The following is a 266202-nucleotide window of genomic DNA, read 5'->3' on the forward strand; positions in this document are numbered from 1 at the left end:
CGTGGAAACGTGACCCTCAGCCCGTGGGAGCGGCTTATACTCTTACAGACAGTGCACACGCCACTGTAATCTCCCGCTTTCCTTATTTTCCTTTCTCGACACGAAAAATCGACTACTATTCCTCTATGAAGATATCAAAACCCAGAGGGAAGAAAACGCCCGTCTCCCGGTGCGTGTGTGATCTGTAACAATACGCATTGGCCGAAATCGCAATCAGCTGCCATCCGCGCAACATTCGGCATTTCGAAAAGGGAGAGAAAAAAACAAAACAAAAGCAACAGGTGTCTCGAGTTTATCTTCATTGAGGCGTGCGTTGGTGATGATAACCCCGTCCGCCGCCGCCGAAAGAAAACAAAACGGGCCGAATAACAACCGATGTGACGGGAAAAACAGGAAGGAGAGATTCAAAACAAATGTGAAACGAGATTGTAGGGCGTTGTCCGCCCTTTTTTTTTCGTCTGCGGAGATTTGTAACTCGTAATTCAAATTCTGTCGGGTTGGGTTCATGGGCAGTCAACCGTTCTCTTCAATTTCATTCGGTGAACTCATCTAATTCAAGTATTCCAGTTTTTCTAACGTGCTTGTCTACCGTCTTTTTTTCTCGTTCGTAAATTATTACTCGTTGATTCGGCGGATTTGTTTATTTACTGGATTTTGTTTCCCAAATTCAAATTGAAACGGAGTTTAACCAGTGGCGGATAGAGTGGGGAGGAAGAGAAGAAAAAAAAAAAAGAAGCCACGCGACGGATCCACGCGCCTTTCGTCATTGGCTCTCCCGGAGAGTCACGTGATCCTTGTCCAGGGGAAAGAAGGCTCTACTAATCTTTCTCGGCTCTTTCTCGTTTTACACAAGAAAGAGGAAGATGAAGGACCTGCCTCTTACTCTCTCCCGAGGGAAGATTTTATTTTTTGAAAGGGCTCGTTTTTACTTGATTAAGTCGCCCCAGTCGTCTCGGACTCGTTGTCGAGAGTGGTCGCGTGTTGTCGTACATCGTCTGTGAATATAACAAGCCCAGAAGAAGAAGAAGAAGAAGAAGAAGAAACAAAAACAACAAACGCCATGACAGCCAAAAGCGACAAGAATCTCAAAAGCAGTCGCAGTGATAAGCGCCGGGTATGCAAGTTTTTGATCTCGCTCGACTTTTTTTTTTCTTTCTTTCTTTGAATTGTTGAAATTCCATTTTAATCCGATCAATCGATTCGTTTAGACCAACAAGCCGTTGATGGAAAAGCGACGTCGAGCGCGAATCAATCACAGCCTGTCGGTTCTCAAGAGCCTGATCATCAAGGACGAAGTAGGTTTTTTGTTTTTTGTTTCTAACATTTAACGCTACTTCAATTTTCCATCTTGTTTGATTCGGTGTCAGGCCAACAGTTCGAATCCGGCTTCGCAGTCGTCTCGACTCGAGAAGGCGGACATTCTCGAGCTGACAGTTATGCATTTGCGGACGTTGGAAAAAGAGAAAGAGGAACACTTACAGCAGCAAAAAGAGCAGTCCGAACTCGCCGGAAAGGAAGGCAGCAAGATCGACAATGACGTCAAATCGTATCGACTCGGTTATCAAGCCTGTTGCCATGACATTGGTCGTTTTTTGGACGGACCGGTCTCTGATTTAACCAAAGAACGCTTGATGGAACATCTCCAGGAGAGGAAGCAAAAGATCTTTCAGCCAAACAATAACGGCGATCCGGCGGATGCAAATCTCATCACCCCGACACGTTTGTCCGATGGCCGCCTGGCTCTCATTTTCTCGTCGTCCTGCTCGTGGCTTTCAGGCGGAATGGATTTACAGTCACCTTCTTCTTCCTCCTCTTCTTCTTCCTCGCCATCGTCGTCATTCCAGTCAAATCCTGTCCCGGCCACACCACCTTCTTCTCCGGATCAACAAGTTATGCTTCAACCGTCGACAAACTCGGTCGGCAGTGTCTGGCGGCCTTGGTTCTAAAGTGCAAAAGTATGCCATGCCATTACGGTTATTCGAGTGTTCCTTTCTTTCTTTCTATTTTACACAAATCTTTTTTGTACATACACATGCTGATGAATCCATTGAACTGTGTTCCGAGCGGATTAAACGCTGATATCTCTGCACGATGATCTCTCTTCTCAACTTTCCAGATTCCAATCTCGATGGGCCTCACCCCCCCCCCCCCCTACCCACGAAAGTAAGAATATGTTTACTGGACGGTCTTGACATTGGAGAGCTGAATTCGCGAAATGATTTGCATTCCACTGTACAAGTTGATCACAATAAGGAAATATCTGGTTACTGCTTTATTCGTTTTTAGCCTATTCAAGAACTGTCGATCTTTCGCCCTTCCAAATTCGAATGATTTGTGCGTGCACAAAGAGAGTGGCATGGGAAAAAGTTTCAGCCGTTGTTGTGCGTTCCGAAAAGAAAATGGAAATTACAACGTTTAACGAGCTCGTAAAAGCTGCTAGGTGGTTGAGGAGAATTGAGCACTTTGACGCACTGCTGGCCACATGGCAAGAATTTGGCTTACTTCCTAAACGAATAACGACTAACGGCCACCAGCAGATCGAATTGGGCTGTGGACGAAAAGACGTTGTGCTCCCACTCAAATGAGCTTAGTTGATGTTTGCCGCGCGCAATTCAAAAGTACGTACTTCCAGTTTTTTTTTCTTTCTTCCATTCTACTGCACTCTCTCCTTTTTTGTTTTGTTTGGATTTCTAAAAAAAGCGGATAAGCGACAGCCGCTATTTTGATTTCCAGCGAAAGAAGTAAAAATATTTAGTGGTCTCAACGGTCACTATTCACCCTGCCCTCGTTATTCGAATCCTTTTGACGATTCAATTTCGGCCGTGAACCGACTGCCAACTAGGTCACCGTCGTCTTTGTTCAAACAAGGAAATCTGAAGTGAAACGAACGATTCTTGCTGCTGTAGTTCAATGCCGAAATAACATACAGCAAAGACGGACTTTGTCTGCCGACGGTATTCGATCCTCCCTTATTTTGAAGAAACCTTGTACAGAATTGAGCACGCGCGATAATTTGGGATAAATGAGACATCTTTCCAGCTTCACTGAAACATTTCGAATAGCAAAAAGATATATTTGTGTGCGGTTTAGCGGTCAATTTCTTTCACGTCGCACGGTTCGACTGTCAGGAGAGCCCAACCTTTGATATGGCAACACAGCGAGTTCAAAGGTTTGTTGCGCTTTACAGTTGTTATCAAAATTCGATTTTTGTTTTCAGGTCATAGGTAAAGTTAGCCGCTATTTACAAAGTATATCACGACACAAGCAAGTATAATGAAATCGAAAGTCTCAACCAGCTCTAAACTCTCTAAACTAAACAATGGACATAGCTGCCATCTGTGGATGTGGAATTCAACAGTTCCTGATTTACGCCGTGTACGCCTGGTGTACGCGTGTTACCTCTATGAATTTGGATAACAGTATTTTTACAAAAAAAAAGTTATTTTATGCTTCTTTAAACTACAGTTTTTATTTCTTTATTAGTCCTTTTTTATCAGCAGTAAATTTATATTACAGGCAGGCTATGTTCATGTGATTTCTTGTATTTTAAAACTCGACTTGACCTTTTGACAGCATGAGGATGTAATGAATGAAAAGTGACTGAGCGCTAAGTCAACTTGTTGGAATGCTGACAGTATGCATCTAGAATTTGAAGAAATAAGTTGGTACAGTGTAAAAATAAGGAAATTTGGTCAAGGTAAACATAAACCTTCATAAGTTACGAAGTTCAATTTGGTATATGTAATCACAGGAATATAAGTTTTAATTAGCTACAATTTGTTTTGCCCTTTTCGCCTCGTTTCACGATGTAAACATTGGCGACACTAGCGACATCTGGTAATGAGTTTTGAATCCTATGTTGGTTGCACAGCCAGAGCTCAAATTATTGAAGTTCTATTGTCGAGTAGTGGAGTTCTAGCTGTCGGGTATTTTTAATAATATTTAAAAATGGAGTTCTTATGTCGTTGGAGTTCTACTGTCGCATACAAAGAAATGCTTAATAATTATATTGTGGTTCCACCGACATCAATACTAGATGTCGCCAGTGTCGCCAATGTTGTTCTTTCATGGTGAAACGACGCGAAATGAGCGAAACAAATTGTTGCTAACACAAGCCAAACAATGAACGCTACAGCATCGTCGAGGCGAAAGGGCCAACCGCGCCCATGGCCACAAGATCCCCTCACCAGTGCCTACAAACCAAAAAAAAAAAAAAAAGAAAAAATTGTTGCTAATTTATACTTATTCCTGTGATTTCAAATACCAAATTGAACTTCGTATCTTATGTAGGTTTATCTTTACCTAGTTTCCTTATTTTCATACTGTACAAACTTATTTCTTCAATTCTAGATGCATACTGTCAGTCATTCCAACAAGTCAACAAGTCTGCTCAGTCAATTACCATCCGTTAGATCCTCATGCTGTCAAAAGCCTAAAACTCGTGTTTGAAGCTCACACATAGAGGAATACAAATGTGCTGAGATAAGGTATTTCCCCATTACTGCTACGGTGCTACCAGATCATTACAATTCAGATTTTCTTATAACATAGGTATCCTTGCACATGAACCGTAGGATCTTTTCTCAATCTCGCAATTTTGGTGGTGTACCCTGCAACAGCATGTTTATTGTTATGGCTGTTTTACTTCGTTTAGAAGGCAACCCAGTTAAGAGATAGGTAGAATTTTATTTCTCATAGGTAAATTTGTGTAAATTACTAAATTTGTAAATAACATATAGAATTTCCTTGTCCCATTGCTACTTAGAGTTTCAGTGACATGAAGAGCGTGACATAATAATGCTGTGTGTATGCATACATGTTCCAGTTGTGCTTGATGCCATACTAAATTCATCACCCGTATGATGAAGGTAAGTAACAATTCCACCCATCACCACACTACTGCGATACTAACATGACACTTTCTTTATCATCAAGAAATTTATCTCATCATGTGGAGTAGTGCTGTTGGTTGCTGTGAATTCCATTTTTACGGTTTTTTCATCATGAACATTTCAGTGTGCTTCTCAGAAAAGGTAAAGATTGATATGCTTTATTCATTTTTATATTACAATTAATGTAAAACATTTTTTTTTTACAGAGCACGCAGGTTCTTTATGGAATCGTGTGGTCCTGGCACGGAGATTTTTGTGCCAATGCTGACCTTTGTCCATGACGGAAGAGGGACTTCCATCAACTTTCTTCTCCATCCTTACCTTCGCAAGGCACTCTCATCTAGCTTCACTGCTTCTAGACACAATTTGTTGTACTTCACTGGCCACTTGGCGATTTTCTCGACCACTTCAGTGATCGCTTCCTTTCCGCTGTTACACACCTGCAGTCACTCACCACGGGATTATGCCCAGGTACCGGCAATTGAATTACTTTCGTAGATTATCTACTAATCTAGTTGCGTTAAACTCTGTGTCTGTGTAATAATTCCAAAATCATCTTACGCGCAAGAGAAAGTTTTCCTTGGACGTTTCTTTTTTATAACGCTAGATGGCTTTTTGATAATTTACAGCTGTCAAAACAGTCAGTTTCAGTAACTTTGAACATCTCTTTTTACATTTATTGGCAGTTATTTTGTTGAAATATTTAGTGATAACTGACAATCACTATTCCAGTAACAAAGCTCACTTGTTAAATTTTCGATATTTGCTTTTTTTTCTACTTCCGGTTTACTCATTTCAGTCAGTAGTTTAGTGAATATTCATCTGACGCACAAAATAACCACATATTCGTGATCCTCGTCAAATTTTTGGTAAAGTTCATGTTTTGTTTTTTACGTACGCGTACTTCCGGTTTTGAGAATTTAAAAGTGTATATTCTCCGACTTTGGAGCAACGACATATAGGAAATAAAATGGAAAAGAATAGAACATGGCGAATCATAGTGTTGCGAATATGAAATGGAACTAGTTAAAGGTAAAAAATTGTGGTAAAACAACATATACACGACATGTAGGAAATATAATACAAAATGGAAAAGAATAAAATATGGCGAATCATAGTGTTGCGAATATAGAATTGAACTAGTTACATGTAGAAAAATGGTGGAAAAACAAAGACTAGTGTCACGAAGGGGGTGATTGGGCCTGGGGTTCTTGCTCTGCCGGTGTTGTGGGGTCCTGGTTCGGACGGCAGATGTGCTGCCTGGCAATTGCGAGTGATCCCTTGATGGCCAGCAGGCGAGTGTCTCTCCTGGTTGAGTTCCAGGATCGGGAGGTAATGCCTAGTGTTGTTGCTATGGCATCGTTTGAGGTTAGCCAAGATCCCAGTGAGCCGACGACGAATGGGATGGTTGTTGTAAGTGGAGAGTATTTTCGCACCTTTTCATCGTGCGCCAACTGCAGGTTCTCCGGCTCATCAAACGGGATGGTGATGTCGATGATGACGGGTGGTTCGACTGAAGTAATGAGGAGGTCAGGACGGAGAAGGGTACCGTCGTAACATTTGTTCACGCGAGTGGTGTGTCCTGCTCGTGTGAGGGTGGCGTTGAGTCGAGTGAGCACCGCGTCGTGCCTTAAGGTCATGCAGGGAAGGTTGTTGGGGCAGGCATTGAGGACATGAGTGGTGGTCTCAAGTTGGCGACCACACTTCCGGCAGCTCTTGTCGCTCGGTTGGTATCCAGGAGCTCCATGGAGAGGGAGGAGACCGAGCCTGGTCTGATGGATGAGCTCCCAATCGTCGAAATTGAGAGTTGTTCTGCACGATATGAGGCGGGCCATGTCGGATGATTTCAGCTCGAGCATGAGTCCTTTGGCCACGACTCCCTGATGGGGTGCTGAGCAGAGGTTTGATGTGTGTCGGCTGCGGATGACGGAACGGAGGCCCCGGACTGCCTTGACCGAGGTTGTGGAGACGTCGTCAGCAACCAGTAAAGTTTTTGTGTCGTCGCTGGATACGTCAATCCTCACCCTAAGTCTTTTGGCGGCCCGCCTGGCCCTTGACCAGGTATTTGCTCCTGTGCTAGCGAAGCGGATGTCATAGAGACCCCCAGTTTGGGAGCCTGAGAGGTAGTCGGACAGTAAAGCGGTGGTTGGTTCAATCTTTAGGGCGTTGTAGATGTTTTTTGAGGCTTGCGCCCTGGCCACTGAGCTGACGACGGCGTCGGAGCTGTCAAGAAGTTGGGCCGCCCGTGCGATTGTCCATACGTCGGCATCCTCCGAGAGACGCGTGGCTCCAAGGCCGCCGGCTCGACGATCGGCATAGAGGAAGTCTGTGTGAGCATTGTGTGGGACGTTGGCCACCAGACGGAGAAAGTCTGCGCAATTCTTGTCGAGGTCGTGTAGAAAAGATTTTTCGACACGACCAGTTGCTAGGTGATGCGAGAGGGAGGGAAGAAGGTGGCTGCGGAAGACCTCGAGCTTTTGCCATGGCGCGAGGTCAGAGTCAGCAACCTTCACGAGGCTGTCGGGTATGGATGTGGCAGGACGGAAAAGGAGGCGGGACCCAATTGGAACCCCGAGGTAAGTCTCATTGTCGCCATCATCAAGCGTCCTGATTGGCTTTCCGTCTATTCGAAGGGGGGCTGACGTGTCCACTTTGCCTTTGGTGAAGGTTATGGCCGCGCACTTAGCTCCGTTGAATTGGAGCCCTAAAGTGGAGGCGACGGAGCACATAGCGTCGATGGTGATCTGGAGCTGGGCTGGGCGCTGCCCCATAACCGAGATGTCGTCGGCATATGAGGTAGCCTTGGCAGTGGTGCCAAGCATGGGAAATCCAGCGTTGCTGGGAGCCTTTGCGCACCTGAGGAGAGGTTCAGCCGCCAGGTTGAAAATGATGGAGCTCAGGCCGTCGCCCTGCCGTACTCCGGACGTTGATGCAATCGGGACGAGGTCGTCGTTGACTACAAATTGAGATATGTTGTCCCTGTAGATGTCGGCCAATGTTGACTGGAGCTCGATGGGTATTGGGAGGCTGTTAAACAGTTCCTCCAGATAGTCATGCGGAAGAGAGCCGAATGCGTTGGCGAGGTCAAGCCAACAAATGGTGAGATCCTTGCGGAGGTGCTTTGCTTCCCCAATGGCAGTTTCCAGAAGCATGGAGTGCTCCTGAATTCCGTGGGCTCCTGGGAGAAATCCTTTCTGTTCGGCTGACAGCCACTCGTTGTTGCTGGCCACCGTACAAAGTCGCGACGCGATGGTACCCGAAAAGACCTTGTAGAGAGTGGACAGGAGAGATATTGGTCGAAAGTTGCTGAAATCTGTCGGATCCCCCTTTTTGAAGATTGGAATGGTCCTCGCTGACTTCCATCCCGTGGGTATGCCCAGGCGCCAAACCGCCTCATACAGCTTTTCCAGAAGTTTCCCCTCCGGATCGAGCTTGATGATGTCACGGTACTCTATTCCATCAGCCCCAGGGGCTGTGTTGGTGGCTCTCTTGAGCTTCTGTGCGATCTCTTCTTTCGTTGGTGGAGAAGCCAGGACGGATAATTCTACTGGTGACGGCTTTGCCCAGTTACAACTGTCGTAGGCTTGGCGGGCACTATTCACTTCCCCTGCAGATGGTCGGGGGCGAGTGTAGGTTCGTCGCAGAAATTGGGTGGCGTCCTCAGTTGTCCCCGTGTAAGCTTGGGAGTTCTCGCCAAGCACTTTTCTCACAGCCCGGCGGGGGTACCGATTGAAGAGTTTTTGCATCCTGCTTATCTGAGACCAGCGGGCACTGTTCGACCGTCGCTTGATGCGTTGCTGCTGGCGAGACTGGGTCCGGCGCTTCTTTTGTTGGTCGTCACTGACTGGCCTGGGCTGCCGAGCGGGGCGGGTGGTGGTGGCCTCGTCTACCGATGTGGTCATCATGTGCCAGTCGGCTGTTAATTCCGTGGATGCTTGATCCAGGTCGGCGAAGGACGAGCACGCGGCTATTCGTGGTTCCCATTTATTAAAAAATTGCGATGATGGGGCTTCGGGTTGGTTGGTGGCTTGATCGTCCTCTCTCCCGTTTGACTGGCAGTCTGTTGACTCTGTAGCCTCTGTGTCTATGGCAGCTGGAGGTTGTTGGCTTTGGGTATCCGATCGGGAGTCAAGCATCGCCACCGGGGGCAGTGAAACTTGGCACGGGCTAGGTGCGACTGTTGATGGGATGTCTGGGACGTCCGTCATACGAATCGTGTCGGAGGAGGAGGCCGTGGAGAGGTCATGGTCGTGTGCCGTGCAGGAGTTTGGCGACAAGCCAGTGTGTGCTCCAGGAGAACAGTAAGCTGCGTTGGAATGGTCGGCCGGTGAGAGGAGAGCTTCGACTGAGTGGACGTTGTCGACGTCCTCAATTGGGTGTCTGTGGTGGTGGTGCATCGCCATGCCCCCTCCGAGGACCAGGCATCTCGAGCAGCGCCAGAAACGGGTGACCTTGATTCCATTGTGGTGAGTGTAGAGGTGGCTGATTATACCATCCGCCACACCGGTCGTAGGGGTGCCGTTCGCATCTGCACGGGTTCCAGCACAGGTCCAGCTACACAGAGGACACTTGCTGGGTCGAGGAGGGTAGAGTAGGATGACTTTGTCGCCCATGAGTTGAGTTTCACCAGCAGGGCTAGTTGAGTCGAGTTGATCGGGTGGGGCCAATCCAGGACACGCTTTTTCTTGATGGAAGAAGGCGGCCTGAACGGTTTCGGAGATGTTGCAGCAGTAGCTGCATTCAACCAGAACGTTAACTGATTTACCGTGGAAAGTCCGGAAGTGACGAATGGCGTCCGAGATGCAGTTACGGCCAGACCATCGAGCGGAGGTTCCACAGGTGGAGCAGAAGACTTTTGCTGGAAGGGGATGGGCTAGTTGTATGGAGCCGTCCGTGATGCAGATGCTCATCCCAGGGTCCCGATCAGGTGGCCGACGAGATGGCCGACTGGAGTGATTACGAGGGGCCGGTCTCGTTGGTGTAGATGAGGTGCCTGGTGATGCCGTCGAGGGTCCCGTCAAACGTGCAGGAGTAACTGGTGAGAGGGCACGGGTAGTGATGGTGGACGGTGAAGGTGCCCAGGATCGATCACGGCTGCTGCCAGTTGGAGAGCCAGTTGGAGAGTCCACGTAGTTAGGTAGTAGGCGAGCGTTAACAGCAGCAGTGGTTGAGCTTAGGCTTTGACCCGGGCGCTTTGCGCGATTGGTGACCGAGGGGTAGCAGCCACTGGAGCAGTACTTCTTTCGGTTGCCAACGGAGGTGAAGGTGACCGGGCAGGCTGGGTTGCCGCAAGCCTTTGTCGTGGAGGCCATGGCTGTGGTGGCCGGGTGTAGTAGCTGGGTGTAGTAACCGGGTGCAGTAGCTGGGTGTAGTAGCTGGGTGTAGTAGCTGGGTGTAGTAGCCGGGTGTGGCAGCTGGGTGTAGTAGCCGGGTGTAGTCGCCGGTGTGGTGATCACTCAAGGGGAATAGTCAGAGACCCGCGGACGGTGTATTGAGTCTAAATCGAGGGTGGACTTCTCACTCTACCGTTCGCTCGTATCGTGAAAGCCTCTCACCCGTTCGATAATAGCTCGGACTGGTCGAGAAGGATCGATGAGAGCTCGTCAACTGAACGTGCCCTCCCCCGCTTGACGGTAGGTTACGGTTCAGTTCAGTCCGTCGCTTCTCTAGCCGTTCTCTCCAAATTAGAAATGAATAAAGAATTTCTCTTGTATTCAAATCTTTTTCCAGTGCCAGTTTCACACTCACCTTCGTCTTTCACCTCACTTTTCAGGGAACGGACCGTAGAATGAAATGAGCAATCTTCTTTCTCCTTCGAGCCAGAACCGAACACGTCGAGAGTGACCCAATTTATCCTTTGTTCCCTCGAGTCAGAACTGAAGGAGCCGAGTATGACCGAGACCAGGGCGACAAGAGACGGGTAGCTGGAAATATCGTTGAGGGAAGTCCTGCGATTCCCCTTTCGTGTTAGGTTCGTGCTTGTCAAGTCAACTGATCAGACAACAAGAGAGAGGGGATATGGTGCCAAGCCAACGGAACAGACGTAGACAAGAGAGAGTCAGTTGAATGACGATCGCTACGCCTTGACCTTACTGGGATACGGATCCAAACTTTCACGCAATCCAGTCCAGAAAGCGGGTAAGTGAAACTGGTTCACCAGTCAGTACTAATGCTAAAAGGTGATCTACCGAGAACCTTTTACTCCTCAGTACCATCAGTCTGGAGTCCAGATTCCTTCCAGCTGAAGCCCGGATGGTGGGATTGGAGGGCAAGTAAGAGAAGGAGACACACAAACAAACAAACAAGCAAACAACCAAATGGCATGAGCTATGAGACGCAAGCAATCAGAATCAGTCGTAGAAACCTCACAGTACGGAAAAGTGTGATCGTTCTTGAATCATAAGAAACAATCAGGAGTAAATAAAATTCAGAATAGAAGAGAGATTCAATTCGAGGGAGCACGCGCAGCGAGGTGCTAGCAACACAGATCAAACATGGAATTATAGTGGAATCAATACAGTCTACTGCTCGATCCTCAACGATCTCCGTAGTCGTCTCCGTGGTCGCCGTAGTCGTAGTCGCCGGTTGGTGTAGTAGGGGTGGTGTGGTTGGATCGGTGCAGTAGCTCTGGTGTAGTAGTAGTCAAACTTGGTGTAAATTAGGGTGGAACGGTGGCTACTGCCATCTAGTGGCGTTGTTGGAGTGCTGTGTGAGGGCAATTCGATGATGGAGGTGTCTGAACGCCTTCAAAGATCGCCAATGTCGCAGTAGTAGGAGGGGTGGTGTAGTTTGGTCGGTGTAGTAGCTCTGGTGTAGTATGATCTTTGAGTCCGTGGGAGTTATCCCGCTAGGTGTAGGTCTGGTCAGTGAGAGAAGAGGCGGCTCTGCCGGCTTGATTAAATGAGAAGAGGAACTGTATAAAACTTGACTTGCCCAATCACTCGTGCCAAAGCAAATAGGCGAGTGCCGAGTAAGCCTAGTGAGCAATTCGTCCAGTTGGTTGATCAGTAACTTCCAATTCCCAATTCTCAATATGAAGTAGCCGTTCAAGAAAGGAACAGTGGCTACTGCCATCTAGTGGCGTTGTTGGCGTGCTGGATAGCAGCCATCTGGCGGAGATGAGAGATGACTCGAGCCGTAGCGTGGTGCGTAGGGACGAGATTGGCATGGAATGTCAGAATAAAGTAAATGCAGCAAAGTGGACAAAACTGAGTTCAGGTTGAAGAGCACTGCAAGTTTAATGGTGGTGGTGGATTACACAGCACAGGAATCGAGTTTTTCCACTCTAAATATCCAAACCAGGAGGAGCACCTCTTACACACGTCCGATCGGTTCGAGAGCAGACGACCCCGTTTTGAGAATTTTCCTGAACTATAGTTCAGGAAAATTCTCGATTTTGGCCAAATTTTGGATTTCGTTTAAATCACACCAAATCGACCCCAAATTTCATGGAGATCATGAATATGTGGTTTAATTTGATGACAGCTCAATGGTTTAGGCGCTGTGGTTACTTCCGGTCTATGTTATGTGTTCAGTTCTCAATATTGTTCCTTATATATATAATATAAATATACTTCCGGTTTTGAGAATTTTCCTGAACTATAGTTCAGGAAAATTCTCGATTTTGGCCAAATTTTGGATTTCGTTTAAATCACACCAAATCGACCCCAAATTTCATGGAGATCATGAATATGTGGTTTAATTTGATGACAGCTCAATGGTTTAGGCGCTGTGGTTACTTCCGGTCTATGTTATGTGTTCAGTTCTCAATATTGTTAGGTAGATTTTAAGCAATCAAAAGCTAGCCTTTAAAGTTTTGAGCAAAAAAACCAGATCAATGAACTTGTATGTATTATGTGACTATTATGTAACTTTTATTGGCATGTCACTTAATAAGAATTGTTTTGTATTTATCCAGGTAACGCAGAGGAGACGTCGAGAAGATGGATTTTCTCATCTTTAAAAATCGTCACAAGTCCGTCGGATGTTGCCCCTTCTGCTGGTGCGAACGAAACTCGGTGGAGTGAATGGATGTAAGTTCATCATTTACAAGTTACTCACATTTAGGTTGCGTGTATTGTATTTTAATCCTATCCAATTTTTAAAAATCTGATTTAGAATGCGCCAACAAAATACTTCTGGCAATGGGAAGGGACCATCACTGGAAAACGGAAAGTGACAATCGCCACCGTCACCGAGACTCGTCATCAACGTGGATCATCGTATTGTTGGAATTATTGCGTTTGTGTTAGTTAATCCGTTGTCTGCCACGCCTTTGTTTTCCCAGCACGGGCTGCGTGCGCTGTTCGGCCTCGTGGTTTTCATGCCGCGGGGTCGGAAAGTCGCACCAGTCCAAAATTTGCCGCAAGGCGCCTGTTATCAGGCAATGCACCAAAGTTCCCCCTTGTCGATGCGGTGATGGATTCGTCTGTCACCGTGTCAGCCCGGACTTGTCAGCAATGGCAAGTCCCACTGTGGTCATGGATCCTTCAGACGTGGCTCGTAGAGTAGTAAAGAACAACCTACGGGTTGTATGGCGTGGCAGCCAACGGGTTAACTTAAGTGTATGTATGTTAACTTAAGTGTATGTATGTTAACTTAAGTGTATGTATGTTTATATGTGTCTGTAAAATGTGAGGTGGAGGTGGGGCAATAAAGCAATTCCCTTAAAACTTTCTTACAACCTATTTTTCATCTACAAATCGCATAGAAACATGACAGTGTTAAAAGGCTTTGAGTTGTTAAGAAAAGTCTTACAAGATGACTACCCGCATTAAAAAATTTATTTTCTCAATGAAGAACAACAATAACAATGACTAGTAACTTCATATCACGTACACATCTGAACACAATTAAATAAAATTGCAATTTCAGCTAATATATAGGAGCCTCCCTTTAGACAAATGAAGAAGTGTAGGTCGTGGCGTAACATTAAGGTGCCTTAGTGGTTTGGTAACTCGGGGCAGAGTAATCCTTTGGAACTTCAGTGTAGTAGCGGGGGGCAGCGTTAGTTGTAGTGTAATACTCAGTGGCCTTGGTGGTGTAATAAACCGGAGCCTCTGTTTGGTATTGGTTGCAGCAGAGTAACACTTTGGTTTCTCGGTGTAGTAAACTTTGACAGCATACGCGGTTGCGCAATAATCGGCCTTTTCGGTGTAGTACTTGGGGACTTCGGTGTAGTAGCTAGGAGTAGCGTAGGTTTTGGTGTAGTAAACTTAAGTCATAGACTCATAGTATTTCGGTTCAACGTAGTACGAAGGAGCAGCCGCTGTGTTGTAAGAATTTGCTGCGTACCTCTTCAGTTGTAATTGCGTAGCTCGAGGCAGAGTCTTATTTGTGCGCTTCGGTGTAGTACTCTTGGTTGATGTAAAAAGCTGGAGCTTCGGTGTAGTAGCTGAGCACAGAGTAGTACTCAAGGCCTAGGTGTAGTAGGCTGGGGCAGCATACGTAGTCGTGTAGCACTCCAATACCTGGGCGGTGTAGTACTTGGAAACCACGTTGTGGTATTTGACCTCCTTATTGATGTCAGTCGGGGCAGAGTTAAACTTCAGGGCTTCGGTGTAGAAGCTTGGAGCATCATAAGGTGTGGTGTAACACTCTGATGCCTTGACGGTCTAGGAACTGGTCGTTGCGTATTTTGTTATTGTGTAGTAAGGCGGCGGCGTTGCGGTTCGGTATCCACCATACCCAGGAGATATGCCTACACCAGGTTAACCCAGTCATCAACGGTACAACAGCACGACACTGTAGTTAACTAAGCGGTAAATAATTGGAACATTAATATTAAATAACTGGCAAACTCCATTTAACAGAATATTTACCCGATTGCGTACTAATAATACGACGAAGAATGCACTTGGTGACAGTGCACTGCAGTTGTTCATCCATGTTTCGTTGCCAGTATTCTTCTCTCTAGACAATCGCCCTGATACAACAGCAAGGTGGTGATCAGAGCCTGGCAGAGCAGTCAATGTTGGTTAATTTTTAATCACAAGTATTACAATTAATATGGAATGAAAAAAGTTCAAAGATTCTTACCAATCGGACGTTCGATCGTGCTTCAAGCTCAGCATTGACTCGATAACCACCAAAATTGGAATCTATTTCCAAATCAGAAGCGACAGCCAAATCCGTGTTTGCGTTCAAACCGGCAGCAGCGACAATACGGTCAGTTTTAGTAAGATGGAATAATTTTTAGATTTAATAAACATTGCCAAGACACATATTTGAAATAACTGATTACCTTTTGACCATCGTTTAAGGTCAATGTCGCATTGACCTTAATTAAATTGTTGTCTTCCAAAATTACACCCTCTACATTAGCTGTGGGCAACACATTAACGTCTGCCGCTTCCACCTTCTCGGAAGTCAATTGGCTCAAATAGTTAGGGAGGACTGGGCCATCACTGTTGCGGAACAGCGGCACTTGCTCGTGGACATCTTTAGGGACACCGATCAAGGATTGGCAAAGATTTTCGTTTACCACCTAGCAAGAAAATGAAAGAAATTTTTTAAGTGATTTGTAACCACAGAAATAAATGGCTTATGGCTAGCAGTTTAAATAGGCTCTCAGATACTATCTAGCAGGGAGATTATCAAAGTTATTCAACATTCCATAAAGGTGAAAGGTGTAATCATTGAGACTTTTAAAGACGAATTTCGTTGAGCATAAAATGTTTACCTGCGGCAATAAGACGCTTGTCGTAGGTGATGGTACGGCCATCATGAAGTTCGGCCTTCCAACCAAAAATGTCAAGTTTAACGACGCGTTGGCAACGTACGACTGCAACGCCGCCGCTATCTTTAAGGGATTGCAATAGAATTCGTCTTGTTCGAAAAAGAGACTAGAAAGAAAAACGTGTCATTAGTACATGTTCGAAAAAATTACAAGAATAAAGAGCTCACCCTCGCTCTTTACCGTTCCACTATTTGAAACGAAGTTTGTTCGAAACTTTGGGGCTACCGTGTTGGGTGGCGGAGATGCTCACTCGACTGATTTCCATCGTATTTGGGCGCCACTGTGTTCGACCGCTTTGGTGGTGTAATAAGCTGGAGCCTCGGTGTCGTAGGTTGGGGCAGCATATATAGTCGTGTGGTAGTCCGGTGCCTTAGTGCTGTAGTACTTTGGAACCTTGGTGTAATACTTAGGACAGCATACGTAGTTGTGTAGTCTGAGGTGCCTTGGTGGTGTAGTACTTAGGAGCCTGGGAGGTGTGCACATGCGATTTGGTAGTGTAGCTCGGGGAAGAATAAAACTTCTGGCCTTCGGTGTAGTAGCTCGGAGCAGCATGAGCTGTGGTGTAACTGTAAACCTAACTGTGCAACCTCGGTGTAGTAACTGGTCGTTGCGTAAGTTGTTGGTATCCGCCATACCCAGGGGCATCAGCACACCAGTGGTCCACCCAGATATCGACGAAACAACCAATAGCTGCACGACGCCATAGTTAACTAGACAATGTTCCATAGGTCATATGATCAAATAGAAAAAGATATAAATTGATACAAAATTCCACGTAAAAATACAGAATAATTACCCGTGATTGCGACCTGGTAAATACGACGAAGAATGCAGCTGTTGCCTGGTCGGAGATGCTCACTTGATTGACTTCTGTCGCCTTTACTCTTTCCTTTAATGCAGTTTTCTCTCGTAGTCGACATCAACGATACAACACCCGGCAGCGAGACAACGCCATAATTAACTATACAATACACAATTTGAACATTATTAACTAGTCATGTAAACAACTGAAACCAAGATAGAAATGATTTACGACTAGAAATAAAAATGAACATTAACGTTTTAACCCATGATTGCGAACTGATATTACGACGAAGAATGGAGTTGTTGACGTGTCGGAGATGCTCACTCGACTGGTTTCAATCGCCTTTTCTCTCTCCTTTTATACGATTTTTTTCTCACCTCACCTCCTAAGCCTTGCGGCTATTGGACCTTTTTGATAATGAAGCAACACGTGTCGTTCTCACCCAACCTCTACACCACTGCACGACACGTTTTACGTAATGATGCTCCGTGACCTTCGAGCGACAAGGCCATAGAAACTGGCCTTTTTCTTCCTGCAGGTCGACGTTGCTGGGGATGGGTCTACAAAACCCATCAAAATAAATATCAAATCATAAATGATAATGGCTTAAACTTTAGTCACTTTAAAAATATCACATTTGACATTTGAGTCATTTGACTCGTTTCTTCGGTGAATGAATAAATTTTCGTTTCGAACGTTTTTTTAAATATTCTACTGCAAACTTATCTAAGTTTCAAACACATAATCCTTGCACCCACGGTCGGAGAAGAAAATCTAAAAAAAAAAGATAACAAAAGGTAAATTATTAATATAAAAAAAGCTTCTCATAAAACGGTTGGATAAAATTAATAAAATAAGAAACTAGACGCAATTGCTAAAGCTCGATAGATTGTCAGAGTTCGTCCTTTCACAACGTATAACTCAAAAATGAACTTAAATGATCTTAAGTAACCATCCAGGAGAAGCGGGGGGGGGGGGGGGAGTCGTATTTCCACAACTGATTTAGGAGTATCTAAAACGCAAATCAAATGATTGAATGACAATACCTGACTCTAGGGCTATGGATTTTGTAATCGCAAATCAACAATGAGATCCTACTAGCAGCTATTTGACATTAATGAATAACATTTAAAGGAGCTACCCTTACCCTGTCTTTTACATTGACATGTCTACCATCTTGAATAGTTGATGACCGCCGGAAGCTATCGCGTGTCGTTTGTTGCTGCATGAACAAAAGGGAAAAACATTCATACATGACCAACGCGTTTCTGCTACAATTAAGTATGCGCAAGTAAAACAATGTTTTGACACTCGCTTTGTTTTCGTTGCTAAGCTGTAAAATGTGTTGAAATTCGGGTTTTGCTCTTCACACCAAATGTAGACAAAAAGGACTAGGCTCGGATATATATTAAGGATGGACCATTAAGGATCGTTGGCTGTAAACAAATTCACATTATTTTCTGCGAAAGCAAAAGCTTCATGTCGTATCTAGCATTATCTTTTTTAATATTTTTGTTTCATTTGGTTTAGCGTTTTGTTCAGTGACTCCTTTTCACCAAAACCCCTCAATGGGCAACACCTCCGCGTCATCTGGGTAATACAAACAATTGAATTTGTAGCTTTAGCAATTTGACTAACGTGTAATTACGTACCCTCGTTTAAGCCTCGATGGAGTGGCAACCCTTAAGGATTGTCCGGGCCGCTCAAAGGAAGCGTTTTTCTAGATTTAAATTCTTATTTAAACAGACCGCCCGCTTCAAACTGCAGCCAGTCAAGCAGGGGAAGACACTGCCCGACTGACTCGACCAGGGAGATTCTCACCCCCTCGGCCATGAATTAAAAATGTTGAAAAAAAATTAATCTGATGCACAAAAATATCTTTCACCAGCATAGGCTGCAACATGCCAATCGGTCAGCAACATATGCCATGTAAAAAAAAACCTATAACCAAAATGAAATTAATTTTTAGCATCAATGGAAATACTGTATGGAAAACAAAATAAGTTGAATTTTCTTTAACTTACTTACTCGAATTCTTCACAACAGCAATAACATGAACATGCTGCAATGAAGAAGTCAAGAAGCTCACACTTCACCAGGCTATTAATAGAAAAATAAATACCAATTACTATCAGAAACAAATCATGTGTAAACCATGATATTAAAAAGTTGATCAACAGAATTACTTTTACTGATCTGAAGCATCTGAAGTATTTCTGCATGTGACGAAAACATGCAACATGCTACAAGAGACGAAATTTTTGGAAAATGTACAGTGCAGCCGTGCAGGCCACATGATCAGATGGAATTGAAACCTGTAAATTCACCACACACAAAATTTACATTTGGTAACCTTAAAGAATGCAAGCAGGAATTACCATTTTTTGACAAAAAATGTCAGGAAAGAAAGTACCCCGCAATGACTGACGTATACGTTGCGTTCTCGAACAGCATCTAGAAAATTTTGATTCGACTCAACTCAACACTGTGTTAATAAATGGTTCCATTCCATTACACTAGCTGCATCCTTCTAGAATCTAATTATCACGTTAGTCGTTACGATCACCTTCACTGCACCAGACTGCGCTGCGATTACTTTCACGGCTTCACATTTTAGCAGTTAGCAGACGAATTAATTTCAGCCTCAACTCAACTCAATAGCATCCGCTTGAATTTTCGCCCCTCAGTTGTTTTTTTCCTGTTGTGTGAAATTTAAAAAAATTTATTTCTTCGAATGGAACTGATATCATTAATATTATTGTGGGGGAATGTAGAATATGAGGTCTTTAACAATCCTTCCAGTAATGAATAGTTTCCTAATACTTTACTTGATAATAGTATCAAAATTGTTCGATGAATAAAGGACTTGACGACAGAATTGTTTACCTATTTCTACACACATGTATTACATCATCACGTGAAGAATAAATTCAATTGAAATGATGGACAGTGAACCCCAGACCCACTGCCACGACCCCCGAGAGATAGTATATGTTGTGAATAAAAGGGATACCAGAGTAAATTCAAAGCATCATAAGCCCATGCAGGGGTTTTTCAAACTTGGGAGTTACTTTGTTTCTATCGTATATTTGTTGATCTTTTGAAATAAATAAGTAATGGGCGTTTTTGTTTATGTCGATAATATACTGCCGTCGTTCTCTTTAGTTGTGACAGTTCCTTTGCCTTGTTTTAACATTTTCTGGTGCCTTGACGGAATAGGTTGGGGTTTAGCAAACGGAGAAGGATAGTAGACATGCACATATGGTTTGCCAAATGTCAATTCACGCTACTCGGGGACATTGTTGAAACTGAAATGATTTCATTCAGAGCGCAGCAGTGTTCCAGTGTAGGTGGATACTGAAAATAAAGAAGGACACATAGTTTCTTATGTTATGAAACGCCAGAGGATCCAGCAAGTATGGGACAAGCAACACAACCATGAACTCAACCCTATGCCGTGTCTGTTCAATTATATAGTTGGTTAGTATAGAGACGAAATTATTGTTCAATTTAGATACTTATAATTATTATTGTTATTATTATTATTTTTTTTTTTTACATTTCAGATAGAGAAGAAACAAGTGAAGTCATTTCGACATTTCGTTCAGGCCATTTTGAAAGTGACGGGCCTGTAGATTTCCTGGGCGGCTGACGTCCAGCCGCGCGGCGCCGTGTTGTAATTAGTGTAATCGGCCAAGGAACGGCGGTTTAGTGATGAATCCAAATCATTCGAATTGATCAACGTCTTACCTATTGAATAAAACAAAAATTTGAGAACCTGGAATATTTAGCAAAGCAATTTAATTCTATTTGAAATTTACTTATTGCTGGCTGTCGGAGCTGTACGCCTGCGAAAGGATCGAGGACTTGAGGAGCCGGCTGCTGCTGAATGACCATTGGCGGCTGAATATGACTGGCAGTCACCGTGGTCTTGGGTAGTAAAGGCGTGGATTCGTTATGATAAGTCTGTTCCATCATTCGGGGCGTAACCATTGATTTAGCCGGAAGAGGAACGGGTGCGGAGTTTTCCTTCGTATTGGAAACCAATCGAACGTCCGACGGTTTGGCTACCGCCGGCGTCACCGGAGGTGCGGATGCGAACACTTGAGTCGGCTTGTTCCTTCCGGTTAAAGCTATATGTTGGGTTGGCGTATGCATTCCGGACTGTCGCGGAGATCCGCTCTGCGAAACGGAGACCTGGCCGATGTAGTTGATGGGCACAGGTCCACTTGATTCGAAGCGCTGGACCTTGAGACGGACACTCAATTTGGCCAGTTGAGCTTCTTGAGCCATTCGCATCTCTTCGGTCACCGTGACTTGTTGTTGGTTAAACTGCAGTTGTTGTTGTTGTTGGCGCGTTTGCATTTGAATATGTTGAAATTGTTGCTGATGTTGTTGTTGCTCGAGTTGCTTCATAACTTTCTGTTGGGCCTCTTCTTGCTGCTTTCGTTGCTGTTCAAGTTGTTGTTGTTTTCGTAACTGCTCCTCTTGTTGTAGTTTCCTGAGCTGCTCCTCTTGTTGTTGTTTTCTCTGCAGCTCCTCTTGTTGTTGTTTCCTTTGCTGCTCCTCTTGGCGCTGCTTCAGGGCTTCATTGTTGACGGCGGCTTCGGCGGCCCGCTTCTCGCGCTCCAGCAAAGCCTGTAAATTGGGTCGGGAGTCGAGGGGCGGCAGTTCCCACTGGACTGCCGGGCTGACGTCGCCAGCGACACTGTCGGAGGGTTCGGCAGATTTCTCCGGAACGGGCCGAAGTGTTGGCAGGACCAGTTCGGGTTCCTGGCGGACCATCGGCGGTGGCAACTGACTGGCAGAAACACTGCGCAAGACGGGCAGTTCGAACGGGAAAGGATTGGGCTTGATCTCCTCTCCGGCCGCCACCTCCTGGGCCGAGTTGTCTTTGGTTTGATCAATCAAGCCGAGAGAAGCGCTATCTTCGTCGCCAGCCGTCACTGACACGGACGGTGGCATCGTTACGGGCCGCTGTTTCTTTTGGACGGGTTCCAGTACGAGATTAGTCCTCGGCGTAGGGCGAAGCTCAACGGCGGACAAAGCGTCGACTGCATTGATTTCATTTTTGTCGAATAAACAAAGAGAGAGAAAGAGAAAGAGAAAAAATGTTAAGACAAACATTTTGCGTCAAACGCCGATAATATAACGAGCAAGAACTTGCACAGTCAAGGCCATTCCGGTTCCGGGGTGGACAAAACGTCAAGTATGCATACGGTGTGTAAATGGATGATGTACCTGGTGTGTTGCCCCACCCCTTGGCGGCTTTGGGCTTGTAGGGATTGACGTTGTCAGGTCGCAGGGGCGTGGGCACAAAAGGTTTCTCTTCGGCGGGTGCCGCCGCTTCAGATTCCGCAGCCGTCAATGTCTGCTGCGGCTGGGCTTTGAAGTTGGGCAACATCTTGGGCACACTATCCAGAGGCTTCATGTTCAGCTTGGGCTGGACCGGAGCGGCGGCCGACAGCGTCGTAGGCACCACCGGTCCTAATGGCTCCTTGTTTCTCTCCAGCGTTCCACTTGGGTTGGCCGCTCCGGGCAGACGATTGGGCCAGAGCTCCTGGAAGGCCGTGTTCACCGTTCCGTCTTCCAGGGCCGCTTCCCAGGGCGATTTCACCAACTTGAGACGAGGTCCGCCGAAAGCATCCTGTTAAAATTATTCCGTTCGACACATTTGAGAAATGGAATTGATTTATCATTCGGCGTTAAGTTTTGTCTTGACCTGAACGGAAGCCATTTTCTGGGTCTGTTCTACACGGGATTGCTGGCTGGTCATCATGGCTTGAGCTCCGGCGGCGGCGGCGGCATTGTTGACTTCGGAGGCGACGGCCGCTGCGGCCACTGCCGCCGCGTTGGCCGCTTTTAGCTTGACCGTGTTCTCGTCGACGATCCACTTTTCCGACTTCTGCTTGCGCTTGGCAAAGAGTGCAGCACCTGCAATCAACAAAGCAACAAACGTGTTTTAAAATGAAAAAAAAAAAAAAAAAAACTCAAGGCTGCTGATTAGGTCATCTCGATTGAACGACGGTCGTCACCTTTTCCTTTTGGCGACTGCAAATCCTTGACGAGGCTCGAGCAGATTTCTGGGCTCAGCTGAGGGGCTTCGATGTGCATGCCGGTGTTGCGCAGCGATTTCAAATCCCAAATTTGGCCCTTGGGATTCATCAGCAACTTGAGCGGCGATTTGGCTCTAAATTGGATCTCCTGGGCGCGCGCACATCACATCCGACACAACATGCGATCGAAAAGTATAATATCAAGTGACGTGTTGCAGATTAATATTCCTGCCCAGCTTCAATTGGATTATAATAAGGCGGTGAATAGGGCTAACAAAACACAACGAGAAAGAGAAAGAAAAAACAAAACAAAACAGCCAAATCACCTGCCCTCCCATGTTGGGTATTTTGAAAGTCATTCGACCGTCATCATCGCCATGGTGGGTGTTGCCATTATTCGATTGATCTCCGTTGAGATGCTGGTCATCTCCAGTCATGAGGTGGGCTGTGGCAGACACCAGCGTGAATACAAAAAAATACAACGAAAATAAAGCAATTCATTAGACGTTGTGTAAATCTTTCTTTACGCGTTTTTCTTAAAATAAATTGTTGTTTGTTTTGGTTTGGTTTTACGAGAGAGAGAGAGTCTGAATTGGTTTTTTTGTTTTTTCTTCTTTGTGTGTCTTTGACATTGAAGTTTATATGCGTCTGGGGCCCGCCCCAGTCTCCTTGATATTCACAGTGTCATGTTGTTGTGGTCGTCGTGGTGGTGGTGGTGGACTGGTGGTGGTGGTTTCGTTTCCTTGGAGGGTTGTGATCCCGAGCTACAGCTATTTTTAGGGTTCTACTATTACGACTATTCCACCAAGTCGCTCTTCTCCTTCTACTAGCTCAGCGCCGTGCGTGCTGTGATGCCAGACATTTCTCTCCAGTGTCCAGCAACAGAGAAACTTTCCAGTTTTTTCTACCGAGTGCCACAACTGGCAGAAATGTCCTCCTTATTCTACATTTGCCCGCCCCCATATATTTTAGGTGCAAGCCGAGCTGCACACGGACGGAATTCTGCACTTCACGCCGGCCGAAAAAAAACACACACACGCACACACGAAAGGGGTTAAACATGGTCAGCCGCCCGAGTTTTTCTCGTCCGGCCAAGGAGGTGGAGTTGAGAGACGGATGGTGGTGCAGTAGTTACATACGTGCGGATTTTTAAAAAAAGAAAGAAAAAAGGGGAAAATTCCTGTATACCTTCGTGAATCCATTTCGAGGAGCGGTTGCGTCGCTTGACGTACATGGACTGGCCCTTTGACGTGCTGTTGGTGTCGGAGCTGAGCGAGTGGGAGATTTGACGAGCCAACTCCACCTGCTCCTCCATCGAGGGGTGGGAAGACGAGTAGAAGCTCGACGAGGTGTACATCCGACGTTCTGCTCATATCAAACATCGTCGTGAGTCAGAGAGAGAAAATGTTACAACCAATCACATTTTTCTCTTTTTTTTTTTGTTTTGAATAACAAAAATGCACGTCAATTATTCAGCGTTTTTTTTTTCTTTTCTTATTATTAAATGTAATTTTGGCTCTCACGTCTGCGCGGAGTGATGTCGCCCGATGGGAAATCCGAGGCAGGCGTGAAAATCTTTTGCAAATCGATGGGTTTGCCCATTTCCGGGCTGATACCTTCAGCACTCCCCTCCTGAAAGAAACAGAAACAAGGGACCAGCAATGAATCAAAATGGCATGTACACCCACTCGAATGATTCGTGATGTAATCCCCCCTCCCCCACTACCACCTTATACGGTAACAAGATTTCGCCAAAGGCGGTGGCTGCACATAATCAATAGGAATCACGGCGCAATTAAAAAAAAACTATGTCTCCTACACTAAAAAAAACTACCAAGGATAAATGCCATAAACGAGCGGTTAGAGTCGTCAGCAGTTCGCGCTTGTGCGGATCGTGTCGGTCGGAGGGTTGGAATCCGCGTCGGCTAACGATGGAGCTGGCCATAGTTGAATTGGAACTCGCCGGCCAGTAGTCGTCGTCCATCTTCGTCGATCTTGCGTGCGTCGTGTGTGTGTGTAGCAAAGTCCAATAATAAATCAAGAGCCTGGCAAAATTGTTCCGTTTTCTTCTTCCGGATTAGTAAATAAACGCCCACACTTTAAACGCACAAATGAATCACTTAAGCGGCGGTTGACGAGATCTGATCACGGTCCCGTTATTTCGGTGGTGGCCATTGCCCGAATCTCTCGGTTCGCGAACAGGCAATCACGATGGTTCTGGACCGTAGACTGCTGCTGCCGTCGTGGCTGATGGCCGACCCAAACAGCCCCGTCTTCCTTTTGTTTTGGTCTGCAGGAGCTTGGGCTTTTTTAGCTTTTCGACACAAGAGTGCGGCAACAGAGCACTTTTTCTTCTTCTCTCTTCTTCCTCACTGGGGAGGTTACGTGAGAGGCTAAAGCCTCAGTCAGCGTGTCGTTCTTCTCTCTCTCTCTCTCTCTCTCTTCATATTGTTTTTCGATTTTTATTTTGTCCTTTTTTTTTTTCCTTTTTTTCTTTTTTAAAAAACAAAATTTTTTGGTTGTTGGGTATTTCTTTTTCGCTTCTTTTTTGTCCAGTTATTTTTAGAGCCTCTGCCGCTATGGCCGGGCGAGTTCTGGTGGCCAGCTAGCGTCTATATGGAGAGAGAGAGAGAGAGGCGTTGCTTCAAATCAAGTCGCCCACCTTTTTTACCACCCTCTTAGACACACATCCGTGTAGGTGGCGCACACACACATGTCGGAAAATCAGAAAATAAAAACGGGATCTTTACTCCGCATCCGCGCTGCGTGTACTATACTTCGCATGTGATCTGCTGTTGGGCTGTCCAGGTCGTCCAGTTGGTTGGACGATTTGACGCGGTGATTTTGTCAAAAAGATTTTCGAGAGAGAAAAAAAACAAGTTGCTTTCATTTAGAAACGAGCAGCTGAGTCAACACTTTTGAAGAGATATTTCCGAAATTTCCTTTGGGTTGACGGTTTTTTCTCTCCATTTGATGTGGAGAAGGGGAAAGGCCTTATAAATTTTTGAATGGCTACATAACTTTAGCGCGGAAAAAGAGAGAGAGAGAGAAAAAGGGGATCGACGAAACATTTCGTTTTCCTGGAACGCGTCCAAAATTGTGTGCGGTGGAATTTAACATAAATAAAAGATTCTTTCCTATCCGTCGCTCGTTTGGTTATCTTCTTCTTCTTCTTCTTCTCCCACCGAAAAAGATCGCCGAGACCGAAAAACTGGGTGGAGTAATGAGGTGATTGCGTATTCATCGCCAGTCACTCTCTTAGTCTTAACCAACTTGCAGTCTTCATAGCCCTATCGATTTGGCTGCTGTTTCGCCTCTCTCCATAGTTGAGAGGGGGGCAGCAGCAGCAGACGGAAATTGAAGAGAGAAAAGATTTCTTGACGATGTAATAAATTATTTCAAAAAGGCAACATGGTAGAAAACAAACAAAATAGGAAAAAATAAAGTGAAGCCAAACAACGAAAAGGCTAGCCCCGTATAGTATAGGTGAAAACCCAGTGGCATTATTACACACACACACACACGCACGGCTCAATCAACTCTACAGACGTCGAGGATGACCGGATCACTGTGCCGGCTTCACTTGGACTTTCAATTTCCCTCCGACGGTGGCCTCTGATGGGATATAGGCGCAGGATTATGGCTCGTCCCCTCATTTGAATTTCTAATATGATTATAGGGTTGTGTCTGTGTGTGTGTGTGTGTGTACGCCGTAGAAACCATTGAAACTTGTGGAGATTGAAAACGAAAAGAAAAGATATGGGCCGGCAATTCTATCCGACACCGGTCGTTATCCATAGAAAAAGTTCGTGACGGATTTAATCGCTCGAAACAAAAAAGAAATTGCCCAGCTGTGAAAATGCGATTTGCTAGAGTCGTAATAGAGAAACTCTACACCACGAATAATATTGAACGGCCGGGCTAACCAAATAGACGTGTGTCAACTTACTTGAAGAAAATTGGCTGGAACTGAAACGGGGCGCGCTTTTTTCGGTTGGACGGGCGGCGGTGAACGTTTCCGCTGAGCCGCCTGGTAGTAATGAGTCCCGTTAGTGTCGTCGTCGTCGTCATCCCGTCAAAATAGATGAAAGGGTGGGTGTGGGAAAATACAAAAGAAACAACAAGCAATTAGCTGATGCATTCCCTTTTTTGACTGGTTTTTCTCCCTCATTGTTTTATTTATCAAACAGGTCAGGATGTGTGTGTGTATTTTTTTTACCTGGGCGCTGTTGATCAACAGGATCGACTCGTCCCTTATCACGTCTCCCGTCTCCTCCACCTGTTGGTTGTTGGGCCACAAAAAATAAAAAAGAGAAAAAATAAAGAGAAAACCGGTCTAATCACGGCTAATACCTTGGGATGATCTCAAACACGCAACTCAATTAGCATAGTGGATTTCATGCGTACAGAAAAGTAAAGGATGACGGCAAGTTTCGATAATGAATCGAGTCGGAGTGAGACTAGACGGCGCATGCGTAACACAACAACACGTCAGGCGCTGGAAAACAAGAGAGAAAGACAAAAGAGAAAGAGACAAAAAGAAAAGTGGGCGACAATCAGGATCGTGAGAGTGCGTTATTAACATATTGACAGTGAGAGAGAGAGAGACGGACGTTGGGGTTGGAAATCATCAATTTTCCCAGTGGGTTAATATATCGGAACTGACCTCCTCGTTGCTCAAATCGGCTTCCATCTCGCGATCAATCTCCGAAATGATTTCGTGAAGGGCGTGTTTGATGTTCTCCTGCTGGATCTCTCGGTTGCTGTGGCTGTGGCTGGACGACAGAGAGGACGACAACGGGACGGACAAATCCGAATTCTCAACTGGACGGCATTCAGAGCCGGAAGCGACTGCTTCTTCCACCAGCGTCGACAGCCGTGGCTCTTGTCGGATGCTGGAATCCTCTTCTCCAACCTCGTGAGTCGCTGCTTCACGTTCCAGGATCTCCTGCTCCTGCTCCAACTGGACGACGTCGACAGCGCTCGTGTTTATTTCGGTGCCGCCGCTGTCACCGCCGTCATCGTTTCCGGGCTCTTTCAAGTCCTCCGCCATCTCGATAGATGGCGGTTCCGCTTCCGTCGTGAAAGCCGCTCCGCACGAAAACGTCTCCTCGGCAGCTTCCAGGAGCAGTTCTTGAGCCAACAGTTGCTCCTCCTCGTCAAGCAGCGCCGAAGGTGAGTTCAAAGCCTCTTGTGTTGTTGTTACTGTTGCCTCTTGGTGCTGCTGCTGCTGCTCTTGTCAATCAGCGTCCAATCAAACCACCCCCACCCCACCCAAAACGTATGTAACGCCCGCGGCAGCGCAAGAAAAGTAGTGGTGCAGCAGCATTGACATGTAATCACACACAGAAAAGTAAAAAGAAAAATACAGGACACGGGCAGCAGGAGCAGCAGCAGCAATAGCGCATGTGTGGTTGTGCAAAAGTTGTTAAATCAGATCAGTCACGATCGTGAATTCAATCAAGATCGGCTAGAAATGGGTGAGACGGCCGCCTACCGAGACGCTGAGACCAGATGATGAAGATACCACCGTCGTCTCCTCTTCCATCCGCACTGCTGACGTCATTCCGTCTTCCACGACCAACTGGTTGATTTTTTCGTTATTTTTGGGGTTTTTTTCAAAATGTCGTCCGCGTGAGTTTGGTGAGGGACGGAAAAAGAGAAGAGAAATTTAAAAGGCCAATCAGGAGGAGAGAATTGAAATTTGGATGACAACTTTGAGATAAGGCGATAGAATACTTGCGAGGAGGACGATGTAGTAGCGGCCGTCGTAGAAGAGGCCGTCGTCGAGCTGGTGATGACGGCCTCACGGCAGATCACGTCCGAGATTGCCTCGTCAACGGCCAACTCCCCGTCGTCCGTTATCTATCGATCGAAACACGGGCGAATTAATGTTGCTACATCCATTCCGGTTGATTTGAAAAATAAATAAATAAATCAAAAAGTTGGGTGCTCTTTTTTGAAGGGGAAATCGAATGTCAGGAATGGGATCAATGGCAGAATGGCGTGTCACGCAATGACTTGATTATAGAGAGACGTGTCAATCGTGCCGTGGGCTGTACGACTGGCGGGCCAGCGCGTTCCCTATCGGGGCAAACCTTAAAGAAGAGCATCAAACGGGCTCAGAGAAGTCGGCCCCCATAAAAGCGGTGATCGACATTTGACGACTGTTTGGCCATCAACAACAAAAGAAAAGCGCTAGAGGAGAAAAATAGGAAAATACAAAAGAAGAAATGGCAGAGTAAATCACCGTCATCAGCGTCTGCTGAACCAGCGTTGTCGAAGACGACGACGAATAGCTCGTGCTGCTGCTGCTGCTGCTGCTCTGGCTGGTGCTCGATGACGTCACCACCGTTGTCGAACTCTCCTGTTCGTCCATCACCTGCCAGTCGTCACGGTGATCGGCGTGTGAAGGAACAAGAAGGAGAATAAGCGAGAAGAAACAAACAAATAAGGCAAAGAATATAATCAAGAAAGAAAGTAAAAAGAAAAAAGAACGAGACGATAAAAAAAAAAAAAAAAAAAATCCCTTGTTGTTTCTTTTGGCGTAGCCGAAGAATTCATTGTGTGTAAAGCTCAAGGAGAGGAAAAAAATTGGCTGCCGGCCAATTATTATGGAAACCCAACCGGGTCCCGGAGAAGATCGTTCAGCTCCGATTGGCCTGGCACTCGATCTGGCAGGTCGCTATCAATCTAAAGACGCGCGTTTTGTTAGCTATAGCCTTTAGCTGCTGCTCCTGCTGCCGGAATAAGTCGCTATAGTTCACATCGACCGAGTTGCAACTCTGCAGCAATCGAAACGATACGAGAGAGTTCCGTTTTTATAGAGATTTACATCCTAGTTAGGAGGGGGAGGGCTATGATTTGGCTGGCGACTTGGTGTATTAGAACCACCCGGAATTCGATCAGTCGTTTCACGGAGGTGGTCGTAAACTCTTTTGTCGATTTTGTGATGCAAAAAGGCAAAACCAAAGAGAAATGCGATTCCAATCACTCACTGGCTGGAGATCAAGTCTCGCTCCATTGTTGCTGTTCTTCTCTCTCCATGCCCCAATGGCTTCTCTGGCCCGTCTACTATATTGACGGTTATAATTTTAGCATCTCGCAAAGACCTCTGTCTCTCCTCGCTTCCGTCTTGGCTCCGCAGTCTGTGCATAGACTTTGGAAAGCCGATGACGTCCGTTTCCCTTTCTTCTTTATTAAAAAGAAAATAGAAAGACGACCGGCAGTACATCCACTACTATTTACTACTACTACTACTCCATCGAGTCCATCTTCTTTATTACGGTCACTCTCCCTCTAGAACGGACCCTTTTAAGTTATTCCGGCTCTGCACTTCCCCTCCACCCACGTCCGTTCCGGCGGTACTAGACATACAACAAAGTGTGTTCCCGGCTAGCTCTCTCCTTTTTCCCCACTTCCGCATCGGACGCTGGCCAGCAGATGAAGACACGGAGAATAAATCTATGAAGTAGATGTAGTACGCTCCAGCGACGAATTCAATCAAGTGAAAAGAGTGAGGGGGGAGGAGGGGAAATCATGCATTGAAGACGACAACAAAAGGCCTTTCCAGCGCAATCAATCCTGTATAGGATCTCGCTCCAAGCGGGATATAATGTAATAAGGGGGGGCCCCCAGACGTGAGCGTCAACCAAGTATATAGACGGACGAACGATAGACCCCAATCTAAATAGGATTTTCACGGTGTTGTCTTGTTGGTGGAGTGAGTGAGAGATAGAGAGAGAGAAAGAAAACAGCCGGATTGTGATTGATATTACCTCAATTATGTAAGATTGATGAAGATCCGCGCGGTAAACGAAGGCGATCAGACCAAAAACAGAAAAATGGGTGTTGTGTGTGGTGATGTGATTGGTTGGGGCTCTTCGTTTATTTCAGAAGGTGCTGGTGGATAATAAATAAGTTCACTGAACCGCAAATCAGGACAAAAACTGCTTCTTCTTTTCTGGCTGGGTGTGTTGTTGTTGTTTGTTGTTTCTTTCAGACCTTCATTTCGTCACTTGTTTTTTGGGAGGGTTGAAAATGAACGGGTGTGACAAAAATTGAATTCAAACAAATTTTTTCGAAAAAAATGATGAAGGCGAAGATGAGCGAAGGGCGAGAGCCGTTCGTGTTGAAGGTGCGACCGGCACTGGTTGTGCCCAGTGTACACAGGATCTCTTCGTCGTCTTCTTCTTCTTCATTCTTTTTGATTTTTTTTCCTTGGCTTGGCTGGGCCAGATGCTGGGCCGGGCGTGTGTGTGCGTGCATGTGTGGGAGGTGGTGGTGGTTTCTATCTACACACACTGTAGAGCGGCAGGGAGCACAGACACCAGGAAGCTAAAAAGGTGGTGGTAGTATAGTATAGTCTTAAAGGAAGCTGGACAATCTAGCGCTAGTGCTGTGCAGACGCTTGCCAGAAGATTGTGTCAGCCCCCAGCCCCCCCCCTTTTTCTACCCCCCTTTTGCCCCAGTGATTTGGGCTGGCGGGACCACCCGCTCTCTCTCTCTCTCTACCCGACATCAGTCAGGCAATAGAAAAAGGCGCAAGCCAGAAAGTTCTATTTTTATTATAGGGTCTCTACACACACACACTCACACACACGCGCCCAGTAGACACACACACACAACACACACAGAGTAGAGTTTTGGCAGAAAACAAGTTTTGGCCAGTGTGTGCCATTAAAACGCAAGGATTATTAGACGTCTGCATTGAATAATACACATGTACTAATTCAATCACTCGGCGAAAAAAGAAAAGATAATAGAAGGTTAACCGCATTTGATTTATCTGTTTGTTTGTTGGCTTTTCTGGGAAATTTGAAAAGACTGAATGTCATGTTTGGTTGTGGCGCCATTTTCGAAAACAGATTTGAAAAATCATGTCCAACGCTAAAAAGGGATTTGCCCAATCGACACGGACGCATCTGGTCCAGTGAGCAGCGGATTGAAATGCGTAGCGATTTTTCGTGATCGACAAGTGTCTGGCTGATATTATATATTCCTGTTGTTTCACTCGTTATTAGGATGGGGGCAGCACAGGGGGGCAACCGCCGCCGGATGGGTCCCTTTTGCATATAGCAGTCAGAAAAAGAAGGGGTTATTTCTGATTAGGACAGCAGCTCAAAGCTTCGACCCAGGTCGTTGCGCTAGTGTAAAAAATTTATTTCGGGATGATTGGCGACTGGCCAGCCAGTTTCATGTTTCTTTGAAGCGAAAGAGAATGAGAGAAGAGTGAACAACTTGGTGATCCCGGAAGGAACTCTCTTCTCTTTCTTTCTTTCTTCTTTGTCTTTATTAGCGTCATCAGAAGAAAAGAACAAGAACAAGAACAAGGACCTTTGGATTTTGCCAAATATTCTCATACGTCCCGCCGTTCGCTGGGTGGGGGGAGATCTCGATGGGCACTGGAGGGTCGTCGAAAATTCATCCATCACCTCGTATAACGTGGAGATTCCGGATGAAGGGGAAAAAAAAGTCCAGGAGCAAAAAACAGGAGTCAGCCTAGCTAGCTGCAAGGCGGGAATAAAATGAAACGTGTCAGCAGAAAAATCGAAATCGACCAAAGGGTTTTTTGTTGTTTTTTGTTTGCTGCTGCTCTTTTTTCTTTTATTATTTTCTCGCCAACCCCAAACTATGCCAAACAGTTGGCAGCCGCTGTTTATGCCCGCAATCTCCTCATCAGATATAACATATACGATCCTCTCCTGCGTGAATCGGGTTGCTGTTGTTGTTTTTCTTTTCTTCTCTATTTCGGATTGATTTATTCGTGGTGTGTGCTGCTGTTGTCGCTGCTGAAATTGATAAAAGGGCGTGAGAAAAGCAAAGAATTTTTCAATCCAGTCGGCAAGCAACAAACTAAGGAAAAAACCTTTCACCATCATCATCGAATTGGGAATGAAGGATTCTCTCAATCATTCAACTAATGACGAGTCTCTACGCAACGTGAAATTGCATTTCGTTCGCCCGTGCGCAACACACATAACAGAGCGGGTCTCTGTTATGCGCCCGCTCATGATGATGGATTTCAAACAGAAATCCCGGCCAGCCAAACCAACTTTTGCTGCGCTCCTGTGTGACTGACCCCCTTTTTGCTGCAGCGCTACCGTCCAGATATTACATTGTGGAGTCTGGTTGGGGCTGGCCGGCTGGCCGGTGGCACGTATATTCATCATCTTTTCGTGACGCAACGCAGAGTAGTAGAGCCGTGTGTCCGAGCTCAATCAGTTTACCGCAAATAATAGCTTCAATCAATCCCGACGGGCTTTGGCAGCACTGCTGGACTCCTGGGAAAATCAAAGAGACAACAACAACATGGGACATAGTCTGCGCCTCCTTGCCCAGCACTGCATCTCTAAAGGCGCAATATATGCAGATGAGAGTGGATTGATGATGAAACCGCACCTATAAGTCGTCTATAAGGACTGACGATCTGTCACATTTGATTTCATTATTACCACCAAGTCCCCGCAAGTCGGACGCCTTTTCTGCCCGCTCCCGATTAGGTGCGACATGTCCCGAAGTCGCCCAACCTTTTAGAAGAAAAGAAACCAAATCAGATAACCTTTCACGAATCTTCCCTACTGTGACGTGTGTGTTGATGATGAAACTGATAGTCTCGAGCTTCTCTTTTTTTCTTCGTCTGATTGTTGCCTCCTGATTTCGTCGCAGCCAAAAAACCGAAATGGCGGGGGCTAACCGGTTCTCTCCTTTTGGTTTTTCTTTTCTCCCTATGAGCATCTGATGCTCCTGCATTTTCTTCCGCTCTTAATATTAAAAAAAAAAAAAAAAAAAAAACGCTGCTGGTCTCGAATACCTCAGCGAGAAAAAGAATTCGAAACAAATAATCACAATAATAATAATAATAAAAAGAGTAGCCAAAGCGCTTCTGGCGAGATATGACAAGACATTGTCAAAATGACTGTTTTCTTCTGTTTGAATTGCTTGTACGTACTGGAGCGTATTTGATAAAAGACTGGACTGCTGGCTGGCCGCTGGCCGCTGGCCGTGAGCGAGCTCGAGCGATCCAAAAAGAAAACACTCACTCGTCGTCTATAGCCGGAGAATATTACAACAAGCTGAGAGAGAGAGAGAGGGAAAAGAGATTTGTCTGGCGTATAATAATACAAGCTAGGCAGACGGGTACCTGTGATGAGTCACAAGAACAACCCAGCACAACACATGGAACAAGAACAGAAAAACAGGTTTTTTTCCTCCCCACTTTTTCCATGAGCGTCGAGAGTTTCTTCTTCTTTGTAGCAAAAAGAAAAGAATAAAACAAGAAATGAAAAGAACGCCTTCACTGCTCAAAAGTATAAGGTGCCACCGAGTGCGAGGATCCATTTGGCTTTCCCGAGTGAATCGAATATAGTATAACACATCCTTGTTTTATATTATCGATGACCACCAAATGCCAGCAGCAGGCACCCACCAAGGTGGTTGAGTACAACAGCAACAACAATGGCATCCATCGTTGTTGTTTGATTCCTTTCCTTTTTCTCGCCGTCAAGACAACGAAATATTCTTCTTCTATTGGTTTTTAAGATGAAGAAAAAGAAAAAAAAAGCTTTTCAGCTTTGAGTGCAAAAGTTCTTTTTTTGAAATGTCGGCCATCAGATGGAACGGGCGGATCGTGACGGACCCGAGTACTTTCAAAACTATTTTTTTGTTTTTTTGTTTTCTTTTTCTTTTTGTTTTTCTGTTATTTTCATCTCTGGCTCTTTTGTTGATTCCATCTGGAAACATGTCGACGCGCTTCATGCTCCGCCAGCTATTTACTACCTGTTTCCCACATTTCAGCTGTAATACGCGGTAGCGTGGCACACACACACACACACCAACACCCAGCAGTTGTGGATCCACACAGATGGATATCTATTTGGCATTCCGATCGACTGTACATAATATTCACCGTCCGGCGTCGTTATTTGATTTATTCCGAAAATTGCGGCGGCGGCGGTGGCGGAGAGAGAGAGAACGATCGCAATCGATAACCGCTCATCCGTCAATCGCTCAAAAGGGGGATATAGTTCGAGCGTTACTAGGTCATCAACCCAAAAAAAAAAAAGAGGTTCCTTTCATTGATTGGCAAGTGGATATCGTTGTCTTGTCGGTGGGACGATGAATTCACGATGAATGGCTAATGCAATCATTCAAAAAAGAAAAAAGTGGCCAGAGAATTGTTTATTCCCCCCCCCCCCTTCCACTTGCAACCCGCCTATGAAAATAAATTAAGCGCGGCGTGGAACTTTACTCCAACCAGAAAAAGAAAGAGAAGCAGGTGCTTTGCGAGCAGCTCCCCATCAGGACCTTATATATATTTAGTATAACTCTTTTGACCATAACAGGTCATGTGGGCAATAAGAGAATCACTCACCACCACCACACACAAAGGAATCTCGGATGAATGTTATGCTAACGTCTCTCCCGTGTGTGTGTGTGGCTCCTTTTTATTCCTCGACCGACGTGTGTCAAATTTTTTTCTCTTCTCCACTTGGGTTGTTGTTGTTGTGTTATACGACGCCACGGGAATATAATATCAGTTTGCGGATGATGATCGGTGCGCAGGGAAATCCACCGAAAAAAAAAAAAAAAAGATGAGACCTGCGCTAACATTTTATAAATTTATATCTACCCAGCACAAGATGTTTTGTTTTCTTTGAGAAAGTTTTCGGGATTATCTACTCAAAGAAAATCGTGGCCATTCCGACGCAACGACTGTCCACGATTTCCATAACCTGACCACCACCACCGTCTTCTTCTTCTTCTTTCTGTTTCACTTTATGCCGGATAGCTTTGGCTAATCGCTGAAACATCAAGAACATTTTTTGGGGTTCGGTTTTGAACAGGTCCTCTCCTCCGCGGTTTATATTCATCTCTTTTACGTATATGTAGTCTCCTTCACTCGCGCTTGACTTACTACGTCGTCATTATTTCAAGAATTACAAAAAGAAAAAAAAAAAGAGAACTCAGATTGACTATTCCGGCTGCTTTTTTTGACCTTTCCACGAACGTCTAATCCAAACTCGGCGCATTTTGGTTTTTTCTTCCCCCGACGTGTCTAATCCAGCAAAGTGGAGGAGAAAGATGGACAAGTGGCAATATAAGAAAGGTGTTGCATAAATTCAAACGCAGAAGAAAAAAACAAATAATCAATTTTCTCGAAGGAAAACATTTCACTTGTTTCCCTCTGGTGGGAGAGCGTGTGACCCAATTACAGGCCGATGTACACACACTGGGCAATTGGGCAGCCACGCCAGGGTGGCGGTGCTAACAAGTGCTTTATGGCCGTGTCGAAAAAAAAAAAAACCCCAAAACAAGAAAGAAAAACAAACTTATATCCACACACATAAGAGCACTCACGCCATCGTGGTGTGGCACATCCCAGCCAAGAAAGGCCGTTTCTCGCTTGACGTTTGTATTCTTGTGTGTAAATCTAGAATGATGATGATGATGAGGTGAAGAAGAAGAAGAAGGACGATGACGTTTCCACCTGTTGGCTTCTCTCTCTTTTGTGTGTGCACACACCCAACGCACAACGAACAAACGTCTGCGCACACACAAGATTGGCCAACTCGCAATCAGTTTGCTTTAGAAGGTTTGTGTTATTTCCCTAGCTGACGTGCATGTCTCATTTCCAAAGCTGCTGGGAAAGTTCGTTTGTTTTTGGGTTGTTTTTCGACGCCCGACGGCCATCGACAACAACAACAACAACAACAAGAAGAAGAAATTAAAAAGAAAAAAATAGCGGAGAAAATGCTGATGTCCTGGGCAGAATTACAGAATTGACGGGTGTCAGTCAACTGCCGCGAAGCGTGAATGCGCAGCCAATTAAGCATAATCATCACATATTCATAATATGCAGCGAAACTAATAAGACCGTTGGTTACTACACTAACGTAGAAATACGCCTCTGTGTGTATACTTAAAAAACTTTCGAAAATCAAATCAAATTTCACGTTGGAAGGAAGAACAAAAAAATCGTTTGACGTGGAATATTCCGATGCGAAATGAAATTTAAAACTCCCGCACGGAACAAAACAGTTTCGAGTCATTTGAATATGACGTGGAGAAGTCAAAGAAAAAATGGCGAGCTGTGATTTTTTTCATTTCGTTTTTTTTTCATATTGTCTCTCTTGAATAATAATAATAATAATAACAATATAGCGAAAGAAAAACACGAATTTTTCCGATCTAGTTCTCTTTTCCTTTGAATTCCTCTAGTCGATTGGGTCGCGTGATCACACGCGAACGACACGGGCACTTGAGAAATGTTGTGCCACCGCCATCACCAGCACCGCAAAAAAAAACCTAATAAAAATCTATCTCATGGGGGGGGGGGGGACGGTTTCTTTCTCTTTCGTTCATTCCTTTTTCTCTCTCTCGGGAGGCAAAGCCACACCCACCCAACAACAACAACAACAACAGCGCCACGGTTTAGAGACACAACCCGTCGACGCTCCTCTTTCCCAACTACTTCTTCTTCTTCTTCTTCTTCTTCTTGTATTTGTTGTTGTTGTTTTTTTCTTCTTTCTCTTTCCCGCAGCGCAGCAGCAGCAAATTACCCCGGCCACTGCTGCTGCTGCTGCCGCTGCTGCTCCAAGACTTTCTATTAGGTCGAGAGAGAGACCACGCGCTGGTTAGCAAACATTCGGGATCGTGTAGTCAGCGGGAACGGTTGTGTGTGTCGGTTGTTTGCTCTCCTTGGCTTGGCTTGCTGCTGCTGCTGCTGGCCGCTCGCCTCTGTACATCACAGCCAGCCGCCCGTCGAGTGTGTTGGACTCTTCAGGTTCATACCTGTCACTGTTATTATTACAGATCTGGACAGAGAAAGAGAGAGAGAGAGAAAAGCTTAAGGGGAACAAGACAGTTGTTATTCTGCCCATCCGATTTGAACAAGAAGAAGAAGAAGAAGAACGGATTTCTTGTCGAGAACGTGAACCTCTGCCCACATCGGTCGGACCGACTGTCGGTCAGTCAGTGTCAGATTCGACCCATCTCGTCGACACCTTTTCTATTAAGAAAATAAAAGGCCGGCCGGTCGGTGGAAAATCCATCCCATCTTCAATTCATCCAGGTAGTTGTACTTTTTACAAGGTGGAGGAATTTGACTTTGACTTTTTTTTCGTTTGGTTTGGCTCCAGCCCCGAAAAAAAAACGTGTACAGTTTTGTCACGCTCAGACTCTCCTCGTTTGTTGTTTGCGGGAGCCAACGACAGACACGGCAGGAAATGCCAGGCGTTTCGATTTTTCACTTGTTCCCGTTGGTTTTATTTTATTTTATTTTTTCTGTTTTGATTTTATTTGGCGTAGAGAGAAAAAGACAAAAAAGAACTGGGCGAGGAGATAGAGGACGCCAAGAGAAATTTGCCTTTATGATAATTTCGGGTTGTTTCGGTTCCCATATTTGAATCAATCGGCGGCACTACTCTCTGTGTGTGTGCCACTCTGTCCTTGAATTATAAGTTTTGATTTCGATCGGAATCAAAAATAGCCGCTGGTCGCGCCAAAAATTTTTATTTTCCCCGTCGGGGAGGGAATTTAATTCGACGAACGAAACAAATTTCAACCCTGAAATCTAATCTCCCCCCCCCCCCCCCCTCTCTTGTGTCTTTTTTTTTTTTTTTCAAACTAGAAATAAATCAAGAAATTATTTTTATTTTTTGGTTATTTTGCGGTGCTGGTTTTCCAGTCTCTTTGAAATGTCGGAGATTTATTGACTGTTTGGGGGTTTACATGTTTTATGAGCGCCTAGAGCGATGATGCAAGTCAGCCGAGAGCTCTATTACCGCATGCGCTACTACAATTCTTCCCAGCCTAAAAGTCACAGGATTGCCCCAACAATCAGCTGAGAAAACAAAATCAGAAACTTTCACGAGAATGAAAAGGAATAAAAGGGGAATTGTAGCAGCAATCACACAGGCTGTAGAGCGTAACGGGAGTCGAGAAAAAGAAAAAAGAAAAAGAAGAAAAATGGGGGCGAAACCACCACCAATCAGATTGTGTACAACCAACCCAAACAAGAGTGGTATCCACTCTATACGGTCGATGGCCATCAAGGATTTTTTTTTTTTTTCCTCAAGGAGAAATGAAAATAAACTTTAAATAGAATTTCACCATGGAAAGTCACACACACACACGCGCGCTGCTCACGCATTATACAGCTGTATAGAATGCGCGATTGTAACCGCGTTCGCTCTTTAACAACACCGCTCTCTCTCTCTCTCTCTCTCTCTCCCGCTCTTTAAATTGTTGCGGTTGACTTTCCACGTATCAGGGGCTCATCATTTCGGCCATCGTTTCGGCTGATTTTGAGTGTGCGAGTTTTTCTTCTCTCTTTTCGTAGGAATAACTAAACCGAATCGTCCAAGAACCGAAAAGCTCGTGCGTGAAAAAATAAGGAAAAATAGGCCCGAGGATCTTTTTTCTATAGAGACCCACCCAAAAAGCTCGAAAAAATTCATTCAATCGAAAATGTCTTTTAGGACCGCCGACTGGGGCCGATGGCCCAACCTTCATTCTCTAACCTTTGCATCGATGCACCAAATGACCAATAGGCACGAAATTATAATAATCTCCCAACTTGTTTTTTTCATTTCATTTTATATCTGAATTGAATATTTTAAACGCAGCACGTCCGAAACTCAATGACGACTTTGACCCGATATCCTGTCCCGTAGTAAATCTAAACACGCCCGGGAGCGTGACAATCTTTTTCTTTTTTTTTTAAGTGTAGTAGAGGGGAAAAGAAATAAAATAACAGACAAATGATGTCATGTGTAACATTTTCTTTTTTTCTCATACTGAAAAACAAAATTTTTATTTTCACGCGTTCAAATCGAAATCCAGGTGAAAATTACATTTTTGTTTCCCCGAAGAAAAGAAAAAGAAAAGTTATTTTTCCTGTTATTTATAAACCTGACGTGATTGCCGGCCCTATAGCCCTACTCTATCACCGTCTAAAAAGAAAAAAAAGAAAAACTTATTGCTCAATAATGGTGGGCGTCGTCTTTCTCACAGTCTCGTCAGACACCGGAGGTTTTTTTTTTAAAATTCTGCCAGCGATACTTTCATTTCCGACCGTTTTTCTTTTCAATTCCTAATCATCTCGTTGGTATTTTCCTTTTTTTCGAAATTCTTCTTCCCTCCTCTCCACCGTTACTGGTCTGAGAAAAATTCCCGTTGAAAAAAAGTTGAATCAAACGGGCAAATCACTTTTGATTTCGATATCTACGTCTTGCCTTTTATTTATTTTTCGAAAGAGATAAAAGGCTCAACCATCGAGCTTGTCATTCTTAATTGAGACTCAATGGGGGCTATCAGCAGCGCCGAGCAGCCGAGTCGGTCGTCCCTTTTCTCTTCTCCTGCGCTGCTGCACACGTGCAACCAAAACAGCTCCACAGATGATGACGTGAAAGCCGTGCAAACAATAACTTGTTTCTCTCTCATCTCCTGCCTTCCTTTGATTATTATGTATCAATCATACGCACAATGCCATCACCGACCAGCGTCTTGCAACACAAAGCGAGAAAAGTCTGACAAACGCAACAACAATCATATACAAACTGAACATGTACAAACCGGCAGTCTCCTCCGCGAGCGAAACAAAACTTGTAGCCACAATCTGTGGCCCCCCCTTTTGGCTATGTTAGCTCGTCTCTCTCTCGTTTTCAAAGTAAATACTCTAATGTACAGCTGCCGTGAGTCTCTGCGGGACAACAACAGTTGCAGTTGCAGCGGCAGCATCCCTCGGAGGAATGACGTGGCAAATAAACAACACCTGCAACAACTCCCGACTGTCTCCAGCCCCCACCGATTGCAACCGATAGCCGCCGCGCTCGTTTTCCTACACAAATTTCCCGATTTGTACTTTTTTTTCTTCTTTTTTCTTCTTTTCTCCCGCGGCTGAATTCGTTTTTTTTTAAATAACCGAAACATCGAAATCGTGTCTCCTAATATGTGCTGATGACGGGACGATATTATTATTATTATTATTTTATTTTTCGTGAGCGGGAATAACCGTTTGACAGCTATACTACTGCGCTCTGCTCACCAAATGATTATGGGAGACAATAAAACACCAGCTGAGCCCCCCCCCCCCTTTCCTAACCTTTTTCCATTTTTTCCAAAGTGCCAATTAAAACCGCACGACACTGTGTCGGCCGTACTGCGCGTTTTTTTAATCTTTCCCAGCCACTTTTACACATCTGATATCGACTCAACTGGGCGTACGTGATGACCCTGTGACATGTATATCCCGAAATATCGCCGCAACCTTATAGACGATATATGGATTCTTCTGTGCAAACTTCATTCGCCGATGATGGCCACAACATCTTCCCTTCCTTGTATAGACTGTCCGTCCGTTTTTGCGGTGCGGGGTTATTCGACAGGCTATACAACAAAGTTATGATCCTTGTTTGATTCCTCGCCCATCATGATGACTTACTATTGAACCCAACAAGAGTGGCCGTCGCCATGGCGACAGTACCTGGCACATACACATTTGTGCCAATCGACCGCGGCCAAGTGCCGCCAGGCTTATATCTCCTTCCCGGCCCCCCCAAAAAACTATAAAGATATCCCAAAACATATCTTTTTCCCACGGAATCAAGCAAATAAAAAATCAAATAAAAAAAGATAGCCGACAGGCTCAAAACAAAACAAAAAAGAACAAACGAGAAATGGTTGCGTGAAAAACTCTTGTGCGATCGAATGATTAAAGAGTCGTCGTCGCTACATGCCAAGCTCAGAAAAATATACAGGGAATGTACATATAATAAAGATAGGGTGAGCTTTTGAGACTATCAAATGTACGTGTGTGTGTGGAGAGATATGATGAGCGGCGCTTGCGTGGCATCCCAACGCCAAAAAAGAGGATTCGGCCACGGTCAGCGGCCGACAACCGACTAGTCGACCGGACCGCGTTCGCCCAGTTTCACAAAGTGCCTGCGCTATACGCTATACGTACACATAGCCTTTCCCAACGAAACCAGGCTCTGTGCTGCTGTGTGCCATAGGTGTCGAAAAACCGGCCGGCCTACAACGTGAACGGGGATCCCGGTGCGCGTGCGAAGGGGGGAAAAGAGAAAAAAAGGCCAAGTTGTGTTTATTGTTTGTGTGTGTGTGTGTGTGTGCCGGGACGGGCCGGCTGATGTGCTGCGTTTGTTGTCTGCGGTAGATCGTAATATATATCAGCTGCCAACGCCGGTCCAACGGTCATCAGTCTTGGCCCCTTGGCATTATAACACGCCAGTCGACTCTGCCCTGTCGTCCGCTCACGACGTTCGTTCGATTTTTTCTCCCCACACCACCGGGAAAAACCAGAAATACGAAAATTAACTTTGGTGTGTGTGCTTGGCTGGGCCGTGATATTGCACAGGTCGACATCTACCAGACAACCCAACTCCTGAATTTTTATATTTTTATCATAAAAAAAAAAAGGTAATGGAAAACAATCTATTTCTTGTACTAATAAACGTTGATTGGATTCATTCGACACGGACCGAAATCTTTTTTTTATGGCCTCTAATTCCAGTGATTTCCCGAAAATGAACGAAACTCGGGAAAAAAAAAAGTAAAAACTTTCTCTCTCTCTCTCTCTCCTTTGCGCTTTTTATCATTTCCATTTCGTTCATTGGCTGCGCGCAGCTAGGCAATTGGGGATAGAACATAAGACCTTGATGGCGGCGGACCCCGCAACATTTTAGGGTGGGATTTTTCTGTCTTTTGTTACATGTGCCTTCGGGACCCGGGGGTGGTGGTGGTGGTGGTCATCGCTGGGTCCGTTTCACGCCGAAGGTATATTTATAGCCTTTCATTATCCCCCGCTCGCCTGCTGGCCCATTGTCGGCGGAAAACTGTCAGGTACACACACACAAGAGAGTGAGCTAGAGAGAGAGAGAGACGGAAACTTTTATATTTATTTTCGCTGGTAAGAAAACGGGGCACTGGAGCGCAAAACCCAAAAGGCAGCGGAAACGGCGGGTGGAAATAAAAACGGGCCACTCGTCCCGCGTGAGAAAGTTCTCGTTTGAAAAAAAAAAAAAAAAAAAAAATGTGACGATCATAGGCCGTTTTCTTTATTTCTCAACTTTTAAAAATTGTTCACGTTCTCTCTCTCTCTCTCTCAGCCAACGCGCGTGTCCGTTCAATTCGTGTGTGCGGTTGACCTAAATTTGTTTTTCTCTTTTTGACACGGTGAGCGGCCAGTGCTGTGCGTTCCATTACAACTTTTGAGACGGGAGCAGCAACGGCTGTCAAAAACCATTTTTCTCGGTTTGGCCAGCATTCTCTCATCTTTTAGAGTGTTCCCCCCACCCTTAATGATCCTCCTGTTTTCTTCCAATTCTTGAACTTGTTGTTCAACTACTGCCGGTCCGGTTCCCGGAGCTCCTTCCCAGCGAGTTTCGTACCTCCCAGTTTTACGGCTGCTCCTCTTTTCAATCCAATAAATAATTCCGATCGTGTTTTCCCCCATCCGATCATCAGACAGGGCAGCAGCAGCTGGACCTCGAAAGAAAATGAAGCCCAGTGGTTTCTTATTTGAAACGGACCAGGTTAAACAAAAAGGAAAAGGAAAATACGGTCTGCCATCGACCGGTGCGGCTCGCTATCTCTCGACATGGAGAAGAGTATAAAGACATTACTATTATTATTAGTGTAGGCGTGGCCCTTACGACGACGATAGAATGAAGAGTTTGCTGAATGTTTCAATCATCTCTTTCTCTCTCTCTCCGGTTGTATATGCGTAGATAAAGACAATCGTTTTTGATGGATGACTTGCATCAAAGTTTAATCGCCGGTTGTTGTTTGTCCGTCCGGAACGCACATCATCACATTTGCCCATTCGATCCACCATTCAAACTCCTTTCGGTATCGACTAGACTCATCTCTACGTGCGTAGTATGCAACAAAGTAAATGACGAGTGACGGCGAGTGATGGGGCGGGGACCCGTCTCATCCGGGTCCCAAACGGGGCGGAATGGATCGCCCCGCAACGGCAACAAACCCAAAACCAAACAAAAAACTATAGTCGGAAATGGTTTCGCGAAAATAACCGTGTCTGTTGGTGGTGGAATAGAATAATAATATCTCTCATCACATTTTCTATCTCTCTCTGTGTGTGTGTTCCACAACAACTCCCCCCCCCCCCCCCACTAAACCCCGCCCAGTCTGGCTGGGTTCTTTTTTTTTTCCCGTTTGTTTATTTTTCCTTCCTCTATTCCTCGGCGTTTATTTGATATATTCCTCGATGCTGCCCAAATGCGCACACGCCAACCGGCCAACCCGTTGAAACAAATTGCCCTCTCCCCCCCGATCCAAGTAACTACACACAATACGACCGAATAACATTAAAAGCCTATATACTATAGATACGTACATGTAATAATAACACGTATGATACCAACCAGTCCGACTCTGTGTCACGCATCCGACTGCTGTGGCCCCGCCGGTCAGCGCCGCTGCCAGCTGGCGCCGGGCAAGAAGAGAGAGAGAATCCCGCGTGTCGTTTCGGTTTTTATTATTCGCGTGCTGCCCCAGTTCTTTACGATTATATAGGCAATGATCCCCCCCCCTCTACCCACCTCACCAACTATACATACAACTCTACATTTGATCTATATCTTTTTTTAAAAAAGCTTCTTTTTTTTCTGCGTCTCTGCGGGTCACGTTACTGCAAAAGGCGCACAACTGGCGGGAATAATCCGCTCACTTATCGAGCCCAGTCATCTGGCCAAGCAATAAATTCCATTGTGTGAATGAGCAGCCCGGCGCACAAGCGTCTCTCTACGTGTGATGGCAGAAGCCAGCGAAAATACGTAGAGATATAACTCATCTTTTTCTCGTGATATGTCTAGATAAATAACACGCTGCTGCTGCTGCTGCTGCTGCTCTTGTCGAATGTTTTTTTAAAAAATTAAAAAAAGAACCTGGACTTTTTACACGGACGCCGATTGTTTCGCGGGGGCAAGGCATTGCCGAAATGATGAAAGTTCGCCCAGTTTGTCTTGTTAAACAAAAAGCAAAACAAATAACGTGACCGAGACCACAAGTCAAAAAAAAAAAAGCGGCGATATCGATCGATTTTGGGCTTGTAACAAAGTCACGAAAACATTGTAAGACTATTTCTAAATGTAATATACAGTCTCACTCGGCGCCAGCTCCAGATGTTGCCGTTGCAAGTGATTAAAATAAATAGACGACATGATTTGTGGGGAGAATGACAGACGATCGGCCCGGTACTGGGCAACAACAAAGAAGAAAACACGCCACGACTTTTGATTTCGGTCGGGAGGGAGGGAGGGAGGGGGGGTTGAAAAAGAAATTATATAGACCCCTCGCATGATGATGTCACGATCCATCATCGAGGAAAAAAGAAAGAAAAAGAAAAAAAGAGTTGTATACGTTCACAAAATTGAATATTCTCCAGCCATGAACCAAAATCATCCGGCGATGATTACGGTGATCCCCCTCTGGGGGGGCGTGAACGGGTGGGTCGGGTGATGGGGGGGGGGATTGGATTTCGCCAGCCTCGGCTATTCTCTTTTCGCCTATCGAAAGACGGCATCAAATAATTGGCCGGTCGTGATTTCAGATCGTTACACAACAGCAGCAACTTGGCCAAAAAAAGAAAAAAACCCCAAAAACTTTGACGGGAGTCGCTGGATGGCCGGATGCGTAATGGGGCGACGACCGTCGGGACCCAAACAGCAGACTGATGGGCATATTGCCCGTCGTAAATCATACCATATACGTCAGAGTGTGGACGCTAATACATTAGATATGCCCGCGTGATCTAGCCCGGGCCGTGATGTAACCGTGAGGATGAAATCATCGTTAAGAGAAGCCAACCAAATAAAACAAAACTCTCCGTCGTGTTTCGTTTAGTTTCCTTTCCATTTAGAAAACAACGACGACGACGACGACGAAGGGGCCTGCGGCCGCATCGCTCACAGCCAAAGATGCGTGTGCGTGCGTGTGTGTGTGATGCGCGTGCCCGGCCAAAAGATCGTCAGAGTCAAACGATTCGAAACAAAAAAAAACAAAAAAACCAAAACCAAAAAGTCGCGGAAGAAGAAAAACAAATTTTGTTCTTCCCAAAAAAATGCAAATGAGTCAGGTAGATTCCATCCATCAACCCGACAAAAAGGGGTCCCCCACTTTTTGGTGGTTGGGTGTGTGTGTGTTTTCGAACGTGTGTTGTTGTTGTTGTTGTTGTGTAACAGAAAAACGCGACCCCGACGGGTCTTTCCTTCTATCTTTTTGTGTGTGTGTGCGTGATTATATAAGGAAATAAATAATTAGATTTTTCTTTTTCTTTCAAATCCTTCAGGACAGGAGCAGCTGTGTGTCTATAGTGCGGTTGGGCGGCCAGTCGACGAAAAAGTATTCCCCTGATATTTCTCACGACAGACTTGTGTAGACGATCGAGTTCCGCCGAAGGACAAAAGGTGTCGCCGTCGGGCGAATTTGGCATTTGCTGGGAAGAAAAAAGATCCCAGCCAAGAAGAAAAAATAAATAAATAAATGAAATAAGCAAAATTCGGAGAAGAAGCAAATTACGAAGATAGTCCTGGGTACGCCTTTCCCAAAGAAAAAAGAATCAAACCCCACCCCAAAGAAAAGTAAACTCGTAAATATTTGAACAATTCCCGTCCCACTGGCCTGTCCATCCACCACCAGGAGTCAGAAGAAGAAAAATGGAGTCGTCTGGAAACAATCACGATAATGATGAGGAACAAGGCCAACAGCAGCGGACGACGGCCGCCGCCGCCGCCGCCTCGCGTTTCACCAACGTGAAATCAGAGCGACTGCTGCCAGAGCAACGACTGCCGGGCGGCCGACACACCGATGGGTTGGACATTGAGCAGGAGCGCAGCGGCACCAGGAGCGGAGGAGCAGCAGCTGCTCTGTCGTCTACTTGGCCCGATCCTGCGCAGTCGAACAACAATAGCCAACACCAGACGGGCGCTGGCGTGACTTGTTCTTCTTCTCCTTTTTCTTCCAGCAGCAGCGCCGTCGGCCCGTCGAGTCGAGTCGTCGACGGAGCAGCCGGAATCGGGTCCAGTGCTGCTGTTGCTGGTGGCGGTGGCGGTGGTGCTAAAGTCGCCGGCGGACCCGTCAGTTTGTCGCAAATCCTGCGCGGCAGCAGCGGAGGTGGTGGTGGTGGTGGTGGTGGTGGTGGTCACAGTGTTGTTGTTGTCAGTCATAGCAACAACAGCAGTTGCAGCAGTGGTGGTGGCGGCGGGGGCGGCGGAGCAGCTCCTAGCGCTCCTCACGCTCACGGGGTGGGAGTCGGCAGTCAGACCCCGTCCGAACGGGCGGCCAGTCACCCGCCCGCTCTCGTTCCGTCCCATCACCACTCGTCGCCCCTCTATCACCAACAACAACAACAACAACAACAGCACCACGGCGCTACGAATGCGTCCAACAGCAAAACTACTCCTATTCAGCATAGCAGCAGCGGTGGCGGTCACCACCACAATTATCAGCAGCAGCCAACCAATTTCACGTCGTCTATCGGCGGTGTCCGAATTATGGGCCACGGGGCGTCTTGTCTGACCGGCTCGGCCGCGCCCGCCTCCTCGTCGTCCACCAACAATTGCAGCGTCAGTTCCTTCACGCCACTCCAACGCAATCAGCCGACGCAGCAGCAGCAGCAGCACAAAGGCACGGCCTCATCCGTTGCCCAGGCCTCATCGACGACGACCCAACCAAACACAACGACGACGACAACGGCGGGATCGACAGGATCGACGGACAAGAACAACACCATCAACAATTCGACGGCCGTCAGAGGTGGCAGCAGCAACAGTGCGACGGCTGGTGCTGGAAATAACAAAATGACGGTGCCCGAAGACTACCACTACCTGTGCAATTTGGTGCCCGAATTGAAAACGGAATTAAAGGAGCGCGAATCGCGACTGGATCTCTACCAGACGGAAACGCTCGAACTCAAACGGCGACTCAAGAAACGAGACGAAGAAATCGGACGACTCCAACGAGAAATCCACAAGCTCAAGGTGAGAGATCTAGCTTAGACAATTTATGTCATACCCAAGTGATTACACAATCATTTGTGTTTGTGTTTGTTTTGGCCTTACACGTCGACCTGATTGTGGTCGCAAACGGGAAAAAAAAACTGGGTCAAACAGCCCAAAAGTCGTTTTCCATATCGGACTCGTTTTTATTTGTATTTTTTTTCTGTACCTAATCGTTGCTGGTTTCCGGTCGATAACCGTCTGCTGCTGCTCTAAAGTTTCTACTCCTTGAACGGGAAAAATTGCGCAAAGTCTCAAAATGTTTCGAGTCTGAAAGTCGGAGAAAGATGAAAGACTTGCCAACCAGCACTTAAGTGTAGTAGTAGGTTACAACCCATTTGCCCATCAAATATCTGGTCGTTTTTTTATTTCCTTCCTTCCTTTCTGGGTTAGACGTTTTGTGGGGGGGACTCCTGCGGGCCCGGCACAGTCGGAAGATTAAGGATAATACACACACACACACACAAGACAGGAAAGAGATCATCATCATCTAGCACGCGTCACTTTTCTGCCAGTCTCTCGCTGGTAGGGAAAAAGGCGTTTCCGCCAGTTCTTTTGATGAAAAATGAACCGCCGCCGCTGCCGTCGTCTACTTTGGCAGAGTAATTCCGTCTCCACACACATGAGTAATGGCCGGGAAGATTTGTAGGAGAAAAACAAGGGGCCTGCGCTCCTTATCGCATTTCGACGGACAACAACACGGGGTGGAGGGGGGGGGTACTGTTGGGAAATTTCGGTAATCTTAATGATTTTACCGCGTTTGTACTTTGAACTTTTCACTCGTTCCAACCAGCCCTTGATCAAATAAAGTTGGTTGTGCAATCAAAACAAGGAAAACTCAATCAAGTCGAGTCGAAACTTTTTTTTTTTTTTCAAAAGAGAACCAGAAAAACATTTTAAAAAAAATAAAGAAAACGGGAATTGATTGGTATAGATTTGACTCGACTGTCGTAATGGCGCGCGCTCGACAAACTCCCGCGGGAGATTCAAACAATCGCAAACACAAAGTGTGTGTAAACAGTAAGAAAAGACAAGGGTGGTGGTGGGTGGGCCTATCATTTTTCTTCCGAGCAAAGTTACCCGATTTTTCTAATGTTTAATGGCTCGTAACCATGCAGGAGAGAGAGAGAAAGAAGAAGCAAAGTGCAAGTCTGGCATTGGCGTTTCCAGGCCGCCTCCTCCTCCTCCTCCTCCAGTCTTTCGCGGCCCATAGAGTCCGGCTGCTCACGATTTACTGGGCAGATGAAATACGCAAAAGTAACGACACACACACACACAGAGAGAAAGAGAAAAAGAATCAAGAAAAATAATAAGAAGAAGAGGCCAGACATCCGCCGTGCCTTAGTAGTTTTTCATCTCTTATTTTTGTTGGTTTCCTTTCGTGTTCAATATCTCAGGCGACTCCTGCGTTCTACATAACCTGTCAAGGCAAACGGACAAGAGAGAAGAAAAACGACAATCTATTTGTTTAGATCTATAGAAAAAAAAAAGAGACGCAGTTGCATAAGTCGCTCTAACAGCAGCTATAGCGGGAGGAGTCTCTCGTGCCGACGAAAATGTCTTGTCAAACTCGCTTGCCAAATGGGTTACGCTCCACTGCGGCATCTCTAACAATAACAACTCCCCAGCGCCCCCGTTCTACCCCGCTATTTTTCTTCTTCTCTCCCGACTGTCATTGCGTGTAATTCCGCTTTTATTTTATATTTTTCCGTGAGTGTCATTACGCAGTTCCACACGGGCCAATCCCGCCCAGGCCAGACTTTTTTGTTCTTTCAAAAAAAAAGGAAAAAGGAAAAAATGTGCCTGGATGATCGCTTCGTGTTTACAGATTTGGCCGTCGAGAGTTCCGTCTAATCGCCGTTCAAACATTTGAGCGCGAGTGACAGGCACAAAAACGACGACGGTTCAAGCGAAGCTGCTGGGTTATTTACCCGTCAATAACCAGGCGACTCGGTGATGAGTGCGCACCATCACCAAGACGAGCTAGAGAGAAAGAATATTGACACACACACACACGCACAAGAATTCCATTCGGCGCGTGGGAATAATCACGCAACTCTATATAGAGACTCTCTCTCTCTCGTTCGGCTTCCATCTCTTTTGGACGGATATTTCACACAAGTGCTACGTGCCGTCAGACGACCAATGGAATGGCGTCTGTCTATAAAGTTTCTCCCCTCCTCCCACTACTACCGGGGGGATTTTCAAGGGCTGATATGAAATAAAAATAAAAAAGGTTGGCGATGAATATATGGAAATGTTATACTCGGTAGATAGAATCCCTATGCAAGATGCCTGTCATCACGGCCATTTCCCAACGGATGATGAATGTTTGTAGTTATTTTCTTCTTCTTCTTCTTCTTTGATATTTTGGCAGAGCGTCCTGCAAGCCACTTCCCGCGGCCAACAGGATGGAAGCGATCTGATGTCAGCCTTGCAAATCACCAATAACGGCCAGCAGACGACGGGCGGAATCACTTCCGGACTGCAGTTGCAACTGCCGGCATTGTTCGCCAAACGTCAGGGCGTGTCCGGCGAGAGTTCCGACCTGCACAACCATCACAACCATCACAACAACCACGGCGGCCATCACGGCGGCCACCAGAACCGCTTGCTCCTGGCGGGAGCTCCCAACAATCAACAACCAGGCGACATTTCCCTGCTGGTCACTTCCCACGACAAAGATTTCCGGTACGTTTTTTTCACCCCCAAAATTCAAATTCGAAAATTATTCTTTTGGCGCCAAATTTCATTCATTTCGTGCGCGCGCAAAAATAGAAACATTCGGCCGACATGGCGGTTGAATGAGTTATCGATTCAACGGTATAATAAGTCCTAAAAAAAAACCCCACCAAGTCGTGCGTGAATCCCGGAAAATAAACAAACGAAGAGAAAAAAGAAAAACGTTGTCGGCATCAGCCGCCGTCGCGCACTGCCGTCCGTGTCGCTTTCGTTCGGGAATAATTTGTGTGTGTGTGTCGTGAGTCAACAAATATAAGTTTCCAACCCAAGTGTGCATTCGACCGCCTCTTTTCTGGAACACACACACACACATAAGGGCCACGGGAGTGAACTGCGTTTCGAATCAAAATGTCAACAGCCTCACGAATTAAGAGAGAAACTTGGCAAAAGGCAAACTATTTATTTTAGGTTTTCCTTTTTTTCTAAAAGAAATTAAAAGAAAAAACACTCACGAAACACACACAGAGAGAAAGAGAGAGAGAGAAAAGAGTGTTGACTCTCCCAATTCGTCATCGGGCCCTGACAAGATTAACCGCCGCTAATCAAACGTTCATTGCGCCCGCAGAGAGAGAGACTGCACGAAAGAAACGGACATTCTACTAAAAGAAACTAATATCTGTCGGGCATATTGATTTCTATATATATATATATAGTATAGTCGTGTGGGGGTGGCGGGGGGATGGTGATGAACTGTAAGGTGAACATAACGATTGCCTCATGTGTGATCATCAGTAACGAAAAAGTTTGGCGCCGGTGCGAGAAAACGAGCTGATGGCATGACTTTCTGGTGGAGCGGGGATCGACACATCTAATGTCGTGTCGTGTGCGTTTGATTCCATGTTGTTTCCCCGGTGGCGTTCTATGGAAGGGTGGGGAGGGGGGTTACACTCTTAACTCACGAAGAGAGAGCGTGAGCATCGAGTCGTGAAATATCCTACCCCCTACTATTTTTCTCTCTGGCTCGACCCGCCATTACTCTCCCGTTGTGTACCCGCTTCGGGGGTTACTACTACTACTACGTCGAAATATTATTATTATTTGATATCGAAAAAAGGAAAAAGTTCCAAAAAAGTTTGTCAGAAAACGACGTTAGTTTTCTTGTTTGTTGGGCGTCGTTATTGTCACGCCACTTGGGCCCAGAATGGCGCCATCGATTTAATAATCCAAGGCGGGCAGAGCAACCGGCGAATTACAGTCGAGAAATCGAAGAAGAAGAAGAAGCCCGAAGGAGAAAAACAATGTCACGTAGAACAACAGTCGGGGAGGGGGGTAGTTTTACGGCTGTATGGATTTTCTTACAAGAAATAGTACACGAGTACTACAGCGTTAAAATATATAGAGTATTACCCGAAAAAAGGCTGCTGCAATAGAGATAACTCGATCGTTGTTTGAATGACCCATTTTCGTTGCTGGCTGGAGTGGGAGGGCTAAAGCAGTTGGATTCTTCCGTGTTGACTTATCGAGTAGAGAGAATTTTCACAACAAAAGAAGAAGAAGAAGAAACACTTTTGCTGGAATTGTTGTTGCTGTACAACTTTTTGTCTCCCAATAAGTCAACCCGAAATGGATGTTGTTTCTTCTTCTTCTTTACGTTCGTAATCGTGACAGCATCGAAATGGCTTTCGGCTCTGCCCCGGTTCGTTTCACAATCAAATACTTGTATAAAAAGATTTTCAACAGTTTGGACCCAGATTTTACGCCCGAAATATCAAATAAATCGCTCAAAAAATAGAAAAATGACGAAAAGATCAATATTTAAAAACCGGTCGGTCGGATCCTTCCGGTTGTTCTCTGATGGAAGTAAAAGGAAATAATCAAAAGAATAATAGAAAAAGACTTGTTTTTATATGTACAAGAGCTGACGTATGTACAAGCTATATACTAGCCATAGCCTCGTCATATAACAACTTTGGGATCTCTCGCAAGCTTGTTGTCGACTCTGGTCCCTAGCGGCTCCCGCCCCATAAAGTATATATATATTTATAAACTACTACTGCTACCAGACCGTAGTAGTAGCACTGACAGAGTTCTTTTCGAATGCCATGCCGTCCTCCCAGGGTACCGGCTGTTACACACATTTATTCCTGGAAAAAGCAATTTCGCAATCTCTTAAAGCTATCGAAAACGATATGCGAGAGAATATAAAAAAGAAGCCCAAACAAAACAAAATAGCACAAGACATTCGAGTGAAAAACCAATTGTCGATCGACTTTGCTCTGCTGTTCTATTCGGGAGTGGGGGGGGGGGGGATTTACATTGTTATCTTTAATGATTTGTTTTGTTTTTTTCTTGTTGAATTTCAAACAGAGCCAAACAATTGATCAAAGATGCCGTTATGGAGAATGATTTCCTCAAGAATCTGGACGCTACCCAGGTCAGAGAAATTGTCGAGTCCATGTACCCGCGTGAATTCGAGAAGGGCAGCTACGTGATCCGCGAAGGAGATGCCGGTATGATTGCAAAATTTGAAAGAAAGGGAATTTTTATCTCGTTTCTCTAGTGGTTTAGTCCATTCAAATCAAAATTGTAACACAAGTTTGAAAAATTTGGGGGGTAGAAAAAAAAATGTTTAAATTTCCCGCAGTTGAACGGAAAAAACCGACAAAACATGCTCTGTATAAATAAAATCCCGACTTTGATTGATACCGAGAAATGATGGCATTTCCAGCTCGTTTCTCAGTCTAGTCGGCCATTTATGGCAGCGCCATTTGATCGTTCAAACAAAAAATAAAATAAAATAAAAATTTCAAAATTTCGTGTTTCCCCCCTCAACTGAAAGTTATTTTGTATCTAGTCCATCTAGTGCGTGCTGTATAATATAAATATAGTATCCAACATTGCTGAGAAATGTACATTTATCGCTGTTTGTTGGACAGGATCACATTTGTACGTGTCGGCCGAAGGGGAGTTGGAAGTCATCCAGGGTGACAGAGTACTGGGCCGGATGGGACCAGGCAAAGCGTTTGGTGAATTGGCCATCCTTTACAACTGTACGCGGACAGCATCCATCAAAGGTAAAACGCAGCCCTCATCACACACAACATCATACTTTCTCCTATATTCCATCCCATTTTATACAAAACATCATCACCATTTTGATTCATTTCACATATTTCTCATATCGCTGAGCCAACGAAACTTTTCTATTCCGCCGTTTTCCTTTAAAAAAAAACTCGATCGACTTTTTCTTTTCGGTTGAAGCGGGGGACAAGAAAAACGGCCAAACTTTTCCATTCAACGCATACACACTAACTTATTGAGCTTCTTCTTCTTTCACGCCTTTCCCGTTCTGATCCGCCCACGGTGGCGTCGTCGTTTCGCCCTCTACACTTGACGTGATAAAGTAGAAGGGGGGAAGAAATAAATAAATTCAAAAAGTAAAAATCCTGTCTAGAATAGAGTAGAATCCCAGCCACAGGAAACAGCCACCGACTCGACAATAGGCCAAAGTTGGAGGACGGATCAGAAACACAGCAAAATTGAAAATAATATGCAAATGGCACAGCACAGTCCCGACGTTGGATGGTGCCGCCAGCAGCAGCTGCCATTTGAAACGCTCAGATGTCTTTTGAATATGTTCACGTGTCGCACACCGCAAGAGCCCCAAATTGAATTTTACAAAGGCGGGCGGGCGGGAATTTCATTGCACTTCCTATTGACACTTGCGTTAGCACAAGTGGGTGTGTGTGTGCCTGACTGAAATGTAAAGAGAGTGTACACACTTTCTCCCGACGAAAATAGCTGGGGATTGCTGTGGACGTTGGCATCACACAAAGGAAGTAGGAATAATCGAATCTTGACGACGAATAAAAGAAAGAAAACAAAAGCAGAAGAATATCGAATTCCATCTGAAAAGATCCTGCAGCCAGCACGTGGGCAGCAAAATTGCATTTCAAGTTGTACCACAAAAGTTATTAGACACTTGCAATTCTATTAGATGGGGTAGAGATTCAACATTTCGAAAAGATCGGAAAAGATGAAATTTTGCCAAAAAGTAACGAGACTTTACGCCAAGAAACCTAATGCCGGTGGTGACCACATGCTCGACGTAATGACGGTGGGTAAAACTATTTCGGTTGGGCAGAAACTTTCAACCCATTTTTAACCAACAGCTTGGATAGGGTTAATAAACGAATCACGACTTACTACTTGAACGATCCAGATGTTCTAGAAGTTCCAATGTCGTTCACAGCATCAGGGTGGTGGTCACACTGCAGGCTCTAACGAAATGATTAAAAAAAGGAGACATTTAGTTTCGCAGACATTTACACTTCAGACAAGCTGTGCAGAATGCAACTGCACGACACTTGAACACAAATGAGACTGCCATTACATTTCTCACATCCAGATATTTCTGGTGACTGCAACAATGAAAGGAAGAGTCGATAATAGTTGAGTAATTCGAATCCTTCCTTCTTTGTTTCCCAGGAAGATGAAAACTCCAGCAGCCAAGATTCAGTTTAACACGATCGACTTGGTTACTTTTATCGATTAGCAGAAAACCTTTTTTCTTTTAATATAATCTTTTTCTACGACCCACGTGACTCTCAGTCTCTCACTAGTCCACAAACAAAAAGAAAGACGAAAGTTATTATCGGCCATCATTTGTTCTTGGTTGATTGCACGTTGAAAGCCACGTTTGGCGCCACGACTTTGACGAAAAAAGAAAATAGAGCAGACGACGCAATCATCTTGCAATATAACGGACGTTGCCAATCAGCAACCGATCTCAAATAAAAACAACCCATATTATTATTCTTTCCTTAATTACACACTCAATATTGTATTGTATTATTTAATAATATATATTTTTATTATTATTGTTAATATTTCCAGCCGTGACCAGTGCCAAAGTTTGGGCACTGGACCGTCGAGTCTTCCAGCAGGTGATGAAGAAAACGGGACTGCAGAGGATCGATGACAATCTCAAGTTCCTACGCAGCGTTCCACTCTTTGAGCGTCTCACGACCGATCACATGTCCAAGATTGCCGACGTCCTCGAAGTGGTCAGTAGACTATCTAAACCCGCCCCCTTTTGTTACGTATATTTGTGTTGCGGGGGGGGGGGGGGGGGTATCGATCCTTGCTCGGGTTCCCGCTTCACCCATTTTCCCGCACGCGCCCGCACGAGGATTTCCTCTCCCCTTATTTCCTGAATCTCCGACTGCTCAGTTTTCCCTGTTGTCATTGCCAAGAAGGAAACGATAAAAGAAATCTTCTATATACCCCGTATCATACCGAAAAGCGCGGGGAATATGAATCTTATTTTTCTTTTTCCGTGTGGTTGAACGTTCCGCGTGATCCCCCCAGCCAAACAGGAGCGCATAGGAGCCCAGCCTTGACACAAATAGCCGTCACAGGCGTTGAAACTAGGCCCCGAGATCTTCTACACTATATATACGAAGAAGGGGGCTGCTGCTGGTTACATACACACACACATAACCAAACGCCAAAGCTCACATATGAGAAGTTGCGGGAAATGGAAGAGATGGGGAGAGGGAGGGGGAAACTGTGCGGATGAAATGAGAAACGGAACCCCGGAGTGGGCGGGATGAAGCACATATGACTGATATGAAACCCCCGGCGAAAAATATAAAAGACCATAGATAAAAAGATGCTGAGCATATCCAGCTCAAGAAGAAATAAATTAGAACATTTTCTGGTTGTGTCATTAAAACCCTGCGGGGCGTTCGCCAATCACACGGAAGAATATCAAAATAAATAGAAGAAGATAAACAAAACACAGAAGACAGAACTGAGTGAGTTTAAACATGACGACCGAAGCGATACGTGTATAATCATATCCAGATCTAGGCAAAATCTTAAAGGAAGAAAGAGATTGCGAGCTGGGAAATATATTTTCATTTGGTCCGCTTAGTCACGGCAGCAGCTTGTTAGATGCGGACAGACGTGTTTACACGCGACTGGGCAGCAACGACGATTGCAAACTGCCAACTAGAAAACCAGATGGATATAGCTTACACACACGTCGTCCGCCCCCAGTATCTATTTACACGCTCGTGTTGGAATATATAGGGACGACGCCATTATAAACTATGTATCCCGGCATCGGCAAACAGACGACTGTCCAGTCTCGTTTTTGTTTGCTGGGCCGTTTTTCTTTGCTTCCAGGGGTTGGATGTTCAATTTTTTGTTGGGTGAAGACACAAACGAAGAAATATCCTCTCACCCACTTCACTTTGCGTGTGTGACACACACACACACAAAAGGCTGAGCTGCCAGCAGTGTGTACACACACACAATGTTTGCCCGCGAGAAAAGGTTCGGACTGAGCTGTCAGAATCAAAATGTCCTTTTTTCTTTTTTTTTTTTTATCTTCTCCCGTTTTTTAACTCTATTCAAATGTCTATTATATAACTTATTTGCATATTGGGCTACCCCTCCCTCCCACTCCGCTCTGTTGGCATTAGCCATTATGACGCATTAGCCCAGGCAAACTCAGCACTTTAAAGGCACCAATGGGGATTAAGTCCGAGACCGTTGGCCCATCCTTGCGTGAGTGGGTCGCGCTTGGATCCTCTTAATTTATTCAAAAGTGTGTCGAAAGGATAAAAACGCAACCATCGATCTACTATAATAATCGATGTTTTTGTTTGGGGATGTACGCGCAGGAATTCTACCCGGCTGGGACGTACATCGTCCGTCAAGGAGGTCGCGGTGACAATTTCTTCATCATCGCCAGCGGCCGCGTTCAGATCACGCAACGACTGCCCGGTAAGCCAAATTCTAACTCTTAAACAAAAACAGTGATGCAAATCAAGATCAAAAGAAATGGCGGAAACCAATAAGAAATCAAATGGAGCGCTCGGCTCCTATATGCTATATAGATAGTTCAGAAGAGCCAAACTCTCGGCTAATAATCATAAATCGCCGTCTAGCTGGATATAGCACGCGCAAGTCTGTACTATATAGTTACTACAGTGGATCTAATAAAAACTATATAGTCTAGGGGAAAAAAAACGCCACTTTGACGGCTTCCGAATATAACTTTTCGGGTTGCCGTTAAATCAAAAGGTAAAGGAACTTTCAAAATACACGAGCGCGGGAAAATTAAAGAAGAAGAAACCCTTGGACATTTTTCGATACTCTCGCCGTCTAAAAGTGATGGATCTCTCGCTCAACTAGAATGAGAGAGAGATGTTTGATTGGATGTGAACCGGGGGCTGCCTTATATTCTTTCCAGCACAGGCCAATCACACACACACCAAGACGGAATAAGAAAAGGGAATCAGAGATGCACATCATATCGATTTGGAATCGATCGGCTGGCAAAGGCACGTTCACGACCCCATCCTTTTCTTTTTTCCATCCAGCTTGACATATCCTACTATATAGAGAGAGAGAGAGAACAAACAAAAGGGCTGCTGCTGTCCATCACGGCAAATGTCAGACGCTAATGCTTTCTGCACGAGGGGGGGAAACAGAAATCAAAGACGAGCTTTTGGTATAGGTGGGTGGGGGAGTTCGATGTGATTTACACAATAGACATATCAGGAAATAGATACACCCAGCACAGTGTACATAATAGAGACAGGATCCGGTGAGGGAAAAGTTGCCATTACCGCGTCCATATCTCCTTCTAAAGACTTCTCTAAAGAGATAGTATGTAGCTACAACTATTGCGTGTGTTTGGGGCTGGGCCGCATTTGCTATTCTACAAGACACAGAGTTGAAATTCAGATTGGATCTCGAGTATATCTCTATATACGTACTGACAGCGTCACATGACACATTACAGTCACACACAGAGTATAATACAGCTAGAGAAAAGACGATCTATCGACTAGTTGGCTGGCTGGTATAATATATGTGGCAAGAGAGAGAGAGAGAGCGGCGATCGATTGCCTAGCTCCCACTCTAAAACCGTCGACGGTTTGGCGTTCTAGACGTCGTTGGCGGCCATCATTGAGCAGACGAAACGCGTGTCGAATTTGAATAATACATTTCCAATCGAAAGTGTGAGTAGATTTGAAATAAAACAATTTCCCTTGTTTTGTTTCACATTTCCAATCACCATCAAACAAAACAAACAGGCAAGTTGGAAGAGGAGGAAGTTCGGGTGCTGGAGAACGGCGACTACTTTGGCGAACAGGCCCTGCTGAAAGAGGAATGCCGCAGCGCCAATGTCATCGCCTTGCCACCGGGCGTCGAGTGCCTCACCCTTGGACGGGAGTAAGTTGTCTCATCAAACAAGCTCCTATATTATAGTTCCTATAGCTCCTAGCTTCAATTTATATGTCATCATTTGACGTTTGAGTTATACCAAATGTCCGGCGCTTCCCATGGAAACCTCCGCACCGCACCGCGTCAATAAAACGTACAACACAGTCCGGGGTGTGGTCGCCCTAATAATCTTTTTTTAAAAAAGCGCAGGGGCATCTCTCTGAATAATTCAAAAGAGAGCCAGAAGCAATAGAATATCATTTGAATGGGGATAAAACTATAGAGAGCGATCCTATTTTCTATTTAGTCCTCATTAACGTTGCAAATTCGGCAATTCAAATCAACCGCCACACACACACGCGCGCAGAAACTCGACACAGTGAATGCGGATTTAGTCTTTTGTGTGTGCTGTGATGCAACGGGAGGGCTTGATCTCTTTAACCAGGACCAATCGCGGGACCTACTACTAGAAATCATTGATCTGGGTCCCCCCCCTTTTGTATACATCGCGGGAAAGAGGGGGATCGCTACCCAACTGGTTCCGTTCACGTGAAGAGTTGAACAAGGATTTGTATTTATTTATTATATGGCGTCTAAAAATAAATCAGGATAAAGGGGGGAGAGAAAAAATAATAAGAAAATAAGGAGAAAAAACTGGTTTTCTCTTTCCATGTAGCGCCCAGCACTTCCATTCATCAAAGGGATTTTCCCGCGTGCAGAGCACCATAACAACCTCACGCTCCTTTGATCCTATTCTTCTTCTTCTTCTTCTCCTGCTTTCCTTCATTACCTTCATTTGATTTCTTTCTTTTAAAATATTAAACTAAACCCACAATCAAAACTGAAAGTCTAATCATCTCATCTCTCCCGTGTCTAATTTGAGATTGGTTTATTAATTTTTTTGAAATTTTCCCGCCAATCATCCAAGTTCGTTCATCCAATTGATTGGCGATTTGAGCGAATTGCGCGGGAAGACGTACGACGACGAGTCGCGCGGCTTCTCTTCGGGCTCGAGCTCGGTGAGCAGCCGGCCGGGCGACAGCGGCATCCCCGTCCAGCTCATCTCCGAATACGCTCAAGTCCGACTGGCCGACCTGGACGTGGTGGCCACCCTGGGCATCGGCGGCTTCGGCCGCGTCGAACTGGTCCAGTGCGCCTACGACCGCTCGCTCACCTTCGCCCTCAAGTGCCTCAAGAAGCAGCACATTGTCAACACGCTCCAGCAGGAGCACATCTACAGCGAGAAGAACATCATGATGTCCTGCAGGAGTCCCTTCATCGCCAGGTAATAATTTTATTTGCAATCCTTTTAAATCGTGTTATTATGATTACTACTGCAAGTTTTTTTGGGGGGGGATTCGGGAGATGATTATATACCCGGAGGGCCAGTTGCCATGGCAACACTGTCGACTCCTCCTATGGGGAATGCACCCTTGGATGTGTATGTAACACTAACGCATAGAGTATTTGATCCAATTTATGGCATGATATAAAAGCCGGGATGATTGTTGCCGTGATTCGCGTCTATGGCACATTCTTCACGTACCTCATCATGCTAATTAATCCTTTGATATTCATTTCCCCCCTACTACCCGATTGGCCAATGAACCTACTTGCTTTATCAAAGCGACTGGCTCAATATATTCCGATCGATATCATCAACAAATAAGTTTGAAATTTTGGGGTTTAAAAAAAAAACAAAATCGTTCTTCTTTTGTTTTTTTATTTAATTTCTTTTCCTTGGGTGGCGGCGGCATTTTTGAATTTCATTTGTTTTGTTTTTCATGTAATAATATTAGGCTGTACAACACGTACCGAGATAACAAGTACGTCTATATGCTGATGGAGGCCTGTCTGGGCGGCGAGTTGTGGACGATCCTGCGTGACCGCGGGCATTTCGACGACGGGGCCACTTTGTTCTACACGGCCTGCGTCATTGAGGCCTTTGATTACTTGCACTCGCGCAACATCATCTACCGCGATCTCAAGCCGGAGAACCTTCTTCTGGACAGTCACGGCTACGTCAAACTGGTCCGTCCTTAACATCATTGGTTGTTTCGCCATTTCATCGCTCACGCGTCAATTTCCCCTTTCAGGTCGATTTCGGTTTCTCCAAACTGCTGGGCGTGACCAGCAAGACGTGGACATTTTGCGGCACTCCCGAATACGTGGCTCCCGAAATCATCCTCAACAAAGGTCACGACCGGGCTGTCGATTATTGGTCGCTGGGCATCCTCATCTTCGAACTGCTGACCGGAACGTGAGTGATTCCTTTTGATTCATTCGGATTAAATTCGTTTATATGGACAATTTTCATCGGGTGTTGAAATGTTTCTAGGCCACCGTTCACTTCGCCCGACCCGATGAAGACGTACAACATCATCCTGAAAGGCATCGATCAAATTGAATTCCCGCGCATTGTCAACCGGGCAGCTCAAGCTCTGATCAAGCGCCTCTGTCGTGAAGTGCCTGCCGAGCGGCTCGGCTACCAACGCGGTGGCATCGACGACATCAAGAAGCACAGGTACCATTATTCATCCCCCCCCCCCCCATCAAATGTTTCCGTCTATTTGCCCATCAGCACAGTTGAATTAAATAATTGAATTTCTCTGGCGATAATCTCAGGTGGTTCCAAGTCTTCGATTGGGATGGCCTGTCCAACCGGACACTGGCGGCCCCCATCACCCCCGTGGTAAGTCTTATTGATTATAATCTGCTACTGACATTTGTGCGGGAGATTCAAATTGTTCTAATGAGCGATCCGGTTGATTAAAAACAAAAAGGTTCGCGGTCCGGCTGACTCGTCCAACTTTGACACCTACCCCAAAGAGAAGGAATCGCCGCCGGACGAGCTCTCCGGATGGGACGTTGATTTCCAACTGTGCAATTGACATATCCTCCTCTTATCCTGGGCGGAAATGTCAAGCGATTAATCGAACCCCGCCCCTTTTTGATCAGACACACACCCACGCAAAAATAAATAAGGAAATCACTTCGCCCGCATACAGAAAGGAAACTGACGAATATAGACGAAAGTTCAAGTTAAAGAAGAAAGTGAAGCAAATTTGGTCTGCAACAGAGTACGTGCTCGAAAATTCGATTGCTATGATAGACATCGCGCAGCACAATATCTAAATTCTTGTGTGTGAATAATATCTATAATTCGATTACTCCCCCTCCCCCACACACCACTACTTTATACAAGAAAGAAAAAAACAAAAGAGAAAAAAAGACAAAAACGTATGTATAGATCATTAATGATTACGAGCTGATGTAATAGGAGAAAGAAAAAAAGTCTGAGCGACGCCAGTTGTTTGTTCCTCAAGTGCCTCTCGTCTCTCCTTTCGCATTATTATTATTATTATTATTATTATAATTATTATTAAAAAATTGACATATTATAGTTATATAACACAATTTGCTGATGCTACTGCTGCTGCTCCTCTTGCTCCTTTTTTTTCCCCTCCGGGCCTGTTCATATACTATAAATTTGATTTCACATTCATTTTTGATCAACTCCTTTCCGCAATCCAATTTGTTTTCCCTCTCTTTACAGTCAACGAGGCACTGCTATAGACTGTCGCGCGTATTTCAAAAAAGAAAAAAACCAAAAGAAAAAAAATTGAAGAAGACACACAAATTCCTAAAATGACTTTTTCAATGTTTGTATCTTATTCATTTTATTATATTTTTCATCTTCTTCGCCCACTTTTCCAGTTTTCACTTCCAGCAAACAAAAAAAAAACAAGCAATCTTCCACTAAAAAGAAAAAAGAAAAAAGAACATTTTTTGAAAAATTTTCCCGCCCACCAGCCCAGGAATTTAAAAAAAGGGAATTTAATTTCGACAACAAAAAGATTTAAAAAACAAAACAAACCCATAATAATTTGTATACATGTTTGTGTACTATATTATACATTACACACACACACAACACTTGGCATCGCCGGTTTGCTAATATGCCTATATCATTCATTAATTCTAATATCTTTGATTATACAGGCCCATTATTCATTATTCATTCGATGATCAACTTTAGGACATCCCATCATCATTACTCTTACATTTCGCAGTCATCCCCGCCATCCATAATAATGAAGAGCGCAATAATATTATGTAAGAACGGAGATTTTGTGACACCTTTTATCATTGGGGCTGCGCCAACGGAAATTCCCGGCCGAACAATATAATACAAGCCGGCCGGCGTGATTATTTATGCTGGGCTCACGACGACAACGAGAGAGAGATCTACTCTAGACAACGAAGCAGGGCAGCCATCGATCTCGTTATGCTCAACGCATCTCAAGTTAGCTAGAGATGAAAGCCCAGCTGGTCTAAGATGCTGCACGTTGTTAGCAACGACGCCTGGAATATCCTTCTTCTCTAGCTCGCAACCATTTTGTGAGATGGAGAATCTTTAGATATTTAAAACGCATATACATAGCTTAAACTTGGTCGTCGGAGAGCCTCCTGCTGCTGATGACTTATGAGATTCGGTTGGCACGATCCCATGCGGTATTATGTTAATGTCTTTTTTCCCTCCTTCTATTTTGTATATAGACACCACAGCTCGTGTGTGTACAGTGATGGGGTGGTCCACACGAAATTTTTTTGGCGCATCCGCCAGTCGATCCTGTCATCGGAAACTATTTTGCGCCTTTCCGTCGTTCAATGTAATAGCAGGAAAAAGAAAACCCTAGAGCGTCGATCGATATTACGTTAGAGAGAGAGAGAGACTGGCTGGCCGCGATGTTGTTGTTGTTATATGCAGCCAGCGCTATATGTTACAGCACAGCCGATTGTGTGTACTATTGTTAATAGATGCCGAGCGCTCCTACTATGTACTTCTCATTCGACGCCGAATTGATTTGATGTTGCAGTAGCTTTGATTCTTTCTAGTTGCAGTTGTTATCATTCTCGCAGCGCTCGGCCTTTTTTTCTTCTTGGCGTCTTTTTCCTGCGGCACAAACTGGGCTCGTTGAAATTCTGGCACGTACATGTACGAACGTCTCGTGTATGTATAGTCCCAGCAACAGAGAGTATACATCCCTAAGAGGAAAACGAATTCCGCTTTTGTGTGTGTGTGTGATATAGGACGACGGAATGTTTTTCGCCTAGCTATATCCCAACTTGACTAGGCTACTAGTCTACTATTTGTCCTTCCTCTGATGTCTCCGTGTCGAGGACGACACACAATAACAAGACGAATAAGAAGGGAAGAAATACTTTGATTCGTTTGACGCCGAGAATTCCGCTAGGAGCGCCCCCGCAATCATATCTAGTAAAAAGGGATATGTTCAACTGCGCTGAACAAAATGCCAACGACGGAGGAGAAGCTGGGGGAAAACACAATCATTCTACGAGTCTCACAATGCCAACGCTTGTATTATTATATTTTTCGCTGTCTGTGTATATGTGTAGACGCGGCAACAAGATCCCATATATAGCAGCTCTCTCTAGCAAGACGTATAGACCAACAAACGCACACACATATATTTCTATGTGTGAAGGCTTATATGTGTATGTATCCATTCGTTTTTTTTTACTTTTCCGGGGGGGTTTCCGGTGACATTGTCTGGCTATATAATAGCAAGCTATATAGCAGCTGCAACACTGCCGGATGAACAAGTTGATGTGTGTCTACATTTATGGCTGCATAGTTTTCTATTTAGTTTATTATAGAGAGAGACTGCTATATGGCGTAATACTTTCTTGTATATTTTGCGACAGAAACTCGTCTTATTTCTTTATTTAGTCTTCTAGCCGCGTGATTCCGCTTTTTTGGGGCGGATGGGAATCTCATCCGGCGCTATATGTACTACACCCCTGCACAACAACACATACAATGCCCGTCTTCCGTCTTCTTGTATCCAGCGGCATCAGGATCAAAATGCTGATGGTGAAAAATGAGTCGCGCAATGGATGTGCGATGCGGTGAACTTCTTGCCTTACATACAAAGTTGATTGTAAAGTATCGATCAAACTGTGGCATTTTGAAAGAATTTAATCAAGGGATTTTTCGACTGTGGTGGGGATATTAGACGTGTGCAATCCTGAGCGGCAATGCATTTCTGATTACAGTAATAAAGAGACGAGACGTTGCAGGCGTGCTGTACATGTCAGCAGTTTGTTAGTAATTTGATTTCAGCCATTTATTTATTGTGAGCTCTCTCTCTCTTTTGGCGCTTTCACTCTGTGCTGACTCCACCCATTCAATTTTCGACTCGCCAAATTGATATTTAAGTGGCCAATACGTTTACAGTTGCCAGCGCCCTTTTCGCTCGAGCGATGACGAATATCCTCATTACAGAAACTGAAGCAAATGTCGACTATTCAGACATGTATAACGCAAGGTAGAGTAGGATTGTAATCTTGGCATTCATCACTTGATCTAAATTCACGTCCCCCTGATGTGAAATTAATTTTTCATTCCGTTCCAAGTCCCCCCCAAAAAACGACTATGATTATTACTAGTGTCTTCTTTTTTTGTTTGTTATATTTCAGCAGCAAAACTCAAATCACATGGGAAAATACATACACCAGCTGTAAAAAACATTCCACCTATCAGTTGATTGCCATTTTGGCTACATAGAAACTGATTTGCTTCCGGCGCTCAGTCCATTCATTAAATTCTCGACTCGGTGACTATCCTATATGCGCAATATCAATATCATCATCAACGGTTATGTCAACGGTGTTTTATTAATAACAAATTTATTCTTTGCTACAATCCGATCTTTATTGTTCCGGAGAAAATTCCGGGCTGGATGGTTTACTATGTAATGCAGTCCATAGGAATGACTAACTGGAATGAAATGGGAGAAGATGCGCCGGCAATATCTCGACTATTTAGCGAATGAGAAAAGAAGATAAAGGCCTTGATATCATTGATCGTGCTGGCAAGATAATAATAATAATAATAAAACAGGAGCCAACCAAAAAAGAAAAGAAAGAAGAAGAAGAAGAAGAACGAGAGGCAGGGAAATGATCATTCCATCTCATCATGGATCGATGATCGATTTCTTCATGCCGACAAGAGGCGGATGTGCTCTCTTACAAGCCAAGCCAAGATTAACTGAACCGCGATTGCGTCGCCCGCGCTCCCCCAGCGCTAGCACCAGCAGCAGCAGCACATCATTAGCGACGGGAAATTGAAATAAAGACTGTGTGTAATGTGTATCAGTGGCAGCAGCAGCAGTCTCAAGATGTGGGCCATCTATAATGCAAAGTATCGCTTACACATTACATATAGCCTCTCTCGTAGATACATGTATTTAGACTCTGAATTATTGAATAGGATGAGCTCCAGATAAAACTATTAGAGACGAGCTTACTATATAGACAAGGATTGATTTTATTCGTCAACCCAAATCCGTCATGGCTTACAGGACATTTGACAGTATGAAATAGTAATGTTTTCAATCCAAAAAATGTGGCTCGAGAAAATTCGAGATTCTACCATATTTATTTCTATAGCGATCGATTTGCACGCACCCCGGATTGATCGTCTATAATTTTTCTGGTTGTTGCTCTAGCTCTTATTTTGTGTAAACGAGCTGAGCTGTTGTGTTCCCGAGCTGCAACCCTGACAGCATAAATCCATTAACCGGTTGCTGCAATATGTCAACCTTGTATTTCCCCGTTGCACCTTACACAAAGGAGCGAGACTCTCAAACGTCGCACTATAATAATCAGCCGATGAATAAGTGGATCATTGAGAGCCAACCTTCTTACGAATAATTCATTTGCGATGTTATAAATTTCGTAGATGCTGCCGTGTACTACTAACTCTACTGTCCAAATGACATCTCTATATGTTACTGGGCATATTGCGCAAGAAGAGGGGCCAAGTAAAAAATTGCGTTTGGAACTGATTGCTAATCATTTATCTCGGAGCACGACGAGCATAAAAGTTAAAAAGGAATGATTATAACCTTCATACGGATGAAAATGTAATGCGCGTGACATGCGAACCGACGGCAGAAATGAATTATTGATGCGCCAGTCCTCATAAATCATTCGGCGAAAAATGACAGTGACAAACGGCCTTCAGAGTTTGATGGCAGGTGAAAACCAAGTTTTCTCTATTTCTTTAAATTTCTGAACATTCAATTCTTTTTCGGCCACACATTCCGAGAGTACGAATATGAATTCATTCAAGATGGGCGACGTCCAGTCGGGAAAGGAAAGTGTATTTCGTTGGCAAGTGGATATCAACGTTGTTTTTTAAAATAGACTTTCCATTAATATATCACACGTTTGTTTTGTTTTTAGAATATTCGGCGACGCTATGCACCCTGTTTTTTTTTTTGTGTGTTCTTTCAGTTAGACTACGTAGAATACAAGTTTGGTATAGTGGGTGCACCGAACGGGAGGAGAGAATGAATCAAAACAGGAAATTAAAAAAACAAAAAAACACGCAGAATTTTCTACAGAAACGGCAATCGCACGATCGTCTTGAATCGAGAAAAGCGTTGGCAGATTTGCGGGGAAGACGGGAGGAGGGACGCTATATTCAAATTGAATCCCCAAATATACATTTTATAATATACTGTACATTCTGTTTTCACGATTTAAAATGTATCCACCCAAATGGGCGTTGCCCAGACGGGGGCTTAGCTGATGTGTTTGTTAATTTAAAAACCGACTTTTTCTTTCTTCATGAAATGAGCCGTTTGTCTTCTTCAGATTGGAACATAGTCGCCTTTGGGTGTGGAAAAGAGCTGGCCCTTGACCAGTCGACGTTTCAGCTCGGTGACTAATAGCCTTTTCTCCTTCTTGATTTTGGTGAGGATGCCTCGGTTCTCCTGGGCTCTCCGCGAGAGATAAGGCAGAACTTCATCCACCGGCCCGTAAGGAACGTATTTGTACACCGAATAACCGCTTTGTCCTTTTCAATCAAAAAGAAAAAACAAAGATATTAAATTAATCGATTTAAGAAAAGAAAGAAAGAAAAAATTAGCCAACCGAGAGGAAATGAAATTTGGTCGCACATTCCCAGTAATTGGCCAAAGCAGATAACCTTGTCCTCGGGAGAAATGCCCAATTCTTCCATCCTGCGGGTAGGTGTTACAACAAAGGCAATTTAAACATTCAAAAGGTAAGAAAGAGTTAGTTAAGAGGAGTGTCGAATGAATTGATTACTTTTTGATAGCGAAGCGAACGGTGTCCTCGTTGTGACTGGCGACCATGGCTCCTATGCGTCTCTCATTAGTCCTGGTTTTCATGTCTTTGATGCGCGTCAGGCACTCGAGCAAAGTCTTCTCGTACATGGCCGTCGTCGCTTCGTAGGTGGGGTTGATGGGGTCCTGGTAGCCTAGCGCCGAGGCTCGAGCTCGCTCCTAATTAGAGTTGTAAAGTTAGAAGGCAAAAAGCCCCCGGAGGATTCTCTTAAAGAGGCAATCAACTTGGATGCAATCTTGTGCCACTTATTGTTAGATAATCTATAGACTATACTTGCTCCATGTAAGCTCCGCGAACAAGTTTGGCGCCGAAATAAAAGTTCTGCCGGTTGGCCTGCTCCAGATCCAGGACGATGTTGTTGTAAGTTTCCTTCAGGTAACACTGATACGTGTTGAAGACGATGGCCTGCTCACCAAACAGTTGTCAAATTTGGATTATTCATTCACCAAGACAACGACAATTGATCTGTCAGTCTGTCACAACCTTTTCCTTGTTGTACTTGCGCATCAGCTCCATCGTCAGACGGGATATGGCCGGTTGGAAATAAGACTGCTCGGCGTCGACCATCACTCGGACGTCCAAATCACGCGCCGCCTGTGTTTCATCAGATGAGAAAATTGATTGAAAAATATTTTTTTCAGGGGGGGGGGATAGAATTCTTATCTAACCGAGAAAATGGTGTTCAATCGTCGGAGCATGTTGCAGGCCATCTCTTCTTCCTCGGGGGACAGGGCTGTTATCAATGGCTCCATCCTTCCAGTTTGAAGGTTAGGCACTTTGAAGAAATCGTTCAACAGGATATTGGCGTCAATCAATCCGCTCCAAGAAAACAAATGAATCAACCTGACAAATATTTGAATGTTTAATAGGTACTATATAGGAGAAAGTCAATAATATGTAAATGATTACCCTTTTTGATCGTAGGTCATTTGTTGAAGCCATTTCTTGACAGCTGGATTGTCGGTGAGGATATCGGCCTTTTCGAATCGCTTCTCGAAGATGGCCGGCGATGCGTGCTGTTGCAAAATATTGTTGTCGGCAGAGAGGCCAGTCACTTCGGTGAAGTAGCGACGACTGCGGGCAATCACTTCGGACAACTGGAGCTGAAAGATTTAAAAATCCAAACGTGATTGATGCAATTATTTATTTGCTTATTATAATAGTTTTACTAATAATTGTGGTCGACCCAGGGCAGTCATTTTAATGGCTGCAAAGCCCGTGCTCTTGGTGGTGCCTTGACAAAAAATAAAATAAAAAACAGAAATTTTTATCAATTTAAAAATGACTAGATAAAAGTTTCTAAAAATTTCTTAATCATTTACCAGAAACGGCTTCAATGCAGCGAAGGAAAATGTCGACATTCTTTTCGCACTGAGCTTCATTGAGATAAAAATATGTCCGGGCCGAGTTAACGTTCTGGCGACGATCAGCAAACTCTCGATGGGCGTGATATCTCTTATCTGTATCCAGGGGGAAAAAGAACGGAGCTGATGGACACAGTTGGAAACTGCCGTTAGTTAAAATAAAACTTGCAGTTGTTAATGAAGCCAAGCAAAAATTTCAAATCAATAACAAGCAATGCAATCTAAACTAAACAAAACAAGGCAAGCGACTAGAATTGTATATATACCTGCTTCTGGAGTGTTGACGGCAGGATCGACTTTAATTACTTTACGGGAAATAAGAAGAAGAAACAAATTACTGGAATGAACCAAATTAATGAAATAATTTAATTCTTACCGGCTGGATCGGGGGCTACCGTGGTTGACACGCAAGATCTAGAAATAACGAGAAAATAAAACAAATATCAAACTGTCTGTGGGAATTATAGGTGAAGGCTACACACATCGCTATAAAATCAGATGGGATCATCTGATTCAATATTTTCGTCTCAACTCCGCGGTTGTATAACGACTCGTGACTACATTTCTCTAGATTTGTACAGCACGTCTAGGCTAAATCTGCTTTCCCTTTAACGGTTAATTGATATTCTCCTCTTCCATCACGTGATGAAAACACAACCCTACGAACTTGAGGTCTAAGCTAAATTTCGGAATGTTTTGACCATTTAATTTAAGGCTTTGACGTGACGAGATTCTAGAAAAGATAATCGCGGATGATTGAGGTCGTCTTTTTTGAAAGAAGAAAAAGTCGTCTGTTGCCAATAATTTACTCGTGAATATAATCCCCTAAAAGAAAAAGAAAATTGGCTACCGCCTACCGTCGACCTTGGCTCACATTAGTGTATCTGTGCCAAGTTCATTCTGTCTGGAATTATTAACTGTTGACGACAAGAGATCCGAGCAAAGTGCATCAACACAATAGGAGAGAGTCTCTCATCCGGATGTGAGCAGTTTACAAATTCATTTTGGGAAATAAATCACATGAGATATTCATTCTCGATCGAACATGTCTCCTCACGTCCCATAACTGTAGTCATCAGCCAAGCATCTGACGTGAAAATAATAAATCTGGAATCTACTAGAATATTTACGTCGCGTACGACTTTTTTTCGGAGGCCCGCCTTGGCAACGAGACTAGCAACTATTATTAGAAAGTTAAGTTTTTATTTTATTCTTTTTTAAATAAAGAATTGTTTCGGAGGGGGGTAGGAAGAAGCCCTGCTTCACTGCACTCTTTTGCGTCACTCAGTGCGTAGCCTACCAAACTGGAAATGGCGTGATCACGGACCACACCAGACAAAACAACAACAACAAAAAAGAATTGTCGCCCGTACCACATAAACCGGTAAACGAAAGAAATACATACGTACCGGAATGACTCTAAATTGTATAGTTATACAAGAATTTGTGTAGATAAACTTACGCCATTTCCTTTTCGGCGGCCTCCTCTGCACTGATGTCCTCCTCGGCGGAATAGTCCAAAATAGATTTGACTCCGAAGGAACGCATCCGTTGAATAGTGGGCATGATGTCGGTTTGATTCTCGCCAGCGACGAATTGGCCGTAGAATGTGGCTTTCATCAGTGATTTGAAAAGTCGTTTGCCAAGCAACTTTTTGCCTATTTTCATCAGCTACAGTAATTCAAAATAAGACAGAATGATATTAACTTCAACGATGAACCAGACGAAAATAGAAACGACTAAACGAAAATATAATTGACAATTACCTTCATGTTATTTTCGACCAAGTAGTTGGAGGAGCAGAGGGTAAACACCAAGTAGGCTCGAAGGACCTGTAAAGTAGTTTTACTGCGGAAAGCCGCTTCGGCGTTGTCAAAGGACAAATCGAGTGGATCTCGTCGGCCTGATGAGCTAACAGATGGAACAGCTGATGTTTTGCTGTCATTGTTGATGTCCGATTGTCGTTTGTTAATGCCCATACTTAGGGCTGGTGGTGGACTTGCCAGGCCCCGAGTTCCGATCGGAAGTACTTGTGGCCGACCTGGCAATCGGGTGTTGTGGAGAAATTGAACGCGAGCCCACTGGACACACGACCGGTTCATGGCGGAATACATCACAAATATGACAAATGTTTGGAAAGGAAAATAATAAGGAAATGGCTTCTACTTCAAGTAGTGATTTTGGTTTTGACCACACTCTACAAAACACCACATTAAACTGCGCTCGGATCTGACTTCGACAGCCGAAATATATATACCTAGCTGTACAGTGTACACTCTCCGGCATATGCACACGACGTGATGTGTCTAAGGCTACAACATCAGCGTCACTTCATGGCCGTCAACACACGGCTTACGTAATAATTATGGCCCTTCACTGTTGACAAATCTCAAAGTAAAATATATTCCGTGAAAGCTGATATATTCCCCTTCTCATTGAATCTATTCCCATTATCGAAAGAATCTATTTTGTTTTGCTTATAAAAAGATGATTTGACTATTGTTCGAGTTCTAATAACTTTCCCTAGATGGCGGGAGTATGGCGCGCCGAATCCATCACAAAAAGAAAAAATAAAGAAAATAAAGAAAAAAACGCCACCGCCATCTAGCGGTCAAATTTGGAAACTACCCCTAAAATTCTCACCTAAATTTCTCACAAGAACACTACTCACAATTCACTGTGCTGGTTATTTCCCATTTCCTTGGCGTTTCTATACAAAATCCTTATATAAATGAAGTGAAATGGTTTTTTTATATTTTATTTTTTTGTGTGATGGATTCGGCGCGCCATACTTTGCTTGCCAATTCCTTCAAAATATTTTTTTTGATTGTATGACATAATTGCTTTGATCAAAATTTATGTTAAAAGGGTCCATTATTTTGAATGAAATGATTTTTTGTATGTTAAATCATGTTTATTTTAGAGACTTCCTCATTCAAATGAGTAATAGTGTTAAATATTCATTGAATCTACAGTAAGATCAACGTGAATAAATAGTGGAAAGCAAAAAGGTATGATAAAGTCAAAAAGCAAAACAATAGTAAGCAAATGTACCATTTTTGAAAAGAACCGCGTCATTTATGGTTTTTCAATTTTCAGACACCACGGTTCTTTGTCTTCTGTCGTTGTTTTTCAGACACCTAGTAGAGGAATTTTGTACTGCTTTATTAAATCATGCTGTGTCGTCTGCGTTCCTCGTGGCTAGCTTTCACCTCACGTTTCACTGTTTTGTCGGCGGTGTATTGCTCTGTTAATGGTCGAAATATAGAAAAGTGAGATTGCTTTGATTTTCTTATGACTGTTAGTGAAATATTTTTTATTTAGAATATTTAAAATAGAGAAGAAACAAAAAAGCTGTCATAGTACAGAGTGCATCAACAATTTTTGAGTAATAACAGCAAGTTGAACATGGCAACTCAAATTGAATGTTGTTTCATTACCTTTCTGTAAAGCTAAATTTATCTTTTTTGTAGGTTTGTATGTCATTTACTCATTTCTCAAACTGAAAGACATCAACAGGCAATGAGACAGCAGTGAAGCTGCTACATAAATAAGTAGGAAAAGATGCGCACAAACATTGGTATGGTAGTTCAGTTTACACACCGAAACTTTTGACACAAACCTTTTCATTCTCAATTTTAGACGAGAATACAAAATTGGCTCGGAATATTTATTAGACCATAATTCCAATTTACTGTTTTTTAGAGCTGGTGCCCTTTCAACAACGGACCCAATGACCAACTGAGCTTTGAGACCAAGTCTTTTATGAAATAAAAAACTACTTCAGCGCAATTACCAGTTGTCAAGCTGAGTTAAAATCAGAAAGGACAACTTGAAATATTCCATATCATCAAGGCGTTGATACCAGTAGTTGAGGTAAACCAACAAGAAGATAAACCAGCCATCATGCACATTCAAAATTTCCTTAAAACCCAAGTATTGTTTCCAAATCATAAATTAGATGGAGAATCACTGCTTTTGCAATTACAGTAGAGAAATAATGGAAATAAAAGGTGGACGATGCTAAATTTCGTCGATTGACCGCCCATATTCAAATCGTGCATCAATCTGACATTCTGATGCCCTTGCCAATGAAAGTGAAGCGGCGACAGGGATCAGCATCAGCGGCCCTATCCAAATCAACAGCAGCTGCCGAGTGGTCCTTGGATCGCGAAATTACTTGCCAGTTTAGTGTCGCCTATACGCCAATTATTTCTTTGGTCGACTGCGTTGCATCGGAGTCTCAACATCACCGCGATTAGTTGCCAGAAGGAACACAGATATCCTACAGGGTAAAATTTCAATCGGACTATTTGTGGTTTAAATTTATTTAACATTGTTGTGTTTTACAGGAGATTGAGTCTTTAGTAGATTGGTCTTAGTTCGCCCCCAGTTAATCTGGCTGAACAAATTGAGTCGCAGCAGGAAACTTCTTGTGATTTTTCCATGGAAATAGGTGAATTCAAATACTACCTATCGGAACTTATTCTCTTTTTAATTTTTATTCTCTCATTCAATTTTGCTGCTAATTTCGAAACGGACAGATATGGAATTCGATTACATGTTGCAGAGTTTAGATCGTGGACCGAATCATTCATTTGGCTGAAGAAGATGTCGGTTCTCTCGGATGACTCGGCGTAATATCTCACACATCTTGTCCAGGAGCAACTCACTCCCACCATTTGGGGGTCCAAAATTCCGCTGAATTCATGTAGAAGGATCGGTAATCCAAGGCCGGAAAGATACGTAATCGAAAGGACCAAAATGTCATTCTGTCTTCTCTAAATTCAGATACGAACGTTGTTCACCCTTTCATTCGTGGCGCCATTTGTGAATACCAATTATGTATAGGAAGAGATGGATACTTTGCACCAAAATTCATGATATTAAGAATTTTAACTTGTTTTCATTTTCTTAAAAATCTTAAGTATACTGTTATATCGCGATAGGCGGAAAATCCGACCAGTAGTATGCCGGATGAGTCAAATAAGAGATCTTCACTTGACTTACGGTTCAGGGTTCATCATTTGGGCTCGTCAAGTTGCGAGGCAGCAACGTGCCTACAACATACCTAAATGAAGGGAATTGAACATGTCGAAAGTAATACATAGCAGTACATTAGAGTCTCGTTTTTTAATGAAATTTTTATATTTTACCATGTAGTTAGGGCTAGGAGAACCCTGTCAAAATTGTCGAAGATAAAAAACAGGAGGTTAGCTGATGCTGGACGTTACCCAAACAAGGATGGTGAAGCAGTCACGTCCTGTCCTCTTTTCCAATTGCTGACTCTCTAAGAAGAACATCCCAGTGAATCGACATGGCTGTTCAGTTACATGTCAACCGGATCTTTCACAGGACTTTTTCAGCCGCAACGTTGGTGGACGATAACCCTGGGACAGGTCAAGCTGAATTAGCCACATAGGGCAAACCTCTAAGAGAAAACATCAAACAAAGAGAAAACAAATCATATTGTTGGAAAATGGCTAGTGACCGCATTCTAGGTAATTGTATTTGTGTAAATTTTCAAGCTAATAAAAAACTATCTTTATATTTTGTGATAAGGAATAAGCCGGGTGTATTATCTACGCTATCTCAAAATAACCTAACAAGGTGATAATGATGATGATGATTGAATGATTGACATGATTTTGGAATTAGATCCCCCCCTCCTCCGCATGCATGAAGCAACATTTGAAATTAGCACTACCACTTACTTAAATGAGTTTACTTGCATAATAGGGAGATGATGTTGTCAAGCCACCGTCTTCACAAGGATTAAAGGGGAAGAGAGACAAAATAACTGTCAAGGCTGTTCGCTACCAAACGATGGTGAGTTCAAATTGGGTCAATAAAGGATACTCCTCCCTTATTCAATTTGCTCTTTTTTCATCTGACCTCGAATACTTAAAAATACCTCCAGCGTTGTTGCTGTGGGGATTCGACGTGCCGGTGGGCATTCTAGGGGCCCAAAAATGCTCAGTAGTCCACGTATTCGCACGGGGTGCACTTGTCTCTAGTTTGCTGCAGTAGTTTTGCATCTTCACGCCTTTGCACTTGGATTAATTTCGTTTTATGCATTGCCTGCACAATTTGTCGTGGTTTCTCTGTAGTGTTTTGTGTCGTTGATGGTCGTAGATTTCGTTTTACTATCTCATCACTATATCAGCACAATTGCATCTGCACTGTAATAGTCTTGTAGTGTTCGTAGATTGATTCACCTTCTTTGTTGTCCTCACCAGTAGCTACTTAATTACAGTAAGCCAATCTAGATAAGGTTAAAGTTAAGTATAAGTTAAGGATATTGTAGGTTAAGCCGTTAAGCTAAGCTAAGACTATTGTAGGTTAAGCTAAGTTAAGGTTTAAGTTCACGATAGAGTTAGTTCAATTTACTTTGTTGCCTCTGTTGTGTAGAAAATTCGTCTTTAGCAATCCCCAACCATAACGTGTCAACTAATAACCCTTTTTCTTTTAGGAAATTGGAATCTAAATTGAATGTTTTAGCTGTATATTTTCTATATTTGCTTAATTGATTGTGGTTTAAAAAAACTATAAAGTTTATCCATCATTTGTCGTTGATGTAATTAGGATCATGGACCGGAGAGGATCGCCGCCGCCACTACAAGATAGGACCCTGGCCCACGGGTCGAAGGTAAATTTAATTTGGTTTTAAATGCCTCAAACTTCTTTTAATAATGTTTTGGGATTTTCTTTAGACTGGAGAGGATCGCCGCCGCCACCGACGCCGCCGCCGCCGCCACCACCACCGGAGCCGCTTCAAGATCGCCGCACGCTAGGACCTTCGCCAATGGATGTCAGGTATATTGTTTTATTCTAAGTGTCTAACCATACTTTTTTTCATGTACTCTAGATGGGACCCAGGACCAAGGAGGATAGCCGCCGCCACTACAAGATCGTCGCTTCAAGATAGGACCCTGGCCCACGGGTCGAAGGTAAATTTCATTTGATTTTAAATGCCTCAAACTTCTTTTAATAATGTTTTGGGATTTTCTTTAGACTGGAGAGGATCGCCGCCGCCACCGACACCGCCGCCGCCGCCACCACCACCACCGGAGCCGCTTCAAGATCGCCGCACGCTAGGACCTTCGCCAATGGATGTCAGGTATATTGTTTTATTCTAAGTGTCTAACCATACTTTTTTTCATGTACTCTAGATGGGACCCAGGACCAAGGAGGATAGCCGCCGCCACTACAAGATCGTCGCTTCAAGATAGGACCCTGGCCCACGGGTCGAAGGTAAATTTCATTTGATTTTAAATGCCTCAAACTTCTTTTAATAATGTTTTGGGATTTTCTTTAGACTGGAGAGGATCGCCGCCGCCACCGACACCGCCGCCGCCGCCACCACCACCACCGGAGCCGCTTCAAGATCGCCGCACGCTAGGACCTTCGCCAATGGATGTCAGGTATATTGTTTTATTCTAAGTGTCTAACCATACTTTTTTTCATGTACTCTAGATGGGACCCAGGACCAAGGAGGATAGCCGCCGCCACTACAAGATCGTCGCTTCAAGATAGGACCCTGGCCCACGGGTCGAAGGTAAATTTCATTTGATTTTAAATGCCTCAAACTTCTTTTATTAATGTTTTTTTATTTTATTTAGACTCGAGAGGATCGCCGCCGCCACCGACGCCGTCGCCGCCGCCACCACCACCACCACCGGAGGCGCTTCAAGATCGCCGCACGCTAGGACCTTCGCCAATGGATGTCAGGTATATTGTTTTATTCTAAGTGTCTAACCATATTTTTTTTTATGTACTATAGATGGGACCCAGGACAAAGGAGGATCGCCGCCGCCACTACAAGATCGTCTCCGCCGCAGCAAAGGACTTCGAAGATCTTTAAATGGTACGGTATAATTTTTTCTTGCCTAAGGTTGTGTGAGTGTTTTATCGTGTTAAATGTGTGTGTGTAAGTATGGATTTGTTGTTTATTCCCTCTCCAATATAACCTTACCTTCACAATTACGGTATATCATTATGGTCTAGAAACAGTAGTACTCCCGTATCATAATCCTATTTTCCATTCGCTTCACTCTTTTGGTTATCCAAGGTAAAAATTTAGTTTTGCTGGTCTAGTTTTATTTTAGCTGTAGTTTTAGTTTAATATAAGTTTAGTTTTAGTTTAGTTTAGTTTTTTAGTGTTCTAGACGGTGGATAAGTGTTGTAGCTAAGTTTAATTTAGTTTTAATTTAGCTTTAGTTTAGTTTTAGTTTAGTTTGTTTAGGGTTTTAGTCTGTGGTTTAGTTTTATTACAGTAGATAATTGGTAACCATCTAGGTAGTTGTTATTGTAGTTTGGTTTTAGCTTATCATTATTAATATAAAAGCCGTTATTAAAAGTGGAAATTGGTAAACATCCCACGTTTTCCCTCTTGGGGTAAATTCTGGCAAGGCTATTCAAGATTCATCGGCGTTTATGACTTTATGTTCGTTGTTTGATTAACCAGCAGAGGGAACATTGAGGCAATATCGACTACTGTGCTTACTTTTTTCGCTGAGCTGTTAGTCTTTTTTTTATTATGTTTTTTTTGTTTTCTGAAATCTTGAAAGACACATATCTCGAATCTGAATCCTGATTATCATAATATTTCACATATCTGAAGTATTTTGGTTTCGTAACGTCATACTACTTAAATAGATCGCATGTTCGCAGAATTCGTCATTTCGTCTGCTGTGGTGTGGTTTGGTCTGATCTGGTCTGTTAGTATGGTTTCTTCCAACAACAATTGGGAAGAGTGAGTGATTCACGCTGAGTTGATAATAGAAGGCAAATAATCATTTAAAAAATAAACATTTGTGTCTAGGTAATGTAGCAAGAAAGTAAAAAGTGATAAAATTGCAGTTTGAATCTGGTTCAGACATGGACGATCCTAAAGTTTAAATTTAACTAGGTAATAAGGTTATATTTACCAGCCTTCACATTCAAATTGTCCTCAATGCTTACTAAAATTTCTTTAATGATCACATGGGATGAAGAAAGAGCTTGTGGAATACAGGCTAAAGATGAAATACAAGATTGGTGTTCCAAACCAATCAGCAGTATATAATGTGATTCAAGAAAATTGATCGTAACATCATCCAAACCAAGTAATAAAATTATGATTGAAGTTAAATATTTTTCCCCAGCTGGATTCATGAAATTTCTGTTTGCAGCCTAAGATTTATTGTTAAACCAGAAAAAGAAGATTTCATTCACATTCAGTGACAATAGTTGAAGATGAGTTGTCCCGCCAAGATCAAATTGATACAGAACTTGACACTTGTAACTTCAAGCAACTGTTGAACTTGGGTAGCCAAGTTTGAAAAGGATTTCAAAGGATTTGAATAAAGAAAATTCAAGACATTTGAGAAAGAGCAGAGCCACGCAAATCCAATGGGTAAATAATGGTTAATGGACTAGAGATCTCATTCATTGGCGCCTTCCGCGAGTTATTGGTCTCGCTCTACGACGATATAAGAAAATGCCGCCTATGTAAGGCGTTGATAAAGCTGCAATCATCCCCTGATTGCTGAAGAACAAGAGATCCAGGCCTTCTATTTAATGGCATCACGCATCACCCCATTGATGTCACGTAACACGAGTCTAACACAAATTGCTGGATTAGATTGCCGACTACGTAAACGGACCTCAGGCGAGAGACGATTTCAAAAATGGTTTATACCGACTGCTAATTCAGATGAATCTGGATTAAGAATTTGATAACAAAGCTGGACCGTCAAAAGCCTTCCATTAATCCCTGCTGAAAAATGAAACTTTCTTCTGGGCCTACGCTAGAAGAGTCTGTAAAGAGATGGACTGTCCGTACAACTAGAACTCGCCCGAAAAAAACTGGCCGACTTTGATTAGTCTCTATACGCTCACGTGTCCGCTGAAGAAGTCGAAAGTTTTATCTGTGATCACGAGATCGGCAGGCAGTGCTACTGGAGAAGATTTTGCACTTGACTTCATCCCCGAATTTGTTTTCATAGAAGACTTGGAATCGGGGAATTCTGTGGTGGTCCTTGAGCGAAAATCGATAGTTTTGGCAGCCATCGTCTCTTCCGCCCCAATTACAGGAACTCATCCTTGCCGATTTGTTTGGTATGTCATAATGTCAAATTACGTGCTTGTTTCTCTTATTAAAATTTACATTTTTAGAATTACATGAGAAAAACTGAAGTTTGGCCCAGGCTCGGTCTGCTCTAATTTCTTCCACTACACGTTTTCCCTCGTAATACCGAGCAAATTACCTGTTATTATAAGCAAAGTTGTGAAATTGTTCGCATTCATATTCAGACTTCCTAAACTGAAATTAAAAACAAAACATTATAGTCAGGTTAGTACTGGAAGTATCCTTTGTAGCACTTACTTTTACCATCGAATTTTAACACCACACGTATCTGCGCTATTAATACCCATTAAAAAAATGCGGAGGGCTTTTCCCGTTCGTTACTTCCAATTGATTAACCGAAAATATTTTTGTTTTTTATAATTTTTTTTAAATCCATCTTTTTATATTCATGCAACCCTGCCCACTCCCCCTTAATGTCAGTGAAAATTTTTCAAAATGGTGGATTGCTTGTTAGTTGAATCTGAGGTTCTGAGAGAAAGAGTCGCCATTTTTAGACCTTTTAATTTTTTTTTAGGTTTTGAATTTTGATGTTGGCTTAATTAGCTGAATTGACATCTGTGAGGCATTTCTTAGAATGTGATGGCCGATGGGTTTTAGCTGGTTCGGGTTATGGCGCCTTGGCGGTTCGTGAGCTTGCTATTATTCTTGGTATAATTGATTCGATTAAATTCTATTGGATGTGCAGTGAAAGTGGCCTGAAAGTGTTTAAATTTCATTTTTTATTTGTAGACAAATTTTGATGTTGAAAGACTTGGAAACCATGCTGTCGACCACGTCGAGAAGCTGAGTAACAGTCTGCTTTTACAATGGTAAAATTAACAATTAAACTGATTGAAATATATGTGGATCATAACATTTGTAATGTTTGATTGCAGGTACCTCTTAATAAAAGGAACTTAAGCCATCCAATCTAGGGCTTCCATCAAATCGTGCAGGCTGCATGGAAGTTGCATTTACCTTTGCTGTGAACATCATGAACACATACACTATTTAAAGGTGACAATCTTATCCAGTTAAACATTTTACAATTAAAATGTGATTAAGCTTTGCATTCATTGGTTAGTTCTAACATTTTGGAATTTCGTCAAGTCAACAGCTATTTCCTTCAGGGTTGTGTTCTGTTATGGATTATTTAAAGGGGAGTTTGTTGTATGCAAGAAAGGCAGATTCTGAAAGAAGTTGTCTTTATTTGTTCCACTGTAGAGTATCCTTTAAAGTTTTAATGAATTTGTATTTAAATCTTAAATGAGTCGTCTAGTTTCATGTAAATTTATTAATTTAAGTTTCCACGATAGGTATAAGATAATGTTGCCATATAATATTTGGGTTGAATATTTGAAGTGATGTGTAGCATATTTTTTAAATTTCATATAGCATTTCCAATTATGCTGAAGATTAATTTTACTTCGGCTATAGGTTCATGTTTACGTAGCAGTGGTGTTGCTGTCCAATGTGGCGTGTTGTTGCAGCCTTTGGTGGTGAAAGATATCTGCATCAAGTTGCTGTTCCTTGTGATCCAAGGTACTGCTTTTGTGCTACAGAAGTGACATCCAATATTGTGTTTAATTGCTATTTGTGTCTTGTTTACCTTTACATATTGATAAGGAACAAAAAAATAGTAAAACGGGAAGGTCTATGTCAAACAAATAATAAACCAGATTGGGGGAATGAGGAGGAAGTTGGGGTGGGGTATTTGGTTATGATTTACGAAAATAAGTGAGGTATATTTTTAATGAATTGCAGTACTTCTGTTAAATCGATAAATCTGTTGCTAATCTATACCTTCCCCTTACACATCCTTTCCTCAAACCCCATAAGCACCAACATCAAATCCCAAATCCAATCACATCAATTCCCATAACCCCACAATCTCCAACATCAAATAAACACAATTTTTGTATATCTATAATTAATTGTATATAAAATGTGTAATTATTTGAACACATGCAAAATAAACAATTCATTAAACAGAGCGTCCGGTTCAAAACCATTTTTTTTTGTGCGAGGCTTTTTAGAAAGCAATCCGCCACCTAATTTGAAAAAAAAATGATAGTTTGTTTTCACGGAAATTGCGTCAGACGGTTGACAAATTTTTAGTTCAACAATCTCATGTAGACATTAGCATCTAGTCTACTGGTGCAAATTGCGATTCTTTAAGCTTGATTAATTTAGGTGATGTGTTAAAGGCTATTGTGGGTAGCTAAAAAATTGAACTAATCCACTTTTTCTCAATATTTTGGGTTTAGATCACTTTGTTGTTTACTTGTTTTTAGATTTTCTTGAGATTTCTCTTCAAAATATTCTGAAAAAGCGAATTAGTTCAATTTTTTAGCTACCCACATTAGCTTTTAACATCACCTATATTAATCAAGCTTAAAGAATCGCAATTTGCACCAGTAGACTAGATGCTAATTTCTACATGAGATTGTTGAACTAAAAATTTGTCAACCGTCTGACGCAATTTCCGTGAAAACAAACTATCACTTTTTGTCAAATTGGGTGGCGGATTGCTTGCTAAAACTCGCACATGCAGTGTCGGCGTAGATCCAGGGAGATTACCTGGAAATAAATTAGGAGAGAGAAGAGTGCGAGGCAAGTTTTTCTGGGGAGCGATTAGTCATACTAGGCTTCCGGGTTAGACTCATGACCCTCAAATAGTTTTCATCTGATCATGCGCCTTCCAAGTCCCCGTTCGACCAGAGCCCTCCCCTCCTCCTGGTTTCACAGCGGGTGAGTGACCACCGGCGGGCGTTGGTTAGTGGTTAGTTAGGGAAACGGGGCCACAGAAAAGAAGGGAGCCCAGAAATGCACTTGTTTTATCTAACAACTACACAATTTTTCAGTCTTGAATGACAGCATTCTCTTGAATTATAGCATCACCAATGGATGAAGTCCATGATAAGTAGCGAAGGAGTTACCCTGTAGACAGAATGAACATTTATTAGTTTGAGAATAATTTTCAGCAATATTTGAGCGACAGAAAGCAATACCTCAAATCAAGCTTAAGAAAGTAAAAAGGGAGATTCAAGGGAAGCAGCCAACAGGTTACCAAACAAGGTAGCGTACCTTGTTGACTCTTTTTCTTCAACATGACTTTTCTTAAAGTCTGTCTTGCAAATTTAGAAACCTATAGTTTCAAACCTGTAAATAAAAAACAAGAAAATTAAGTCACCTTGTTAATAATTTGTGTCATCAATGTGCTCAACAACTATGAAAATAAACTATCTAAAAGAATAATCAAACAGTAATCAGTATACTGCAGTTGAAATCGTCTCATAACCATAGACGTGAGTGCAGATAAATACTTTGAATACATATTAGACTACAACAAAGAAAGTTCTGTGACATTACAAGTGAACTTACACTTGAAACCACCAAACAGTTAGCCAAGGTTCTCTAGAAGTAGAAGATGGAATGAGAGATTGGTCTGTGATGGGGTTGGTGATCTAGCAAGTCCAGTTCTTACAGCAGATAATTATGATGAATCCTAATAAAAGATGAGAAGATTGTATGTTTCAACAATACTGTAATAAAGCTAGTGTTGGTAGTTACCTGTGTCATTACGATGACGGATGACTCATATTGAACAAACTAGTCGACGGTAGGCTACGTTTTCTCCTGTAAGTTGATGAGAAACACTAAGGTTATCCAACATGTACACGGAATAGAACACATCACCGAAAAGTTAAAAACGAAATCACTCGAATTAACCTATGTGTTCATTTGTAACTTTCGAAGAAAATAGCTGTAGCTGAAGATAGATTTAGACAACGATCCGCCATAAGCCCACATCTGACAACACAATATTCCTTCACGCCATCTATTAGACACGTCCAAAACTGACCGGCTTTAGATAGTCACAATAGTCACAAAAGTAATCAAAAAGACCATTTCTGTTTGCTTAAACTGGCCAAAGAGTCTTTAGAATTGTCCAGAGAACAAAGCTCACTTGCTAGTTTTATGCAAATTTTCCGGAAGTATACCGGAAGTAAGCAATAGCGCCTCAATCATTGAGCTGCCGACCAAATAAACCAAATATCCGTGATCTACGTGAAATTTGGGGTCGCTTAAGTGTAATTTAAACGAAATCCAGAATTTGGCCAAAATCGAGAATTTTCCTGAACTATAGTTCAGGAAAATTCTCAAAGCCGGAAGTACGAAAACGTACAAAAAAAAACATGAACTTTACCAAAAATTTGACGAGGATCACGAATATGTGGTTATTTTCAACGTCGAATGAATATTTACTGAACTACTGACTGAAATTAGAAAACCGGAAGTAGAAAAAAATACACATTATTAAAAATCTAACAAGTGAGCTTTGTTGCTGAAAAAGAAACTGACAGTTATCACCCAAAAATTTTTTGAAGTAGCATTTAGAAATCTCTACAGAGATGTGCAAAGTAAACGTAACTAAACTGATTCTGACAGGTAAAAAATGATCATAGGGCTATTCCGTCTAGCGTCAGAAAGAAGAAACGTTTAAAAGTGAACATGAAAACAATGTCCGCTCTAGCTCGTTGACCAAAAAAGGTAACAAATAACTTGATACTCACATAATTTTCTCCCTGTCAAATTTCACCAAAGAAGCCACCATCGCAGATCACAAAAGACGAAATCCCAAGGTGATGATGGACGCCAGTCCAACTTCTACTACACTTATTCCAAGTTCCAACTTCCAGCTTCTACACTGAAGACAAGACAGTGACATATTGGTTCATGTGCCTTATGGTCTGCAAGTGATTCCAGACGTTTCAGCACTTGGGCAACAGTGCTTAGCCAGTGAAAGGAAAAACACCCTTGGTAAGGTAAACCTGCCAGTGTTTTGCAGAGACTATCAGAACCGTAACTGGCCCAGCTAATAAGCTAACAATGGACGACATTTCGGGAAAATGGACAGCAGTTTCAGCCCATGTAATCAGATATTAGGCCAAGTGGAAATTATATGCCAGACGGCCTGTAAACTCAGACAAAAATATCATAGATTAATTTATAACAACATTAAAACATTTACTGGAACATCAAACCTTCAAACGATTCGATAAATACATGCAACCGGTTAATTGTAAGGCAGCAAACAGGTACTATGTAGATACTCCATCCAAACGTCAACGTATTGGCCACGACCTCTCCCGTGGTTTTGCAAAAATAAAAATAAAATAAATTAAAATGAAACTAGAATAAAATTACTAACTGCCGACCTATGCCGTAATACCACGAAGTACAGGACCAGGCAAGACTAAACTCTTGGCGTGAAAATACAGCGTTTTGGCGTGAATAGAGAACTTGATAACTTTTATCATGAATCCAGCTATTGCCAAATATTATTTTACCGCAGCAGAATGAGGATCGACGAAGAGCCGCAAGTTTTGTGGCATTAAAAAGATCGTTCGACAATTTAAGAACTTTTAGAGCAGGCTGGCCAGTCAGAGGTTTCACCACCTTCTTGTTGATGAAAGTATTGGTATTCCAACGACAATTTTCGACTATCCGAAGTTATCCACTACAGTTTCTCTTGAGACGAAACAGGCCCAAGGGGATTGGTTGAATTGATTGCAAACACACAGAGGTAAAAATTTGTTTACATGCAATCACTATAGGACAAATGAAGTTAATGAAGCACTGTTTCCAAAGCAACTGCAAAAAAAGAGTACTTTAACAAAAATGAAAACGACTGATTTACAACCCCTCGCAAGATCTCAGTATTATATAGGGCAAACCATTATCCACTGCGCACTTTTATTTGCCAAAACCAGAGCTATAGATGCCAAAACCTAGCTTGAAATCTTGAGAAGTTTACAGAAAAGAAAACTCACTCGATGGTTTTATAATACAAATTTTCCACATCCGTATTAGCAAACTAGAACATTTGATAAACATATTTAGTTTTTACATACCTTCTCTCGTAGATGATTGATTGTATCGACGCAACAATAATTGTTTAACACAGTTGCGCAACAATAACATATAGGGAACCAGGTTTCTCGAAAAACTTCAAATATTTACACGGTAGTTTAAATTCCTGGTAGACTTGCTTGCTTGCCTCTCCTTCCTGCTAGCTTGAGGATTGCCGAGTCAACTTGAGAAGCCAGTAAGTATTTAAGTTTAAAAGTTCTAATTCAACATGAAGTGTGAAGTTTCGAATCAACATAGTGTCCATTAGGATTGTGAAATTATTTTCTTTCTCCTAAACAAAATATTCATATTATAAAAATTAATAAAAATATAAGCCACACCCAAAAGAGTACTTCGATCATTGTAAATAGCATAGATTTTAATGAATTCTCTGGTTAAAGAAAAGGGGGGAAGGTATTAACTACACACACATCAAGAGAAACGAAGTGTGGAGCGACGAAGCCAACTTTTCTGCCTAACATGCGAGCACAAATCAGACTTTAGATATCATATCTCATAGAAAAAAATCTTTCTTTTCCCCCAATGTTGCTACTGGTATTGGACTCCCAGTTGCTGAGCCATCTGGAGAAGCACTTTTAAACCAGATATGAACGATCCGATTTCGGTGAAGGGCGTATTGATCACCACATTAGAGTGTAGACTAAGACTGGTCGCGTAATCGTACGCCTGAACAGCTTGCACAATCTGATGTAACCCCAAAAGGGTGGGGCTTAGCAACTAGAATAAATTTTAGGAACATTAGCTTTACCAAAAAAATATTGAATTTAGTTGATGAATTACCATATTTTTCCGTAACAGATCATCCAGGCACTCTAGCTTCTTTCCAACATCGTCTAGCTTTCTCTTCAATTGCTAAAAAAAAAAAATATATAAATAAAATAATGATCTCGTCATGATAATATAGTTCAAGTAGTTTCTCACCGCATTGGAGGCTAGTGCGGCACATTTATCTTTCAACGTGTGGAATACATCGTGAATGATTAAGTGTTCGTTTGGAATCGGAAGCAAGGCTTGGGCTGGCTGGACTGGCTCAGGTGCCTGCTGGTGGTGTTGGTTTTGAATCATATCAACTGGAGCATTCATTGATCCTTGATTGAATGACCCCTCGAAAGGCTGAATAATGGGAATGGCTGGCTGTTCCACAACACCCATGGGGTGATTGATAGTTTCAATGACAGCTGGCTCAGCTTTCACTTTAGCGAACGACGTTAGAGGAGGGGGATCGTTCCAACCAGGAGGCGCGCTCGCGGTGGGAAGAAATGGTACGGAGGGCACGAGATTGGTAGCCAACGGAGGAGTTATAGATGGTGGAGCATCAAATGATGTTGGTTGCATAAATGCGTTTTGCTGCTGCGGCGCTTGAGCGTGTTCCATTGGATTGTAAAGAGATGGAGGCTGTTGGACATTATCCATTCCTCCACCGTTAGACATCTGCCCGCTTTGCATATTGAACGACCCAGGGGAGGGCGGTAAAGGCTGGTTAAACTGATTTCCAGGAAAACCGCCCTGTTGCGCGTAAGATGACGGAGTGTTGAACTGACCAGTAGGTTGGAACATCGCCGAATTCGATTGTGGTGGCTGGGACATGTAACCCATCTGATTGACTTGCTGGAATTGTGAATTCGACGCAGCGTTGAAATATCCACCAGATCGACCACTGGAAACGCTAGGATCCTGGACATAAACTCTGTTACGTTGATTCAGTGATCCCAAGCGCGAAACATTCCCTGTTATCGGGGGAGGGGCCACCGTAGCTGCTGCAGGCGGTGGTGGAGCAGGCTGATGATACTGCTGCGAAGGCTGGACGCTTGGAGGTTGATGAAATTGCTGCGAAGGCTGAATGCTCGGGGACTGATGAAATTGTTGCAAAGGCTGGGCACTAGGAGCTTGGTAAAATTGTTGTACAGGCTGGCCACTTGGAGGTGGTGCAGGTGTATTGGCCGTTGGAGGCATCGAAGTCGCTGCTTGAGGAGAATTGTAAGTATTAGTGGATGTTGCCCAATTATTGCCCTGGAATGGAGTTGTAGGTTTCGGGGGATAGGCTGGCACAGCTGGAGCTGAATTAAATTGATCCTGATGACCGTAATAGCTGTTTGTTGGTGTAGAAGACCTATTAATTCCAACCGATGGGTATCGCTGCAGCGGCCCAGCCTTTTGCTGTTGCGATGCCATGCTGTAAGCACCGTTCATCATTCCGGTAGAAACCTTACGGTCGACCGGATTCAATGCGCGTTGAAGTCTGTCCTTTAATTCTACCATCGAATCGTCCTACATGAAACAAGACAAAACAAAAACATTTACGTCTAGATCGTGAATGCGTTCAAGAGAATTTTATTTTTACCTGCGACATATCTAGATAAGTCAGTGCTGCTTCCAGACTGCCTTGGCCAGCCAAGAGTCCGGCATAACGACAAAGTTGTTGGGTAAGGTGACCTGAATTAATAGCCACAGGTTGACGACCCCAGTGTCGCTGAGCTTGGCGAAGGACCATGATTTGTTCTACCATCTCTTGTAGGGATGCCGTTGAATCATCCTCGACTCGCAGCCAACAGTCGACTACTTTCTCCATGTTTCCAGCGCAAATGTAGCAAAGAACTGCTTCGTTGGTGGCTCCCGTTTCGGCCTCAAGCCTCTGACCAATTGTCTGACAAAGGTTGGCAAATTCGTTATCTTCTGCGTAGGTCAGCGTTGCAGCCAATGCTTCCTTCCAGTTGCTCATATCGCAATGTTGAACGATCTTTTCCCAGTCCCGAGTGACAACAGCTTGGATCAGACGCGGAACGTCACCCTGTGTCAAACGGAAATAGCGGTTTCTAGTGGCGGTCAGCAGCTCCGGTGGCCCAGTCATGGCCAGCACAATGGCATCTGCATAACGTTTATCGTTGAAACAAAGATCTACTGCCACAGCTAGGTTGCCAGTGATCAAAGCTTTGCTGATCTTGCCGTCAACAGATTCGTCGGTAGGGATTTTGAAAGTTTTGACTTCCGCAGCGATGGAATCGAATGTGTCAGGCATTCCCAAACCTTCCAATGCGTCGACTACACCATCTTCAGAAGTAGTTGGCTGGGGTTCGTAGTTCAACAGTTGCAGCAACTGCTGTCGGGGCGCTGGGCTAAAGTTTGCCGCCAGGAAGTTCCATGCCTCCTTGTGTTCGCCGTCGGATTCCATTTTCTTGACGCAAAATTCAGCCAAATTTCTAGTATTTAGAGCTGTTTCTAGCTCATGTGAACGTAGTGTTAACTCATTTTCGGTGATGACTTGACTAATGTGCACTTGTGGCGTGGTGCTTGGAGTCTCCAAGCCAAATGTGACCAGCTTTCCGCCAAATGCAAATGATGCTCCACAGATTGGACGAATCCATTTGGGTGCCTTCTTTAGTTGTTCATGGACAATAATTTGTTGTTGGGGTGGTTGCAATACTGGGGCAGAATCCATCCCAGGAAAAGAATCGGCAATCATGTTGACAGTGGGTTGCACAGCCACTTCTCGTCCTCCCATGATGGAATGAACTCGTACGTGGCCGTCAAAACTAGCGGTGGCAATGCAAGACGGATTTCTGGGACACCACGCCGTATCGAAGCACCATTGGCTGCTAGTGCTCAGCTCACAGAGAATTTCACCACGAGGAGCTAGGCTGTTAGGATTCCAGATTAATACTCGGTTATCCTTGCCACAACTCAATAGAAGGTCAGGATCCTAAAAATGTAAATATGGTTATGAAAAGTTTATTTCAATATGGATGTTTAAATAAACCTGAGGACACCAATCCATTGCTAGGATGCCTCTCTGATGACCTTCAAACGTGTTGATAGGAGCCGAAGCTTGCCTAAGGTCCCAGAATTGAATGACGGGCAACTGATCTTCTTCGGAAGCTAGACACAACTGGGTAGCAACTTTAGGATGCCAAGCAACTGCCTTGCAGCGCATTCTTGACGTACTGTCACTGACCTGTTAGCCATAAAAGATTAGAGTTAACAAAATAAGATCGAATTAAAGTAAATTACTAACATACCTTGATGATGGGCTCGTTCTTTCTTAAATCCCATACGACGCAACGCGTTGCGAAGGTTGATGCCAAGATATGTTGCACTTGTCTATTCCAGGAAAGACATGTAACATCGTCTGGTGGTTGAGAAAGCGTTCCAGGTGTCATTGGCGCAGCAGGACTATTCAGATCCCAGATATAAATTTCCGACTGAGCTGCTCCTGATGCCAGTAAATTTTGTTGGAAGGGATTGAAGTCAAGCGCCTTGACAGCCCCACTATGTTTTTTACTATCTGCCAATAAGTATCCACCAGTTTCATCATTTTTTCCCAACAGCAATTTATCTGCATCAAATAGAAGAATGTGTCCCTGATCTGCACCACCAACTATGACTCCACCAGGATTTTCCCCACTAGTGATTCCCTGTGAGCCCCACACCAACTTGTGAAACCTGTAGATGAAAATCTTCTGGAATCTGAATCTTTTGTAATGTTATTGAAACTGAAATATACCTTTGTTTAGTGGATATTGAAGCTTTCAACCCCATACCAAGACCAGGTTCATTTAAATCCAATGAATATAGATCAATTTGTGATGTGGTGCTAAACGATGCATCAAGCTGTTGAGCAGCTGTCCCGGTAGCCAAGTATATTGGATACTGTGAGGCAGGGGACCATGCAATATTTGCAGTTTGTTCAACTTCTTTAATTTTCATTTTCTAAGCCTAAAACAGAAAAATCAATCAATCTCAGTTAAAACAGCATGCCTAGTTTTGTCAGGAATCGTCTCATTCTATAATCATCATTTTGTAAGGCAACACACAAGAGGTAACATAACAAGTATTTTTACATTTAACATTCATTTATCTATTTTTAGGAGAAATATTCTGATAGTAATGTTTGAATTCTTAACTGGCAACTATTGATACAAAGACTGGCATACACCCACTGTAACCAGGAAGTTGTTTCAGTCTCATCAGAAATCTATAAAAAGTATAGAACGTTGTTTGATATTAGCTTTAACTCACCTCTTAAGAATCTCCGATAGATGACAAATTTCAATATCAAACTAATTTTCTAATGGTTTTCTTAATATTGCCGGTTGAGAGAGGAAAATTTGTCCACAATGTTGTCACTTAGCTGACGTGGCCGGAGTGAAGAACGCTAGTGATACCTAGCGGAAGAATCAAGAACTGCTTTAGTGCAAAATCAGTTTTTCAGATGTCACTTTTTCCAAGGCGCCAACTGCATAAATTTTAAAACGCAAAATAGACATCCCAATGCAAAATAGCTTTAATTTAGTATGGAAGAGCACGAACTGTAATTGGGAACTTATATATAGAAAAGGTCTATGGTACGAAGTCATGGGATGACATTGTCGAATTTTCTTCACTTCACCTTACCTCGCCATCGTATGAAATGATAGGATGAAATCTTGAGACCAAGTCGTCGAACTCCCAAACTATTTTTAATAAAAAAATATCTCTTTGCAGAAATAAAATAAAAACCCTTGGTTTCAAAAAGCCCAATGTGAACTTTTTGTCATTTCGGTTGTGTTGGCAACTATTTTCATTTTTTTTTAATGGAAAGTAAAAAATCTTAAGGAAACATACTGAATGAAAGAAGGATTTCCTTTAAGTATGTCTGGCTTTTCTGGCCTGGCGAAATTCAAAAGTCACGTCACAACTTTCATAGCTAAAATAGAACGTTCCGAGTTGAACGAACTCGTAAAAAATAAACAAACCCGAACAGAAGTGGAAACACCCAAGGTAAAAGGTAGATGATTTGATCCCGGAAAAATGCAATGTCATTTAAAAAAAAAAAAAAAAAAAACTGTAATAACTAATAACCGCAATGATTGAGTAACAAAACTGTAAAAGAACTAGAAACTTCGCAGTTTGAATAGTTCACTATGTATTATAAAGAAACAGTGATTACAAAGTCACGGCACTATAAAAAAAGGGGAACTTTTTAGGTATATAGTGAAAAGTGAGTCTGGTAAAAGTCACCGTGACCGATGCAAATCTTCACGATGACACGATTACACGATGAAATCATGAAAAAAAAAAGAACGAAAGCAGCATGAATAAAACAAATTCGATGAAAAAGAAAGTTTTTTCTAGGCTTGGAGTTTAAGGTCTGGGTTAGAATGATAACGCGGAGAAGATAACATACCAAAAGAAAGTGAGCGAAAAAAAAAAATAATCTACACAAGTAGCCTACAAGAGGAGTTCACTTTCTATACGGACCTACACCTTTAGGGCGATTTCCAATATTCACTTGGAAGCAGCACGATCAAATTTATAGTACCTTTGGGCTCAATAGACTTAAACCAACCGGTCAGAGTCGGTAATCGAAAGCTTGTATTTGAAACACCGATAAACCTAGATCTGATATCTTGTAGCTTCTCAGTAACTCAAAAAACAATGCCTTCAGCTTGTAGTGGAAAAAATGCGTTAAAGACCAGAAAAATCATTTGTTTATAAGAAAGAAAAGGAACTATTCTTTGTATTACACAAAAGTTACGCCACACAACAAACTCGGAGGAAAAATGGAAAATGAAAGAAAAAGAAAAAGGGGGTTGTTAGATTTCTATGTACTGTATATATATACTTGATAATCGCTATGATCAACACGATGGAGAAGACGGCGTGATTTGTTTGGGCGTAAGGCGGACTTGAACACCGTCTCGTGGCCGGAGAACAAGTTCCCCTATGAGGACGAGGTCTTCACGCTTCTCCAACGACTCGAGATGAAAGTTTCTTAGAACTGTGGCCAAAACAACTTTTTCCTCCATCACGGCATACTTCTGGCCTAGAAGATGAAACGCACAACGATAGCTAATTATAAATTGAAAAGTAACGGTACATACGGTACGCCATCAAAGGAAAGAAGAGGCTGCAAACATTTAGTGCCGTAATACTTTTACAAGACAAAACGGCGATGACCAGGCAAAAACTTGGCGGACAATTCAGGAACTATACTTTGCTATGAAATGATAAAATGAATGAATGAATTACCGATACAATTGCGTGGTCCAGCGCTAAATGGCACGTAGGCATAAGGATGTCTGCTACGTTTGTTATCGCCCATGAATCGCTCCGGGTCGAAACGTTCCGGGTCTGGAAACTGTACCGGATCTCTGTGAAGCGAGTAGGGAATAACGGCGACGGTAGACCCAGCCGGAATCACGTAGCCATCTGGGAAAGTGTGTCAGATAGTAAAGAGGTGCAATTTTATTCAAAATTAAACAGGAAATATGCTGGTGATGGATATATGAATAATGCACAGCAATCAAAGAGAAAAGCGGAAAGATGAATCACTTTACAAGAGAAACAAACGTACGGATGTCGGAATCTTCGCTCAGTGTTCGCCCATACATGGCTACACTAGGAAAGAGCCTCAAAGCCTCTTTGATGCAACATTCCAAGTATTTCAGCTGGAGAATATCCGTCATAGTTATGGGTCGATCGGAGGTACCAAAAATACGATTCAGTTCTTCACTGACGCGCTCCTGTACCTCCGGATGGCTTCCAATCAAATACAAGCACCAACTGACCGCTGCTGCGGTAGTGTCTTGCCCCTGTGTTGGTCAACATTAGTTACATCATTCAATTTTCCATTTCGGGAAGAAAAAACCCACCTCAAACATAAAGGTATCGACTTCTTCGCGGATGTCCAAATCACTGAGAAGCGTACCGTCCTGCGAAGCTTCAATCAACAAATCCAGAAAGGCCAGTCGGGGTTTTTCTGCATTGGTAAAAAACAGTCGTGAAATGACTGAAGAAACATGGTGCCTTCTGATGACATCAGTAATATTTACTTATCAAATCGACATTGTCATCAACGTCTGCGGAAGTAGGAGATGTCTTGTTTTCTTTTTGTGCAAGTTCTTGAGCCTTGCGAATGCGATGCTCAGCTTTTCGCTCTTGCAGAACCTGTAATTCAAATATAAGAATCGAATTCACGACTTTGTTGGAAAGTTAAAACAACTAGAACGGACTGTATGCACCTCCTTATGACGAGACTCAAAAACTTGGGCAATGACTAGTCATTGTCTATGCGCAATGTACATTTTACGGTTCTACCATATGAGCTCAAATTTCACCCCATAAAACAGGTTTGGAATTTGTGTAAAAATATTCTGTGCAAAGATTAGACATAACCGGATTTAACGAGTCCACTATAGAGACCGGCAAAAAAGCTATCAAAATAATAGGGGAATTATATTTGAAATTGGTACCAACCTTATCTGTGAAACCGTGTAGAATATCAAGGCATTTCTGTTGGGTTTTCGCCATCGGGTGACACTGAAACAGCAATTCGGGCTGAAGCCAAGGCTGTGCTTGTCTTGTTTGAACAACCCGCCCAAGTCTGTCGCCGCCGCCACCCAAACCACAAAGCAAAATATAAATGACGTCAATAATAATTAATGACGAAAGCGAAAGCTACCGTTCACATTTTCAAAATGAAGCAATCATCACTCACGTGCAAACGGCTTTGACGTACTCGGAGTCGTTGTTCAGCTGAGCGTCGACGTGACGACCCATGGCAGTTTCTGTTCATCAAGTCCATCAGAATCCAAATGATTGACTGCAATCAAACCGGTCGGAGAACAAGAAAGAGAAAAACTCACCGCAAATGATGTCGAGCGTACAACGGGCCACGTACGGGAAGAGATTGATCCTGTCACGGTTGTTGGCCACCATGTCCTGGTGGGCCTCTTTCAATTTCTCTACCAGCACAACGCTCTGCTTGTTGAAGATGTCGATAAAATCTTCCAAGATCTTGAAGTGGAATGTCGGAGTTAACATTTTTCGCCGCCCATGCCATTTGCTGCCGGTTGAAGTGAGCAAGCCGGTGCTGAGCCAAGGATGGAGGTACTGATATTCGCGAGATTTGTCGATCAGTTTGTTGCTGCCAAGTAACGCCTTGAAACATTCAATGGGAAAATGGAAAGATAAATCGTAAAAATATTCAGGTCAGAACGTAGAGAGAAAACGCTGGGTGAAAATGTGAATCGACCATTTGTATATTATCCATCTCCAACTTGCAATCATCAGGGTCTTTTTTGACTTGATTGCAGCTTTTTCCAACGTTTCGCGTTTCCGGGCTGGTGGAGATTGAAAATAGCGAGGAGACCGACTGTACACACCAATTTGCTAGAGAAACGGAAAATCACCCAACCGTCACCAACAGCCCCTTTTTTATTCTTTCTGAACGAAATTGGCTTCATTTCCTTGTTCGAACACCCCGCTAATATCTCACGTTGACACCGTTTTCTCTTTATAGTCCGACTGGAATATATAGGCCCACGGGCCAACCCCCGTGAAAAAGAGGCAAACCACAAAAAGCCGGTACAACGTTTTGTTTTTGGCTAGGCAAATTAATAGGACCAAAAAATCAAAGGAGCCAGCCCAAAACGCCAGGCTCTCCCTTTTTTTTTTTAAATGGTGAAAATGTTGGACACCCCGAGCAGTTCATGCAAATGGGTATCCGAGTATAAAGAGATTACAATAGCCCGTGAGCCAGATGCTGATGTTGAGTGAAAGTGTGCGCAACGTTATTCATCTTCACCCATGGATTGCGAATCCGTTGGGGGTTGAAAAGTGAAAATATATTTCCTTAATGAAAGGAAACAAGTCACGGGTACATTTTCTTGCCTTTGTTATCAAAGCCCTCGAAAAGAAAGTGTCGCGTGAAATAAACGTCTTTGTCTCCCTGCATGACGCAATGACAAGTAAAACTGAAGTTAAAAATCGTTCCTTACATTTCTTGCACGAACACTTTCGGTTGTTTGAGGCCGACTAGACGGGGAAAAAAATCGTTTCGTTGTTATTTAATAACACTATCTCGTTTCACCATTCAGCACTTTGTGAAAGTGAAAGGATAGTACGAGTGTAGGCAGGGGGTGTGATTAAGGGATAGCGAGTTATATGTTTTCGTGCACTTTCTCCTAGTTCATCTTGAATGGCGGTCCAGCTCGATATCTACCCAACGGTTAGCTATCGCAATTATCTATACTCCAAAGACATACTGTTGCTTTTGCAAGGCAGTCCGATTGTTAGATTTCCTGATCCAAAAATAAAAAGGGAGAAATTTCTCGTATTTACCTCAGTTCCCTCGGGTGTGTAAAGCAGAAAAATAGGAAAAGGTCCAAGCCAGAAGCGAAGAACCGGGAAATGCTGGCGCCATTCGTGCAGGTAGTCGATGAGAAACTGGAACAGCTCTGTGGAATCCCAATTGAAACAGAATTAATGACACAGTTAATAAGAAAATAACGTTGAAACACACAACGTAGAGTTCCTCAACTTTTGCAAAAATAATACGCTAATCGCTGGCAAGAAAAATCTTTGGGTTGGAGAAATCTTGGGCCAGAAAATTCAGGCCAAGAGAAAGGGAGGTCAATTCAATCCATCAATCAAAATACGACGGCTAGGAAACGTTCAATAAAGATCATACTGCACTTGTAGTATTTCATCATTTTAACACAGGATCAATCTGAATTGGTAAACCGGTGAAACCAGAACTGGACTTTTGTTTTACAATAACCTTGGCATTTGAATCAAGTTTTGGAACTTGTTCTCGAGTTGTTTTTTAATTCCTAAATTTAATAACAGGTCCAATCTGTTGTTGTCTGACAAGGGGGGAATTACACCTTCATCCAAATTTGTTTGCATTATACTTGAGGCTGTGTAAGTTTCTCTCAAAATCGATTGATACCATCAGGGTCCCGCATAAGTTCCAATGCGTTGCCTAGAAGAGGAAGTGGTGCCGGTGGTCCCGGAATGCTGTTGCAGTGCTCGATGAAAGCCAGACGCTTCTTGGAGAAGACACAGATGGCAACGAACGTGAAAAACGTCGCCAACCAAACGGTAAACGTCGAGGGCATCCATCCGTTCACTTTCAACAGATGGTCGTCAAGCATTTTTCAATCATGTAATGATGACAATATTCCAATCTGAAACAACAACAAAAAACAAGACTCTTTTAGACATAGTCACGTGGTGGATGTTACACGATTCACGAGACACTGTCACTAAAACGATTACACAGGAAATGGTTATCAACTTTCTTTTTATAAGGGCGTGCATTTAAAACAAAAACAAAGAAAGGCATAATGCTCATTAATCCACAATCATTAACGTCCAATTATATGGATTAAATCACATTCTTTCCAGCTGTGCAGTAGCCACCAGCGATACTACCCATTGAACCCACTTTAACTCGACTAGCAGAACCTGTTTAGTTTTGAAGCAGCCATGCCATATCGTGAAAAAGAAAAACAGGTTACACGATAACAAAATCTATTGGTATCAAAACAAAACCCTCAAACCGGAAAAGGGTCTAGTTATATATTTTAAACAAGGAAGATAATAACCAGGTTTCTTTACGTAGGTGTAATTTTGTTCACCACCGTTATTGATGCTACACAGCCGGCACACATCCAAAAATTGCTTTCTTCTGTGCGATATTGTAAATATCCCTGTGGCTGATTTATGGTCACATTTTTTTAAAAATGATGCACAGGGAAAATGTGCACCAACTTGTTAACATTTTCAATTAGAAACTTTTAAAAACACCAATTTGTTATGCTGCCAGATCGGTTTAGTGTCCGACTTTGTTTCAAATCTACCTCACAAACGACAATAGGCTAACCCTTTTGGTTTCAAAGAATCAACGCTTTCCCTTATAGTGACACTGTTCCGAGGTAGAAAAGCTATTCAATTTCAGACTGAAGAAACGGTTGAGATTTCAGCAGCTTGATTTACCTGACTTTATGATCTTCCTTCAGGTGGAAGAGTGTCGAGGGAGAGCACTGTCTTGATTGTGAGTTGATGAGACGACTGACTGAAAATTGGGAGCGATTCGGGGGTCTATTTATACACAGGCTTGGAAAGAGACTTATGTAAGCAGGGGGTAGTACTATGGGAGCCTATGCCAACCGAAAGTCATTTTTTGGGCGCTCCTAGTCGGCAAATATTACTAGGAAACTATACGAAGAAGAGACGGAGGGAGGAGTAAAAGTCGTCCTACACCATCAATGATCAACCCACGTGCTAAATAGCTCCACCTTCTTTTGCACGTAATACACTGTACACACACACGTTACATACCTCGATTTCCTTTTTTTCTTATTCTCCCTCCTCTCTCTTTCATTCGCAGACACGGGCCATACTCTCCACACATCAATTGCAGCATCGGCCAGCAAAACGTAATATTATTTTTCCCGTTTCTTTCTATTCAACCGTGTATGCCTTTCTCTTCACGCGTGAAAGCAAAAGTTGCTGTATTATTCCGTCTTGTGTACGAATGTCTCCAATTGGGGCTCTATCGATCAATAATGGATCGCCAGACACTTTTGATCGCCTCCCATGTTTTGCGGCTAAGGGCTAGATGTGGATCACGGGCAATCATCAGTGAGAATATATACTATAGTGAAACTTTGGTACCAGTATATACATTATATAGATATGCACCATTTGCAGCACTGGCGGCGTATGTGTCTCTAGTATTTGCGGTTTCATTTTTTCTCTGGTGACCACCAATAGGCATTTTCGCTCCTAGAGTTAGCCTTATTCGTGAAAGTCTTGCACGACCAAACAGGTGGTCGACTCTAGTCATGAGGGTATGATGCAGTGTGTCTATACACAGTTGACGATGGCATAATATAATAACGGGAGTTGGGAAAGGTCTGGGTTTCTGGGTTAATCGTTGATGCAACAACCCTGCCACTACCTTTCCCTTCTCATCTCCGTTTGGTTTATTCAGGGGGGAAAAGCCATCCACGCAACACGGAAATGTGTACAGACTCATCTTGAGAAGAGCTCGAGGCGCAGAATTCCAGACGGGAACCACACGATTTTTATTAAGAAAATAAAATAAAATAAAATAACACAGTGTCGTAAGAGAAAAGGGTTAGTGTGCTCCGGGGGCCGACTAGGCCTAGTTTGAGCCTATACATAAATGTAGAACACGTTAAACGATATTGCGACCGTTAATAGGACACTATACAATACAAGTATAACGGCTTAAACGAGAAAGCATCAAGATTCGTCTTGATCGGATGAACTGTCGAATAGAGAAACTCTAAAGAATACCTGTCGACAAGCACAATAGAAACGCTTATGTTTACGAAAATGGCGAGCACTTTACCTAAAGCTGTGATAGGGAGTTATTTTTGACGAAAAGTTGTATCTGTCAGACCGACATCTGAAGGTTGAATAACAAACTGGGGCGTTGCTGGTGGTTCCCTGTTTCACTTGACAGGTGAAATTTGATCACGAATTCGCTGATTACGACCACGCGTGGAAACATTTTTGCGTAACCATCATCACAAAGCGGTTAAAGTGGGCCCTCAAAAACTAAATCTTTCGAATTGTTCAAAAGGCTCAAGCTGAAACAATACGGAGACGAAGGAATTCGTGTCGAAATCCGCCAGAATATCTTCCGTCACTGTGATTTATCATTCCGCTAAATATTCAAGCCCTTTCCCCAGAAAAATAAATAATAATTTTACACAAAAGAAGTTTGCCGGAATTTCTGTTATTCTCCTTCAAAAAGGAATGGCGTCGGTCGACCTCGCCCTTCCCTTTCCTTTAAAAAGAAAGAAAAAGACAATTCACCGTTTTCATTTTCTTAATAAAATATAGCCCGCAGTGAAAAATCGGCAATGCCAACATTTTTTTTTAACGACGTTATTTTTATCTGTAAGATCTCTACGCGAGACGGGAAAGAATAAAAAAAAAAAATGTGAAAATTGAATTAGAAACGACAAAGGGGGTACATTGACCACCTGCTACTGTTAGACGCAGAGGGCGCTTTACTTTCCCTCATTCGTTATTAGTAGGTTAGGTTGGACTACCATCTCAAGCCGCTTTTTGTAAAATGGTGACGCCGGCGAGCAAATATCGTTGCAGTTTCTTATCTTTTATCGTATCCACGCTCTCTCTCTCTCGCCGTTAACTTTTCTCCTCCCGGAGAAATGAAAAAAGTCTTGCTGTATTATTTTTTAAAATTATGCATACTGACGTGGGATGGGGGCATTCGTTTAATCATCAACCTCAACTAGTATTACCGCATCAATATTTCTAAATTATATGGGATTTATCTGGCGGACGGATGAGTTTGCGATGATTGTTCTTCTTCCCGTAATATATAAGTTGAGTGGTAACTTTTCATCAACAGGTCTAATAACCCAAAAATCTAACGAGTGTTCATTCTAATTTATAAACCACAACAGAGATGCCATTAAGTAGACACCGGTAGACACCTAGTTAGGGCCTAAACAAGAAAAACACATACCCCGCTGCATTTGATTGACCGAATCAGCACCAGGAATCGACGACCGTGGCATTTATAAATGATTGCGAAATTTTATTCCAGTACCATTTTTTTTTCTTTTTGGCGCAGTGAAACCGGTTATGCAAAACCCAATAGAGCTGTAACGGACCGACAACTTTATGATTCAGGACGTCAGTGCTCAAACTCTCAAGCGGGAAAGAAAAAGTTATGAGCGACCGAGCAAATTATTCTATACACAAGTATTGTGACATAGCCACAAACAAAATTTAAAGTAAATATAAGACTATACGCCACAGGAATCTACCCTGGCCCAGATATAATAAGTATTGCGATATCAGAATTTGAATTGAACAGACGGACGAGCTCCTTTCTCTCAATCACCAGCAGCTGCTGCTGATTGAGCTCGCGAACGCACAGCACAAACTGAATTCCAAATACACGGCACCAAAGTTTTGTAGACGAGTAATACCATAGACATATCACATTTTCCGTCTGGTTATTCTGGGAACAGGGCAGGGGGTAAGAGGCGGTGAAATCTTGCGCGTGTGTTCAAAACACCGTGACTTCCAAGTCGCAGCGGTATTCGTGAAATTCCGACACAGGAATAGCAGGAAACTCCTTTCACTTTCACATTTGACTGGTACATCAATTGATGTGTACCGCATCACGACGATCATATCAGTCATGTATAATACGTACCTCTCTGCGGAAAACACTAGAAAACCGCATATGTTGAGAGCTCCAAGATGTCGGACACATCCAATTTTATCGGTGGGAAACTGTAAAACAAAAAAACAGCCAAAGTTTCTCCATAATTTACCTGATTTTGTTGCGCTATTTACTTAATTAGCGTTCCGCTCTTCAGCGGGGCATTTGAACAAAGGTAATAGGGTTAGACTTTAGGGAATTTTTTTAAAAAACATCCAAAATCAAGTGAGGAAAGACCCCATTCCTTCAAGCTTCGACAACACCTTTTCTCTCGACACGTACGCTACGTTGTGTGTTCGATCGTGTGTGATCAATTAACCTTTAAAAGGAAAGGGGAATTTCTTTTCGATGGAAAACTGACACCACCACATCCGCATGGGGTCCTACATACAGCACGCGTAGGCCTACTTTCTTTTCATTTTTTTGCAGCACCTTAATGAACCTACGTACAGGCATCAAATCGTCTGGAAATCATTTCTTTAATTTCGAATCGAAACAAATGGGAAACTTTAATTTCCGAACGGCTTGTAACAGATGGTCCGTCACGAAACTTGAGTGTCGCTAACGAAGAATACAAAACAGGTGCGTTAAAAATGTTTTTTCCCCTTTTGTCGGCCCCTCTCTTTTATTTAGCGAAAGATGACATTACTTTTTTTTTTCTACCGACTTTTATTAGAATAGTCCTGGAACCGCGGCAAACTGCTGGAGACAAGTTTTCTAACAGACTCCAGCAATGCCTGGACTACTGTGTTTAAAAAAAAAAAAAAAAAACCTTTCACGAAAGCTTTGTACCCAAACGTAGTATTTTCTATTTCGTTCTACCGGATTGTAAACAAGTATACCATGGGAATTGACAATTCCTGCTGTCTAACCACTACCTATAGGATAAAAGCAGCTATTGACCGCGCAACTAAAGGTTGTTGGTACGCTAACTTAAAAAGCGTAAACGCGTTATTTTTAGACATTAGGATTTATACTTTCACTGCACGTAGGCTACTGGGTGCATTGGGTTTACCGGTAATTTTTTTACGGTCGATAAAAAATTGACGGCTCCACGTGTGGTACTACATAAACTAAACTACAGTTGGGTAACTAACTATACAGGCTGTAGCTACGTGAAGATCAGTAGCTAATATGCAGCACAATATTCTAATTGATTATTAACTGTACTTGTTGATGGTTAAAAGCATCCGGATTCCGTCGCGAGGACGAAGAATTGCTTCCGTCAAGATGGCAACGTTTTCCGGTTTGTCCAACGATTTGACGTGGAATCGACGTATCACGGAAGCGAGGATAATCTTCTCTTCCATCATGGCAAACTTTTGACCTACAAAGAGCCAAGAAATATGAGATTAACGGTTTAAAATTTCTTGATGTTGTTGAAGGAAATTACCGATGCAGTTACGAGGACCAGCGCTGAACGGGACATAAGCATACGGATGTCGACCCTGAATGTTTTCCGGAAAGAAACGCTCCGGTTTGAAACTCTCCGGATCGGGGAAGTAGGTAGGATCGCGGTGGATCAAATAAGGTGAAACTATGACTGTAGCTCAAACAGCAGGATCATATCCACCTGGATTTTATTCAAAAGGAAAGGAAAAAGAATAAGTTTTCAATAGTTTAGTCAGTTTGTTTTTAATGCGCATACAAATGATTGTACCTTCCAGCAATTGCCTCGAGAGAATCGGAACGCTGGGATAAAGACTCGGGGCTTCTTTGATGCAACACTCGAGATATTTCAGTTCGCTCAATTTAGTCATGATGACTGGGCGATAAGAGTTGCCAAAGACTCGAGCCAGTTCCTCGTTCACTTTCTCCTGTAATGGCACGAGCAAATGACGTGGCACCAACATCATGCTTTACATAATTGATATTACCTGCACTTCAGGATAGTTGCCTATAAGAAAAAGACACCAGTTAATTGCGGAAGCCGTAGTATCATGACCCTGTATAAAATTCAAGGGTCAATTTGTTGTGAAGAAATAATTGACCGAGACATTGTATTGCTAACCTACCTCAACCATGAAGGTTTCAACTTCTTCACGAATGTCAATATCGCTGATAACTTTTCCGTCTTGCGAGGCTTCGATCAAGAGATCGAGGAACGCTAATCGGGATTTTTCTATGACAAATAATTCCATTAAATTAGTACGTCAAATAAAATGGATTTGGACATTTTACTTGAAACAAACTCGTCGTCATCTTTCTTTGGCAAATCAACTGGTTGTTGCTGCTCAGTCTTCGGCAGTTTGTGGTCGTTTTCACCTTGAAGAAGATGAGTCAGACGACACAATCATACATAATAAAATAATATACAATAAAACAAGCAACGGCCGTGAAGGCCGTTACTTGTTTTATGGATAGTTTATACCTGATTAGTGAATCCATGGAGAATGGACAGGCATCTCTTTTGCTCCGATCCGAGAGGGAACAGTCGAAAAAGCCAATCCGGTTGAAGCCATGGCCGAGTTTGACGCGCTTGGATAATGTGAGTCATCCTATTATGTCAAAAGTACATGTTATATGGTTTAGACAAAACACGTATTTAGCAATATCCATAAGGGAATCTAAATCATTACGACTTGAGATTTTCTCAGAGCATAAAAAACAGCAATGGTCTTTTCTGGTGCCGTGTTATTTCCTATCGTTTAAACTACGTAAGACTAAAATAAACCGAAATCTAACTTGTAAACACCTTTGACGTAATCCGAGTCACTTTTTTGTTGGGCGTCGACATGACGACCCATAGCCGTTTCTGAATATTACCATAGACACACAAATAACTGATGAATAGACTTAAAAAAATTAATAAAACGTGTGATTACCGCAAATGATGTCCAGTGTGCACAGAGCGATGAACGGGTAAATGTCAAAGTTTTGATCGACTTTCTCGCTCAGCTTTTCGACGAGTACGGCACATTGTTCATCATTGATGATGTGAACCAATTACTCCAAAATTTGAAAGTGGAAAGTTGGTGTCAACAGTTTATGCGCCTCTGGTGCCATTTCGCCCCTGTAATTGCGGAAAAGTAGAACTTTATTCAGAACCCAGGCGAATAAATTGAAACAGAGCGGACGCCCGTTATATAAATGTACACATAATTTTTAGAAATCCAGCAGGTTCGCTATTATATGAACATACCTGTACTCGTTAAGAGACGAGTGGCAAGCCATGGCTGGATGTAGTCGTATTCCGGACCTTTGTCGATAATTTTGTTGCTGCTCAGCACAACCTTTGATAATTGAGTATCATTAAGAAATTATTGATAATGGGTAAAATTGTTTTGTACCTAGGCACTTTCGGCCCCACCGACTAGAAACCAAGGTTGAGGTCCGACCCAAATTCGGACCACAGATTTCTTGCTGTATTTTTTGTACAGTTGAACGGCGTGGGGCATTATCTTTGCAAACAACACGTGAAAAGGTAGAAATTAAGATTTCAAAACGATGAATCACTGCGCTTGGCTTTTCATACCTTCGGGCGGTAGGAAAAATTCGGTGGCGCTTCCTAATAAGAGCGGAATCTGAGCGGGCGGACCCGGTATCTTGTTACAACGTCGAACATACTTGGCAATTCAAAGACTATTATTTTTAAGTCATTTTCCAATGGTGAGGTTACTGCACATTAAGCTAAATTTACCTTGTAGCGTCGAAATAGTGTGCCCATAAGATGAACGAGAACAAAACAAGCAAACGTCAAGAAAAGCACTAACGTGTTGGGAATTAGACTGTAGACAAAATCTGGAATGATTTGACCACCCATGGCAGACTTGTCTCACTAGCAAAGAACGGGAAGCAACTAAGTATTGACGGCATCACAAGTAGAAAACGGGAGTGTACAAGGCGCGACTAAACTCTAAAGGTCGATCAATATCAGTAGAAATACGTCCAAAGTTCACGTAGTAGAAGCTAGACATGAATCCTTATTTTACAAAGATAAGCTAATTTTGAACTTACCATCGGTTGACCTCTGCTTGGTGTTTCTTCGAATCACTCAGCAACATTCGCACGCTAAAAACAACATTATTAGATGGAAGCGAATTTTAACTAATAAATACAGACACAAGCTGAGAATCCTTGTTCGTAAACTAGTAAGTGTGCAAACTTTATTGCCTTTGTCTATATTCCTAAAATAATCTGGCATATTTCTCCAGCAGATAGGCATACGATCAATCAAACTCGGTTTGGTTTAACAACCTTTAGTTATTTAACAACGTCTTGTGAGTCAATTGTAGTCGAATTCCGTCTCGTGGACGAAGAATGACTTCGATCAACAAGGGCAAATCTTCTGGCTTGTCCAAGGATTTAATGTGAAAACGACGTAACACGGAAGCGAGGATAATCTTCTCTTCCATCAATGCGAACTTTTGTCCTGTAAAAAGCCAAGAAACTTCACAGTCGACATATTCTTTCTCTTGATTTGTTTAAGGAAATTACCGATGCAGTTGCGCGGGCCAGCGCTGAAAGGGACGTAGGCATACGGATGTCGACCTTGAATGTTTTCCTGAAAGAAACGCTCCGGCTTGAAACTCTCCGGATCGGGAAAGTAGGTAGGATCGCGGTGAATAATACAGGGGACGATCAAAACTGTAGCTCCAACGGGAAGTGTATATCCGCCTAGTGAAAAGAAAATGTTATCCTGAAACGTTGCAAGATAGTTTAAAATCCTTAATAATTTGTTTACAAATATTTGTGTCTTCCATCAATTCCCTCGCATAAATAGGAACACTTGGATAAAGACGCAGGGCTTCTTTGATGCAGCACTCGAGATATTTCAGTTCGGTCAAATCGGCCATGGTGACTGGACGATCAGATTCGCCGAATACTCGTGTCAGTTCCTCACTCACTTTTTCCTATTGAATAATGTCAAGATTTTCACTTGGAATCTGTGTTTGGAACTTTATAGACTCACCTGCACTTCAGGATTGCCTCCAATAAGAAATAGAGACCAGTTGATAGCTGCCGCCGTGGTATCATGACCCTGAAGATGTGAACCAAATGAATTAATGTCCATGTGTAATTAATGCCTAGATTAATAATCTACTTCAAACATGAAGGTGTCAACTTCTTCACGAATGTCAAGATCGCTGAGCACTTTCCCATCTTGCGATGCTTCGATCAAAAGATCGAGAAAAGCCAAACGCGGTTTCTCTGTGACAAGTCAAATCAAGTTGCATAAAATAAAGAGATATTCATTATACGGTTTTTACTTGAAACAAATTCGTCGTTATCTTTTTCCGGTGAATCCTCTTGACGTTGTTGACCGATTTTCCTGTGTTTCGCTTTCCGCTCCCGGATAACCTCAAATAGCAAGCAATAAGTAACAATGCGCGTAAAAATGCTAATTATTGGAGTGATTTGGTGGTCCGTCTTGATGGCTGCATATAATTACCTGATCAGTGAAGTTGTGAAGGATCGACAGACATCTCTTTTGGTCAGCTCCGAGAGAGGAAAGACGAAAGAGCCAATCTGGTTGAAGCCATGGCTGAGTTTGTCTCGCCAGGATAATTTGAGTCATCCTATTATGCCATGTGAAAAACACACACAGTATAATTACATGGTTCGGACAGGTAGACAAAGGTAGAAATTGGCATCGCATTTTCTCTTAACATAATAAAAAAACAGCTAGAATTTCAGATAATTTAGGAAAAAGACGAAAAGGAATGATGATTATTCGGTCAACTACGATTGCGTTTTGATCAAATAATCAAATTTATGTTATTTTTAAAAGAATGATTGGCAAAATCTTAAGTAACAAAGCAGCTTGGAGTCTTGGACTTAGATTTGTGGTGTTGCAATATGCATTTACGTTTTCTAAATGCTGCAGATAAATATCTCTTTAACTGGTTATTTGTGTGTTTTCCAACGTGCGTTCTAACTGCACCTTTGATCGATGAGGTCTCTGAGACAGCTACAAAATTAGAGAAAAAACAAAAGATAAGCTTCTTACTTGTAAACAGATTGGACGTAATCAGAGTCACTTTTGCTTTGGGCATCGACGTGACGCCCCATAGTCGTTTCTGAATGTTAACACGCAAAAAGCCGTAAATCGAAGTAAAGCTATAAAATGACAAAGATCTTTTACCACAAATGACATCCAACGTGCACAGAGTGATGTACGGGAAAATGTCAAATTCCTGACCGACTTTCTCGCTTAGTTTTCCAACGAGTACGGCACTCTGTTCATTGAACACGTGAACAAAGTCTTCGAGAATTTTAAAATGGAAAGCTGGGGTTAGCAACTTGCGACGCTTATGCCATTTGCTCCCTAAAGAATGTTTGTTATAGTATATATCAGGTTAATATGAAATTGGTCAACTTTGAATTGAAATGCGGAGGGAGGTTATTACCTGTGCTCGTCAACAAGCCAGTGGCCAACCAAGGATAAAGATATTCATACGCTCGACTCTTGTCAATTATTTTGTTGCTACCAAGAATCACCTTTAATAAGTTTCAATTAAAAAATAAATAATTTGATAGAATACAAAAAGATTTGCCATCGTACCTCTGTGCTTTGAGCTGAACCGAGAACAAACCAGGGAATTGGTCCGATCCATAACCGCATTAGGGACTTTTCATTGGCCCATTTGTAGTACAAGTTAATAAAGTGAGGAAGTATTTCTGAATGTGCGAGTTATACAAGTGTGTCGATATATTGAAGAGTAAAGCACAGGTGTTGTGGTAAATTATAGTAATACTTATTGTGACGTTCGAGGAACAGTTCGGTGAAGCTTCCAAAAAGCGGAAGCTGCACAGGAGGTCCCGGAATTTTTTCGCACAATTTCATATACTGCACATTCAGTTTATCGCAAAATTGCAAGCATTTAAAAACGCATATTAGGCTCGATAGAAATATAGGTAGAAGTTTGTTGATAATTTTACCTTGTGACGTCGAAATAATGCCGTTCCAAGAGTCACTGAAATGAGGCACGTTACGGAAAATACGAGCGTCAATCCATTCGGAATTAAATGATACAAATACTCAGGAACTGTTGGATTGGTCATGATGTGCTCTGTTGAGAGCGAAAATAAGGACATAAACTGCGCTAGTAGTTTTGAAATTGATCTATTTAAATATCAAGACTTTTTATCAGTTCGGGTTATGTTTACGATGATTAAAAAAAGTCTGTTTAGTTTTACTGTCACGTCGTCGATCGATATCATATGTAAACATGGAAGTTTCCCAGGCTAGCTTGGTCGTATTAAGGAAACTTTTTTTCATCACTACGCAATTCAACTACAGAATGTTGAAATTATCAGCTAGAAGTTCACTGAAACCTAATACGATGTCCCAAAGGTCGTCCTACAAACATATTTAATGTCTAATGTCTGTGGCTCTGTGCTAACTGCTGCTAGTCGTCTGCTAAAACCACGTTGTTGATACTAAAATATCAGTACATCAATTTTGCAAGTTCGCAAGTTTTTATCGATTCAATAACCCAGTTGAATGTGAAAAAAAAACTTTTTTAATGTTCTTCTTGACTGTTTCCTAAAAATTCATTTTTAGACTTAAGTTTGTTTTATAGCCTATGTGACTATGTCTTTAATTCTTTATTATACAGGTCTTCCTCTACAGCAGTACATTTTTTTAGCTATGACCAAAATAGTTTGAATAGAGCTCTGGTATTTTTCAAAACATCAACTAAACTCGAAGAAGGACGTACACGTGTTGTTTATGTCGACTTCTTGAGGGTCAATCGGAGTCGAATTCCGTCTAGGGGACGCAGGATTAATTCAGTAACGATTGGCACGTCACTTGGTTTGTCCAGGGCCTTTACGTGGAAACGGCGTAAGACGGAAGCAAGGATAATCTTCTCTTCCATCAGAGCAAATTTTTGACCTGCAGAATATTTTGCTCTCATTGTAATTTAAAATTGGTATGAAACTGAAAGGAGTCGGTGTTTCCAAATGTACCGATACAGTTGCGCGGGCCAGCGCTGAACGGGACGTAGGCATACGGATGTCGACCAATAATGTTTTCCGGGAAGAAACGTTCCGGCTTGAAACTCTCCGGTTCGGGAAAGTACTTTGGATCACGGTGGATAACATAAGACATTGCCACCACTGATGCTCCGGCTGGAAGAACGTATCCACCTGATGGATAAGGAAAGAAGATAAAAATTCATTCAGACTTTGTAAGCATTTGATAATCAAACTATTGATGAACATACAGGCGGCGACATCCTCCATCAATATCCTGCTAAAGAACGGAACGCTGGGATAAAGACGCAGGGCTTCTTTGATGCAACACTCGAGGTATTTTAATTCGCTCAAGTCCGTCATGGTGACTGGGCGATCAGAGTCGCCGAATACTCGTGACAGTTCCTCATTGATTTGTTCCTATACCAAAATATCAAAATCATTTTCGCATAAATCAAACTAAATAGAAAAGGTGTTCTCTTACCTGTACTTCAGGATGGTTGCCGATAAGAAGGAGGGACCAGTTGATGGCAGCTGCTGTCGTGTCATGACCCTGGTAAATGAATTAAACTCATCAGAGGGGACGTAAAATAAAATGATGTTTTTTAAAATGATGTCGAGTTTTTTTACTTCAAACATAAAGGTGTCAACTTCCTCACGAATGTCAAGATCACTGAGCACTTTGCCATCTTGCGAGGCTTCAATCAACAGATCCAGAAAAGCCAAACGCGGTTTCTCTGGGACAGAAATGTAAAATGCCAACTTATCACTTGTTTTTATAGCCAATTGAAAGATTCGACAATTTTTATTGAAGGAATTTTATTACTTGAAATGAAATCGTCTTCTCCGTTTGGCGTCGTCTCGGTCTTTTTCTGTTGCTGAGCTTTGCGCAACTTGTGTTCATTTTTTCGCTCACGAATCACCTATAAGGTAAGAAGTCCAATGAACGAGTACCAAAAAAAAAGTCAATTAGCGCTGTGAATCGTCCAGCGTTAAGCGGTGCAAGTAACTTTAATTGATGGAACACGGACAAAGACTGTAATTAAAAAGGGTGTGTCTGGGAAAGAATCCTAACGTCGCGATGCTTTCCAAAATGGCCAATTTTTTGCAACTTTCAAGAGTTTGGCAACTTTACGTTAAACGTTTTCCTTTACCATTTCCTCACAGGCCAGACCACAACCCAGAACCCAAGTTGTAATATTAAATATTTTTATATTGAAGTTTACCAACCGGAGTCGTTCTTCCGTTATATTTCTGGAAAGTTCCGCATTGCTCAATCGTCTGTGTCCCTTACGCAGTTTTCACCATTCCGAAATATATCGAGGAGACACATGAAAGAACCTATTCCTTTGTGTACCTCATCAGTGAATCCATGGAGAATGGACAAGCATCTCTTTTGCTCCGATCCGAGAGGGAACAGACGAAAGAGCCAATCCGGTTGAAGCCATGGGCGAGTTTGACGCGCTTGGATAATGTGGCCCATGCTGTTATTGAAACAAAAATACAATTGTGACGTATGCAAATTGAATAGCTGATGTTGCGTTATCCTCACTTGTAAACAGCTTTGACGTATTCAGAATCTTTGTTGCTCTGAGCATCGACGTTGCGCCCCATTGCCGTTTCTGAATAAAATTGGCACGCGTCAAATAACCCAGTCAGTGTGGCTAGGCCAATAACTAATACCACCAAGAATATTTGAGCAATTTCGTTACCACAAATGACATCCAGTGTACAGAGGGTGATGTATGGGAAAACATCAAAATCTTGGCCGACTTTCTCGTTTAGTCGTTGGACGAGAACGACACTTTGCTCGTTGAAGACTTGGACAAAATCTTCGAGAATTTTGAAGTGAAACGTTGGCGTCAACAATTTGCGCCTCTGATGCCATTTTTGACCTGCAATTAAAGTAAACAGGGAGCAGCTCATTACCAGAGCCAATAAAAGGATTAACATTCCGTACGTTCTTAATTGACTTTAATTTACCTGTACTCGTCAAGAGACCAGTGGCTAGCCACGGGTGAATGAAGTCATATTCTGGACCCTTGTCAATAATTTTATTGCTACTAAGCACCACCTAAAATGAGGAGAATTAAATTAAGGTAATTATGTGCTAGAAGAATAGTTCGTCTACCTCCACACTTTCAGCCCCGCCGAGTAGAAACCAGGGTTGAGATCCGATCCAGATTCGTATAATTGAACTTTTGTTATATTTCTGGTATAGCTCATAGGCATGGGGCATGATCTCTTCGAAATGAAAGAAAATTCAAAGTCAAAATCAAAGATTTTTGCATTTGGAACGGTTGTTGGTATCGTAAAATACGTTCAGGTGGAAGGACGAACTCCGAGGCGCTCCCAAAGAGCGGAATCTGAGTTGGTGGCCCGGGGACTTTGGAACATCGTTGAACGTACTGCAAATCAAAGATAAAATAAGGGAAATGATAATGATTAATTATTTTTGGGCCATATCCGTATTTACTGCTTTGCATATTGTTTACCTTATAACGCCGAAATAACGCATTGCCAACAGCAACGAGTACGATGCTTCCTATGGTAAAGACTAGTGTTAATTTGTTCGGAAACAAATTGTAGAAATCAGAAACGATTTGGACAGCCATGATGATGTTCTTTCAAACAAACTGACAAGGCAATAGCTAAATAGCGACTGAACTCAAGGGTCGTCAAAATTGTGATACATTTGATTGAACGCCTTTGGGGACCGTTACCAAGGCAACCAAACGAAACGGGTTCTTATCAAATGAGCCTGTAGGATTGTAGTGAATATAATTCGTGCTGCTGATCACGCGCGCGCATTTTTATTATCGATAGATCGAAAGATCTTTGGGTTACGAAATTTTGGGATTAATTGATCAAACAAGTATAAACCAAGGTCAATTAATTACATCAGCTATTGATATCTTCTGATCGTTTCACACACCCAAGGAAGAATGGAGGGTAGAAACAAAGCAAATGCGAAAGGAATTTTTTGGGTTGTTTATTAGATTAGATTGCGATTTTTTACATCAAATAGGTTAACCATTTGTGTGACTAAATAAGGCAGTTACCCCATGTTTTTTAAATCACTGGTGACCCTGTTGGAAATTTAGGAGTCAAGTGGACTCGAATTCCGTCGCGTGGTCGTAAAATTAATTCAGCCAAGAGAGGCATATCATCCGCCTTGTCCAAGGATTTGACGTGGAAGCGACGTAACACGGAAGCGAGGACAATCTTCTCTTCCATTTGAGCAAATTTTTGCCCTTCAAATTGCCAAGAAAAATATAGCAATAACAATTTAAAATTTCTTGATAAGATTTAAGGAAATTACCGATGCAGTTACGAGGTCCAGCGCTGAACGGGACATAAGCATACGGATGTCGACCTTGAATGTTTTCCGGAAAGAAACGCTCCGGTTTGAAACTCTCCGGATCAGGGAAGTAAGTCGGATCGCGGTGGATTATATAGGGGGCGATCATCACTGTGGCTCCAACAGGGATATTGTATCCAGCTATGCGATAACACACATATACGTTAAAGATTTAGAGAATTGAATAACTCTTTATCGACTTACAGACTGTTACATCTTCCATGAGTCCTCTAGTAATAAGAGGAACACTGGGATAAAGACGAAGGGCTTCTTTGATGCAGCACTCGAGATATTTCAATTCGCTCAAATCGGCCATGGTGACTGGACGATCAGATTCGCCGAATACTCGTGTCAGTTCCTCACTCACTTTTTCCTATTGAATAATGTCAAGATTTTCACTTGGAATCTGTGTTTGAAACTTTATAGACTCACTTGGACTTCAGGATTTCCTCCAATAAGAAATAGAGACCAGTTGATGGCAGCTGCAGTCGTGTCGTGACCCTGGTATTAGTGAATCAAAGTTAACTGGGGTTCACAATCTAAGTTAAATTTAAAACTGACTTCAAACATGAAGGTGTCAACTTCTTCGCGAATGTCAAGATCGCTGAGCACTTTTCCGTCTTGCGAGGCTTCAATCAAGAGATCGAGGAACGCTAATCGGGATTTTTCTACCACAAGATAAAATAATAGAAGTGAAGTTATAAATGATTCATAGCCAATTGAAAGAACGAGAAGAACATTTTTTTTATTAGAAGAATTTTAAAATACTTGGAATAAAGTCATCGTCTTCCGCTAGTGCCTCAACCTTTTTTTCCTCATTGGCCTTTTGCTGTTTGTACTCGATTTTCCTTTCACGAATCACCTAGAAATTTAAGTGAGTTCAGTTAATTGGGATGCCTATTTGATGGGTAAAAAAAAAATACCTTATCCGTAAAACCGTGAAGAATGGACAAGCATCTCTTTTGCTCCGAACCGATAGGTAAAAGTCGGAATAGCCATTCGATTTGTAGCCACGGTCGCGTCTGTCTCGCTTGAATAATTCGGGTCACTCTACAGCCATACGATTTCAATTTTTAAAATCAATTACTTCATACGGATTAATGCACCATTTAATATTGTTGTTATTTACAAATGATCAATCTTATCGGAAACGGTTGGATTCAATTCTACTATCCGTAAAAAAAAACAACATTCCCTCAAGGCCAACACGCGTGGATAGAAGATAAACATAATCAAATACAGGTTGCGATAAAGGAAAATTGTCGGTGATATCTTTACACTTTGTCCTTTATTGATTTCCACCATCGCAAACATGTGACGAAAGCGTAAACGAAGCGAAATCAAATGGAACTTACTTGTAAACAGCTTGGACGTAATCGGAGTCGCTTTTGCCTTGTGCGTTTACATGGCGTCCCATGGCCGTTTCTAAATATGGCAACATTTAAACGATCAATCTAAATCACGTTATTCCTATAAGGAGAGGCTATATTTACCGCAAATGACATCGAGCGTGCATCGCGTGATGAAAGGGAAAATGTCAAAATCCTGGCCGACTTTCTCGCCCAGCTTTTCGACGAGTACGGCACTTTGTTCATTGAAGACGTGGATAAATTCCTCGAGGATTTTGAAATGGAAAGTTGGAGTCAACATTTTGCGTCGCTTATGCCATTTGCTGCCTTCGATGTTCCGGGAAACGCAATGGAGATAAAAATAAAGAATTTGGTTCGTTCTGATCGATGGCAGTTTGAATTTCGCGGTGGATACCTGTGCTCGTCAAAAGTCCAGTGGCCAACCAGGCCTGGATGAAATCGTATTCCCGGCCCTTGTCGATGATCTTGGTGCTACTAAGTACAACCTTTAGCATAAAACAACGATTATATAAGAAACAACATAAAGAAAAAAAGGTGAAGGAGAGTTTTGCCAGGAATACCTCTGCGCCCTCGGCTGAACCGATGGTAAACATAGGAAAAGGTCCTATCCATAGTCGTGTTACTGATTTCTTGCTCCATGTCTTGTATAATTTCGTAAAATGTGGTAAAATTTCTATACAAAACGACATAAGGTCATTTGATAGGGTCATTTGTTTTAGTTTTAGCTGAAGTTAACCTCAGTTAACCTCAGCTCATTACCTTCAGGTTCGAGGAAAAATTCGGTGAAACTTCCGAAAAGAGGTATTTGAGCTGATGGACCCGGAATCACGCTACATTGACGAAAGTACTATGACAAATCAATAGCAGTCAACGTAAGAACGACACAAGTAACCTTAAAGCTTATTATAAAATTGTTTTAAATTTTATTTACTTACCTTGTAACGTCGGTACAAAGCCGTTCCAGCAACACAGAAAAGGACAGTTGCGAACGACGTGACGAGTGTCACCGCATTCGGAAACAAACGATACAAACCTTCAGGAACTATTTGAAAACCCATGTAGAATAACGGCCAACTATTTTCGCTTGTGAAATACGACTGCGCGGATAAGCAAAGACGATTAAGAGAAACCCGACCAAGAGGGGCGATGCTAACATTTTAGTTTCATATCAATTGACTTTGTTTACAACGGTGACTCGTCAAAAATTGATAAATAATTTTTTTATTTATTTTTCAAGACTCTTTTTTTTTATCGCCGTTTACTTATATGTAGCCTAAGATAGAATGTATCTGCGCAATAATCCAGAGTTCAAAGATATTTGTAATTTTTTTTTTAAATAAGACCAGTCAGCTTTTTCAAGACGGGAGAGTACTAAGTCTATCTATTTCCACGAGCTTTGACGCTGAATCGTTACATTCTATATGTCTCTATAAGTAGAAAGCATTTAGCAATGCTGCATTTTTGGGGTTAAGTGAAGACGAATTCCATCTCGGGGTCGCAAGATTAATTCGACCAAAAAAGAAATATCTCCTGGTTTGTCCAACGATTTGACGTGGAAGCGACGCAATACGGAAGCGAGGATGACCTTCTCCTCCATCTGAGCAAATTTCTGACCTGCAGAGAAACAAAAAACTTTAAATAATCGAATTTTAATATCGCGTGTAATTGTTGAAGGAAATTACCGATACAATTACGAGGTCCAGCGCTGAATGGGACGTAGGCATACGGATGTCGACCCTGAATGTTTTCCGGAAAGAAGCGCTCCGGTTTGAAACTCTCCGGATCGGGGAAGTAGGTAGGATCGCGGTGGACTATGAAAGGAACGATCATCAATGTGGATCCTACGGGAATGTCGTAACCGCCTAAAACACGAAATAGAAACAAAAGCCCAAATTAACCTGTAGTTAAAGGTTGTGCTTTAATGGTGTCCTATAATCCAAAACATACAAATGGTTGTATCTTCCATCAGTTCCCTGGCCATGAGAGGGACACTTGGGTAAAGACGCAGGGCTTCCTTGATGCAGCACTCGAGATATTTTAATTCACTCAAGTCGGCCATGGTGACTGGGCGATCAGAGTCGCCAAATACTCGTGTTAGTTCCTCACTCACTTTTTCCTATTGCATTATTGTATCAACCTTTATTTAGAATCTGTATATGAAACTTTATAGAATATAGAACTTACCTGCACTTCAGAGTGGTTGCCAATTAGAAAAAGGGACCAAGTGATTGCAGCTGCAGTCGTATCGTGACCCTGGTATAAGTGAATCAGAGTTAACTGAGGTTCATAATCCAAGTTTATTTTAAACTTACTTCAAACATGAAGGTGTCAACTTCCTCACGAATGTCAAGATCACTGAGCACTTTGCCATCTTGCGAGGCTTCAATCAAGAGATCCAGGAAAGCCAAACGCGGTTTCTCTGTATACAATGGCACAACATTAAATTAACTTAAAATTTACAGCAGTGAGTAGATAATCTAAATGCGTACTCAATAAGAATTCCTCGTCTTCCTGCTTCAACGATCCTGTTTGCTGTTCCTTATTGCGTTGATTGAATTCTATTTTCCGTTCACGAATCACCTGGAGTCACACAGTCAAATGAGTGTCAAAATGTCCAAGTGTTAATATTATTACCTGATCAGTGAATCCATGAAGGATCGACAGGCATCTTGATTGCTCGGATGCCATAGGAAAAAGACGAAAGAGCCAATCCGGTTGAAGCCACGGCCGAGTTTGTCTCGTCTGGACGATCCTGGTCATTCTGCAACGACATTGAAATGTAATTCATTTCGACACATGAGAAACTGCTGGGATATTCATCCGCTACGTCCCAGCAAAAGACAATTGCAATCCATCAAACTCGACTCTTACTTGTAAACAGCTTCGACGTATTCAGAGTCGGTGTTATTCTGGGCATCGACGTGTCGCCCCATGGCCGTTTCTGCATATTATTAATCACTTGTCATGTGCTGGCGCAGGTGTATGGCAAGAAGAAAAATGATTTTTCTTACCGCAAATGACGTCGAGCGTGCATCGCGTGATGAATGGGAAAATGTCAAAATCCTGGCCGACTTTCTCGCCCAGCTTTTCGACGAGTACGGCACTTTGTTCATTGAACACGTGGATAAAATCCTCCAGAATCTTGAAATGGAAAGTCGGTGTCAGCAACTTGCGGCGCTTGTGCCACTTGCTACCTGCCAAATAACGCCCGAGCAGTTATTAGTTATTACGATTTAGAAATCTCGAAATGAATATCTGTTTAATTCCAATTGTTAATGCCTCACACAAATATTACCCGTGCTAGTCAACAGTCCGGTGGCCAACCAGGGCTGCAAAAAATTATATTCTCGGCTCTTGTCGATAATTTTATTACTGCCAAGCACAACCTTGGGATATCAATTATTTACTAACGTCAATCAATGAACGAATTATTTAGTTATAGTTATTAGCAGCTAAATAAGACAGATCAGACCTCTACACCTTCGGCCGAACCAACTGCGAATAAAGCCAAAGGTCCAATCCAGACTCGCACTACCGATCTCTTGTTCCACGTTTGAAATAAATGCAATCCGTGCGGGAGATAACCTTTTAAAAATACATCCATATTTAAATTATCAGATTTAAATTAGGGTTGACCATGAACGACTATACATTGTTTTAGGGAGGGGATACTTTTCGTGATTCCTTGCGATGAGGGGTGAGGTAAGATTTTAAAAAAAAACCACCAAAAATTGCAGGAGATAACACTTAATTTTAATTACATTTTTTACCTTCTGGCTCGAGAAAGAATTCGGTGAAGCTTCCGAAAAGCGGAATTTGCGCAGGCGGACCGGGAATCTTGTTACAACGTACGAAATACTAAATAAATGAAATGGAAATAATGTCGATTAGTTCTCTTTACATTTATACGTCTACCGTTCTACCTTGTAACGTCGATACAATGCCGTCCCGAAGACGCAAAGAATAACACAGAAAATTGAAGTGGCCAGTGTCAGGGAATTCGGCAGTAAACGATAAAGATGATCGGAAATTATTTTCAAAATCATGGCTTGATTGATGGGTTCGCTTGATAAAATTAAAAGAACTGTTACAGAGCTCGGTCACGCACGCAAAGTGAGATTACCACGTCCTCTGCGATCAATATTAATACTAGATTTTATTTTCGTGTTATCATTTTGTTTGTTTAGTGAATTCAACAGAGTAGCTTGCAGAGCAGGTTATCATCGCACCATGTCCAGAGCTAGCTTTTAATAGGCTACGATAGAATGTTAATCATTTCCTGAGGTCAAATCTTTTTTGTGCTCTTTTACTCTTTCTAATATTAGCGCTGCTTCTTAAAAGTAAATATTTATTTCCGCTGGTACAGTGTTCCCCAGAACCATCTAGCGTTTAAATCTACAAGATCTTGGTGAAGTAAAATCTTCTCCCAAGTTCCAACCGTTTTCGTCGGATGGCGAACGGTCGTCGAATTTCCCCGAAATTTTCCCGAAATTCTTTTGGTGTTTCTTATTTTCTCACGAATAACAACCGAATACACACAAGCCAAGACATGACGTGTCAAAAAATGCAGGGTCTAGAGAGAGATAGAGAAATACCGCCGTTCTTTTGGGAAAACTGGCAAAATTGTTGATTAGAGAAAAGAAAGAAGCGCAGCACAGGCCTCGTCTGCTGATGGGATTGAGGCCATGCGGTATCATTTCATCTCCTCCGCCAAAGAGCTTTGGATTACAGGTGTCGAGCACCCCGACGAAGAAATGTATACATTGTCTTCTTCTTGATTCTCTGCGATCCGAAAACAAAAGAAGAAGAACAGCACCATCGACCGCAAAAAGAGTCGGAGAGAAAAAGAAAAGAGACGCGCGACGCCATTCACGGCAATTGTCATCAGTGACACTTTTTGTTTCCCGACCGTGTGTCATCTACAAAATGCGGTGCAGCAGAGAATAAAAAGAAAAACTAAAAAAAAAGTTCAACATTCATCGGTGAAAGTCAGGCAATTTGATTATCACTCTGAAAAATAAAAATTAATTAATTATATTATATTCGATATCTCTTGAAAGTGTTTTCTTCTTCTTCCTTTGAGCTGCGAAAAGAAAAAGTCGTTTGCGGTTGCTGGGCTTCCCATTTTTATTTGTTTCTCACGAACTTGTTCCCCCCCCCCCCCCCACACACACACCATACAGAACCAGAAAAAAGATAATATAGACTCGAAATAGAATTGGATGTGCTGTGTATAGTACTACGTTCGTCAGCTATTATTGACGACACTCGCCCAGCAACTTTTCTTCTCGGCCCAGGTTGGTGGACGGACGGACTTTCTCTCTCTCTCTCCAGTGATGAGACAAGTGTCCCTGACAAATGATCAATGGCCATATTATAGATTCGGTATAATATAGCTGTAACATTATCTCCCTCTCGCTCTAACGACTGGAAATCCCAATCACGACGGATGGCGCCCATGCCATTCGGCTAAGAGCTCCGGCAGACCGAGCACGACGACGACATCGACTGACCAAGGCCTGGGCAATGCTAAGGTTTGACGATGGGCATCATACACATCGACTATAGCAGTGTACCTGCGAGAACAATGTATGTAACCGACGGGCGAAAGTTTGACGAGATTCTAATCGACTACGCGACCGTGAGCCCCTTACAGAAGAACAACACGCGTGACTCTCCCTCACGCAGAAGAAGATGAGCACCTTAACGTGCTGTGTACCTTCTTCTTTTCTATTTTTTCTCTTTTCCTTCGCCGATGTGTCCGTCTCTCAGCTGGACATGTTTATGCATATACACACAGTGCGGCGGAGGCGGCTGACCCCCCTGAGCCGGCCCATTCAAACTTTAGCGCGCGTTGCGCAATTCTCCGTGTGTGTCGGCACAACTGCCGTACATGCCGCTCGGTTATCACCGTCGGATCAAAAAATATGAATGACAACAAAATAACTGCAGACCGAATAAAAAAAAAAGAAAAAATGTTAGAAAACGGGTAAGGAGCGGTCGGTATACATAACCGTATAGATCCCGCCTCTAGTGAAAACACGGACACGGTCCCTCCGCGCATATCAAGACGCGGGAGAGAGAAAACGAGCACATGTTTAATGAGTCGTGACAAGCGCGTCAGCAAGTCGCCAACCTGTGAATAAACCCCCCCACCACCGTCCTGATGGGATTTCGAAACTAACCAGGATCCATTTCCATAGCGTGTAGAGTTCAGCAAAAAGATTCCGGGAAAAAAACAAAAAAACAAGACGACGATATCAGCTGTATAAGGAATGAGACGCCGGTATTTTTTTTGCGCTCACGGTCGGATGACACTGTGCATGTGCTGGCCAAAGATCAATTCACCTTTAAGGAGAGACGAGAAAGTCACCGATACTATACACAACGGAGCCGATGAATAATGTTTCGAAACATTTGCGCTGCTGCTGCTGCTGCTGAGGAGAGATGCGGAATATTTAAAAGAACGTTCACTTTCTAAGAAGAGCCTTCGAATTCCGTAATTCGTAATTTATTGTTGGAAATTTATTTCTTGTTATTTTGGGATAATGGCTATATAGTTATTTTGTAAGGGGCTGACCGTAGGCGATATCCGCTCGGGAGACCATCAATGATCCAACTCTACGCCGATGCAAATTGAATTTTGCTAGAGAAAATAAAAATAAAACACAAATCTCTTTTTCTCTTTCTGGGAGGGAGACTTTTTCACCATGAGTTGACGTTGTTGTCGTTGTCATTTTCCACTCGGACGACTGTGAGAGAGTCGTGGGAACATCGAGCCAAATACAGCTCAAATGATAATACTAATAATAATAATAAAAGGGCGAAACGGGCGTGTGGAAAAACTGAAAGACACAGCACACATTCCGCAACATCTTTTCTAAACGTATAACATCCAGCCTATCTCTCTTTTTCATAAAAGAAATAGACACACGTCCGCGTTGTACGTGTATTATATAACAACTCACTTTCCAATACGGCGATGAGAAAAAATTCATCCCGTTCATTTGTCTGTAATTGTCTCTATGGAATGTGTAGAGAGAGAAAAGTGGAGCGAATAAGAGTTGACCAATTTTCTTTTGGGCTTCGCGGCCTTCGCTATGCCATGGCAATCGGAATTCGCCCGAGTACATAAAACATGTAGCCAACTGCTGTGACTCGCTCTCGTGAATATCTATACTACGGTATAGCGTTCACTCTCACTATTATGTGTATAGGCACGGCCACACAGTTATTCTCTCACCTTGGATCATCTTTCGCACATTTGTCATCCTCCCTCCATTGAGTGGAATATTACCGCACCGTCGAGAGTTGCGGTCGATGCCAAAAACATTTTTTTTCCCGAAATGAGAAATTCGTCTTTCAGACGAGTTGCAGAAACGCGTCTAGAATATAGCTGAGCTAAACGGAGAGTACCCCCCAGGAGCGTCTATAAGAGAAAGAGAATCCCAGACGTGTTAGACAACCCAGATAGCCGGATGGGAGGACCCTTAAATGATGGCCTCCAGCTGCTGCTGCTGCTGAAGATGGTGAAAAAATAAAATAAAAAATAAATTGAGTGCCATGTTATGCAATAGAGGGAACACAGAAATGTATAGGTGATTATTGCCGGGGTATGTGTATAAGATCTATGCATTATCGTTTTCATCACACGACTGACTTTTCAGCAGGTGAGCAACCCCAATAGGAGAGAGAGAGAGAGAGAGAGAGGCCCTTCAAACAACAATCGAGCCTTTAATTGTTTGTAACGATGGAGAGAGAAAAGAATAAGCCCAGCCGAGGGCCGGCAGCAGACGCAATCAGCGCAGTCCATCAGTTATTTCGACGAGAGAGGAGAGAGAGCCCATAAACCATTTTTGCATTGGAAATTTATTTTTGGTTGTGGCAAAACTGCAAACAACAAAAAAAGTCAAAGAAGAAAAATAACGACTGCCGGATACTTTTTTTTCTTTCTTATTTTAACTGCTGGCAGAGTGTGCCAACAACACCATGATCTCCGTAGCTAATCAAGAGAAAGAAGAAATTGAGGAGAGAGTCTCTCCATATATTCCTATACTCTTTTTCCCCCGATAGTTTCACGTCATCCGCCCAGCAATTTCGGTTATTCCATTCCAGAAAATAGGATAGCGAAAACAAGTTTTTACAATATTTCTATTAGATTAAAAAACAAACAAAAAAACAAACACAAGGAGCCGAGTTCCTTTTTATTTTTTAAATAATATTATGCTAATGGAATTTCGGTTGCGCCATGCGAAAATAAATTAAAAAAACAAAAACAAAAAAACTATCTGTTGACTTTCTTGGATGATACGGTGCCCCTGGTTGGTTCTATCTTTCACGGAAGGGAAATTCAAAAATTCCGATTAGACTTTTTTACATCTCCCTTTAATAAACGAGGAGGTGCCGGCAGGTCTCTCTTGGATATACAGTTTCAAAGACTTTGCACAAATGTTTATAATTCAACAATTGTTCGTATTTGATTGTTGCGGATTGTTGACCCGCAGACAAAATTGTGAGGTATAAAACAAGCCTGATGTGCAGTCGCTCTGCAAATGAGTTATTTAATTAACTCTGATTGAAAAAAACAGAAACGGCAAGGGAAAACAGCTCCAGTCAAAGCCCTTAACTCAGGAATAATCTCGGGATAATCGTACTACGTAACGTTATATAACCAAAATGCCACCCAATAGTTAAAAAAAGGAAGGATAGAGACATTTGTCCTACCTTTAAGCCCGGGAAATCCACAGCCAGGCATCCACAAGTGCTCCATCCATCCGCAGAAAAGTTGAATGACGGAAAAAAGGGTACCCTCGTGAATACACCCACACTTACATGGACATACACGAGGACAGTTTTCCCAATCAATCTGGATGCTTTTTATCAAAAAAAAAAATTTAAATGGGTTACGATAAAATATTGCAGAGACAACAAGGAAAGGTTAGAAGGGTAACTGGTATAACCCCTTATTGTTAATAAACAGTATTAGGCTATTTAAGGTTGACATGTGTCATACCCTTTAACCAAGTTTCAGGCACCTTTAAAATATACAGCAGGTCAAAACAGTAACATAAATCATTACCCAATTGATGATGTTGAGATTGTTGGTGATGACGGTCAGTAACATAACTTGCACATCTTATGGTTACGATGGCTGGCTCAGGTCTGAAATCTGCACAAAGGTTGAGGTTATACAGAGCAAACAAACTCTGCCAAAGATCAAACATGATAAATGGCTAGTCCCTGTAGTCTGGTACCAACATTTCACAAATTTAGAACTAGGTTTAACTCTGCTGTAAAAGCTCCCAAAATCATTCGGACAATCGTATTCTTAGTTTAATTTAATTGTGAAATTCAGAAATAGCATGGAGCGGAGAGCATGGGTAGTCACGACACCAAAAAACGACGTCGAAATGGTATTGGATTTAAACTCAAACTATTCCCTCAACTTATTCCCTTAAGGTTTTTTTGTGGTTTTGATTTTGAGTTATGATGTTGAGACGTTGAGTTTGATTTTTTATCATTTCCAACTAGTAACTTGAGCCCGGTCGAGACCGGGGAACTTAGGGTCTAGCTTAAAGTCGGAATCATTTTCTACTTTTTTTAAATCAAGGAGTTGCACGTAAACAGCGCCAGACGTAACCAAATGTAATCTTGTTTGGCAACGTCCGTTTCTTCATAGGTAGCTGCCTGGTGATAGCAATTCGTGTTATTTAACAAATGTAATATTATTGCGGGCAATTCATTTCCTATGATTATATCCCAGGTTGTTAAGCAAAATGAATAAAAAATAAGTTTTGATCATTTCCTGCTATATTATCATGGGCCGTTGCCCATCTGCCCGTGCCAATGTTATAGTAGAAAATCTGCCCAGGCTTCCCAGACAAAACAATTGTTTTTTCTTGCGTAGTGACAGGCTCTTCTATTGTTATTATTTCGATAATTATTCGTTTTTTTCTGCCTGCCGATTGGGCGATTAGAATTCAATTGATTTTTTAATTAAATTCGATTAAATGTTTATTTGAATGTCATCTTTTTATAAGAAAGATATGTCCGTTTACCATCTGCCCGCCAATTTTTCTCGTAGAACAATCTGCCCGTTCCAAGTCAACAGATTGTCATTTTCTACCTATATTGTTAAATTTCGAATCTTTCCTGGGATAACTCGTCCATAGTTATTCTGCCCGTGGGTTCCTATTCGTTATTCTACCCGCCAATAAGTACATTTTCGCGTGAAAAAATATTGCATTAATTGCTAAACTTTAAATAAGACGTGACTTGATCTGAGAGGAAATCTATGGGGGGAGGGGGGCGGAAATAGTATTTTTCGAACAGAAATACCGATTTGAATTTGGTGCTATTTGACATATCGATATTTGCCGCGTAGAAATCGATGCACGTACTGCGTTGTGAGTGTGAGCCAGTACCCACCCTTCTTTTTGCAACGGCGCGGAAATTTACCCCATTGTCTTTCCCCCCTTTCCCCTTTGCAGCAACCCCTCCTATTTGACCATCAGCAAGGAGGGTGAAAACCTGCGGCGGTTTTCACCCCTCTTGATGGGCGACTGGACTGACCAATCACAGCGTGCTCTCATTGGGACAGAAACAGGCTCCTCCTAAAAAAGCTTGTTCTTTTATTATATATGGATTTTCTATCGATATCGTAATTATCGTAAGCATGCCGATTAGAAGAAATTGGACAAGTGTCGTCTGCAGGTCTGCCTTCGTTGAGTTAAAAATTTAGAGAATAAAAAGTTCACGCATGGTTCAAGAATCAAGATTTATATTGTTATAGATTTATTTGTTTTTAAGTTTTAACAACCGCCATTCTCCATGCTGTTCAGTGGGTAAAGAAAACTAAGAATACGAATAGAATGATTGTGGGAGCTTTAGAAGAGTTAAACCTGTTCCAAATTTGTGAAATATTAGTTGTTTGACTAGCATTTGCCATGTGATTGCCCTGTGGATGCATGGCAGTTTGTTTGTACTATGCAACCTTTTTATTTTTTTGCAGATTGAGGCCAGAGCCAGCCATCATAACCACACCATCACCTCCAAGTTCTCCTGTGCAGGTGTTAACCTGCAATCTCAGGATCATCGCTTGGGTATAATGATTTCCTTAACTATTATTGACCTAGCTGTGACCTACTAGATATTTTAATGCTGCATTACCTGAATCATTGCAGTGTATTACAATGAAACAGTTAATTCTACCATTTGTTAACAATTAGGGTTTAACCAGTGTCTCATTTACAACTTTTCCTGACTTGTTGTTTCTGTCAATTTTTTTTTCGTAACCCATTTTCTATATTTTTATGTAGACAAAAAGCATCCCATTGGAAAAACTATACTGATATGTCGACCGAGTTACGCCCATGTGAATGTGGGTGTATTCACGAGGACACCCTTTTACCCTATCCCGTCTGGTGTAATTGAACTCGTCAGCGGATGGATGGAACAACTCTAGATGCCTGGCTGTATTTCCCATGCATCAAGGTAGGACACAATTGATCTCTATTCTTCCCTTTTTGACAGTTTTTGGTGGCGTTGATTAGAAATCGTTACGTAGTCAGGGAGTAGTACGTTTATTCCTGAGCTAGGCTGTTGACTGCAACTGTTTTCTCTCTCCGTTTTTAAATTTTAATCCGTATGGGTTCACTAAAAAACTCATTTGTCATACGACTGCAGATCAGGCCTGTTTTTGTACCTCACAACTTTGTCTGTGGGTAAACCATCACATTTGAACTTTAAACACTTCAAGCAAAGTGCAACAAGCCCAATTTTGTTTACCAAGAGGTATATACCTGCCGCCACACCGGCACCTCCTCGTCATATCAAGAGAAATTTGTATCTATATACCCGGTAGCAATAACGGGTTGGGTTCAACCAATAAAACAAGGAAATAATAATAACCAAAAATGGACTTTGTGTATCCTTTTGGTTCTTCTTCTTCTTATTATTTTCCCGTATTGACGACAAAAGGTTTTTGTGTATTTTTCCTAGTCCCTTTTTTCTTTTGAGGCCGGACATCTGTTGACCAAAAAACTTTGGCCACTGGTGGCCTACTTTTCCACACACACATAAGCCACTGCTGTGTAGCTTCTTCACCGTCATCTTGCTAGAACCCTGCAAGTGTCTTTTTTTTTTTTTTCTTATTCGGTCGGAATGGTGTTCATTAAAAAGCTCGATCGTCGCCATCCGGCTGTCCAGCCTTTCCCTGTTGGTGGAAAACAACATAATATTACTGGATAACACAAATAAAAAAACAAAAATTAGCCGGAGAAAAGAAAGGTCCTTATTAATGGGCGTCTAGTTATTCTTTTTTTTTATTATTTATTCTTTTCCGTCAATCGGTTTGCGGTTACAGACTTTGGCGTGTCGTCCCGAATGCAAAAACCTATTTTTTTTCCCCCGACCCACCTGCTTTTTTTTTTTCGCATTCATCACATTATGCAAAATTACGAATACCGTCCGTCATCCGCTAACTAGCTCATACGTATTGTAATAATAAGTCAAAAGGGCCTGCCGGGTCTATCTCTGCTATGTACGTAACGAGATAGCTTTCTAATACCACACAGTTACACTTTTGATCAATTATCTGTCACGGTCGAGGAAACCATTTGATTCTTTTGTTGGTATCGTGGAAAAACAAAACAAAGACAACTTGTATTATTATGACATCTGTTCAGGAGAGATAGTTTGATTTCGACTTGAAAATCAAGTTTGAATCGTCACACAATTCTGAAATTGTTTGTTCATTTCATTTCGAATGTGTTGCATTGTCGAGTGAAATTGAAATATCTTCTGTATACGTGCTGGGGTGAAGATTAACATCTTCGATGATGGGAGATTTTCTCTTTTTTTCACTTGGGAATTTTTTCTTCCCAATAGAAATGCCTCAACTTAAAGGGATAGGAATCGGGAGAAGAAGAAAAAATGTTCTGTCCAGTTTTTTTCTTGTGTCCACGGCGGATGGATAGAGCGGAACAGAATAGATCGATCGATTGACGTGTGTGTGTGTGTATAAGCCCCAAGTCTCGACTGGAATTTGGTTTGATTCTTTTCCCACTTATATACGATTCTATGATTTATTCGATATTCTTCTTGAGCTTATCTTTTTATTTCCCTTTTCTCTCTTCTTTTTCATTCCCAACTTTCTCTCTACGCGGCGACCGAGGACTTTTTATTCCCGCATAGAAACTAGCGGGAGAAAATCAACTTCACATCAGTCAGCCGGAAAATGGCCAACAAAACAAAAAAGGAAAGAAACCGGAATATCGCCGGCTGCTGCTGACTAGTGGCTATATTTTAATAACTATTTCACATCCCAAAGAAATTGGGATGTTGTGTGTGTGGATATGTGGACTCGCCGATTTGCCTGCCAGGCTTTCATTTCTTTACCTCAGATGTACTAATCCATCAACTGCGAAACCCGTAAATTTGATTGCATTGGCGCGCCGAGACACAATTCGTCTTCTTCCCGCGTTCATCTTGGCGCAGCAATTGATATCCAACATTGTGGGTCAGCCGACGAAACAAGCCGTTCACCACTATTCGTATTGACATGTGTTTTCACTCAGCAGCAAAGCCTCACCTATGTGTTGCCCCTGCTGGGCCCCGCTGACGATCCTTAATTCCCTCCTCTTTCTTCTCTCTTGTATCTCTCGTTTGGCGTGACTGAAAAATTTCACCTGCGAAACGGACGGCATGTGCTGCCTCAGCTTCTTTCGCTTCAGATGACTGTGATTTTGTCGCCGTCGTTTGCCAGATCATCTTTTTCCAGCTACTCTATGGCGACACACATCTTTTTGCGTGCCAGAAAGTCTCCAAGAAACCAAGTTTTTTAATCATCTTCTTTAACGGGTTTCTTCTTCTTCTTCATATAATTTTCGGAATGAACGGGCGGTTTAACCGACCTGAAATGATACACCTGGGGAACTCGGCGCGGTTTGTTTCATTCCTCCCAGTATGGCGCGTATGACACAGGGAATAGGAGCAAGACGGGACTTTGTGCAAAAAGAAAAAGGAAATTGGGGAATCGTCTCATTCGCGTGATGCAACAGACTGCCACCATAGTAATAACCGGGCGATTTGAGATAGTAAGGCCGGCATATGGCCGACTGTTAATAAGGACAAACATTTTTGTTACAACCCAAAAAAAAATTCCTATACCGATGATGATGTAACACACTAAAGAGAGAGAGAGAGGTGTATAGCACCTGCACAGGTGGGTTATACCCTACAGTGGATATTCTAAACGTGTGAATTTGATAGGAAGCAAAATAATAAGGACCGGAGCGATAGCCACACCTTGCACTAGTCGAGAACTGGCCGTTTGCAATATCATATTATTTAGATCAGCTTTTTTCTTTCAGCCAAAGTCTCTATCGCGTTCCAGTTCACGCTGTATCGATTGAATGTCACGACCGATTCTTTCACGACTGAAAAAATAAAAAATAAAATGATCGCGGACGCTCATTAAAACAAATTCGTGCACACAACAACTTTTTTTGTTGTTTTTCTCACACGACGAGTGTGTGTGTGTCTGTGTAATCTTGTATTTTATAGTCGGGGAGGTGTTTGTGTGGGATTTATTCAAATGTAATTTATTTTTCGCGGTTCTTGTAACATCTATCTATAGCGACTGGCTTTTTTCCCGCGGTCGTTCCCGCGTGTGAGTAAGAAAAAATCTTATCGTGTAGGTGCGAAGTCTTGAACGTTTTTTTTTTTTTTTTACGATTGGCCATTCACCGCGCGCGGACACAATGCCAGCCGTTTGTTGTCTTACGTATCGCGCCTATATACGTAGATATTATTTTTTCTTGAAAGAATAGAAAGAAGCGATGATCTAATTTGACGTTTCATTTTTTTATTGTTGGAAGAAAGATACACAAGAAAATTGGCGTTTCGCTCGACGTCATTCACGCCCTTCGGATGGATGCCGTTCGCTCGTCGTAATGACGTGAGAAAAAAAGCCAGTCGACAAGTTATAGACGCGCGTGATGTAATACTGCGAGCAATTTCGCATGCCATCCTATGCCAACAGTATAGCCTGCTATACTATACAACACACCATATAGTTATAACGGTTTAATAGAGAGACTGTAGTACACCTTTTCCATTTCATTTTAGCCAAGGGGGGAGACAACATTGTGTGGCGAATTGCTGGAAATGAAACTCATTCAAGAAATCCAATATAATAATGATAAATACGCACTAGCAGTGTAGCGCGCTATACCATCGTCTTGTTTTCGAGTCGATTCTATGTGTGTGTGTGTGTGTGTGGGAATTACGGCGCGTTCGGCAGCAGTGCGTGAACGACTCCGTCATTGCGTGTTTTTCTTTCTTTCTTTCTCTACTGCGTATTTCAAACAATCAAAACGGTTCGCAAACAACAACCAGCCAGCGCAATTTGAAGAGCCCGTTATTATTATTCTTGCATTGAATAGTTTGGCTGTTGTGGAGGGCCCCTTGCCAGCAGCTGCTGCTGCTGCTGCTGACGTTTGCGCAATGCATGTATGGAATTCGAATTTATTGTCCGGGTCCAGCAAGTCCGTGTGAATTTCTTGCCAACTTAATTGCGACGGATATTCTTAACTGGCCAGAAACTGCCACTTTGGCGCATAGTCCTCATCAAAGTTGATGGGTCCGTCATTTCGCGAAAAAAGAAGACAACAGAACACGCAATGGTGATTATCTCGGCTAAACACACCGTCAGCTTGCGGTGTAGTATAGCGAAAGAAGAAGAAAAGATAATTTTGTTTTCCCACCCACCGAGGAGGTCTGAATGGGCTAATAATTCGCCTTTGGCCCGGGCTGTTTGGCTCCCAACAAACGTTACAGTTTGCCCCCGCCATTTATGGAAAATAGTATAAGCAGCCTAGCGCAGTAGTCGGCGGCCATATTTATAATAATGAGTGATGTGAATAATTTAACTTTGCAGCGGGGGGAGGAAAGAAAAACGGGAGCGACGGTCTCCCCGTCTGTTGTCTAAAGAAATAACAACAAGCCGACCATAATCAAGAGTCATAAAACATCCGACTGTTCAGAGGAGGAGGAGAAAGAGTCTGTCAGTCGGCCATCATCAACAATATAGTAAAGCTACTACATGTTTGATATATTTCTTTTTTAAAAAAAGAAAATGTTTTTATTCTGGCGCGAATCACCCCCGTCATCGCACGTCGTCAAAGTCGAGTTATTTCTCGCGAATGTTTATTCGACAAAGGCGACGTCGCTCTCGTCACGCAGAGCAGGACATAGCCGACAAGTCAAATGATTTGAATCAAGGCGAAAAGAAGCGACACATTTGAGGAAGAATAGATTGAACGAGAAAGAAAAAAAAAATATGACTTTCTAAACGAAAAACGACAAGGCGGTGAAGAAAATGATGTTGGGCAGTTTCTTGTATTCGTGAAAGCTTTTTTTTTTCTTTTATACTTTGGGTTTTTTTTTTCTCCATACAATGGCGAGTGCTGTCCACCTGTCATCGTCACGGGATGTTGGATCATCATCATCATTTTTTTATCAAACGAAATTGTTTTTCAAACAGAAAATTCCGGGTCGGCCCAAAAAACTTTGAGATGGCGGGAGATTCGAAACTATGTGTGTACAACCGGAAAGTTGTGGAGAATTGAATCACAAACGCCAAGATATCACGTCATCCGTGTTTGCACAGCAGCATAGTTCTTTCTTTAGTTTTGTGTGTTTTTTAGACCCAACGAACTGTAGTGATATCCTTACGTCAACACGGTTAATCAGCTTTGATGATGAGATAAGAACCCACATTTTTTTAACGAACTATTAACTAAACCACCGGCACACCTCAAAACGTTCGACGTTCGTTTTTTAAAGTTTTCCACTTTTGACTGACAGCATCTATTTTGTTTTGTTCCCCTGTCATACTCAATTTACCTTACAGAGATGTTTGTTTTTGTTTTTCAAAATTTACAGAGATTTCCAATCCAATATTTGTTTCGGCCCGGAACAATCTGGCCAGTTCATCGTCGAACGCGGTAGTATAGACTCTCGTCTGACTTTTTCTCATTCCCTGGACTCGAGGAGAAAACGCTTCGAGCTGCGTGACGGATGCATTGATGTATTCACCGTTTATTATTGATTCGATCGGGAACAACGCATCGTCATCATCATCTCTCCTGATAATATTCCCAAACAACTATACAAGGTGAGCTTGAATGGCATTCGTTTTGTTTTATTTTGTTTTGGTTTTCTATCGGAAAACCGAAAACATTTTTTGTTTTTCGGTTTGATTAAAATATAAAAAAAAAACCTCGGACAACAACAACAACAGCAACAACCTTGGATGAATAGGGGAGGGGGGGAGAAAGATATGTCGATTCACCTTTGCCGTGATTGCCAGCCGACGAGCTCTTATTTTTTCTTCGTTATTATTTTAGTATCAAATGTCGGGGGCCCAACGACCTCGACGCGGCTTGGGAACTCGTTGTGTGTACGGCATATAATGCGTGTAGGTCTATTCAAATTTGTTTAGTTTTTTTTCCGACCGCAACCTTGAGAACGACAGACACAGGTTATATTATGTATTACCATATAAAGGTCTGGCTATAGCTGGCTGAGATGCGGATGGATATTTTATATTGAATGGCCGTGAGTGTGAACCCTGGGCATCGTTTTATGTATCGAGGAAGAAGAAGTTCTATAAGCCGAGGAAATGTAGAGCTCGTGATGGGTGTAGTGTGTCTATCGTATATATTTTCTAGGAGTTGATTTGCCTCAAGCCCTTTTTTCCTACCTAACAACCGCCATCGAGCAAAGAGAGAGAGAGAAATATAAAGGTCATCAATATCAGTCAACTGATCATGTGCTTAGAACACTTAACAAAAGTCCGACACGAATTTCGGTTTTCAAACTGTTTGGGGGCTACCAGAGGTACGTGAAAAGGTCGTGAAAAATTTAATATCCCCATCGGCACTGAAGAAATAAAAAAAATAACCAGACAGTTTCCGCAATTGAATTTGCACACTTGAGGAAATGTGAAGACAAAATTATTATTATAACAACTTTCAATCTTTTTATTTTTGAAAAAAAAAGCCTCGAATTAATTTTGATTTTTTTTTTTGAAATGTTGACAGGCCATGGCGATAAGATAAGAAGGAAAATCCATTGGTCGTCCGGAATCATGAGCACTGACAGCATCGGTTAATAATCGTGTGGTTCCATCACATTTCTGCGGCTGTACCAGTCGATCCGGATTCCGGATAGACCGGCCCATCTGTTCACCATTTCAAGGATTTTCCTATACAATAAGAGAAAGAAAAATCTTTTTCCCATAATATTTCAGAGAAGAAAAACTCTCAGCAAAGCACCGCGAGTTATTTATTATCCTTTTTGACTGATGATATGAAATAAGAAAAAGAAGAAAAAAAAAACGTAATGAGTTTTCATATCGTTTAGAACCGGCGGGATCAACAACTCGGCGTGAACTTTACTCCGGCAGACCAAAAAAAAAAACGAAATTCTATTTTCTCCTGCCGGAATGAAACCGAACACCGGCAACCCCAAAAAAGCAGGTGATAGATGGAGAGAGAGAGACGGCCTTTTGTTTTTTTGCGGTGCTCGCACCCATGAAAGCCGAGTGAAAACATATCGTTTACAATTTCTTTCTCTTTTTGTTTTCTTTCACTCTGATTTTTCTTTAGTCTCTCCCGCAGCGCGCGTTCAACAAACACCGGGACCATTAACTGGCGACCTCTATACGTCACCGATTACTCACCAGCTCCTATTGGGGCGAAATGACAAGTACGAATTGCTATTTCTTTCATTCTTCTATAAGGCTGAATGGATATATTTAGAGGCGGTGATTAATCACTGACTAATCATCAATCGGGAAAATGTCCTGTCGCAGATTTTTCACGTTTCGGTGTATCCTCATCCCGCCATGGCCATTTATTTCGACGTGGTCGAACTAAACGGCTGTATACATGGAAAACAGTCGGGTACACCGACACAAAACACTAAAAAGACATTTCTCTTTTTGAGCCGATAGTTTGTGCGAACGTGTCACCGCGTGTCTCGTCGACTTTGGCCGAAACGTTGGAGGGAGAAGAAAAAAAAAAAGAGAAAACGAACGACAGAAAATCTGTGTCTCGGCAAACGAATGAGACACGGATGACGAGACACCAGCGCCCCGTCACCGCGGATTGTTCTAAACTATATACATAGGCATGAAAGTCATTCTCAAAGATTCATCCGTCCGGAACGAAAGAAGCAACAACAGCAACAGCACGATAGTCTAACAGCTCGTAGTATACGTGTGTTATACTACCACTAGCGGAGAGAGTTGTTTTTTTCGTGATGATTGAAATTGTCGTGATCAGGTTTCGGTTCATTCGTCTGACTGACGGAAGAAAATTGGTGGAAGAAGTAAAAAAAAAAAAAAAACCAAAGCGAAAAGGAAAAATAAAATAGAGAGAGAACGTCAAGGAAATCCCGCACGCCAACATTCAATAATCCTCCCATCTTTTCGCTCTCGGTGGATTAGCGAAAGGAATATTAAATAAGAAGAGAGAGAGAAAAAAAAAGAAAGGAATATTTTTTGCGAGGGGGCGGAAACTCAAAAAAGTTTAAAAAAATTACCCAAAAAGTAAAAGGTAAAGCGCCAAAAGAAATTTGTTGGCGCGAAATGACAAAACATAAGATAGGGAAGAAAAATCGGAAAAAAAGAAAAAAAAACAAGGAAAAAAGCAAATTTTTCTCTATTTGCTGACGAAAAGAAAAAACCCCAAACATTTCGGTTAAAAACCAGGGGGAAAACTAAAAACTTATCAATGCTTAAGGGTATTTCGATTAACGCGACACCTAGAACAATTCGTCACAGTCCATTAAGTCACATCGCTACTTGTGTGTACCGATGATGGCCGACAGCAGATGGAGTGAAGGATGTCCTGTCCTATCCTCGTTTCGAGTGCCCTTTCATGGCCCTTTTAACCAGCCAAAACCAACACGTGTGGGAAATGCCGTCGATGGCGCTATCGACGATGCCGAAAAAGATTTGAAAAAACTAGGTTGATAACTATTATTTGATCTAAACCAACCATCCATTCCTTTTTAAATGGTTTTCCTGTAATTATTAGATTTGCGAGTGTCCGGCAAGTACAAGTATTGCTTTAATAAGCAGCTAGCTAAGAAATTCTTTAGAATAAAAAAAAAAAAGAAAAGAAAAAAATTAAAATTCGACCTCGTCGGCCGATTATGAACCTCTTGACGAGAGCGATGAATCGCATTATGACCAAGGAGAAGATGTTTTCAGCCGAGAGTCTCATGAAAATAACTTGGAAGAAGGAGACAGGGATTATGAGTTCGACACACTTGGGGCCGTCATGGATGGCACATTCCGGGATCTTTCCAAGACTCATCCCGTACATGATAACATTAAAAACACAGCCTTTGCTACTCTTGTCCGACCTGATGTACACACCCAAGTTGTTTCCAAACAGACAATTTGTTGGTTTCTAGAGGAAATGGTGTGGGAAAACAGCAGCGACCGTTAGTGGAGATTTGCAGGTTGCCCCCCTGTTTTTTTTTTAAAGAAGGAGAATAATCAAAAAAGGTTGAAAAAACTACCCTCACAAACGGCCTTTGGGCAGTTTTTATTACAGCAGATGGACGAGATTATCTCCTCGGAAAAGTTCTTGCCTTAGTTGCAATGGATGGGAAAAGTATTCGTTGTGTGAATGAGTGGAATGTGGATGAAAAAACAGAAACCCGTGTTCTGTGTCAATGGTACAATATGGTAAGGGAAAACGGGAACCAGAAGTTGTCAATCAATTGTCCCGCTTCTATAAATTTAAAGAATAAATATCTGACAACTCCGCTGTATAACCGCCTCCGGTAAAACAAAAGTCCCAAAAAACCATTTATTTCGCTAGAAAAGTTAAAAAACACAAGAAAACCGGGAAAAGAAAATAACCTACGCATAAGCAAAAACCCTATGTCTTGTTCAGTCTTGTTGTGCTATTTGTCTAAAGGCGCGGAAAACTTTCCAAAAACAACAAAAAACTCTCACCTACAAAAAACTTTTTTTGAGTTTCCGCCCCCTCGATTTTTTGTTTTGTTTTTCAAGTGTTATGTTTTTTGGTCGTCGTCATCATCATCAAACGGTCACGATTTCGCCCGAACTCCCAACGGAAGCGACTGTAAACTTGGAACGAAAGTTGTATATCTACCGGGGCTCTAACCAAACAACAGCCGAGATATTTATATACATGGGTACAGTAGCTGGGCCATTTTCACCCGGATTCTTGTGTCGCTTGTGCAATCGTTTTTAATAGTATGACATTGCCCAAGAGAAGTTGAGGAGGATGTAAACTTACTTTTTTACATTCGACAACGAATATTTCAGGTGAAAAGTTGGAAATTGTCAAAACACACGAGCTCCGGTTATGTTGTGGACGTACTAGTACAGATAGTTTTTAGCTCTGCCAATAGAAAGGGAGAGAGTTTCAAATCAACTCTTAAAAGAGACACAAATCCAACACTTTTTCTCTTGGCTTTTCTTTCCCTCCAGCAGCAGCAGCAGCAGCTGACAGTTGCATTTTGGACGAACGCGTTCGGACTTTGGAATGGTCAAATCGTGGTGACGAGTGTTGGGCATGTTGGTTGGAGAGAGTCGTCGTGACTGACAATGTCCGATTTGGGAAACAACCAACTTGAACTTATTCTCTTTCTCTGGACACGTACGTTTTTGTTTATTTTCAACAGAATAATAAGAGAAAGAAGAAAAAAGATTTTATATTTCTTTTATTTCTTTTATTTTTTCCAACTGTGAATGGAGGAGGTGCCAGAGAAATCGAGGTGGCAACGCTGCGGACCGCCTCCTCGACCGACAAAACTTTTGCTCACCCACCCCTTTCTTCTTCTTCTCTCGGCGGGTTTTTCAGTGCTGTCCCATTGGCCGTTGAAGGAAGACGTCGGTTTCTTTCCCTCTCCACGTGTGTTGCGTGTTTTAATCTCGTGTCCCGTGTGCTGCTCACGCTCTCCCGCCGTGCATACAAACACCTGTCCGTTCTCGACGGACGATCATTGTCGCAAGTGACTCGTGTGTGAATATTTTCATTACAAACTGTTTTTTTTTCCAACATCGTTCATTCGTCGCCATTGTTTTACATCGAGGGATTAAGGAATTGAAATCTATCGACGATTATCCGAGATCATCATTAATCCACAGCTGTAAAAGTGATTTTCATCCCAAGGAATCGAATTGGTAAGCTGTGCAGATTTTTTTAAAACTTTTCTAGTTGGGTGATGGCACAATTCTCAGAGGTTAGTGTCGTGTTCACGCGTTCAGAAAGGAGATGTGACCTTATTACCCATACGGTTGCATGTGGTGATCTCGAGAGAAAGAGAGAGAGATGCGCCAGTGTAGAGATCTTCTGTCCTTGGCTTTCTTATACTGTATCATATAGTTTTGTGTGTGCAAGCAATTTAACTTGTGTGTCTATTCTTCAACACTTGATTGCCTCGTCATCTACTCTCGACATATTAGACTCATTAGCCGAAAGAAAAGGGGGGGAGGTAGATAGAACTGCCTTGGGTTTTTTCCTTCATTTGGATTATTGTTTGGTTTCTCCCCCGTGGATATACCGTCTGTCACCTGTCCCGGATTATTATGGAACACAAACGACCCTCTTTTCACACTAGCACTTATGTAATCAGCCTCTTATTTTTTTTAACGGTAGGATAGGGAAAAAAAAAACTATTAGGAGCCCCCAAAAGCAGTCATAACAAGGAGGGATATCCATTATGTTGGCCATTTCAAATTTTTTTTTAAACTCTCGCCAGGGGACAGACAGACAGTAAACAAAAATAACGGGGGTATAACCCCTTCCACTATTATATTCCCCCTTAAACGTTTTTCTTCTTCTTCTTCTTTTGTGGTAGATGAAATTGTTGAGAAAATTAAACGTGCCGGTCGTCGATCAAAGTCTTTCTCGAGCTGAAGGCGTCAGTCAGGTCAGGTTGTTCTTTTTCTTTCTTGATTGTTATTTCCACACACACACACACACGTCGAGTCGGAGACACAGCGGGATAGAACGCAGCCAGAAGTCAAGTTGAAGCCAACAGCCAATAGGCGAATGATGAAAAGAGAAAGAAAAAAGAAGAGGAACGATGGCACCAAAGGAGAAGAAGAGAATGGGAGAGAGAGAGAGAGAGGAGAGGTTTCATAGCACGAGAGAAAATTTAGGTCAGAAAGCCATTGCTACCAACACTGGTGCACATCCGCTATATGCGCGCCACCGGTTGAATATAGGAAGACGTATGGAACTCTTTTTTTAAACCGTAAAATGCACTAAACTACCACAGAACTTTATTTTTTTATCATTTCCATTTTATATGGAAATGGGTGCAATTTTATGTCCAATCGAATTAGGACTTTCTCGGCTCCGATTTCGTCAACAGTTGCCTCAGCTGTAAATGTCAAAAATTTAGGGAAAAAGAACATGACAATGTTTTCGCTTTTCACCTTTTTTTTCCTTGTAACGTTTTCCTTTCCGAGTCCTTTCTGAGTGTCAACGAATAAGGAACGTTAACAAAGCAAAAGTGATCTCTCTCCACCCCAATCAATGGTTCATTAAACACACAATTGATTATTCATTACGAAGGCTGGGCCTGCCAGGCGTACGTGCAACAGGTTGCGAGAAATTCGTGAGCGTTGTGTGTGTGTGTAACATCCTACACACACACACACACACCGAGACGATAATAAAAGGCCAAGCATTTTCGCTTGATCAATAGTTAATTGCTTCCTTCTCTTTTTCTCGCATTCAAATGTCTTTTTGAGGCCAGCAAAAAGGTGACGTGTGTAGTTTCCAGAGTCATTAGAGTTTCCTTCCACGAGATTGTTTTTTTTTCTTCTTCTTCAGTTTTCTCCCGCCCGAAAAAAAACAACAAAACTGGGGAAAGTCGAGGAAGTCATCTCGTGAAAACAAAACAAAAATCGTTCAGTTTCAACCGACATTTATTTTTTAATAACGAATTTTTTGTAAACGAAATGAAATTACGAGTAGAAATTTGTGTGTGAGAGGTTTCGACCCCGCCGTGGGTCTAATTAAATATTTGAAAGAAACAAAAAAAAAACCTCGAAATTTAATTAGGTCAATGATTCGAATCATCCAAGTCGCTCACGTTTTTTTTTGTTTTTAAAGAGCCAACCAGCTGTTGTACCTATTTATGTTTTGATCGTCTTTAATATAGAACAACGATTTCCTAATCTCTGATACATTAAAAACAAAAATCTCTTTTGGATGATGATGATGTTAATTTCAAGTAAAAAAAAAAGCGAGGGGGTTCAATTAGCTCTCGGAGAAAGGTGTAGTACAAGAAAACAGCAGCAGCAGGTGTGTAAAGCTCGTCTGCACTGGAGAAAATGGCTTGAGCTCTTGTTTTTGGGGAAGCTTTCACTTGCTCTTTTCTATTTTTTCCTGCTCCGCGAGAAACGACGTACATACGTGGGCTGTTAACTTTCAAGTCGCTCAGGGGGAGAAATAAGAAGAAAAAACAAAATAAAAGCAATCCGAGACAACACACACACACACGTATGGCTGAAGTATAGACAAAAAGTAGTCCATCATGTTTCCTTTCTTTCTCCCAGTATAGGAGATAAGGAAAGAAGAACGAAAAAAGGACGAATCGCGGTGCACAGTATATAGAGTGTAGCAGCAGCAGCAGCAGCAGTCGGTAGCTTCATTGCTCGAAAAAGGAAACAAACAGGTCGGCGACCTCATTCTACCTGCGTCTTATAATCCCCCCTCCCTTCACCTGAAGCTCGTTTCCCGCCTAGTAGTCGCAATATCCCGCGAAGGAAAAAAAAAAGAAAAATATACATAACTGCGCTTCTTTTTTTCTTTTTGTCTAATCATGTGGGATTATTGTTTTAAGCCGGTCTTACAGCAGTGGAATATGCAAATGCAAACCGGTTGTTGTGGTTTTTTGTTTTGCTATTTTCTTTTTAAATCTATTATTATTAACGATTTTCTCCGTCTCAATTTAGTTGCTTCAGGTCATGCTGTCCGGATTCGTTTGAATAGGGAAATCAAATTACGGCAACCCACACAGCGACTACCAGAAAATTCATTTCGGGCGTCCATAACGGTCGGCGTTTGTAAACATCCCGAAGAAATCTACAAATCCCGGAACGTCTGTTGACCTCGGGACTGCGGTCAAGACGCAGGGCAACACTTTGCCTTTTTTCTTCTTCTTCTCTCTCAACTATTCCAACCCAAACACGGACGGGCTGGTCCATCAACGATGATGTTGTGATGGCCCGAGTGGATCTAGCCACCGGGCTCTTCCTCTTGTTGGCCTGGTCGACGCTTCTATTCACCGTCTCTGCCCATCCGCCACAAAGTTCTTCCTCCTCCTCTTCTGCAGGTGAGTCTTTTTCCTTCTCTTTTTTATTATCGTTTGATTTTTATCAAAATCGTTATGCGCGTAGATGCGTATAAAATCCCTCCCCCTTTTTCTTTGATTCTCTTTCCTACTTGGCGTGTGGAATAGAAACAGCTGGGCAACAAGACGTGTGTGCATTTGCCGACACTTAAAACGGAAAACTTAATGTTTGCGCTGGCCCGTGTCCATAAAGGGACGCGGGACGTCCTAGAGGTCAGGCGCACCTTTCCGTGCGAACGTGAAGACACGCTCGGGAATTCTCTTTTTTCTTTCTCGTACACTGGAAACAACAAACAGCATCCCCTATTGTTGTTGTTGTTGTTGTTTTTGCGTAGCATTCGCGCTGCGTGACTTTTTTTTCCTCTTTTCTCTTCGTCCAAACATCCCCCCACCGGTTCGATAAGAATTTTATTTGTTGTTTATTTTTTGAATGTTTTTCTTTTCCTTCCTGGTTGTGTGTGTTTCTTGTCCAGGCTAAGAGATTTTTGCTTTTCTTATTTCTGACGCCATTCGATTCGCGAGACTGAGTGGCGAACCCAATGTTGCCATTTTCGCCTTGTTCTCCGAGGTCGCTCAAGAGTCACGAATATATTTTGAGGCTTCACGCAATTCGTAGGAAACGATTCTCTTTCCCCTCCATTTTGGGTTGATTCATCGGAATTGCGAGGTCCGAATGGAATTCTGAAAATTCATTCGTCATCACTCGACAACCAAATGTTGACTGAATGATTTGTGATGGGGCGAAACGACGCAATGTTTTTCGGTTGCACCCAAAACAAATAGGAATTCCATCACGGCAAATAAGGAGCAGCAGCTTATTTTTTTGAAATCTGATCTATCGGATCTCGGTTGATTGCCGCATGCATCTCAAGTGTTTGTGTCTCGATGGAGGGGAACTGTTGACTCACGCCCTAGCGCGGTTCCTCCGACTCTGACCGCAAGCTGAAGAGAAAGAGGAGGGCACGGAATCACCATCATCACGATAATTACAAGGTGTGCGTCTTAGCGTGTAGTAGATGTAACCAAACAACAAGCCAGCGCGGGCACTCGGCAAGTTTTTCCCGATGACGAAAGGCCAACTCTGCTGCATGGGGATATGAATCTTGCGATTGAAATCTGAAAGGGAAGAAGAATATAGGAAAACTTTCCCAAAAATATCTTGTTTTTCTCTTTCATAGGCCCTCCCTTGAAAACCTGTCTCTCTATAGATGTGACTATCCTTACACCGACTGTGTTTTTACCTTGACCAAAAAATAACCAACCAAACAGCAGCAGCAGCAGCGGCTCATGTGCGTTGTAGGTATACTCTATGCTGCAACAGTCAGCATTTCCTAGCTCCAAGGTTGAGTGTTAATATCTTATCGCTCTTGTCGTAGAGAAGCCTATACCTATATTAAACAGAGTCTTGTCGTGCTAAGGTTTCTCGAAAGGGCCTTCGTATATTTCGACATTCGAGTTGCTGTATAGTCGTTCTCAACTCTGAAAAAAAGGCGAATTTGAATGAATGCTTTTATCGAAATTTGCCTTCTTTTTGTTATTTTTGGCTTTGACTTAATCGCAATCGAAATGATGCTGATGAAACGCTATACAAGCGAGGATGAGAGCCGCAATTACCCCCTAAAAAAAAAGAGAGAAGATGATATCAAAGAGATTCATGTGGCTGTATCTAAAATAATTTCAGATAAGAGAGAGATATGTAGACACACACACAGACCTTGAGCGGATCTCCGCAAGAACATCCTCCGGCTAGAAGATGTTCCCATATGTGTGTGTGTGTGTGTGCATCCGCTCATTTGCAATTCAAATATTTTTTCTCTCTCTCTCTCTTTTTTTTTCTGCGGTCTTTTTTATGTTGGATAGTGCCGCGTAGTTGCGCCACCCATTTTCAAACAGAAAATAAAAAGAGAAGAACCTGACTGGGGATTTTAGCTGTTTGACCAAAAAATATCCCCACCGAGTTTTAAATCTTTTTTGATGATGTTTGCCATCGTTGAATAGCCTAGGGAGGAGGGATGAAGCGTGTGATATAACGCAGCTCGTCTAATAAAAACGAATAAGACTGCAATGAAACAAAATGTCAAATGCCGCATCTGAACGTTTCACGCAAGGACACTTTGTTTTTTCTTTCTTTCTCTTTCCCGTAGTTTTCACAAGGAAACGAGGCCGTTGTCGACCCTATAAAAATGAAAGAACAATTTTCAACGCGATCGAAATACATTTTATAGCGCCATCCGCGTGTAGTCAGCCTGTAATTAATAGGAGCCGCTTGTTTTGTTGTTTTTAATTGTCCGTTTTTGGGGGCTGTCGGAAATCCTCCGACAAAAATCGGGGCCACACAACGACCCAGCTGCGTTCGTGAACGCTTTTCCTGTAGATCTATTTCAGTGGGGGAGGAACCGAGCCACGTCCAATTCATCTGCACAGGTGCGCCTTGAAACTAAATCTGATTACGAATTCAAACCAGTTCTTGGTCTCTTTTTTTTTCTTTTTATAATAAAATGCCATCACGCAACGAGACGATAAGTTCACGATTTTGGACTTGTTATGTATTCTCTTTTGCGTTTTATTCGTAATAATATCCTTGAAAGAATGTCGGTTTGTTGTGTGTTTAGACTCGAAAAGCGGAACAGACTTTTTCAAAAAATCTGCCAAGCCTCCGGCGTGGAGTGAGACTTGGCTTATCGTAATTTTTCCTTTTTGCATTAGAAATATGCGTGCGTGTGTCGAGCGAAATATTTCCGGCTGTGATGAAAGAAGCCAATTTCCCTGACACTCCTACGTGCATACTTACGTAATAATGCGCTTTGAAGCCAGTAGGCAGATGAGCATTGTGATTACAGTTCTCAACGTCATTCGAATTTTTTCTGTTTTCTATTGTCGTTTTTCTTTTGTTTTTTTCTCTCATTCGTCGAATGGTCGAAGGTAGATTATTACTGTCGGTTTCCCGGAGTCAACGGGGGTCCATTTTATTCTTTTTTTCCCACCGAAATGAAGAAGAAAGAAAAAAAAAACGAGAAAATTGTGTTCGAGGTTCGTTCGGTACTGTGTGACCCACTTCTTTTTCCCATTTGAGTTTTGCCTTAATGGCCCGCACAACTCACGGCAGCGGCCACGTACGTCTTCTTCTTCTTCTTTCTTCATTTCCAAAATGGAAATTATTATATACAAAAAAGTATCGAAAGAATCTTGAGAATAAGGACGGCCACTGCTGGAAATAACTTTACGCTGGACACATGAGAGAAGAAGAGCCGACCGCTATAGACTTCTATAGAGGAGAGAGAGAGAGAGAGAGAGAGGTGAAATTAGCATAAATGTAAAATAAACAACAGTGAATCCGATTATGAAGCGCGGCAGCGTGTTCCAATTCCAGAAACCATTCCATCTCGGACATATATTTTGTTTTTCGACTTTTTGTTGAGTCCTCCGTTTCGGCCAGCTGGACACTGAAAATGGACGATGGGACACACAGGATGTACAGACCAGTTAAAAATTTGAAAACCTTGGACTCTATTTTCGGCTCATAATCGTGCGCTCATTGTTTTCTTTCCTTTGGATGGAAATATCCCTCGCAAGTCCCCTATGTATCCATGCTTAGCTACGCCCGGGAGTCCGTGGCAGCCTCGTTGCTCAATCCAGCGAAGAGAGTCGAGAAAATGAAATAAAAAATTTTCTTTTTTTTTTTAGAAAAAAAAGGACGAATATAACACCTCCTCCCCTACCCTCCCCGTTACGTGTCATAACTATCCGGCGTCGTAATTTTTTCTCTTAATATTTTATCAACTTCAAAGTCGTTTGGGATGAGAATCACGCCGTTCGTGGTTTGCCATCCGCATCATTGGAGACGGTTATATTCCGCCGACCGTAAAAGACACTGGGTGTAGTGATGTCTCGTGCCCCGTTAGCCAATAAAAAAACGGCGAACATTATTCGTTTTCACCTGCTGTTGTCGCGTTGGGTGTCGTTAAAACAACTCGAGTCTAACGTCTTTTGATCGTTGGGTTAGTAGACTTTGTTTTATTTTGGGTTTCCTTCTTTTTCTAGTCTCCTCTCTTGTCTTCCCAGAGAGATGAGAGGGAAGATCAGCATCCAATCAATCATTCTTCCATTTCTGGAATTCTACGGTCAGGTGGACTGGAGATACTGAGCGGCCAGAGTTATTGTGCCGGTACACCTTGACTCTCACGCACAGGGCCCCCTAAAAAAAAAAACCAACGACGACCGCTACATACTAAAAAATTCGGCGGGGATATTCCAACATGTCTATAGTGAAAGTTGTCGGGTATTTTTCTTTTTCTCCTTATTTAAAAAAGGATGGACAAAGAAGTTAAGAAGAAGAAGAAGACGTGAGCTGTTGAAATCCTTCTCCCTTCAATTTCCCAAAAGAGAATATTCCTCATCTATACACAGCACGAAGCATATAGACGAGTATGGGCCGTATATGGGTTTGAGCTTAAGACAACGAGAGCTTTCTAATCCCATTAAGTCACGTCTCCTCTACATCTTTTCTTTTTAAATGCATTCAACTCCGCATAGTTGGCATATTTAATGCTCGATGAAGTAGCAGGGCCTCGGAATAGCGATTGAATTTTTGTAATGTTCTAATTTCTTTTCTTCTTTTATCTCTTTAAAGAAGGAAAATTGTGACATTGTGACTTTTTTTGTTATTCGAATGGCAGTGTCCTATTAGAGCACTAAATCGGAAAAAGGAGCCCATAAATTATGCGTCCATTTTTTATTACGTGACGGAGCCAAACTAGTGTGACCGTGAACAAGCCTCGGGGCTTGGATATTGGATTGGAAATTTTGTAAGCAATGAAACCCATTTTGTCGCCAAAAAAGAACGAGGAGATTTTTTCCTTGGAACGGGTGACACAATCGCGGGAACCTTGAGCCAACAAAACAACAACAAAACAACAACAACAGCAGCAGGGACGTTAAATTTGTTCCAAACATATTCTTCCCCTGTTTGATAATGATTAACAATGGACGCCAGGAAATATATTGCACCGTGCAATACAAGAATCGAAAGGGAAATAAAAAGAATAGAAGCTCTTCCAACACAATCAAGAGGATGGGCCCCGACCCAACGTCACGAATCCCTTTTCTTTATGACTTGGTTGTCTACCTTTTTATTTAAGGGGGAACTTTGCGTGTCATCACGGCGTGAGAAATCAAATAACAAGTCCCCCCGTCTCCACTTTAAAAGTATTTTTTTTCCCCCTTCGGTCGAAACACGCCAAGGTAATTCCCGCATCTACGAGGACATTGAATGTACATTTACTTAGCGAATCTATCGAGAAGGTGTGTGTGCGCAGTAGCAGCCAAAGTTTGGATTGAGACGTTTAGTGTTTTCTTAATATTTTCTTGTCGGTCGGCCGATCATGTACGTTGTTTTTTGTTTTGTTTTAAATGTTTGAATTTCGCGCTGGGGCCTTCACCCATAAAGAGAAGAGAAAAGAAGACACGCATACGTGATGGTGTGGAATGGGAAAACAGATAGGACACACCGCAGAAGAATATATTTTTTTTTCCCGCTTTTGACAACGTGCCGCTATCGTTGGCCGGCCGTACGGTCACGTCTATTACGCAATCGGTCACATCTGTGGTTATACATATTCCAAATCCATTGGGTTATTGACGTCAGTTATTTATCATAGGCCCTCGGTGGGAGTGAAAGATAAAACGGAAAAAAAATGAGGTTGCCGACTTTTTGGTGGAAGGAATTTTTAGAATCCAATTCCCAATGATTACTTTGCGGCGCGATAATTCTGATTCACACCAAAGAGATTCTCCCATTGGCTCGTTTTCTGCCATCGCATTCTCATGATCGCTCGACACCATTTTCACCGAATCACTAACTTATTCTGTGTACAAGAGAACCGGTTCTTCTTCTTCTTCTATTTCGTGAAAGAATCCCAAGTATTAAAAACTATCTGCATGTGCATCTCTTCTTGCACAAAAAGCCTTTTGATAATAGATTCGATATGCAGAGGCGTTAGTTTTGCAGGCAGTCGAACTGAAAGAAAGGTTTTTTTTTTAGCTTTTTCTGATGGTTAATTTTGGATGAAGTGAATGGAATACCTCGTCCCGATTCTCACTGGGTACAAGTACACCAAACAGCCACCCGCGCAATTTCACCACCATTCGGTCGTTCCAATATTGTGCACTCAATCTGTTTTTCGCAGAAAAAGCATTCTTTTTTTTTTCTTATCTATTATAATGTATATTAGCGAACGATTTTAAAATTTTGGTTGGGACCGTTATCCTATAAAACGAGTGGGCGGTGTTAGACGATGCCAGAAATAACCGGTATCCCGGATGAAAACGTCAAAACTTCTTTTTCTTTCCTTTTTTTCTTTCTTGGGCTAATGCAATGATGATGATGATGATGAAAGTTAACGAGATCAGAATCTCTCTAGAATTGAAATTTGTCGTCGTCGTTGTTGTATTTTCACAGTGTCGTCATAAAAATGGTTAGTATACCCTACTAGCCCTTTTTATGGTAATTTTTAACGACCCAACAACATGTGACGACAACACGACAACAGCAAAAGGCAACGAGATACAGGTGAAAGTACCTTCCCAAATGGACTTGTGTCTGGTGACGACAGAAAAATTATCACAAAGAAGAAGAAGTAAGAAGAGTCTGCGTGGTCATGATGGCTTCAGGTCACTTTACTTTTATTTTATTTTTTCCAAATCCTCTTCTTCTAGAGGGTTGTTGTTATTATTCTGATGGCCAGTGGTGGCTCAACTCTGAATGAATAACAACGGACAATAATAATCAAAAGAGAAAATTCCAGGCCATAAACCTTATTAAACGTAGAGCCAAAAGAGCTCATTAGGTCATTAAAATGTCGTGATAGCACACACACACACAAACAGCCGCCGTTGTGTTTACGATCGGACCGCGACCCAACATTCCCCTTCTCTCCCGCTACGAAACCGATAAAAAAAAAGACGCTCAGAAGAAACACAAAATCGGGAGAAAAGAGGAAATGGCTAAAAAGCTTTCGCCGACAGTATAAATGTCAGATCGATAGTCATGCAACAAATGCCGGTGGATGGAAGGCAAAAGAAGTTAAGGAGGTAGGGCCGCTTCTTTTTTTTCACCTGTAAACTTTCAACCACCCCTGACTTCTTCTTTTCACCTGTTGGTGCCCTGCAGTCTCCACCCGCAGTGTGTGTGTGTGTGTGTGTGCGCCTGATGGATGAATAGGACGTACACAACTCAGAGAAAAATGGGCTTTTCTCATCGTGTTGCATCGAAAGAAACAAGTAAATAAATTTTCTCAGGAAAATTTCAACATTTCCTCATTGCAGATGACGCCTTAAAGCTGCAAGCAATTCAACCGGTTTATTGTTGTTGTTTTCCTCCTTGTTTTTGAACTTCTTTTAAAAAACCGCTTGCCATTCGTGCCGCGAGTCTTGTCCGGCTAACCCATATTTCAGGTCAGGAACCGGTCGGTCGGTCGGTCGGTCGGTCGGTCGGTCATTGTGTTTCATATTTTTTCCCGGATACAATGGGGCGGTGTTTTTGCGAAATTGGAATGTTCGCCTTGGTGATGACAGTAGTACGTATTACGCATGTGTGTTGTCCTTCGGCGGGCCACATTTATTTTTAAAGAAAAAGTGATGGGTCAGTCACGCAATAGTAATAAAACGAATGCATTACTTGTGCATAAATTTCGGTCTAGCTAAGACTTAAGTCGAATGACTGGACTCTGTGAAAATCTTGCAGTTTGAATTGAAATTGCGTGACTCTGATTGTCAGCTCAAAGAATAGAAGGATAAATACAAATGAAATCAATGGCAAAGTCACGGAAATTTCATTGGGGCCTCTTCCTCTCTCCGCCCATCGATTCAATCGCATATCGTGAGAGACATAGTTGTTGTTTGTTTGTTTGTTTGTTTGCTCTAAGCAACAATTGAAAGGCTCTGTTTGTATTTCCTTTTCGTCTGTTTGGTCCATTGTGAGCTTTCGCCACGGTGAATCGGTTGAAAATATTTTATTCAATCCGCTCCGTGATCTGGTCCGGCTCCTATTCGACTCCCCCCAAAAAACAGTCCAACAACAACCACAACAACGCCAAAGAGATTCTTACGGGGGGTCTCAGCCATCATCTATTCGCGTGCCATGCGCAACAGCTACAAAACGTATACAATAGACGATCGGTAATTTTCTTGTGGGGAGTATTTTTCTTTCTTACTTTTTCAACAGTTGTCTATCATTTTCTGCCCATCTCTTGTGTGTGTGTGTGTCGTGGGTGGCACGCAACTTGGGCGCTGCTGACGTCTGACGTCGTGACGGATCACAAAAAGTCCCGATGGACGAAGAGCCTCCCGTCAAACCCAAGCAACAGCAGCAGCAGCAGCAGCTCCTTTCTCTTTCACAAATGTTGGAGAGAGGACGACGACTTCATTCCTTGCGTTTGTGGGTGGCCTCATTTCGGAAACCTCCCCCGATCTTCCGTTGTTGTCATTAAGAGAGAATTGAAAGAGAGAGAGTCGCCCGATCCTCTCTTATCCTGTTAATTGTATATAAAAGACCCTCATCATTATTAACGATCGCTTTCGTTCAGGGCAGGTCGCTCTCCGTTGAGCAACCAGTCGACTGTTGTTGATTGTGTGTCTCTCTCTCTCTCTGTATCTCTCTGCGTGTAATAATCATCATTGATAATTCAAGTCGCTAAAGAGACTTTCATTTCCAACCACTAGATGACAGTGTGCAATAATAGACCAATATATTATTAATGATAATAAAAATAGATGATTTTTTAATGGCTCTTGCAGTAGTAGCTGCTGCTCACTTCTCCCTCTTTGCTAATGAAGTTTTCTAATTCTATTTTGGGTTGTTTTTATTTGATTGTTTTCTGAATTAACAGCCGGAACGTCAGCATCTTTCAAACAAGGTCGGTCGGAGTTGGATCCATGGCACCGTCACGGGGAGCGATTTGATGACGAGGACTTGGATCTGGTGCAAGATGATTGGTCGGTCGGATTCGGGCGCCGGTTGTCGGTGATCCAGCGGAGACAGGGGTCGGCGCAAGAACAATTCAAGGCGCAACTGAGGCCCAAGGCGGAAGCAACCAGTACGACAACCACCGCCACTACTACGACGACGACCACAACAACAACAACAACAGCAGTTCCCATCGTTAGCAAAGCGGAAACTCCCACCGGTATCGTCCGGTTGATTCGCAAACGCTTGCCGGAAAATCGCTCACCATCACCACTGTTGGCTCCTACTTCCGGCGCTCTCGGCAAATTGGCCAACGCGACGGTTGTCAACGAAACGGTCCAGCCGACCATCGGTGAGGTCACTGAAGAATCTTTTGTTTCGGCCGAGACGGCCATTGTGGAAACGCGGGAAAGTGTGGTCAATAAAGTCGCCGCTGCCAACCTGACGGAATCTCCACAACAAACGATCACATCCTCCACCACGACAACGACGACGACGAGTGCACCGACGTCCACCACCACTTTGGCCGCAGTCACATCATCGACGACGACGGCCACAACAACAACTACGGCGGCAGCGGCCACTACTTTATCACCGTCCAACAAACCTCCTTGGAGGGTGCGGATGGAGCTCAATCAAAGTAACCGTCGCGGCCAATCCACCACTGCCAAACCGACGCTGATCGCCGTCGAGGCTGCCGCTGTTTCTTCGGCGCTTCCGGAGCAATCCATCAGCACGACAACTTCTTCTTCTCTGGCCGTTCAACAAGAATTATTGCAGGAAGTGAAGAATCCATCCAACGTGCCGGTTGTTATCCCGTCCAGCACCAGCACGGCCCCGTTGTTGGAATCCAGCCAGCTGAGTGAGAGCTTCCCGTCCTCGACAGTTGCCGTTGTTGTTGCGTCAACGACAAACGCACCCAATAGCCGACCGATCCAGTCCAGTCGAATTTCAATTACCAGCAGTCTGAGCCCTCCGCCGCCTTCCGTTCTATGGACTCCAATCGTTCGACTTCCTATTACCGGATCGAGAAATATTCCGGCTGGAACGCTCAAGATTCAAATCACATCGACCAGACTCCCGCCATCGCCTGCCACTTCGTCAACTCCCAACCCAAAGTTGCTGGAATCGGTGGATTCTTCCGAATCCGAGTCTGAAGAAGAAGAAAATGTCGTCAAAACGGCTTTATCCAGCAGTACGACCTCCGGAAGAATGTTTCCTTCTTCCACCACCACGAAGCCAACAACGACAACAACAACAACCGAAGCCCCAACTACTACCAGCAAATCTTCGACAACTAGACGGGCTCCACCGACTCCCATCATGCACACGCTGGAAGATATTCTCCAGCGTCTAGTTCCGGCTAGAGATCACGACAATTTCGGTGGTAACCCTTTCCTTGTGCCGCCCGTCGCTTATTATCCGACAGGATCCGTCGTGCCCCCGACGGCTGACGATACAAACGAGATCGTCTCTATCGGGGCTCCAGTCTTGCGGGCCAGTACCGGATCGACTGGGTCATCCAAAACATTCAACGACAATCTTCAACAGGACCGGAATCACAACGCCAGCGGTAGCGGTGGAAGTAACTGGAACGATTCGAACAAGGAAAACCAGGCAGCCACCACATCCATCTACGTCGTTGGAGTCGTGGCCGTCATTCCGTTGGCCGGTTTGGTTCTCTGGATTGTCCGCGTACAGCTTCACAAACGACGAGAGGTACGCATTCAACATTTTGACAGCCTTTTTTTTTTTTTTGCGTGTTATCATTATTCATAATGAACACGTATGCAAATGTCCACACACAACAAAAAACTACGTGAAAAATGCTAATTGATTGATTCCCGGATTTTGATTGATTCACGCAGAGATTGAACGAATCGGAGACATCATCCGAAACGGGTTTCCGCAAGAGATTACCACCCGTTGCTTTGACGCCATCCAAACACGCCCGTCTCTTCTACGGGGTATGTTGCGCCATCAATCATTCAAAGCAAAATAATACCCGAAAAAGTTTTTTTTTTTCTTTTGTGTTTTTCGTTCGTGTAAAATGTTCAATTGTTGATTGATGAACGTGTTTAAAAAAATTCTGTATTTTATTTTATTTTTTGTTTTGTGGGGATTCAGGCCAACGATAAAGAAGACTTGGTGTCCGGCGCTGTTTCTCTCGGTAATAGCGGCGGAGGTGGAGGAGCGGGAGGAGGTAAATCTTCTCCGTCTCCATCGCCGTGGGAGTTCACACGATCTCGACTGCGGTTGCAAACGCTCATCGGCGAAGGTAACTTTGGCCAGGTGTGGAAGGCCGAGGCGGAGGACATTTGCGGCTGCCAAGGCACTCTCCTCGTGGCCGTCAAGACGGTCAAGGATGGAGCGGCTGCCAAGGAGAAGCAGGAGCTCTTGCGGGAGATGAGGATCATGCAGCAGGTCGGCCCCCATCCCAACGTCGTGGCTCTGCTCGGATGCTGCACGGAGCAAGAACCGTTCCTGCTCATCATGGAGTACGTCATGTACGGCCGGTTGCTGACGTTCCTGCGGGACCATCGGACCCATCAGACGTATTACAATTACTCAACGGACAGCGAGGCGTTGACGTCCAGGGATTTGACCACTTTTGCCTACTGCGTAGCAAAAGGAATGGAGTACATTTACAGCAAGGGGGTACGTTTTAAATCTGTAAACAAATATGTTGACTTGCACATTGTAACCGGAGTTTCTATTTTTCTTTCGATATTATTTGGGTCAACTACGCCAAACTATCAGGTGGTGCACAGAGATTTGGCGGCTCGTAACGTCCTTGTCGATCACAACAAATTGTGCAAAGTGGCCGATTTCGGTCTGTCACGCTCCGTTCGGGACTCGGCTGGCGAGATGTATGAGCAGAGGGTCAAGGTAATGTATATCATTTTGGAAAATATAATCAATTGTCTATTTACTTTTCCTAAATTCCCTCGTATCATTTCGATAAATTCCAATTGGCACCGAAACTTTGTGTTTAATGAAACCAAATTGTCAGTCACTTTTCTGTTTGCTCAAGTTGATTTGCGTCACTCGGCATTTGCTATCTAACACCAATCAAAATGTTCAACTCGCTTGCGAGTCTGATAACGATCCACCAATCAGATGATTCGTCATCTTTTCTAGACTTAAGTTTAACCAGAAATTGTGAATAAGTGTAACGTCTAATTCAAACATTTTGTTTTGATTTGATTTCAGGGCGCACTGCCGATCCGGTGGATGGCACCTGAGTCGCTAATCCAGAGCGTCTTCACGCAGAAATCTGACATCTGGAGTTTCGGCATCCTGGTCTGGGAAATAGTCACATTAGGTATGTGGAACAACAGCACGGCCTTTCTACTTTTCTTGCAAACAACGCCGTATGACATTCGAACAAGTTGAGCACTTGTTATTCTCATTCTTATCGTCACGAAAATGAAATGCAGCGGTAAAAAGAAAATATGAAAAAATGGGAACAACGAATAAAAAGATGGGGGGCGTTGATAATCCCTCCTGGATTTTCCTCTGAATGATCTCATCCCAACGGTCACGAAATCGCCTTGTATATTAACCTTTGGAATTTAAGTTTGAATTTAGTCCTTGAATTTTGCCATCATATCCTGTTGCCTACACACCACGTCTCCTGTCATCATTTTATTTTTGGCTAAACTTTTGTGTCTGTTTTTGTTTCTTCCCCCTCTGTCCAAAGGGTCTACGCCTTATCCGGGGATGGAAGCGAGGGAGGTGATGCGTCGCGTCAAGGACGGCCACCGATTGGAGCGGCCGAGCCACTGCCGGCCGGAATTCTATCGGCTGATGTCACGATGTTGGCACTCGGATCCTCAGAGGCGACCCGATTTTGGCGAACTCAAATCCGAACTGGGACAACTTCTGGATGACGCCGATGGCTATATCGATCTAGACAGTTTCCAAGAATCCATCTACGTGCCGCTACAGTCCCCTAGTGACGAAAGCGAAAAAATCTGAGTCAAAAAAACAATTTTTTTTCTCCTTTTTTTTTAAGTTTTGCTCATCACATCGCGTCATCCACTTCCGCCTCATTCTTTCTTTATTATTATTATTTTTTTTTTTTTATTTTCGCCCATCCATCCATCCCATCCATCCCATTTTTGACTCGATTTCCATATTGTGACGCAATGCATGCCCTGCAGTGTTTTCTTATATTTTTTACGGGAAAAGAAAAATATGAATTGTGTTCGTGTCTATTAACGAACCGCGCGAAACCCAAACTTGGCAGGCCGGTTGCCGCGCTTTTGTTGAATATTTAAACTGTCATTACCATATTTTGTGTTTCTTTCTTTTTTAATTATTATTCTTTATTTTCCCTTCAGTTGTATTCCGCAGTTTGTTTCGGGTCTCTATTTTTTTCTCTCTTTTCAATCGGAATGGTGGGAGAGAAAAACAAAAGAAGGACGTTATTGGAATGGCTTTTTTTACAGAAAGGAAGTAGAACGTGAAAGAATCATCGCCGATTGTTATACATACCGCGAAAGAATGGCACATACGAACCGTAATATGTATGTTAATAGGCTCATTAAAAGCCAAAATGGACCGGCCCAACTACTTCTTAACTTCCTCGTGTTTTTTGGCGCACGAAGCGGACGACGGCACATACTGGGACAAACAAACCACAAGGTACATAATGGCACCCCCCCAGAATATTTTTTTTTTTTTTTTTTTTTCAAATTACCTTTTCCCACCGTCAAAAAAGCAAAAGAATTATGAAACAATCGCCGGTCTCTGTCATAGCCCCATGTCTTCCTTATTCCGTCTTTCCCCGAAATTGCCCCGACGTACTTCTTTTGTTTCTTTGTAGGCCTTATTTTTTTAATATTACTGAATAACTGTGTAATGTTGTACATAATATAATACGTATATCTCGTTCAATAATGATTTTTCAGCCCATTTTCATCTGCCGCCAGGTCCTCTGAATTAATCTCAGAAGAATCGAGGGAATTGCAAATAACAGCAGCTGATGACGTAATTCTTTCAAAAGTTACGAGCTATAGCATCCATTATTTCTTATCAGCTATGCAGCGCCAAAAAGTCCTATGGTCATCTTTTAATAAGTGGGCAAGAACGAAGAAAAAAGCCGAGTTTCAACCCCCCCCCCCCCCCCACCGTCTTCTAGCAAAGAATATTGATGGAAGAGAGGGGGGTTCGAAATGGGGTCATAGTTCCATGGACCCCGAAGTTGTTTTGGGGGGGACGAAGAAAGAAGACGTAATGCTCCGCAGTGAAAAACCAGAAGAAGGAAGAGGGGGGAAGGATGACCTACTTTGACGTAATGGGTAAAAAAGAGAAAGCTGGAAGAGAGAGAGAGAGAGAGGGGGAGTTTGGGGTTGTTGCGGATGGCGAATTCGAGAGGGGGAGAACTCCACGTGTGCGAAAAAATCCAGTTGGGGGGGGGAGGCGGAGGGGTCGACGAAAACGCTTGTGGCGTAACGGTCGTAGCTATGCAACACTTGACCTAGATCTTGCCGAGAAGCGAACGAGTGCGCGTTGAGCAGCTGTAGGGTATACGTAGGGGGGTGTCTTTTCCCCCTACCGATTCTTGACGTAACCCACATTATTATACATGTAGAGAGAGAGTCTTAGAGCTAGGAGGGGGGAGAAGAAGAAGAAAAAGGGAGAGGGAGAAAATGCGCTGATGTTTCCCTCTCTCTTTTTTCTCTTTTCTCTTTTTTTTTCGCCGTCCGGAATTATTGCATCGATTCAGTCGAGGAGCGAACGGCGAGCAAGGCGCACTCCGCAAACGTTCCCAGGGGTAGTTTTTATTTTTTCACCTTTAACATTAATAAGTGTTTCAAAAATGTAGTGAATTAACTTGATTTCGTGTGTGTGTGTTGGTAAAGATTCCGGGTGGAGGAGAAGTTTTTTCTCCACCCGGAATTGTTACGTCAGAAAAAAGAAGCAAAAACGAAATTTGAGGAGCAACCCCCGGATGAACTGCAACGCCGCCATGTCGCCCTCAACTTCAACCTTATGTAAGTCCATTTTTTTTTTAAATTAAATTCCTTAACTGTAAAATTCTGCTTCATCATTATGACCCAGTTTAAAAAAACAAAACAAATTATCGCAAAGGTTATCTCCGTAACTGCAATGCGCCCTTCCTTATTGGTTGTCACCTCCCGCACAAATATTTCGTAGGCGCCGAACTTTGATCTAATGGCGCGTTGTTTGTTCTTTCCTATCAAGAATCTCGTAAAAAAAAATTTCTGGGCGCCGCCATAAACTCACACACGGTCCTCGATTTAACGACCGTATCTCCCTGTTTTCTGTTAATAGTAGTAATGAAACGCACGCACATTATTAAATCAACAAGAAACAACGTCATAAATCCCCCCCCCCCATTTCAAAATCTTAATCCGCTTACAAAATTCCCAACAGAAACCTCTGGTCACCGAGGATTTAAAATTGACGGGGGGGTTTCAAGTTCCTAATGGTAAAAAGTCGTCGCCCATGGGGTCATTTACTTCCAAAGTCGCAACGGACGAGATGCATGCGCGAAAAAAGCGATAATAGAAGAAGAAAGCTCTTTTGAATTGTTCGAAAAGCTTTCTCTGAGCTCCCATAGCTGCGTCCTTATCACCCTCACTAGACAACAGTTTGGCTACATAACGATTCAAGAGAACTTGGGTCGAGGGGGAAAAGTATAAAATCCAGGTAGTAACTTTTTTTTTTTGCACAAAGAAGCAATTCTTTTCCCCCCATCACTCGGACAGGTAATATTGCCAGCGGGCTTTTGCGCTACTTTATCCCCCGGCAGAGTTGAAATCGAAATTTTGTTATTCGGTTAACAATGACGAAAGTATAACAGTTAGTAAACAGGTTTTCGAGTCTGTGGGGTGATACAGAATACTGAAATGTGTGCGAACGGTAAGGTAACGCAGTCCGTCCCCTTGTATATGCGTACGTTAATCATTATTGCATCAAAAGGCCATTTTGTCCAATCCGTCAAAAACATGAAAACAAGTAACAAAAAAACAAGTTCGAGTGTACGTCAATACGATTCTGACGTCAATCGGAATGACGGATTAGCTAGCATGAAGCTTATCGGATCATTAAAACCTGTCGAAGAGCAGATGATGAGCTGTTCGTATCGTCCGACAACACGTGAACATAAAGAAAAACAAAATAAGGGGTGAGCACAACAGAACCGTTAAAGTTTAGTGAGCGGGCGGATTTCAGTATAGCCGAAGATAGTTGGACGGGCTAGTCAAATTACGAAACGCCTTATGTCGGATGATGAGGCGAAAGACAAACGATTTGGGTAATCTTTAAAAAAAAAATTAAAGGAGATAATACGAGAATCGATGGGCAAAACAAAATTCGCTGACGTCAATCGAACGAAACAAAGTACAAGCGACCCGTCGTGTGCATGCGCTGGTAGAATGCACGGTAGTAGAAACCCCACCACAAATGTCTATCGTATTATTTGTTAGCTTATTGCGATAAAAGACTATTTCGTCCACCTCCCCTACTTATTTTCACGTGGCCTCCCGCTCAATCGATTTCCTTATCTCTGTAGGAAAATCGAAAAGAAACAAACACACTAGTCAAATCAATTTGCTTGCTTGTTACGTGTGTCTGTCGCCCCATCAATCAACCATTATTATTTTTCATGTTTGTGTGCGTCAGTAATCCTTGGTCAAACGCAATCATTCCGACGATAGAGAGCCAATAATTCATTATCGAGAAAAAAATATTGGGATTCCCACCGATTGATCTGTTTGCCTAATAATCGCAGGGCTCGGTTATGGTCACCATGGCAACAGAAGAGTTATTCAGCTTATGCAAGCCAAATAATTTATTTGAGAATCTAACCGCTTATAGAAAAGAGGCAGACAGATAGAGACTAGATGGATTTGACATACATCCATCATCTTCTTAATCGAAATCAAATTGGAAAGTCCGGGTTCCAAAGGGTGTCGGTAGCTTGTGGCTAGCGACAGCCAACCCTCCCCCTCCCTCAATCTTTGTTTGCACAAGTCATATCCAATCAAACAATCAAATCCAATAATCTCAAAGGAGGCATATCATGTTAGGAAAACAACAACAAAAAAAAAAAAAAACATGACAATAGGAATGACTACGTGAGACAGACGGACTTTGTCACATAAAAAAAAACGTCAATCGGTTTTTTTCTTTTTCTTTTGTGATAACGCAAATCTCAATCACGTTTTTTTTACTCCAGCTGATTATATGATTGGACAGATCTCTCCCCCACCGCCCCCAACTCCTACCGTATGGAGTTTGATAGGTTTGGAATTGGTATATAAAAGGCGAATGATTTTGATCATTTTGCATCCACAGTGTTATATTCATCTTTCGGTTACACACCTTAAAAGGCGTTTAACATTAATCATTTGTTTAAATTTTTCTTTGCACATTTGGTTGTCATTAAAAACCATGGCTCAGCAATCCAATGGCAAACGCCCTCAAGGGATTCAGGTAATTAGTAATAACATCAAATTTTTCTTATGTCATTCAATTACGACGACTGGGTTACGTTTGGAGTAGTCATATGATTAAGCATTTTTGTCACTTGGTATAATAGCACAAGAAATTGCCATGGACAGAAGAAAAGATGAGTTATTGTTTCTGTATTCTGTTTCAGATTACTCTACTTCTCGGGTTGATCGTATTCTTCGATGGAATTATCCACGTCGTCGCCTCGCAGTTGTCGTCGTGGATCTTCGTCAAAGAAGATAGGACCTTGGGAAAACAATGGCCTGCCAATTGGAACGTTACCAATCACCTACTAGCTATCTGTTTAGCTCTGCTGGCCATCTCGCTGTTTCACAGCTACATGTACCGACGTCGGGCGTTTCAGTTTTTTCGTCGACTTGGCATTCCCGGACCGCAACCGAATTTGATTAAAGGCAATGCCGACAAAATGCGAGACCTCTCCTTGGTGCCCATCCACATCATGGATGAATGGCAGGCGGAATTTGGTGACTTTTACGGCTATTACATCGGAATGAAGCCTTATGTGGTGGTTAAAGATCTGGATCTGATCCAACAAGTTCTCATCCGCGACTTCCACAAGTTTGTCAACCGGCCGGCTATGGGCATCGAAATCAGACCCGTAATCAACACCTTGGTTGGTCTGCGCGGTCAGCGATGGAAGGAGGTGCGGCGGGTCATTTCGCCAACGTTTTCCGCTCGTAAAATGCGCAAAATCAATTCCACCATCAATCGTTGCGTCGACATTCTGGTGGAGGTCGTCGATAACCACGCCGAGAATCAAAGCGACATCGACTTTTACGGCGTCTTCCAGGGTCTAACTTGCCAGGTAATAACACTAAAACACTCCATTTCAGACAAATCATTCAACTTTTAAATGGACTCTAGGTGATTGCTGAATGCGCACTCAACACGACAGTCGACTGCCAACGTAAACCGGACGATGAATTCCTTAATTCTCTTCGTCAGTTCTTGAAACAAGCCAACAATCCCATCATCAATTTGGCCATTTTCTTCCCACTCGTCAGAGAGATCCTCGCCGTTGTTTTCCGGGTGGCTTCGCCTTGTGGTCAGTTCACGCAGTCCATCATCGACAAAGTTCAAGGTGTCATTGATAGTCGCCGAAATGACTACCAAGTGGGGGTTGCTCCAACCAGCCACAACGACATCCTTCAACTGTTGATGGAAGCATCTGAGAATCGTCTGGAGAGTGAAAATGCTGACGGACGTAGCCGAGCCAATCAATTGCTGACGGACGATGAGATCATTGCAAATGCCTGGGTCTTTCTCTTGGGCGGTTTTGAAACCACAGCTAATGCTCTCACCTACTGCGCATATCTGATCGCTACTCATCCTGACGTCCAAGAGAAACTACATCAGGAACTAATGGATCACCTGGGGGTAAGAATCCATCACTCCGTCCCACTCTCAAGTTAACAAGGTCAACATTAATGTTGTTTGTTTTTTTACCATTCTTTTAGGAAAGTTCTGGCGATCTTGAGACAGACTACAACAAAATCAGCCAGTTAACTTACCTGGACCAGGTATTTTCCGAAGCCTTGAGGCTCTTCCCACCTGTGGTGTTGTTCGTGAACCGAGAGGCGGCTGAAGACACCCAACTTGGTCAATTTCACATCCCGGCCGGCACCAATGTTCAAATTCCCATTTGGCAAGTCCACCACGACCCCAACTTGTGGCCGGATCCTTACCGCTTCGATCCCGACCGGTAATTACAATCAATACTTGATTTTTGTTTTGTGACTATTTTGTTAATTAAACTTCATTTCTTTTTAATAAAGATTCGAACCAGAGTTGAAAAAGGACAGACATCCCATGGCATGGATTCCGTTCGGTTCCGGACCGCGCTCTTGTCTTGGAATCCGATTCGCATGCCTGGAAGCTAAAATCGCCCTGGCCAAGCTTCTCATGAAATACCGGTAAGTTTTAATCGGGTTATTTGATCGAGCTCACTTAAAAAAAAAGAAAACCTTGGCCCGTTTTCACTTGACATTATCGGCGATCATCTGTCTATTTGTACTTGTAAAACGTCTGTGCTCGCTAGATTAAGGCCTTCTCACTGATAGTTGCAATCGAAATTTGAATTCCTCTCTTTTTCGATATTGCAGATTGCTGCCTTGTGAGCGAACAGAAGAAGAAAAGCTGACGCTCTCGGTCCCGACGGTGACTCTCAATCCTAAGAATGGCGTCTGGTTACGAGCGGAAAGAAGAGAAGCAACATCGGCTTGCTGACCGAAGTAAGAAATAATAAAAAACAAAACAAAAAATCATCAAATTCCAAATCGGATCGACTCGTTTTGGTAGTAGAAATTAGCATATGATTGTCTCATTCCGTTGTGTCTAATAGTAGTTAGAGCGAGTAATTCGCTACATGTGATCTAAAAGTATATGAGAAGGGAAGTGATTCCGCGTTGCACCTGTGCAGCATCGGAACAAAACGATGATGACGCACCGGTGATTAGCTTCTGTTCCTCAATATGGGCTGATGGATTCTTTTAAAACACGTCGTGTTTACTGCTGATACGCCGTCAAACATACCCCCCTCTCTCTCTCCCTCTATCGTGTCCACCCTCCCCCCACATTCATCTTCATATGATTCTGTTATGTCTTCTTTGATTTAATTACTTGTTTCTTTTATCTTTCAATCCATCATGTTGTTTGATGACGTCAGCAGTAGATCCATCAGTATCCAGGGAACTAGCTCTTGACTTGACGTTCGTCAGTGTCAAACAGCAAATGTTTTTAAGTGTGTTCCAGGCGAGTCTTTCTTCGTGTTTCCTTCTTCTGTGCGCAATTTTCAATAATTTCGCCCATTTTTTTCTCTCATTTTTAACGTTATTTTTTCCAAAATATGTCGACTGTTGGAATTCTTTTCTCTCTTTTTTATCTCCACCACTTTTTGTTTGACTTTTCTCCGGGCATATCTCACATATCCTGGAGAGTTTGAAACAAGAAAGAAGAAAACTAAATATTGCGTTCCTATCTCTTTTGACCACAATAATTTTCTTGGGGTGACAAGTTGCGACTTAACTCAGTGCTCAGCGTGTGTGTGTGTAGATATCGTCTCTTTATTTGAATTGTTTTTCTCTCCATTTTTCATGTTTTTCACTACTACATTTGACATTATTTTTTGTCTTATTGGTTTTTTCGCTAAACTACTACACGAAATTCGTTAAAAAAAATCACGTGACATTGTTTCAATTTTTACTCTTTGATATAATTGGGATAGATTTCCTAATTTATAAACAGAGACGCACGATTTTCGGAGAAAAAAAAATATATCATGAGATTACAATAAGAGTATATAGAACATTGATAAATTCATTGATATTGTTGTGGTGGGATCAATTTTCTTACTTCCCTCTGTGCTCCTGAAACATTGCCTGGCTTTTCTGTTTGTGCCATTGACCCAATTATGAGAGGATTCCATAACCCTGTAGGCATTTGCATGGGAAACAAACAAACAAACGAACAAACACATTTTCCATGAGGTGAGAGAGAGAGGTGAATTATAAGGACCTGGACATTCTTCATTTTCACAAAATGTAAGTGATTTTTGTATAAATATTTACTTTTGTTTTTGGTTTTTCTTTCCATAGAGCTCTCTTCTTCTTCGTAAAAATTCACTGAGTTTATATTTTTTAACTGCTGGGCAGAAAAAAGAACGGAGTGTTGCAAAAAGAAATTGTAGGAATTTTAAAAAAGGATCATTTTTGAGAAACTTGATACGAGCGGGCGCGCACGGAAGACTAGGATACCCCAAACGAGCGCGCGCACAGTTTAGAAAAAAAAAATTCCATACGGGCCGTGATCGATAATTCATTATTAGCAATTTTAAAAGATTTTTTTCAATTTTTTGAGATTCAGTTATTTCGACTTCTTTGGCTAGTGCAGTGCGGCAATCGCAATAGTAGAGAGCTCGCTGACCAGAAAGATGGGAGAGAGAGATACACATTATTATAGTATACACGAATATGATTTGACGATTTTGTTTTTTCCTATTTTCCCCTTTTAGACTTTCTCGTTGTGTGTTTTCCTTTTTTCTTCTTTGCGTCGAACCAGGTACAAATCTTTTACGTATTAGTTTGTGTCTGATGATAAATCGTATAACTGAACGATGGCAAGATTTCAAAATTCTTGTTTAAAAAAAAAAGAAAATGGGCGGTTTGTGCTGTGCGGAGGGGAGTAAAAGGAAACCCACCTTCTCTTTCAGACGCAAGTTTCATACCCGATAGAGGCGACCGAGAGCGTTTCCAGGCGGTCTAGAATGTTTGACAAACTGCTGCTATTACTTTGACAGTTGCTCCCGCCGTCGCCTTGGACACCACTTGAAGAAGTGGTGGACTGGGCGGCCAAAAGGGTGGAGGCCGCAGATGGATTCTGTGACGTCGTGTCATACCACAGACGAGTGTTTGGAATCTGTTGAGCTGTGACGTGCGGTCGCGGTAGCGACCAATGACGTGATAGTAACAGATGGTGGTGGTGATGATGGTGAGCACATCCGCCGTTTGAACTACATCCGGCCAGACCCATTGAAACTTGATGAGAGAGAGAATCGGCTGTTACGCTGACGCCGGAATCCGTCGAATCTGATGAATCCCGATTGCCCTAACGAATGACAAGAAAAATGAATTCAACTTTGATTGATGAAGTGAAAGAAAATCCGAAATTAAACTGACCTGGCGACAGGCTGATGCTGGCATACTGGCTGAGCGTCGTAACCGGAGAGGAACCGCTTTACTGTTGGCGTGTGTTGTCGAACGTGAGTGGAGCAGCGGCAGGGTGCAGTGAGGGTAGCACGGTTTGGAGTAGAGGCAACGAAAGGTTATCGGGTTTTGATAATCGACAGCGGCTCCTTCGGCCTGCAGCTGCAGCCAGAGGGAGTTCTGATAGACTTGATCGGACCACATTTTGTTATCTACACTGTTTCCGCTGCAGCAGGATCGAGTGCACTGCTCAACCGATTCTAAACAGCGTCGCTGTCGTTGGAGTAACGTGGCCGGACTGCAGGGTAGCGATTGCATCTGCACGTATTCCTCAGACTGCTGGTTCCACTGACCCTGCCCTCGTTGCATGACCAAATATCCCTGGACTTCTACTGGCACTGATGCTTTTGTCACGTCCCCGTCACTGGCGTCCACAGGTTTCTTTGACTTCTTCGACTTGGTCACGGTAGCATAGAGCGAACTGATTCCTCCCGGCACCTCCAAAGTGTTTCCATTTGGCTGAGAAATTGACTGGGTGGCGCTGGCGGCTTCGGAGGCGCACGAGAGCTGATTCAAGTTCTGCAATATCCTCCGAGGTGTGTCGTAATGACTTGTCGGCAGGGTGGAACTAGGTCGAGATTCGTTGTTTCCTCCACCGCAAACTTCGTAGACGGCCTGCGACATGGTAGCGTTGAGGGAACGCGGTTTGTCGTAGAGGAGCTCTGGATCCGAGCGTTGGAGAGCTGCGCTGAGTCTTGTTCCACTTGATATGCTGCTGGTTCGACTGTGCTGTTGAGAGTAAGAGCGTGTGTGGCGGGCACAGGGAGGGCTCAAACAGAATTCTTGAGCTCGGCGTTGGCTGCTTAGTAACGGGGTGTTGGGTTTGCTCATTGTTTGTGACGGACACCGAGAATTAACGCTCAACCGATGTCGCATCATCGGAGTTAACAATCCTAAGAGCAGCAAAATTGTAATAAAAAATCTGCTAATGAACAGTTTAGTCAATTTGGCTCACCATTTAACGTGGATGACGGATGGATGCGAGTCCGTTGGGATTCGGAAAGGCGGCCGCGAACGGAGAATTCAAATTTATTGGCAATTTCATGACTTTGAGAGGAGCCTAGGACAAATATTCCCTCGAATCCTCTTGACGAACAACGAGAACCACCCTCGAAGCAGAACCTACGGTCATCCACTGCTCCGAAACGTCTACAAATATTTGGTTTAATGCTGGCTGTTAACATGGTTTAGTTTACATGGACTCACCTAAGATCTGCCATGTTCCAATAACCTATGAGCCGTGGTGGTATTCCTTGTATTAATGAGAACTGCCAATCTCTGATATGCAATACAGCTGAGCTGCTAGTAATTTCCAACTTCCCTGGAACACTTAAAAGCTGGACTTCATATCTTTCACCTAAACATCAAAATAATTAGCTTGGACTTGTAAATTAAGCATTTGTAATAAAACATACTGTGGCCAAGTATTTCAGCTATCTGTGCTTGCCACTCGAGTAGCATTTCACGATTTTCAAACGCTAGAACAGTGACAAATGTTCTGCACACTATTGCCAATGTCTGTGATTCTTTTTGAAGCAGGAAACAGCTCTCAAAGCCCAAAAGATGCTCCAAGTTAAGTGAAGCTTTGGACTGTGAACCTTTGCCCTTGCTCAATGACTTTTTGTAGAATTGCATTATCAGTGAATTGGCCACAGGGGAGAGTCTCCGGACGACACACCACCGTCGCTTCCACTAAAATAAAAAACAAACAAAACGATAAATAGTTTTAAACGAGCAGGCGGTTCTGCTCTAATGATCTCCAAGAAACCCGAGTCCAAAGGGGTAAAGGAAACGACAGAAATCACATAAAAATAACTAAAAATAATGCACACGCGATTAAAACATTTAGCATCAGCAAAATGATTACGTACTGTTTTCTTTTCTCTGAATTTTAGGTGGCCCTCAAGGACAGAGCTGTCAAAATTCTTAAACTCCGCCATGTTTGTTTAAAGCAACTAGAACTAAGGCTGCGTTGTCAGTTTTCCGTGTTTACCGAAATGGGCAACTTAAAATGGGAAAATCGTCAGATGGCGTCGTTCGTCTGCTTCGGTTCGAAAAGAAAACACTCTCACTAGTCGGCCGCCTTTCTCAGCTTTCCCCTTTTCATTTTTCTTTCAGTTTGTTTGCCCTTTTCCGTTGTATATATTTGCAAATCATGTTGGAAATGAGTTGAGTGAGTTTTTCGACGATTCTGCGCACACTTTAATGCAAATATCTTCCAATGTCATGGCCTTAATCAACAAGCTTATCCCTAGAAAATTTCGTAGTACGTCCTTGAACAGCAAATCCGATACGTGTTTATTGACGAATAAGAAGCAGGCCAGCAGGCAGCGCGGAGCTCTTTTAGAAGCTGTAAAGAACCAGAAAAATTCTCAGAAAGTCATCACAAATGGAGACAACATTGGGTAAGTGACTTATGCTCATGTGTCACAAGGCATCATGGTTGTTTTTAATCAGATTAAATGATGTGTGATGTGTTGAGTAAACACAACCATGTTCAATTTGATTAGAAATCTTTTTGTGAAATAGCGTAATCTAGACCAGCTGCCATTTAATAAATGTCCCTGGGAATGTTGCATGAAACAGCATGGATACAATGTGTTGGAGGGAAATTTGCCAAAGAGGCTGAGCCATCTAAAAGTATCAAATTCTTCGTGGAGTTTCAGCTGTTTTCACCAGACCCAATCAACAGATTGTGTTTCATGTGTAGTCTAATGCCAAGACTTCTATTAAAACTCTCAATTCTCAGAACAATGTGGTGTTGTGGTGCAGGAGGAGGAAAACAATCACTGTTTTTTAACATTTGGCAATAACACCTTTTTCATTTCTTTTTTGTTATCAAGACGTACAATTTGTTGATTTTAAACCGGCGCCAAAATTTAAAAACTTGCGCTCTTCCCCTCTATAAATAGCTTACGGCCCGCATTTCCAGAGTCATGTGGTCCGCCCTAGATTTTTCTTACGTAGTTGATAATCACGTGGAATTTTCCCTACCTCCGTCCCTGCCCTACGACTCTTTCCATGCCAACGTTTATAATAGTAGCGAAAACAACAAACCAAAGGGTAGACGGCTGACGCACGTCACGTCCCGAGACACAAATCGTTCATTTGCATTTCCTCGCAAGTTCTCGCATTTGATTTCAAACTGTCAAAATCTAACTTGTTTTTGGACATCCGGTGAAACATATTTTTTCATCGTATTTGTAATAATGCTGTTTTTTTTCTCTCTCTCTCTTTGCAGCTCTAATCATTTGGGAACTTCCGCTCAAATTCGACTGTTGCTCTTCCGTGAGTGCGAAGTCCGCGGTCGGCGCTTGATCTTTGATTCAGGGGGCGGAGGCGGACCGTGGCTCCAGTTTAAAGATGAATTCCAAGACCTCCAACTAATGAAAGACATGGTCTTTGGCTCCGCCACCTTAAAATACTCAGGGTAGGACTTGTAATCTAAGCTGTTATTGATTTTCTTTTCTCTAAAATGCCATCTGGTGTTTTTCAGGGATAATTTTCGAGTCCATGATTTTACCTCGGCACCATGGAAAGGTCTGCTTAGCATTAAAACTGAGTCATTCATAATTATGAATACATTATTCCTCTGCAGGTTATGAAATGATGCTCAGCAAAGTTTTCCTCATTCCACCGCTATCCCAGCAACCGTCGAGAACTGCTAATAGGTATATATGCGCGTTACGTAATTTTCCCCCTGTTTTGTTTCACCTCGTGACGCAAGTTCTCCCCCTGCAAAACTTTATTTACAAATAGAAACAGAAACTCTGCCAGCAATGTGAATGAAGCAGACAAATTGGCCAATGCCCCGAAGGATAGCGGCTACATGGAGACTTGGGTGGAAGGCGGAGCGGAAGGCAATAGCAGCAGTGCGTGTTGGAGTAGCGGCATCAGCTTGGCAACCAGCGGCGCTTCTTCGAGAACAAGTTTTGGTTCTGGTTCGCTGATTATACCACGCATCGCATCCGCTCGCAAAGCAGCATCCGATTCTCTGCTTAATAGTGCCAATCCCAATCCTTCGCATGGCAACCAACCGCAAAATCGTAACCACAAGACTCGATTGGCCATGGCGCTATTTTTCTCACCCACCGATCAACACGCAGCAACGTAATAATCTACTCTTCCTCGGAAGTTTAATTTTCTATTTAAAAAAAGAATGCTGCAATTAGATTAATCTTTTTCCTTTTGGTATTTATTGATGACAGTTCCGCACGCGAGGTCGTCTTCGGTCAAAACGCGCCTCTAGTCGAACATTTCATCCAGCGGCTCCAGTTGGGCGTTTTGAGGGCCTACTCCAGCCGTACAAATTTCCACAGTTTTATTCAAGAAGCTATCTGTCAATTTGAAAAGGACATGAACCGGTTAGTCAACGCTCCAAGGTGCACGGAAACTCCGGCTTGCTCAATGGTCATGGGCTCTTCATTCGCCACCTCCAATCGTCGGCAAATGGCCCGGCGCTTTATGACCAACTGGGAATCGATCGTCACCGACACGGACACAAAATTGACTCGCTTGTGAGAATAACTGGCAGACTATAAAAGGAAAAAGAATTGCATGTTTATGCCAAACTATTTTCTTTTTCTTTTTTTTTAGTTTCTGGAGCTCGTTACTCTCGGCTTTGCTCACGTACCACGTAAATTGGCTGTATTCGTACGTCACGGAACCGGCAGAATTTTTCGACTGCGGCACGAGAGTCTTGGTTTTGAGCAAAGATGGCGGACTTGCCCGAAGACTTTTGCACGTACTTAGTTATTTCGTCAGAGTGTCTGCCCCTGCGGCCCATCCGCTGGCTGAAATGACGTTTTCCGACCATCCGCCAAGGCTGCTGGTGGGCAGTAATGGAGACCCGATGGATGAAACTTTGGCCGATTACTCGACACAAATTTGCCATTCGAAGAGCATGTTCCAGCTGGGATATGCGGATGGCGCTTCGAGCTTATCTCCGGTCGTGCTGCCAATGCGGAGGAACGGGTCCAGTTTACTGGAAAGACGAACGCCTCCCGGCCTGTTGTCTTCACACCGTCGAAGTAGCCAACAATTACTGGAGAACACTCGATATCTCAGGAATTATTACGACGTACGCTTCCAGCTATCGCCCGACACCATTGCCAAACGTGATCCCACGAAAGCCTTTGCCAATCTCATCTCGTCTATAGCTAAAAACGGGTTCCACGATTTTTACACGGAAGAATTAGCCACGACAGACAATAACAAGCCCAGATCCGCCTCGTGCGCTTTCTTCGTTGGCAGTATTCCGGATAAATCCAACTCGCGAGAGGAATCTCCGATGGGCAACGAGCCAGGAGGACACGGCACAGCCGCTGCCTCCTGCACAACACGACCTGTTCAAGTACAAATTCCAAGGTATTGACTTTTTTTGTTTCTCATTTGTCCCGATTTGTCCCACTTTTCTAATCTATAATGACATTGTTTGGTCGCCGCCGCCGGTGTCTCTGCTTTCATTCATTCATTCATTGATTCATTCGATATCTCTCTTAGTGTGTGTGCCAAGATGCCCATCAACGACCAGTCATTATCCGATTGGATGTACGGCACCGATTTGGAGGACGAATACCAAGCCGGACGGACCCTGCAGTCTTGCGATCCCAGCCAAAGTGACTGGCTGAGCAACTTGAAACTCGATCTGCGAGCTGCCTCTGCCCGCTGGAAAACCGTCCACTGCATCGTTGCCAACACAGACACTTGGTATAGTAGACATGCTGGAATTTCCCGTTGTTTCCCGTTTTTTTTTTTTTTGTTTTTGTTGTTTTTTTTTTTTTGTTTTTTGTTTTGTTTATCTTGTTGTTCTTTTGCCACAGCACGTACGTACTTGTTCTAATAACCCAAATTTGTTCGCTTGTTTGTTCAAACAGGGAAGTTCAAGTGTTGACTTGCGTTGAAGAGGAGACCATTCCGCCACGGACAAAGCAATATTGGGTCCCTGTCACCATGTCCGGACAAGTGGCTGCTCTGGTCGAATCGACTCAACTGCTTTGGTTGATGATGCGTGATGCAGAACAGGTTCGAATCTTATCTTTTTTTAACCAAACATTTGAATTGTATAATGAGGGGGAACCTTAATGTTATTTTCTTTTTCCAGTGCCTTGATCATGTCGAAAGCCGTTTGCGCTTCCTGTGCCAAAAAAGTGAAGACTTGGGCGCCTTGCTTTCGACTTCGATCCGATCATGGAACATTGACCGCGTGACTCGCTTACTGGACATCGAAAATCAAGACCTTCCGTTGTTGATGGCCGGCTGCTCTGTACACAGCCCGGCGGTCAACTCCATGGGTGGCGTGACGATATTGTGATTGAGGACTGTTTGTTGTGTTTGTTTGTTGGTTGGTTGGTTTTCTTATATTTTTTTTTTCGTCCCCCCTTTTTCTATATATATCTGAAGATTGTGTATATCTGTGGTTATAACGTTACTCACTATAACCTTCCAATTCTTTTTTTTTTTTTTCAAGATTTATCAATTTGCGCTGATTTATTCTATTTCCTTCCGAGTCAGTAATGTGAGCTTGTTTTTTCGATATTGCTTTTTTCATCCCTTCATATCTCTTGCCTTACAAAAATTGATATGTGAAGGAGACAAGTCGCTGATCTTGAAAGTGTTCACGTCCGTCGTTTAAACAAAAACAAAAATATAAATCAAAGTTTATTTTTCCCAAACCTTGGTATGATCAAATGAAATGACTTAAAGAACATTGAAAAGGCAATTTTAAGCGGCTGGAACGTTGTGAGATGTGTCAATTTTCCCAGTGATGGATGTGGCAAATTAAATTGATTTTTTTTTTTTTTGCCCTTTCTTTTCTACGCTGCAGCAACTGTAGTGTACTGCTCATATACCTCCCACTCTGCCTTCGTCTACTTTTTTCTTGTTGCTATTCATTTGTTTTTTTCGAGGATCTTGATTTATGGTTGCCGGGATCAAGTATTCTTTCTTTTTTGTGTCTGCGTGTGTGTGTGTGTGTGTGTGGTTTATTGATCGTGTGGGCATAGAGTTAGAGAGACGTAACGGAGACGGGTCGATTGTAGTCGTGCGTTCGCTGTAGCGAGTTGGTAATTTCGACGCTAGGTGGCGTTGGCGTCCGGCCTCCCATTTTTCCTGCACGCACACACCACACAGAGAGAGAGGGGTTGGGTCAAGTTCTTTGCAGCCGTCAAGCCATCGAGCAGCGAAGCCAGGTTCAGTTGAGCAAGGGACTTCGTTCGGGAATACAGTCCCGTTCTGCTGGTGTGTAGAAAAGAGTTTTTTTTACGTCCGAGTCGAGTCGAGACTGGTCGTTTGTCGTTATTTTTTTTCACCTTTTCCCCCGTTCCGTTTTCATCCGGTGATATCAGTGTGTTTGTTGGACCATCGAGTGGATGTAGTAGGTGTATCGTATTCCCCGGATTACCTGCCATGTCATCCAACAATCAGAAAATCTCCACCACGGAGCGTGTGATTAAAAGTAAGGTTTGAAAATGAAGAAACGGCCGAAAAACCCATTCTGTCTTGTAATCCCCATTTCTCCCGTTTCGATCCCGTCGTCTGTGTGTGTGTGTGTGTTTGTGTCTGCTGGTGGCGACTGCCTAGAGGTCCTTTTTTGGACAGGGCTTTTTTAGAAACCTGTATGTTTTCCATCATTTTCTAATTCTTTTTTCTTTTTCGAGTCGGCCATTTCTCTATTAAATCGTGTCAAAGCCCAGGGCATCCAATTTTCGGAGAAACTTTGGTGTGTCCACTATATCGACCGTATTTGTTGACACTGATTTTGTCTGTGTGTTTGGGTCCGACCTTTCAAAACTTAAAGAAGCATTGTTTTGATTGTCTTTTAGTTTTACCCCTAGAAAAGGAAAAAAAGAAACGGGTCTGACGAAACTTTTGTGTGGTTTGAAATTGCCAAAAGTGCCATTTCATTATGTCGTTTGCGGTGGTGTTTCTCTCTCTCTCTCTCGTGCATTCTTTATTGCATTCGGTGGATAGCCTAGAGGCTCGACCATAACACCACAAGTAACATGGTTTTTTTCTGTGTGTGTGTGTGTGACTTTTTTCTTCCCTGAGTTTATATTCCGAGTCTGTAGGGAAATGAGAGAATAACTAAACAAGGAGCTCCACTTACGTCAAAAGTTTCTTTTTTACTTGGGGGTATTATTATTATGGGCCAAGGAAACCAGTTTTTCCCGCGCAATCGCCTACCAACCTTTTTTATCTTCCTCACCTGACCTCAGGTGTCTGTTCTTCAATTCGAATTTCATTATTTTTTTTGTTTAAATCATTATCTTTCACCACAGCCCATTGTGTGTGTGAGTCTCGACTGCATAACTGGATTTTCACAAAGGATATATCTTGATCGGAAAAAATAAAAATTCGTCTTTTTTTTTTCTTTTTCCCGGAGATTGGGCGTTGTGTGTGTGGGTGGGGTGTAAATCCCGCGGTATCGTTCGGTGCCTGCGCGCCCAGAGAGAGAGAGAGAGACTGACTGTATGGCAGAGAGCGTTTGTATTGATCGAGCTACACTGGCCACGGGAGGAGAGATGGGTTGTGAACGCAGCCCAACTCCCGACCGTGTACGGATTTTTCACCAGGTTGGCAACTCCATAAGGTGGGAGGGGGTTTGGGTTGATTGGAGGTTTTTTTTTTTCGGAGATCAAAAAGGAGCTGTGCTGTACAGTAGCCCTGGATTATAAAAGCTCCTGGATTTTTATTTTCCTCATCGTCCTCGCTGGGGTCTCCTAGGTGACCAGAGCTCAGTTCTCTTTAAAGTCTCCATTTCCTTCGGCTCCTTAGCTCTTTTCCTCGTTTGCAGACTCTTGTGAAAAATCGACGACATCTCCTATTCTTTTCCCAGTTCAGCTCGACGCTCGGTAGAATTATTTCGGGAGGTCTAAATCCAGTTCCCTCGACTTTGTTGTTGGCATTTAATTTGGACAAAAACATTTTTCTTCTTCTTCTTCTTTAACGTGACCTTTTCTCTAAAGCTAAACTACTCGTAGTAGTACCGTAATGGCCGTACAACAAGTTTGCCATAGAGCTGCTTTCGGGTGTGTGTGTGTGTGTGCGGGATCGGATCAATAAAAGCTCTCCTAACCCTCGATTACCCCACCACTCCATCCGATCTCCCCTTTTTTTTCCTTTACACAAAATAAACGACACCTGTGAGTTGGTAAAGAACCTTTACCTCGATGGGGGCGAGAGTATTAGAGAGAAAAAGAAGAAATTTTCCTGGGTGTGGTCCAAAATCCCCTCCCACCTCATCTTTTCGGGACTATGGGCTACTAAAATGTCATCCAAGATAAGGTCAAACTTTAATCCTCCTTATTGGCAGCCATTTTGTTTTGTATTTTAAATCCAATTTGAAGATTTTGTTTTGTTTTGGTTCTTGGCGAAAGTTGCCAGACTTTAATTTGATTCCAGTAGTAATTTAAGTTAAATGCGTAAGTTGATTGTGAATCAGCTGGGGTGGATGTTGTTTGGGACTCTTTTGGGACAGATAAAGCCTCTAGTAGCCCAACACGAGAATGTGGTGCGGTCCGGATTCAATAATAGACGCAGAGGAAACGTATAAGGGATGGTGGGGGGGTTTCACGACGAGTCCCGCGAGGTTTATTTCGGGATCTCTTGTATCCCTTTCAAAAAAACTTTCTTTTTATTTTATTTTCCTAAAATAAAAAAAAAGAACAAAGATTTTGGTGTGTACACGCAGTGGTATGTGTGTGTGTGTGTAGAGCGGTTTTGATGGCGCGTTTCTTTTTTGGCCGGACTCTGCCTGGGCGGAAGAAAATTGGGTTCCAGCGAAGAACCCTCTTATATGTATGTGTGTATGTGTAGGCGTAGTAGACTATCGATTTTTTAGTTTTTTGTGCTGGGCTGGGCTTTGGTTGGTGGTCCTCACATCTATAGGGTTCCGCCGTCTTTTTCTTCTTTTGTATGACACACGACGATCCGAAAAGATAGTGGACCAGCCGTCCGGAGGGGGGTCCATTGATTTTTGTCTTGTGTGCTGTGTGTGTCTGGCAAGAAGAAGAAATGTTTAGTCTTGTGTAATAATCAGACTAATGAAACGATAATTAGTAATGGTGAAATCGACGCGGAAGACGACGGTCGTCGTTGCACGGTTTTCGGGAATGTCTTTCCAATCACAACTAATTGTCGCTGGCTGCACGCAAAACCCGAAAAATAAAAGGAAGAAAGAGAGGTGTGATGGAAAAACAAGGTGGAGATCTTTTCAAGTCACGGAATGTGATAGATCGGCCCATACATTCCCGATGGAATTAGGTCGTCGTCGTTTTCTTTTTCTTTTTTTTTGTGTTTTTTTTTATTATTTCGTTTGGGAAGGAAATCCCGATGGATCAAGTCGTTCCACCCGCCCGTGTGTGTGTTGGTGGAGGCTTTGATGATATTTCGCCCTGGTGAAAAGGGGGGGGGAAGAAGAAGGAGAGAGGGAAATGATGCGGCAGTAGCGGCAACCACCAATGAGCGCCGCCCGAGACCCGACATTGCGGATCTCGCTCGATACGGAAGCGATCCATCCCGAGATCTCTCTCCCTCCTCTCTCTCTCTCTCTTTCGAGTTTTGTTTCGTGGCGCAAAGATGATGAAGAAGAAGAAGAGAGGCGGAGTCGAGGGACATGGCCGAGCATGTCTGTGTCTCTCTCCAAGGATATGATGATGGCGCGCTCCGGCTAAAAGAATGGCCGACGGGAGAGTCTAGTCCCGGCAATAAGAAGATGGAAAAGAGATGTAGCACGCACACACACAGAGGCTGCTGCTGCTGCTACTACCCCCTGGACGACTACTACTACACCAGTCTTCTCCTATTGATCCGATGCCTATTCTCTGCTGCTGCTGCTTCCCCCCTCAGCTGCTATTCTATCCGTTCCATCTCTCCTCTTCCTCTCCTCCGTTCGTACTGTGCCATTTTCACGCTCGGTCACACTCGCACACAGAGATCCTTCTCTCTCTCTTGGTGAATCTTTCACATCCCGCACGAAAAATGTTAGATATTTCTTCTTCTTCTTTTTGTACTGTGCAAAGGGGTTGCCCCTGTCATTTTTTTATGCCCTTGAACGAGCGGGAGTTTGATCGATCCTGTCATTTTCCCACACCTTTTTTCCCCCCGCAACAAAACGGACACAGATCGTTCACGCTGAAAACTAATCCCCCCCTCTCTCTTCTGGCTCGTATATAGCCCAGGAGAAGAGGTTTTTTCTTACCTGAGCCGTGAGTTTCATGTCTCTCCCACCCCACCCCACCCCGCTCAAACACATCAAAAATAGCGACGGGAAGGTTAAATTTATACTCACGCGGGACGGGTCGTAGTGATGATGATGTGCATGTCGTGACGCGACGCATTGACCGAAATCTTACCTTCATTTTCGCTCCTAAAATTCTCCCCCTTTTTTCGCCTCGTGTGTGTAGAGTAGACGATGAATCCACCCTGTACACCTTCCAGCCCCTGCAGGTGTGTTATATAGCGTGCGTGTCGTTTCGGGACGATCGATCAAATATACACACAGACGAAAGTAAGGAAAAAAAAAAGGACTTGAGAGTTCGGGACTGGGAAGTTTATAATATGCTGGAAATTCTTGTTGATTCAACCGGGTTGGGGGGGAGGGGGAGCGATGTATTTGAACGATTTTAAACGAGAACATGCCAATATTCAGTGGAGTCACCAGTTGTTTTGTTTGGGTGGGGTCTAATCCATTGAAAATTATTATTCTTCCAAAACGAGTTGAATTAATTTCTTATTTCTCTAGATGATTTAGAGAATGAAAAGATGAATAGCAGCTAATTGGAAATGATTGTTGGGGCCCACCATTTTTTCGATCCCGCTTTCTCTTCTTTCCATCTCGTGGGAAATTAATGGGTCAGCGCACGACAATTGTTGTTGTCTGCCGGGGGGTCTAATTTCTTTTCTTTCACGCGCCTGCGCCACAAATTTCTTGTATTATTATTTTTATTGCGTGAATTTCTCGTCAAAAAAATGATGTTTGTGTTTGTTTTGATTTCGAATCGAACCCGATGGCCAAACAATATGAGAAGAAGGAACTTTGACGTGATCTGATTATCGGTGGGCCAACTTTTGGCGAAAAGTTTTTAGATTTATTTTTGGTTTCCTTGCAAGGAGCTCCCAAAAGTGAGACAGGCGAAGCTTTTAAGGTTTTGATTATTATTTATTTATTTTTTTCCGTCGTCGTCCTGTTGTCTTGTGTGTGTGTGTGTCGCACCGGTTTCCCTTTCTGGTGGGGGGGGGGGGGAGGTTTGCGCATGTGAGATCTATTGATTTTCGCTGGCTGGCAGTTATGACCAGCTTTAGGAAGAAAAAAAAAAGAGGCAAGTTGCAATGTGTGTGTGTGTGGAAAGAAGTAGCGTGAAACCCTTCTCTCTCTTTGCTCACGGTGGGGCTCAAGGGAGGGTAGAAAATGAAGGAGGGGCAGACGAAGCCGAAAGCAAAGCCGCGGGATCCGCCCGAGACGTTATGTTGTTCGTCGTCGTACTCTCTCTGTGTACACACTCGACCAGTAGGAACGGTAGGAAAAGGAGGAAAAAAAGAAATATGAATGTCATTCAGATATATCCTTTTTTTGGGAGGGTGGGTGGGTTATGTTATCGATGGCAACCAGAGTTTCTCTATTCCCGACACTTTGTGTGTGTCACGGGCACTCCTTTTTTTTTTTTTTTTCTCTTTTCCTTTTATGATTATTATTTTTTCTTCCTTTTTTATTATTGTCGTTGCCAGTTGGATATAGATGGCGCGATGTGTGTACACACACACACAAGACCTGGCGTGACACGCCAACCTGTGTGACGAACACATACACACACAAAAGATGGGAAGGGGGGTTTCATCGTCCGGCGTCGATAATTCGCACACACACACATTTTTCTCTGTGTTAATGAAAATTTTGATTTCGGAAGCTTTTTCAAATAATCAACGAGGGAACCTCCCGGGGTGAAGGTGATGAGGTCAGTACACAGTAGAAAAAGAGACGCGCCATTGTCTTTTCAAAATCAAACGTGATTCAGTTGTTTTCCTTTTGAGATTTGAACTCCGCCTTTTTTAGCGCGGGATCAAAAAACAAAACAAAAAAGTAACTTGAATATTCGATGTCAAATGAGAAAGTCGAAGGGGGAAAACTTGAATCTACCAGCGATTTTCTCTCTGCCAAGTTTCTTTCTTTCTTCGGGAATATAAAAGTTTGAAACTTTTTTCAACAACACACACATAGAATGCACGCGTTTTTATTATGATTTCCTCGGTGCCTTTCATGTTGACACGACGACTCTCTCTCTCTCTATTGTGTGTGTGCAAAGATTATATAAGAGTGAAGAGTCGCTATTTTTGAGTTGAGAATGGAAGGGAGAAAATAAGAAAAGGGGGGGTACGTATAAACTTGTCATGTGTCACCGCCATCAACGCCGAGCGTATCGCTCTTAACAGCAGAGCACACACACACACACACACACACAGTTCCGGCTTATAGTATAGACTCTCTCGGTCCCACTAGAGGGACAACCCACTAATGGATGTGAGTTTTTCTTTCCCAGAAATGGATAGATCGCGAAAATAACATTTTTGGGAACATTGGAATTTCGTGAATATAAAAAGATGGTCGGTGGTCTAACTAATAGTTGTTGTTTGTTTTTTTTTTTTTTTTTAAATTAGGTGTGCCGTTCCCGCCGAGTCGCAAATTGTCTGTGGCCGAAGTGTTTGACACGAAGACGGGCAAACCTCGTCCGGATGTGCTCAAGCAGCATTTCATTTTGGAGGGCCGGATCGAAGAGGCGGCCGCCCTCCGCATCATCAACGAGGGAGCTGCTCTACTCCGCCAGGAGAAGACGATGATTGACATTGAAGCTCCCGTCACAGGTTCGTTATATTACCTTAATAACGCTTGCTCCTTCATTCCTTGTTGGTTAACTTTGAATAGTTTCAATCTGTTTCTGCCATTTAAGTCGAGAGTGGATAGAATAACGGGGTCACGGAGTGGAGATAGCCGCGCCAAGTGCTAACTGTGAAACATCCGCATCGTGATTATGATGGATACGCCCCCGAGCCTCCTAACCTTTCCGGAATGCTGATTAGGCTGTGAGCAAACAGAGAGGGGGGGAAGATCAGAAGAAGGAGTGTCTTTTTCTATTTAGCTCATCTCCATAAAATTTACATATCTGAGCTACTCTCTTTGCCACATCTTCACTTATCGCGTTGTTTGAATAACAAAGTCCACTTTGATCCAGTTTATTTCCAAAAATAAACTTGTGTCTCTGCACAAAGGACGGAACGGAAATGGATCGATGAAAATTGGGAGACGCTAAAGAATAATGGGGAAATTGATCGAATGTTGCCAGACTATCGATCCCAAGTTTTCACTGTACAATTACACGAAACTCTTTTATCTCTCTCTCAACCCCCTACACACACATGACCCTGATGATTTTTATGCCCGCTTCTTCTTCTTCTTAACAAAACTAGACCGCCATCGAATCCCGCAAAACAAATAGGCAACCAGCATGTTGGTTCATAATTCCACAGGTGTCTAGTCTCTTTTTTATTATTATTGAATTATTTTTATTTTCTTTACTGTAGAATAAAAGCAAAAAAAAAAAAAGAGGGGGGCAATCGAAACAAAAAACCCATATCCACCGTTTTCATTTGCTGTGTCTAGACGCGGCTCGCCCGGTTTGACGTTGTTGTTGCTCCTAAAAACGCGATCGTTGTTTCGGTGGGGTAGACAAAAAGAAGGAAGAAAGAAAGATATATAGAAGAGGCATATAATGCCTTTTTTGCCTTGCCAGTGTCTGTGTGTGTATATATGTGTGTGTGCTCTATCGATTTGGGAGCAGAGGCAGCAGCAGCTCACCATATTACATTATGTATATGTGTGTATGTCTAAGGACGGGACAGGCTGGTGGGAGCCATCTAGCGTTTACAGCGCGCAATGACGTTATATGAGACATTGATCGATTGTGATGGATCGTTGGCTCTCTCTGTGTGTGTGTGTGTGTATCTTTCTATTCTGTGTAATGTTATTATTTTTGCCCCTTTTGTATATGTTGGTATTAATATGAATTTACTACGTTTTTTCGTTTGTTTTTTAGTTTGTGGCGACATTCACGGACAGTTTTACGATCTGATGAAACTGTTTGAAGTGGGCGGATCGCCGGCCAATACCAAGTATCTCTTCCTGGGCGATTACGTCGATCGAGGATATTTCAGCATAGAGGTAATGCGTCTTCATTTTCATTTCTTTCCACCAAATGGTTCAAATGTAATAACCGGACTAAATGTACGACCATCTGTCATTGATGTGTCGAGAGAAAGAGAGAAAGGGAAAAAGCTCATTTGTCTGTTTTGAGGGGTAGTGGGGGGAAAGAGGGTTTCACGCTAACCGTTTGAATTGCTCACGAATTTCCTTTGAAATGTCGGCTAATCGATTCATTTGTTCTCATTTGATGCATCCGGTTGGTCTGTGTGTGTGTGTGTGTGTGTGTGTAGTGCGTCCTCTACTTGTGGGCGCTGAAAATTTGCTACCCGACCACCCTGTACCTGTTGCGGGGCAACCACGAATGCCGGCATCTGACGGAGTACTTTACCTTCAAACAAGAATGTGAGTTTTGAGTCTCTTTTCTTTTGACCAAATTTGTTGCTACAACAATGAATTGGTTGATTTTTGTTTGACAGGTAAAATCAAGTATTCGGAGCGTGTCTATGACGCTTGCATGGAGGCGTTTGATTGCCTTCCGCTGGCCGCCCTGATGAACCAGCAGTTCCTCTGCGTCCATGGCGGTCTCTCGCCAGAGATCCATTCGCTCGATGACGTGCGAAAGGTAAAAAAAAATAATAATAAAAATGAGGCCACCATATTTGGATAGTTAACAACTTGACACTTTTTTTATTTGGAATACGGTGGTATTTTGGCAGCTGGATCGGTTCAAGGAGCCACCGGCGTTCGGTCCCATGTGCGACCTCCTCTGGTCTGACCCCTTGGAAGACTTTGGCAACGAGAAGAATGCCGAACACTTTTCACACAACTCCGTCAGGGGTTGTTCCTACTTCTACAGGTGAAAATAAATCAACAAATTCAATTCGACTTGTCAATTGAATATTTTGTTTTATTAAACCGACAGCTATGCAGCCTGTTGTGAATTCCTTCAACAGAATAATCTCCTGTCAATTATTCGAGCGCACGAAGCTCAAGATGCTGGGTAAGTTTTTATTCTGATATTTGTCATCAAGTTGATTTGCGATTGTAATTTGACCTGTATTTTTTGCTACCGATTTCCCATTAGTTACCGAATGTATCGGAAAAGTCAGACGACCGGTTTCCCTTCGTTGATAACCATATTTAGCGCTCCTAATTACTTGGACGTGTATAATAACAAGGCGGCCGTGCTTAAGTACGAGAATAATGTGATGAATATCCGGCAGTTTAACTGCTCGCCTCACCCTTACTGGCTACCCAATTTCATGGACGTCTTCACCTGGTCTCTGCCCTTTGTCGGAGAAAAAGGTCTGCATTGTTATTTGTCATTCGTTTGTCAACTCATTTCAAAATTGATTTCATTTCGGTTTGAATTTTTAGTGACGGAAATGCTGGTCAACGTCTTGAACATTTGCTCCGACGACGAACTCGTCTCTGAGGGCGAGGAGAGCATCGAAGACGGTGAGTCCTGCCGGGGCAGTTATTTTATTTTATTTTCTTTGTCACTCCTGACCCATTTCTATCCCACAAAAATGTCGATCATATTCCCACTTTATTTCGGATTCTTCTTTAGACCCCTTTAAACACTTATTTTAAATCGATCAATCACGAACTTTTCAACCCTAATTCATTGATCCTGATTTCATCTAAGCCAAATCAGAGTCTCCAACATTTATTCTCGATGTTTCCATTAAATCAAAAATCATGTGTATAACATAACCATGGTGGCTTGACTTTTTCTATCTCTGGTTTTTTAGTCGAAGCTTTTCAATTATTATTTATTTGTTTTTCGTTATTGATCCTTTTATGATTTCAAAGAAATTTTTCAATCGGTTAATTTCATTGGCCCCGTTAGCCCTTGCGCGCACACACTTACCGGGGGCAGGGCTCTCGATTCATTCAATAATTGGGTTTATTTATTTTTAACCCTTTTTAAAAATTCCCCTTTTGGCTTTTTTTTTTTTTTAATTATTATTATTCAAAAATCGACCCGTTATTTTAGTCTGTAATTAAAAATGATTTTGGCGGAACATTTTCAAAACGATTGAAACGACCTTCATTTGTGGTCCTATTACTTGTGTCTCTCTCTCTCTCTATCTCTCTCTTTTCTCTCTCTTATCTGTCGCTCTCACACACACCCACACACACATACAAAACCCCGTCTGTCCGTCCGTCCGTCCGTCCGTTGCTCCGTTGGTTGGTTTCATAGGCGGGAAATTGGAACTCAATGGTGAGTAGTTTGGATGAATTTCCCCTCGGCCCACCTCTCTCTCCCCCCGAATTCTTTAAAGATCAATTTAATTTAAAAAAAAAAGTAAGAATTAATTTTGGTATCAGAATTAAATTACAAAATTTGTCGAGGGAAATCCCACTTTTTATTACCCACCAAAAATATCAAAATGAAAGAAGAGCATGGCTTTCTTGGACATTTTAAAAAACAAAAACATTTTGTGATGATGTGATGACACCATTGGGCAAGTTCGGTGTGTGCGCGCGTTTAATTGTGTGTGTGTGTGTGTGTGTGTGCGCGCGTGAATTAATTTTCGTTTGATTATTATTTGTTTTACCTTTGCCCGGTTTGAGAAAAATAGTTGTGAACCTTGTAGTGATTTTTGCATGGCATTTAGTCACTTGTTTCTATTTTTCCTGGATCCATCACCTTTTGCCAATTGCCATCACACTTCAGACTGAATTTATCCCTGTCGTTCATTCGGGTTGATCTTTGGTCTCCACCACTCGAACCGAAATGTCGTGTTGGTTGTTTGTCAACTTTCCTTCTCCCCGAATATGTTTAATAGTTTTTACGTTCCAACATTTTGGTGGCATTCGAGTCAAATCGAGTGTTGAGTTCACACCCAAACTGATCATGTTCTCTGTAAGGGGAAGCAGCTGCCATCCGTAAAGAAGTGATTCGCAACAAAATTCGAGCTATCGGCAAAATGGCCCGCGTCTTCTCCGTCTTGAGGTAACCCAAGTCCCTTTTCTTCTTTCTCCAAGTACCGAATTATTTAAAATTTATTGTTGACATTTCTACAGGGAAGAGAGCGAAAGTGTGCTCCAACTCAAAGGGCTGACCCCCACAGGATCCTTACCGCTCGGCGCCCTCTCTGGAGGCAAAGCGACGCTAAGAAACGGTAGCCGCTGGATCGAAAAACTGTTGATTGGACGTTGGGAGATTCTAAATGTCGTTTGATTTTTCCCTTTCCAGCTTTGCAGGGATTCTCTCCCACGCACCAAATCAGGTCGTTTGAAGAGGCCAAAGGTTTAGACGCCATCAACGAGCGCATGCCACCTCGCAATGACGCTCCGCCGCCGTTACACGCGTCGTCCAATTCGTCGAGCGTGTCGCCCGTCTCACCGATTGCGGCGGCGGCGGCCGCCGTCGTGGCCGAGGCCAGTGCCAATTCGCACGTGCCCAGCGTCAGCGTCAACAACAACAGCAGCGCAGGAGGAGGCGCTGGAGGCGCGGGCAGCAACAATGTCCACTCCAAGAGTAACTCGCACGTCCCGACCGCAAGTGGAGGTGGTGGTGGTGCTGGCCACGGTCACTCCTGAGCCAGTCGGCAGTGATTTCGTTTCGTTTTTTCTCTTTCTCTCTCGTTTATTATTATTATTTGTTTTTACTTCTTCCTTCAATTTTTGTAATTCCCGCCACCACCACTCCGCCGCCGCCCGTTCAGCCTCGACTTGACCCGGTATAATAATTTATCAATTCACGTTTTTTTTTTCTGGTCGTCATTATTTTAATTCATTCCGATCACGAAAAATGTTGTTGTCGAAAACAAACGAAAACAGGTCCCACTAGACGGAGGATTGGAAACAAAAAAAAAGAGAAACAAGTTATTAAAAAGAAAATGACATCACACACATGTGGGAGAAACACAAAAATGACGTCGCTCGTTTGAAGATCCTGCCGCGTTCGGTTCCTCTCAGTTTCAGATTTTTGTTCATTTTTTAATTCTTTTCCCCTTCACACAATTATTATTTTTTTTTTCGTGCGTGTGTGTCGTCCCGTCGGTTTCTCTTTAGCCAACATCACACTTATATATTCTCTCTCTCTCTCTCTCCTCGTCTTGAATTTAAAGAAAGATTTAAAAAAACAAAAAAATTAATACTATTTGCGTGTGCGTGTGTGTGTGTGTGTGTGTGAGCGTTACGATTTCTTCATATATATTCCTTCCTATCCCTCCTGGAAAAAGAAAAATCTCCTGCAAATCACTATTACGCTCTTGAAATTTTTTAAAAAATCCCTTTTTGTCTGTCAAACAAATTTTCTCCCTTTTTCGCTTTCATTTTTCCTTGGCCCCCTCGTTTTTTTGTTGTTGTTGTGTTTCGTGGGGCGTGTTTTGGGTGAGGACTTGCGCTTTCTCGTTTGTTTGATTTATATAATTATTTCGTTTGATTATTATTATTTTTTTTTGTTCATTTTGTTGTGTGTTTGCGATAATGATGGATGCTTTTTGTTTTTCATCATCCTACTGGCCTCCCGTCGGCTCTCTCTCTCTCTTTTCTCTCTTACAGATCTGAAAAGTCATCGCTCGATTATTATACAATTAAAATCCATGACAAGAAAAATATTATCCAATTTGTTGAAACAAAAAAAAGAAAACGTGAGCGGATGCAAAGAGAAATTTATTTTGGGAAGGGGGAGATCAAATTGTTTGATTGTGGTTATTAGCCACTTCCCAACCAATTTTTTGTAAGGAAAAATTACCGACTTGTAGCGTTGTTTTAATCGGATGACGGAAATTTGATTGTGATTCAAATGAATATAATCAACATTTTTGTTTGCTTGTTTTCGAGACAAAAAATTCAAACATCAACCCAGTCGATTTGTTGCTGGACAACTAGTCACTGCACATGCCACCTAAACTGGATGGGGGGTGGAGACATTTTTTAAGGGGGGAGTTGATAGAGTATTATTAAACTTAGTTGTTGTTTTTTCTAAATTTCATCTTATTTAATGATTGTGCCGTGTTTGATTATTTTCTTGGTTTTTTTTACAATTAGTGTTATTATTTATTTTTAAATTGTTTTCAATTAATACCAGATGACTTGGGAGATGTTGAATTTCATGTGTTTCTTCTCTTTTCCTTTACCCAATTAATTTCATTTTTTTTTCTGTGTGTGTTGCCAGTGTCTTGGACGCGTTCATTTTTCCCTGCTTTAGGTTTGGCAATTTTGTTTTAGAATTTTCGGACAGCGGCTAATCAAATTCTCTTTCTCTCTCTCCACTTACCGACGATTTTAATTTTAATTATTTTTGCGAGCTCGTTTTTGCCTTTATAATGATTCGTGTACTTAATTGTACTATACATAGTATTAGAATTCTAATTAATTACATGCGTACGCGCAAACCGACAGCAGCATAAGGAAAACAGGGAAATCGGAGAAAGGCCACTCGTATTTTAAAAAGGTATCAAACGAATGTAGATTCTTTGATTATTCACTGTAATCACGAACAGAACTGTTTGGAAGCTTATCATCATCTATCCCCAATTTTTAATCTCAAAATAGTTTCGATCGTCAAATGTTGAGGTGAAATCAAACCCGTTGTTTTAGATTTGAATTTCAAATTTAAATCCCAGTCTATACAGCAAAAAAGTTAGCGGGAAATTTAAAAAGAGAGCCGTCGGGATGATTTTTTTTTTTTTTTTAATTGATTATTATTTTATCTCGTCCCACATCACCACCACATTTTTCGTCGATCTTTTCATTATTATTCACTATATTTCACTTGAGCCATTCTAATTTTTCTTTGGTCATTTTTGTAAGATTTATCTCTGATACATATTTAAGAAAAAAAAAAAAGCTTTTTAAAAATTGACAAGACATGAAAAATCGTGACTATTTATTTTTAATTTTTTTTTTATTTGTGATTGTGCGAGTCTTTTTTTTTACATCTTATTGATATATTGATAACTTTATCTCTCTTTCTCGCCCGCCCTTATATAATACCTGTTGAATGCGTCGATTTGTAATTGAATTTTTTAACATTTTTTCAAAAAATCCCATTACATGAATTCCCCCATATAATTAAGACTCTTTTTTCGAAAAAAAAAAAATCTTTTCACCATTTTTCACATGTTGTGTGTATGAAATGTCGCGTCTGATTTCTTTCTATCTATCTAATTCTCCGGTATACAACACAGGAAAAAAACAAACAAATCTGATTGTGTTTTTATTAGTTTTTTTGGTTTTGGTTGAATTTTTCTTTTCGGCAGGGGATAATTTTATGTTTGAGGGGGGAGTGAGAAGAGAAAACCACAAAAATTGTTATAACAAAAGAAACAAGACACGAGCCCGTCCGGGATTTATCAAGACGATTGTCCAATTGGCCCCCTTGATTAATTTTTGGCTTTTTTGAATTTATTTTTTAAATAAGAATATCCGTTAGAACTAATTTTAATCACACACACACACACACACACATTTCAAGCTCTCTAATCTCATTTTTGTAGCCGTTGTTATCAATTCTCTCTCTCTCTCCTCTTTAACGTGTACACACCCCAAACTAACTCCCTCTCTCCGACTGTATCGCAGATTCTCTAAACATTCATCACGCCCTCCAGAAAACCCAACCAAACTAAATGACGGATCCTTATTATTTAAAAATTCTTCAAAGAACAAAAATCCGATTTTCACTCATTGATTTATTATTTTATTATTATTATTATAGCGTGTGTCTCTCCTCGTACATTTCATTCATTTGCCATTGATTGGGTTGGGTTGGTTCCTCTAATAAAATATCTTTTTTAAATGTCTTTCGCCTCGGCTGACGGTGTGATATCCACTTCGTTATTCCCGATTAATCCTCGTCCCTTTTTAAAACTTTCTCCCAATTTTTTTTTTTTTTTTTTTTTTTTTTTTGAAACAAGAAAAGTAGTTTTTAAAATCTCGTGGGTGTGTGTATCTTCATTCTTCGCATATATAGATTCGCATTTTCCTTGTATACATATATAGATTTTTTAATTGCCTTCTTCTCCTTACACCTTTCCATCTGTTGTCCATTTGACTTTTTATCCATCCGACGTCGTTTGTTACTGGCGTCCTTATTGTTTTGTCGAGCGATAGACAAACAGAAATTTTAAAAAGTTTGGAAAATCAAGTAAAAAACTGGACGTGTGTAAGAACAAAAGTCTCTTGAAGATATACCGAACAAACAAGCCCTCCCGACCCTTAAACAAACATAACAAAAAATCCCGTTAGTAGTCAATATATTTCACCCAGACACCCACCAACTCAGCAGCATAATCCTCACACTATCGACAAATTGCCACGCCCTCCTTATTCCCTTCTATATTTTTCTTGTGTCTTTTTTTCTTGTACGATTACAACAGTATACATTTTGTTTTTGAATTCCCACCCTATCTGACGATTGAAAACAAACCAAGAAATTGCAAAAAAAACAAAAAATTAAAATCCAAAAAAAAAAGAACAAAAAAACTAAAATTAACAAAACAAAATAACAAAAAAAAGGAATGCATTTTTTCGCAAATTTTTAATGTGGATGTTTGTATTGTATACTGTTTCCAGAGGCCATTACAATTTACAGAATCCTTCCTACTCTTAATCTGGTTGTACAATGTAATTTTGTATCAGATAAAGTTGAGTGTACACAAAAAGGACGGACGTACCGATGGAGCCTCGTGCTGCCAATTTAGACCAACATCCAACACGCTTGACAGTTGACTTTATCGATTATTTTATCGGCATTGAAGTCAAGGTTATATCAACAATCATCTGTAAACTAGTGGGGTCCAATTTTTTCGACAGTCATCAAATTGACTACTGCTGAACTAGACCAGTTTATTTATAACTCGAATTAGCTTCCGAGTAGAAGCTTGAAATAGTTCGTCAAGATTTCCTCATTCAATTCGACATGGATTCAGCTAACGGAATTTGGATTAGCAGCTTCTCCGTCTACACAGTGACCACCATTTTGGCTACCATCGTTGGTCTGGCTTTGATGAAACGATACCGTTTCATGAAGCGATGCGACAAACTCTACGGGTAATTACAATTTAATGATTACAGATTATAGAAGGTTAAGATCAGAATTGTTCGAAATTATTTATAGACCACCAACTGATATTCCGTTATGGGGAGGTGGATCACTGATATTTGTCCCACCAGATGGTAAGAATTAAGTTGATTGCTAATATTAAAAAAATCCTTACGATGCTGGCCTTTAGAAATTATGAACCTTCTCCTGGTGTTGCACAACATCTTTGGCCGTAAGTCTGCCAGCGGGATGGTACGCGCTTGGATCGGTCCTTTGCCCATGTTTTTTGCTACGACCGCTGAAGCTGCCGAGGTAATATCACATCCAATACCATTAAACTACAATTTCTACATGTTGGATTAAAAGGTGGTGCTCAGTAGCCAAAAGATAATCACCAAGAGCCGCGAGTACGAATTCCTCCACCCGTGGTTAAACACAGGCCTTTTGACAAGCACAGGTTATTCAGTTTAATCTTTCTGCACTGATCTTTGACTGAAAATTTAGTTTTAATCATCTGACAGGTAGCAAGTGGCAAGGGCGACGTAAACTTTTAACACCGGCGTTTCACTTTAAAATCCTCGAGGATTTTGTGCATGTGTTTGACGAACAAAGTCGAATAATGGTGAATAAGTTGAATCAAGCCGTGGTCAAAAGCAACGAGCTCAACATCTTCCCGTTCGTTACGCTGTGCACTCTTGACGTCATTTGCGGTGAGACATAGAAATGAGACAACTGTCATTTGATATTTGATAGAAGGACATTGATGTAATCGATAGAGACGGCCATGGGAAGGAACGTTGATGCTCAGAGTAAAACCGACTCCGACTATGTTCAAGCAGTTTACAAGTAGGTCTATTTGTTTGATTCAGTTATTTCCCTAGAGGAACAAAATGTGTTTAATATTCGTTTGTTTTGAAAGTATGAGCCAGCTTATTCAGCACCGACAGATAAGGTTCTATTTATGGTCGGACTGGATGTTCAAACTGAGCTCGCACTGGCCAGAGCAGTGCAAAGCGTTGGGTATTATTCCTCGCTATATAGTTCTATCAAATTAAATTAAAATGGCTGACACTATACACTTTTTGATACAGATATTCTGCACGGATTCACCAACAAAGTATCTGCCCTTTATGCAATGATTATTTAAAATACCTTAAACCCGTATATTTGCATAGGTTATTCGAGAACGGAAGTTGGAACATCAACAAAATAAAAGGCAAACTCCTGACATCGTTGAGGATTCTCAAAAAACGGAGGATGCCTTTACGTCACCGAGTAATGAGGACATTTTGACGTGATTTACTGAGAATCGTGACGGGATTTTGATAATGTTGTTTTTAACAGAGCGACGTCGCCTGGCATTTTTGGATCTTTTGATTGAAGCGTCTAAAGACGGCACTGTATTGAGCGATTCTGACATACGTGAAGAGGTGGACACATTCATGTTTGAGGTAAATTATTTCGTAATAATGTTCTAATTAGTTGTATAATATTTACTTTTAAACAATAAGGGCCACGACACGACTTCGGCTGCCATTACTTGGTCCATTTTATTGATTGGAAGTCATCCGGAAGTGCAGGTGAATTACTTTAACACAATCAAAGATAACTCAAATTTATTCTAGAAATTTAATTGGAGTAGGAACTGGTTAACGAAGAATTAGACCGTGTTTTCGGTGATTCTGATCGACCCGTTACAATGGCAGATTTAAATGAATTGAAGTATCTCGAGTGTTGCATCAAGGAAGCACTGCGTTTGTACCCGAGTGTTCCAATCATCAGCCGTACCTGTCAGGAAGATGTCATCATAGGTTTTAATTAATTGCTCTCTCAGCCTAGCAGCCAATTAATTGCTATTCGTTAATTAGGTGACGATGAAATACCTGCTGGTACTTCCGTATCTATTTGTCCGTATTTCTTGCATCGCGACCCTAAATACTTTCCAGATCCGGAGCTCTTCCAGCCCAAGCGTTTTCAAGCGGAGAACTCGGAGAAGCGCCATCCTTATTCGTACGTCCCTTTCAGCGCTGGACCAAGGAACTGCATCGGTAAATCTAATCTCATCTGTATTCAGTGTTTTAAATTAAGATCAAACATTATTTATCTTTAAATAGGTCAACGCTTCGCTCTGCTGGAAGAGAAATCCATCATTTCGGCTGTATTCCGCAACTTTCACGTCCGATCGCTGGATAAAAGAGAGGAAATTATTCTGATGGCGGAATTGATTCTACGTCCCCGTGATGGCATCAGAGTTCATCTTGAACCCAAAAAGAAGCAATTAATATGGAAAAGAAATTATTAAACGAAAAAATTTTGGGTTCTTTAAAAATCAGAGATAGTTGTATATTTTTTTAATATTTCGAAAATTCTGAGTTAAACAAAGCTGTTAAGATGGCGCTAATGGGAGGACTTCGGAAATCAATGGGAATTTCTTTGTTAATTTTATGCGACCATTTTATCATATGCAAATTCATAGAACGTGTAGAGACGATTACCTTGGATGCAACGTGCAGATTCTAATTATTTGATACATAACGAATTTTTCATTTCATTAAAAATGGTGTAAAAATACTGTACGACAAAATATAAAATACGATGGACTTTCTTAGTTACGTTCAGTTTATTTCATTGTCGTCATCTCGGACAATATTGATTATTTGATTTTATCGATTTTTGGGGGACATTCAAATATTCAACAAATCTATTTTTACTTTTTAAAACGTTAGAAAACTGCTGCTAGATGTCGAACTACTTTGTTTACTTTTTTTACTCGACCTTGACGTCCTTTCCCGCTTTGGCGCCTCCCGTACAAGGGGAAACAACCGGAAAAGAGGCAGACGAATTTTTATTAGCTGTTGGGTGTGTAACACGGCCACGGCATAATAATACACAGGCGCGAATCAGTTGTAAATTAGAATCTCATGAAGTCATTACCCACTGTAAATGTTTATTGGGCTAGCTAGGGGGAGGAGTGTGCAATCATCATGGCTTAAAATTATTTCTCAACCACCTATTCCCATTCTTTAGGTCAAACGTTCAAGTCTTTCAGTTGCTAATTGTAATATTTCTCCGGTGCACCCTTCACTTTTTGCTTTACGTAACAATTCTTACTAAAAATCTGCATCTCATTGTTAAAATCTTTTGCTTGTTACATGGAAGCACATTTCCCCAATTACTCTGTAGCTTAGTATCAAATCAAAATGGGAATGTTTTGGGTGCAGTTGAAACAGTTGATGTGGAAAAACTTATTGATTAGAAAGAGATCAAAGGTATGGCGTAACCCATTTTTTTTTCAGAGGCAGAACTTTCAAATTGCTCATTACGAAAATTGATTTTTAGGTTAGAGTTGCTACCGAACTTGTTTGGCCAGTCATTTTGTTTGTAATTTTAGCACTTGTTAGGTATGTATTGTTAAATTATATTGCTGTACCTCCAATTAATGAAATTAATGCATCTATTATTAATTTTGTTTATTGTTGGATATTTTCCTTTAACGTTACAGGACCAAAGGTTTAAAGGAATACAAGAATGAATGTAAGTATGGTTGATTCATTTGGTCTGACAAGGGATTCAAAAAGTTAATCACATTTTTCAGGTTTTCTTGAAGAAAGAGCTTTACCGTCAGCTGGCCCTTTGATCTTTCTGCAAAGCTTAATTTGCACATTTGATAATAATTGCCACAGTTCCCCAGCATCAGCTAATCGTCTGATTGATGAGTTTGAATTTGACAAGTAAGTTGATAAAGATTTAATTGAAATAGAATTCCTAAAATGTAAAGAGACAATTGTTTTCTTTTGTAACAGTGTTCAAGGGCTAATTCGGGATTTGACAAACATTTCTAAGAGGAGGATTACTGATGAGGAAGTTGCCAAAGGATCTGGAGTTGCAATTGATGTTACAGCTGGTGTTGCATTTGCCTTCAAGACAATTAGCAGCGGATCTAGCCCGAAAACTTCATTTCCCTTTAAGAATGTCATTAGTCGCGATGCTTTTCAGCGACTCGTAAGCTCAAAAAATGCCTCGCAAACATCAGCATTATTTGAGTCTATCGTTCACATTCCACCGCCGGTAATAAGCGAAAAATATGATTATTTTCAAATTGTTTGCTAAAAGGCTTCGTCCTTTTTTTGTTAATGTAAAAGGAACTATCAAAGGATGTGCTGAGATATCACATAGAAAATCCCCGTCAAGTGTTTTGTAACACTTCGCTTTTGAAATCATGGGTAACCACTCCGGACGAGTCGACTCTGCAAACTCTAAGCCAAGTTTTTTGTCAGTCTACTGCTGCTGAGATTATTAGCGTTCTCAATGGGACTTTGCTAGTCAACCAAGTAATATGCACAATCTGTTCTATGAAACGTAATTTCTTATTTCACATTTATGATGCATAGGTCCAACGTATCGTGGAGGAAAATATAGAGCAGCCATTACACCTGGAAGACTGGGCAAATCTTGGTCGTCTTCTAAATACGATTCTTTCAGACATCAGCGATTTAGATTCTCTTTCCATGATAGTCAAGTGTGACCTATTAATGATAGAAGGATTTCAATAGGAGTTTATTAACCAAGTTTATTTCCTGAATAGAAAATTTTCCAGTACAACGCTTGGAAAATTAGCTGAGCAGTTGTGGAGATCAAGAAACAATGAACCTGGAAACGCAACATCGACTATGTCGTTTCTCAACTCAACTGCGAGTATTCTGTGTGGAAAGAATACGTTGATCAGAGAAAGGAAACCTTCCGACTTTCCAGATGGACCAGAGTAAGGCGTGAAAATTCTTTTTGTTTTGCTCTCTAGTTTGTTTCTTTTTACATCTCTACCTTTTTGTTTTATAGGTCCTTCCAAATAGGAAGACTCTCCAAATCCCAGTCTAAAACCGTAACACGCTCTGATCTCACGCCTCCTTGCCTGCAGCTTTTTATAGGCTTACAGCAGAATCCATTGACTCGTATGATTCTCGAACTTTTTTATCCATTTATTCGGTATGTTTTTCGTTATTTATGTTTTCTTCGCGCTAAAGTCACTTACTAGTATTTTATTTTAAGAGGGAAGCTTATTTATGCGCCCAAGAATACTGCGTTTGACCGCGTGATTAGTCATGTCAATGAAACATTCCAAGATTTAAGGATTGTACAGCGTTTTGCGGGCAGATGGCTGGAAGAAATTTCACCTGCACTTAGACGTTTTCTGAATCAACTGGATCCAACAACCATTGCAAATGTATCAGAAATTATCAAGGAACGTTTCCCTGGACTAAGTAATGTAACTTCGTTCCCAACGAACATGTCCAATCAAATCATCAGGTGACGAAAAAAGACAAGGTTAATTTGATTACGTTTCAGTAATTTAACTTATTTATGCTTCTCAGTATTAAGGAAAGTTTGGTGAAGCTCGATCTTGTCGCAAATTTGGTCAATACTTATGTGGAAGTAAGTGACATAAAAGTGAATGTTTTGATCAATATTAATCGTACAAATTGTTCCCTTTAGTGTTACGAATTCGACAAATTTGAGGGATATGCCACTGAAGAAGAAGCCGTCGAGCGTGGCATGAATTTAACAGACACCGGTGGATTGTGGGCAGTGATTGTTTTTAAAGCTCAAAACAATAACCTCACATCACAGGATCTACCTCACAACATCACTTACAAATTACGGTATTTTGCACTCGTCTTGTTTATTCGTTTATACTTGGGTTCATTTCCCATCTCTCGACACAGTATGGACAGCTCTAAAATCGATAGCACAAAGAGATTGCGAGATTTCTTCGAAACACCACTGCCCCGGACAAATCCCACAAAGTACATGAAGTATTTCACTTCTGGCTACATTTTCCTACAGGACAAAATAGAACAAGCTATAATCAAGCTGCAATCGAATCGATCCCAACTGCCTGGAATGTACATGCAACAATTCCCAAGTCCCTGTTACACTTTCGACACCTTTTTCTTGGCAATTGCGGGTCTTTTCCCGCTTTTTATGGTGTTATCTTTCGTTTACACCTGCGCCATGATTGTCAAGTCAATTGTTCGCGAAAAAGAGCGGCGCCTCAAAGAAACGATGAAAACTATGGGACTAGGAAACGCTGTTCATTGGGTAGCCTGGTTTATCGATAGCATGTCGTTTATGCTAATTTCCTGTTTTCTTCTCTCCATGATCCTAGTGGTAACAACTTGCTCTTTTCGTTTTCTTCGTGCATCCTCGATTAATATTTTTTTTTTCTTTTATTGCAGTTTGGAGGAATTTTGGAGAATTCAAATTTCCTTATAGTATTCATTTTCGTCCTCAGTTTCAGCATTGCCACCATTTGCTTCAGTTTTCTAGTCTCGACGTTCTTTAGCCGAGCGAATCTGGCTGCTGCTTGTGGTGGGTTCTTTTTCTTCGCTTGTTTTCTCCCCTACAATTTTTTCAACTTGAATGGTCAAGATTACAGCCTCGCCATCTTGATACTTGCGGTAAACCTTAGAAAATCTAAAACATATGGGTGCATTGTTAATGGAAATTCTTTCCTTTTCAGAGTTTGATGAGTGACGTGTCTTTTGGAATCGGGTGCTTTTATTTTGCAAGTCACGAGCAAAGTGGAGAAGGTGCACAATGGAGCAATATAGCTACAAGCCCTAAAGACGGCGATGCGTATTCGCTATTGGGATGTATTTTGATGATGCTATTTGACGCTGTTCTCTACTTAATATTGACTTGGTACGTCGAGACCGTCTTTCCAGGTTAGCATTACTTTACGAGATTTACAAGAATTATTCGGGGAGCATTTATAAACAAGTATAATCTTTTGGATGCCTACTTTAGGTCAATATGGTATTCCAAAACCATGGTATTTCATGTTTCAACCATCCTACTGGTGTTCAATTAAGCGCAGAAACAGTATTGCCGGAGGCCTTCCATCAAGTCATGACGCAGGTTTGTTTTTTGTTTGTCCATTAGTGCGTACAAAAGCATGTTCTAATTTCAGTGTCTCAACGTTAGTCACGGATTTAATTGAAGAAGAGTCCAGAGACTTGATGGTAGGAGTGAGCATCCGTGATCTAGGGAAAATATATTCTAACGGAAAAGTTGCTCTCCGAAATCTGCACATCGATTTTTATGAAGATCAAATAACTTCTTTTTTGGGACACAATGGAGCTGGGAAAACCACAACCATGTAAGACAAGTCGTCCCCGCTACATAGGATTCTTACTCTTACGTAATCAATGTTCTTGTGCAGCTCTATTCTGACCGGACTGTTTCCCCCGTCAAGTGGAACAGCTACAATCAACGGGTTGGATATTCGTTACCAAATGGATGATATCCGCCGTCAGCTTGGCGTGTGTCCTCAGCACAATGTCCTCTTCGATCAGTATAAAGCTTTGTACTTTCAAAAATTATTTTTATTAAAAAATGACCGGTTTTTTTAAATACCAACACAGACTAACTGTGGAAGAACATTTGCGCTTCTATGCAAATCTAAAAACAGGGGAACAAATCGAATCACGAAAAGAAATTGACAAAATGATTGAAGATTTAGGGCTGTCGCATAAAAAGCACGATATTTCCGAACACCTTTCCGGCGGAATGAAAAGGAAACTATCAATCGGCTCAGCTTTTATAGGAAATTCAAAGTAAGCCCTAATTTTCGGCTGTGTTACATTTTTGTATTTGTACTGAATGGGATGACTAATTGCAGAACGGTGATCTTGGACGAACCAACAGCGGGAGTCGATCCATACTCTCGACGATCAATTTGGGACATTCTCCTAAAATATAAAACAGGTAAAATCCAAATTCTTGATTATTATTAAGTTATTCTTCTTCTGAAACTCATCAAGCGACCGTTTTTTCAGGTCGAACTATTATTTTGACTACTCACTTTATGGATGAAGCGGACTTGTTGGGAGATCGTATAGCTATTATTTCCCAAGGGCAATTGAAATGTTGTGGCTCTTCCCTTTTTCTAAAGCAGAAACTAGGATCCGGCTATTATCTTACGGTCGTAAGAAAAGACGAGAGTGAGCGCAATGTCCTAGTGAAAGGCGACGGCCAAGTATGTTAAGTTAATGTTTTGCTTCGTATTGAAAATCTAAATGGGTGAACCAATTTTCTCACAGGGAAATGCAGATCCTGTTTCACAAAGAGCAAATGAAACCGATAAAATTGTGAATGTAGTGAAACAACACATCCCAAACGTAAATATTGTAGAGAATGTAGGGTCTGACATCGTATTCTGCCTTCCTGAATTTGATGAAGCAGGAATCCGCCAGAGAGACAAGTTTCCCATTCTTTTTGATGAGCTCGACTTAAAACTGGAAGAGCTTCGTGTTGATAGCTATGGAATTAACGATACGACGCTTGAAGAGGTATTTTAGTGCAAGTTTGTTTCATTTGTTTCGATGCTGATTATAGTAAAATATGTTTCGGTATGGTTAAGATATTTCTAAAGGTTGCCAATGACCCCTCAGAAGAAAGTTTTGAACCCAAAGTAGAACCGGAACAAGGTAATGGTGTTTTTCATTAAAATTTTCTGTTGTGGGCTTCTCTTTGAATGTCAAATTATGGGAATGCCATTGGATATTTTGCTTCGTGTCAGTCACGTTGTTTGTTTTATAAATTGAACTATTGTTATTTCGTTTGTGTTTTATGTTGTGTTTTGGCTTTGCATTCATGTTGCGCACAATTTCCCAGTTCTTGCAGTTGCGTCCGGTGAACAGTCCATTTTTACTTCTTTGCGAAGAATAAGATCCCGGGAATCTGTATGTAAGTATTCTTCGAATACTAGTCGTTATTGTTCTCGCTAAATGTGTTTTGCTTCGTCCTTCTAAATTATTTATTCGTGTGTTTTCATTCATTTTGAAGTTCTATTGTATGTTTGACCATTCCCTGTTCCTATAGACGAGGAAGTGCCTCAAACTGAAGAGAATGTTACTTCTGATACATTCAGTCTTCTCTCTTCTGAGAAATTGACGGGTGCGGTACTGATTTGTCAGCAATTTTTTGCGTTGTACGTCAAAAGATTCTGCAACTCTAAACGGAACTTGAAAGGATTTTTTTGCGAGGTATGATGTAAATTTTAAATCTTTACATTCTGTTTGCATGATGGCTACCAAAAAATCTAAACTGGTTTAAAAATCTTTGCTAGATTGTTTTGCCTGCGTTATTAATTATTATTAATCAATTAACAACCATGCAACTAAGTGCAATTTCTCCGGAGCCTTCTATTGAACTTTCCCCGTGGCTTTACGGAAGTTCAAACGTTGCTTTCTACGCAAATGCCAATCCCAATGAAATTTGGAATAACCGTTACATAAAGAACATGTTGAATGAAACCGGTATGGGTACAAGATGCCAAAACAACGTGACGAGGTAACTGATGATTGTTTATTGTCCTTTCATTTTTTAATCTTTTACCCAATATTTGTTTCTTAGTTTTCAGTGTAATAGTAACACAACCGGACTACTTAATCCCTTTGTCAATCCTGACGATTACGTTGACTTTCAATGTCCGTGTAACATGGGTGTTGCTTTTTGCCCCGCAAATTTAACCGCGGCGACTCTGCTTCACAGATACAAATCTGTTTCAACTGACGATTTTTATGATGTAACGGGAAAGGACATGGCAATGTGGATAGTTCGAACCTACAAGACATATAAAAAGTTCAGGTATTGACTTATTCGCTATGTAGAATATGAAAACCGGAAGCTGAGCAGTTTTGCTGACATGTTTTTATCAGGAGTGGAGGGTTTGAATTCGGCTTGCAAAACCCTTTCGAAGGTATAAACTTGACATTATTTTCGAAAGATGTGCAAGACCTTATGGAATCAATGAGATTTCCATTACCACTTCAGTTGAACGCTTCTGGTGAAATTTTGAATTTTGAAAATATTACTCGTTTAAGTGGTACTTTTGATAAAGTGAAGGTATGGTGACATGTTGATTAAGGTCGTGAATTATTGTGCATTAAATAAAAAACATTATTTCGATTTCTAGGTTTGGTATGATAACAAAGCTTGGGCTTCGTCAGTTTCGTATTTGAATGCCATCAACAACGTTATTTTACGTTCATCATTGCCAACATCAAAAACAAATTATAGCATTACAGCAATTAATCATCCTATGAACTATTCAACTAAGCAACTAGAAGATAGATTCATGTAATTATTCCAGAATTTATATTTTACTTGCTTTAAGTACCACTCTGCTCTCTTTCGTAGGAAACAAGTTGGTATTAGCGTATTGCACGCAATATCAGTCATTTTTGCTATGAGTTTTGTACCCGCATCATTTGTCATCTTCTTGGTGGAAGAACGGAAGTCTAAAACCAAGCATCTGCAGTTTATATCTGGAGTGAAACCCATAACATTCTGGGTTGCGTCTTACACTTGGGATATGGTTCGTTTTTTAATTGATACAAACTCAAATTACTGATAGTAATCAAATTTTACTGCTTTGATGTGCAACATTTTAGATGAATTATTTGATACCTAGCGCATTAGTTATCTTCATATTCATTGGATTCGATCAGCAAGCTTACATTGGCCCTAAGAATATCGCAGGAATGATTCTGCTATTGATCCTCTACGGGTGATTACAGTTTGATTCTTGTGTTTCAGCGTTATTGCTGATCATTCGTTGATCATAGATAGCTAATACTTTTGAATTTCGTTTTAATAGATTATCAGCTATCGCTCTCATGTATCCGGCTAGTTTGGTTTTTTCGGTCCCTAGTTCTGCCTTTGTCGGTTTGGCGTGTGGTAATTTATTCATCGGAGTCATCACCACGATTTCCTCTTTCGTTCTTCAACTTTTCGACGACGCAGTACTTTACTATTTGTGCGTTTATGAAAGTGAACTGTAATTAACTCTTTATTTTATTTTCAGCAATTGAAATTGATTGGAAGTATTCTTAACGAAGTTTATTTAATATTTCCTCACTACTGCCTCGGTCGTGGAATGATTGACATGGCGCAAGAACATTATAAAACCCAAAGACTTGAGCTTCTTGGTAAGGTTTTAACATGTTTGAATATGAATATTGGAATTTAATTTGATAATGTGGCATTTGTGTACCAGGACTTGATTACCCGCGAAATATCTTCGAGTGGGATTACCTTGGCCGCTACTTTCTTTCCATGGTTCTTCAGGCTGTAGTTTTCTTCAGTTTCACTGTGCTCTTGCATTATCAAGTGCTCCCGGAAAGTGTCGTGCGCTACTTTCAGGTATTGCTATTCAATTTCTTTTACCGCCACTTGAAGATATGTCGATTTCCCCATTTTTTTTTTATGAACGTATACTTATTTTGTTTTGATCTATTGTCAGAGAACACAACTTCAACCACTACCCCTGGAAGATGAAGATGTTGCTCGTGAACGTGAGCGCGTTGAGCAGATCGATGATGAGTCAACTGATGAACTTCGCTTACTACGACTTACAAAAGTGAGACAGTTTCCCTCCTAAGTATTGGACAAAATACAAAGTGTAATTTGTTGTCTTTTTCTTGAAAAAGGTATACGGCCGAGGTAAAGAGCCAGCCACGAATAGGTTGTCTTTCGGCTTGAAGAAGGGCGAGTGTTTCGGCTTACTTGGAGTCAATGGTGCTGGCAAATCTACAACCTTCAAAGTAATAAACAATTATCCATGATGATATTCTTATAAGCGTGATTAATTACGTTTAAACCTTAAAGATGTTGACAGGAGACGAGACGGTTACTAGCGGTAATGCGTTTGTTGGCGGCTTTAGCATTTTGTCGAACTTGACAGAAGCGCAACAAAATTTAGGTAAACATTAAATCAATTTACGTTTTTCCAAATTAGTTTATACAGGCATTACGTAATTACGCTTTATATAAACGCCAACAGGATATTGCCCGCAAGAAGATGCACTCTTGTCACTCCTTACTGGCGCAGAACACTTGAAGTTGTTTGCAAGACTCCGTGGAGTTCCCCAAAAGCACATGGACAAGGTAATTTCTACTCAGTTCAAGTAATGTTAACAAAGTTGAGTTAATTCGCCGTTTTTTTATTAGGTCGTCAATGAAAGCTTAAAGAAACTAGGACTTCTTCCTTATAAAAATCGATGTGCTGGGACATACTCCGGGGGCAACAAAAGGAAACTGTCAACAGCTATTGCCTTTATTGGCAATCCCGCCGTTGTATTCTTGGTTAGTACGATAACTAGCATTAAGAGAACACGTAATTTTTATTTGGTTTTTTATTCAGGATGAACCATCGAGTGGCATGGATCCGAAAGCACGTCGCTCATTGTGGTCAGCTATTATCGACGCGCTGAAAGGTTCACGTTCCATCCTGTTGACTTCCCACTCGATGGAAGAGTGTCAGGTTCTGTGGTAAATATTCAAAATCTTAAAAAATCAAAATTAAATTTGATTGAGTATCCAAATTTAGTACTCGTCTAGCAATCATGGTCAACGGAACGCTACGCTGTCTTGGTTCTGCTCAACACCTGAAAAACAGGTACGTCTGTGATTCTCGTGTCTTTTCTATTGGCGGTGTCTTATGTGTTCAAAATCGTTTCAGATTTGGCAATGGATACATGATCAGTGCTCGCTGTGAAATGGAGTATGTCAGCGATGTCCTACAAAGTGTCCAATCGGTCATACCTGAAGCACGTTTGCGTGAGCGACGATCCCGCCAGCTGATTTGGCACATTCAACCAAACGTTCTTTCCATAGCATCTTTATTCAACAGAATGGAAGCGGCAAGGGCAGCAACTCAAATGGTAAGTCACTCCTTGCTTCACAACCGCGTCTTAGCCAACTGTACAAAACATAATTTGATCGTTGAAAGGTGGATTATTCAATCACACAAACCACGTTGGATGATGTATTCCTTCGATTTGCCCGTCTTCAGAGGGAAACTAATGAGGAGTCTGACGATAATAATGAGCAAGGTCCGTGACATAAATCTATTCGAATTTTTTTCGTTATTCAACGTTTGCGTTTCATTTATTGCTGGCTTCCACAATATATAGGGTTAGAAGATGTGCCTCTGCATTCTCGGACTAGTCATGGCCTAACTAATCAAGATCAGTTCGCCGTTTCAATCAACACTGCGTTCTGAAGTTTATCAAAAACAGCGTCGAACAATCTAGGAAATTAATTTTTCGATCAAAACTTTATCGTATTATATTCAACTGGATCTTGATCATCGTTGATATATTTACGCGTATTCGTATTTTCCCTTCTAATCGATAATAATTGTTAACATTTACGTATTAGTTTTCGATTTTCCCTGCCCAATTCCATCATCTTTTGATTCTTGTTGTCGTAATTTTCCAAAACTTTACTCTAATAGACGTAATATCCTAACGGGCGAATTCGGTCAGAATCAGAAGTTAAAAATGTTATTCAGTCCACTAAGAGTCAGTTTTGTGGTTTAATTTTCTTTTGTTTAGTAATGCCGGAAGTCCAAAATACAACTTTTTCCAGCTTTGGAAAAGCAACAAATGGACAACAAGGACGTTGCAACGTAATTTAGAATAGACTATGTTGATAAACTTAGATTTTTGTTAGAACTGTGTTGACGACGACGATAACTAGTAACCTTTTGACCAACTAGGGAGCCGTTAGTTTTTGAAGACATGACTGGTTACTAAGGTAAAGAGATGTTCATCATTTATCAATGTAAATCCGATGCACATAATCAAGTGATTGCAATTTGCCTTGAGTAAAAATGTTTTGCTTGCGTCACTTAGCGTCCATCTGTTAAAAGACGCAATCAGGATTTCAGACACAGGTAAAAAGAACGAGTGTTCTCATGACGATGACGATGACGATGACTATATCACACCTTTATATAACGTAGCTGCGGTTTACTTGACGCCAGCTAATAACCTAACCTTATCAGTCGAAAAGATAGTTTTATCTTCGATTTATACCGTAGCCTATTGGAAAGATACAGTCTAATTATTAGATTGGAACGTAAGACTTTGCTAGGTGTACCTATACTATTCGATTCCTTTTTGGTAAGTTTAAAATCAAGTACATTCAAACTTGTGCTATCAGTCAGTCTGTGGATCCTGTCACGACTGGAAGTATACAGTAAGTTTATTTGTCTAAACTCAGCCGACATTTGTACGTGGATTAAATTTGAGGGAACTTTCAGATTTTACCGGCTACTAGCCTCCTGGACATCTCAAAATGTTTTTCTTACAGCTCCGGCAGTTAATGTGGAAAAACTACCTCGTCAGATCACGATCAAAAGTACTTCCATCATAAATTTTGTCACTGGATGTATTTTAATCTCATTTTAATTTTGTAACGCTCTATCGTCTTACAGGCACGGGTCATTGCAGAAATTATCTGGCCTTTGGCAGTATTTATCATTTTAGCTCTTGTCAGGCTAGAAGGTCTAAAGGATTACGAAAAAGAATGTAATTACGGTTTTTTAAAAAATAACCAAACGATCTTTTCAAAATGTGATTTCCTCTGTATCTATTCAGGTTACTTGAAAGAAAAAGCATTGCCTTCAGCGGGTCCGGTTCGATTTTACCAAAATTTGATTTGCACTTCGATGAACTGGTGCTACAATGACTATCAAAATAACACAATTTTATTTAATGAAGCATTGGAGTTTGAGCGGTAGGAAATGATGATGAGGCAGAATTTAATATTTGTTCTTTTTATTAATCCTCTATACTTATCGGTTTTGGGTCACAGAGCTAGAGAACTGATTAGCGAAATAGACACGGCCATGATAAGGAGACTCGCTGTCGATGAGGTATCTATTGGAAAAATCACATTTACTTTTCCATCCATCCTGTTGCTGACTAACTGTTGACCAACGTTGCGCCATGCCTTTTTTTTTAAGCAGTCAAACAATTTAGATTATTCTTCCGGCCACACACAATTATCTCTCAACTCCAGGGCCATCTACAAAGAAGGTCGCCATAATGAACAGTTGCAAAATTCCTCGGCTTTATCGTTACAAAGTATGAGCATTGATTTCCTTCCATCTTTGGCTTCAGAAATGATTTTCAAAGTACTGGTAATTTAGTGAGCCCAGGTTTTTAGTGCCAATTAGTATCACCACATATTTCTTTTTATCTTATAGGAAAAGTCACGTTGGAATTTGAGTGATAACCAATCACAGTTATTATGTAACACAACTTTTTTAGAGCAATACCGATTATTATTAGAAGACTCGATGAGTAACGAAAATAATCCGGATTGGTTGGTCGAGCGTGTAATTCACCATGATACAGATTTCTTTATTAAGGATACAGAAAGAAATTTGTGCGCAGAGGAATGGGGATCTTTACAAAATTTGAATAATTTATATAAAGACGTTCATCTTTTGGGGAAGACATTCCCTATTTTTCAGTAAGGATTACTTCTAAGCGTGTCTCTAGAAATATCCTACTTAATGCTATCTCTATCAAAGGGAAATTTCCGATTCGAAAATAGGGAAATTTACTCAGAGACTATGGATTGCAACTACCGAAAATAAAGCAGACAATGAATCAAATTCGACTTCCATTATTCCTATCCTGAATGCAGTGTGTGGTGGAAGTTTTCTACGTCCCTATATCCCTTCCCCCAGCTTAAAGACAATCCCCAAATTTTCTAAGTAGGCAATCATCAGTTTGAACGCATTATTTCTACGCTTATTAAATAAATTTCCTTATAGAGCTAATCCTTTTCGTCGAAGGATGAGTGTTTTTGAAAGGGATTATGTTGCTGAAAGCACTGACAACTTCCCGGAAATTTGCAGCAGTCTTTTTGGAACTATGCAAAACAACTCGCAAACTGAAACACTTTTTGAGTATATCTACCCGTTAATAAGGTATACAACGGGATTATTATAATATTATAATATAACGTATATTATTATTATTACTAGATAGTTAGTATATAACCTATACCGTATTGATAAGGTAAACCTAAGTTTAATGGTTTAATATTCAATTATTATCTGAAAGGGCACAGCAAGGCAGTAGCTTCTACACTGTTTTGTTCTTTCTTATAATGTAGGGGAAGACTAGTATACGCACCCAACACTCCCGCGTTTTCTCGTTTGGTCGAAAAAATAAACTCAACATTTCAAGACATAAGAACAATTCAAAATTTATCCAATACTTGGCTGGAAATTTCGCCCAACATAACTTCTGTGTTGAATCGACTCGAGGAATCCATTACGGGTGCCATAGATAATTTTGAAAATTCCACTGAAATTGTTTCAATCTTAGAGGAAGCCCTTCTACGGATAAACAAGTATATACTTTTACGCTATATTGTTTTACCAGTTTAATGTCGTTTTATAATCTTTTGACTGAATTTTGTAGGATTCAAACTACCGTGATGCAGATCGACGCCCTTGCCACATTTTTTAGCACATACATAGAGGTAGAGCAAAATTGCGCCTTTTTCGTTATCGATACTTTGTAGTTTGCACAAAGGATTTCTACCATCTATTTCAATCTTACAGTGTTACGATTTCGATAAATTCGAAGGATATCCCACTGAAGAGGAAGCTGTTGCTCGTGGTATCACTTTGTTGAACCAAAATCAACTATGGGCAGTAATTATATTCGATAGCGCTGACGCTAATGTGACATCGGAAGACGAACTGCCTTTCCACATATCATACAAGATAAGGTTTGATCCTCTGAAAGAAACGCTTATAGAAATTTAACTAACTCTTTTCTCTGGTCTGAATAGAATGGACAAATTTGTTATTGATACAACCGAAAGACTTAAGGATTATATTGAAACACCTTATCCTCGGAATGATCCAAGAATTGGGCATATGAAATACTTTACCTCGGGATTCATATTCTTGCAGGATAAGATCGAACAGTCAATCGCCTCCCTTCAGTCTATGACAGAAAATTTGCCGAGCATGTTTATGCAACAGTTTCCGAGTAATTGTTTTGAGTTTGACACGTTTCTATTCGCTATTGGTCCCAGCTACCCGCTTTACATGAATCTGGCATTCGTGTTTTCTTGTGCCATGATCATCAAATCAATCGTTTACGAAAAAGAACGCCGACTCAAGGAAACTATGCGGACAATGGGCCTAGGCAATGGAGTTCATTGGATGGCTTGGTTCATCGACAGCTTATCAATACTGCTCTTTGCCTGTGTCCTTCTACCTATTATTATTTACGTGAGTACTTTTTTCTGAGTGTCTACCTGTTTTTTGTTTGTCCACTAATAATATTTTTCGTTCCCGTAGTTTGGAAATATTTTGGAAAAATCGAACCCGTTCGTCATTTCCTTTTTCCTTATAAGTTTTAGCATCGCGACCATTTGCTTTAGTTTCTTGGTTTCCACTTTCTTCAGCCGAGCCAATCTCGCTGCCGCCTCTGGTGCATTCATATATTTTCTGACTTACCAACCAGTCAGTCTTCTTGACTTGGGGTTTAGTACCTCGCCTTATGTCACCAATATTTTGTTGGTAAGGGAAAGATGAATCCTTGAAAGATCATTATTTATTTGTCTAATTTTTTCATAAATCACCCCATCAGAGTTTATTTTCCAACGTTGCATTCGGCATCGGCAATGCGTATGTGATTGGTCTAGAAGAAACTTCCGGTGGTGCTCAGTGGAGTAATATCGGAACAAGCCCAAGAGAAGGCGATACCTTCTCGCTATTAGAATGCATATTGATGTTGTTATTCGATTCCGTCCTTTACTTAGTAATGACGTGGTATATTGAAACCGTCTTTCCAGGTTTGAATAACTAAATGTTAATTTAATTTACTTTACTTTATAATGAGAGTAAAATTTTATATTTTAAAATAGGACAATATGGTATCCCAAAACCATGGTATTTCATGTTCCAGTCTTCCTACTGGTGTTCAAGTAAAGGACAGACTGTTCCCATAAACTCCTTCGAACCGCGCGCTGAAGCAGGTATTAATGTTTTCAACATTTTACATTTGAACATACGTACAAGTAATAATTTGTTTTTACCTACATTAGAGAATTCGGAACTTATCGAAGAGGAGTCCAATAGGAATTTGATGGTTGGAGTGAGCATCCACAATCTTGGAAAAACGTATTCAAACGGAAAAGTCGCCGTACGTAATCTCAACATAGATTTTTATGAAGATCAAATTACTTCCTTTCTTGGACACAACGGAGCCGGCAAAACAACAACAATGTACGTAAATAGCTAATATTTCTTGTCTATATTCAAATTCTCACAATCAATCGTTGTAGCTCTATTCTGACGGGACTGTTTCCTCCGTCAAGTGGAACCGCAACAATCAATGGGTTAGATATACGCTATCAAATGGATGATGTCCGCCATCAACTTGGAGTTTGTCCACAACATAATGTCCTATTTGATCAGTAAGTTTCTCCATATTTTTTTTCGAGAGTTTTTCCAAAGTCCCTTGTTTTTCATCAGAATAATAATTACTCAAATTTACAATTACAGACTAACAGTAGAAGAGCATTTGCAATTTTTTGCAAATTTAAAAACAGGAGAACAAATCGAATCTAGGAAAGAAATCGACAAGATGATTGAGGATTTAGGTCTGTCGCATAAGAGGCACGACATTTCCGAACATCTTTCCGGTGGAATGAAGAGAAAACTATCTATAGGTGCAGCTTTTATAGGAAATTCGAAGTGAGTTCTATTTTTTTTTTTCTTTTTCATTCATTTTTGTACTAAATGGATTGACCAATTACAGAACAGTAATCCTGGACGAACCTACAGCGGGAGTCGATCCTTACTCTCGACGATCAATTTGGGACATTCTTCTAAAATATAAAACAGGTAAAAGCCAAATTCCACATAACTATTAAGTTATTAATAATAAGTCCTCTCCTGCACTAATAAAATGAACGTTTTTTTCCCCAGGCCGAACCATTATTTTGACCACTCACTTTATGGATGAAGCGGACTTGTTAGGAGATCGTATAGCTATTATTTCCCAAGGACAATTGAAATGTTGTGGCTCTTCCCTTTTTTTAAAGCAGAAACTAGGATCCGGCTATTATCTTACGGTCGTAAGGAAAGACGAGAGTGAGCGCACCGTGAGCGACGGCCAAGTATGTTAAGTAAAAGTTTTGCTTCGTATTGAAATGTTAGTATGTAAATTGATTATGTTGCAGGCAAATGCAGATCTTGTTTCACGAAGAGCAACTGAAACAGATGGAATTGTGAATGTGGTGAAACGACACATCGCAAATGGAAGTATTGTAGAAAATGTGGGGTCTGACATCGTATTCTGCCTTCCTGAATTTGATGAAGCAGGAATCCGCCAGAGAGACAAATTTCCCATTCTTTTTGATGAGCTCGACTCAACAATGGAAGAGCTTCGTGTTGATAGCTATGGGGTATCGGATACAACATTAGAAGAGATTTTTTTGAGAGTAGCAGATGATCCTTCCGCCGACTCAAATTTTCCTCAAACTAATGTTGCCGACACAGGTATAACATCTTTTTTAAGTTTTGCTTTCTGTTAAACAGTTAACAATTTGTTTTCCGAATTTGTAGTTCAAGAAGATGGAAATGCACACACGGAAGAAATTGGAAGTTCTGATTCGTTTAACCTAGATTCGTCGGAAAAATTGAAAGGGAAGAAATTAGTTGCCCAACAGATGAAAGCGCTGTATGTGAAAAGGTTCTGTAACTCCAAAAGAAATGTAAAAGGATTTTTCTGTGAGGTATGAAATATTAATGCTTTTAGATGCTAAGCTGCGGTAGGATTAAAAATGATAATCTATTGATTTTCTAGATTGTATTGCCCTGCATCTTAGTTCTCATTGGGGAGTTATTTTCTTTAACTCTCCATCTGGAAGATCCTGTTCCTGCTTTAAAACTTTCGCCTTGGCTTTATGGTGATGTCAATGAAGTATTCTACGTAAACCAGCAACCTACTTTAAATTGGACCAACGAGTACATTTCTAACATGCTCAATGAAACTGGACTGGGAGTCCGTTGTCTGGACGGCGAACCTTTACACGGGTAAATGTTTATCCTTTTCTAGATGGTTGCCTCCGCGAACAATTGTGTGTTGCATTATTGACGAATTATTATTTCTTTTTTTCTCTTTTTAATTTTCGGTACAGATTGGATTGTTCCTCCAATGATATTGGACTCCTAAATCCATTGGCTAACCCAGATGATTACCATCTCTATCATTGCCCATGTACTGACCTTGGTGTTCCTATTTGCCCAGCCAATAGCACTCAGCAAGGAGAACTGTTTCGCTACCGGTCTGTATCTTCTGACGAATTTTATGATCTTTCTGAGAAAAACATATCATTGTGGATTCTCCGGACATATGAGGAATTGAAAGACGTCAGGTTCGTTCATCTCAACGAAACTTAATTTATGGCATCTTTTCTTTAAGTTTATTTTCTAACAAATTTGAGCCAGTCGGAAATCCCAATTCTAACTATTTTGTCGTTTGTTTTAAGGATTGGAGGTTTTGAATTTGGTGTACATAATATAATTAGGTCATTTAACTTGACGCAGCTACAAAGAAACGTTAGCGAAAATATCGTGAGGGTATGTTGCAATCTAATTTATATTCCTTTCTTTCAATATTTTTCAATGAAATTTTCTCTTCTATTCAGGTTTGGTTTGATAACAAAGCCTGGGCTTCTTCCGTATCCTATTTGAACGCCATTAACAACGTCATTTTGCGATCGTCATTACCTCCATCCAAAGATCCGTTCCTCTATGGGATAACTGCAATCAACCATCCGATGGAATTTTCATCTAGAGAAGTAGTTAAAAAGTAAGATCAAATTTACTAGCTTCGCTAAAAGTAGCATATGCCTAAAAATGTATTTTACTTCAGTGAACAAGTCGCGGTTAGCCTTGCGTTCGCGCTAACTGTCTTATTTGCCTTGAGCTTCGTACCTGCGTCGTTTGTTATCTTTTTGGTAGAAGAACGCACTTCCAAAGCTAAGCATCTTCAGTTTGTCTCTGGAGTAAAACCTACCACTTTTTGGTTTGCATCTTATACTTGGGATGTGGTATGCAACGAAACTATTCAAATTACGACAGAAATTAGAATTAATCAATTTTCTGTGTATAGGTGAACTATTTGATTCCCTGTTTCTTGGTAATCCTCATATTTCTCGGATTTGGTCAATGGGAATACGTTGGATCTACAAGCATTGGTGGTTTTATTCTCTTGATGGCGCTTTTTGGGTGAGTGAGCTGACTTTTTTGCATCCCTTAATAAATTCACTTGTGATTTTAAAAATTTATATCCTTTCAGGGTTTCGGCCATTCCACTGATGTACCCATCAAGTTTCCTCTTCTCTGTACCGAGCACGGCCTTTGTCGGACTTGCATGTGCCAATTTATTTATTGGAGTAGTCACTGTCATTTCTTCCTACGTACTCCAGCTTTTTGACGATGAGCACTTGATCCAAGTGGGTGAAATCCTCGACCAGGTTTTCCTCATATTCCCTCATTTTTGCCTCGGAAGAGGACTCATCGATTTAGCTGAAACCTATTTCACGGCTAAGAATTTTGAATTGATTGGTAATACCTTGTACCCTACAACATTTGAAAAAGTAATCGAACACTTTCATTGTGCAGGAGTCGTTTATGAGAGAAACATATTTGAATGGAATTATCTTGGCCGTTACTTTGTGTCCTTCATATTGCAAGCCATCATTTTTTTCGGGTTTAACCTGATGTTACACTATCCATTCTTCCCAAAATTGATCGCCCGTTATTATAAGGTATAGCCCAATTCTACGACATTTTTTTAAGTTTACGCATTTTTATCTTGTAATAACTTTCGATTTTTAGTACAAAGCCATACCTCCACTGGGACCTGAAGATGTAGATGTCGCACGCGAACGCGCTAGAGTGGAAAAAACTGATGCATTTATGGATGAATTGCTTTTGAAACGATTAACAAAGGTACGATCAACTGGAATGTGAGAAATGTCTATGATTGCAATTAATTGTTTGTTTGTTGTTGAAAGGTTTACAATGGACAGAAACATCCCGCTACTGATAGCTTATCTTTCGGTCTTAAGAAAGGGGAATGTTTCGGCTTACTTGGAGTCAATGGGGCCGGAAAATCTACTACGTTTAAGGTATTCAAACTAATCATCTAGTTTCAAATTCCTGTGACCTTCAGCTATTTTATTATCGTATTATTAGATGCTAACTGGAGATGAGACTGTAACAAGTGGAAACGCTTTCGTTGGAGGATCCTCTGTCATCACAAATTTGAGTGAAGCGCAGCAAAACTTGGGTTGGTTCATAAGTTCTAGTACATTAATAGATTTGAATCCTAAACTAACCAACTTCTTTTAGGTTACTGTCCACAAGAAGACGCCCTTTTACCCCTACTGACAGGTGTCGAACATCTACAACTCTTCGCAAGGCTTCGTGGCGTTCCAAGTCGATACATCGATAAGGTTGGAGACATTTTTTTTCTTTTTAAAGTAATTTTTAATCATTCTTTTTTTTATTGATATTTTTAGCTTGTCAGCGATAATTTACGAAAATTAAGCTTGCTCCCCTACAAAGATCGGTGTGCTGGAACTTTTTCGGGAGGCAATAAACGAAAGCTATCAACGGCTATTGCCTTAGTCGGCAACCCCGCTGTCGTGTTCCTCGTAAGAATAAATAAACATACAAGATAGCCAAAATGAAATATTTTTATTATGTTTAAAACTTCTTTAGGATGAACCTTCAAGCGGCATGGACCCTAGAGCCAGACGTTCTCTTTGGCAGGCTGTGATTGATGCCGTTAATGACTCGCGTTCTGTTCTGCTCACTTCGCATTCCATGGAAGAGTGTCAGGTTCTGTGTACTCGTCTAGCGATTATGGTCAACGGAACGCTACGCTGTTTAGGCTCGGCTCAACATCTTAAAAACAGGTTGAATTTCGAAACATTCACGCTTTAATTAATTATTCTTTGTTATAACCGTCAGTTTCCAATATCTTTCAAGGTTTGGCGATGGTTACATGATCAACGTTCGTTGCGAAGTGGAGACCATCAGCGAAGTGTTGCAGTGCGTTGAATCGCTTATACCTGAAGCGAAGTTACGAGAACGACGTTCTCGCCAACTGATTTGGCATGTAAAACCGAATCTATTACAGATTTCAACCCTATTTCAACGAATGGAAGCCGCTCGAAAGACTACCCCAATGGTAAGAAAATTTTGATGTTCTAATTTCTTGCGAGAAAAAAAGTCTTAATTTTCATTCAAATGCACAAGGTCGACTATTCCATCACCCAGACCACACTGGATGACGTATTTGTTCGATTTGCTCGTTTGCAACGAGAGACGATTGACGACAATAGTGAAGGTCATTTGTAAAACTATATGCTTTCATATTTCAATTTTCTAACGAGAGATTTTGATGGGCCATGCAGAACCCGAATTTGACGCACTGTCAACGCATTCTGGAACACACAGCAGCGTTACAACGGACGACGACCTACATACAGCGTTCTAATGAAACTTTTAGAAACTCGTGTTATTTCAGTCTATAGCTTGAGCGCTCGCGTTTACTTTATTCTGTATGATTCACCGCGTAACGAAATAAGATGAAACTTTTACACCCGTAAACGAACGTTATGTTGTGAAACAGGGTTCCGCCCTCGTTAAGATTTGTTGACTGTGTTGAATGCTGCCTTGATGGAGTGGAGAGCCATAACCTAAATTCGCGCTGTTGCAATCCAAGGATTGATGCAGCCCCGTGTAGTTTTGAGTTCTCCAAATGGTAGTCTGAGCCGTCGTTTTGTCTACTAATGTTTCGTGCCGGTTCACATTTGTGCTAATGTAGCGCGTCGCGATGTGTGACACGGACGGATGGATTAGTTAGTCCATAGATCTTCAATTACTTTTAGAGTCCGCGCCCTAGATGATCTGGTTTCCTTCTTTCATCCTACCGTTCGTCATTTCCCTCCCAACCTTATATATCAAAGGCACATCACTTGTCCGGTCACTCTGTTTTCTCATTCAGTTCCCAGAGATCCTTACAATGATACGCCTGCGACGATTATTCAGCTTCTCGTTGATTCTGTTTATCATTCAAGTCGATGGAGTTCAGATTGGCGCCAAGCCTCCACTTTTGGTTTGCCATATTCCACTGGAACTAAAAATTTTCGGTGGGCGCACATTTAAATTAATTAACTTTTAGTATAAAAAACATGACAATTATTATTATTAGTTGTCATTACGATTTAATTTTTTTGTCGTTTAATCTGCATTTTAAATCATTTTCAGCTGACTCTTCCTATCAAGCTTCGTCTGCTGATTTGAAATCCTGTACCCAAATTACTCTGAGTAGTGTCAACGTGCTTTTCCTTACCAACAGCAATGCGTCGTTGACGGCAGTCATGGTTAGTGAGAAACGTAGCCTACAACTGATGAAGCAACAGACTCCGGAAGCCGCATTTAGCTTCAGTCTTCGTTCAACAAACGTCTTTCCGGCAACACGACACCTGAAAACCATTTTTAATGGGACGACGTCTGTGGCCCTTTTGATTGAATTTCTGAAAGTCAACAAGCTCACAGGTTTTGACATCGCATGGGACTTGATCCAGTCGACACCTGACTACGCGCCAATGCTCAAAACATTGAAGGCATCACTGACAAAGGAAGGATTTAATTTGACGACGACGATTGGTAACGAAGTGGACCGCACCGATGCATTTCACGTGAGTAAGATCGCGGCCATCGTTGATCACATATTTCTCGTTCCATCTTACAATCGCCACTACAGCGGAGCGCAGTATCCGTTGGTCGATAAAAATCTGGAACAGGCTTTTGACTCCTTAGAACTAAACGAAGGAGTCTTCTTGAAACTTTATTCCACGCTGAAATTAAGTTGGACAAAGATCGTTGTTGGATTGTCGTTGCAAACGCTTTTGTGGAAATTAAACGCGGGCACCACTCTCACAGGCAGCCAGTTTAACCAAACTCAAGCCGTTTTGCAACTTCAGAGCTATTATGAATCTTGTAAAAATGTCAGCCTCACATGGCGACTTCAAAAGCAGCCGAATCCGTTTTACAAGCTGGCTGTAGCTCCAACTAACGACAAGTGGATGATTCACGTCGATCCCTTTACTTTGGGTAGGCGCGTGGATCTACTGAGACAGTACGGGTTTGGCGGAGTTGCACTCTACGATTATTATCAGGCAGGTTTATTTAATTTATTTTTAATCTTATATTTTATAAGTAATCTAACAATTTAATTTAGGACGATTTTGCCGGTGTTTGTAACGCGAACGCCAAAGTTTACCCCCTTATTCATCAGGCCGGACTCAGCATGTTTAATAGTAGTACTAAAATTCCATTTCCTGAAATTGATTCAAACAGCGGACTCTGCATTCCATTTCTCGGACTAACCAATGAGTGCAAAGGAATCTTCAACTTTGGAACGCCAAAATTAAATATCAGCTCCACTGATTTGACAAGTTCAACAATTTCATCTAGTTTCGCTGTGAAAAAAACCAAGGTTCCCGTTCAGACCGATCCAACAACTATAGTGATGACATCGTTAAGTTCTTCTTCAACCACTACACCAACTCCAGTTTCGGATGCTGAGTATTTAGACCAAACTAGGTGGAGTTCAGTTTCATCAGAATCCTTAAGTACAGAGCCTTCTCTTTCCTATGTAAATCTACATGGACTTGCATCAACTGAAATTAAGCTGGATTTTCCGTCAAGTGAGTATCCTCATTATCTAAATTTCGCAACTTGCGATAATGCGCATTCTTTTCTACACCATCTAGCGTATAGCAGCGAGATAAAATTACCTGTTGCCGAATCTTTGGTTACGACAAGTGTTTCTGTAAATGCTGCAACCGGAGGTTTTCTCGGGAAAGATGAGATATGGCGTGACGATCAAACTCACTTGTCTGGCGTTACCGAGACATCTGCTCTCAGCCAAAATGATGTCTCAAATGTCACAGCCTTTGATCAGCACATTCAACAGTCCACTTCACCAAACACAGATATTGATGATGCTGGTACATAAGCTCAATCTAAAAAAGTAAACTTTCATTAAATAATAATACGTTTCCACAAATATTATTGCAGTACCCACTACATCTTTACCAGAAATACGTATCGGGAATAGAATCAATAATCCTGGCTCCGCGTCTACTATGTTGCTATCAACAGCCTTACCCAAACGTAAATATTGATAATTTTTTTTTCGATGTGTAAACTGGTATACTATTTTATTACGTACCTAGTCGCCGTTGAAAGTGAAGTTACTGCGGTGGAGCAATCAGCATTACCTATTTCAGAGATTGAGCGGGCGACAGACTATGCTATCGTTCCAACCATTATTCCATCATTTGAAGCGAGTGTCGTCACGTTAATCCAAGTAGATACGGAGCCAACATCAACCTATGGTAGTCAATGTTAGAGCTCCCATTTAGCCTACACATTTTTCAATTTCCCTTTTTAGATTCTACAGGATCAAAATCGATAAGTGAAATGACAACAGTTTCATCGAATTCTGCTTCTGTTCATGAAACCTTCACTGATACCATACCGTTCGCCTCAACAGAAGGAGATATCCAGAATTTTACAGACGACAAATCATCCGTGAAAGAGGCCTCGGATGTCACTAGTTCAGTGACTGAAAATGTTTCTGTTTCAAGTACTGAGCAGTCTTCATTAGTTCTTGAAAAAAATGGTATGACATCACAAAGAGTTTGATTTTAATTCTGACTTTACTCAAATTTCTTATCACAGAGAATACTGCAGCTCCCGCAGAGACAGACAGCATTGCGACCACCAGGACACCAACATTTGGCAATCAACAACCTTCGAGTCAATATTCTGGGTCAGTAGGTGATTCAATGAAGGAGACCACCACTGAGCTTCCCAGCTCGCCATCTGATACCCGACAAGACTGGACTTCTCCGATTCCAAGTTCGGTTGCATTTGAACATTTTCCTATTGACAATGTGATGGAGTCATTGTATGGAGAATTTGCTCTTACTTCAGAGGAGCCACAAACGAACGATGCGTTTTCATCAGAAATGACATCAGCAGGATATCAAGGTACCGTACCCACTGTTCCACCTTCGTCCACTCCTAACGAACAGTTCACGATACGCGAAATTTCTTCAGTCTCTGAAGAAATATCAATGGAAAGTCATATTTTTTCTGACGGATTTCCTTCGACTATCGAAGTGATTCCGCCCCTGATCCTGACTACTGCTCAAGACACCAGCACGGGATTACTAATCGAACACGGTAATCTTGATTCTGCTAGTTCGATGGCGTCCATTGAGGGAACCCAATTCCCCACTGATTTTCAGCTTTCAACGCCAAGTGCTCCTATTGGTGAAGATGTTAGCAACACCAACTATAATCCCGTATCCGTGGCTACGACAGACCCTCCACCGGAAAAATTCCCTTTACCAGTAGAATTGTCAGTACCCGAATCGAGCAGTAAACCTGTTTCCCCAACTGAAGATCCAGCCTTTTCGTCCACATTGCAACATGCATCTGCATTTGATTCGACCGACGCATATTTTCCGACAGAACAATTTTCAACTTCGTCTAGGCCATTAGTTTCGAGTACGAATTCTCCACTTTTCAGTGAATTTGAAACGGAGTCAGGCGAACAAACAAACGATGTTTCAACTCTGACACCGATTTTTGAAAATGAGGCATCTGAAGATTCTATGTCAACTCTGGGAGAGTCAGAAAACGTAACGCCGGGCTATTTAAATGCTACCGACCAACCAGCAACCAGTATCTCGGAAATTAGTTCATCTCAAGGGTATTCAAACGAGCATTTCACTAACGTCGACACCACGCCAGCTGAAATATCAGACATTGAAAGCAGTGTTGTATCGGATGGGTTATATCCTACTGCAGGGATCCCCAGCATTTTGGAGTCGTCAACTGAAACTGAACTCCATTTAAGTTCAACGTCTGATAGTTCAGCGGTGTCTACTACAGTCCAACCTGTTGAGCCAACTGAAAACAATTTATCCAGTGCATCGTCAATGCCCTACAAGTTAGAAGCGTCGATCATTCCAACAGAAATTCAAGATTTGTCGCAGTACTCTTCTACCGAAGTCCCTGTAGGCGATTTGTTATCTTTTGATGCAGTAACATCAGGCAGTTTTTCTTCGGATTTATTTTCTCCCACATTTGAATCAACCACTCATGTTGATCAAGAATCTTCTTCCACCTTTTCCATACCCAACGTTATGGATTCGTCAACACAAGAACAGCTTCAAGATTTTAGTTCACCAAATTCATTAACTTCCACTGAAGAAACAGATAGCGACAATAGCCTTTCAACTACTACTACTCCGCCAATTATGTTAGACGCTAGCACCATGGTTACTAAATTGGTGAGTGATGAAAATAGTATCTTGTTTTCCACGATAAACTTTTCCTGGGAAATATCCCAATCAGAAATAACGTCGCCACTACCAGACGAGAGTAAGATTCAACAATCTTTTGATGGCGCATTAAAGCCAACTGAAAATGAATCCGCGTCTCCACGGGAACAAGACTTTTTTTCTACTTCGTCCTATGTTCCTAGTTCTTCGGTAACGACTGATTCATCCGTCACTTCATCGTTTCAATCTATCGACACATCAACAGAGCCTCACGATGATTCCCCTTCGGTTAGTACAAATTCTCCGCTACTCAGCGAATTTGAAATGGGGTCAGGTGACGAATCAATTAATCTCCCAACTTTGCTACCCATTTTTGAAAATGAGGAATCTGGCGAAGATCCTACAACATCCGTGGAAGAGGCTGAAAACGTTACGCCGGGTTTTTTAAATGCTACCGACCAACCAGTAGCAATTCAACAATCTGTGGAAAAGACTAGTCCAGAAAATCAAGATCAACTATTCTCGCTTTCCCCTGAAGACTCGTCCAATCATCAAACGGCAATCAGCGCATTGCCATCAGAGTTTGCGGAAACATCCCCTGAGGGCAGTGGATTTCAACCCACCCTTCTTCCAAACCTGGTAGATATTGCTTCCGCATTTATTATTCCGGACATAATAGAAGCGTCTACCGAGCGCTTATCGAGTTCTCCGACGGGAAATTCGGGTGCGGATGTTAGTGATGCCGATTCACAATTAGTTAGTAGCGAAATCTATCCCACTACAAGTCCCTCCATTGTGGATCTGCCGATCAAGGAAACGGCATCCTCATTCATTCCACTCGTGACAGATGAGAATGGTTATGGCAGTGGTGATAGCACCCCTTTTTTCGACACATTAAAGCCAACAGAAAATGAGTCTCCACGGGAAGAAGACTCTTTTTCTAGTGTGGAAGCGGATTATTCTACTTTGTCCTATGTTTCCAGCGAACAAACCGCGACCACTTTACCATCAAGTTCCTCCGTAAAAGCTGTTTCATCTGTCACTTCATCATTTCAATCCATTGACACATCAACGGAGCTGCACAGCGCTTCAACTTCATTTTCCAGCGGATTAGAAATGGGGTCAGGCGACGAATCAATTGATGTTCCAACTGAAATACCAATTTTTGAAAATAAGGAATCAGGCGAAGATTCTACGTCAACTCTAGAAGCTGAGGCTGCTACCGACCAACCCACAATCAATATTTCAAAAATTGATTCAACCATTAATCCATTTTCTTCCTCATTGGCTGATAATGTTTCAGAATCGTTAACAAGGTACACTGTGACTGCCACCGTCAGTATTGAATCTACTTCTCCCAGAGCGATGATAGATGACTCTTTCGTAGAAGAACTCGAAGAGATTTCATCTACTAAAGTGGCAACAATTATTTCAGAATCTCTTAGTCTTGTTAGTTCATCACCAGATTCTTCTACTAAAATTCCTTATTTAAGCTCTACACCACCAACTGTCAGCGATATTCCATCTGAACCGTCAACATCTCAATCAACATTTTCTCAAAGTTCAACGTCACTTTCTAGCCAGAGTTTTACCCCCAAAGTGGATGCTGTATCTTCTGTGGCCTTTTCAGATGCTAACACAATTACTAGTTCTACAGCAGCGTGGAGTGGTTCCTTTGGTTCCAGTAGTGCGTCGACTGAATCGACGTCTTCCTCCTCAACCTCTACAATAAGCATAACTACCTCTAATACTCCTCATAGCGACATCTCAACTGATAAATGGGTAAAGACCTCTGACGCAACGACAGAAGTTCTATCGGCCACTGAATCAACCACTATTTCTTCGTCGAACTTCACCACATCATTGTCAGCGTCAACGATTTCTCATTCTACATCTTCTCTTTCTTCATCCGTGGAGCCAGCATCAACTACTGTGAAGTCTCATTCAACAACCCCTCCCTTCCAAACGACGAAATCTTCTCTGCCTCATTCTGAAATCCCTACTACTACAACTGATCCGTTGTCCAACCTATGGAATTTGTTGATTTCAAAGTTAAACGAAACCATCAGTTTCCCTAATAGCGGAGAATACTCTTACGTTTCAAGTTTCTTTTGGTCTAACACAACGTCTTCCAACCTAACCAGCGAAAGCATTCAAGAAATCCCAGCACCTTCAATTTCAAGCCCAAGTGTAAATACAGGTAGAAAATATTCCTACCAACAACTAACGCTTAGAGTAACAAATTTATTTTTTATTTTTAGGAAACTGGCTTTTCGAAACTCGTCCATTTTGGTTGTTTGATCTTCCCAACACGGAGGCACCGTCTTCTCTCTCAACCGCCACACTTTCAACTCCAAAAGAAACCAAGCAGACATTATTGCCGGTTTCCCCCACAACGTCCAATAGCCTTGAAATATCCACGTCAACACCCATAGCAGGTAACTTGATCTTTTAAATGTTATGCTCTTTGAATATTACCTATTCCTTATTTCATATTACAGACTTGTTTGAGACCCGCCCTTTTTGGCTTCAACGTAGTACTCAGCTTACAAAGTCGACGCTATCTTCCACTCCTAGCATAACGACGTCCAGTGAATCATCCAGCACATCAACATCGTCAACCAAAGGTAGGAACTTTATTGTTATTCATCCCCGCACGATTTTGAAATCCCGTGTATTCTCAGCACTGCACACGTCCGATTCCGAAATGAGTTCGACAACTACAGTAACTCCGCCATCAACGGCTACATCCTTAAGCGCACAACAGTCGACTAGTTTCAATCCAAATGTTTCTCGAAGGCCTTGCACTGATAACTGCACCGAAGAATCTACAGGAAATTCTTCCGTCGTTTTTGTTGCAAAAGATGTCGCCAACAATGTCGTCTTAAATCTAAATGTGGATGCTTACATGGGCGACAAAAGGTTGAATTCTTCTTTTAACTTTGAAAAATGGCTGGAAGATCTTCATCGATTTCTCAGTTCGCCTTCGAAGCCTCAAACAGAAGAAATCAAACCGTCGCCTATTTGTGAATTGGCTGGCAATTCAATTCTTCTTAAATCTCTTTTCTGTCCAGACGACTCGCTCTCGACTGCGGACAAAATACGCTTCCCTAATCTAATGAATCTCACTAGACTCTTAGCTCCTGCGATTATTGCCAACTTGACAACATCTTTGAATCTGACAGAAGTTGTGGCTGGCAACGGAACTGAATTTTTAAATCACCAATCCAATATCAGCAGCGAAACTAGTACTGAATCCACCGTTTCCACGTCAACTGAAAGTAGCACAAGTATATTCCATTCCCAAAATGTATCGACAACTCTCGTTACTAGCAATCTCTCTGACGTCCCTTTGCCGACAGTATTAAATAGTAGCTTAGAGTCGTTCATGCTTGCGATGCGCAACCTAACCGAGCTGTTGAAAGATTCCAAGATGAGTGATTTGATATCGGCCGTGAACAACCTCAACCACTCAGTCCCCGAGGGTTTTCTTGAAAGTCTTATCCAGAGCAATAATTCTGACGATGGCAGGTTTTTCAATAAATCTCCACTTAAAAATGACGTGATAGATGCGGTTACCACCCAAGCACCTACATCGACATTTTCGGCGACGCCGTCTACCACTGTGCAGCACGATATTTTTGCAAAGAACTTTTGGAAAGCAAATAAACGGAATCCGGTCAGAAAGCTACAACGTGTAGCTGGTCCGGGGCTTGGCATCATTCCGTCTATTCGCCTACCGTTGCGAACAAAAGTAAAGCCTGTCTCAAATATTTTCAGTTCCCTTGCCAAACCAGCGGCTAGTCGTCAATAATTGAAAGCTTTTCAACTAAATAATAATATATTGGTTAATATTTGGATAAAATTTGACATTCCAGTACGGCAATTTACTATCTACTCCTTTTTTCATAAATCTGTGAAATTTTGTATTAAACTTTTCCGGTAGATAATAAAATAATCGTGACGGATGCTTTCTATGCGCTTTTAACTAGAGTTATATACGGATTGATGCAATTAAAATGCGCACTGTAAAAATATGTTTATTTGGACAACATGACGACGTATTTTTTTCCGGTAGTGATACTGTTGTTTCGGGGTTTTTGGCATTTCTTTATCCTTAAGTTTAAGTACTGTACACTGGACAGGGAAACAAGAGTTATACTTGAAAGAAATTGACAATCTAATAAATAAAAAGGTGAAACAAATCTGTCCCGTTGGCCTGTTTTGAGTGACATCGTTATTTTGTCATGCGCACTTTTCTACGGGGTTGTATCCAGTTGCTTACTGTATACTGCTTTAGCGATTTTTCCTCATTTGCATCCATTGGAATTATCCGTAATCAAGAGATTCGTCATCGTCATTCTTTATTTTCAATTCAAAATTTGTTACGACTAGTTCAGCGATAGATTAGTTTTTAAAACAGACGAGGTTTTACTTGTACCTTAATAATTTATGTGATGTGACAAGCATAATTTCATTGGAGAAACTGCGAACGGATTAAGTAAATTAACTTTCGTACCGGTACATCTTTCCTGTTTGCGTTATCCGTCTCGAGGAAAATTAGAATAACGAGGTCAACGGGACAGGAAAGGTGTATCCCAAATAAAGCAAAAGAGCTAGTCTATCAAGCAGTAAAACTTTTCAAAAAAGAATATTAGCTAAGCACGTTTTTAGACAGTAATAAAATTATTTCTTTCTTTCGCTGGCGGTAGAATCCGAGATTGTTTTTCCGTATTATCCTAAACTAGCTAACGCTGCTAACGGTTCATATACTTTGATTATGGTTAACTTTAAACATTATCTTTTTTTTTTATTGATTGGATCAGATTTGTTGACTATTAAATAACTGTTGAATAGCTAGCGGCGCAAACGTTTTGCTACCATCGTACCGTTGGCAATCAAGTAGTATTTTCTACAAATGAGTCGAAGGTAAAAATTGAACACTCACACATTGGCTCCACACCCGGTAAAAAAAACAGAAAAACTAACACGTTACTGGTGGATCGGCCAACCCTTATTATTGCGGTAGCTGTTCGCTTGTAGTGAACGTGTGTGTTCAGGTACTTTGCGACCTCCTGGAGTCTGGCCGCCAACTATATAAGAACCACGCATGCCCAGTCACCTTTGTCAGTTCCATCTTGCATTGTCCAGCTAGCGCAACCACTGCTCTTAACTGCACAGATCCAGCAAGAAAAAACAAAAACAACAACAAAACATCAATCTTCATCGCCTTTTCTACAACTTGTCAAATTTTCAACTCGTATCATCAAAGTAAGTCAAACTTTGCCTAATTTTTGTAATTTTGAAGGATTTCCAGTATGTTTTCTATCATTTCATGTTTTAAGAATATTGCATTGAGAATTAAGTGAAACAACAATCTGTTGCTTTCAATTCCTATAATTCAATTTATTGCCTTAAGAAATTGTCATGTTCGTTTCAAAGCTCGTTTTTGATAGAATTTAGAAACATGTTAGTCGGACAGTTTTGTTTTGCGGGATGTACTTCTTGTTATTCGCGCGCTTTCACCTAAGCTACATTGCGGCTTGTTGTTGTTGCGTCCGTTCTCGCACTGTTTCGAACGGACACTAAGGTCCCCTATTTCTCCCGTGCGGTAACACCACTAGTCATTCATTATCCTTACCCTTCGTGACTGGTTCCTTACTCACCATCTGTTGCTGTCGTCGGTCGGATAGCTCATGTCCTCAAATTGCGTAAAATACCTCTATAGTTTTCCTTTCGTTTGATTTTTCCTCGCCCTAATGAGACTATTTTTAACCACCCGGAAGGAAAGTAAGTTCCGCCGAGAACAAAAAAATTCCGTTCGTTTAAATGTCCATCTTTTTTTTTAATTTTTGTTTTTGTTTTGTTTTATCTTTCGCTCAAATTATGACCGTCAGGCCACTACAATAAAGTAGCGTGTATCCTCATCAATAAAAATATGTCGAGCGTTAGGGAAAGACCGTGATGGATTCCACATCAATCTGACAATAAGGAACATCCCAATTTTTGTTCGTGAAACCAATTTTACCTCATGTATTCTCGATAATAATGATGCGCGGAAAGTCTTAGACTTTTCTCACTGTAGCTGGATCACCTCCTTCCGTGTCATAAAGTCGCCTGGTTCTCCGGTTGAATTGCATTGCAATTAGTTGGCCTTCTGATGACTGCACTTTTCCTTCCAATTTTTAGTTAGTTGAAAAAGCCTGAACCGCGTCGTATAACGGGCGACGTTACAGCACAACTCGCAACTGACAGAAACAAGAGCCATTAACGACAGCTGTGGTTATTTTAATTACTTTTAACAATGTCGCCCTTTCCTGTGTAGCCGGAACATAGGAGATGATTATTGAAACAATGCAACGGTATATTCCTCTTTGCGGGTCATTTACCCGCGGACGACATGCCCGACGTGTATTGCATTCGTGTGTGTGCACACACATATGCTGCCTATAGTCATCACTATTGCATAAAAAGCCAGGCTTGTTGAAGAACGAGCATCAGTCGACAAGTTGCTTCCGTACAGTGAATAGACTCTGCTAGCAATCGCTTTCGACATATACACGTAGCTTCCAGTTAACTAACAACCAAGTCCTTGTTTTTGCAACTTAGATTGTACTACCATGGCGATTTTTGAAAACGCGGCGATAGCTTTGTTGTTGTTGACGGTGTCGATGGTTGCAGCCAATCAACCAGAGTTCCTGTCTCAGAGTCCTCAACCTTATCGGTCGTTTACTGACCGTCAGGACAAGTTCAACGGCAACTACAATGAGGCTATGGACAATTTGAACGCTGGCAACACTAAGCGACTCCGCGCTGGGTCGTCACCGTCTGTCGTGGGCTCTAATAGCGAGAGTTACTCCACCGGTTATCGTAGTCAGTTTGGTAACAACAACGCTCGTCAACAACCCACGTCTACCAGCCGACAGTACGAAGTCCCCGATTACGATCAGACCGTCAATCGCAACGGCGATTCCGCATATTATAGTGAGCCAAATCCTAGCAGTTTCGTTCAATCACCGGCCAGTAAGTATATATAGAGAATTGTTTTGTTTCAAAAGAGTTGGGAACAGAATAACTATAACGCCAAGACCAAACAGGTCGCAAAACCTTCGCGGCCGGCAAGTCCAGTAATTTAGCTATGGTGGTCTCTCCATTGGCCGGTATTGCCTTTGTTGCTGCTGCGGCTGCGGTGGCCATCAGCCCGGTCTACCTGACTTTAACTTCATCAATCCTCTCCGGTCGTAAGAAGCGCGATCTCTCATCGATGATTGATCCTTCCATGGCCGACAAAATCACACCCGAAATGATGCAAAAAATTCAAGAGCTTCAGGTACCACCCGTTACATTGGATTGCCACTCGGCTATTTGAACAATTTCCAACCATCTTGGGGGAATGAGCTCACATTCTTTATGCGCATTTTTTGTCGGACGTTGGTCCTTATGTATAGACCCTGGAGAAATTTCTGGCTTCCATTCCGAAAGAGACTGATTACCAGCAACAGATTATGTCCATGTATCTATCTTGCTCCGGCTACACGCGGGAAGGCAACGTTTGCCTCGATCGTATTTTCTGCGAGTACGGCAATGCCAATTCAAACATTTCCGATGAGGAACGCGACGTCTTATCCATGTAGGCTACACCTTTCGAATACTTATAGAGACAAAAAAAAAGCATTCGTGTGTCGTCTTTTTAACGCGTTCTTTGTTTGTTTTTTCTCGAATCAGCGTGTTGTACAACATCATGTCCAACACATTTATCCCGGTCGAGTACAAGCAACGTCTCAGATCCGCCGCTCGTATTGGCCGCGATTTCCAGCAGTGCAACAGATACGACTGCCCCGCTCTGAGCGAGTCCTCCTCTAGATTCTAAAAATAGAATATCGGACCTTTTTTTTACAGCTCTTTCTTTTTGGCGATCCCGAATCCCGCAATTTTCAATAATAATAATTTAAAAGCTAAATCTACTCAAAACGAATCAAACAATTCCACTTTGAACTACTAATTAATTAATTTTTTATGCCTTTAATACGTATGGTGTTCTATCATTTAAGTTTAATACACCCGTTTATTCGTTAATCATTTTTGCAGTTGACTAATTGAATTTTTCTGAAGAATTTTACAGCACTTTTTCAACTTTAATTAACAGGACTTTTACTGATAATTTTATAGGATCTTGAGATATCACCATGGTTTCCTTGCAGACAATCGTTGTGGCGGCTTTATTGATTGCCACTTTGGTGTCCGTGGATGCTGAAAACTTCTTTTCTCGACGCCGCAGTCAACCCTTCCAGCGGCTCAATACCAACTCATATTTCCGGCAACGGCTCGGCACTCAAGTAAATTGGCTAAATCAAATTTCGATTGGACTTTTATTAATCTCATTTCTTGTTTCTCTATAAAAAATAAAGGGAACCAGTGCCAACAACTATCCTTTGGCAAGTCCGCTCCTGCAACCCCAGACCACCGGAGCGAACCTGGCTACTTCCAGCTATGGGGGTGCTACAACTTACGGTATTATTTATACTTACTAATGATTTTGAACGAATGATTATGATTGTGAATGTGCTAATTAAGCAGATAGTCATGCAAGCGGTTACGGAGTTGGTTACGATAACCGTGAAAGCAGTATCAATCCGCTATCGGCCCTTGTCGCCCCTTTGGCCGCCCTAGCGCTCTTGGGTGCCGCTGCAGCTGTTGCAAGCAATCCCGTGCTGATGACTCTTGCCGTTTTGTCAAGCGGTCGCAAGCGCCGCGACATCAACATGGAAAAGATTGGAAGAGATGATTTGACTCCTGAGCTGCAATCCAAACTGGAAGAGATGCAGGTAATGACTTTTTTTAAATAATTGTTTATGAGATAGTAGCTAATCTGATATTTTTTAATTTCAGACTTTGGAGAAATACATTGTCCAGATTCCCGAGCAAGAGAAACAACAAAAGAAACTTATGGCCACTTACCTCTCTTGCTCTGGTTTCACCGAATCCAGCAACTCGTGTTTGGACCAAGTCGTTTGTGACTACTCCATTCGACCTGGCAAAATGACCGAACTGGAAAAGGACGTCATTTCTATGTAAGTTCTTATTCAATTTGGCTACAAAAGTGTATTATGTAACGAATGTTCTTTTTCGTAGCATTTTGTACAACATCATGTCCAACGGGTACATTTCTCAAGAATACAAGGAACGTCTGAGGACAGCTGCTCAATACGGTCGCACCCGTGGACAATGCAGTGCCTTCTCATGCGATCAGCTCAAGTAAGCCCCCAACAGCTAGCGCTATTAACAATTATACGCCACTATGAAACAAGGAAAAATGATCTATTACTAAACATTTAATTTTATCCCTTTCAAAACTTTAAAAAAAAAAAGTATTTTGTTCCTATTAGACTCTAGTGTATTGTACATGTGTGTATTTATCACTGGATTCCCCCAACCAAATTCGATTCCTCAAGTGTACATTTGAATTCTCTTCATTGTAATTCTTTAGAATGCACAACAGGACCTTAATTTATTACCCGACAAAACACTCAACTACTAATTGAATCTTGTTCCTAACAATCTCCGTCTTTTGTTTTGTAATCTTTCATGGGTACTAATACAAGTTTCACTTAAATTGTTGAAACTTTTAGCACAATACGCCACGATTTAAAAAAATTATTAGATGCCAAATTCTGACACGATTCGGTGTATAATTAGTCTTATCAACTTCCGTGTTTTATTTTTTTGTAAGTTTGGCTTCGGTCGGCTTCGGTGAAGAATTTCTGAACGGGACAAAAAAGAAGATGAAAAGGCGTTGAAACGTCACGGCTTAGTTGTTCCGTTTTCTTTCCGGTCATTATAGTAAATCATCGGGTCGTACGTTCTAAATTTGCCGATTAAAAATGAAGCAGCCGGTTTATACGGAATGGATGAGTGACACAGCATTCGTCCTGACCGCTACAAGCGCTGGACCGAATCCAGTTCACGCCGTATACTCTAGTTTCTTTAGATTTGGGTGTACTTGACCCAATCAGTTGTCTTGAGCTCTAGAAGGTTAAAAGCATATAAATACGTCAGTGTCAGTGTTAACGCGGTCAGACCAGCCTCATCTTCAGCACAAGATGGTCATCGAAAAACGGGACGTAAGTTGATAAGACAGACAATTACTATTATGGTTGAAATTAAGATAATTAAATTTGTTTAATTCTAAAAGGGTTATCGGCAGCGCCAAGGTTTGGTGCTTGGTTTTCTAGTTTTCTACTTTGTGGCTTTACAATGTGAGCATGCCAACGCTTTCAGATTATCCAGGAATCCATTGTTCAATGGAATGTTAAATCGTAGAAACGCAAGTAATAAAACTATTTCTTAGTTGTTTCGGTGAGAAAAGAGAGTTGAAACTTTTGTATTGTCCAGTTCCAGCCACGAATATCGCCAACTTGCACCACAACCAGCTGTTTAAAAATAATTTCAATCAACACCAGTTCTATACTCAGCAACAGCAGCAGCAGCAGCAGCAAGAACCGCCAGTGGCAGCTTCTTCATCATCAGTAGTCACAACAAATAGCTTAAACACAAATCACGGTGAGTCACGACATTAGAAAAATATTTTACTATGCGGTCCGTAACATATCAACGGGTTGTACACGAGCAGTCGATCCTTATGTAAGCGGATCCAACCCTGCTGATAAGGAAGTTGCCGAAAATCCCGACTTGGACCAGATTGCAGCTGACGCTCAAGTTGAACAAAAGTCAGCCAACTTGGTGGCCTCGGCATCATCCACAAGGTTTGAAACATCTTTTGTTGAATTTTCATGTGGTTTGATATCTGTTAACTGTTGTTTTTGTTTATCTAATTGGAATTCAGCTATAGTTCCACTGTTGGTGGAGCAGGAGCTTATGGGGCAGGTTCCGGAAGTAGTTCGCTTGGAAGCTATGGAGGAATATCAGCTGGATCGGGCTATGGGGGAATATCAGCTGGATCGGGCTATGGGGGAATATCAGCTGGATCGGGCTATGGGGGTGGGTCGATCGGAAGCTACGGTGATACAGGAGGAGCTAGTTATGGATCAAGCGGAAGCTATGGAGGAAGTTCCATCGGATCTGGTTCAAGTTACGGTGGTTTTAGCGGGGGAAGTAATTACGGATCATCGGGATTAGGTGGAAGCAGTTATGGAATTGGCGGCAGTACCGGTCTGGGCGGAAGCCATTCATCTTACGGAGGAGGAGGAGGAGGATATGGAACGTCAGCTCCATCCTATTCAGTTAATAGACTTGTGTTTGTAATTATCACTTAATTATTTAATTTACACATTCGTTGTGTTTGATAGATATCCTACCCAGCTCAACAAGGGGCGACAAAAGCGGATACTATTCATCTGCTAAGTTCTCTTGCACCTTCGCTGCTTCTCAGTTCTTTGTTACTTCCCCTGGCTTTGGCTTTATTAACTAACACCACCAATTCACTCATTGGAAGAAAGAGGCGTGACCTCAGTGACGACTATGATGACGATTTACAGTTTTCACTCAACGGAGACATTTTAGATGGCGACATTACTTTACTAGACGCCCATTTCTTCCCAACAATGGATGCTATGCTGGAGTCTTATTCGCCTGAAGATACCGAAAGACTAGCCGAGTTTGTACGTCACCGAGGACTACTTGACATTCACAATCCTTGCTTAGAAAAATTAGCCTGTCTGGCTACCACGACTAATGGCAAATTTAAACGATACGACAGTCTGAAAAAGTATGTATTTACTTGACTCAAACCGCTCGTTAATTGATTTTTACTCTTTTTTCTTGATAGGGCTATAACACTGCTGGAAAAATCCACTGATCCAGACATAAAGAAACGTTTGAAAAAAGGATCTTCTGTTGGCGCAAAAAAAGAACGCAACTGCTTGACTAAATTCATTTGCAAGAGTATGAAATCAGCTGTGTCACCTTAATTGATGGAGGTTTTTCGCTTGTTCTGATTCTCTTCGCAAATATTTATTGATCCTCGCTAATTCATTGAATTTAATTAAACTTTATTGTGAACATAAACACAATACAATTATTGACTATCAATTTATTTCTGCTTTCGTGATTTTGCTTTACCCGTTTGAAAGACAAATGCGTTTTGATTCGATTTTTCCGCTTCCGCTCAGGCGCTGTAATGTTCTGATGCAAGGGTTACTGTTTAGCCTTTTTAAACGATCAAATCTGACAGCTATTTCTTTCATGTGGGTGTTGTGTTTTAAATGGCCAAGCTAATATAATGTAAAAACCTATCGTGTGAAATATCGGTTGTATAGGCGAACAAACTTGTCGTTCTTGATTTGAGTGTCGTGCAATGAACCTGGTTCTAAATGTATTTGCGAATTAGGTGAGTTACATCCTTCAATTAACACAGGTCATTTGGTGGCGTCATGAACGTTTGTTTTATATTTTTCGATTCAGAGGGATCCCTTTCACCCAATGAACATTTTAACAATTGATCTTTTGTCTGGCAGCTTTTTGTGCAAATTCAATAGTAAAGTAGTAAGATGACGCCTTTTGATGATTTTATGTTCCTGATCAATTCAATTCTTCTTGGAGAAGAACCTGTAAGTTTATGACAATATTACAACAATTGGGTAATTACCAACTGAAGATTATTCTTTCCAGACCATCGAAGACTTTATACTCTTGGTTGGCACATTTGTGGCATTTGTGGCGTTTGTGCTATGGTGCTGCTTTCCGATTGCTCCAAAGGAACTTGGAACACCTCCTGGACTGTACGAGAACCGATACACACAATACAGAAGAGCAGATGGCACTGATACTGATTAAAGTGACTCAAGAATGAAGTTTGAACCAATTTCACACCTCTTCATGTCTCCATTATTTGAAAGACATTTTATGTTTTCAAACACTTTAATGCTCTAAAACAATCTTTTCCTCATATTGTTCTTGTGCCTTTTTGTCCCATCTGTTTGTGTGTTTTAGGGCTGGTACGTAATACTAATTTGAAGCTTTTTCACGTCTAGTGTCGGTCATTTAGACTCGTACACCGAAATTCTCAATGTTCACGCGTTTCTGTGTTTTTAAGTATCTCAACTTTTAATCGATCTCTTCAGTAACATTTTAGTCCCCATACATGTACTAGTCATTTCTCGTTTGCCGTGTAATTACCTAGATGTTCTATGTCAAAATTCAAGTGGCGATAAGTATGTTTTGATTCTTTTCCTCATCATCTTTGTGGCCGCATCATCATATTGAATTGAATAAGTCATGTGACTTTCTCCTTTTTGTGCAAGTCCCGTCCACTGTGTGTACGCACATGTCGAGACTTTGTGTTGATTGGGTCATTGCCAAAAACCCTTTTGAGTTTCGAGCATTACATACTCATCCGCTGTGTGTCGCTGAAAGTGAGTTTTTCTATTTCTGTCTCGTATAACAGACCTTGTCGTCATTGTCGATTTACATAGTAACGATGGAGCCCACCACAAGTTTGTTTGAAACGGCTCCAACTTTTACGTTCTGGATTGGATAGATGCAAGCCATTCAGTCTTGTTGTTTTGGCGTGATAAGTCCAATTTTTGAAACAGCGAAAAAACCAAAAGGAAAAAAGTAACGCGCAAATGCAGAGGCAGCTGAGCACTTCTTTTCACGGAGGATCAGAGGAAGATCGACAGCTGGCGATTCTTTTACCTCGGCATCCGTTAGGATATCGTATCATTCATCCAGGAAGAGGTAACATGTGATGAGAAATTCACTATGTACCGTTTTCCATTATATGCATTCCGTTAAAAATATTCATAAAGTGATGGGTTAACATAACGGTGTACAAACAGAGTTATGAAGCAATTAACTTTACGCAAAATTTAAAAATAATTGTTTGCCAATAAAAAAATAAAAAAGTTTTAAGTATCGATCGAATATTTCAATCGATCTTCAAACTGTAGCGCATGCTTGAGTGCTGACGACATTAGAAATTGAACCCGCCCATTCCGTTCGTCGACCTCCTAGCGGAGCAAATGAAAGGAGGCCCGCATTTAAGGCTGTGCGGCTGGTGACTAGAGCAGCAACATTTCTGCACCCCGGTTACACCACCCGCCTGTTGACAGTTGTTTCAGTACGCACAGACAGTGTAGTTCAGCAGTCTAACGTATACAGCAGCTCTTAACTTAGTTTGTTAGTTGTAGTCACACGATATATAGTATGCCGAGTGGAGCTTTGAACGAGTTTGAGTGCACCGTCGATGGAGCTGCCTGCAACCACCAAACACATTTTCAACAGTCGGGAGACGTTTGCTGGAAAGTGCAACGGGATTCGCGACTAGAGAGCCCTGTTCGTGTCACCGGTAGCGATTTGACTACCAATGGTAATAACGATCCATCAACACAGCCGGTTATTTCGCCCACCAAAGAGGATGGAATCGACAGTAGCAGCAGTCTCCGTGGCAACGTCAAAGGCAACAAAGATGAATTAGCCAAAATAAAAGAAGGCTTCGATGCTTGGTTAGCTGCTTTTCGGAAATCGCGACCCCATCGTGACGTCATTTGGCGCGTTGGTAAGAACAATAATAACGAACAACTCACGACATATCTTCAGGCCAAAAAAATTTTTTGTTTGTTTTATTATTGAGCATCTGTTGAGTGTCACCGACCTCAAATTTTAAAAATATGTTGATGCTTTGTTATTTCTTTGTTAGAACAAAAAAAGAATGATTGGCCTCGTGGGCCTTGAATGAACTGTCATTAACATAACGGCGAAAAGTGAAAGTGCATTGACTTGCACAATTCTGCAAATACTTGGCACATTTTACGTTGAAACGGTTGGACATTTTCTGGGTATAGCCAAAAGATCACGTGCGTAGGTTTTTCTGAGAACAAAAGAATCCTGCTGTTGAGGAAATTACAAAGCGTAAGTATCTATTGAAGTGGTACCCTAAGGGATGTTGTCATCCGGGCTATTGCCTCAAGGAATTTGATGGAACCACATCCTTGAAGGATACTTAACATTTCAATTCCGTCCCGCCCATGAAAAATACTGATTGTATGTCTTTGGGGATGGAATGCGCATGCTGATCACGTGATAGTCACGTGGTGTGTGTTCACGTGCAAGTAGGATGATAGAAGTAATTTTCTATTGCATCGATTATTATTTATAGCCCTAGGACTTGCAAACTAGCAATTCATTTTTTTTAAAATTTGACTTTAACAATTTTCAGGTGAACGAGCCAACTATGTAAACACGCCCCATGTCATCGCCATGTGTGGTCTTCCAGCTAGGTATTTTACTTTGAAATTCATAAATTTATTCATTGCATTCTAACATTTGGGTTCATTTTCTTTAACAGAGGCAAAACTTACATCGCCAAAAAGCTTTCCAGATACCTTAACTGGATTGGGATCAATACAAAAGGTGACGAATTGCTCGAAAAACAAGATTTGCATCGATCGATTTTGCCAAAATCGCGCGAGAAACCATATTGGCTTTTCCGAGCAAGGCAACATTGGATCAATATTTGAGATTTTACCCAAAGAACTTTTGCTTAAACTTGTTATTTCTTACTTTTTGAATATGGGATTCTTCTGCACGTAGTCTTCAATTTGGGAGAGTACCGTCGAATGGCGACACCGTTGAAGAGCCACCATTTCTTTAAACAGGAAAATGTAGAGGCCATGTCGGTCCGAGCTCAATGCGCCCTGGATGCTCTTGAAGATGTTTGTAAATGGCTGGAAGCTGGTGGAGAAGTCGGGGTAAATATTAGCTATAGCCAATGTTAAATCAATGACCTTTCGTAATGTTATATTTACTTTTCTTTCAAATAAGGTCTTTGACGCCACCAACACAACGTTTGAACGTCGACAACTTATCCGTGAAATCATTGTTGACCAAATGGGCTACAAGCTCTTTTTTGTCGAATCTGTTTGCGATGACCCGGCCATTATAGAGTCCAACATCCGCCAGGTCAAAATTACCAGTCCAGACTACGCCAACATGGATAAAGAAGCCGCCGTCGAGGATTTTTTACAACGTATTGATCACTATCACGATCAGTACCAAACTCTGGACGAAGTACAAGAGGACGGTCTTAGTTTTATGAAAATATTCAATACAGGTTCGTAAACTTTCTTAAAAAGAAGATTGTTGCAACCTCGCCATGTTTGTTTTTCTTTTCCTTATTTAGGCGAGAAAGTCTTGGTCCACAAGCACGAAGGTCACATCCAGTCGCGTATCGTCTATTACCTCATGAACATTCACATCACGCCGAGGACAATTTATCTGACTCGTGTAAGAGTGGAATTTTAAAATGGGCATAGTTTTTTCTCTATGTTAAAATATACATGTGAATAACCGACTCGAATCCAATCGAGAATAGCATGGAGAGAGTGAGAACAACCTTATCGGTCACATTGGTGGCGATTCGAGTTTGTCTCCTCGAGGACGTCAATACGCCGCCGAATTAGGACGTTTTATCGAGGGCCAGAAAATACCGCATTTGCGTGTTTGGACATCGTGGATGAAGCGAACCATCCAAACAGCTCGTGATATTGACGCCCCGCAAGAACGGTGGCGCGCACTCAATGAACTCGATGCGGTAAGCTTAATTATTTGACTCTCAATTACGTGATTTCTTATTTCACATGCAAATCTTTTATGTTGTAGGGCATTTGCGAGGAGTTGACTTACGAAGAAATTTTGCAGAAATATCCTGATGATTTCAAAGCCCGGGATACCAACAAGTTCCATTATCGATATCCCAGAGGTAAATTCATATATTTATGGTACAAGAGATTCAGTTCTGTTTAGCATTACTTTGATTTTTAGGAGAATCATATGAAGACCTCGTTGCCAGGCTTGAACCTGTGATTATGGAACTGGAACGCCAAGAGAATGTCATTGTTGTTGGACACCAAGCTGTGCTTCGTTGCTTGCTAGCCTACTTTTTGGATCACAGCGCTGGTAAAATAGAAAAGAATGAATTACGCAACGGTTTTCAGATTTTTGATAACCTAATTTTTCTTTTGTGACACAGAGGACCTACCTTATATACACGTCCCTCTGCACTCGGTCATAAAACTCACTCCGATGGCCTACGGTTGTAAGATGGAAACTATTCCAATTCCCATTGAAGCAGTTGATACTCATCGCCCGAAGCCACAAGTAAACATATCTTTATTTTTTGCTCTGGTTAAACATGGAATGTTTATTTCAAAATTGTTGCGCTCATCAGATACCCGGGTACTTGGAGCAAAAGTTTCGCCGTCCTAACAACGTCACTCAAACTGCTGCTGCTGCTGTTGCTGACTGTCAGCCAATCACCGCAGGAAGCTCTGACCAATGAAAAGCTTTCAGAGTTTCAGTTATATATTTTCAGAATACTAGGCCAATTTCCATTCTAAACAACAAAAAATTAATAGGATTTCAGATCTGATCGTTGGTGTGCAACGAAAGCGGATTTCCCATTCATCGCTTTCTCTTCTTGCTATGAAATGATATATAGTTCTTTCTATTCTAAAGAGAATAGTATCTCACACTGTGTGTGGGGACTAGTTGTGACAACTGTTGTAATTTGTCTTCAATCCTTTCAAACCTCGCGGATATATATATTTATATTTTTCGCTTTTAAAAAATACTCTGAAAAAATTTCTTTCAATGAATTCTTTCGAAAAATTCTTTCGCACTCCCTAAAGACTCACTCAAAAGATTCAGATCTACAAGAGGCAACGGATATTTGAGGAATTGGGTCGTGTTACATTCTCGCCTACATACGTTTGTCTTGTGATCTCCTTTTTTCTCCTTTGGGTCATGAGCTCCTTCCGGAGACGTCGTGTCACGAGAAATGCCACTTTCTATTATAAATATAAATCATTTGAGCCGGCGAAAGAATTGTTAAACGCACATTTTAAAATCGGCATTTCCTCAATCCTGCCATACGGTACGTAGTACTACCGCAAAAGAAACGTGAATACATGACGCAGATTATAGGCAAACAAAAACCACGTTGAAAGTTCAAACAGTTGTTCAAACAGTTGACAGAACTAATTTTTTGAATCAAAATAGACTCGTAGAAATAGAGGGCGTTACTTCATATGTCATGCAGCTTTGGCGTGCAATTCGGAAACTACGGAAACCGCATTGAATTATTTAAACACACGTATTTCGGCTGCCAGCTACAAAAATGAACAATAAAGCAAAACTGCTAAATAAATCATTTTCAATAATTTCATAACTTTAAAATATTATTTTTTCGATTTTGTTGTGACTTGTTAAAATTTAAAACGATCATAAAGGTGTATTTCGGTGGTGGTCCCGGTTCCCCGTATGTCCGATCCCGCTGAAAGTCACCTTGAAACAGAGGTGACTTGTCTGCTAAAGTCGCAGACAAGTTTATAGACTGGTCACGACGACTGTCACATTTGAAACGCGCCATCTGCTTTTGAGAGCAAGCGTTGAGCAAAGTTCCTATCCTTTCCTGTAGGCTTTCCTTTTTTGCCGCTAGGCGAATGAAGTCGCTTCAGTCGTCTGTCTTTCGTTAACGTAGTCGTCTAGTCGATCTATGGTTGTTTAAAGGCACGGTTTTTTTAGTTTGGAGCCCAGTAACCAACAATTTGCCCGCTGCTGGATTGAAGGACTAGTTCTGTGTGAAAGGATCTAGAAAAATACGTGCTCGGCGTGAATTATTTAATTCCAAACCGTTAAAAGCTGTGAACATATTCAGGTGACGTATCATTCTTGTTCTGTAGACTCTTGAGAATGGATCGTAATATCTATCAGCGGTTTGATTCTTACGTGGGTAGGTTTTCTTAAATCTTGCGATTAAAAAGATGGATTTTGATTGTTCAAGTACTTAACCGGGTTAACAGTGGTTTTCATTACTCAACCATTTGACAAAGGTCCATGCGTTTGGAAGTTTAGTTTGCTTTATGAGTATGAAGAATGTACAGACTACTGACATAACTTACGGAACAATATTGTGTCTTCATTTTTCCCTATACAGACAAAGTTGGAATCCCATCTGAAATGGAGGGACAAAAACCTTCGGCAAACTATTCTGAGGCAGAAGCCCAGAATCTCATCCATGGAGGTCATTACAAGGACAAGGGCATTGCCGTTTTTACTAGTGGAGGAGATGCACAAGGTATAATTAATAAAATACAAAACGAAAATTTTCCATTTATTTTCTACTATTGTTTAATATGTTACCCAGGTATGAATGCTGCTGTGAGAGCTGTAGTGAGGATGGGCATTTATGTGGGTGCCAAGGTGTATTTCATCAAAGAAGGTTATCAAGGAATGGTGGATGGTGGAGACAATATTGTTGAAGCCAACTGGTCCTCTGTTTCTGGAATTATCCACAAGGTTCAATTTGAAATTTTATTTTTGAAATGCCTCAGTTACTTATTAGCATAATTCTATCAAGGGAGGCACCATTATTGGGTCATCTCGTTGCAAAGAATTTCGTGAACGCCCCGGACGACTACGCGCCGCTAAGAACCTTATTTTGAAGGGCATCTCCAATTTGGTTGTCATTGGTGGTGACGGCTCACTAACTGGAGCAAATTTATTCCGGCAAGACTGGCCTGAACTGGTGACTGAACTGGCCGCCAAAGGTAGTAATTAATAGTCACTTTTACAATTCTGTAAAGGCAGTTCAATTTAGCGAATGATGTTTGAAATAGGTGACATCACACCTGAGCAGGCGAAAAAATTTGCGCACCTTAATATCGTTGGTATGGTTGGCTCAATCGACAACGACTTTTGCGGTACCGACATGACGGTAGGATTGTAAAAAGCATCCGGTAAAAACCGGTTTTAAAAATCTTTTATTTATTTTTATTTGCTGCCTTATTTCAGATCGGTACTGACTCTGCCTTGCATCGTATTATCGAAGCCGTTGACGCAATCGCAGCGACAGCATATTCTCACCAGAGAACATTCATCATGGAGGTTATGGGTCGTCATTGCGGGTAACATTAATTGATAACATTCTGAATTTAACATTTCGCCGCAGTCGGGAGGGAAATTGTAAGGTTACTACTTAAAATATGTCGCAGAGAGCGCATCGATTATATGCTAGAGATTACAGATCTGATTCCAAGGGTTTTGTCGTCCATATGAAGCTTTATCATCCATTTTCAACCTCAAAAATAGGTATTTAGCCGTAGTGACTGCTTTAACCACCGAGGCAGATTACGTATTCTATCCTGAAAATCCGCCACCAGTCGACTGGCCTGACAAAATTTGCAAGAAACTTTCTCAGGTTTAAAACTTCGTAAAAACTGTTACGGATTTTTATTAGAAAATGCTCGGAGTGTTCGCATGATTTTTGCTTGTCGTTACTTGTTTTAGATACCCATGAACTTATTTTGATAAAATCAAAGTTCTCAGACTTGTGCTTTCTTGCCTGAACCACAGGAGCTTTTTAAATATCCTCACTATCTGCATCTTTTTCTTCTTTTCTAACCTGCGTGGATAGTTTTTTTTTTTGAATTTTTGATTGAGTTAATATCGTTTGTTTCTGTTTTTTTTTTTTTTTTTATTTTTGTTTGTAACATAGTTATTTGGGTTTGGTAGCAGCGTTAGCCTGTGAAGCCGATTTCGTCTTCATTCCTGAATGGCCCCCTGAAGTGGAATGGCCAGAAGTACTTTGCAAGAAACTGAAACAGGCAAGACAACTTCAGGTCTTCCCAGTTAACTTAAAATGAAAAGAGATTTCGTTTCTATGTGTTAACTCCGACTAAACTCTTGTTACGTTGCACTACAACAAATTTGGAGTTTGATTTCACCACAGTTATTTGTAATTATTTAGGACCGTTTGTATGCTTGTTTATTTTTACCTAATTTTAAATGCTTGCAACATTCATAACCCGCGACTTGCACAAAGGAAATTTTTAATAATTGTTTTCCGTGGATTCAGGAACGAGAATCGGGCCAGCGCTTGAATATTATTATTGTCAGTGAAGGAGCTATCGATCGTGAAGGCAACCCAATCACTGCTGAAATGATCCGTAAAGTATGTTACGTACTTTTGAATTCAAAAATTTCTTGTATTTACTTATATTTGTTTCTCACTCACTCTCATTCATCTTGTTTTCCCAAAGGTTGTTGTAGACAATTTGCAACAAGACACGAGGATCACTGTCCTCGGTCACGTCCAGCGCGGTGGCAGTCCATCCGCTTTCGATCGTGTGCTGGTAAAGAGATTCATTTTTATGCATATTTATGAAACTAAATTTTTTATAATTTAGGGTTGTCGTATGGGAGCTGAAGCTGTGATGGCTGTTTTGGAAGCCACCCCTGAAACTGAAGCTTGCGTTGTGTCATTGGATGGCAATCAAGCTGTCAGACTGCCTTTAATGGCATGCGTCGAGAAGACTCAGGCTGTCGCGAAAGCCATGGCTGATAAACAGGTGACGTGAGATTGATTTCTATTAGTTTTCAAAGAAAAAGTTCAAACGACCATTCTTCTTCTAAAGAAAGAAGAAGCCCACGTGTTTTAAACCTACTTTTCTTCTTCTTCTTCCCCGACACAGTTTTCTAAGAAAAACAAAAACTAAACTTTCTAATCCACTACACTGTGTATTATGATGCAGTATATTTCAAGTAGAATTTTTTTACTGTTATTTTTCAGTGGGAATTAGCTGTTCAGCTTCGTGGCAGGTATTTACCTTTTTTTATTGAATGTTTGATGGAAATCATTTTAAATTGTCGGTTTTTGTGTGTTACAGGAGCTTTGCCCGCAACGTTGATACCTACAAGATGCTCACGCGTCTTAAGCCGCCCAAGATGACCCCGGAAATGTCCTTAGCACACGGAGTAAGAATGTGTTTTTTTTTTTTTTTAAATTGAATGGTTCACTAGACATAATTAAATGCTAACATTATATTGTTGTATTGCTGGCTCACTTTCAAAGAAAGGAAGATTGGCAAAGGTAAGTTGAGTGGGGAAAAAAAGTGGTTTGAGTTTAAGCACAAAGCAATTTACCCTTTTGGGGCAATTAATTATATTATTTTTCTTGGCACGTTATCACACACACTTAGCAAGAAACATTATGGATGCAGGTATATTTTATTACGAATCGGCTCTTTTCTGTTGTTCCAAAGTAAAATGCGCTATCCTTGTCAGTTAAAATAATAATTGCCAAACATAATTAATTTCCTTTTTTAAATTTTATTAGAGCGGCTATACTTTGGGAGTGATGCATGTTGGAGCCCCAGCATGTGGAATGAATGCTGCTGTCCGATCTTTCGTCCGCAACTGCATCTACCGCGGCGACACTGTCGTAGCAATCCATGATGGTGTTGAAGGATTGATCGAAGGAAATGTAAAGAACTCTAAAAAACATGATAATGTTTGCTTCTAGATTTATTGTTCGTTGTTATGAAACAGGTTCATCCCTTGGGTTGGGGAGACGTTACTGGTTGGGTTGGACAAGGTGGAGCCTTTTTGGGCACTAAGCGAACCTTACCCGATGGCAAGTATCCTGAAGTAGCCGCTAGCCTTCGCAAACACAAAATTCAGGCTCTTCTTATTATTGGTGGCTTCGAGGTATTTTATTTTTTAAATCTTCCAATAAATACGGATGGATGTTTAACATAATTTTCCTTTAAAAAAATTACAATAGGCATATCAAACTGTGCTTCACTTAGCCGAGAACCGTGATAAATATCCGGAATTTTGCATTCCCATGGCTATTGTTCCGTCCACCATTAGGTAATAATTTTTATACTGTACTTGGATGAAATATTTCACTTATAAAGGAATTTCCATCCATTAGTAACAATGTTCCAGGAACGGACTTCACTCTCGGCGCCGACACTGCATTGAATGAAATTACTGAGGTGAAGAATTTTCATCTGCTTTGATATCATCAGATTTTATCAACAGGTTTCAATCTATTCTCAACAGATTTGCGATCGTATCCGCCAGTCGGCTCAAGGAACAAAACGTCGAGTATTTATCATTGAGACTATGGGTGGCTATTGTGGATATCTCGCTACATTGGCCGGTGTGGCTGGAGGAGCTGATGCTGCTTACATTTATGAGGAACCGTTTAACGTCAAGAATTTGCAAATGGACGTTGAACATGTGGCGTCTAAAATGGCTATGGAAGGAGTTGAACGTGGTCTTATCCTTCGGTATTTCTCGCATTATTTTACATTTTCTAATGAATCCATTGATTAATTGCGCAATTTAATTCACTAGAAACGAGAACGCAAATGAGAATTATACCACAGATTTCATCTACAAGCTATTCTCCGAAGAAGGCAAAGGAGTGTTCAGCGCCAGGATGAACGTTCTGGGTAAGATATTTCAGTTTGAAGTTTTTAAAAATGTCCGGAATTTGAAACGCAATTCTTCTTTTAGGCCATATGCAGCAAGGTGGTTCACCTACCCCTTTCGACCGTAACATGGGTACTAAACTAGCCGCTAAAGCTGTCGAATGGATGGTTGAACAGCTAACCCAAGCTACTCAGCCGGACGGTTCTATCTGCGCCAACAAGCCTGAATCAGCCGTCATGCTTGGTATCGTCAAACGCTACTATGCGTACACACCAGTTCAAGAATTGAAGGCCGAGACTGACTTCAAGCATCGACTACCAAAAACTCAATGGTGGCTGAAAATGCGCCCGCTGCTTCGTATTTTGGCCAAGCACGAATCTACTTACCAAGAAGAGGGCGCGTACGTCGCCGTCGAAGAAGACGTCGAAAATCACATTATTAACTAGGGAAATAATTACACGAAGAAAAGATGAAGCGAAAAAACAATTTAATGGCTGCCGCGTTCGGAACCTTTAGTTGCAATTAGTAGACCTGTTGTACCAACCTTATGATATTGATGTAGGTTGTGTTTCCTTGAGTAAACTAGTCGACTTTACATGTTTGAGATGACGCAACTATGCCACATGATGAACCCAGAAATGTCTGAATCCGGGAAATGAGAAACGTAGTCGAAAGAAAGATGTGGACTAAAACATTTATTTCGTCGTCTATTTATTGATTTATTCTCAATGTTCTGTCTTTTAATTCATTTTGTTAAGTATTTTTTTACTAGACCCTCTTGATGTGCTTATCGCACATCTTTTCGACGTTTCCCACATTCTCCTTATGTCGTTTATTGGTTGTGAAAGTGTTCTCTGGCTGCTGTACTAAAAACCCTACTACACTGGTTTTCAAGTCTTTTACCTTTCTTCAACTTCAGATAACATATGAGTCTGCTATTTCTTGGTTTTGCTAACTTCATTTCTTGTTTCAGAAGCTGGTTTCTTTCGTCACGGTGATAGTCTTTCACTTTCACGCTTCAACCAGTCTCATTTATTGTGCTCCATAGTGGTGCAGATAAGGCCACTATTTGATTGTATATAATAGTTGATGCAGGAAAATATTAGATTATTTTTTTAACCTGTGCAAGTAAGTATCAATAGTACTTTCATCCTTGAAAAGTTATTTTGGATATTGTATTAATGGTTAGAGAAATACTAAACGAGGGTCTCGTGCGGCGCAAACATTCCAGCCATTTGAGTCAATCTAATCGTAGGAATGTGTTGATAAATACTTTTTGTTTAGAAATACGTCCAACCCGATTCCAAAAGATAAACAGTCAATTGCTTCAATAAAATAATGCAACAACTATACTGCTATGCAGTCGCGTACTCGCGTTGTTAAAAGTATTCTGGCCTTGTAAAACTCAAGGCCAGACACACGTGTGGTTTGGGGATTTTTGTTTGGTGCGTAGTTTACGATTCAGAGTCCTCTGTAGTGGTTTTAAAGTACCAGATGATGACTTGGCCTTTGTAAACATTGTGATAAGAAGTCACAACAGAAAAAGGAAGAGAAGGTCGCCATCATGTCCAATCCACGAAAATTTTCCGAGAAAATTGCTTTGCACACTCAAAAACAGGCAGAAGAGACAGCAGACTTCGAAAAAATCATGAACGAAGTCAGAAACGCCAAGCCTAATCAAATCGTGAGTATTGGTGTTTCCCTCCAATTTACAGTTTATCTACGCCACACGCCTAAGCTGTCTTTGCCTTCAGTTGTTGAATTAACAATGTTCTTTGGTAAACTAAAACAATTTTCTCTCTTAATAGCTACTTTTACTAAACATTGGATATTCTTTATTTTGGAAAACTCATTGTGGAAAGATTTATGTCCACATGAAAAGTTTCATGTTTCAACTTTCGTTTAACTTTTCACCTGTTGCCAAACTATATTTTACTCTTTCAACTTTAGCATTTGCATGTTTACTGGCTGCCTTATTATTGGTTGAATCTTATGACTTAATTTATAAATTGAAATAGATGGCCATACAGATCATTCTAACTGGTTTTGCTAAGCTTCATTCTTGTATTTACATCTACTCTTTTGTGCTTACGGGGTGATTTTCTTCTCAACAGAATGGTGACTGTAGCCCCTCTCATCTAGTCATCAGCCCTATTTCACCCTTCAGGGCAGGCTCGTTGCCCAATGTAAACTCTCCCTCCACCAATTCCACATCAATTGATCTTCAGGTATCTCATTAAATATTAGGTCTGGCTGATAGCATGTTTGGTTTCGGTTTACTTTCTTTTTAAATTATGAATGTTCTGATGTTTCTTAACTTGCTTTTTTATTGCAGTGATTTTTATACTGATTTTTATACTAATTGCTTGTGGTTGATGATCTTGCAGAGTGCTTTGAGTAATCTCGGGGATATGCGGGCAGGACGAGAAAGTGGATATCGTGACCGACGATCCGCTGGTCCAGGTGGAGGTGGATACAGTCCTGGATCTAGCCTTGGTTCTGTTCGCCCCTCCCGCCGTTCCGACCAAACAACCTCGCCTAACCCACACTCGTATCAAATGCATCCGAGTGGAGGTCTAGTTCAAGCACCGCAGATTTCAGGATCTGTGGGATCACCCAATCTTTCAGGCAGCACTGGCGCGGGTAGTGGTGGAAATAACGGAGGGTTGTCTACCAACGTCGCCTACCTCTCTCCACCTTTAGATCCCTGTTGGAGGAGACATTCAGACTCAGCTTTACACCAAGCAGCCATGGTTTCAGGTGACGGTGTAATTGGAAATGCCTCTACAAACTTGTCCAGAAGAGGTATTGTTAAACTTGCACTCAGATTTGTTGGGTTGTATAGACTGAATTTCGGTTTTTAGGACAAGATGGGAACAATTACTTAAACAGTGCGGATGCCGGTAATCCTTCTCTCCATCTAGGGATTAGTATCCCAAGTGATGGAAGGCCTAAGTCCTGCTGTGACGTTTCACGTGTACCTGGAATCAAGTATTCATTTCGAAATTCTGTTCACATATGTTTTGTTTTAACAATTTTGATGTATTCATAGCATTTGCCCTGGCCCGGAACCCAACGGAATTCAAATTCCGATCGGGAATAACACGGGATCGTTGCCTGATCTGACAAATTTACAGTTTGCCTCACCTTTATCCGACCCAATTGATGAAGACGACAGTTCATTGCAAACGCATTCACTCTATTCTACTGTAAGTTTGGAGAAAAAGAATTTTTCCGATTATTACATTGTCGAATCATCTCTACGTATCCCACAGAGTCCCAACGTAGTTAGTCCAAGTTATGGCGGGAATGGTCTAATTGATCACACTCACCCGCTCAACTCTTTAAATATGGGCTTGAATCCCGGTCCACCGGGTGGCTCCAGTAGGGGGTCCTCTCCTGGTCCGTCACCCAGCCAGCGGCGGCGCCCTCACCATCAGTTGGTGAATCTGCAACTCCGCTCACCTTCACATGGACATTCGTCCCAGAATCATTCGCAAAACCAGTCCTCCGTAAGCTTTGTCCTTTTTATAGCATTTCTAGTTATTACATAGTTCATACAAATACGCCATCCTAAGTGGAAGCATGACATTGCGGTAAGTATTACGTAGTTGTTGAGTATGCCACGTTTGTGTTGTATGCTTGTTTTTCCTTTTTCATTTTTTATTTCGCTATTTTTTGTTTCATTTTTTATTTGTTTGTATCTTTTGCTTGCTGTCGTGCGTGTGCAGAACCTTTTAAACGTGCCCTCAAACTCCATGAATTCCAGGCTTCTGCATTCCTCAAAGGTACGCAAGATATGAGAGAAATCTTGTCTTCAATGAGGCGCGAAATTCTTTAGGCTGCTAGTCAATTCGGGTTTTGTCATTAATTATACGCAGTTCAGTTTATTAATGTAGAGTTTATGTTTTGGAACGGCGATTTTAGGGAATCGCCTTGGATCCGAGCGGTATGTCGGTGCCTAGTTACCAATCGTATCTCTATCAGAACAGTGGCTGCGGAGCCGACTACGGCCAGCCTATCAGCCCAGCTCATAGTCCTACTCATATGATGTCACCCTCACAGCCTATTCCGACAGTAAGTTAGCACTTATATGCTCTTTCACCATTCTAGTTGAATGTCATTTTTATTAAATCAGCGTTTAACAATTATAAAGTAACTGTGAATTTCAGCTCGTTAATTGTTATCTGTGCGGCATGAAACAACAGCACGCTTGTTCAAATAAGTGTTTTGATTTATAAATATAGTTTCATATCATTTATTATCTTGTTTACCCATGCACATGTAATTGATTGATCGTTCTACCTGCATGATTCTATTTTGTTTTATTTTGTGTTTATTTTCATCCCTTGTTTTGTGGGGAAATCAACAGCATGGAGGCTTGTTAACGGCATATCGAAATCCCCAACCGATTCTCAGACCCAGTCCGATCAGTTCACCTACCCTGGTTGTTCCCGTAAGTCTAATAATCTGTCTTGTCAGTCCAAGTGAAGTTAAATTAACTCCAATTAACAAACATCACTACTCAAACTTCAAATCTAATTCTAGGGTCATATGAATTATCGGAGTAACAGTCCGGGCGATGGTACAAATTGTGCCAGTAGCGCCCCACCCAGCCCTGTGTCACAAAGCCTCTCTCCAGCCAGTTCGCCTGGCCTGGCCGCATCACCCGCCTCTCCTTTTACAGACCAGATGACTACCATGAACTGTCAAAATCAGGTAGTGTTAATCTTTCATAGTTTTCTAGATGCAGTAAAATATCTAACAACGTTTGGATTGTTTTTAAAGATGGGATCAGGTAGCGGAGGAAATCTTAACCAGATGTCATTTTATCCCAACCAATCAAATGTGCTCAACCAATTTGAGCAGTTCAATATGGTAAGCCTTATCATGTTTGACGAGGTGTTAAGTGCAGGGGAGGGGGGCATGCTTCATTTGTCTTTTCTATTTCAATGTGATATTATTTCTAAATTGAAGCATGACTATTGAGTTAAGCTTGAGTTTTTAATTTCGCATTCCCCTTCAGATGGATTCTAGTTCCGATCAGGCGCATCATAATTACGGAAACTATAAATCGAACCAGTTGGGACAGGTTATACACATTTTTAGTTTCAAAATTTTATGTAAACTTGAGTTGATTTTTCTTTATTTTTTCTGTCTTTCTTGAAATTATTTAGTTACTTTCGGTCATTTTTAAGTATATGTTGTGCTCGTGATTGATTGTTGCAAAGCTTAGCAGTGAAATCCAATACTATTATTAGCTATCTAAAACAAAGAAATGACCTTTTTTGTGAAACATTTAGGCCAACATCAGCATGGACATATCTTTGGATCCCTTCTACAGCCAGCCGTCACAGTTCATGTTTGGCGGAAGGTTAGAACTCAATCAGCAAACTGCACCACAAACTCCACAAACACCGTCAAGTATCCCGGATATTGTTCTTCAAGGTATGTGTTCGAGCTACACCACATTTTCCTTCGTAATTACGATGCGCTCACTGATTGGCATTTCAGATTTCTCTTGTACACCGGAAGAGCTTGCTCGACACAACTCCCATGATCTTAGCTCCGCCATGGGGTCTTCCTTTGAAGGCGTTGATTTCTACCCCACCGACGATGCTCTTAGAGGTGACAAAACCTTGATATTTTCTGTGTATAATTCGTCCGTCTGCATGCTGATTAGCGGTGCTAATATCCTTTTTTTGGTCAACTTACATTATAGATGGACTCGATCCGATCGATTTTGACGGCTTGCAGATCTTGACAAATTCAACGCTTGTAACTGATCCATCAACCGAAGATCATTTCAGATTGGATCGCATGTGAGGATATGCTCTCCCCGTTTCATCATTGTCACTCTCGTATCGGTTGTTTTATCGCGCTCTCTTCCTCCTGTTCGACCAACAAATCCATCAGGTCGTTTTTTAAATCTTAGTGTGAGAGCACGAATCACCGTTATGATCTCAGCATTGTCTTGCATTTTTTAAAGTGAAAAACAAAACATCTTTGAGATGGAATGACAGAGCAGAGATTCATAGCTAATTTATTAGTTAATTCAAATATCCTCCTTATCCCTATTTTGTCACTTCCGCTCTTTGATATTAAGGTGAGGATTTTTCTGCTTACCTTCCCGACATTTAGGTTTATCCAAAGTCAGAAGCCATTCACTTACAATTCCCTAAATCACATTACATATTCCTCATGAATCATAAGTGAAACATTACGTTGTTAAAAATGAACAATGTTCAGGTTTAACGACGTAATTTTGGAGCCACGCACAACCGTTTTTTAGACCTTTTTAACCAATTTTGCTAATGAGGATTCGCAGCTGTTGAAAGTGCGAGAATTGTTGTCCTCTCATGCTACCAGTTAATAAGTTAAACCACTTCTAAATAACAGCTTTAAGGAAAACAAATTGAAGAAAGTTCAGATTCTTTTTGTTTTAAACATTTTTAATATCTAAAATTTGTTGTTAAGATTTTATCGGAATTTTTATTGGTGGTCAAGTGGATGAATAATTTCTATCGACTTCTTCGGTTTTGATTTGCGCATTTTTTTTTGGGTAAAACTGGAAGCCCGGTCACTAGATGTTTGTGCCATTAAATTTCTGATTTTATCTGCCTAGGCCTACGGGCCCTTACGCATTGTTATTGCACTTTTCTTTGCCAAAGTATCTTTCCAGAATTTAATTGGTACTGATTGTTCCAACTGAGTGTGTTCCTTACGTCTAATCTCCCACTCCCTCACTCACTCCCTACCCAGAAAAACCCAGAAAATTCTCACCTGATTGTTTCACCTTGTTCTTCCCGACAAGATCGACATATTGCGCATTATTATCACTTCACTGTCATTATCATGATGGTTTTCATTAATATTGTGGTGGTGTAGTTTGACAAGCAATTTTTATGTATGTTGATGAATTTCTTTTTTTGGACAAAAGAGTTTTGCGTCAGTGTTATCGTTTTTTCTGAGGTTTGTTTCATTTATCGTGCAATATTACACAATCAGGCCGTTATTCGCGCTTGTTTAAAAGAAAAACAAAACATTCATTTTGTTTCTTTTTTAAAAATTATTTTTGAAATGAATTAATACTATTTCCATACATTTTAGGTAGAATGAGGAGTGGCACATATCAAGGAAATAAAACAGCAACATCTACGCAAAACGAGGTATATTAATTTTGCCAAGAAAAATTGACAAGTACAAGGGAGGAAAATGCGAGACGAGACTTGAACATACATTCAGGTGAGATTTATTTACAGAAGAGATGATGCACGATGCACCCACAAGTCATTTGAATCGAATAGTGTTACCCATGTAAAGTGGAGCTACCATTGACATTGATAAGACGTAGGACAGCTATAGGAAAAAAGAAAAAAAAAACATGGGACTAGGACAAAACAAATTGCACTTACTGATCAACGCGTAGCTACAAGGATTTTTTTCTACACGCACTTGTTTAGCAGGGGATCATTTCATTCCTAAAGTTGCTTGTCAACAACATGTTCATTACGAAATCATGGTGATTAAAAATTAAGTAGGTGAGGGAACGGTAAACAATTGTTTCTTTTCTTCAACATTACCAAATTGAGTTCATTAACGTTTCGTAGATAATTAAAACCAACTTGCAGGTATGATAGAACACGAATGGAAGTGGGGAGTAGGTGGCAAAATTTTGAGTAATGTTGAATCCAAATGGCATATTGCAAGTCAACAATAGTTCATTTTGTAAAACTTTGAACGAAGGTAAGAAAAATTTAAACGGGAAGAGTAATAATGAATGGCATTTTGGAGAGCGCATGCATAAGTTGGCAGCAACTAGAAATTTGTTTTATTATTACTAACGTTGGGAGTGCTGGTAGCCATTTTCGAGTTCTTGAAGTTGCAGGCTACGCCGATATTCTTCCACTGTTCGGTGAATCGTCAACTGCGAGTACTTGCATTTCGGCGATTGGCACGAGCATGTAAATGACTTATATTTAATAATCCAAAATTTGTCACCATAATCAAAAGCCAGCTCTTCATTGGCTTCAATATCTCGGACGGCGAAGAATGCGATGCGCGGAAACTTCAAGTCCTGGTGGTCGACAAAAACTTTTACCGGAATTAAGTTAGGTTCACAAGAGTGATTGATGAAGCGGGCTATATTGCCATAACGGCGGGCGTCGATGCAGTAAGTTTCTCCGTCCTATTAACAAATATTAATAGGTAAGATCATGCATGCAATCAACTTTCGCTTAAGTACTTTTCCATTCATAAACTTACCTTGTTATCCAGATCGAAAAGATATGAATCATCCTCACGTTGATCAGCTTCAAAGTCTGTGATGATTTCGCCAATGTATCTACGAGATGAGATAAACAAATTATTATCTACGTAAATCACGACAAAGTTCGGGTACACTTACTCGCAGACGTAGGATCCCCTAGGAATGGGTTGAGCTGTTCGGACGCCCCAACCTTTGTTTTCGATGCGGAAAAGAACTAAACGCGAGGTAATTCCATGTTGAACTAAACGGTTGTTGCACGATCCCCGATGACACTGACATGCACGATTGCATTCGAACAACATTGGCGGATCTGTTGCAATAATTCGAAACATGTTAGTAATTTTTAACATAAGCTACTCGTATCCAAGACTTGCCTGCGAAATTAAAGTCGGGCACCAGTTTGCCTTCTTCGTCGTACCAGCAACGAAAGCTGAGACTAGAACAGTTACAGTTGGTTGAGCAGTCACCAACACATTCGCAAAACTAGAATTAAATTTTGTTTAACTTATTTTTCTATTTAGTAGTTGTATTTTTAACAATACCGTTAGCGAGTTGATAGTTCTGTCGACATGTAGTGGACTCGTGAAGCAGTTTTCTGTGATGTAGATAAAGTCGTTAGGCTTAGGCTCACCGTCAAATCCATTTACACACTGAATCGGGTTGGCCTCTTTTCCTTTAGTGATGTCGCTGTAAAACAATTGAAGAATCCGTTGATTTAAGTCTCCTTTGAATATGTCTTGTACTGAATACTTGATCTTACTTTGAGAGGAATTTTTCAGAGTCACAATACGGCGTTTGAGTAAATGGCTGAAGTTTCATATTGACCGTCAACAATAAAGCCGAGTCACACCGCTTATCAGGACAAACCTCTAAAGCTAATTGATTCTCTTTATTCCTTAGATCGAAACGCCCGCCTCTATGTATCAGGAGCAAGGCGCATTCACAGTTATCTCGACGACTTGCCGTGTGCCTTTAATTGCATAATGTAACGATAAAGAAATCAACTCATCCTGAAAATGAAGCAAAAATCAACTTACAGTGGAGTGTCGCCATGAACGTTGGCAGCATTCACTTCACATCCTTGGTCAAGTAGAAGGGCTACAATATCAACGGATCCAGAGAAAGCAGCCCAGTGCAAAGCAACGTTCTGCTCTGCGTCTCGCACATTAGGATTCGCCTTACATTGAAGTAAATATCTAAAAGAAAAGTTATTTTATGTAGAATTGACCTCAGGTTCAGTAAAATTTTGATCATTACTTGACTATGTCTACTCGTCGATGTTCACAACCCCAGACTAGTGGTGTCCATCCTCCATCGTCTTGAGCGTTGATGAAATTTTTGCCATTTCCGATTGTCATGATGTAATGGCAAGCTTCTAGATTGCCATTTTTGCATGCTAAGTGAAGCGCAGTCATCCCTCCTTCTCCCTGAAAAACGAAAGTATCCCCAAAGTTTAGAACAGGAATTAATAACTGTTATTTAATAATGTTTTTAGACCTTGAGCGATGCACAAGACCCAGCCATGGCTAGATATTTTACAGTTTCATTGTGACCTTGAATTAACGCCAAGCTTAAAGGTGTATTTTGCGACTGATCTAACTTGTCAAGTGCCGCTCCGCTTTGCAAAATGATGTGGACCAATGCCAAATGACCGCTATAAGCAGCGGCGTGAAGTGCTGTTTGGCCGTCTGCATCCTGGTACGTCATATTCACGTTATGACCTTGCCCTACGGTGTCAACAAAAATTTCATTAATAGCTGATCGTTTTCTTATTTCTGTAACTCCCACTTACTTAAACACTCAACCACTCGTTCGATATCGCCGTTTTTAGCCGCTACGTAAAGACTCTTGTTGCTTGACGAACTGGAAAAATCAAACGGCCATTTAAGTGCAAGGATAAAATAATAATTCCAGTGAAATTAACACCTTTTGCCAGTATTTTCGAATGACTTTAAGATGCGCTGTAACATCTCATTGTTAAGGGATGGAGGAACACCATTAGAATCGATTACTTTGCCGGATGGTAAGACAAGCTGAGAGGACAGATAGCGGGGGCAGGGCATTTCCGAAGTGATACTTGGTACAATACGCGAGGGTAAACGAGATATCTTTGCAGTGGGTCTAAAAAAAAAAAAAAAAAAAAAAATAAGTAATGTCATTGATTCTCTCATTAAATGCGAAAAATAAAAATATTTACATTGTTTTTAGAAGTTTCGCATCATTACAGAACACGGGTACTGCACAGGTTTTCATCTGCAAGCGAATTTCGGTAACAGCTGAATCCCGCTGGCAGTGTAAGCACGCCTTCTTTTGACCAGGTCGTTGGCAGTCTGCATGAAAAAAATGATTCGAATCTTCCGATGCCCTACACTGAAGGAAGGCTCCCTGTGGAAGTAAAATGTTGTCAGTGAATTGCTAAGTTTAATCTTTCTATAATTACTTGCCTGAGTGCAAAACAGACCACAGCCGGGACAGCAAAAGTGCTTCCGAATGCGATCTCTGTGTGAATCGCAAAGGATCATAAATGGTATCTTCTTGGACGGCCGATAAAAACGTTTTCGATTAGCCACCAAACAGCAGCCGACTAGTTTTCCTCCTACTGAGTCAACAGCTTGGCAATAAAGAGTGGCTGCTGGAGGAACTGTGGCTATTGGAGGATGACTTTCCACACAAGAACATGCATAATTAATTGCTTTTTCAACTAGCAAAGAAATAGTTCCGTTAATTTGCAGTGGATTGTGACCATTAGTTACTGGCTTCACTTGTTCTTCAACAATAGATAATTCAACTTCATTCTCCAGAGAATTAGCGACTAGAACGGATTCATCTGTCAAAGATCCATTGCTGACGGAGATCTGACCTGATGTGTCTAGAGCAAGATTGTCACACGACAGTGAGTCATCTAGATTAGAAGAAGTGTGCAATGGTTCTTTTTCAGGAGTAGATATATCTTTGGTTTCTAACCCGTCAGTTCGCAATTTTTTACTTGCCGGCCGTGATTCTAAACCTAGGAGATTAGTAGGATTCATACAAGAAACTATTTCGGACTGATGAACGACAGTTTCTGGGCTTGATTTACTTTGCAGTCCCAGTGAGGCCATATGTTCCACTTTGGAGACATCCTCCACAACTGCTTCTTCAATAGCTTCTACTGTTATTTTTTCACTCTTGTTTGCTTCGATTAGAACTGTTCCTTTACAGGGTCTACCACGTTTTCTTGGAAGATCCATAGGTTTAACTAATTCAGATTCTGATGGTAACATGGCCTTCTTGATAGGCCGGGTTTCGGAGAGGCCTTTCAGCAGATCTGTAGCAGACGTTCGGCTAATATTGGTTCTTTGAGATCTTCTTGTAGTTATGATGCCTGTAGCTCCTGCTGCTGAATCACTTCTTTCTGAACCAGCTTCACTGCTAGAGTCCATTTCAATTCTAATAGTCTCAGCATCAATTTTAGTTGTGTCAGTGCTTGTCTGCTGGGGTTTTTCTATTTGTGGTACTCTGGGAGGCCTTCCTCTTCCTCTGGAGTTCTTCGGAGTTTCTGATTTTATGGGTGCTTCTGTTGAATCCTCTTCATTTTCAAAGTTCTGACGCTTGAACTTTGATTTTGATCGGTGGGGTCCTCTTCTGTTCGATTGCTCACATCCAGCTTCTTCCTCAGCACTGGTGTTGAACTGAGACTTCATGCCTTCCAAGATCTTTTTTCTGACATCTTTAGGATTATTACCTTCTGGTATTACAAGCTTACTGCTGTCGTTTTCTCCAGTTTTGATAGAGGAAATAGATGTTGGAGGTGCAGAATCCTTTGAGGGCACTTGTAAAGTGATGAGAGCATTGGCAGCTTCAGCTAAAGATATTCCATTATTGTGCGGCTGCGACACTTCAATTTCGATGAAAACTTCGGAGTCCTCTGCCATTGTAGAAGAAACTTCCTGTTGCGAATCCATTTTAAACTGAAGAAATTCAAAAATTTCTGATCTCAGCGTTTAAACTTTAAACTCGGAAACTCTACTGCTTCCACAAATTAGACATGGCAAAAGAAATAAAGAGCAAGATTCTTCGAAAGAGATTCCTTTCAAACAAATAAAGCCGTAAAAATAAACCCTGAACTCCTTCAGCCGCAAAAAGCGATGCACAAACACCATCTATGGACGATAACTAAATCGAGCAAACTTTTCTTTAAAAACAAACAAAGTTCAATTATATTAAAACAGAGAAATTACTACTAAGCAATAAAAAAAAATTTCAGAATTTAAAAAATAACGTCGCTCTATTACTATGATTGTTACAAAAATAATTCATTAGTTCAAAATTTAAAATTTTCTAATTTTCTGACTCTTTATTTCGTTAGGTGGCAGCATAATCGATTTCAGCAGAAGTCAATATCAAATCAGACGAATTTCCAAGTGAGTAATAACAGACTTTTTGACAGTAATGCATAAAGATTAAATTGGGGTTTTGATTTAATTAACATAGATAGAGCTGATCCATGCAAGCCAATACATCTGATATATAAATGGCTTTCTTTCAAGTAAGTTGTCTTTTTTTCTAGCTCAAGTGTTGTTGTTTATTAACCACCTTACGTTAACGATATTGGAGCAAATCCTCCCCTTTTTTCCGTTCTCAGTTGACTGAATTAACTAAATGTGAAATTTTTATGAATTTTTTGTTGCATTAATGTATCTTTCATGTAAATATCAGTATTAGCCTACTACATTTCTTACTGGTAACTTTATTTGCAGTGGAGAAGATTCAATTTTTTTGAGCTACTTAAGGAAACAGACAGTGGTAACTTGGAAAGGTCATTCAAGGTAATTTATGATGAATGTAAACTACTATGTTGTGAAAACTTTCTTGAAGTATCTTTAAAAAAATGTGGGGTCAATTTTTTGTTTTAGGATGTGACAATCACCTCTAGTTCCAGTGGAAGAGGACACATCATTCTTGGGGATAACTTGGGTCTGGTTCATCTCTTTGACAGGCAATATCAAAGGGAATCCTTTAAAGCTTATAATGTAAATACCAGTCATGTGCTTCAACTGAAACAATCACCATTCCTTGGAACAGTTGGTGTAAGTTATTTCACAAAGAAATCCAATTATGCTTTGTACAATGAATAAATTGATGTACTGCAGGAAGATGATCCAGGAGTCAATCCAGTAATCAAAATTTGGAATTTGGAAAAGAAAGATATTCATGGTTGCCCAGTATGTGTTCATCTAGTTCGTGCTCTACCGGGCAATCGACCAGTTCCAGTCACAGCATTCACAATTGATGAACAAATGCATTTGATGGCAGCTGGTTTTGCGGATGGCTCAGTAGTCCTCTACAGAGGTTATTATTTATTATTATTATATATTTTTTTTATTTTAAATTTTAAAAATATTTATGTTAAATCCTCTAATTCACAGGAGACTTAAGTCGTGAACGTCACAGCAAACAGAAATTTCTTCAGCCTGGAACAAGTCTTATAGCTGGACTTTCATTGCGAACTAATCAGAAGTTATCGTACTTGTACGTTGCAACGACAACAGCTGTCCTAACCTACACCATCGCTTCCAAGGACAAGGAGAAGTATGCAGAACTCGATCGTGTGGGCTGTTCCCTAGGATGTGTTGCTTTTGCTGACTCAAAACAAGGGCAACATTTCATGATTGCTCGAAACGATGTAACGCATTATGTTTAAGCACGGCGTAAAATCATTCTTTCATTCTAATTTTCTATCCTTACCAGGCTGTTTACTGTTATTCAGTGGAAGGAAGAGGGCCCTGTTATGCATTTGAAGGAGAGAAACTTGACCTGCATTGGTTTCGTGGCTATTTGGTCATCGTATCTAAAGTTGTTGGAAAAGGGGATGTAGACAGCGACAAGACAACTGTTACCATCTTTGACGTCAACAACAAGTTTATTGCATTTACAGCACCTATTGCTAATGCTTATCGAGTCATTTCAGAATGGGGATCACTTCTTGTTCTTACCAAGGATAAAAAGGTTCATCAGTTAATGGAAAAAGACTTGCACACCAAGCTAGACATTCTGTTCAAAAAGAATCTTTATGATGTTGCCATCAGGTAAGCCGGTTTTTTAAAGAAAAATTATGGGTAGAAATAGTAAAAATTTATTTTTCGTATAGAGTTGCCAAGAGCCAACAATATGATATTGAAGGCCTTGTGGAGATCTTTAAATTATATGGTGATCACTTGTACGCCAAGGGGAATCACTCCGGAGCAATGGAACAGTATTTGAAAACGATAGGTCGCTTGGAACCATCGTACGTCATTAAAAAATTCCTGGACGCTCAGCGCATTCATCAGTTAACAGCCTACCTTCAAGAATTACATAAACAAGGCCTCGCTAGTGAAGATCACACGACGCTACTTTTAAATTGCTACACCAAGCTGCGGGATACGGAACGATTAAACCAGTTCTTGAATGTAATTAGAAATTTACATTTTCTTGTCCGCTTTGTATAGTCAAATACGATTTGTTTTTCAGACTAAAGATCAACGAAGTGAATTCGACGTCGAAACTGCTATTCGGGTCTGTCGACAGGCTGGTTATTTCGAGCAGGCATTGCGTCTTTCCCAAGACCGAGAAAAGCACGAGTGGCATCTTAAAATACTTTTAGAAGACCTGTCTGATTACCGACAAGCGCTGGAATACATAAAAAAATTACCACCAGATTTAGTACGTTAGATTATGATTATTGTTTGACCTGACATGAGAAATTATCTCGATTATCTTTCGATTCTCAGGCCAAAGAAAATTTGCTAGAGTATGGCAATGCACTTGTCGAAGAGCTCCCCGATGACACTACAAAACTATTACTGGAGTTGTGTTGCAATAAGAGCAGCACCAGCGAAGTAAAACACTTTATAATCTGAACTTTCGAATTATTCGCAGGACTTAACATACTCTTAAATCTGCTCTAGGTCTGTGACCCCCAAGAATTTTTATTGCTTTTCATCAATCACAACGAAAAATTGGTTGAATTTCTGGAAAACGTACTGCAGGTATTTCAAAGTTGCGCCATGTAATAGTTTGATTTTGAAAAGGAAGATATTTTTGTTTAGGTTTATCCCAATTCACAAAGTTCTCTTCATTTTGCACTCCTCGAACAATACCTTCTGATGTGGACTAAGAATATTGCCGATCCGGAATTGGAGAAAAAGATCACACTTCTACTGCAGCATTCTTCTGTTTTGAGTGCGGCAGATCGAGCTCTCTTCCTTTGCCAAACTCACAAGTTCCGACCAGGGATTCTTTTCATATTTGAAAAAACTAAACTCTATGGAGAAATTCTCCATTTCTACGCAAGCGAAAATAACTTTGAAAATGTTATTGCAACCTGTAGAAGGTATTTTTGTCAGCTACTTTTCCTAAATTTATTTCTGGGAATATTTATTATTGATTATAAAATGCTATAGATTTGGTCAGCAAGAGCCATCATTATGGGTAAAAGCATTGACATTATCAACTTCAAACGACAAAGTCACACCTGGTTGCTTGGCAGAAATTTTGGCATCTATAGGTAAAGACAAATTCATTTAGCTGCTTAGAATTCGTTTTTAACTTCTGATGGTAAATTACAGAGAAACTTAAACTTCTACCTGCCCTCAGGGTGATTGAAATGCTTTGTCGCTCCCCTAGCGCTACTTTGGGTCTCGCCCGAGATTACTTGATTCGTACTCTGCAATCGGATCAGTCGAACATTAGTGAAGATGAGAGGCTCATTCACCAGTATCGCCAAGAAACTGAAGCTGTGCGTGAAAAAATTAAGGACATAAAAACAAGGTATCTAATATTCCGATTTCTTTACTTAAAATAACTTGTTAACCTATTTTTACTTCTACTGTAGCGCTCTAGTGTTTCAAGGTTCTAAATGTAACGTTTGCAATCAGCCATTGGAACTACCTTCGGTGCATTTCCTTTGTTTGCACTCATTTCATCAGCAGTAAAACAATTTAAAAGTTATTTTTTTGCTTTATTACAGTTTTGTAATCTTTTTACGATGCTTTATTAGTTGCTTCGATAGTTATGCAGACAACGAAAACGAATGCCCAGCATGTCACACAGAAAATAAAAGGATTTTGGATATCGTTCGGGCGCAGGTAAGCTTTGAGCATTGTGAACGTTTTATTTTGGATTTCTCATTTTTCTTTACGCTACGAAACAAATAGGAACAAAGCAAAGATCTTCACGAAGCCTTTCATGGACAATTGGAAAAAGCAGATGACCCTTTCACCGTACTTGCCGATTACTTTGGTCGTGGGGTGTTCAATAGTTTGCCATCCTGGGAGTCAGCCATTTCCGGTCACCAAGGAGTTCGCAGTGAATTGCCATCCGTGTCCTGGGGTCCTCAGAATGCTGGTCCCGGTTCTGAAGCAAAGCTGCGTAAGAATGAAGGAAAGAACACTTTAAGTTCTACAGGTGATTATCTAAGTGGAATTTGTTTATAGATAATTTCTCTTTGTTTCGTTAAGCAGAATACAGTTCTATATTAATCTCTGCTATCGTTTCGGTTTTTGTTGATTATACTGCGATATCAGCATTCCAAGTTTTCACAAAATCCCAAGACTGACTCGTTTTTTTCTTCCTCATTGTTAGGATTCGCAAATGAAGGTCGTATGAGATTGCAGGAAAGTGCGTCGGTTCGGCCTACTAGAGATGTGACTGAAGGTCGATTGCGAAATGCTGAAGTCATTGGAGCAGCGGAACGAGTTGCATCGAGCGCAGCGGCAACCACAACCTCCGAAGCAAGACACCGACTTCAGGAAGGAACCACAAAGAAAAATTATCAAACTGCGTCCGTTGAAATTCCCCGTCAAACGGTGGCTTCGCAGTCAGCCACGAGTGTACCAAACTATGTAGGAACGAGAGCAGTTTGTGTTCCTGCAGTATCTGACCTCAGTACGTCACTCAGAAAACCGGAGGTTAACAAATTACCTCCAAGTAAAACTTGCGCGAATAAAATTTCAGTTGGACCGGAAAATCCGTTTAAGGATGATAATTATGACGAAACAAAAAATCCTTTTGCGGATGAGGAACCTACCAATCCTTTCGGTGACGACGACGACGATGATTATAATGACAGTCTAAATCCTTTTGCTGAATGATAGGCTTATATTTTTTTCAAAAACAAAAAAATTACTTCGTATTTGGTTCTATTTGTTTCCACTTTCCATTACGTTGACGATATGAAATTAATGGTCAATAGACAAACAGATAAATAAAGATATCATTAAAAACGTAATGGTTTGAGTTAATTGAAAATTGAATTTCTTATTAAGCGTGGAAGGGTAGACAGCGCCTCTAACGGCGTTTGTTTCTACTTCGTCACCGTTAGTTCCTCGTCTGCTAATTGTTTCCATCCGAAATTGTGATCTGGATTCTGTTTCCTGAAATTTTGTTATCATTGGCATTCCTACTATTTTTAACGGTAAATATTATATTCCCAACATATTTAAGATGAAAATGAAAATACTGAGATGCATTGGAGTTCATTAATGAATGAAGTTCAATTTTACATGAATCATGTGTGTGGCAGGACAACAGCAGTAGCAGCTAGCAGTAGCAGCTAGCAGTAGAATAAATACTGAATGATTGACCTGTATGATTTTTTTACTCACTATACTTGATTTACACGAGATAATGTTTTAACAGAATTGTTGAGACTGATTTTCAGTTGGACATTTTGTTGAACTTTGAAAGAGTTTGTTTTGCATAGTTTGCAATAAATCATTTCTGTTTTTCAGTAGATTCCTCACAATGGATGATCAAGATGCAACTGAGTTTATGGACGATGATTCCAATGATGCTAATTCACCAGCAGCTGAAAATGATCAAACCACATATGAAGACCTAGCTGCTGGTCCTAGTGTGGAGCCTGTTGAAGTTGGTAACACAAGAACATTGGGACAACCTTTGTCAGATTTTCTCATGACTTTAGAGGATTACACACCAACTGTAAGTGAATTCAAGCAGTCAATAATCTTTTCATCACTTCATGTTAATGTGATAAATTTGTGTTCTAGATCCCTGATGCTGTTACTTGCTCTTACCTTGCCTCATCTGGTTTTGAAGCTTCAGACCCGAGAATGTAAGTCAAGTAGAATTTGCTTACTTTATTCTGCTTTTGCTATCACAACTTCATGTCTATTGCAGTGTCCGTCTGGTGTCTATTGCTGCTCAAAAGTTCATTTCTGACATAGTAAATGATGCTCTGCAGCACTGTAAAATGAGAGGAGCTAACACAGTTCAATCTTCAAAAAACAAAACGAAGGATAAAAGATATGTCCTAACCATGGAAGATCTTGCACCAGCACTTGCAGAATATGGAATTCAAATTCGCAAACCTCCATATTACTCATAATTTGTTTTAAATAATCTTTCCCTCCACAGCACTCTTTACTTTCTTTTCTTAAATAAATCATAATCTTTGAAATTAGCTTATCACCTCTGTTTATAGACAATCTTAATCGATATTATTTATCACGGATAAAAGGTTTTTATCACGTTTTTGAAAACGGATTTCGTGATATTCCTTGCGCCCACTTACGTTGAATTCACAAATGCGTAGTACGTTGATCCTCCTGTCCAAAACAAAATGAGATCCAGTAACAAGAAACGAATGCGCATTTCATATTCTTTCATGATAATTTGATATTTGGTATAATGTTTCATCCCATCCTTGTAGGAGCATCACGCCATCCGGCCCGGATAAGCACGGTCTAGTTGTCCGAAATCAAAGGACACTTCTAAGGCAATAGGCAACCTTGATGACGATTCCTATTTTCTTATTTTTGTGACCCATTTCCTACAATCTGACAGAAAGCAAATGGCCTTTATTGAGGCTTAAATTTACTTCCCATAGCTTTTCTGTTGCGGTCCAAGCGGCCTTGCCTCTACTAGCGTCTTGAGAACCTTGAAAATGTTAACAATCATAAGCTACAATACCGGAACTCCTAAAATATGAACTTCAAGAAGGCTCGACAAGAACAAAAAAAAAATAACGGTAACTACATGTTATCTGTTTTTAATCATTAAGAAAATTGACGTGTATTTTAATAATATTTCGTGGTCTAAAGAACGGATATTTTATACGTGGTTTTTAGCGTTGATAACTAACCACCCGTTGGCCGCAAGAATCGAAACTTTTCACTGTTCTCCTCCTCTCACTATTCATCAGATTCCCGCCCCATCCCGAAACTTGTTTACAAGGAAAGTCGGGCAAGATACGACGAGAAAAACACGATCACACGCAGGAAGACGACGTGTAGGGCTTAATATATAAACAACCCGGCTACAAGTTCTTGGCGTCATTCCTGTTTCGTCGGCCAAACAGTATCAAACTCGCAGCATTCGCATCCAGAACATACCATCGGTGACAGTAAACAGGTGAGTTCAGTGAGTTCACGAATCACGAGATATTTCGAAAGATCGGCCTACGTGATTCTTTAACCGCCTAAAAGACGTAGATAGATGATGACAGATCTCGGCAATTAGCCAAGATTTATTTTAGATCCGTTATAATGTACGTGGTCAGCACATTCAAAAAGGTCAAATAGGAGCATTGTTATTGGAAAATCGATTTCACAACTCACATTTGCTGCAGATTTTATCGTCGCTTTAAGGCAACAAGCTTTCTTACCAGAGTAATTTTTTGAATTACATGCGGAACTCTGGCAATATTATACGTTTTATTGATTACATCTTATCTCTTGTATTCATCCGCTTTTCCTTCATTACACTCCTTTATTCGCCCATTTTGTTGACATCGATTCAGTTTCAAGTGGCCGCAAGGCTGCGCGCGCCTCGATCCCAAAATGCGCGTGTTTAGGTACTAAAACCTCCCGCTATCTACGTACATGCTTCCCCTTCACTCGACCTCAAGTCAGTAGTCTGTAAAGTCGCAAGTGTGTCCACAGCGTCTCTTTCGAGAAAACACACAACATCTAGTGACTTTCATCTTTTTTTAATAGATTTCCTTTTTTTATTTTGTAATCAACTTTCTTTTAATTATCGAATGCTTGAAGTATGCCCTTGATTTTGCAAGATTTCCCAGGTTTGATTGGATTGCTTTCTAGTAATGACCACATTGTTTGTTTTTTTGTAATCAGTAATGATGTGAGATGTAATTGCCCAAACTGTCTGTTTTAGTTACTCCAGTGATTTATGAAGACTGTCTTACCACTCTGCACAACATTAAAGCTGCACAATGCTTGTCGTTTTGACGGAAAGGCTTGCCCCAATCTTGGAATGGCTCAAAAGCGTCGCTGGATATAGTAAGTCGTAGAAACGTTTGTTTGTTTTGGTTTGGTTTGGTTTGGTCTCTCGTCCAGCCTAGACTCATTTCAGTCTTTTGGCTTTTTAATATTAATTATTATAGCTTAATGCTTGAGACTAGTGTACGTTGCAATGCATTCACTAGTATATAGCTCCGAAATTTCAACCTTGGGGAAGTTAAGAGTAACGGCTTTTGTTTTGTTTTTTTGGGAGAGATTTTTCCATCATGTATGCATTCCAAGGAACATATGTATATATCCACCCCTTATTTGAAATGAAACTTGGAGCCAACTCAGCCAAGACGAGATTTAACTTAAAACCAGTTTTTAATGATATTTCTCCGCCGAGGGAAATAATCTTCTGGGATTTTCCTAGCTACATTTTTTAAAATTCCTTTTTGTTTTCTTTATTTTATTTGTTACAGGCGTGGTTGAATCGAACTGGAAGGCATTAAACGTTTCTAATACACAAAGGAATAAGGATCAATCCCTTATCGACTGCAATCCCCGGATGAATTATTCTGTTCCGTTAGCTACTGGTCAGTCGTCATCGCTGTTGGATCTGTCTACTAATCCAGATGATTGGATTCTACTTGACGGCAGTAAAGTGTCGGTGAGTTTGTTGATAAATAACCTTGTGAGTTGGTTTCCTGTTCCCCAAGTGAAAACCAAGGTTACTAATTATTCTTTTTGTTTTGTCTGCAGTTTATGAGACTTTCTAACCTGTCTTCCAATTCGAAGAAGGATCTATGCCGAAAGTTAGGGGGGGCCAATGGCCAGCAGGATGTTTATGTGCTGGGTGTTTCCTACAGTGACGCACAATCTTTTTCTGGTTGTCGAGATTATCCTAAGGCCAATTGCCACACTTTGCCTCGCTGCCGAAGTTACCGATTGCGAAAAACTCAATTGATGGCCGAGCCGTTCGACACGCTTTCATCAATAACTTGTCGGACCAATAATGAAAGCCGCACACTTTACTTCAGTCGGGTACTGGCTTGATTATTATTGCTTCCAGGTTGACGTTTTTCTAAATCAAATTTATGTCATCTAATTACGGTGATAGCATGGCGAGAGCGAGTACAACGTTCTCGGAAAAGTTGGAGGCGACGCGGACCTTTCCCCGCGGGGCTATCAGTACGCGGATAGTTTAGCCGAGTACGTCAACGGTACTTTGGGCAACACTCCTGGATTCAAACTGTGGACTTCTTGTTTGAAACGCACCATTCAAACGGCTAAAAACATTGAAGCTCCTCGAGAACATCTGGATGCGCTTAATGAACTCGATACTGGCGTTTGTGACGGACTCACTTACGAAGAGATTGCTGAACGCTATCCAATCGAGTTTGCTGCTCGCGACGACGACAAATTTCATTATCGTTATCCAGAAGGCGAATCTTATTTTGATCTGCTCCTTCGCGTCAAGCCTGTCCTGGACCGGCTGAAGGTCGAAAACAATGTTCTGGTGATCGCACACCAAGCAGTTCTGCGCTGCCTTTTGGCAGCCTTGCTCAAAAAAGATGAAAAAGAACTGCCCTACATTCATACACCACTCCATACAGTGATGCGACTGTCGTTTAAACCTGCCGATGGCGGTTGCCATCTGGACCTTATCCCGCTGAGCATCGAATGTGTCGAAACGCACAGAGCCAAACCCGAGGTAACATTTCTTTCACTGTCTAGTTCTTTTGTTTGAAAGTTAATCAATTCGACAAAACTCTTCTTTAATATTTAGAATTGCAGTCTCACACGAACCCCTGAGGAGGCCCTGGTTACTGTTCCTGCCCATTTCTAATGCAATATGTTTCAGGCATGGAAGGAATATGTTTGGCACGATTCTCTGGCGTAGATTTGTTTTAATCGATGGGGTTTCGCGTGTACGGTCGATTTCTCTCATCCTTGATTATTTTCCATATTATAACCATTTTTTATACATATATATATATCTGTGATTATATTCGCATAATGTACTGAGTGCTTCAATAACTTAAAAGTATATTCGGGGATTCTTTTTGTTTCTTTTATAAATATGCAAAAGAGAATACAACTCTGGTTAAATGGCTTTAATAATCAGCCCAGAACCTGCCTGTTTCCTTAAAATCTGCCTTTTTAATTGCTGCCGATCTATTAGACTATTTTTAAAACTGGTCCAAGAACAAGGCAAAATAAGAAATTCTTTTACCACGTACTCGCCAGTTCCAATATTATTTTTAAAGACTTGCCGACGACCAGCACGGTTCCGTTCGTAACCAACTCAAATGTCAGGGTCTTTGAGTTCACTTAAGAATTTGTTTACAAAAATAATATTGTTGATCTTTTTAAATCATGTGCTCGAGTAATATTTAATTTATTTTAAATGTAGCTACTTACGATACAATTATTTCTTTTATTTTTTACTATTTACAAGAGGATGACATTTTATATGGTTAAATTAATTCGTATTTCACGAAAAATACAACGAGGTAGATTCCCAAACCTTTGTTAAGCTTATTGCAGCCTTAATATTTCAATAACCTTGACTATTAATGACGAAGTTATTTTTGTAATATGGGTCATTTTAGTTGCATTGACGCATAGATTGGAAATATTCCAAATGGTCTGATGTTGCAGCCAATGAAAATAATGACTTGAGGGAATCACGAATCACAAAGAGCTGCAAAGAGTGCTTATCTCTTTTACAATTAAAAAGTTAAATGTATTTCAAATACAATTTTTTGCGTAAAATAAAACTTTGGCAGAGACGCAGAGTTTCTTTTAGTGCCGAGTGCCGACTGCGGCTTGCGCTTGCCGCTCTGCCGGCCGCTGCCCGCTGCCGCTGGTGTGTGAGGAAATATTTGAAAGTGTTGCAATGTTGCATGCTTGCAGACGAATATTTCGTTTGTTATTGCGATTCAGTGCATGTGGTTTGATTCGGTGATTCGCCTCACCTTCAAAAGTCCACGTGAATTAGATTAAAGTTTAATATTAAAATTTAAAAGAACACTTACGTCTCCTGGAAGTTGAACATTGTAAAATGGCTTTACCCAATCCATTTGCTTGTGGAGCAGTTTCCAATCCAAGCTTTACTCACCTTTCTTCACCAAAGAATCAATCATTAAATCCTGGGCCTGGATTACCACAAGCACCTCAACCTCAATATAGCAGTGTCAGCGTGACAAGAACGCAACTTAACGATACGAAACACAACAATTTTGGTTTCCAAAAGAACGGTTTTCAAAGCTCACAATATCAATCATTCTCGTGTGATCGATGTGACCGCTCATTTAGATCTCAAGAACTTTTGGATTCTCATATAACTGAACACATTGCTTGTGGAATAAATGGCTGTCCATTTGTAGCCCATCCTAAAATTGTGGAGAAGCACATTCAAATGCAGCATGAAACAGGCCTTGCTGATCAAATTATGAGACTCAACACGCCAGAAGAGATACAAAAGTGGAGGGAGGAAAGAAAGAAGTAGTACTCAATGTTTATTAATTGTGTAATGTGATTTTAATGTTTTTTATTTAGTCGATTTCCCTCAACTGCTAATGTTGCTCGTCGACAGGCTGAACAGAAAGAAAAGTTAGAAAGAGGAGAAGTCCTTTATGAACCTAAAAAAAGATTTGGTATGGTGTGATAAAATACTTTTATTCTTGAATAAAAAAAATTAACAAATCCTTTTTGTAGCAAAGGGTAGAAATGAAAGAGGGCAAGGTGAGAAAGGAAAGGGATGGGATGCAAGAAGAAATCAAAACAAGAAAAACAAGAGACAAGAAACAGATGAAACTAGATGTGATATGCAAACTCAGCAAGTTAAATCAGAATTTTCACAAAAGCTTCTTCTAGCAAATGAAACAAAGTCATTCAACACCACAAAAACTCAAGAAGCAACAATGGGTCTGAATTTATTTATACTCATAAAAGTTATAATCTCAAAACTTTTTATTAATAATTTTACTTCTTTAATTTCAATCTCTTTGCTTTTTAGTACAAGTACAAAAGGAACTTAGTGATGGCGAATTAGATTCGGATAACGAAGTAGAAAATGCTAAAGCCGCGGCAATTCCTGGTAGCAATGCCCTAGCTAATTTGATGAGCTATGCTTCCGATTCTGAAGAAGAAGAAGCAGGTAAAAAAAAACTATGGCATAATAACCATACCCACACTTATATTTTCTGAATTTTTAGATGCTAAGAAACCAAAATTGGTTTCAGAAGAAAGTGAAAAGAATGTAAAAAATGTTGAAAAAGAAAAGGCAGAACATTTAACTAAACCATCTAAACAAGCCAAACGTCGAAAGAAGGCGAAAGCACAAAAAAATATACCAGCTATTCCAGCGATTAAAGAACTCATTCGTCCTAAAAGACTGACACTTTTGCAAAAGGTCTTGTTCTATTTTAAAGTTTAATTTAAATCGTTTCCCTTAAAACATTTATTTTTACAGCTATTGCAAGGGGAAATTTTACATGAACGTAACGTTATCCTCCAATGCGTGCATTACATTGTCCAACAGAATTTCTTTGGCTTTGATGAAGGAAATATGCCAGGTACAATAACAGTTGCGGCGGAAGTTAAAGACACACCTTCCTCTCAAACAAATAATCCGTTAGTTAAAATTGAGTTGTAAGTTTGTAGGTTATTCTCGCCGCCTTGAATATATCGAAAGCTGAATGGTGTGTTAAAACTTTTTTATATTTCTGTTAGAAGAACGCATTAGCTTTTTTAAATTCCTGAATCTTGTCCAGTGTGACGCTAGAATGCTAGATGAAGTTGGTATAAATTTTTTCTCATGTAAGCTTGTTCTTAGAGCGGACCGGCACTGTTTGGTTTCTTTTTCTATTTGCCATCGGATTGATTGATTGTATGAACAAAAATGTTGAGGCCACTACCACAGAAGTACTGGTTAACAAAAGGGGGGGGGGGGGGCATTGACAACAAGCTTTCAGAAAGACCAGCCTTGTTTATTAAGAAAATGTAAATTTTTATTTGGTTTCATAATTTTTTGTGTTTTCTAAATATAAACCACAATAATTTTATAGGAAACTGTGGTAGGTCTAGTCCTTTGAACTTCTAGAAAGAGCGAAAGAGAAAAGACCTCTGGTCGAGCAAGGGATAGTACTAATCCTAAATGCACTAATATTCGAAGAAAGTCATGTGACTATCTACTATCTATCATACTACTATCACTGTTCTATTGCCGGATATTTTAAATAATTTTTAAAAATTTCTTGGTATGTGACAGTAGAACTCAATTTTTAAAAATGATTAAAAATACCCGACAATAGAACTCCAGTGTCGACATTAGAACTCAATACGCGACAATAGAACTCCGATAATTTGAGCTGCGACTGTGCAACCAACTTCAAAACTCATTACCAGATGTCGCTAGTGTCACCCTTGTTGTTTTTGCATCGAGGAACGAGGCAAAATAGGCGAAACAAATTGTAGCTAATTAATACTTATATTCCTGTGATTTCAATTACCAAATTGAACTTCGTAACTTATGAAGGTTTATCTTCACCTAATTTCCTTATTTTTATACTGTATCAACTTATTTCTTCAAATTCTAGATGCATACTGTCAGTCATTCCAAAAAGTTGACTTAGCGCTCAGTCACTTTCCATCCAATAGACCCATCATGTTGTCAAAAGCCTAAAACTAATGTGTGAAGCTCACATATTGTGGAATACAAATGTGTGGAGACAAGGTATTTCCCCATTATGGCTACCACACCAACCACACCAAACCAACTGCCTTACTAAATTCAGCACCATTCAACCATATGATAAAGGTAAGCATCAATATAACCTATCGCCACGCTACTGCAATACTTCATGACACTTTCTTTAACATCAGGAAATTTACCTCAACCTAAGGAGTAAGGAGTAATGCTGTTGGTTGCTGTGATTTCCATTTTTACGGTTTTTTATCATGAAAACTTCAGTGTGCTTGTTAGTATAGGTAAAGATTGAAATGCTTTATTAACTGTTATATTTTCAATTCATTAATGCAATACATTCTTTTTACAGAGCACATAATAGATCCTTAAGCCAATGCTGACCTTTGTCCATAAAGGAAGAGGGACATCCAGCAACGTTCTGCTCCATCCTTATCTTCCCGACGTACGCTCATCTAGCTTCACTGCTTTTGCTGCTACAACTTGTCTTACTTCACCGACGAGTTGGAACACTTCAGTGGTCGCTACCCTTTGCTGTTACACACCTGCAGTTACTCACCACGGATTATGCCCAGGTACCCGACAATTGACTTACTTTCGTAAATTATCTACTAATAATCTAGTTGCGTTAAACTCTGTGTCTGTGTAATAATTCCAAAATCAGACCCTTCTTGCGCGCAAACAAAGTTTTACTTTGACGTTTCTTTTTTCTAACGCTAGATGGCTTTTTGAAAATTTGCAGCTGTCAAAACAGTCAGTTTCGGTTACTTTGCACATCTTTTTAACATTTATTGGCAGTTATTTTGTTGAAATATTAAGTGATAACTAACGATAACTATTCCCCCAACAAAGCTCACTTGGTAGATTTTTAAAAATGTGTTTTTTTTCCTACTTCCGGTTTACTCATTTCAGTCAGTAGTTTAGTAAATATTCATCTGACGCACAAAAGAACCACATATTCGTGATCCTCGTCAAATTTGTGGTAAAGTTCATGTTTTGTTTTTTACGTACGCGCACTTCCGGTTTCGAGAATTTTCCTGAACTATAGTTCAGGAAAATTCTCGATTTTGGCCAAATTTTGGATTTCGTTGAAATCATACCTAATCGATCCCAAATTTCATGGGGGTCACGAATATGTGGTTTAATTTGACGACAGCTCAATGGTTGAGGCGCTGTGGTTACTTCCGGTATACTTCCGGAATTTTTTTTTAAAGACTAGCAAGTGAGCTTTGTTCTGTTTACAGTTCTCAACATTGCAAGCTTGATTTAAACTTTAAAAATTGCATATTTGAATCTTTGAGCTAAAAAACCTGATTATTGTTTCTTTCTGTATTATGCAACTTGTATTGGCATGTCAGTAAATAAGAATTGTTTTCTCTTTATTCAGGTAATGCAGAGGAAATTTCGAGAAGATGGACACCATAACGTCGCTGGTATCTCCAATGTGTCAGCGCGGATCATCATTTGTTGTTGGTAATATGTGTTCGTTTGTGTTAGTTAACCCGTTGTCTGCCACGCCTTTGTTCTCCCCTAGCTCCTTAGCACGGGCCGCGCTGTTCGGCCTCGTGGTTTTCATGCCGCGGGGTCGGAAAGTCGCCAAGCCCAAAATTTGCCGCAAGGCAAGCCTGTTAGGCAATGCACCATAGGGACTTCCCCCTTGTCGGTACAGTGACGGATTCGTCTGTCACCGTGTCAGCCCGGACTTGTCAGTAATGGCAAGTCCCACCTTGGCCATGGATCCTTCAGACGTGGCACGTAGAGGAGTAAAGAACAACCTACGGGTTGTATGGCGTGGCAGCCAACGGGTTAACTTAAGTTTATGTATGTATGTGATGGTAAAATGTGGTGGAATTGTGGGTGGAGGTGGGACAATAAAGTAATTCCTTTTAATGTTTTTGTTTGCTGTGTCACACAACTTATAATTTAAAAAATATTTAGTTCACGACTTGTATATTTTTTACAACTTTGAAGATTTACATAAGTTATAGGCAAGTGACTGATCAACTCTAGAATATGTCGGAATACAGAGCAACTAGAGCAATATATAGTCACCTCCAACATGCGAAATAGGAAAGATCCCATAAAAATCAGAAAACGTCGCAATGTCAAAGGCTTTTAGGTGGCAAGAGAAGTCGTACAAAATAATTAACCAGGTTAAAAAAATTATTTCTCATTAAAGATCAACAATACCCAGTGACTAGTAACTATTAAGATATGACCGAAAAATCTGAACATGATTACTAAAATTGAAAATTCGACTCTAGTACTTAGAAACGTCCCTGTAGTAAGTTAGAGAAGCGTAGGGTGTGGTGTAGTATTCAGGTGCCTTAGCGGTGTAGTAACTCGGAATAGAGTAATAGTTCGGAGCTTCGATGTAGCTGGTCGGAGCAGCGTAAGTAGTGGTATAATGCTCGGGTGCCTTGATAGCGTAGTACTTAGGGGCCTCGGTGTAGTAGCTAGGTGTAGCGTAGGTTGTGATGTAGTAAACTGGAGCCTCGGTGTAGTATTCTGGTTCAACGTCGCACGAAGGAGCAGCAGTCGCTGTGTAGTAAGTCGGGGCTGCGTAATATTTGGCCGCCTCAGTTGTAGTTGTGTAGCTTGAGGCAGAGTAATACTTCGGGGCTTCGGTGTAGTGGCTCGAGGAAGCAAGTTGTGGTGTAATACGCTGGAGCCTTGGTGGTGTAATACTCTGGAGCCTTGGTGGTGTAGAACTGGGCGGCTCGGTGTAGTATTCAGCCGCTTTTGTGGTGTAATAAAGTTGGAGCCTCGGTGTAGTAGCTAGGAACTGAGTAATACTTGGGAGGCTCGGTGAATAAGCTGGGGCAACATACGTGTAGTACTCCGGTGACTCGGTGGTGTAGTACTTGGGAGCCTCGGTGTAGTACTCAGGATCTTTGGTGATTTAGCTCGGGGCAGCATTAGCTGCGGTGTAATACTCTGGAGCCTTGGTGGGGTAGTAATTGTGGCCCTCTGTGTAGTAACCGGTTGGTGCGAATGTTGTCGTTGTGTAGCAAGACGGCGGGATGGTTTGGAATCCGCCATACCCAGGAGACATGGGTACTCCAGTGATCGATCCAACCTTCAACGATACGACAAACGGCAACAGCACGACACTACAATCAAATAGGCGGTAATTGATTTGAACATTAATATTCAATATCGTACATTAACAGATAAAAGCAAATAAAATGATGCAAACTCCATGAAACAGAATATTTACCCGATTGCGTACTGATAATACGACGAAGAATGCACTTGGTGACAGTGCACTGCGGTTGTTCATCCATGTTTTGTTGCCAGTATTATTCTCTCCAACAATCGCCTTGAGACACCAGTGATAGGCAGCAAAGTGATGTTCTATACGACGACGACCCAATTTGACATCACAAACGAACGCAACATCTCCAGCCTAATAAAAACTACAGTCCATAACCAATAATTAGAATCTAATTTAACAAGAACTTCCAGCAACATTAGAGCAGTCAATGTTGGTTTAGTTTTAGTCGCAAGTATTACAATTTATATGAAATAAAATGTTCAAGGATTCTTACCAACCAGCCGTTCGATCGTGCTTCAAGCTGGTATTGACTCGATAACCACCAAAATTGGAATCTATTTCCAAACCAGAAACGACAGCCAAATCCGTGAAGTTTGCGTCCCAACCGACAACAGCGACGACATGGTCAGTTTAAATCTGCTGAAATGAATTCTAAATTTTAATTATAAACATCGCTAAAACATGTAGTGAAATAACTGTTTACCTTTTGACCATGGTTTAAGGTCAATGCGACCTTGTAGTCTTCCAAAATTGCACCCTCAACATTAGGCTTTGAGCAACACATTAACACCTTGCGCTTTCACCTTCTCGGTTGTCCATTGGCTCAAATATTTAGGGAGAACTCGGCCTATGTTACCGCCATCGATATGGCGGAACAGCATTACGTGCTCGTGGGGATCTTTAAGGACACCGCTCAGGGATTGGAAAAGATTTTCGTTTACCATCTAACAAGAAAATGAAGGGCATTTTTAGAGTTATTCGTAACCACAGAAATAAATTGCTAGCAGTTTAAATAGACTCTTAGATACTATCGAGCAGGAAGATTATCCAAGTTATTCAACATTCCAAAAACGTGTAATCATACTTTTAAAGAAGAATTTCATTTGGAATAAAATTTTTACCTGTGGCAATAACGCACATGTCGTAGGTGATGGTACGGCCATCGTCAAGTTCGACTTACGACCAACAATGTCAAGTTTAACGACGCGGTGTACACGTACGAATGTGTTATCTTTTCTATACAATTCGACGTAATTCCAAAGAATTCGTCTTGCTGGAAAAACAGACAAGGAAGGAAAACAAGTCATTAGTACATGTTCCAAACAATTCCAATAATAAAGAGCTCACCTTCACTGTTTGCCGTTCCAATGTTTGAAGCGAACTCTATTCGAAAAGGAAAACTTTATTCGGCTCACTCGACTGATTACTATCGTACTTGGGCGATCCTGTGTAGTATTCGACAGCTTTGGTGTTGTAATAAGCTGAAGCCTCGGTGTAGTAGGTTGGAGCAGCATACGTAGTTGCGTAATCTCAGTTGCCTTGGTGGTGTAGTACTCTAGCGCTTTGGTAATGTAGTTCGGGGAGCAGCACAAGTTGTGGTGTAATAAACTGGATTCTTGGTGGTTTAACTTTAAACCAAACTATGCAACCTCGGTGTAGTAACTGGTCGCTGTGTATATTGTTGTGTAGTAAGGCGGTGGCGTTGCAGTTTGGTAACCGCCTTATCTAGGAGACATCGGTACACCAGTGGTCGACCCAGCCATCGACAATACAACATCCAATAGCAGCACGACGCCATAGTTAACTAGACAATATTTAACATTCAACAATAACGAACAAATTATCTAATAGAAAAAAATAGAAATTGATACAAAATT

General features: G+C 41.6%; 30 protein-coding genes, 7 long non-coding RNA genes and 1 pseudogene across 87 annotated transcripts in view; 23 read left to right on the plus strand and 15 right to left on the minus strand.

The window, feature by feature from the left end:
- The first annotated feature begins 919 nt into the window (after positions 1-919).
- LOC124349065 (transcription factor HES-4-B-like) lies at positions 920-2089 on the plus strand. The gene is made up of 3 exons (XM_046799566.1): positions 920-1114; positions 1209-1295; positions 1368-2089. Exons 1-3 carry the CDS (start codon positions 1061-1063, stop codon positions 1944-1946), a joined length of 720 nt encoding a protein of 239 aa, XP_046655522.1. The 5' UTR covers positions 920-1060; the 3' UTR covers positions 1947-2089.
- An 11608-nt stretch (positions 2090-13697) lies between these two features.
- On the minus strand, positions 13698-16839 carry LOC124349040. Of its 3 annotated transcripts, XM_046799535.1 has the most exons (10): positions 16698-16839; positions 16427-16591; positions 16266-16340; positions 16048-16208; positions 15798-15817; positions 15574-15736; positions 15136-15378; positions 14931-14992; positions 14714-14847; positions 13699-14646 (listed from the first exon to the last, which is right to left on the minus strand). In XM_046799535.1, exons 1-9 carry the CDS (start codon positions 16699-16701, stop codon positions 14841-14843), a joined length of 900 nt encoding a protein of 299 aa, XP_046655491.1. In that variant the 5' UTR covers positions 16702-16839; the 3' UTR covers positions 13699-14646; positions 14714-14840. The 3 variants fall into 3 exon arrangements, with proteins under 3 accessions (XP_046655490.1, XP_046655491.1, XP_046655489.1); XM_046799534.1 differs by having other exon boundaries at positions 13698-14636; positions 16048-16340; XM_046799533.1 differs by having other exon boundaries at positions 13702-14646; positions 16048-16340.
- A 16-nt stretch (positions 16840-16855) lies between these two features.
- Positions 16856-19032, minus strand: LOC124349200. The gene is made up of 7 exons (XR_006920217.1): positions 18814-19032; positions 18622-18750; positions 18460-18535; positions 18088-18376; positions 17583-18025; positions 17057-17209; positions 16856-16995 (listed from the first exon to the last, which is right to left on the minus strand). It is a non-coding gene; the product is annotated as an uncharacterized LOC124349200 (long non-coding RNA).
- Positions 19033-19316: 284 nt separating this feature from the next.
- Positions 19317-30665, minus strand: LOC124348842. The gene is made up of 15 exons (XM_046799175.1): positions 30270-30665; positions 28742-28873; positions 28231-28356; positions 27989-28075; positions 27158-27718; positions 26711-26770; positions 26441-26521; positions 24015-24123; positions 23680-23856; positions 22818-22936; positions 22471-22639; positions 22158-22369; positions 21677-22082; positions 20257-21489; positions 19317-20185 (listed from the first exon to the last, which is right to left on the minus strand). The coding sequence occupies exons 2-15, from the start codon at positions 28868-28870 to the stop codon at positions 20040-20042; spliced, it is 3615 nt and encodes a 1204-aa protein (XP_046655131.1). The 5' UTR covers positions 28871-28873; positions 30270-30665; the 3' UTR covers positions 19317-20039.
- A 6393-nt stretch (positions 30666-37058) lies between these two features.
- On the plus strand, positions 37059-62165 carry LOC124348848 (cGMP-dependent protein kinase, isozyme 1-like). 3 transcript variants are annotated; one of them, XM_046799187.1, is made up of 14 exons: positions 37059-37567; positions 45824-47513; positions 49909-50222; positions 52581-52723; positions 53150-53287; positions 55110-55279; positions 56906-57008; positions 58328-58466; positions 59386-59742; positions 60257-60488; positions 60554-60717; positions 60796-60981; positions 61083-61149; positions 61241-62165. In XM_046799187.1, exons 2-14 carry the CDS (start codon positions 46191-46193, stop codon positions 61346-61348), a joined length of 3444 nt encoding a protein of 1147 aa, XP_046655143.1. In that variant the 5' UTR covers positions 37059-37567; positions 45824-46190; the 3' UTR covers positions 61349-62165. The 3 variants fall into 3 exon arrangements, with proteins under 3 accessions (XP_046655143.1, XP_046655142.1, XP_046655144.1); XM_046799186.1 differs by having other exon boundaries at positions 37059-37564; XM_046799188.1 differs by lacking the exon at positions 37059-37567 and adding an exon at positions 41623-41931.
- Positions 62166-66628: 4463 nt separating this feature from the next.
- LOC124348905 (proline dehydrogenase 1, mitochondrial-like) lies at positions 66629-71340 on the minus strand. 2 transcript variants are annotated; one of them, XM_046799300.1, is made up of 13 exons: positions 70771-71340; positions 70467-70675; positions 69381-69418; positions 69271-69309; positions 68963-69127; positions 68810-68874; positions 68550-68743; positions 68309-68483; positions 68124-68234; positions 67914-68045; positions 67602-67798; positions 67425-67513; positions 66629-67347 (listed from the first exon to the last, which is right to left on the minus strand). In XM_046799300.1, the coding sequence occupies exons 1-13, from the start codon at positions 71116-71118 to the stop codon at positions 67142-67144; spliced, it is 1968 nt and encodes a 655-aa protein (XP_046655256.1). In that variant the 5' UTR covers positions 71119-71340; the 3' UTR covers positions 66629-67141. The 2 variants fall into 2 exon arrangements, with proteins under 2 accessions (XP_046655256.1, XP_046655257.1); XM_046799301.1 differs by having other exon boundaries at positions 68963-69100; positions 70771-71338.
- Positions 71341-71546: 206 nt separating this feature from the next.
- LOC124349166 lies at positions 71547-73887 on the plus strand. Of its 6 annotated transcripts, none has more exons than XR_006920160.1 (9): positions 71547-72015; positions 72141-72276; positions 72329-72392; positions 72478-72584; positions 72710-72880; positions 72966-73296; positions 73357-73460; positions 73549-73727; positions 73796-73887. It is a non-coding gene; the product is annotated as an uncharacterized LOC124349166 (long non-coding RNA). The 6 variants fall into 6 exon arrangements; XR_006920164.1 differs by having other exon boundaries at positions 72343-72392; XR_006920163.1 differs by having other exon boundaries at positions 72141-72392; positions 72647-72880.
- A 71-nt stretch (positions 73888-73958) lies between these two features.
- Positions 73959-81134, plus strand: LOC124349153. Of its 8 annotated transcripts, XR_006920130.1 has the most exons (17): positions 73959-74104; positions 74168-74505; positions 74567-74614; positions 74744-74833; positions 75590-75653; positions 75718-75954; positions 76019-76258; positions 76323-76871; positions 77730-77759; positions 77829-77915; positions 78001-78111; positions 78178-79105; positions 79163-79340; positions 79651-79784; positions 79866-79945; positions 80012-80132; positions 80553-81133. It is a non-coding gene; the product is annotated as an uncharacterized LOC124349153 (long non-coding RNA). The 8 variants fall into 8 exon arrangements; XR_006920134.1 differs by having other exon boundaries at positions 74567-74833; positions 77829-77923; positions 80553-81134; XR_006920128.1 differs by having other exon boundaries at positions 74567-74833; positions 80553-81134.
- Positions 81135-81842: 708 nt separating this feature from the next.
- Positions 81843-84137, minus strand: LOC124349168. The gene is made up of 5 exons (XR_006920165.1): positions 83693-84137; positions 82689-82754; positions 82500-82623; positions 82127-82277; positions 81843-82055 (listed from the first exon to the last, which is right to left on the minus strand). It is a non-coding gene; the product is annotated as an uncharacterized LOC124349168 (long non-coding RNA).
- Positions 84138-85389: 1252 nt separating this feature from the next.
- On the minus strand, positions 85390-90205 carry LOC124348840 (protein transport protein Sec31A-like). Its single transcript, XM_046799169.1, has 8 exons — positions 90066-90205; positions 89551-89762; positions 89066-89489; positions 88807-89001; positions 87394-88749; positions 85974-87320; positions 85833-85904; positions 85390-85769 (listed from the first exon to the last, which is right to left on the minus strand). The coding sequence occupies exons 2-8, from the start codon at positions 89751-89753 to the stop codon at positions 85581-85583; spliced, it is 3786 nt and encodes a 1261-aa protein (XP_046655125.1). The 5' UTR covers positions 89754-89762; positions 90066-90205; the 3' UTR covers positions 85390-85580.
- A 727-nt stretch (positions 90206-90932) lies between these two features.
- LOC124348950 (cytochrome P450 4c3-like) lies at positions 90933-97414 on the minus strand. Of its 2 annotated transcripts, none has more exons than XM_046799367.1 (11): positions 96810-97414; positions 95761-95998; positions 95151-95266; positions 93674-93968; positions 93526-93595; positions 93285-93411; positions 92861-92975; positions 92681-92787; positions 92383-92620; positions 92058-92237; positions 90933-91851 (listed from the first exon to the last, which is right to left on the minus strand). In XM_046799367.1, exons 2-11 carry the CDS (start codon positions 95963-95965, stop codon positions 91667-91669), a joined length of 1638 nt encoding a protein of 545 aa, XP_046655323.1. In that variant the 5' UTR covers positions 95966-95998; positions 96810-97414; the 3' UTR covers positions 90933-91666. The 2 variants fall into 2 exon arrangements, with proteins under 2 accessions (XP_046655323.1, XP_046655324.1); XM_046799368.1 differs by having other exon boundaries at positions 95761-96002; positions 96800-97414.
- A 1998-nt stretch (positions 97415-99412) lies between these two features.
- LOC124348951 (cytochrome P450 4C1-like) lies at positions 99413-113904 on the minus strand. 2 transcript variants are annotated; one of them, XM_046799369.1, is made up of 15 exons: positions 113637-113904; positions 113461-113548; positions 113262-113374; positions 113096-113186; positions 112825-113007; positions 112687-112756; positions 112255-112381; positions 112100-112193; positions 111893-111999; positions 111764-111832; positions 111536-111704; positions 111293-111472; positions 101221-101377; positions 100042-100121; positions 99413-99527 (listed from the first exon to the last, which is right to left on the minus strand). In XM_046799369.1, exons 1-14 carry the CDS (start codon positions 113757-113759, stop codon positions 100058-100060), a joined length of 1635 nt encoding a protein of 544 aa, XP_046655325.1. In that variant the 5' UTR covers positions 113760-113904; the 3' UTR covers positions 99413-99527; positions 100042-100057. The 2 variants fall into 2 exon arrangements, with proteins under 2 accessions (XP_046655325.1, XP_046655326.1); XM_046799370.1 differs by lacking the exons at positions 99413-99527; positions 100042-100121; positions 101221-101377 and adding an exon at positions 110813-111224 and having other exon boundaries at positions 113637-113889.
- Positions 101928-104106, minus strand: LOC124349052 (annotated as a pseudogene).
- On the minus strand, positions 104143-107368 carry LOC124348955 (cytochrome P450 4c3-like). The gene is made up of 13 exons (XM_046799373.1): positions 106933-107368; positions 106753-106840; positions 106556-106671; positions 106401-106491; positions 106136-106318; positions 106001-106070; positions 105443-105569; positions 105261-105351; positions 105095-105201; positions 104963-105031; positions 104735-104903; positions 104488-104667; positions 104143-104422 (listed from the first exon to the last, which is right to left on the minus strand). Exons 1-13 carry the CDS (start codon positions 107086-107088, stop codon positions 104250-104252), a joined length of 1620 nt encoding a protein of 539 aa, XP_046655329.1. The 5' UTR covers positions 107089-107368; the 3' UTR covers positions 104143-104249.
- On the minus strand, positions 107587-110741 carry LOC124348968 (cytochrome P450 4c3-like). The gene is made up of 13 exons (XM_046799396.1): positions 110466-110741; positions 110291-110378; positions 110102-110214; positions 109954-110044; positions 109683-109865; positions 109523-109592; positions 109328-109454; positions 108797-108893; positions 108601-108707; positions 108455-108523; positions 108222-108390; positions 107965-108144; positions 107587-107890 (listed from the first exon to the last, which is right to left on the minus strand). The coding sequence occupies exons 1-13, from the start codon at positions 110583-110585 to the stop codon at positions 107724-107726; spliced, it is 1581 nt and encodes a 526-aa protein (XP_046655352.1). The 5' UTR covers positions 110586-110741; the 3' UTR covers positions 107587-107723.
- A 163-nt stretch (positions 113905-114067) lies between the features above and the next one.
- LOC124348969 (cytochrome P450 4C1-like) lies at positions 114068-116858 on the minus strand. The gene is made up of 13 exons (XM_046799398.1): positions 116625-116858; positions 116472-116559; positions 116174-116286; positions 115997-116087; positions 115713-115895; positions 115573-115642; positions 115336-115462; positions 115191-115281; positions 115014-115120; positions 114886-114954; positions 114649-114817; positions 114384-114563; positions 114068-114315 (listed from the first exon to the last, which is right to left on the minus strand). The coding sequence occupies exons 1-13, from the start codon at positions 116745-116747 to the stop codon at positions 114146-114148; spliced, it is 1581 nt and encodes a 526-aa protein (XP_046655354.1). The 5' UTR covers positions 116748-116858; the 3' UTR covers positions 114068-114145.
- Positions 116859-134499: 17641 nt separating this feature from the next.
- On the plus strand, positions 134500-151987 carry LOC124348855 (proline-rich receptor-like protein kinase PERK12). The gene is made up of 8 exons (XM_046799198.1): positions 134500-134938; positions 137726-138105; positions 147009-148804; positions 148954-149052; positions 149213-149743; positions 149846-149974; positions 150299-150410; positions 150789-151987. Exons 2-8 carry the CDS (start codon positions 137994-137996, stop codon positions 151064-151066), a joined length of 3057 nt encoding a protein of 1018 aa, XP_046655154.1. The 5' UTR covers positions 134500-134938; positions 137726-137993; the 3' UTR covers positions 151067-151987.
- Positions 151988-152801: 814 nt separating this feature from the next.
- Positions 152802-158772, plus strand: LOC124348908 (thromboxane-A synthase-like). Of its 3 annotated transcripts, XM_046799305.1 has the most exons (7): positions 152802-153087; positions 155522-155554; positions 155721-156398; positions 156458-156970; positions 157051-157295; positions 157369-157506; positions 157696-158772. In XM_046799305.1, exons 3-7 carry the CDS (start codon positions 155913-155915, stop codon positions 157817-157819), a joined length of 1506 nt encoding a protein of 501 aa, XP_046655261.1. In that variant the 5' UTR covers positions 152802-153087; positions 155522-155554; positions 155721-155912; the 3' UTR covers positions 157820-158772. The 3 variants fall into 3 exon arrangements, with proteins under 3 accessions (XP_046655261.1, XP_046655260.1, XP_046655259.1); XM_046799304.1 differs by lacking the exon at positions 155522-155554; XM_046799303.1 differs by lacking the exon at positions 152802-153087 and having other exon boundaries at positions 153173-155554.
- On the minus strand, positions 158770-162360 carry LOC124348897 (protein Dok-7-like). Its single transcript, XM_046799285.1, has 6 exons — positions 162225-162360; positions 161769-162045; positions 161560-161710; positions 161309-161502; positions 160267-161246; positions 158770-160195 (listed from the first exon to the last, which is right to left on the minus strand). Exons 1-6 carry the CDS (start codon positions 162291-162293, stop codon positions 159797-159799), a joined length of 2070 nt encoding a protein of 689 aa, XP_046655241.1. The 5' UTR covers positions 162294-162360; the 3' UTR covers positions 158770-159796.
- Positions 162361-162417: 57 nt separating this feature from the next.
- Positions 162418-167027, plus strand: LOC124348877. Its single transcript, XM_046799242.1, has 10 exons — positions 162418-162758; positions 163595-163783; positions 163850-163893; positions 163952-164024; positions 164113-164463; positions 164562-164870; positions 164950-165720; positions 165856-166062; positions 166230-166377; positions 166457-167027. Exons 1-10 carry the CDS (start codon positions 162559-162561, stop codon positions 166664-166666), a joined length of 2502 nt encoding a protein of 833 aa, XP_046655198.1. The 5' UTR covers positions 162418-162558; the 3' UTR covers positions 166667-167027.
- A 492-nt stretch (positions 167028-167519) lies between these two features.
- Positions 167520-182120, plus strand: LOC124348939 (serine/threonine-protein phosphatase 2B catalytic subunit alpha isoform-like). Of its 5 annotated transcripts, none has more exons than XR_006920088.1 (14): positions 167520-167809; positions 174007-174210; positions 175440-175564; positions 175837-175948; positions 176023-176168; positions 176263-176402; positions 176469-176546; positions 176631-176851; positions 176924-177004; positions 177753-177773; positions 178424-178508; positions 178580-178677; positions 178752-179238; positions 179339-182120. XR_006920088.1 is itself a non-coding variant. In XM_046799353.1 (13 exons), the coding sequence occupies exons 1-13, from the start codon at positions 167761-167763 to the stop codon at positions 179096-179098; spliced, it is 1707 nt and encodes a 568-aa protein (XP_046655309.1). In that variant the 5' UTR covers positions 167520-167760; the 3' UTR covers positions 179099-182120. The 5 variants fall into 5 exon arrangements, 1 of the variants encoding a protein (XP_046655309.1); XR_006920089.1 differs by having other exon boundaries at positions 178433-178508; XR_006920090.1 differs by lacking the exon at positions 177753-177773.
- An 831-nt stretch (positions 182121-182951) lies between these two features.
- On the plus strand, positions 182952-186148 carry LOC124348960 (cytochrome P450 4c3-like). Its single transcript, XM_046799381.1, has 15 exons — positions 182952-183556; positions 183624-183682; positions 183739-183860; positions 183915-184005; positions 184070-184258; positions 184325-184394; positions 184468-184568; positions 184640-184665; positions 184724-184823; positions 184893-184999; positions 185060-185128; positions 185191-185359; positions 185417-185596; positions 185663-185852; positions 185922-186148. Exons 1-14 carry the CDS (start codon positions 183426-183428, stop codon positions 185848-185850), a joined length of 1602 nt encoding a protein of 533 aa, XP_046655337.1. The 5' UTR covers positions 182952-183425; the 3' UTR covers positions 185851-185852; positions 185922-186148.
- Positions 186149-186369: 221 nt separating this feature from the next.
- Positions 186370-207066, plus strand: LOC124348825 (ATP-binding cassette sub-family A member 7-like). 5 transcript variants are annotated; one of them, XM_046799119.1, is made up of 46 exons: positions 186371-186817; positions 186888-186949; positions 187051-187082; positions 187144-187279; positions 187352-187616; positions 187691-187879; positions 187940-188067; positions 188134-188310; positions 188385-188531; positions 188595-188852; positions 188918-188978; positions 189039-189205; positions 189269-189713; positions 189782-190003; positions 190066-190270; positions 190353-190463; positions 190530-190704; positions 190768-190899; positions 190970-191161; positions 191227-191312; positions 191384-191583; positions 191648-191896; positions 191968-192034; positions 192222-192293; positions 192429-192592; positions 192676-192899; positions 192963-193196; positions 193268-193454; positions 193525-193688; positions 193749-193926; positions 194003-194118; positions 194209-194353; positions 194416-194539; positions 194608-194753; positions 194854-194970; positions 195041-195154; positions 195219-195312; positions 195394-195497; positions 195561-195695; positions 195754-195881; positions 195940-196008; positions 196072-196273; positions 196342-196444; positions 196526-197627; positions 197659-197756; positions 197833-197916. In XM_046799119.1, exons 1-44 carry the CDS (start codon positions 186749-186751, stop codon positions 196612-196614), a joined length of 6684 nt encoding a protein of 2227 aa, XP_046655075.1. In that variant the 5' UTR covers positions 186371-186748; the 3' UTR covers positions 196615-197627; positions 197659-197756; positions 197833-197916. The 5 variants fall into 5 exon arrangements, with proteins under 5 accessions (XP_046655078.1, XP_046655075.1, XP_046655076.1 ...); XM_046799120.1 differs by having other exon boundaries at positions 192231-192293; XM_046799123.1 differs by lacking the exon at positions 192222-192293.
- Positions 207067-207164: 98 nt separating this feature from the next.
- Positions 207165-215796, plus strand: LOC124348822 (serine-rich adhesin for platelets-like). Of its 4 annotated transcripts, none has more exons than XM_046799110.1 (11): positions 207165-207608; positions 207727-208640; positions 208703-209171; positions 209238-209474; positions 209545-209640; positions 209703-209864; positions 209921-210151; positions 210211-214023; positions 214085-214261; positions 214325-214450; positions 214508-215796. In XM_046799110.1, exons 1-11 carry the CDS (start codon positions 207362-207364, stop codon positions 215635-215637), a joined length of 7602 nt encoding a protein of 2533 aa, XP_046655066.1. In that variant the 5' UTR covers positions 207165-207361; the 3' UTR covers positions 215638-215796. The 4 variants fall into 4 exon arrangements, with proteins under 4 accessions (XP_046655066.1, XP_046655067.1, XP_046655069.1 ...); XM_046799111.1 differs by having other exon boundaries at positions 214085-214253; positions 214317-214450; XM_046799113.1 differs by having other exon boundaries at positions 209921-210115.
- Positions 215797-215930: 134 nt separating this feature from the next.
- Positions 215931-221436, plus strand: LOC124349058. Its single transcript, XM_046799556.1, has 6 exons — positions 215931-217094; positions 219993-220159; positions 220232-220334; positions 220401-220648; positions 220713-220894; positions 220956-221436. The coding sequence occupies exons 2-6, from the start codon at positions 220010-220012 to the stop codon at positions 221080-221082; spliced, it is 810 nt and encodes a 269-aa protein (XP_046655512.1). The 5' UTR covers positions 215931-217094; positions 219993-220009; the 3' UTR covers positions 221083-221436.
- LOC124349037 lies at positions 217941-219899 on the plus strand. The gene is made up of 4 exons (XM_046799530.1): positions 217941-218846; positions 218921-219153; positions 219272-219453; positions 219549-219899. Exons 1-4 carry the CDS (start codon positions 218444-218446, stop codon positions 219691-219693), a joined length of 963 nt encoding a protein of 320 aa, XP_046655486.1. The 5' UTR covers positions 217941-218443; the 3' UTR covers positions 219694-219899.
- Positions 221437-221535: 99 nt separating the features above from the next.
- Positions 221536-223875, plus strand: LOC124348991 (keratin, type I cytoskeletal 9-like). The gene is made up of 7 exons (XM_046799440.1): positions 221536-221944; positions 222016-222151; positions 222216-222383; positions 222454-222586; positions 222667-223063; positions 223130-223548; positions 223609-223875. Exons 1-7 carry the CDS (start codon positions 221924-221926, stop codon positions 223748-223750), a joined length of 1416 nt encoding a protein of 471 aa, XP_046655396.1. The 5' UTR covers positions 221536-221923; the 3' UTR covers positions 223751-223875.
- A 1396-nt stretch (positions 223876-225271) lies between these two features.
- On the plus strand, positions 225272-229661 carry LOC124348935 (6-phosphofructo-2-kinase/fructose-2,6-bisphosphatase-like). 2 transcript variants are annotated; one of them, XM_046799348.1, is made up of 11 exons: positions 225272-225518; positions 226999-227059; positions 227128-227192; positions 227373-227530; positions 227604-227892; positions 227962-228065; positions 228154-228372; positions 228441-228540; positions 228603-228737; positions 228811-228938; positions 229009-229661. In XM_046799348.1, the coding sequence occupies exons 1-11, from the start codon at positions 225407-225409 to the stop codon at positions 229117-229119; spliced, it is 1482 nt and encodes a 493-aa protein (XP_046655304.1). In that variant the 5' UTR covers positions 225272-225406; the 3' UTR covers positions 229120-229661. The 2 variants fall into 2 exon arrangements, with proteins under 2 accessions (XP_046655304.1, XP_046655303.1); XM_046799347.1 differs by lacking the exon at positions 225272-225518 and adding an exon at positions 225664-226338.
- Positions 229662-230343: 682 nt separating this feature from the next.
- On the plus strand, positions 230344-235958 carry LOC124348878 (ATP-dependent 6-phosphofructokinase-like). Of its 5 annotated transcripts, none has more exons than XM_046799247.1 (21): positions 230344-230496; positions 230776-230916; positions 230986-231137; positions 231199-231388; positions 231458-231555; positions 231633-231745; positions 231930-232038; positions 232696-232791; positions 232880-232972; positions 233027-233188; positions 233410-233438; positions 233507-233594; positions 233692-233709; positions 233819-233839; positions 233956-234102; positions 234168-234326; positions 234403-234491; positions 234556-234619; positions 234687-234916; positions 234984-235081; positions 235146-235958. In XM_046799247.1, the coding sequence occupies exons 2-21, from the start codon at positions 230799-230801 to the stop codon at positions 235505-235507; spliced, it is 2436 nt and encodes an 811-aa protein (XP_046655203.1). In that variant the 5' UTR covers positions 230344-230496; positions 230776-230798; the 3' UTR covers positions 235508-235958. The 5 variants fall into 5 exon arrangements, with proteins under 5 accessions (XP_046655203.1, XP_046655199.1, XP_046655200.1 ...); XM_046799243.1 differs by having other exon boundaries at positions 230480-230571; XM_046799244.1 differs by lacking the exon at positions 231930-232038 and adding an exon at positions 232336-232444 and having other exon boundaries at positions 230480-230571.
- Positions 235959-236089: 131 nt separating this feature from the next.
- LOC124348895 (CREB-regulated transcription coactivator 1-like) lies at positions 236090-242104 on the plus strand. 6 transcript variants are annotated; one of them, XM_046799278.1, is made up of 15 exons: positions 236090-236745; positions 237176-237289; positions 237449-237866; positions 237926-238052; positions 238114-238270; positions 238337-238573; positions 238793-238849; positions 238989-239138; positions 239434-239517; positions 239610-239780; positions 239850-239939; positions 240088-240153; positions 240365-240509; positions 240576-240689; positions 240784-242104. In XM_046799278.1, the coding sequence occupies exons 1-15, from the start codon at positions 236626-236628 to the stop codon at positions 240885-240887; spliced, it is 2154 nt and encodes a 717-aa protein (XP_046655234.1). In that variant the 5' UTR covers positions 236090-236625; the 3' UTR covers positions 240888-242104. The 6 variants fall into 6 exon arrangements, with proteins under 6 accessions (XP_046655234.1, XP_046655236.1, XP_046655237.1 ...); XM_046799280.1 differs by lacking the exon at positions 240088-240153; XM_046799281.1 differs by lacking the exon at positions 239434-239517.
- A 113-nt stretch (positions 242105-242217) lies between these two features.
- Positions 242218-247502, minus strand: LOC124348843 (histone-lysine N-methyltransferase EHMT2-like). The gene is made up of 13 exons (XM_046799176.1): positions 245775-247502; positions 245528-245715; positions 245257-245451; positions 245123-245193; positions 244828-245057; positions 244588-244757; positions 244368-244526; positions 244091-244300; positions 243873-244017; positions 243705-243813; positions 243469-243640; positions 243327-243405; positions 242218-243249 (listed from the first exon to the last, which is right to left on the minus strand). Exons 1-13 carry the CDS (start codon positions 247272-247274, stop codon positions 242902-242904), a joined length of 3576 nt encoding a protein of 1191 aa, XP_046655132.1. The 5' UTR covers positions 247275-247502; the 3' UTR covers positions 242218-242901.
- On the plus strand, positions 243141-244715 carry LOC124349193. Its single transcript, XR_006920209.1, has 4 exons — positions 243141-243269; positions 243339-243555; positions 244231-244518; positions 244624-244715. It is a non-coding gene; the product is annotated as an uncharacterized LOC124349193 (long non-coding RNA).
- A 210-nt stretch (positions 247503-247712) lies between the features above and the next one.
- Positions 247713-252580, plus strand: LOC124348849 (vacuolar protein sorting-associated protein 11 homolog). Its single transcript, XM_046799189.1, has 17 exons — positions 247713-247858; positions 248070-248138; positions 248226-248399; positions 248463-248661; positions 248739-248995; positions 249061-249398; positions 249461-249761; positions 249823-250014; positions 250083-250190; positions 250260-250340; positions 250401-250684; positions 250755-250858; positions 250920-251121; positions 251186-251281; positions 251351-251438; positions 251508-251757; positions 251935-252580. The coding sequence occupies exons 1-17, from the start codon at positions 247844-247846 to the stop codon at positions 252441-252443; spliced, it is 3267 nt and encodes a 1088-aa protein (XP_046655145.1). The 5' UTR covers positions 247713-247843; the 3' UTR covers positions 252444-252580.
- Positions 252581-252665: 85 nt separating this feature from the next.
- On the plus strand, positions 252666-253774 carry LOC124349109 (transcription initiation factor TFIID subunit 10-like). 2 transcript variants are annotated; one of them, XM_046799622.1, is made up of 4 exons: positions 252666-252766; positions 253083-253293; positions 253362-253426; positions 253492-253774. In XM_046799622.1, exons 2-4 carry the CDS (start codon positions 253096-253098, stop codon positions 253697-253699), a joined length of 471 nt encoding a protein of 156 aa, XP_046655578.1. In that variant the 5' UTR covers positions 252666-252766; positions 253083-253095; the 3' UTR covers positions 253700-253774. The 2 variants fall into 2 exon arrangements, with proteins under 2 accessions (XP_046655578.1, XP_046655579.1); XM_046799623.1 differs by having other exon boundaries at positions 252677-252767; positions 253086-253293.
- A 100-nt stretch (positions 253775-253874) lies between these two features.
- On the plus strand, positions 253875-257675 carry LOC124349013 (6-phosphofructo-2-kinase/fructose-2,6-bisphosphatase-like). 8 transcript variants are annotated; one of them, XM_046799483.1, is made up of 7 exons: positions 253875-254341; positions 254442-254724; positions 255487-255611; positions 256037-256248; positions 256317-256598; positions 256675-257268; positions 257344-257675. In XM_046799483.1, the coding sequence occupies exons 3-7, from the start codon at positions 255545-255547 to the stop codon at positions 257401-257403; spliced, it is 1215 nt and encodes a 404-aa protein (XP_046655439.1). In that variant the 5' UTR covers positions 253875-254341; positions 254442-254724; positions 255487-255544; the 3' UTR covers positions 257404-257675. The 8 variants fall into 8 exon arrangements, with proteins under 8 accessions (XP_046655439.1, XP_046655441.1, XP_046655444.1 ...); XM_046799485.1 differs by having other exon boundaries at positions 254516-254724; XM_046799488.1 differs by lacking the exon at positions 255487-255611.
- Positions 257676-258471: 796 nt separating this feature from the next.
- LOC124349006 (nuclear fragile X mental retardation-interacting protein 1-like) lies at positions 258472-260261 on the plus strand. Its single transcript, XM_046799467.1, has 6 exons — positions 258472-259064; positions 259119-259216; positions 259278-259487; positions 259579-259719; positions 259778-259974; positions 260035-260261. Exons 1-6 carry the CDS (start codon positions 258622-258624, stop codon positions 260215-260217), a joined length of 1272 nt encoding a protein of 423 aa, XP_046655423.1. The 5' UTR covers positions 258472-258621; the 3' UTR covers positions 260218-260261.
- Positions 260262-261084: 823 nt separating this feature from the next.
- Positions 261085-262808, plus strand: LOC124349163. Its single transcript, XR_006920156.1, has 5 exons — positions 261085-261099; positions 261161-261381; positions 261447-261551; positions 261620-261842; positions 262655-262808. It is a non-coding gene; the product is annotated as an uncharacterized LOC124349163 (long non-coding RNA).
- Positions 262809-263969: 1161 nt separating this feature from the next.
- Positions 263970-266202, minus strand: part of LOC124349160 — a 4032-nt gene continuing 1799 nt past the window's right edge. The window contains exons 6-11 of the long non-coding RNA XR_006920149.1: positions 265673-266129; positions 265447-265594; positions 265029-265269; positions 264784-264976; positions 264488-264686; positions 263970-264380 (exon numbers count right to left, since the gene is read on the minus strand). This is a non-coding gene — a long non-coding RNA (uncharacterized LOC124349160). The remainder of the gene's footprint in view (positions 264381-264487; positions 264687-264783; positions 264977-265028; positions 265270-265446; positions 265595-265672; positions 266130-266202) is intronic.

Source organism: Daphnia pulicaria, chromosome 7 (genome assembly GCF_021234035.1).
Source record: "Daphnia pulicaria isolate SC F1-1A chromosome 7, SC_F0-13Bv2, whole genome shotgun sequence".
NCBI lineage: Eukaryota > Metazoa > Arthropoda > Branchiopoda > Diplostraca > Daphniidae > Daphnia > Daphnia pulicaria.

What these genes read in the sequence shown, in the direction of transcription:
- LOC124349065 (XM_046799566.1), top strand. Translation starts at nt 1,061, where the DNA reads ATGACAGCCAAAAGCGACAAGAATCTCAAAAGCAGTCGCAGTGATAAG. An exon ending in GTCGCAGTGATAAGCGCCGG is followed by an intron (nt 1,115 to 1,208) that starts GTATGCAAGTTT and finishes CGATTCGTTTAG; the next exon opens with ACCAACAAGCCGTTGATGGA. An exon ending in GCCTGATCATCAAGGACGAA is followed by an intron (nt 1,296 to 1,367) that starts GTAGGTTTTTTG and finishes ATTCGGTGTCAG; the next exon opens with GCCAACAGTTCGAATCCGGC.
- LOC124349040 (XM_046799534.1), bottom strand. An exon ending in TCAGACTACACAACTACGTA is followed by an intron (nt 15,818 to 16,047) that starts TGCTGTCCTAAG and finishes CGTTTCAAATAG; the next exon opens with TGGAACGGTAAAGAGCGAGG. An exon ending in TGGAACGGTAAAGAGCGAGG is followed by an intron (nt 15,737 to 15,797) that starts GTGAGCTCTTTA and finishes TTTTCTTTCTAG; the next exon opens with TCTCTTTTTCGAACAAGACG.
- LOC124348842 (XM_046799175.1), bottom strand. Translation starts at nt 28,870, where the DNA reads ATGGACGAACAGGAGAGTTCGACAACGGTGGTGACGTCATCGAGCACC. An exon ending in TACCCAACATGGGAGGGCAG is followed by an intron (nt 22,640 to 22,817) that starts GTGATTTGGCTG and finishes GCGCGCGCCCAG; the next exon opens with GAGATCCAATTTAGAGCCAA. An exon ending in GCTCCGACAGCCAGCAATAA is followed by an intron (nt 20,186 to 20,256) that starts GTAAATTTCAAA and finishes TTTATTCAATAG; the next exon opens with GTAAGACGTTGATCAATTCG.
- LOC124348848 (XM_046799187.1), top strand. Translation starts at nt 46,191, where the DNA reads ATGGAGTCGTCTGGAAACAATCACGATAATGATGAGGAACAAGGCCAA. An exon ending in GATCCGCGAAGGAGATGCCG is followed by an intron (nt 52,724 to 53,149) that starts GTATGATTGCAA and finishes TTTGTTGGACAG; the next exon opens with GATCACATTTGTACGTGTCG. An exon ending in GTCACGGCTACGTCAAACTG is followed by an intron (nt 60,489 to 60,553) that starts GTCCGTCCTTAA and finishes TTCCCCTTTCAG; the next exon opens with GTCGATTTCGGTTTCTCCAA.
- LOC124348905 (XM_046799300.1), bottom strand. Translation starts at nt 71,118, where the DNA reads ATGTATTCCGCCATGAACCGGTCGTGTGTCCAGTGGGCTCGCGTTCAA. An exon ending in GCCGCCGAAAAGGAAATGGC is followed by an intron (nt 69,419 to 70,466) that starts GTAAGTTTATCT and finishes CGTTATTTCTAG; the next exon opens with ATCTTGCGTGTCAACCACGG. An exon ending in CTGCATTGAAGCCGTTTCTG is followed by an intron (nt 68,875 to 68,962) that starts GTAAATGATTAA and finishes TTTTTTGTCAAG; the next exon opens with GCACCACCAAGAGCACGGGC.
- LOC124348840 (XM_046799169.1), bottom strand. Translation starts at nt 89,753, where the DNA reads ATGAAAATTAAAGAAGTTGAACAAACTGCAAATATTGCATGGTCCCCT. An exon ending in TCAATATCCACTAAACAAAG is followed by an intron (nt 89,490 to 89,550) that starts GTATATTTCAGT and finishes TTTCATCTACAG; the next exon opens with GTTTCACAAGTTGGTGTGGG. An exon ending in AGAACGAGCCCATCATCAAG is followed by an intron (nt 89,002 to 89,065) that starts GTATGTTAGTAA and finishes TATGGCTAACAG; the next exon opens with GTCAGTGACAGTACGTCAAG.
- LOC124348950 (XM_046799367.1), bottom strand. Translation starts at nt 95,965, where the DNA reads ATGCTTGACGACCATCTGTTGAAAGTGAACGGATGGATGCCCTCGACG. An exon ending in GAGCGAAGATTCCGACATCC is followed by an intron (nt 92,238 to 92,382) that starts GTACGTTTGTTT and finishes ACACTTTCCCAG; the next exon opens with ATGGCTACGTGATTCCGGCT. An exon ending in TGGACCACGCAATTGTATCG is followed by an intron (nt 91,852 to 92,057) that starts GTAATTCATTCA and finishes TTCATCTTCTAG; the next exon opens with GCCAGAAGTATGCCGTGATG.
- LOC124348955 (XM_046799373.1), bottom strand. Translation starts at nt 107,088, where the DNA reads ATGTCCTTATTTTCGCTCTCAACAGAGCACATCATGACCAATCCAACA. An exon ending in TGGCTTGTTGACGAGCACAG is followed by an intron (nt 106,319 to 106,400) that starts GTAATAACCTCC and finishes AACATTCTTTAG; the next exon opens with GGAGCAAATGGCATAAGCGT. An exon ending in TACGTCCAATCTGTTTACAA is followed by an intron (nt 105,570 to 106,000) that starts GTAAGAAGCTTA and finishes ATGGCATAATAG; the next exon opens with GATGACTCAAATTATCCTGG.
- LOC124348968 (XM_046799396.1), bottom strand. Translation starts at nt 110,585, where the DNA reads ATGGCTGTCCAAATCGTTTCTGATTTCTACAATTTGTTTCCGAACAAA. An exon ending in GTTCGTCCTTCCACCTGAAC is followed by an intron (nt 110,215 to 110,290) that starts GTATTTTACGAT and finishes TTCATTTCGAAG; the next exon opens with AGATCATGCCCCATGCCTAT. An exon ending in TGGTCTCTTGACGAGTACAG is followed by an intron (nt 109,866 to 109,953) that starts GTAAATTAAAGT and finishes CTTTAATTGCAG; the next exon opens with GTCAAAAATGGCATCAGAGG.
- LOC124348951 (XM_046799369.1), bottom strand. Translation starts at nt 113,759, where the DNA reads ATGGGTTTTCAAATAGTTCCTGAAGGTTTGTATCGTTTGTTTCCGAAT. An exon ending in TGGACTTTTGACGAGCACAG is followed by an intron (nt 113,008 to 113,095) that starts GTATCCACCGCG and finishes GGAACATCGAAG; the next exon opens with GCAGCAAATGGCATAAGCGA. An exon ending in TTCACGGTTTTACGGATAAG is followed by an intron (nt 112,194 to 112,254) that starts GTATTTTTTTTT and finishes TTAAATTTCTAG; the next exon opens with GTGATTCGTGAAAGGAAAAT.
- LOC124348969 (XM_046799398.1), bottom strand. Translation starts at nt 116,747, where the DNA reads ATGATTTTGAAAATAATTTCCGATCATCTTTATCGTTTACTGCCGAAT. An exon ending in GTTCGGCCGAAGGTGTAGAG is followed by an intron (nt 116,088 to 116,173) that starts GTCTGATCTGTC and finishes TGATATCCCAAG; the next exon opens with GTTGTGCTTGGCAGTAATAA. An exon ending in GATGGAAGATACAACCATTT is followed by an intron (nt 114,564 to 114,648) that starts GTATGTTTTGGA and finishes TTCGTGTTTTAG; the next exon opens with GCGGTTACGACATTCCCGTA.
- LOC124348855 (XM_046799198.1), top strand. Translation starts at nt 137,994, where the DNA reads ATGGCCCGAGTGGATCTAGCCACCGGGCTCTTCCTCTTGTTGGCCTGG. An exon ending in TTCCTCCTCCTCTTCTGCAG is followed by an intron (nt 138,106 to 147,008) that starts GTGAGTCTTTTT and finishes CTGAATTAACAG; the next exon opens with CCGGAACGTCAGCATCTTTC. An exon ending in AGCTTCACAAACGACGAGAG is followed by an intron (nt 148,805 to 148,953) that starts GTACGCATTCAA and finishes TGATTCACGCAG; the next exon opens with AGATTGAACGAATCGGAGAC.
- LOC124348908 (XM_046799303.1), top strand. Translation starts at nt 155,306, where the DNA reads ATGATTGGACAGATCTCTCCCCCACCGCCCCCAACTCCTACCGTATGG. An exon ending in AACGCCCTCAAGGGATTCAG is followed by an intron (nt 155,555 to 155,720) that starts GTAATTAGTAAT and finishes ATTCTGTTTCAG; the next exon opens with ATTACTCTACTTCTCGGGTT. An exon ending in AAGCTTCTCATGAAATACCG is followed by an intron (nt 157,507 to 157,695) that starts GTAAGTTTTAAT and finishes TCGATATTGCAG; the next exon opens with ATTGCTGCCTTGTGAGCGAA.
- LOC124348897 (XM_046799285.1), bottom strand. Translation starts at nt 162,293, where the DNA reads ATGGCGGAGTTTAAGAATTTTGACAGCTCTGTCCTTGAGGGCCACCTA. An exon ending in AATTCAGAGAAAAGAAAACA is followed by an intron (nt 162,046 to 162,224) that starts GTACGTAATCAT and finishes TTTTTATTTTAG; the next exon opens with TGGAAGCGACGGTGGTGTGT. An exon ending in TGGAACATGGCAGATCTTAG is followed by an intron (nt 161,503 to 161,559) that starts GTGAGTCCATGT and finishes AAATATTTGTAG; the next exon opens with ACGTTTCGGAGCAGTGGATG.
- LOC124348877 (XM_046799242.1), top strand. Translation starts at nt 162,559, where the DNA reads ATGCAAATATCTTCCAATGTCATGGCCTTAATCAACAAGCTTATCCCT. An exon ending in TACCTCGGCACCATGGAAAG is followed by an intron (nt 163,894 to 163,951) that starts GTCTGCTTAGCA and finishes ATTCCTCTGCAG; the next exon opens with GTTATGAAATGATGCTCAGC. An exon ending in GACACAAAATTGACTCGCTT is followed by an intron (nt 164,871 to 164,949) that starts GTGAGAATAACT and finishes CTTTTTTTTTAG; the next exon opens with TTTCTGGAGCTCGTTACTCT.
- LOC124348939 (XM_046799353.1), top strand. Translation starts at nt 167,761, where the DNA reads ATGTCATCCAACAATCAGAAAATCTCCACCACGGAGCGTGTGATTAAA. An exon ending in CGCTCGATGACGTGCGAAAG is followed by an intron (nt 176,169 to 176,262) that starts GTAAAAAAAAAT and finishes GTATTTTGGCAG; the next exon opens with CTGGATCGGTTCAAGGAGCC. An exon ending in GGTTGTTCCTACTTCTACAG is followed by an intron (nt 176,403 to 176,468) that starts GTGAAAATAAAT and finishes TTAAACCGACAG; the next exon opens with CTATGCAGCCTGTTGTGAAT.
- LOC124348960 (XM_046799381.1), top strand. Translation starts at nt 183,426, where the DNA reads ATGGATTCAGCTAACGGAATTTGGATTAGCAGCTTCTCCGTCTACACA. An exon ending in GATATTTGTCCCACCAGATG is followed by an intron (nt 183,683 to 183,738) that starts GTAAGAATTAAG and finishes GCTGGCCTTTAG; the next exon opens with AAATTATGAACCTTCTCCTG. An exon ending in TGCACGGATTCACCAACAAA is followed by an intron (nt 184,666 to 184,723) that starts GTATCTGCCCTT and finishes ATATTTGCATAG; the next exon opens with GTTATTCGAGAACGGAAGTT.
- LOC124348825 (XM_046799119.1), top strand. Translation starts at nt 186,749, where the DNA reads ATGGGAATGTTTTGGGTGCAGTTGAAACAGTTGATGTGGAAAAACTTA. An exon ending in CGTCGAGACCGTCTTTCCAG is followed by an intron (nt 190,271 to 190,352) that starts GTTAGCATTACT and finishes TGCCTACTTTAG; the next exon opens with GTCAATATGGTATTCCAAAA. An exon ending in TGACGATAATAATGAGCAAG is followed by an intron (nt 196,445 to 196,525) that starts GTCCGTGACATA and finishes CACAATATATAG; the next exon opens with GGTTAGAAGATGTGCCTCTG.
- LOC124348822 (XM_046799110.1), top strand. Translation starts at nt 207,362, where the DNA reads ATGATCTGGTTTCCTTCTTTCATCCTACCGTTCGTCATTTCCCTCCCA. An exon ending in ACTGGAACTAAAAATTTTCG is followed by an intron (nt 207,609 to 207,726) that starts GTGGGCGCACAT and finishes AATCATTTTCAG; the next exon opens with CTGACTCTTCCTATCAAGCT. An exon ending in ATCAACATCGTCAACCAAAG is followed by an intron (nt 214,451 to 214,507) that starts GTAGGAACTTTA and finishes GTGTATTCTCAG; the next exon opens with CACTGCACACGTCCGATTCC.
- LOC124349037 (XM_046799530.1), top strand. Translation starts at nt 218,444, where the DNA reads ATGGCGATTTTTGAAAACGCGGCGATAGCTTTGTTGTTGTTGACGGTG. An exon ending in TTTCGTTCAATCACCGGCCA is followed by an intron (nt 218,847 to 218,920) that starts GTAAGTATATAT and finishes AAGACCAAACAG; the next exon opens with GTCGCAAAACCTTCGCGGCC. An exon ending in AAAAAATTCAAGAGCTTCAG is followed by an intron (nt 219,154 to 219,271) that starts GTACCACCCGTT and finishes CCTTATGTATAG; the next exon opens with ACCCTGGAGAAATTTCTGGC.
- LOC124349058 (XM_046799556.1), top strand. Translation starts at nt 220,010, where the DNA reads ATGGTTTCCTTGCAGACAATCGTTGTGGCGGCTTTATTGATTGCCACT. An exon ending in CCAAACTGGAAGAGATGCAG is followed by an intron (nt 220,649 to 220,712) that starts GTAATGACTTTT and finishes TTTTAATTTCAG; the next exon opens with ACTTTGGAGAAATACATTGT. An exon ending in GAAAAGGACGTCATTTCTAT is followed by an intron (nt 220,895 to 220,955) that starts GTAAGTTCTTAT and finishes TCTTTTTCGTAG; the next exon opens with CATTTTGTACAACATCATGT.
- LOC124348991 (XM_046799440.1), top strand. Translation starts at nt 221,924, where the DNA reads ATGGTCATCGAAAAACGGGAC. An exon ending in TAGCTTAAACACAAATCACG is followed by an intron (nt 222,384 to 222,453) that starts GTGAGTCACGAC and finishes GTACACGAGCAG; the next exon opens with TCGATCCTTATGTAAGCGGA. An exon ending in CGATACGACAGTCTGAAAAA is followed by an intron (nt 223,549 to 223,608) that starts GTATGTATTTAC and finishes TTTTCTTGATAG; the next exon opens with GGCTATAACACTGCTGGAAA.
- LOC124348935 (XM_046799347.1), top strand. Translation starts at nt 225,987, where the DNA reads ATGCCGAGTGGAGCTTTGAACGAGTTTGAGTGCACCGTCGATGGAGCT. An exon ending in TGACGTCATTTGGCGCGTTG is followed by an intron (nt 226,339 to 226,998) that starts GTAAGAACAATA and finishes AACAATTTTCAG; the next exon opens with GTGAACGAGCCAACTATGTA. An exon ending in ATGTGTGGTCTTCCAGCTAG is followed by an intron (nt 227,060 to 227,127) that starts GTATTTTACTTT and finishes TTTCTTTAACAG; the next exon opens with AGGCAAAACTTACATCGCCA.
- LOC124348878 (XM_046799243.1), top strand. Translation starts at nt 230,532, where the DNA reads ATGGATCGTAATATCTATCAGCGGTTTGATTCTTACGTGG. An exon ending in TTATTATTGGTGGCTTCGAG is followed by an intron (nt 234,327 to 234,402) that starts GTATTTTATTTT and finishes AAATTACAATAG; the next exon opens with GCATATCAAACTGTGCTTCA. An exon ending in CATTGAATGAAATTACTGAG is followed by an intron (nt 234,620 to 234,686) that starts GTGAAGAATTTT and finishes TATTCTCAACAG; the next exon opens with ATTTGCGATCGTATCCGCCA.
- LOC124348895 (XM_046799278.1), top strand. Translation starts at nt 236,626, where the DNA reads ATGTCCAATCCACGAAAATTTTCCGAGAAAATTGCTTTGCACACTCAA. An exon ending in CCACATCAATTGATCTTCAG is followed by an intron (nt 237,290 to 237,448) that starts GTATCTCATTAA and finishes ATGATCTTGCAG; the next exon opens with AGTGCTTTGAGTAATCTCGG. An exon ending in CCATGAACTGTCAAAATCAG is followed by an intron (nt 239,781 to 239,849) that starts GTAGTGTTAATC and finishes TTGTTTTTAAAG; the next exon opens with ATGGGATCAGGTAGCGGAGG.
- LOC124348843 (XM_046799176.1), bottom strand. Translation starts at nt 247,274, where the DNA reads ATGGATTCGCAACAGGAAGTTTCTTCTACAATGGCAGAGGACTCCGAA. An exon ending in GCGAAACTTCTAAAAACAAT is followed by an intron (nt 245,452 to 245,527) that starts GTAAATATTTTT and finishes TTTTTTTTTTAG; the next exon opens with ACCCACTGCAAAGATATCTC. An exon ending in TTTTCGATCTGGATAACAAG is followed by an intron (nt 243,250 to 243,326) that starts GTAAGTTTATGA and finishes ATTTGTTAATAG; the next exon opens with GACGGAGAAACTTACTGCAT.
- LOC124348849 (XM_046799189.1), top strand. An exon ending in TTCTGGAAAACGTACTGCAG is followed by an intron (nt 250,341 to 250,400) that starts GTATTTCAAAGT and finishes ATTTTTGTTTAG; the next exon opens with GTTTATCCCAATTCACAAAG. An exon ending in TGGATATCGTTCGGGCGCAG is followed by an intron (nt 251,439 to 251,507) that starts GTAAGCTTTGAG and finishes CGAAACAAATAG; the next exon opens with GAACAAAGCAAAGATCTTCA.
- LOC124349109 (XM_046799622.1), top strand. Translation starts at nt 253,096, where the DNA reads ATGGATGATCAAGATGCAACTGAGTTTATGGACGATGATTCCAATGAT. An exon ending in TAGAGGATTACACACCAACT is followed by an intron (nt 253,294 to 253,361) that starts GTAAGTGAATTC and finishes TTTGTGTTCTAG; the next exon opens with ATCCCTGATGCTGTTACTTG. An exon ending in GAAGCTTCAGACCCGAGAAT is followed by an intron (nt 253,427 to 253,491) that starts GTAAGTCAAGTA and finishes TGTCTATTGCAG; the next exon opens with TGTCCGTCTGGTGTCTATTG.
- LOC124349013 (XM_046799483.1), top strand. Translation starts at nt 255,545, where the DNA reads ATGCTTGTCGTTTTGACGGAAAGGCTTGCCCCAATCTTGGAATGGCTC. An exon ending in GCACACTTTACTTCAGTCGG is followed by an intron (nt 256,599 to 256,674) that starts GTACTGGCTTGA and finishes TTACGGTGATAG; the next exon opens with CATGGCGAGAGCGAGTACAA. An exon ending in CGCACAGAGCCAAACCCGAG is followed by an intron (nt 257,269 to 257,343) that starts GTAACATTTCTT and finishes TTTAATATTTAG; the next exon opens with AATTGCAGTCTCACACGAAC.
- LOC124349006 (XM_046799467.1), top strand. Translation starts at nt 258,622, where the DNA reads ATGGCTTTACCCAATCCATTTGCTTGTGGAGCAGTTTCCAATCCAAGC. An exon ending in TGAACCTAAAAAAAGATTTG is followed by an intron (nt 259,217 to 259,277) that starts GTATGGTGTGAT and finishes TCCTTTTTGTAG; the next exon opens with CAAAGGGTAGAAATGAAAGA. An exon ending in AACTCAAGAAGCAACAATGG is followed by an intron (nt 259,488 to 259,578) that starts GTCTGAATTTAT and finishes TTTGCTTTTTAG; the next exon opens with TACAAGTACAAAAGGAACTT.